General features: G+C 32.9%; 12 protein-coding genes, 3 long non-coding RNA genes and 1 pseudogene across 28 annotated transcripts; 9 read left to right on the forward strand and 7 right to left on the reverse strand.

Moving 5' to 3' along the window:
* Positions 1 to 5,156: 5,156 nt before the first annotated feature.
* Positions 5,157 to 9,856, forward strand: LOC128181798 (leucine-rich repeats and immunoglobulin-like domains protein 1). 2 transcript variants are annotated; one of them, XM_052850330.1, is made up of 3 exons: positions 5,157 to 5,294; positions 6,744 to 6,848; positions 7,301 to 9,856. In XM_052850330.1, the coding sequence occupies exon 3, from the start codon at positions 7,314 to 7,316 to the stop codon at positions 9,375 to 9,377; it is 2,064 nt and encodes a 687-aa protein (XP_052706290.1). In that variant the 5' UTR covers positions 5,157 to 5,294; positions 6,744 to 6,848; positions 7,301 to 7,313; the 3' UTR covers positions 9,378 to 9,856. The 2 variants fall into 2 exon arrangements, with proteins under 2 accessions (XP_052706290.1, XP_052706291.1); XM_052850331.1 differs by lacking the exons at positions 5,157 to 5,294; positions 6,744 to 6,848 and adding an exon at positions 6,956 to 7,203.
* Positions 9,857 to 22,195: 12,339 nt separating this feature from the next.
* On the reverse strand, positions 22,196 to 36,827 carry LOC128182415 (brevican core protein-like). 2 transcript variants are annotated; one of them, XM_052851034.1, is made up of 6 exons: positions 36,707 to 36,820; positions 28,663 to 28,712; positions 27,968 to 28,139; positions 27,327 to 27,544; positions 25,148 to 25,183; positions 22,196 to 24,742 (listed from the first exon to the last, which is right to left on the reverse strand). In XM_052851034.1, exons 1-6 carry the CDS (start codon positions 36,790 to 36,792, stop codon positions 23,802 to 23,804), a joined length of 1,503 nt encoding a protein of 500 aa, XP_052706994.1. In that variant the 5' UTR covers positions 36,793 to 36,820; the 3' UTR covers positions 22,196 to 23,801. The 2 variants fall into 2 exon arrangements, with proteins under 2 accessions (XP_052706994.1, XP_052706995.1); XM_052851035.1 differs by lacking the exon at positions 22,196 to 24,742 and adding an exon at positions 24,777 to 24,911 and having other exon boundaries at positions 36,707 to 36,827.
* Positions 36,828 to 42,643: 5,816 nt separating this feature from the next.
* On the reverse strand, positions 42,644 to 46,163 carry LOC128181635 (uncharacterized). The gene is made up of 3 exons (XR_008243341.1): positions 46,054 to 46,163; positions 44,799 to 45,084; positions 42,644 to 44,085 (listed from the first exon to the last, which is right to left on the reverse strand). It is a non-coding gene; the product is annotated as an uncharacterized LOC128181635 (long non-coding RNA).
* A 2,506-nt stretch (positions 46,164 to 48,669) lies between these two features.
* Positions 48,670 to 60,474, reverse strand: LOC128182197 (uncharacterized). Its single transcript, XM_052850801.1, has 5 exons — positions 60,317 to 60,474; positions 58,704 to 59,323; positions 57,771 to 57,790; positions 48,915 to 49,557; positions 48,670 to 48,813 (listed from the first exon to the last, which is right to left on the reverse strand). Exons 2-5 carry the CDS (start codon positions 59,308 to 59,310, stop codon positions 48,797 to 48,799), a joined length of 1,287 nt encoding a protein of 428 aa, XP_052706761.1. The 5' UTR covers positions 59,311 to 59,323; positions 60,317 to 60,474; the 3' UTR covers positions 48,670 to 48,796.
* A 7,281-nt stretch (positions 60,475 to 67,755) lies between these two features.
* LOC128182039 (C-type mannose receptor 2-like) lies at positions 67,756 to 90,421 on the forward strand. The gene is made up of 20 exons (XM_052850641.1): positions 67,756 to 67,905; positions 68,394 to 68,497; positions 69,091 to 69,181; positions 69,941 to 70,134; positions 73,767 to 73,857; positions 74,071 to 74,208; positions 76,647 to 76,730; positions 76,975 to 77,105; positions 77,856 to 77,940; positions 79,929 to 80,032; positions 80,528 to 80,621; positions 80,874 to 81,029; positions 84,204 to 84,307; positions 84,991 to 85,090; positions 85,483 to 85,696; positions 86,496 to 86,550; positions 87,117 to 87,212; positions 88,975 to 89,053; positions 89,608 to 89,821; positions 90,078 to 90,421. Exons 1-20 carry the CDS (start codon positions 67,866 to 67,868, stop codon positions 90,106 to 90,108), a joined length of 2,205 nt encoding a protein of 734 aa, XP_052706601.1. The 5' UTR covers positions 67,756 to 67,865; the 3' UTR covers positions 90,109 to 90,421.
* Positions 90,422 to 91,207: 786 nt separating this feature from the next.
* LOC128181629 (coiled-coil domain-containing protein 39-like) lies at positions 91,208 to 100,302 on the forward strand. 2 transcript variants are annotated; one of them, XM_052850102.1, is made up of 21 exons: positions 91,208 to 91,391; positions 91,610 to 91,729; positions 91,962 to 92,108; positions 92,277 to 92,435; positions 92,710 to 92,931; positions 93,042 to 93,233; positions 93,330 to 93,433; positions 93,570 to 93,807; positions 94,031 to 94,120; positions 94,343 to 94,507; positions 94,790 to 94,927; positions 95,236 to 95,352; positions 95,576 to 95,715; positions 97,222 to 97,297; positions 97,469 to 97,628; positions 98,096 to 98,274; positions 98,506 to 98,574; positions 98,740 to 98,802; positions 99,055 to 99,171; positions 99,347 to 99,491; positions 99,932 to 100,302. In XM_052850102.1, exons 1-21 carry the CDS (start codon positions 91,293 to 91,295, stop codon positions 100,018 to 100,020), a joined length of 2,829 nt encoding a protein of 942 aa, XP_052706062.1. In that variant the 5' UTR covers positions 91,208 to 91,292; the 3' UTR covers positions 100,021 to 100,302. The 2 variants fall into 2 exon arrangements, with proteins under 2 accessions (XP_052706062.1, XP_052706061.1); XM_052850101.1 differs by lacking the exon at positions 95,576 to 95,715 and adding an exon at positions 96,047 to 96,186.
* Positions 100,303 to 107,812: 7,510 nt separating this feature from the next.
* LOC128180958 (cadherin EGF LAG seven-pass G-type receptor 2-like) lies at positions 107,813 to 128,289 on the forward strand. Of its 2 annotated transcripts, XM_052849173.1 has the most exons (20): positions 107,813 to 108,063; positions 108,436 to 108,612; positions 118,058 to 118,145; positions 119,563 to 119,634; positions 120,468 to 120,673; positions 120,946 to 121,035; positions 121,424 to 121,534; positions 121,648 to 121,746; positions 122,110 to 122,241; positions 122,464 to 122,545; positions 122,698 to 122,789; positions 122,955 to 123,131; positions 123,581 to 123,636; positions 123,823 to 123,907; positions 124,378 to 124,500; positions 125,269 to 125,324; positions 126,248 to 126,526; positions 126,756 to 127,215; positions 127,381 to 127,416; positions 127,797 to 128,289. In XM_052849173.1, the coding sequence occupies exons 3-19, from the start codon at positions 118,079 to 118,081 to the stop codon at positions 127,414 to 127,416; spliced, it is 2,223 nt and encodes a 740-aa protein (XP_052705133.1). In that variant the 5' UTR covers positions 107,813 to 108,063; positions 108,436 to 108,612; positions 118,058 to 118,078; the 3' UTR covers positions 127,797 to 128,289. The 2 variants fall into 2 exon arrangements, with proteins under 2 accessions (XP_052705133.1, XP_052705132.1); XM_052849172.1 differs by lacking the exon at positions 127,381 to 127,416 and having other exon boundaries at positions 107,817 to 108,063.
* Positions 128,290 to 128,441: 152 nt separating this feature from the next.
* LOC128180957 (uncharacterized) lies at positions 128,442 to 134,234 on the reverse strand. Its single transcript, XM_052849169.1, has 8 exons — positions 133,654 to 134,234; positions 133,029 to 133,218; positions 132,910 to 132,942; positions 132,687 to 132,790; positions 132,524 to 132,591; positions 129,792 to 132,427; positions 128,946 to 129,293; positions 128,442 to 128,832 (listed from the first exon to the last, which is right to left on the reverse strand). Exons 1-8 carry the CDS (start codon positions 134,077 to 134,079, stop codon positions 128,477 to 128,479), a joined length of 4,161 nt encoding a protein of 1,386 aa, XP_052705129.1. The 5' UTR covers positions 134,080 to 134,234; the 3' UTR covers positions 128,442 to 128,476.
* A 487-nt stretch (positions 134,235 to 134,721) lies between these two features.
* Positions 134,722 to 155,697, reverse strand: LOC128179297 (acetylcholine receptor subunit alpha-like). 8 transcript variants are annotated; one of them, XM_052846690.1, is made up of 4 exons: positions 155,590 to 155,689; positions 150,823 to 151,181; positions 150,241 to 150,576; positions 150,017 to 150,128 (listed from the first exon to the last, which is right to left on the reverse strand). In XM_052846690.1, exons 2-4 carry the CDS (start codon positions 151,126 to 151,128, stop codon positions 150,111 to 150,113), a joined length of 660 nt encoding a protein of 219 aa, XP_052702650.1. In that variant the 5' UTR covers positions 151,129 to 151,181; positions 155,590 to 155,689; the 3' UTR covers positions 150,017 to 150,110. The 8 variants fall into 8 exon arrangements, with proteins under 8 accessions (XP_052702646.1, XP_052702647.1, XP_052702651.1 ...); XM_052846686.1 differs by lacking the exons at positions 150,017 to 150,128; positions 150,241 to 150,576; positions 150,823 to 151,181 and adding exons at positions 134,722 to 137,738; positions 137,989 to 138,370 and having other exon boundaries at positions 155,590 to 155,686; XM_052846687.1 differs by lacking the exons at positions 150,017 to 150,128; positions 150,241 to 150,576; positions 150,823 to 151,181 and adding exons at positions 134,722 to 137,738; positions 137,989 to 138,341 and having other exon boundaries at positions 155,590 to 155,685.
* Positions 155,698 to 161,904: 6,207 nt separating this feature from the next.
* LOC128179864 (uncharacterized) lies at positions 161,905 to 166,578 on the forward strand. The gene is made up of 3 exons (XR_008243153.1): positions 161,905 to 161,998; positions 163,291 to 163,456; positions 166,491 to 166,578. It is a non-coding gene; the product is annotated as an uncharacterized LOC128179864 (long non-coding RNA).
* Positions 164,003 to 173,642, reverse strand: LOC128179858 (neuronal acetylcholine receptor subunit alpha-6-like; annotated as a pseudogene).
* LOC128179862 (uncharacterized) lies at positions 168,062 to 174,256 on the forward strand. The gene is made up of 6 exons (XM_052847521.1): positions 168,062 to 169,149; positions 169,473 to 169,629; positions 169,841 to 169,895; positions 170,272 to 170,379; positions 170,458 to 170,548; positions 173,508 to 174,256. Exons 2-6 carry the CDS (start codon positions 169,529 to 169,531, stop codon positions 173,669 to 173,671), a joined length of 519 nt encoding a protein of 172 aa, XP_052703481.1. The 5' UTR covers positions 168,062 to 169,149; positions 169,473 to 169,528; the 3' UTR covers positions 173,672 to 174,256.
* A 1,401-nt stretch (positions 174,257 to 175,657) lies between these two features.
* LOC128179863 (uncharacterized) lies at positions 175,658 to 186,567 on the forward strand. Its single transcript, XR_008243152.1, has 4 exons — positions 175,658 to 175,788; positions 179,980 to 181,314; positions 183,740 to 183,911; positions 184,682 to 186,567. It is a non-coding gene; the product is annotated as an uncharacterized LOC128179863 (long non-coding RNA).
* Positions 186,568 to 190,843: 4,276 nt separating this feature from the next.
* On the reverse strand, positions 190,844 to 196,581 carry LOC128179860 (neuronal acetylcholine receptor subunit alpha-6-like). Its single transcript, XM_052847516.1, has 2 exons — positions 192,959 to 196,581; positions 190,844 to 192,717 (listed from the first exon to the last, which is right to left on the reverse strand). Exons 1-2 carry the CDS (start codon positions 193,262 to 193,264, stop codon positions 191,800 to 191,802), a joined length of 1,224 nt encoding a protein of 407 aa, XP_052703476.1. The 5' UTR covers positions 193,265 to 196,581; the 3' UTR covers positions 190,844 to 191,799.
* A 7,999-nt stretch (positions 196,582 to 204,580) lies between these two features.
* Positions 204,581 to 206,537, forward strand: LOC128182198 (uncharacterized protein K02A2.6-like). Its single transcript, XM_052850802.1, has 3 exons — positions 204,581 to 204,770; positions 204,953 to 205,126; positions 205,351 to 206,537. Exons 1-3 carry the CDS (start codon positions 204,581 to 204,583, stop codon positions 206,535 to 206,537), a joined length of 1,551 nt encoding a protein of 516 aa, XP_052706762.1.
* A 1,712-nt stretch (positions 206,538 to 208,249) lies between these two features.
* Positions 208,250 to 220,413, forward strand: LOC128179861 (D-beta-hydroxybutyrate dehydrogenase-like). Of its 3 annotated transcripts, XM_052847518.1 has the most exons (9): positions 208,250 to 208,355; positions 209,884 to 210,046; positions 212,117 to 212,238; positions 213,615 to 213,737; positions 214,219 to 214,322; positions 218,719 to 218,791; positions 219,187 to 219,248; positions 219,471 to 219,524; positions 220,204 to 220,413. In XM_052847518.1, the coding sequence occupies exons 2-9, from the start codon at positions 209,889 to 209,891 to the stop codon at positions 220,294 to 220,296; spliced, it is 789 nt and encodes a 262-aa protein (XP_052703478.1). In that variant the 5' UTR covers positions 208,250 to 208,355; positions 209,884 to 209,888; the 3' UTR covers positions 220,297 to 220,413. The 3 variants fall into 3 exon arrangements, with proteins under 3 accessions (XP_052703478.1, XP_052703479.1, XP_052703477.1); XM_052847519.1 differs by lacking the exon at positions 208,250 to 208,355 and having other exon boundaries at positions 209,699 to 210,046; positions 219,193 to 219,248; XM_052847517.1 differs by lacking the exon at positions 208,250 to 208,355 and having other exon boundaries at positions 209,846 to 210,046.
* The last annotated feature ends 468 nt before the right edge of the window (positions 220,414 to 220,881 follow it).

Genomic DNA, 220,881 nt, shown 5'->3' on the forward strand with positions numbered 1-220,881 from the left:
ATTGATATACTTTGATATAATTTAGCTTTTTATGATCCAAATTGACGATTTCCTTCATGTTGCCTATCTTTGAGAAATAACCTAACTCCGAGTAAAAGAAGTTATAGATCATCTTTCCATGAAATCCTCTGCTAAATAATCCAATACATTTGGTTCAGTGAGGAAAATTGAATATCATAGCGATATAATTATATCAAGCGTAATCCTAAAAAAAAATCAACAAAACCTATCTACGTAGGCTCAAACGTCAATGCCCTGTAATCACGAGGCTAACGCCTAAATTTTGAATACTCAGTTTGCTATCATTCTAATCATCAATGACTTCATTACATGTTATACAAAGAATATTTTTTTACGTTTCCTATAGCTTTTTCTTAGAATGTAGAAAGATAACGAGCATAACAAGTGACGTTGTTTGATGCCTTTAATGTTTCATGTTCAGGATTTTCCTACATTGGGTGTAAGAGTTTTGGTAAATTTGATTGAGAATATGCAATTTATACTCATGTTAGAAAAAAACATTTCGTAGATGTGATTTCAAATATGATAATAATATTTTGTTTTGTTTGAAAGGTCAATAATACGTTCAGTCGAATCCTCGAGCTCATGAAAAAAACGGTTTCAAGAACTCTAAGACCGAACAAACAGCCAGACGGTGTATATGTGTGGTTGTGACACACCAAGAAAACGAATATGTGTTCATGTAGTATCTCACTGACTAATAATTAAACGGCCAGAACAGAAAATAATAAAAAAGGTTAAGAAGTCAATCGTACTCTTTTTTTGGTCATAGTGTGTAATATAGGGAAAATTGTGGTGATTTATTTTTGTTGTTTGAAATAAATATGTGTTTATTAAGTACCATATCTATGTCTCTCAGAGAGAGAGAGAGAGAGAGAGAGAGAGAGAGAGAGAAAGGGGGGAGAGAGAGGAGTTATAAATCATATTTAAATATGTGTAATATGTTAACAGTTTTCTTTCTTTAGTTTGAAAGGTTATAATAATGCATATAATACATGCAGTGTCTCATATCACAAAGCCAAGTATTGAGCTTTATCTATACACTTTTTAAATGCATACGAAACTCAGATATTAATACAGCCCGACCTATCGATAAACAAATGGATTATCAAAAATTATTATTGGCTAAGGATTAGTTTCAAATTATTTATATAAAACACAAAAATATTACACAGAAGGCCAAATACTTAATTTATTTTCAGTTTCTTCCTTAAAGTTGTATCGATACTTCTTTTTTCTCCGCGTCGTCTTTCGTTTTATCCATAATTTGAAAAGAAATTTGAAAATATTTGTTTTGATGAAAATAACTATGAATACACCCAGAATCTGTCTCACTCGTCTTATAATATTACATAAAATATCTATGTAAAGGATTATTTAACAGCAAATTTAAAACTCCAGAATTTTTATGCAGACTTAACGATTTTAAAAAAATTTTAATCAAAAATACAATAATGATAATAATTGATTCAATTAATATGATAATAATGTAATAAACCAATATTATTAAAAAATAGAACAAATAGGCGCATTTATCTCAGATATATTCATACAGTTTGAGAAAAAAACTCGTGCAGATGTAGGAACATAAGGTTTTTCTTTTTGTTTCAAAGATCACGTTGCTAATGATGAAAACGACGATGATGATGATAAAATGGTATGGAAATATCACGCTGGTTCAGAGAAAAACGTTGAGCAAGTCATAGTTTTGTGTCATATCGGATGAATAGTTTTCTTTTCAAAACATTGATACTAGTACTATAACCTTGAAACTCTACACGATTTTTAATTTAAACACAGATTAACAGGTGATTGTACAAAGTCATTAGATTGAAATAAAAGAACTATGTATTAAGGATTTAGCATAGATTATTTTTTGCTTTATTTTTAGATTTAAAAAATATGCCATTTTATTTTGTCGGGTTTTTTTTGTCTGTTCAACAGTTCTCCATTTTATTGGTTTGTTTCATATCTTATGTTAGTGGCATCCGTATTTGTAAACTTATGGATCTTTGAATGTTTTTAAATTAATACAATAAATAATTCACAGAGAGTGTAGCATTTCAAGTTCCGAATCGACGCATTTTAAAATTGAAGTTGTTGATTCAGTAAATTCATCAATATCTGCGCGAGTCACTTCTTGGTATATAAAAGGTCCTATATCAATAAAAATATATAACAAAACATCAATATCCTTTGTACTCTTTATTTCAACTATTAAATAAAATCTTAATGCCATAAACATTATCTATGATATTCATGTAACAGTTCCAAAAACCGCAAAATGATTAAAAACATAACAAACAAATGATTTTGGACGCTTTTAAGTTTTATATTATGTTCTTTCATCACAGATTGAATGGTTGTGGCAATGTTAAGTTGTAGTATGCACGAAACGCTCAAATTCATGCTACAATTTAAATCAACATTTCGTAACTATCAAAGGTGGGATGAGAAAGAAATTGTTCATTTGTATACGTTTCGTTCTATCCCTATTACGAATTGAAATGAAATAAAGGAGCTCTAAGAGACTAAACAAACAATCAGGGTGTGTTTGTGTGTCTGAGTGACACACAAAAAGACCGGAAATGCGGTCCCTTATTCACGAGTAAATGATCAGTCTAGAAAATAATTAATTGGGTAATCGACCTGACTTTAGATTTTGATTTGATTAAAATACTAGTAGGTAGGCATGATATAAGGAAGTTTAAAGTGGTTACACTAAATCTGTATATACATGTAATTAAGGTGCGTTTTACCTGTAATATGTCTATGTATCATGTGTCTCATAGAGAGAGAGAGAGAGAGAGAGAGAGAGAGAGAGTATGTATGTAAACTATTACACTAGTTATATTAGAATTTAAGCACCCCCACTCACCCAACCGTATGAAAATGGATATCCAAAATAAGATAAAATTGAGCTTCTAGTTATGGAGATAATGTTTAGAGCTTTCAACATGCAAACTTAAAAATAAAGAATAATATCAAGAGTTATATGGTTTCAAATATAACAAAGAATCATATCACAAAGGATTTGAAGGTACAAATAACCTTTGCATTCCTTTCATTATTTCTTTGAAGTTTTCGTGATTAAAACTCACAGAATTAATTATAAACGGTGATTGAATTTAGAAATATCTTACATCCCAACATGAATTTGATATCAGTGCATCCAAATAATGTTAGAAACATTGAAAGAAGACATTTCTGCTCATTTTCCAAATTGTATTTTGAATTTATTTCTTCTCTGTGTGCATTTAGAATCTTAAAATAGAATGTTAACAATCATAAAATGAAAATTATATATAATCAAGCTATGAAACGTGTTTAAGCTGAATTTTTTAAAATTTTAGTTCATTTTATCTGTATAGATAATTTAAAAAAAAATGAACCACCAGTTTTCTAGATCTGACCTTCACATATCCATCTAAGGACGTGCGATGGAAATCGGGAGCACGGCATTCCTGAAAGTCTTTGATCCTTTCGGTGGTTTTAAAAATACTTTTGAGATTCTATAAAGGATTGACCACTAATTTTTGTGCTATATTTCAAATCCATAAGGTATAAAAATACATTGGAATTGTTTATCTCACCGCAAAATAAGATAAGACAAACCGATGGTTTTCACATCTGTGTTTAATTTCAAAGTGCATGGAATTGATTCTTTCCGGAATTATTCAGCTGTTACGTGTTTCCGGAATGATTGCTCGTATATGTGAGTGTTCTTCTAGATTACCCTAAAAATAAAACGCCATGGTTATAGCTAATATAACTCGCAAATACACATTCAGTATGTATATATAGTTAATAAAGTATATGTTATGTCGCAATTAATTTTCTTTTTTTGCGTTTTGAAATTATTTTTTTGGTTAAAACATAAAAATATTTTCCATATGTATTTAATGCGTTAGTTAAAGATTGTTCTTTGAGTGTGTTTTATAAAGAAATTGCATTGGGAATTGAGTTTATTGTGTTATCGTGTTATTATGTGTTATTGTGTTACATGTTAATTTTTTTTTTTACATACTTTAAAATATCAATTCTTTTACGTGTTAATGTTATTGACATACTTTATAATACTGTGAATATATTAGAACCATCTTAACAAGACCTTGGACTTTCAGTAGGGCGTAGCTATCTATTCCTTGTGTCAAAACAAATTTTAAATGACACAGTTTCAAGCGAAACATGCATCACTTGCGTAGTCTTAGCTCAAAAGCCAGAAAAATCTTGATTTCAAAGAGCCATGGTTGAGTGGCATGCAATGAAATAGACAGGCCTACGTCACATTGCTGTTTGACAAAAGTACCAAGCTCTTGTTAAAATGGTACTACCTCTTCACACCATTTGTTATTGGTTATCTTACATCTGGAATAAATTTTGAAAAAAAGCTTCACTTTAGTTTTATTTTTGTTTGTTTGTGCAAAACATTTATTTGCAGTGTTTGATTTTCTGTTTCCTATTGGGAGACAAAATATCTTATGTTGGTTTTGGGAGTATAATTATAATTAAGGGAACCTTAGAAATATGACCCCACGAAGTATGAGGGAGTTGAACAATTCCATAAGTTTGATTTTCTTTCCTGTAAAATTTTGAGTGACAGATTCAGGCAAAACACCGCTATGCTGCTCACAATTTCGTAATTAAAAATTTACATGAGCAGCTTTTCGACCTACACTTTCCAGTGTCAAGATAATTTAAATATTCTGTGTTCAGATGTCACAAGAAAATGCCACAGATTGTGTGTACTTTTTTAACGTGCAAATGATTATATAATCAAATATTATTTTTAAGTTATCTTTTTTCAAGCAAAAGTTTCAAATTAATATAAAAAGTTTTTAAAACAGTTGTTACCCACTAGTTGATGGCTTTTCCGTTCTAGGCAGCTTGTAGACTTCCTCAAGTCTCTATGCTTAATAATTTAGTGCTCTCTTTAATACAATCGAATGACGCCGAACGTAGACATTTGTAGCATGTTAGAATGAAAGAGAACACGAATTAAAATTTCTAAAATACGGTAAAATTTGCAAGAAATATAAAAACATTTAAATAACTTAGAGAAAGCCTTGGCGGCTGAATGCAAGTGTTTCCTTCTTGGTGACACTCGAAATAAAAGAATAAAAAAACAACGCCGGACTCTGACCTGCATTGACGCACTCGAAAAATTAGTTCAACGGCTAATGATTGATGATAGTGCAGTAATTTCCTGTCAACATGATTGTATAGTTGCTTTATTTGGTTTGTTGTCCATAATACACAATAAGCCCTGCCAGGTAAGGTTTTATTTTTAATACTTTTAAAAACAACGGTGAAATGTATTTGTGAATATTACGTTTTTGTTTGAAAAAGCAAAAACAAACTGTTTTCGGAGGTTTTAACTGGCTGCATATCTCTATACGACATTTTTATTATTTATCACCATAAAAAACGGGTTGGGAAGAATTTATTTAACCATGCGTAGATATTATTATATAATGGTCATGTAGATAGTATTCCGAGAATCTATTTCCAATTTTTTCTTTGTTTTAAGAATACATATGTAAATAGATTTATTAAAAAAACACTGCGTAGACATGAAATATCGTTTTAGAAATTGCAAGACCTGAATTAAACTTCCACACATCTTACAGTGTTCGTTGCAATGATAGGTTTATATTCTTGGACTGTTATCTTTTTGGAGATTATCTTATTTACATCTCACCCACGCGCGTGTAAAAAATATCATGCGGTGCAATGATAAATTTTTACCATGAAGTTTCCGGGAGTTTGGCTTGGTTTTGATCGTGTTAAACGTAAAAAATGGTTGTGATTTGAAGCATACAGTTAGGAATGCCGTATTGTTTATAAGATTTATTAATGACAGTCTTTCTTCGAAAATATTTCCAAGGTCTAATTATATTTCAATTGAAAAATTAATTTCAAAGTAAAGAGGTTATCATTTAAATAAAAATGAAACATTATATTCTTTTTTTCGATAAACATGCACCAAAATTACTTCAGAATTAACATTGAAGAAAATCACTACAGACATCTGGCGCTGTTTATTAATTGCACATGGCTCATAAGTTGACTCTCTGATAAACTTTTTGTCGAGACAAGCTTTTTTTAAGGTGTCCGCCATTTTAATAACATGATATAAATTAGAAAGAGAAAAAACATTCTTACTGCGTATTATAAATTCTGACGTATTTTTGTGAAAAAAAAGTTCTTAAAATCGTATGGCAGGTATTTTTGATAGTAAGTGGCTTGCGTTATTTGCTCTAGAAAGACCAAGAGCGACCTAATAAAAAGGCTGTCTTCAGATATCAAATTTCCCCGTATTATTTACACTTCAAACACACTGGGGTGGACTGTGACGCAGTTTTGCAAAATGTCGTTAAAATTCTTTCAATAGCAGTTTTGTACACATTTTTCTTAAGAAAAAAAAATGCCAAAATGAAAAAAAAAATACTGTGACAAATGAAAACCATTGTTCCTGAACGAAAAGGAGTGCATGCATTTACTGCACAAAAGACTTAAACCCTAACCTGGAATTAACTATCTAAGCGGTAGCGCCTTACATGGTGGGTCTTTATTACCTGTGGCTGAAGTCCCTCCCTGAATTACGTGGGCGCTCAGGTATGGGGTACTCACGGCTTGTGATTCATGGCAGAGCTAATTTTAAAGCCTGTGAAAAGCTTTAAATAGCCGGCATCTCGCATTCATTCGTCATATTTTTACAGACATTACAACATCAACCAGCTGAATTTTAGACAGCCTGATCGACGACGTTGTTTCCAGAAAATCCAAACTGCTGTTATAAAGACAAAGAAATTTTTTCTTAATCCGTAAGTATATTTATCTATTAATTTATTTAGAAATTTTAACTTATTATTTTTTTTCATCAATTTTGGTTTTTTGTATTTATTTTCCATTTTAATATATAATGAAACTGTGTTGTTTTGAAATTATGACATTGATTAAAAGTGGGTCAAAAAATATCCCTGTTAGAAATGTTTACCCTGTACGGATATATCCTCTTTCCGGACAGCTAAGAAAATACAAGCTTCCTGCGTACGACGAATTATAACACCAATGATAATATAATTAAAACGTCGTTAATTCCTGTGACTTTTTTTTCTATAAAAAGAGAAAATGCCATCAGTTAGTTTATTGACATTAGTCCCATATCTTCACATTTGTGTAAGATTTCTTCTTTATATGGAGTGTGATTCAAGTATTAGCAATGTCTGATGCGGAGACTATACATTTGATAACCAAAGTTCTGTTTTTATTTCAGATCCGCTAACAACATGAAGAGGACGTTATTTATTGTGGTATTAACTCTCGTTTGTGAACTCAGTTTATGTCAAAATTGTCCGGCTCCAGCGGGTAGTGGATGCACGTGCTATGAGGGCCCATCGGACAGCACTGGAAGGGTCATTGATTGTCGGGATGCTGGACTCACCTCAATTCCGGTCTTTACCCCGTCTGATGAAATTTTCCGGGAAGTGACGTTCAGCAACACCCAAACTTCCTCCACCTACTGCTCTAGATGTAACAAAATCACAGTGGTTCCTGACAACGCGTTCCAAGGTATCAAATTCAAAATCCTTGACCTAAGCAGGAACTCTGTATCCGACTTCAAAACTAGTGCGTTTGCGGGACTAGAGGACTATCTGGAGGAGCTAATCATCCATGGAAATTCCTCGCCCGTACCGTACACTGCCGTGTCCAGACTTAGAAAACTCAAGAAACTCTCACTGAGTCAGTTCTCTCAGACAATCATAGGAAGAGACAATACCGATATCCAAAGTCTGATGAATCTAGAAACTTTGGAGTTTAAGAACATGAATACCGAGTACATTCAGAGCGATGCGTTTAAAGACCGCGTACCTATGTTGAAGAGACTGGTGCTGGAAAAGCTGAAAATTCGAACATTCCCCGTGGCCGGTATTGCCGAACTTACCTCTTTAGAGCATCTCTCCGCCATTTCCCTCCAAATTAAGGAAATCCCTTACCAAGCTTTTTCTTCTCTTCACAACCTCCAAGAACTCGTTCTCTCCCATAATGGACTAACCACTTTACGGTCTGGATGTTTCGAAGGAATTCAGGATACGCTAAGATACCTTGGCCTTCACATAAACAGCCTTGATGAAAGCAGTGTAGGGGCAATTGCCTCAGAAAGATGGGACAGGTTAGAGCAACTCAATCTTGGACACAACAATATCAAAGACATTCCAAACGGACTGTTTTACAATATGCGTAGCCTGGCCTACCTGAATATCGATTCGAATTGGTTAACAAAAATAGAATCAGGAGATTTGCAAGGTCTTGACTCATTGCAGTTTTTAGATGCTTCTTATAATAACCTCCAGACCATAGAAGAAGGGGCATTTTTGAAAACTCCGAAACTACAAGAGTTAGATATTCGTGGAGAAAACACAAATATTCCTGGCAGTACGGACATACTTGTATTAAATGAGAAAAGCGTCCAGGGGCTAAATAATTTGGAACGGTTGATTCTTGCTGACACTGTCCTTGACGAAACAGCCATGTGGGGTGCAGTCAAAAAACTTACTAACCTAAAGATTCTGAAGTTAAGCGGCACTGGAATCAAGGAAATCCCAGAGTTTCAGTTTGAAAACAACAGGCATTTGGAATATCTTGTGGTAGAAAATAACAAGCTTACAAAACTGACCGAACAACAGATGTATGGTTTGACCGACACTCTGGTTAACTTGAATATTGGAAACAACCAGATTACCGAATTAGATGAATGTGCTCTTAACAAGTTTACCAAACTAGAAATGTTGTATATTAACAATCTTCCCCTGCACTGTGACTGTAAAATTACCTGGTTGTACGATTGGTTGAACGAACTGAGAATCAAAAACGACATCAAGTATTACTTAATTAGAGCAATCTGCACTACGCCAGCATCACTGTCCAATAAGATTCTGCTCAGTGTGAATAGATCCAAACTAATGTGTAATAATAGTTACACCCCTAAGAGATGCAACGATTTCACCCCACCACCGTCCGAAATCACCTCCACGTCTGCACCCCTTGAACCTGTCACGAAGATTTCTCCGGCAGACAGAATTTTCAGTTTCGAGAAAATCTCCGAATCGAGTTCCACGGTCAGATTTGAATGGCGAGTGTCGGACCCGGAAAAAATTGTCAAATATGTAATGGATTATCAGCTTCTAAGGACATTCCAGTGGAATTCCGTGGAAGTTCCAAGAACTGCGCTAAGTTTTGAGAAAGAGAACTTAGCAAGGAACTCTAATTATCTATTTTGTTTAACTGTTGTGCTCCGTGACTTGGATAAAACAAGCATTAGGCCCTGCGTAGTTGTCAACACGCTCTCGTAAAGAGTAAGGGTTATTATGCCGAAAGAAATCCATGTACATTCCAGGTTACCATTTTATTGTATTGTTATTCTGTAATTATCAACTCTTGTGTTCATTGATATTAAGTACTTTTGTACTTTTTAAACACAGCGGCGAAATATACTCACTTTTATTTTATATTCCAACATGCTAAATAGTATAGACTAGTCAACAGTTAAAACGACCGCGCTTTGCATTTATAATTAGTTGCATGTATGTACAAACATGTATTTATGTTTCTCTACACTGTTATTCAGGTATGAGATTCAAGTTCATTGATATTATTAAACTCTTATATTTAAAAGAGCTACATATTGTAAATTTCTTTGTCCAAGGAAATTCTAGTCTGTTAAACGTATATGTATTTACAGAATCTACTTTTTAAAACAAATGATTATATTTTTAACTTTTGTAATTTTACATGTCTTTTATAACTTTCAATCAAATAAAATGACTTAAAATCAAAACTGTCTTGTAAAATATGTTGAATTGAGAAAGATATGGTATAAACAAAGAGTCTTATCAAGAATTTATCAACCCTATAATTTACAGGCATCATGTAAAACACTCAATCCATTCTGATGCATATCTGGGATATTTTTTAACATCTTGATGAGCAATATGAAACCAGACTAGTAGTAGCTATTAAATTTCCGCCCCCGAGAGTTCACTTCACCGTGCCAGGGATGAGCTGATACTCTCTAAAGAATGTGAATAACGTCTAAGCTGCTTAACCCAAAAAATTACTAAGTTTCACCACAAGCGTTTATCAACTGAATTGGTCTTAAATGTGGCTGATTTGCCGCTATACCGACACACGACCAACTCAAGAACGCCAATTAAACTTTGTACTTTATCTTTTGAGTATTTCCTGTACAATGTTTACATATAGAAAGTGCACTAAAATTTCGCCTGTAGGTTGTGATCCGAGTTTAGAGAAAGAGAGAGAAAACAAATTACTCATTTTGTATCTATACTTTTATCAAAATTGTGTTCCGAATTCCGGCTATTACCTTTTATATTGACAATCTATTACACATCCATGAAGTAAGAGGCAAAAATTATTACATTGTACTCACTAGTTTTGCGTAATCTACAGACAGAAATTCACGACCAATAATTATGTGTATGTCAAATATGGCAAAGTTATTATTATTAACGGCATCAAAAATTAATAGGATCCTATAAAAAAGCATGTTTGCACTGCATAAAAAGACAATTAACTCTTTCGCTGCAGAATATAAAGTCACAACACGAGTTATTTTCCTTTTCTTGTCCGTAAACTTTCGCTTCTCCGTTGCTTTTGAAACCTCAATCAAACGTTAATTTTTCTTCAAAAGATTTTATTGGACAAGAAAATTAGACAAGACTAAGGAATATTCATCAAATGAATAATAAATTATTGAGAAAAAAACCTATTTCGTTCATAAAGTGAATTGAAGGAACCCCCCCCCCCCAAAAAAAAAAAAAAAATAAAAATTTCGTAAATTACTTAAGAAAGCATCACTAAGATAATTGCTCGATTTCTATATTCTATGTTTATTAAGTATTTTACAGATACATAATCTATATATCGAGATACATGTAATACTATAACAGAAGAAATTAACTAAGTTAGCAAAATTGATAATGAAAAATAAGTCAACACACGATATGACAGTACTAATCAAAAATGTTTCCTATAAATGAACTCCAACTTTGAGATGAATTAAAGGGAATTTGATAGAACAATCACAGGCACATGACGTTATTTATTTTTCTCATGATAAGAAAAAAGTGTTTTCAACCTGATTAATTAGGTAGGGGTACATTGACTCTGACTCACTCTGCACTTTACTTGAATTCTCTTACACTCTGCATCAAATCATGCATTTATCGTTCACCAGTTTTTACCAAGTACAGCTTCATTAAAGTGAAAACGGCAAAACACTATCATCAGTTGAATATTGAATCCAAAATATGAACATGACTGGTCCTTAAAAATGAACGTGATAACTTTAATATAAGCTTAGTATGGATAGATCGATATTCAGGTAAACCTCATACAAATTTTAAAAAAAATGATTTGGTTCAAACGCCCTTAATATAGAAATATGATATCACAGTTCACTTTTCTTTGAGTTTTGTTTTGCATGAAGATCAATATAAAGTAGAAGAAAGGATTCCATTTATGATGCTAAATAAGTAAAATTGTTTAAAAAGAAGGGTGTATAAAGGCATACTTTCTCTAAGTCAGCATTATACAAATGTGTTTTGAACTGTGATTTTTACTAAAATATGAAGATATGACACTTCATCGTATTTACAGATTAAATAAAAAAGTCGAATATATCTGAAACTTTTTTTTTTCAAATGTTGATTCATTAAAGGCAAAAGTAAAATATCAAAATTGTTGTAAACTTCCATAGCTAATGTTAATACTAGTATAAGTTTGTAAAACCTTTTTGTGATCTTTGCTCTTTAGTTTGAAAATTAAGTGTTTTTCATTAATCAATCGTTTTACATTGTTGACACTCACTCCTGTTGTGTTCCGAATTGCGGCTTCTTCGGGTTTTTAATAAAATACTGATAAATATATATGTAGAAATGTCTAAGAAATGACAAACGAAATAAAATCAAATTATTTATTTTGCGTTAACTTTAGACAGAAATTTATGGCAGATGAGTAAGTCTAAAATGGCGACTGTGTCGAATTTCATTATTATTATCAATGGTACGAAAAATTGCAGTAACAGGCTCCTATAAAAAGGCATGTAATCTCCGATGACATTTTGACCTGCATAAAGACGGATAACTCGTTAATTTTTATGAAAAATATAACCTAGTCACAAGTTCTCTCTCTTCCCCTGTACGTTTTGCTATTCAATTTCCTGGACGATCGATTGGTTTTTTTCCCAAAGGATTCAATTCTACACGAACATTAGACAACACTAAACATATTCATGAAATGAATGAATGATGCATTTTTAACGTCAATAAAATTCTATGACAGGAAACCAATTTCATTCATGAAGTTAATGAAAGGTAACAAAAATGAATACATAATTTCCCAAATCCCTTTAGATTGTATCACTTGTGTAGGTGCTCGTTTCCAAGTATTTCATAGATATATAGTCTGTAATTCAATATCTACATGGTTTTCCAAAAAAAGAGAAATCACTTATTATGCATAAGTGAAGTTAATAGTGAATTGAGAAACGATAGCACAGTGCTGATAATCAATATAAATTAAAATTGTGTTTTCTACATACCGGATGGCACCGTTTGACCTTAGAATTTTCGTAAACCTAAAAGTTAACCACAAAAGTCAACACCAACATTAGTACATCTTAAATATTATTCCAAAAAATATCTAAGAAAAAAATTGCATCCTTAAAACAGTGTAACTAATGATCCTTGCTCATACTCTCCGTGTCCCGCAGGACGCTTGAAGCCATGCAACATTAATGTTAGATGCCACTTACGACGGTCACTGACATCAACCTGCGCTTTCCTTCAAATATGCCATCCCAGCTATGCCCCTCTCTCTTTCTCAACTGTGCAACCTCCATAAGTTTTTGGCCTATCTTGAATTATTTTCTCTGAGTAGCCCTGCTTAGGCAGGTGTAAGATTTTGAACAACTTATATTGAGTTAGGCTCTTGGAGCTGGTTATAAAGTGAGGTAAACTCTGATCACATGTTGTCAGACTTAAACAGTTTATATTACATTTACTATGGATGTGTAAAACAGCGATACATGTCGCCTCAGATACAGAGCTTGATCTTGATTAGAACCATTTTAACAAGAGCGTGGACTTTGAGTAGTTGTGCTGAACAGCAATGTGACATATGGCTGTCTGTTTCATAGTTAGCCACCCAGCCATGGCTCTCTGAAATCATCAAAATTTGTCTGGCTTTTGAGCTAAGACTACGCAATCGGTGCATATTTCGCTTGAAACCGCGTCATTTTTAACTTGTTTTGACGCAAGAATTAGGATAGCTACGTCCTACTGAAAGTCCAAGGTCTTGTTAAAATGATTCTTCTTAATCTTAATGCTGGAGCATGTGTATTTTTTTTAAGTAGTTTAACTGTTGGAAAAAATTGTTCTTACTAACTTAATGGATCTGGGTCAGGAACTCTGGATTTGAAAAATAAGGCTAACGTCAGATACAGACCCTGATCTCAATTATCATAGATGCTAAATAAAAACTTCGTACCCCACTCAAACTTGCTTGATACATTTAGATGTGTAATATAGTATTGTATGATATGATACACTATTGTATTATATGAAACAATATTCTATTATGATTTTTTACAAAATATCATTCTATCACATGATATTGTATGAAATGTTGTATAAAATTTCATTGTGTATTACAATGTATATAGAGAATAATACATACCCTTTTCCATATCACAGCTTGTATCAGCCCAAGACTCCAATATCAGCCCGAGGGCCGAAGGCCCGAGGGATGATATTGGTCGAGGGCTGATACAGGCTGTGAAATGGAAAAAGGGTATTTATTATTATATTTATTACATACTTAGTAATAAATTATGTAAAAAGGCATCAACTTGAACAAATTGATTTTTAATATTATCTGAAAGTAGTCTATACATGTATTAAATAAAACAATGAGATCTTGTTGTTTTACCAATATGTTGCTACAGAACTGGAATTTCCTCGTGTTTTAGAATTAAATGGTCCAAAACTAAAGTTATTAACTGCATTTGAAAATGTCGACTGCAAGAAATGTTTCATTTTTCATCTGTGAACATGCACAAATGCCGAAACGGAAAAAAGGCAGAGGAGTTCCGCAAGGGGTGTGATATGGATCCGTATCAGCCCTAGGGCTGATAACCTGTATCAGCCCCGGAGGCCGATATGAGTTGTGTGATGTAATCTGTATCACATATGCCAAAAACCTGTATTTATTACTAAGTATGTAATAAATGACATTATAACCGATTATCATATGATATATTATAATTATATGATGCAATATCATGTAATGTAATTTCATATGACACTATTACATAATTTATAATAAAATATCATCAACATCATTTTGTTATGTATCATGTTATATGATATCGTATTATTTGATACCATATTGTAACGAACCGAGGGTACGGGTAAACGCTTAAAACTTAATTATGGGTCGCTGTTTAATTATTATCTTGCGTCAAGGTTAAAAAAGAATTAACTTTTGGTCACAGTTTATAGAAATCGTTGATTCACTTATTATATTCAATTTGCCGAAACTAATATAAATACTCCGTATAAAGTTTTTTACCATTTATTGCAACGAACGAATGGTTCCATATAAAACACCTATAATTATTACTATTATACAGTACGGTTGGTACATTTGTACAACGTTATCAATTCCTATAAGTATAGCGACGAACCAATCCTGGACGCCCTAATACAAAAGTTGTATTACTTTAGTAATAGCAAAAAGACTTGGTAATGTTCATACATACCACTGTCAAGCGAGTTGCTCTTCACCGTCAACTCAACTTTGCTTTCAAAACACCGTCTTTTTATGTCCTAACTTGTTATGTTGATGCTGAGACGTTGACAACGTCAACATCATAAGCGTTAACTAACTTGGCGCATCTCATAATAATTATATGATAACGTTGTACCGACATAAAATACATGACATTTAACATTTTTACATTATAATACAAAATTACCATTAATAAAGTTAAATAACATCAATTATTATCGTTCATTTCGATTGTCATTATTTTGTTATAAAGAGTTTAAATAGTTTTAAACATCGGGCTCATAGTCCGTAATATACCGCAAGCATGGCGGTTAGTCCGAACGAAAGTAAACAAGTCTGTATTCCAATGGAATAAAAGGATTTATATAACCATGTAAATAAAACAAGTAAGTCACAACAACACACAAATTATTAAAACAAATGATGATATACATGTAGTCTCAACCCAGGAATCGTAACAATATTTTATCATAATATATGTCATTATATTGTATTATATGACATTATACAATAATATAAGACAATACAAGATAGCATCATATTTTATAATACAATATCATATCCTGATACAATGTTATATCATATGATTCAACATAATATTGTTGCATGATATAGTACAATATCATATTGTGTCAGATGATATATCATATGGCACGATATTGTATAAAATGCAATAACGGTATTATTATAGAAGTGATTTGATAAACATTGTATCATGCAGTGCCGTATGAAAACATAAAACTATGATTATCATACAATATTGTATCATATGATATAGGAAATTGTTTTCCGATGACCACAGTATCCAGTATCAAAGATAATTATCTATTTTTCACATGATATCAAAATGGTGGTATCATTTAAGTGATGCCTCATAACGGTGATGCCTCGTGTCAGTGAGCTTTGTAATCTTTAATTACCTATGTTCTTCAATTTGAAACAATAGATTAAGCAAGCAAATCAAAATGTCAAAGTACTGAAGAACTGACGGGAGTTAATTTTGTCGATGTTTATTTATTTTAAAATCAATGATATGTTATTTTGCATGAAAGTACCTGTAGTTTCTAATTTGAATAATGCACATTTTTATAATTTGAATTTTCGGACTTTTTCGACAAGAATGTCGTGAAACCCCCATAAGAATCATGTTAAATAATATTTAAAGATAAAATTAATTCAATTAAACTATGTATCAGTAATAAAAATATTTCTCGAAAATTGTATGGATCCAAGCAATATTGAACTCTTGTCTCGTTCAACCAAACGCTCGGCTGACACCGTAAATCTCCGACAAGGATTTACGGAGACAGCCGAACGTCGAGTTGAACGAGACTATATTGAACTCTGGCGTAGGAATATATACGACTACAAAAAATATTTAAATTGTTCGTACCATTTAAAATCTTACTATTTTCAAGGTATTTATAAATAAGTTTCCTTGAAAAACAATGCTTTAGCATACATTACATCGAATTTATCAATTATTTTCAAGAACAAAGTCTTGTCAGCAGCAATGATTTGTGCTGAGGTCCAAACACTGTTTCACTTTCGGTTTGTCTGAGTAACTGAATAGGAGAGTTGATTAAAATCAACTCCCAAAAATGGTCAAAATGAACAAAAAATATCATTAATGTGTATACGGTGTTGATTTACACGCTGAATTTCATCTAGATATTTAATTCACATATTTAGTACCATTAAGGTATTTCAAAGTTCATTGTGGCATCACTGGGGTACATTGCGGTATCATTGGGGTTCATTGTGGTTCATTGGGGTAAAAGCGCACCGCAAAATCCCCGTAAACCTCACATTTTAACCCTGTATTAAAACCTGGCTCCGATTTCACAAAAAAAACTTAGGTCAAATCTCAGACTTAAGTCTGAGTTTTTTCTCAAATATTTGAGTTTTTTCTCAAATTTGAGAAAACTCAAATATCTGCGTTTCACAAAAAAATCTGAGTCGTGTTTTTTACTCAATTTGAGAAAAAAACTTAAATTACCTCCATAGCAGACTTAAGTCAAATCTCAAATATGAATATGTCATTAACATCATTAATTCAATATTTTATTGTCTGTAATGTTCAATTCTTAGATCTATTCCACTCAATGATCAGCGAATATGCAATGTTTCATGCAGGTTTGATAAATATTTCTTTCATTAAAAAATTATAATTTTGGCGGAATTATCTACCTTGACAAACATGTAAACAAAGGGAACTAATTCATTTGTTTGTGTTGAATGGAATAACTGTGCAGTGATTCTACTTTCAAATGATTTTAAGGTAACCATAATGTATTTAATGTGGTCTTTTGTTTGTTATATAATATATAAGTTCATGTAGATATGTCATCAATACTTAGCATAACAAAGTGTACATTTCATGACTTATGAACATTTTATGACTCTTGTTAATTTAATCCGATTTTCCTCTGTTGAAAACATAAGCAGACGATTGTTTTTATTGAGAACAACTTAAAAAAAACAGGAAAAGTTATAAGGGGCCACTTGTGACAATGACAATTGTTTTGCCTCGGACTAGAATGTCGCGGCGTCATTGGATGAAACGCGTCACGTGGCTGCCTTACAAATTTCTTTAAAAGGCAAGCGTCAAAACTTATAGCGCAACATGGCGGACGTAACGTTATATGAACTGATTTTCTACACAAAACTTTGTTTACATATCAAACTTTAGGTCCTCGACAAAACAAAACACTTATTAGGTTTGTTACTGACTGTTTAAAGAAATTTGTGGGGTCGGTAAAGTTCATAGAAGGCTCGGCTCCGCCTCGCCTTCTATGGACTTTACCGACCCCACAAATTTCTATAAACAGTCAGTAACAAACCTAATAAGTAATATTCTTGACTCAGCTAAGTAAAAAATTCAACTCAGCTGAGAAATGACTAAGTTTGATTTGTGAAATGCAATTTGAGAAAAATCTCAGCTGAGTAAATTCTCAGGATTTGAGTTTAAACTTAGGTAAAAACTTAAGTTTTTTTTTTTGCGAAATCGGAGCCTGATAAGCCAGAGGGGTCGTTTTAATGATGAAATCTTGGAAATTGTTCATACTTTTGAACGAACACAATTTGAACCCTAGGGTTTTTAAAAAAAAAATATCGAGTAAATAAGCAAAATATGTATCGAGGATATCTTGGGTCAGATTATAGATTTAAGATTTTTAATGTGGTTCAATCACCCTTACTCTAGAAAAGTGATATTTTGGCAAGTCAAGAACTTGTAAAGTTTATTTATTAGATTTCCTTTAATGAAGACTAATAAGTACATGCATAACTTGGTTATAAACGGTGTGTACCGGGGCATGAAAAGCATAAGATCAAATTAGATGAAGTGCTTCAAATTGTAGTTTCTAAATAAAATAAGAAGAAATCTCAGGTCGACTTAACATTTTTTCTTAAAATGTCGATTAATTTGGGGCATAAATTAAAGTATATTAAAACTGTAGTAACCTCTAACCATAGCTTACATATACACATATTTGTTTTAACTTTTTCGTGATCACTGCTCCAGATCTTCGGTTTCAAAGACACAAGGTTTTTCATTAATCAATCGTTTTCCATTGTTGACACCCACTCCTGCATGAATGCGGTTTCCAGTACTTTTAATTAAACCATCAATCATACTGACGGCGTGGTATTGATTCTGATTCAGTCTATGTACATGCATATACTAAAAGAACAATATTCTAAATCTTAAAAAAACCCCATAATCTTTGAAATTAAAAAAGATTCTGTACAGGTGAAATCTCCTTCCATCTTCTTTGATAAAAATCCAGACTTTTTTCAGTTCGTTAATTCTAAATGTTGATTCTACACTACACCTTATTTTTTAATAGAGCCTGAAATGTAAATGAAAGTTTAAAATCAATAAAATCTTCTTCGAGTTACGTGATATGTGGTGAACTTTGCATTTCAAGCATTCAGACCGATTATCGGTAAATACAAAAATTCGATGATTATTCATCGTCAGCAAATTTCTTCAGATTTCATCATTTCATATTCTAGGTACTGCGTTAACGATGCCTAATATATTATTCAGTGCTCCATAGTGCAACTGGGAGAAAGACCGAAAAAACCAACCACTTTTAATCATTATCTAATTCGAGGTTAATCAAAACATTAAAAACCGACATGACAATGTTTCATATAATCTACATGTACCTGTCTTTTTGGTCATTCTTGGGGGGGGGGGGGGGTTGAATCATAATCTAAAATGAATGCTTCAAGAGAAGACACACTAGAAAGCTTCAAAAGAGGACACACTAGCTACACTAACTTAAGAACAAGTTCTGCTTGTGTTTGGGTTCGGATACGGATATAGTATAAGTCATTTACCAACGCATAGATATCCGTTTTACGACAGTATATTGGATTTAACCTTAAGGCGGCGCAGCGAAAATATATCAAATTGGTGAGAAACTCGGAGGAAGACATTTTCATGCCAAGCAAAAGCTGTATAATTGAACGGGGTCAATAGCTTTAGTTTATCTTGCTTTTTGACTGATTTTCTAAATAGAATAAAAACAAATAGACGAAATAACAAGTACCTATTATAAACTTGCTATTTTTTCTAAATAGAATAAAAACAAATAGACGAAATAACAAGTACCTATTATAAACTTGCTATTTAATTTCAACGGTTCTTACATAGGAACGATATCACTGTGAGTGACTTCTAAGAGAAAAGTGACTTTTTGATAGCAATAATACAACTTTTGTTTGAGAAAAAATTTCATTTACATGTACTAGTATTTTAAATTTTGAATATTCTCCTTTCATTGTACAGAGCTCTTAAATGGTTTTTTTTTCTTTATTAAGAATATTTTCAACTTCTGATTACTTAATCACGTACAACTAACATCCAGTAGCTCAATCTTCTAAGATCACAGAAGCTAGCCGACAATAAGGGAACGAATTAAAGTACCGAAAGTACTTTGAAAACAAAATGAATGATGACTCACAAAACTCATAAAAAGTAAAAACAGACCAGGAAAGGAAACAAGTTTTCACTTAAAAAGAAAAAATATAATTATCCCGTCATCACATTTGTGCTGTTCAAAATGGTACATGTATCAGGGGATGGAATCACATTTTAAAAATTCAATTCTTCGAAATCATTAATTTAACAAACAAAACTAACAAACCCTGACCTGAGAAAGAGGATTTTAAGGACCTGGAGGATTGTTCATTGTGATATTGAATAAGACCAGTACGCTACTCAGATCTTATGCATTTTAAACATTACACAGTCACTGTTGATATAGAGAATAAGTTGAACTATCATCCATATCTATCTTTGAAGTGCGCATGGAACAAATACTGGTAAATAGTATGAGACCTTCGGGACGGGAAACGATAGCCCTATTTACTCATTATCCTTTTATCAACTGTTCTCATGAATCGATTGATTCACATACTTCAAATATTATAGAAATAAAAGCTGATTTATAAACATATTTCACCAATCTGCATGCAATGTAAAAATGTAATATTAAGTATGCATCACTTCACTGGCCCAGCCAAGCCTTTTTGACCCAATTCCCAAACCAAAGCATCAACAGATCAAAACCATTTATTTTAAATCATCATTGTATTATAAATTTTGCCTCTGTGTGAGCTTCCACCCCTTCATACGTTTAAAAATTCATGACATGATTATTTTTCGTCGATAACAATACTATGTTCTTAATTTAAGAACTGTTCAATTTTTAATCATCTTGATTTTTCTATTTAAAGTGCGAAAAAGTTTTTCTATGGGTCACGCACTTTAATTTCATATTAATTATTTATTTATCATATTTAAAAAAGTATCGGTATTAAGTAAAAAGTCATTTTCTTTCCGGGTACTTTAAAAAAGTTCTTTAAAGGGTGGTGCTTTGATTGGCTGCTTTTAGTTACTACTAGCTTCGATTTACTTGTACCTGTATGGGAAATAGTTTGAAATATTCTATAACTAGTTAATAACTGATATAGCTTTCCGATGAAGACACATTTACTTTGCTTTGACACAATAACATGATTCTGCTGAATAACATGTGACTTATGAACCAATTACATTAGTTAAAAGCATTGGCCAGAGAGTTTAAAACCCTACCTGAATCGCGACCAATATTTACTTATCCATTTTCGTTCATCAATGCATTAGTTTTAAAACGGGTTTTGTTCTTTAATGGACATATTTTAATTCTAAACAAATAGTTAATATTCATTAATGTAGGACAGCTACATAGACGTTTTGCTTTCAGGGGTTGTGGAATAAGCCAGCATTCCAATAAGTTTTCTCCATTGTATTCAATAGTTGCTGCAGTCGATTTTTTTTCATTTCAAAGTTTGTTTTATGTATGACAATTCCAAGCACCAATGTTGAATGGTTGAACAGTTTTGGGTTTAAATATAATTCAATAAACCGTAATCATAATTGCCAGCATCAAACAATTATCTCCAAATATTGACTGTGTTACATTTGACCGTACATATTATACTCTTAGTAGGTCAAATTCGCGGGTTTTCAAGGCATTTCCATTTCCATGCAAAAAATTGAAAAATTCTATATGCTTTTACATTGCTTGTATGAAATCATACTTTTCTATATGTAAAATGTATGTTAATTCAGACTTTTGAATAACATATTGAGTAAGGTAATTGTAAATTATCAGAATAAGCATTTTTACCTTTTGCAACAACTATTCTATCTATAGAAAACGAAGATTTATCTCAATGTGGGTGTGAAATCTGTTTTTTTCTAATATAGGTTAAATATTTTAAATAAATATGAAATCATAAATTTGTATATGGACTATCATAATCATTAGCCAATATGATACTGCTATACATATCTATACCAATATATGATTGTATTAATCTTATTTTAACAGAACATGTACAGTGGTCTTATTTTTAAAAAATACAATTACATGTATTATGAAAGCACAGCGCAGTGGGAAAATGTGGTTAATTTCCATAAGCCTATGACTGGTTGATCGACAATATGGGAAAAATGGCAAAAAGAAAGTTTTCCTGGTGGTCATCAAGCTCATGATCAGTGACGTCACCAGTGACGTCACTTCGGATTGACAGGGCTTCGTTTTGTCCACCGCTCTCCTACTCAAATTTTGAAGAATGATTAATTAATGTAATTCGGTAGCTATTAATATTATTCTGGTATGATCATATCAATAACCGGTCATACTATTATCATGATATCCATCGTAATGTTCTACATCGTTAACTGCATATTAACGTGATTTCGACTTGATTAAGGTTTCCATCAATTACGAAATTATCATCAAAAACAACAAATTAAATAATTTTTATGCAGATTTTCTTCAACATTTATTACAGCATTTCAATAATAAGTGAAATATAAAAGTGAATATAATAACAAAATTTTAACAGAAGAAAGAGTTTGTGTACAGAAGAGCTTATTATAAGTTATCTTTCAGATTTGACAATCTATCGATATTTATTAAAAGTAAGATATTTATGTCGGTTATACTGTCCAATATAAGTTTATTGTTAATTCATGTACAATACTATAGCGTTATAAGATGTGCAGCGAGCTAGTACTTTAGCATAATTGTCAATAAGATATGTTACAGTAGCGTACGTAGAATAACAATTTTAGTAATGTAGGGACACATTGCATTTTACTTCCTATCATTCTGTAAAAAGAGATTGCGCAATCAAGGTAATACCTATAGTTCTAACCTAAGGCTATACTTCACACTATAATTGATTGATTATGACAAAGCAAAGCTTAATAAAGTCATCATCGCTCTTACAAATCGTTTGTTAAATTTTAAAAAAAAATAAACTTTATAATTCATCTTTTATTTTGGTTAACTTAAAAAAAAAAGAAACCGACCTTACCTAAATATAAATCAAAACTATTTTATCACGACTGTTATAGACCTTATAGTTTGAGATATACACTAAAAAATATATAAAATATATGATGCTGGAATTTGGAATATTGTTTACCATAAAGAAATTCAGTGACATTAGGTTTTATCTAGTCTCCTTCCTTTTTCAAATAAGCGTAAATGTGTTCTTAAATAAAGTGATTCTAGAAAATGTAAAATTAACATCTTCGAAATTTATGCATGTAGTTTTTTGTTCTTTTGAATATAAAATACGAAAACATGGAATAACAATTTAAACTTTTAAGTGTCATGACACAATATAAAACCATTTAATGCTATAATAATGGTAATAATTTGTACCGGGATGAATGCATTAGCTGGTAGAGTGATTCTGTAGATGCGCACACAGGCGTAGGCATTGTTTCACTGAAACCATGTCACAAGTAGTGTATGAGAATGCATCAAACCATCAACTCGACTCGTAATGTCTTGTAAGGGCTCATTAAACCCTTTTGTTCCATAAGCATTTACCGAACACATAATATTTCGAAATAAAACGACCGATTTGTGAAATATATGACTACTTACGTCATAGAGATAGCGTGCCATTTATACCAACCTATCTGGTCTACTTACTATCGATCGAACACGATCAGGGCTTCACTTAGGGTGGCTGGGGGTTTTCAAAAGGGAAACAAGAAGACATTGTATAACATACAAATCACTGCATCCCTGTATACAATGGGAAGCATTGTTCTAAAATATGTTCGCTATCCCCTTCAATAGTGGCATTCGAATGCTTTGTACTTTAGAAGAATGTGTGTAATCAGTAGTACAGTTCAATGTTAAAAATATCCTATTTGTGCAAATTCTATAACAAGTTTAACAATGCTGATGATTGATGATACTAATGATGATCATGTGAAATGTAAAAAAGGTACCTGGTACAATGTATGAAAGTTATAATGCGCAACTACATATGGATGGAAGGTAAATTGTATATTATACTGAAAAATCAATTCCACTCTTTCAAGTATGCGTGGTCTTTTTTAACTTAATTTTCACATTTTGTGAATAGCAATGAACGATTTCATTTGAATGGTCCTTTTTTGCCAATCTTTTTTTTCTTCGATAATGTTTTGAAATAAACAAGTATAAACTGTGAAGGTCCATGAAAACTATTCCTCCAAACACAAAAACAATGAACAACACTCCAACAGCACCTATACCCTTAGCGCTTGGTCGTGAGTCGTTAGCACTCTCCTTTTTGCGAATCGTGCTAGAAAGTGATGATTTGTTAACGGTTAAAAGTTTTTTTCTGGTTTCAATTCTACTTTGTAAAATAGCCATTGTCAAATTGACGCCATCATCTGTGCACGTACAAAGACATTCTCCAACAGTTGATGTATAAGCTGTAGATGACGTCACACAGTTAGTTGTTTTCGTTGATGATGCCGTCGCTGATATCTCGCAGTCAGTTTGCGATTCTGTATATGTTTCCGTTGAAAGAGACGTGGATTGGGGTTTTGTCGTGGTGACAGATTGTGGCGAAGAAAGGGATTGTGACGTCATAACTGATTGTGATGTGGGGAGTGGCTGTGACGTCATAACTGATTGTGATGTGGGAAGTCGTTGTGACGTCATAACTGATTGTGATGTTGAGAGTGATTGAGACGTCATAACTGATTGTGGTGTGGAAAGTGGTTGGGACGTCATAACTGATTGTGATGTAGAGAGTGATTGAGACATCATAACTGATTGTGATGTGGTGGTTTCTGGCGATAAAGTATGAGACTCAGCAGGCGACGCATTATTCGTTGTAATTTCAGAACTCTGATATTGGGAATTAGTTGAGCTTATTTGGTCACTGGGATCCAGTGTTGTATTTGTGTCCGTAAAGTTAACACATGGCGATGTAGGCCTACTGTCGGTATTACTGCTAACGACTGTGCCTGTTTGACCAAGTGTTGCTAAAGAATATAAAGATAACCTAGTTATAAAGCTTTAATTAATCACGTGATGAACTTTACTGACAAAGATAATCAAGAAATCAGGTGTATCCCGAGAAAGGTTCATTAATCATCCGGCTATTATGTTTTTCATTTCGCTCGATTTGACAGTCAAGCTTTGCTTATCTATCTGTGAAAGATAATTATTGTGTCATGACATATTCATCATATTATCTTGTGATCATAAACTCGTATAGCAATTTTCAACGAAATTGGATCATTTTTTCCTCATTAGCTTTGCAAAGTTTGTTGATTTATTTAATCAACATTTGATCGACATTCCATAAATGAAGACATTGCTCTAAAAAAATCCAACTAAAAGAAAACAAATCTAGGTTGAATTATTAGAGGGAAAAGAATGCTCACCTTCATAGCAAGATACTAATGGAGACGAACATGCACCTACAAGTAACAATAATGAAGATTTAGTAATGTAATGATATTGATACAAAAACATACACTAAAATTTGAGAAAGTCAAGTAAAAGTAAAATTTGACAAAGTCAAGTCGGAATGTTTTGGATTTAAAAGGAGTTTACCCTTTGACAGTCTTTCTTGAAATTATTTATTCAGTGAAAATATTTGTTACACTTTCAAATCTGTCAAACAAATTTTTAATGATAAATCCAATATTTTCAAATAACACTTTTCCTCGAAACTAGAAATCCGTTTTATTTTATTTTCTTTTTTTTTTTTTACTTTCATTGCATCTCACTTATTGCACGGTTGGCTAGAAATACCTGTACATAAATTTCCATTGACATGAACGCCGGTATTTCCCGGGAAATACTACTAATATTTTTCTAAAATGGGAAATACTGGGAATAAAACATGTTTTGATGAAAACATGTGTTCAGGCAATGGAATAAAGACAGTAGTCATAAAACACAATTCAACATTTTTAACCATTTCAGTATCAGTATAATGCATCTCAAAGTCATCACACAGATCTAGTTTGTTAATACTGTTATATTTTTGAGGGTTTAATGCATTTTGTAGATTTTTGATCATTTTAATAACAAACTAAATTTATTTTTCAGAGAGATGGATGGTCTTGGCCATCTTTAGACCACATGTAAATTTAGCTCCATAAGACAAAGTACTCTATAAAAAGATAAAGTAAAATGCTCAAAATCTAAAGCTATAATATTGGGATTTTTCTTTACTAATCAGTAGTTTATGGTCATATATATAATATGTCAGTATTTAAGGCAGATTTGATGGTTAATTTGTTGACATGTCACACGTGATGTTTAAACAAATTCACTCTTGATGGTTTTGGGATGATTATTACTTTGAGTAGAACTAATTGGCCTCTTCCAAGGTGTGTTATATACTGAGAAGTGGTGAGCCTGAGAAGTGACACATTCACACTTAACATTACGCAATTTTCTTGTCCACTCTTTATTACATAAATCAAAAAAAGCCACAATCACGTTGATTTTATCTTTATCCATTAGATTACACTCCTTATCTCTTAGATTGCACTTTTACCTTACCCAAGTTTTTAAACAAACAGCACCGTTGAATAACTGAACTGTGTTCTTATTTATAAGTAGATACGATACCATAGGTATTTACATGTGCTGAATTGTTAAATTAAAGACACTGTTTAGAGACCATACACATGGAGCTAACAAGAAGTTCCTTATTGTCTACATGATAATTAACAGTAAAAGTGGTTAAAAATAATAAATCATGTATTCTATACTTTATTTCCCAGTATTTACCAGGAAATACCAGAGTTCCTCATCGTCGATGGAAATATGAGCATTTCAGACTTTTTTTTACCAGCCTTGACGTGTTACAGAAACATATATTTCGCTTTAAAGAATAAGGACAAAGTGTATCAGTTGAGTTTTCAGGCGACACATTTCACAGTGCTCATTCTGGAGTTCTCTTTTTAAACTAGTAAGAGATTTTGCCTTCTCTCTTTAGATGGGATAAAATGCAAATCACGTGACCATATAATGACTCCAATGATTTTCATGACTTTAGAAACAAATTTTTAACATGATAACTATTCGATTTATTCAGAGACAAAATGTTAATATCATTGTAAATTACTAACTAAACTGGATTACATATGATGCACGCTCGTCAGAACTAACTGGATTACATATGATGCACGTTCGTCAGAACTAACTGGATTACATATGATGCACGTTCGTCAGAATGCAGACAGTACAAGAAAGGCCAAACAAGTGGTTACAAAGGGTCACGTGTTCACAATGATTATAAAAATGCATTCCGAATCGTATCCTTAAATACACAGACTGATCATATATGCATGTGGCATTATTTACGGTTGGTTATTTAAAATTTTGTTGAAATTGTAAAAAAAAATCATCGATTTTAAAAATACATTGATTCAAATGAATTTTAATTTATAATAATTCCAACAAGATTGCAATGGATTATACAGTGATTATTTAGATAAAAGCTTTAAGGGAAATTCAATCAGACTTTACAGCACTTTTTAAAATCATTAATTTTAGCATTTAGAAAATCTATATTAAACATTAAGTGATAATTAACGTACTTACCCGAATCAATGTTTTCGCAAATGAAGTTCTTTGTTTCACTGCAGATGTCCATCCACATATTAGTCGTGAAACTTTTGAGGTAGGCGCACTGATAGATATCAGGGGACTTGGGTTCACTTGGATGCCACTGTGTCCATGTTGTTGGGACACAGTCGGCCCATTCCAGAGATTGTCCCTGAGAATCAGTGGCATGAATACCAATCCACAAAGGTTCATTTCTGTAAGAAAGGATGATAAATCTAATCGTCATTTGCCAATATACAACGACAAAGCTAATAATGAAAATAACAATCTATATGTACCGTTAATTTTTTCATTAACCGTAGTTCATTCATTGGAAAAAGATATCTTGTCATGCAATAAAATTGTGCTACTTTTTTAACCCCCTCCCCAATTTTTGAAATAACGTACAAAACACGATTTCTAATTGTGGTATACTACAATCACTCTTCACTCAATATTGAGTGCTTAATTTCAATTTTAAAATTAGTTTTCTTTAGCAAGTTCATATGTTTTAATAATGCAATGATATTTATAAATACAATGAAAATTAGTTTTAAGAAAATTATAAGACTTTGGCGTAGATAGTCAAGAAAGTTTATCCGTGTCCCGTTGAACAGTCCCATGATTGATTGACTTACATTCCTGTTGCTGTTTTCCATGGACTACCTTTTGAAAAATCTCCCATCATATCATACATTTCACTAGAATTCACAGACACTAACAGTCCTCCATGTTGGACACAAATGCTGTATGCCTCATTCCATGTTCTCTGTTCTCCATAAAACGCCAGCTGAGACAAACACAGGCATCCTGTAAAATAATAAAGAAAAAGTCAATACCTTCAATACCTTAAATTGTTGTTGATTATCAATTAATTAATGTCCTTTCTACAGTTACTATAGTTGTTTAAAAGATTACAAATCTGACCATGTTGGTTCAAAATAACAAATAATTAGTTTTGATTTTCTTCCTGTTTTTTTTTTTGGCTCTACTTCACGATTTGATTTTTTACGTTTTCTAAAGTTGCGTGCTTATGTAATAACATCATGCCAAACTTATCGTTTCTCAATGTGTATAATTGAAAAAAAAGTGTGTATTGTGAGTGCATTCTGAAAACATATCATAAAAGGTGGAATTCTTTATCTTAATCCTCACTTGCAAAAAACAATTTATTGGAATGTTCTAAAGAATACAGCTATCAGTAGAGAAAACTGTTCATACGAATTTTTCTAAGACTGGTCAGTTTAACTTTGACTTATATTTTTGAAAATGGCCAACATTTCGGTAAATGATTATAAACTAAATTCACAACAAAAACGATTAAATCACTTACCGCTTAATAACAGAGTTATAAGAAGGATAGAATCTCTGCACAAAAATATCCTGAAATTCAGATCAAAATAAAATAGGAATTAATTGTTTTCTTAAACTTGATATGTATATTAATTATTTGAATGCTACATTTTAGGAAGAGCAACAACAAAACGTTTGAGATTAACCCTTTTCACAATAAAAGGATTAATTACTTTTGCAACATTGGTGATCCTTTAATCTAATTATCGGTGTATTTGAGTTATTGTCTTTCTCTTTTATGAAAGGGGTCTTGACTTGAGTACTGAATTCTGTTTGCTCTGTTTTCATTAAGAAATAAAGAGAGTTGCGACGTTATGAACAATTAGTTACATTATATATTACAGCTAATCAATAACTACTTGACAAAGATTTTTCTCAATTTGTATCATTACAAAATGATTTTCCATTTCAAATACTTCCTCTTCCACGACAAGACCAAAAGAAATCGAAAGTTTTGGAGGATAACAGTTTGTTTGTGTTTGTTTGAACTGAGTTTCACCACTTCTTTTTAGTTTCCGATCAAACAAACTAAACGATTCTGATTCATATTTGCTTTCCATGGAGCATGGATAAATAATTCTAGTATATTATATAGTGGAATCCAATTACGCGATGGGCCATTCAAATGTCCAAGGATTTTAATTTATTCCAACAGGGGGTAATAAAATATTATTTTGATTACTCTCTATTGGAATAAAAAATCCATGGACATTTGAATGACCAATTTCGTAATTGGATTCCACTATATATAATAATATACTGAAAATATGCATCACCAAGTATCTTCTGATTTGGAACAAAGTTAAGGGCAGAGACATACACGTACTAGTATACAGTCACATTTGATTTTTTTCAAAGGTACGTTTTCTCCGTTAGACATAAAAAAGAAGTTGAATATTGATTAACTTTTGCATATATTTTTAAGGATATTTGCAGAAATATAAAAAGATTTAAAGAGTCTGGGGTATTAAAAATATCCCAAACACTTTAAATCTGTTTTTCGATTCATTTACATACGCTTAAATACTTTCAATTAGTTCATATATCAAATGACGTTCTATTAATATACATCGAATGTGTTTTTTACTCTTTATGCCTCATAAAGACTTCTCTACTGGTATATGAAACTTAAAGAAAAGCTTGCATCTTAATATCCTTAAGGACTATATCAAAACAATCGAATTGGATTTCTAAAATTAATTTGTTTTTACCTTAAAGCAAAGTCTCTACATAAACATAAAAGGGATGTACTTTAAGGGAAATTTAAGGGAGATTCGATATCTTTCTTTTTGCACTCCAACTGGCCCCATCATTGACCGAGATAAGAATCAAATTATTCTGTAACTTTGAAAACTAGCAGTTTTCTATTATTTAATGTTCAACTGAATCTGCTGGCTATTTGTTCATCGGTACAATGGCGGGCAGGCAGAACTCTCCGACATGAGCGTTTCCATAAGCGAGCAAACACCCCCAGCAAATGTACTGAAAATAATTTCGTACCTCAGCACTTATAACAGCCAAACAATCAGTCAATAGACTTTCTTGTTCAATAATCAGGATTAATAAAGGAGGACAATCGATCGATAGATCTAATCTGATCTCTGCAAATGTTGTTACTCTTTGAGAACAAGCTCAATGACACCACACACAAAAATCAATTAAGGTGGCTGGATGATTTTTACACTTCAATCTGTTTATCTTCTTAAGATAATGAGTTCTATATAAATATAATAAGTACTTTCCTGTTTTAAATCCAAAATATTTGGGCCGTTTCTTACACTAGAATAAAGCTTATGACCAAGAATGGTTTTTCATGATTAATCATTTATAAAAAAAATTTAATGAATTTTCACACGTACTTATTTACTAGCACATACATGTACCAATAATACTGTTAATATTAATATGCAATTTAAGCATAATAAAAAGAAATCTAAAAAAAATATTGCAAAATGTGAATGATACTTTGGAAATGATTAAAAGAAAGAGACAGAAAAGAACTAGTTAAAATCAAAAAGGCATGTTATGTAAGGAAAAAACAGTACCTGTAACAATTTTGAATATCAATATTTGATTACTTGTTTCTTGCAACGTATTGAATGCGTCAATGAAGCGTTTATCTGCTCTAAGTTTTAGCGTCACGATTAAATAAACGTGAATAAATGATATTTAAATGTTTTTAGAGATTTGAATGGCGTATTTAAAAATTTATTTACGTGTATTTCAAACCTCTAGGGGTCCATTAAACATTCAGATGCCTTAAAGGCCCAGATATCATACAGAACTAATTGACGTCAATAAGTTTTCATCAAAATACTGTTTTCTTTCGTTTTTGAATTGAACTATACTTCAAGGTGACGCTTAATTTGAATATTTCATGAATCCATTTCTTTCATATCCAAGCTATCATTGTAGTTTTCATGCAGTATTCAAAGAATTTAAAACAATGCATAACAAAATATTTTTTTGTGATTATGAACTCACATTTTTTACAAAGACATTAGACACTATCTGATGTACAGCCTAGACATTTCATGTTGTTTAAATAATAATTCTGAGATGCTAAAAAAAAAAAACAAATCAAGAAGGAACAATACATCAATGACAGCCACTGTATATATAACCCATTGTTGATAATAAGTCTAAATCTTTTAATGTGATTTTTGATAATTCAACCTTTCTAGAATCGATTTGAGTAATGATGGGTTCATCAGCATGCTCTCTGTCTGTCTCATTTCGTCTCACTTCGCTCTCACACTACAAAGAACATGATGACGTGATCGCACTTGAGATAGCAAAACGTTATTATTCAGATAATTAATCGAGATTATTGTAATCGGTGTCTGTAAATAATGCATTGCATCATTTAAGGAGGTGATTAAGCTAAATTTGAGGGGAAAAAAAGTTTTGCGTAAAATCACTGTAACTTAGCAGTCGCCAACTATAAAACGATTTTTTTACCTTTAAAATTTGGTGCACTTTTGTATCTGTTTTAATGCTTTATTAACTGCTATTAGTGTTTCATATTTCGGTCAGAAAAAAAACAAACTTAAAACAAAGGCAAATAATAAATATCGGTAAAAAAAAATGTCACCATATTAACATTTACAATTTTCCGATGTAGTGTTAATTATAGAAAGTCGAATTCTTTACCTGTGTATTGATTGTCAAAAACATTTTATTTGGTATAATGATTAGAAAGAAAACTATGATGACATTCATTGATTCTGTAAATATTTTAAGCACAAAATTTTCGCAAAGTCCCAATTCTGTAAAATAGCATTGATTTTTTTTTCAGGAGTACATATATATATATATTGATTTGACATACTAAAGACTGCTGTAACTGATTTCATCAAAGACTTGTAAAATTGTAAAAGCTGTCACATCCAGTACAAGCTGTAAAGATATTGTTAGCTAGAACCAAACTCGTATTGATCAATCCAAAACGCCTGAGAGTTTGAAGTTTGAAAAAAAAAATGTTATAAAAATGAATTAAGAATTTGAACTTTGTGGAGAATGTTATGGTAAAAAAAATTTTGTACTGCTTTTGTATAATTCTTTTGATGTGAAATTATAACTTTTTTGTGTTTATGTACATGTATGTGTAACATACTTTCCTTCTATAGGTGTTTATTGAAGATCTCGTGAAAGTAGAGGGAACCGGTATCCATCTATGAGTTTACAAAATGTTCCACTCATTAAAGGGGCATGTTCACGATTTTGCTAAAATTCTATTTTTCTGTTTTTTATTACTTACAATGCCTTAGGAATGCATTTCTAATAATCAAATGAAAGTTGAGAGTCAGTTGTAAAGTTATAAGAGCAAGATACAGGGCTCTTAATTCTTGTCATGTAAGAAGATTCGTGCCCTGTTCAATATACCAGTAAAAAACCTCTTTCAAGCTGATGTTTTTATCCTTGTTTAAGTATTAATAAACAGTCCTAACGTTACACACTTTCATTTTAGGTCTGAAACTAAAAATTTTACTTCAACATTCAAAATGTGATCAAAGGCTTTGTTTACATAGCAAAGAGTTGTAATCTCTGTAATTTGCTTATAACTCAACGAATGACACTCAAATTGTGGTTGCCTATTCAAAATACCTTACTAAAGCATTGTAATTACTAAAATCGGAAAATAATTTTTGACAAAAATCGTGACCATATCCCTTTAAGATTCCCAGTAATATAACAGTTTTTATAACAAAGTCTACAAGAATAACTTGTCTGCCAAATCTTAAAAAAGTTATTTCATTGTTCATTAAAATACGTATTTAAAAAAAATAATTTTCAAAGATGTTAAGTGAATTCGAATACATCTGTATTTAGCTAATACTAAGCTCTATATCATTTGCAAGAACTTTTTCGTAAAGATCGATTCAAATAGCTAGTCTATCGGTATATTTTATTAGCTTCAAAGAGCTTTGTCAAGTTCATAATGATATTCTGTTAAATAAATTGTTAACGAAAATATTGCTGAACAAAGAAGAAACAGCTATTGAACTGTGTTAGAGATATTTTCCATCGCAAGTAAATGACCATTTCAATACGTTTCAAACACCCCTTTTTTCGATGACGAAGTTTTCAAATTTGACGCTCAAAAAGGGTCAATTAATCGTCAAAAGTAGCCAATGTTTGCTCAAATTGAAAACTAATGTGTGCTCAAAGTTTATAAATAACACCATGCTCTTTTATTAAACACGATTAAAATGAGGTTTCTTAATTAGATTCGATTATAAATGAGCTGCTCTGCAGACGATTATAATTAGTATTTTTATCTTCAAGGAAACCGGATATGGGGTTAAATACCAGAGATGATGGTATCCTGATTGGCTGTCAGTTTTAATAACTAGAGTAGGTTAAGGTGTGGTTCAAAAACTTCGTATTACGTGTATACATCATTGTAGTTTGTTGTCAGGTTTATCAAATATAGGCACTTATAGCCGCTGTATCGGACAGTATTCTGTCGTAAAATTTTGAATTTGTGCTCCAGCGGTCATTTGTTAAACCCAAACGCCCCCGTAAAAAGTCGTTTGATTACGTAACCCCTTGAAATACATTGGTCCATCATGGTTTTTCATATATGAGCATGACTATTATATAATATTTAATTTATTTACACTGCTGAATTACTATTACTCGCTGATCGGATTATGAAATATTCAAACTTTTGGGGATGAAACATATTAATTCAAAGTGAAATGGATTCATATATGTATTATATTGTATATTTTCTTTTTTTCAAGCAATGTTTGCTATTGGCAAAAAAGTTGAAGAAATAGAGAAATGCATTTAAATAATCAGTTATTCCAGCATTCAAGGGATGCGCAAAATTTAGATGGTTTTCGTTTCGATTATACAGCCATCTCTAATGAGTAGATGCATGTAGTTTTTTTAATAGTACAAAGCGCCAGAATAATTAGAGACTTTATTGTTCCTTGAACTTTTAACGTAATAACCATATTTTATATTGTATCATATATAAAATTGTATAAAGTCTTTAAAGTTTATAAATGTACGTTCAACTATATGGGTCTAACCAAAAAAACCATCAAAAATTATTAATCTTTATTAAAGTTTGAAAGTTTTTATCAAATTAAGATCTTTTAAACAAGTTTTTGTTATCAATTAGCCTAAGATTCTTGGAGAGTTAAAGAGTCATTTTAAGCTTAAACCCTTTTAACTGAAATGCTGAAGAACTCATCATTATGATAAATAAACAAAAAATAAGATTCGGAGGCTAAATAGTAAAAAAACTACCCATAACTTTTAACTTTGAAATTTTTGGTAAGATACATTGTAATTTAACTAATAAAATATAATACAGTTTTTTCTTTGCTAAATAAAATATTTTACAGCTAAACTCATACATGAAGTTTTACGGTAGATCTGATGTAAAGTTTATTGAGCATGTAGCCTCTTATAGGGATCATTATTGAACATGCATTTTTAGAAAGCCTTTTTAAATGAAAAATAAGTGTAATAAGACTTTAATTAAGACTAACTACGAATTAGATTGGTTTTTTTTTTATATCAAAGTACCTGACATATTTCACAAACTTAATATAATATTTATTCGAATGTTTTATACATGAACCTTTTTTGGCTTTCTAAATATTTTTGTTTTGTTTTTGGACTGTAGAATTAATGTCTACATGTACAAGGTATTTCTCACTATGGCCGAGTTGGCACTAGCGACAGTTGTTTATAGTATCATAATTATAACCTTTTTGTGAACCCCAAAACCTGATTTTTGCACCGCCCACAGTTTTATCGCCAATCACACCAATCACACCAAAAAGTATGAAAAAAATTATCTGTTACCGCGTTAGAGCGGGAATAAAAGCTTAAAACCTTAGCAGAGAATATTATTTCTTAGTTTTTTTTTTGTTTACTATACAGTTAACATGGTTAATCGGTAATCCACGATAACCAAATATGTCTTTTTTTTTTTTGAGACGATGAACTCGCTACTTTGTTATAACGAGTAAGCACTTCGTTAGAATAAGTTAATTCGCAAAACAGCTTTCCGGTTTTCTTAGAGGGTTTTAAAACTGTGAGAGTACATGTTATAAAAAAATAATTTAGATGATGACCTGCAATAAAATAGAATATAAAATATGTAAATACAATTAAAAGATGACATACAATCATATTTTGTCCTCTGCTAATTTTTAGCTTCTAAAATCTTTAATTTTCAATATCTCTTAGATTATGGTAAATTGAAATGAATGAATTGATCTTGAAAAGTATACTCATGCCTAATTAATCCGGATAAATGCTTATAATAGATTGCTGTTAATTTGTTTTAAACATGCATGTTTACTAATTCTGAAATGCCTTCTATATGTTATAATGACAATGAACCTAGTGCGTCATTTGTTGCTAGCCAACATGACAATGGCTTTATGAAGTAACTTATAATGTCATTTATCTACCTATACTGATGTAGTATTGGCCCGAACTGACCCCTCCTAGAAACGCTATTGGAAAATTATTAAGTGATCCTTCACTATTGATTCAAAAACAAATTCCATTTAAAAATTCCACTCAAAAATAGGTTATCTTTTTGTCTTATCGAAAATTTTGATTTTTGAGAATTACAACTTTTTACAAAACGTAATTTTTTAAAATTCAATTTTTTTTTTTTAAATAAATGAATTCAAAGGCTTTATACGGACGAAAACAGACAAATACCAAACATAATGTCACTATATCATAACTGTTATATGTATTATCGTCATATTGGTAATAACAATAAAGTATGACAGATCTTAAAATTTCACGCCCTGCTCACGGAAAGGAAGAAAAGATGGGAAACTCATATCCGTGAGGGGGTGGTGGTGTGTAAAGGCCAGAAAATTGCTTCTTTATGTTTCTGCCGACGAACAGGATGTGCAAAGTTTAAAATTTTGCGACTCGCACACGTTTGATAAACTCCCCCCCCCCCCCCCCCCGCCGCCCCCCCCCCCCCCCGCCGCCCCCCCCCCCCAAAAAAAAAATTTTGATTCAAATGCATGAGATATTTCAAAAGTATAAAATTTCATTTTACAGGTTTAAAAGGCCTTAAAAAAAGAAAATAGTAAACACGAAGAACCATTATTAAGCTTATATAAGGCAATATCAGCATCTCCGCCCAGTCTATAAAACTTATATATAAATGTATCATATGTGAACCTTTAGAAAAATTTCATGACAATTTCAATCAATCATTACAAATGCAAAAATGATTTGATTTTTTTTTTAATTGATATGCGTGTTATTACTTTAATTGTCAAGTTCATATTTTGATTTCAGAAACCTAAATTCTTGTAAATGCTAGGGCACATGCATAAAACAACAACGAAAGGTACATGCAGTAACCTTAAATAATTTTGGTTGTACTTTTGAAGTAAAAAAAAGTTCCATCCTTGTCTCAACTTTTACAGAAAAAAAAGAAATTGGCCATTTAAAAAAACTGCAAAATTTGGCATACGAATTCCATCGCATCAAAATAGACAACTGTCAATATATTATCTTACCTGTGGTAACCATCCTCCAGAAACATGCTTACAAGATTATAGGAGCATCCTTCTCTCCAGCAGGCAAATCTGAATGAGACCCACATCGACAGACATAGCCTGGGTACGTTGGGTACATTGTGAATCCATCGATCCGGTTAAGACGAGCGATCGATTTAAATGGAGATTAATCAAATGGTCCTCATTACTCAGATTTAAACAACTTTTCATAAGGTGAAAATTGATTATTTACTTTTTAAATTGTAATAATAGAAATAACATTGATTTTGATTTTTTTCCCTTCTTATACCTTTAGAAAAGAAAAAAGTGAAAACTGATAAAACCTTTAATTGGTAGGTACACTAAAAAAAAGATCAATATGTTTCAAAAGGCACTTAACAATTTACATGTCGGTTAGGGAACAACAGATTGGATTTTTTTTGAAAAGGACGACAGTAGCATCCTTTTCATATGTTAAAAATCCGCGCGATGTTGCTTTTTTCCCCCTCAAACGATTAAAAGTCAATTGCAAGGTATGTAATGTGCAACTACATTTTAAAAGATATGAACTCAGAAGTGTAAATTCATAATCTATTTTAGATATTGATATAGAAAGTGTGTCAAATAATGTAAACCCAGTAATGAAAAAAAATACCATAAATATCCATTACAATAGCTAAAGATGCGTTACCTTAAGGCCTTCCGGAAATTATTATTAATCTTAACTAGAATAGAGAATTATTGTCTGGAAAATGTCGGAAACGCTTAGAAGTTAACATTGATGAAAAATCTGATAAATCCACCCAAATTTATTCACTCTCAATCAACGTGATTAAGCAAAATAGAAATTCTACAGCAATTAAGGACGCTGTTCAGAGTTTATCCTTGTGTGATATCTAAAGAAAACCGACAGCAATACACCGGCGTAAGTGCACGCCTGCCGTCAAACCCAACTTGCCTTGTTCCAATTTGACAATACCAAAATCCATTTAGTCTTTAAATGCGAGGAATATTTTTTTTCTATTATACAAAAATTGCAATCGTTTTACTTTAAAGAATAGATGTGGTGACATATTTATTGCTATTAATGAACAATTATGGTTATTAACAGATTAGCGAGAAACCATCAACTGGTGGTACCGTTTTAAGTCACGACAGGCCAGTGCAATAAGAGAGAATTGTAGTAAAACGTCCATTCTAAAGTGCACGTGTACAAGCATATAATGGAGTTTATCCATTAAAAAGAAGTCGCGAAATAACCATATCTTTGATAGCTAAGGGTTTCCGGTGCACTACGATTATCATATTATGAAGAACGTGGTGTTTTTTGTTTTTAGAAAGTTTAACCCTTGTCAATCGAAGATGACATATATCTGATTCATTAAATTGAGAAAATTATTCACGAAAATACTTACAAGTAAACGATTTATTGACATATTTGTACAATAAAATAAAGATCTCGACAATGTGTTCATCAGTTATTGATTTATTTTTTATTTATTTATTTATTTTGGAAAATCTTTCTAGAGATCTTCAGTAATACGAATCTATACAGATTATGTTAGTATACGAGGGACATTATAGTCTTCGTGCAACGGTAAATGGGTTGCCTCTGATATATCTGTGCAGGTGTCAATAATTAATGTTCCTGCGTGTCTAGAAACGCAATCTCATGGACTAAACACAAAATGATATCGACGTTGGGGGAACTCAATTAATTAAAGATTAATAAACATTTGCCTACGAAATGTTATCAACACACATTCTTCTATTTACTCGGAAAGACAGAAATTAATTGCATATTTACGTTCTAATCGAGTTGGAAGCCCCGGAGGAGTCTTCTTTTAATTCATTTCGACATTAAATCTAATAGACAATATCATGAGATCCGTACAAGAAAGAGATAAAGAGAACTGAATTTTTAATCAAACTGTGATGCATAATGGCTGGCATCTATGGATGTTTTCCATCTCAGCAATGCAAATGACGTTTAAATATATAATAGATAGCCATTAATATAGAATCAATATGAATGCTACAAAAAACAAAAAGTGCCAACTGTGAGGGAGGCTATTAACAACACAACAACCAAACGAAGAGTATTGTGTCAAACATTTCGCAATTATATTTGTTTAATTGTAATTGTCAAACGAATTAGAAGTGCAGATCTTTTGCAGAGTATTCGGGGCAACAGAAGAAAAAAAAATGACATGTATTTTGACATTCACAAGTTTTTTCACTGAAGGACCGGTCTTATAGACCTAAATTTTATCATACAAATCTTTATTTGAAATCTTAAAGAAAAATGCGTTCTGTTTTATTTGCTTCATTGGCGATTATTGCTGAAAAATATAATCGAACCATGAATATCCGTATGAAATAACAGGGACGATTACTAGTGTGAATAAAAATATATATTTTATATAGTCATTTAAATATAAATAAGTCGAGTTTATCAACGGATTATTAAAGAATACAATATCGATCATAAAATCGATATTTATAATAGTAGAAGTACGAGTAACCTTGCAAATCAAAATACAAATATGTTTGCTTGACTATATTGGACATTCTTTTAATCAATGATACGATGTCCAGAAATTGATTGTTTGTTAACATCTAATCAAAGAGCGGTCACTGAATCTAAATTTAGAATGTATATGGTCTGTAAAACGAATCTATAACCGGGGACTATTACTTTTGTTGTGGTGAAAGTGGGTGTATAAAACGTGGACGCAATCGACCGCCACTACAAAAATTCTGCGAGAGCTTTAATTTCATGAATGATTTTCAAAATCATTGCAATTTTATTCCATTCGTATCGACAGCCTTGTTACTTAAGCGCAGCAAACGGTTAAACAATCAAAATACTGTGGTTTCATTAATATTCAAGGGCATCAATTTTCATGGATAAAGTGAAAATCAAAGTTTCAAGGATACGTAAATTCATGGCCAATAACCCTATCAATACAAAATGATAATAAAAATTGCACTTCAAGGAACATTTAATTTTGTGGATCAACTAAAAAACGAAATCCACGAAAACTGGTATCCAACGAATATTGATTAAACCACAGTACGATCTCAGTGAAATTTGAATACTTTGTTGAACGTAATCGTTATTATAATCGAAAAAAAAATTGAGTGCATGAAAATAACAAGCGCTTACCATGGTCATGTTTGTATACACAGTTTAAACATGACATAATAATCTTTTACATATAAAAAAATAGATTGCTTAGATAGTCAACCAGTGGAATATTAATTGCTAAACTGAATATAAATTGATCTTTTAGTGATATACGTTGATTTGATCCCAAAAATTTAACGGATTTTGAAAAAAAAATCGAAGTGCGTAATGTTTTTTAAAGCTCATTGTAACTATGGTCCACAGAACAATTTGAAATTTAATGCAAATTAAATACGTTCAAAAATTAAATGTGGATCACTTTGATGAAGATGTTGAAAGAAAATTGCAAGTGTGTATATATGGTCTCCATAAAAAAATTAAAATTATGGTTTGAACTCTCACTTTTTATAATGCTTGTCAGAAGGGGTTTCGTCAGAAGGACATACATCGATTGGACACTGACTTTAAATCTACAGTTTTATAATTGTAAAAAACGAAAAGAAATTATATATACAGTAAAATTGAAAACTTTGATCGTTTAAGTTTTGTATTAATCTCTAAACCTCATGAGCAGTCTTGAATCGAAGACTAGAGGGACCGACGATGCTCACAGATTTACCCAGAAAATGACCAATGTCATGACTAGTACGATATCCTTCCCAAAGTAGTTTATGTGAACAGACCAGCTTTTGGTTAACGAAAAAAGTATTAAATAGATAGATAAAACCAATCGTTTGATAGCTGCCAAGGCTGCATTTAGCCGTGTCATTCATGTTGTTGTAAAAAATAAGGGGGGGGGGGGAGGGGTGGGGGTGGTAAAAAAAAATTACCAAAGCAAATAAATGCCAGTGTCACTCGAACTCTCGAACTCTGGAGTATGCATTTGCGTGCTTGCGTGATAATCAACTTTTTTTCAATAGAACCCTTTTTCCTTATTGACCGTTTTAGCGACATAGATGTGTTGATGTAGTCTTAGTTTTTATCGTGAGTACATATTAATCAAATTAATATTATATTTTTTTCCAATTTCTAAAAACAAGCAAACAAAAAAAAACCCCACACTTGCACGAAACTAATTACTTAAAAGTAAAAACACAGGAACTTGCAATAATTTTGGCAGTTTTCTTACATAGGTGCATGGAAGTTCAGGTGGAAAAAATTACAAAACGTTTCTATTTTTAATATTATTTTATTAAATTACATTATCATGCTTAGTTTTGATATAAAAAGTTTCGCCAATTTGTTACATTTGCTTTAGAATTCGAAATATTCAGGATTCGATTTCCCCTACTATTCCCCAGGTATAAACTGTTGTATTATTAATAAGATACGACCAATAAAATATAAATAAGTATGAAATAAATACAATGCTCGTGGCCTTGATTTTTGTCGCTTGCTACGATACATAAACTGGTTTTTATTGATTGTTAAGGGATCGGTCACGGATACTGGAATTTAAAAGAAACATAATATGTAACTGTAAACAAAAATATAATGCATTATGTATAAACAAGATAATATAGATTCTAAAATGGATATAAAATGACACAAAAAATACATGCACATACATGTACTATAATAACTTTATTTTTCAGTAGGCTCTTGGGATCAGTGAACTTGTGGATGCAAATTCATTTCATAATAATAAAATTATAAAGGAAAACAAAAGCAGTAAGAAGTGTGTTGATTATTAAATAAAACTGATAGTCATATATGGTTATAACGTGAAAGTGTAATCCGAGAGATATATAAATATAGCATCGAGAACAAATAAACAGAGAAGTGGGGCATTAATCACAAGTATACCAAAAGGGCTTACTGTGATCAAATTGTCATAAAGGGAGAAAAGCGCGTGTCATCTTTGGAGAATTGATGTGGCTGCGTTTATTGTTTATACAAAAATGTGTCTCTTCGCAGATAAAACCTGTCACCTTTGACGAAAGGTGGCCAAAGTAATGGGCATGTTGGTCGAGGTTTGATGCCCACTGTGGGGCAGTGTCCCTAAGATGACTGGCACTGTGACCTACAAAAAACGTCCTACAAAAAACGTACACCCAGAGAGAGAGAGAGAGAGAGAGAGAGAGAGAGAGAGAAAATTCAAAATCAATTGTGAGCAGGCAAATCGGACCATCCACCTCTGCGCGCAAGAAAAAAAAAATTTAAAAGCCTGTATTAAAGTGAATTGTTATACTCTTTTCTTCCGATTTATGATGATATTGTCTATATTTGACAACAACACTCACATGTTCAAAGGGGAATAAAGAATTTTATTCATTTCTTTGCACTTAATTCTCCTGTTCAATCTTGACATTAATGGTCAAATTGTAAACAATCAACATTTTTTGCAAAACAGTCATTACATATACCGAACAGTAGTTTTCTTGCGTTTGCGGACAGGTTTATAGGGTCGATTGAATGATAAACGATAGCATACATCATATGTCTAAGAATAAAAGAAGCAGACTGCAAGATCTTTTGTAGGAAGTGTCGAATGGATTTGGCATTCATATAGATTGTTGTACGTAATGATAAACAACTGATTTATAATGCATAAAAATTTAATAGCTACAAAATGTATAAAATTAACATGTATGATATTCCCTTTTAATTTCGTTTGATGAACTGTAAATTGAAATTGCAGTTTTTTCTCGTATAAATTATACATGTATGTCTAAGGAAAGAGTTATATATTAAAGGTAGAATTGTTGAATTATTTGCAAATGATTACGAATGATTTACATTCTTAAGAATTAAATGATTGCATGCACAATTCAAATATAGATAATTAATCGAGTTAAATGCTAAATTAAATTTGATCTATTTTTTTTCGTAATATTCTAGAAATAAAAGTACAATACATGTATGTACGAATATGCTACCTCTACTTTGAAAATGTAGTTGAAAGATAGTGTTTCTTACTTTATGTTTTTTTTTTATAATATCGGTACACTATACGAGAGGTACGGTTTCTAAAACACAACAAATTTGTGAAAAAGATTACATCAATTGAAATATGGATAGAAAGAGACTTCCCAAACAAAAAAAGGGAATAGCAGTATCCATTCTTATTATAAATCAAAGTACTGAAAGTACTGATAGGCGGAAGCATGATTGCAAGTTGTCAATGTAATAGTGTTATAACTATTTTCTTTTTAAGAATTGGTTTGATAACAGAAAACACTATTCTAATGTGTCAATTAAGGTATATACATGTAGTAAATGTGGAGATACTCAGTTACTGCACCAGATTAGTCGGGATCATGCCTTAAATAAAGATTAGATGAGAAAAGCAATTTTAACATCAAAACATCTATTTTGTGGAGTGCATTCGTATAACAATTGATATTTATATGCAAGCTGAAATTACAGGAATACATTTTCATTTATTATGCCAATTAATTAAAAATAGTCATTTTGACATCAAAATGATGCAAGAGTATTATAGTATTAGAATTTAGTAAACTGAACTTCTGAGACTGCCGTATTTTATTCTTTACAATAATGTTTCACCAATATACAGAAGTTACATTTGTACATCACTTGATTACAGTATTTTACACAATCAAGTAATCTGTGTGTCACTTTGCTCACCTGAGAAGCAAAAGCCATTGAGAAATCAGCTTTATAGAATAATACACAAAATATATGGACAATGTGTAGTAAAAAAAGGTAATCAATAAAGAGATTTTGAAGTTTTCTTAATATATTCTCAAGTTTAACAGTAATAGGTTGATTTCAAAGTCATTTTATATGTGGAGAATTGCAGACCTCTAAATGATCCTCAGATTGCAGTTCATACATTTTGTTGACAAATGTTTAAAACTGTATTTACTTACTGTACTGTACACCATACATATATTTAACAAAGATCAAACATATATGCAAATGTTGAGAATTACAATACATGTACAATGTTAAAAGCCAAGTAATTTATGGATAACTATAGATTGATATTCAGTAGTGTACAAATTATGTGTCCTTTACAATTGCTCAATGTTGTACTGTCAAATCACAGGTCTCTAGTACTGAAGACATTTGAACTTTTAACTTTTAAGTTTTTATTTTAATACTAATGGGATTTTCATGAGAAATTCCCCCCATTACAGAACATAGACTTCCAAAGAATCCCTTTATAGCTGCATGCCATTATTGTGTTTTTGGAAAGTGTGTAATCCTAGAGAGTGCCATTTGTGGTATCAACAATTTCAATTCACTAGTGTTGTCTTGCATCCATTATACCAATGACAGCTGTCCTTTTCAGCAGGATATTCTAAAATGTGTTGATGAAAATGAATAATGGATTGGATATGTTATCAAGCAATATTTCAATACAATATACTTGACCTCCAATAAAGAAAACATGGATTTGAAAATAAAATTAATCTATAAAGTATTTTGAATTTATGTGTGTTTTACCTTAAATAATTTATTTTTAAAAGTATACATGTATTTTGCAAATAAAGGATGAAATATATAAGAAGATCACACAATATGAATTATCAATATTTGTAAGGTTATTTGGGTATATTACATACAAGTAATGGAAAATATAGTGATTGAACTGTAAATGAAAGTTTAATTTTTTTCCCCCAAAATTCCTCAGTTTATAATTGCATTTAGAACAAGAATATGTACTTAATCATTAAAGATATGACAACAAGATATTGTATTTGTGAGTCAATGCTCACTAGTGATACCCCTGCTCTGATGTGTATACAAAAAAGCATAGTTAACATTACATGTAAGGGAAGGTGACATCAAATATTTTGAAAAATGAATCCTACCGTATGGCGTGCCTTTACAAAGACTGAGTTAGAATTTCAAGCATCTGCGATTGTTGCCGAGATATCTTTGACAAAATTTGTGTTATAGACAAACAATATACCCCTCTCCTTCCTGCATGGGTATAATTAGTTCATACTTAAACAAGAAAACCACGGGGAATATTGTAATGAAATTTAGTTGTACAGTGTATTTACTAACCTTGAAAATGGTGTTAAGGCCATTAAGATGAGGATTCCAGCACATATAAGAGGCCGGCCCTGCTTCCATTTAGAAGTTGCAAATGTGCAATATTTGTCCCTCTTTAAAAGTGCTGAACTGGGACGCCAACACCGCATTTACAGCATCCGTCTTTTTCTTTGTTTTGCTTGAATTTTGCTGTGCGCCCAAATTTAGCAACTCTCCCCTTCACCAGAAATGAAGAATGATGTTGGGCTCTCATTGTTTCCTCTTGTCAGTTAATGTTAATCAGTTTCTTGACATTCATCTGAAAGAACATATACATATAGAACAAATAGATATATGTTAGGTTATTACCTTTAATCATTGTCAGGTGTATAATTGAGTCTTTTTGGAATTGCAATTAATCATGAACATGGTAGATCAAAGATATACCGGTATATAGTCAAAGTTCTCATGAATTTAAAATTGTAAAAAAGGATGCAGTCATCAAAATTATCACGTAAATTATGATGTAGAGAAATTTCCATAGGAAATCTTAGTCACTTTCATTATAGAGTAATGATGACGTAATTCTGAGATACAAGTAAATACGGTAGGTAAAAGGATAAATCATGTTAATTCCTTTTAAATGTTCAATTAAATATCTTTGTAATAGCCTATCTGGAATATTTATGATATCAACCAATTAATTGCATCTTGTATGATACTTAAAGCTGTATTTGAGATATATTTTATAGAAAATCCATTTGCATTATTCATGAGTCATTTTAAAACCAAGCTGAATATTGTAATTTTTTGTAATTTAAAAAATGAATGTACCCTGTATCATACAGTGCAGTTCGTAACGTATTATAAAATCACTACATGAACTTACAAAAAGGAAACTTTATCTTCAGTTATATGCGATTCCATTGTGCTAAATTTTAAACTTTAAAGAAATCATAAAGGCCTTGCCTTGTACAGTATTCATAACTATAGACCGAAATTTCAGAATTAACGATGAATGCCTAACACAAACAATATAAATTCTTTCATAAAATTTATGTACTTATCAGAGATTTCTCTGATTCTAATCCCCGCTTTTACACTGTGACATGTTACTTCCGCACGTCACAATATACAAGCGGGGATTAGAGTCAGAAGAATTTCGAATTAAGAAAGTACCAGCTCCTCGATCAAGAAAACGTTATCACCATTATTGTAACACGAAAATTTAAAATGATGAAAGAAATGTTTATACAATGAGAAATAACACATAAGTTACCTAAATTACCTTACTATGTCGAAGATGGGCAGTCACCAGTTGTTCTCAACGTGGGTTTGTTGACAAAATTTTTACACTGCATATGCAGTATTGTCTGATATTACTACGCGAAAAATTGGTATGTTTACAAGTAATTTATATACATGGTAGCATTCTAATAATCTTTTTTAAAAAGATTTATACACACTATTGTTTTAAAAAAAAGCATTCAGTACCTGTTTCCCTATCAATTTTTCCTTTTGTACTCATAAACACGCAATTTCAAATTGAACTATTTTTTCCTACAGGCATCAGACTCCGTGCTTATCCTTTGTTTATGTCGCATACCATCGCAAGAGTTATCGTTCATTCCTGTACTATAAAAAACGTAAACTCATAGATCTACCAATTGCTATCTTTGCTAAAGGCAGTTTCAATGGATAATTAAAAACGATGAAGTAAAAAGTTTGAGACATACCACAGTTCTATTATCAAAATCGATGTTAAAACGGGGGTCGAACAGTGGGGGGGGGGGGGGGGGGGGGGTAAAGAGTTGTATGCCCTTAGTTTAAATAACATCAGATGGAGCTACCATGAAAAAGGGCAGGAATTTGACCTTTGACGTAGAAGGTCATGAAAGCAATTGCAATAGGCGCTTCCGCCTAAAAATGACTGGAGTTTAGCCGAGCTATCAAAGAGTATTCATAATACGGCGATTGTAAGGGAGGACGTATATAAACCGGTCGGTTTGTTCCCGTTTTGCACACATTTGTAAATTAGGTATCGAAAAAATGTGTGCGAAACGGGAATTTGACCAGATGAGATAATTGCTATAGTCTATATTACAATTCCTGCGAGGGCAATTGACAATAAAATAAATAAAACATATCTACTCGCAACTGATATTTACATTTATTTTATGTTAAAATATTACTTGCATAAAATCACATTTACATAGTAATTGACATCCATATTAATGAATTTGATTTTAAACATCAATTTGGTCATGAACAATTTTATTAATTTTTTAAACATGAATATTGCAAATATGTAGCGCCTTTGCTTAAATTACTGCCTATAGGAAGCACATGTACATGTTAAAAGTTTGAAGAGAAAATATCATATGTTAATATTTAATTATTGCTTTTGCTGACATAAATAGAGGAAATGCGTCTAGTGAAAACGCTGCTAAATATTTTTCATTTATGTTGTGGCTTGAATAATCGCAGAAATAGACAAACTGTATAATGATAAATCGGCAATTTTATATGCTTCAAAAACTGTAAAGATTACTTCACAAAACCTATCAAATGAAGACTTAATTCATGCATTTTCAACCTTTTTCAGATTGAGGTATATCGCATCAATATTAAATCAAAGTACTAAAGAACTGGCGGGAGTTGATTTTGTCGATGTTTATTTATTTTAAAATCAATGATATGTTATTTTGCTTGACAAGTACATGTAGTTTCTAATTTGAATTACGCACATTTTTATAATATGAATTTTTGGACGTTTTCGACAAGAATGTCGAGAAACCCCCATTTGAACCATGTAAAATAATATGTAAAGATAAAATTAATTCAATCAAACTATGTATCAGTAATAGAAATATTCATTTGAAAACTTTCCATTCAATGACATTAGATCATTTCTAGTAATCTGACAAACTTGCTTACATCCATTGACCCGGAGCAACCCCAAATTCATCGAAACGTCATTTTATCACTTTCCTTCCTCCTAAGTTTTAAAAGGAAAACATGAATTATTGTTCATCTCTCATCTTTTTGTTTTCATTTTAAGATACCAACATTTACATATTCTCTCCATTCTTATTTTTTGTGAAAAAATTGAGTTATTTCTACCCAAAAGTCAACTTCTGTGAGACTTCTCTTATAGTTATATTGTTTGTATATTAAAACTGTTGACATCAGTTTTTGTGAAAAAAGTAATAAATGTTTAGTCCCTTTGTTTAAATTCTAGTTTAACAATAAGTAAAAAAAAACGATAAAAGGAAGATCCTGGCTCCTTTACTTTGTATAACCTTTGTTTATAATCAATTGCTTGGCCTGAAAAGATTTTCTTCTGAGATTTTCACCAATTTGATGTATATTTGCTGCGCCGCCTTGACGTCAAAATTCAATAAACCGTCATGGTCAGATTTCTATATTGCTTGGTATACGTTTGTACTGTCTTTGTATTTGAACTCGAACACAAGTGAAACCTGCACAAAAGTTGGTCGCAATCAATAGCAAAATGAACAAATATAATTAAATATTAATTTTTGGTCCACTGACAATTTGTAAGTACATAAATTTGTTTAAGTTTTTTTAAATCTGCGAGTTTTATGCCTGCGCCGGACACACCGACTTGTTTACGTACCGTCGTAAAAAAACTATCATTTAAAAAAAAATGATTACTTTGCTCAACTTTTTGTTTGGGTTTCTTCAATGTTTATGCCAATCTTCACCAACATTTGTCGAGAAAGGGAACTATTTGTGTTGTCTTAATAATTTCCTAACAAATCTCGTCACTAATAGTTCATCAAAACATACTGACCGCATTAAGTTCTTTCTAAAAGCCCACAATTACATACACGTGAAAAAAAAGACGTAAAGAACAAGTGAAAAAAGACGTAAGAAAAAATTAGCAGGATTTACCTTTTATATGCGAAATTAATACAACACAATTTAATAACAAACATAACAATGAGAACTGATTGGCTGGATTTGTACTGGGCAGGAAATGTAAAGTTTGGAAATATGACCACTTCTTAGTAAGCTTTGATTGCTGAAATAATGAAAAAAATCAAAGATTAAAAATCCTGTCAATATCAGATACAGAACAAAGAAAAAAAAAGCAAACAGTCTGATAACAAACTTAAAACTTACATTTTCCACCACCGAATCCCCCTCCGAATCCGCCTCCGTATCCACCGCCTCCGTATCCTCCGTATCCACCTCCATATCCGCCACCATATCCTCCGTATCCACCTCCGTATCCACCGCCTCCGTATCCACCTCCGTATCCGCCACCTCCGTATCCACCACCTCCGTATCCACCTCCGAATCCGCCGTATCCACCACCTCCGAATCCGCCGTATCCACCACCTCCGTATCCGCCTCCGTATCCACCTCCGTATCCGCCTCCGTATCTACCTCCGTATCCACCACCTCCATATCCTCCTTTTCCACCTCCGTATCCCCCACCTCCCCATCCACCGCCTCCGTATCCTCCTTTTCCTCCTCCGAAAATAATGAAGCCACCTTTTCCACCTCCGTATCCACCGCCTCCGTATCCACCGCCTCCGTAACCGCCACCTCCGTATCCGCCACCTCCATATCCGCCGCCTCCATATCCGCCCCCTCCGTATCCTCCCCATCCGCCGCCTCCTTTACCACCGCCATAGCCTCCTTTTCCACCTCCCCATCCACCGCCTCCCCATCCGCCACCACCTCCTCCCCATCCGCCTTTTCCATAGGCGTAGGTGCAATAGACGAGCGAAGCAAGGATTAAGAAACGCATGGCGGCAAACTATCTACAAACATAAAGTTGTCAATTCAGATTTTTTGCCTTAATTAATACAAACTCTTAATGCTAAACCAGAACCACATCTTGTACAAAAACATGTTTCCCATTTGGTATTGTCAATCCTATCTTTTAACATGAGTTCGTTTATTTATCACCTAACACAATTTTGATATTTTAAGATTTTTTATTAAAAAAAAAGTACTTAGTTCGTTAAAAAGAGTAATAATTAATTACTACAACAAAAACCAGCAAAAATATATTGAACGGCATTATCTAGAACAACTATAATGCACGACATTATCTTTTTCTGATGTACGAACACATTTTTCCTGTTAAGAAAATCCACCATTCACACACACACAAAAAAATGTACATTATTAGTTTTATTGAATATACTTTAAACAAGGCTTTTTTCGCCCTTCTACACTTACGCCCTTCTACACTTACGCCCTTCTACACTAACGCTCTTCTACACTTACGCCCTTCTACATTACGCCCTTCTACACTTACGCCCTTCTACACTTACGCCCTTTTACACTTACAAACATTCGCCCGTATTAAATTCGCTCAAACACCGCTTGAGACATTAGAAATCGCACAATTTATAATAATTCGCCCGATGACAACGAGAGCGAAAGGGTGCGAATTTTTTCCCTGTATACAAAAGTGTTTTTGTTTGATGGATTAATTTAAAAAAAAATATTAAAAATCTTTTCCCACTTACGTTTTCTGATTACAACGAGCGATTGTTTTATCTTTAAATATATTCTTTAATAAATGTACTTAAAATCGTTAGATTTAGAATATAAAAAATTTGATTACGGAAACTTCCAACTTTTTTTTGTCCAGAGTAAGAGATTAAAGAAATGTGTGATACTAAAAAAGAATGAGTTTGTAAGCTATTTCAAGGAAGAACTTAATCAATCGGTTAACTTTTTCCTGCACGTATTGTAAGAAACTTTTTTATCTCATTATATTAAAAATAAATACGAAACACATTTAATTTCAATGTTAATACGTCAGAGCTAAAATATAAAATAACAAAAAGCTAACCACACATCTTTGAACAGTTTAAGATAGAAAAGTATTGTTTGAAAAGTATTTTTCTTAGCTTAATGCAAGTTTCAGGTAAAATAAAAGACAAAGATAAAGAAGTATTACCTGTCCCCGGGACCAAAGTAAGCTCTGTGGGTCTGTGGAGGCCTGCGACTTTTATATATCTCCATTGACCAATTTATGCCCCGTGACTCACTCTTATGTCACTCAAACTGACCACAAGAAAACAAAAAATATACTATCGTTTGCAGTTTGCACTATGCCGCCCCTTGGAACTCAATTTCTCGTAAAGATTCTATTAGTTTGACCTTCAAATGATCCGTTCATGCACCGAAATGCTTGGTCTGAGGAGTGTGCGAAATTGCATGGGATGCAGTAAAATTGTTTTCTTCAAAAGTGTATGTATATATATTTTTGTTTAGAAATACACGTAGTGTTTGCGGGATAAAAGTATAAAATTGAAATAAAAACCAATTGTTATAAATATGCGTGATATGCATCTTTTCTTTTGCAGATAGTTTACGTAAAAGATTTCAGTTACGAAAGTTGGTAACATGCAATAATTTGTAGATTAGAATCTGTGCGAATCGGATTTGATGTTAAAATTGCGGATTACTAGTGTAATTAGATTCTACTTTGCCAAGAATTTTATTTTTTTTAGGAAGAGTTTGACAAACTAGCGTCAGCGGGTTATATCAGCCATGCTTTTCCCTGCAATGATCGCTACCTTCATAGCCCGAATGAAGCACCAAAAAATGCAATTTTAAATTTCATGTATTATTGATATTAACACATATCTTTGAACAATTCTTTAATCCTTAATAAACGACAATTACAACTAAATACGTAAATTATCTTTTTGCCGATCAGAACGTTACACAGAAGGAATAGTCAATTCTTCCATATACATGTATGTGAATTTTACAATCATGATGGTAATCACAACTGCATGAACTTGGAAGTATGAGGTCAGCACGCGCAAGTCTGTATTGTTCGTGCTACTACTAGCTAAAGGTTTCGATCGGTCACCGAGTAATCCATGCATTCTCATCGTCAAAATTATAAAACAAGACACATTCGAACGTTAACGTTATCATCAATAATAATTTATGGTTTTTGAAAACACGTTGAGATTCAATTGAAAAGATTAAGGAATCAGTCTTTATGAGGTGATCAAATACAGTCGGCAGGGATCATATCCAACAAACCCGAAGGGCTTTATGATAGATTTGATTACGCCCGACCATATTTGATCACCTTATTATGTTCAAAGTATGATCCCTTATAACTTATTTTTAAAATTGTTGTACGATTTAATATTGAAATTAACATTGATGAATTTTATTGGGCCATGCATTACAAAATCGATTAGTAGTATTATCATAGACACTTAAAGCTGAACACCGCTCGTAAATAGGCACTGTCCGCCATATTTCTCTTTAATCACTGCTGTCCCTACAACCCTTATATAAGGGACAGACCTCTAAACAGTTCAAAGTACTTCGCTGTAGAGGTCTCACCTGTGTGGACGTACATTTTGCCTCGCCGTGTTACCCGGTCGCGATGAAATTATCAAATTTTACGCACTTTTTGAAGCCAGGAGAATACTAACATCAAATAAATTGGTCAATGCATTATTTACGAACAGAAAATGAACATAAGATAAGAAAAAAATGCATAAAATCTAAAGACCACGAAAGGAATACTACATGTCGGCCACGAGGTTCAGGCATGCAATCGGGTGTAACGAAATCGAAGGGTTTATATACCAGGTATCTGTGTGACGGTGCCTATTTACGAGCGGTGTTCAGCTTTAAAATGTAAATACATGATTGTATTAGGTTGGACAATGCACATTTGATACGGTTTTAAAATGTATATCCATACCCGAACGAATTTATACAGACTAGATTTAGACATTAGATTTATTCGTGTTTATTTGCACTGTCTGCTAATCTCGACATTTTTATACCAATTGAATGAATAAAAAAAAACCTCGAGACTTCCGAAGAGGCGGGTTCTCCGGAAGACACGACGTTAAGTTCGGCCTGCCATGTGACTGTCTAGACCAATCAGGCGATGCGTTATTATATAAATAGTGCCTGTTTGGGAGGGTAACAGTTGAAATTGACACCCCAAGAAAACCATTGTCAACCGACGCGAAGCGGAGGTTGACAATGGTTTTCGAGGGGTGTCAATTTCAACTGTTATCCTCCCAAACAGGCACTATTTATTTTGTTATACTGAATGTCTTTTTTAAAATTTTTAAGAAAATTTTACTGCTTTTATATAGGAATAACGTGAATTCTACAGCGAACCGTACGCGCATAATTTTCGCGCATGTAATATTTTTTAATGTTACCCGTTGCCAAGTGCGTTGCTAACGCTGAGGGTAATAGTAAATATTATTAACTGCGTCTTAACCAATCAGATTTCAGTATTTAACATGAAAGTATAACAAAAAGAATTATCATACTGAGGTATGATAACGTAGATTTTTACATGGGATTGTCAATAACTGTTATAACGGTATAGTAACATCAACTCTTGCATGATGGTAAGGGAGTAGTTCCAAATGGATAAAATATTCGGAAACAAGATTTTGCCTGCGCTCAATTTAGCAGTAAAAAGATATTACCAGTAATTGATTCTATAAAAATTCATTTCAATTTCAAACTGCGTTTAATATATGCTTTCTGTGCCAATGAAGTAAAGGAAATGGAAAATGTTCAAAATGAATTTGTGTCATTCAGTCAATTGAACACCAATTGAAAGGTATGAAAATGTGTCTGAATAGCAGAGCTTTGCCATTTATTCATCGTTTTGGTAACTTTCACACCAATTTATTTCATTATTAATGATCATTTATGACCCATATATATATATATATATATATATATATATATATATATATATATATATATATATATATTTATATTTATATATATATTATACAACTACGGGATTCCGTCTTCTACATTATTACGCATGCGTATTTACTATTAAAAACAAAACACACGCAGGGCTCGAAGATACTCCTCGACAGGTTTGTTGATGGAAATTCGTCTTTTCTAATTCTCCCAGGTAATAACTGCTCAAAGTTGTTTTTAGAATAACCAGAATTATTATTTTGTAAGCATGTATTTTGTGTTTTTATCACAGGAATTGCTACAACCTCAAATTCATTTTGTGAGGACCCTTGAGTTGTTATTTGACATATTTATGTCTGTTCATTTTAAAATGAACTGAAATTGGTAAACCATTTATAAATTACCGAGAAAACCATTTAGAGCGTCGCTTTTACCTCGTATTCCATGATCACTGTAGTCCGGCGAAGATCTTGTAGTTTTCAACGTGTGTCAATTAAATGTGCTGTCAATCAAAATCCACGTGGTACAAACACATCCGGTTTGTACGACGCTTAAATTTCCGTAAGTTCATAATAACATGTGCATGTACATTGTTTAGGGATATGAAAGTGATTTTTACGTACTTCAAGTGTCACATTCAACGTCATTTCTTATTTTCTAACGATACATTTTGTTAATCTGATGTTAAACACAGTTAGCTGTACTGTCTCTTAGAGATCAGTTCCATGTAAATGTCAAAATGTAAAAAGGGTTACGGTCACAAACATTCTTCATATTGCACACATGAATACACTTTTATGTAAAAAGTAGCAAGATGTCATATGTTTGTTGCTCTGGGCAACCTTTGCCGTGGTAACGCAGACTAAAGAGAAAATAATGTCAAATCTTAGCAACATTACTATTATAGGAATATCTAAAGTACATGTAATTGAAGCATACAAAGGTTTTGAAATAAATAATTTGGTCAATTTTCAAATTGAATAAGCTGTTTATAAAACATATATAATAAATAAGAAAATTGTCACCTTTTGCTATGTAACAAAAATAAAAATAAGAAAAACACCATTTGAAACAAAAAAGACTTGTTTTAAACACAAGTTTGAACCCTTTTTGCTGCTCTTTGTTAAAAACAGGTTTAATTTAGATATCAAATGTATTCAAGCAGTATTTAGAACCATTTAATTGCCGTTGCTAATGAAATATGTGGACCTTAAATTTGGTCAAAAATTATTTTTCCGATTTAAATATTTACAAAGCCTCAGAAAGGCATTTTTAAAAGGCAACCGAAATTTTATTGTCATTTGTTGAGTTATAAGCGAGTTACAGAGCTTGAAATTCTTCGCTATATATAAATAAAGCGTTTGGTTACATTTTGAACGTTGAAGTGAAAATTTCAGTTTTAAACCTAAAACGAATGTTTTAAACGTTAGGAACTGTTTATCTGTGATTAAAATAAATAAGAAAAGATAAACAAATAAGGTAGAAAAAGATGTTTTACTGGTATATCGAACCTATGTAAACAAAAGACTGGGCACGAGCCTTGTTTACATGACAAAGAATTGCGAGCCCTGTATCTTGCTTATAACTCTACGAATGACTCTCAAATTTTATTTGATCAGTAGAAATGTGTTTCTCAAGCATTGTAAACAATAAAAACAAGAAAAATAGAATTTGACCAAAATCGTGACCATGTCCCTTTAAAAATCAATCAGATTTTGTCTAAACCGTCATATCAACGACCATTCTCTTTGCTTAAGTGCAGCTTCCTGTGATGTAACATGAAAGCTGAGAATGTATGTTAATTCCAATCAGTTATTTTTGAAGTATTATATCACAAAAGTGTCTAAACAATAGAGAATTTCGGAATTTTAGTCTTTTCATAGCGGCGGATTTTAATCTTGATTTATATTGTCTTTGTTAAAAAGCAACAACAATGGATTAAAAAAAACCCTTTAAATGCTATTTATTTTAAATATACTGATGACTGTTTTTGAGGTGCTGTTTACTAACCATGGTTACCATTTTAAATTATTTAGTTGCCCAAGAAAAAGTCTCTATGAATTGAAAATTTAGAAATTGTATACATATACATATACCTTAAACTTGCAATTTTTACATCGGTATACTACAAGTATACTTGGAAATAAGCATGGACATGAATTTGTAGATAATTCAATTTTTGTGTTTTTAATAGAGTAAGGGACATACTTTTTTTAAATCAAAAAACACCAACAAACTCTCAGCCTGTACCTGGTACCTTTGAAACCGGTCACCACAGCAACCGTTCAATGTTGTCTTGCATCTTTATTAACCAAAATGTATCGAATTATAAAATATGAAGATAATCGGTGACTATGCGTGGCCACCGAATTTTGATAATTACATGTACTTCAACAAGAAATGCTTTCTTTGGTGATTCATGCGGATTATGATGGTGAAGATAATGCAGAAAAATACATAATCCGCGTTAGAGGGTTATATAATTTTTTTTCTGCACCGTTCACTACCTTTATAACCCGCATGAATCATCAAAGAACTGTTTAAAATACATTTACATCTTTCTTTTAACATTAATTTTGATAAATTGGTTGTAAAAAGCAAGTTAAATTAGAAAAATTACTATTAGAGTTCAACAGTTCGTTAGCTAAAAGAAACAGCAAAATCGTCTCCTGTGGGAAATTGAGCCTGACATCATCATGACTATTTCGTGAAGTCCGCGATTTTTCTCGACCAATCGATAAACAGGGTGTGTTTATTTCAGTCCTGTCAGTTTCATTCGCGTTAGGTTTCGACCGATTGATAAACGGGGCGTGTTTAGATTTTAGTCCTGTCCGTTTTTATAGAGCTATGAATTAACAATTACTTTCCGCAGGAAAAGTAGGAAATCATAATCGGTAGACATTACTATATAGAATTGATCCTAAATATAATGTAAAGCTGGTAACTTAGGCTGGTGGTTAAGTACCCGGCATACATGTACCTTAGACTAGTAAACTACGAATACAAAATTATTACTTAAAGAGACAGTACAGCTGAAACCACATGCGTGAAAAACTTCAGATTTACCCATTGTATCGTTACAAAATAAGAAATAACGTTTATTGTAACAGTTGAAATACATAAAAATGCCTTTCACATATCTAATTAACGTAATTATGAGCTTCCGGAAATTTAATGGTCGTACAAACCGGAATAATCTTATATCGTTTATTTGTACCACGTGGACTTTGATTGACAGTAGTTGACACGTGCTGAAAACTACAAGATCTTCATCCGACTACGATCATCATGATATACGAGGTTAAAGGGACTCTCTCAACGGAACACATCATCACTTTCTCGAAATTTATTGATGGTTTACCAATTTCGGTTCATTTTAAAATGAACAGACATAAATATGTCAAATAACCCCTCATGGGACCTCATTTACAAATCAAAATGAATTTAGGTTGTAGCAACTCCTTTGATAAACACGCAAAATACATGCTTACAAAATAATGATTGTGGTTATTTAAAAACTTTGAGCAATTATTACCTGGGAAAAGGAGAAGTGATATATTTTTATCAATACAAACATGTCCAGGAGAATCTTCGCGAGCCCTGCATGTGTTTTGTTTACAGTAAATACGCATGCGTATTAGTATAGAAGGCTGAACCCCGTAACACGTTGCGATGTAATTATGTATACATGTAGGTTATACGTAATTATTAATTTTAATGAAATAATTAGATTTATTTTATGGAGAACTTTTTAGTTTTCTGAAAGTTTATACATTCATGAGTAGTACAAATTAAGAATACCGAACCTGATTGGAAATTTTTTTTCAAGTCGGTTTTTTTTATAAGATGCGCCGTACTGTCTCTTTAAGTATTATTATTATGGCGAAATCTTAAAACCCCAAGGTTTTTGTTGATACAAATGATCGATTAATCGATCTCGGAGACCACATTTGTTTATGTTATTGGTCACTGTAAAAGAAATTCGATTCTGATAATAATGGTTTTTTATTGTCCATTTGACCTGATTTTGTTTTATCGGTTTGCTGTTATTATAGTTGACTCATGTTTTGCATGCACTTGTGGTCATCGTTTACCAGATGACGTCAATAAATTGGATCATTTTACAGTAACAGCTAGGGATATCACAATCAAAAATTGTGAAAGACTAACTACAAACTTAGATGATAAGGTGAGAGAGTAGTAATATAATATAATTGTATATTTGTACAATCCTTGTTTACCATAGCAAAAAAACTTATGAAATACAGATGAACGCATAATAAACAATACCGACAATTCATGGATCACATCTATGAAAGTTAAAAAAAAAAACCAACATTTTACAAGCTTTCTCTTTCTGTGAGTACTGTATAATAATAAACAAAATATATTCCATACCGGCACCCCCATTGTCGTTTACATGCGCTAAATAAAAGAAAATTCGGTGAGAGAAGTTTAAGGACGAACCTGATAAAAAAAATCCGAATTGATTTCAGCATTTGTCGATCGATCTTACTAGAACTCAAACTTGAGGTATAACTTCTTATTATAAAGCTACACATCAAGTGTCATTCCAAAACCAGAATGAAAAAAAGTCTGGAAAACGAAGTTGCATGGTACAAAATGACCGTCAGCGATTTACATAAAGACTAATGTTCCCCCCGGTTTCATGATTTTGCTTGAAATATATCTCCTTGTACATCAGCAGATTAGAATTACGTTTTGTTGGTCATAATTTAAAAACGAAAATAAGAAAAATCTTTGAAATTCACAACCCAATCAAAAGTTAAAAAAAAAATATATGTTTAAATGCATTAGAAAAATTTAAAAACATTAGTTCTTAGTTAATTTTTCAAAACTTTCTACGTGTTATTCGTGAATGTACAGTAACTTTGTTTCTTAAATTAACATTGTATTTAGCTTCATTGCAATTGCGAATCTAATTTGCGAGATTTTAAAAACCATAGAATAGAAATTCTTTAAAATTTTGTACAGTAAAGAAATAAGCAGCAGGGTTTACCCTTTATTTGCAAAATAATTATAACATAATTTCAATAACAAGCATAATAATGAGAACTGATTGGCTGGATTTGTACTGGGCAGGAAATGTAAACACTTCTTAGTAAGCTTTGATTGCTGAAATTGAAAGAAAAAAGGAAGTGATATAACCGAATTCAATTGACAATTAAATAGAATATCAAAAAATATGAAACAAAAACATACATTTTCCACCTCCAAATCCACCTCCGAATCCACCTCCGAATCCTCCGTATCCACCTCCGTATCCGCCACCTCCGTATCCTCCATATCCACCTCCGTATCCACCTCCGTATCCTCCGTATCCGCCTCCGTATCCACCTCCGTAACCACCTCCGTATCCTCCGTAACCACCTCCGTATCCGCCACCTCCGTATCCTCCCCTTCCGCCTCCGTATCCACCTCCGTATCCTCCCCTTCCGCCTCCGTATCCACCTCCGTATCCACCTCCGTAACCACCTCCGTATCCACCTCCGTATCCACCTCCGTATCCTCCTCTGCCTCCGTATCCACCACCTCCGTATCCTCCTCTTCTTCCTCCGTATCCACCTCCGTATCCTCCGTATCCACCCCCGTAACCACCTCCGTATCCACCTCCGTATCCTCCGTAACCACCTCCGTATCCGCCACCCCCGTATCCGCCACCTCCGTATCCACCGCCTCCGTATCCTCCTTTACCTCCACTCAGGCCACCGCCATAGCCTCCTTTTCCACCTCCATATCCACCTCCATATCCGCCTTTTCCATAGGCGTAGGAGCAATAGACGAGTGATGCAAGGATTAACAAACGCATGGTGGCAAACTATCTACAAATATAAATTATCTTATCAATTATTGGGCCACTAAATTAGTCTCTATGTTTTTGGCTAAATGCATAATAAAATTATGCTTAATTAATGAACAAAATATAAGACATTCGCTGTAAGTAAACCGTGTATTTAGTTATTGTTGTTGATTAAACATGTAAATATTTTTCATTTGAGTGGGGGGGGGGATTGACAATATTAATGTTTACTTTCTTATATGTAGCCTTTCAAAATCACGTTCGTTTACAATCGATGATGATGATTTTCCATTTCCGATGCACGAAACGTTATTATCTATCATAACTTGACGGATATCATGTCATTTAAGAAATTGATACAATAATCGCTACTTTTTTTTCATTTCAAAACTATTAAAATTAAATTGGTTGTCCTTAAACTCATAAGAGGCATACTGATATACATCCAATGGTATCTATCAATACAGTTTTGTGTAAGTTGTCTTAGTTTTGTCATTATTGAAAAAGTACTTATAAATCAAAAGGCAAATTGATATTATTCAGATAATTTACTTTTTCTCGATGCTAATTGTTTTCAGTTTTTGTTACTATGTGCCATATTAACATGGGAATAGTATTAATTCCATTTAGATACAGCCTTTTCGCTAAAATACATATTAACAAACAAAACTAGATTTAAATTTATCAGCAAAAGCTGATAAAAAAAATGATTTTTTTTTCAGATTTGACGAAAGGGTACCAAACATGTACCTCCCTTCCCCCCCCCCCCCCCTGAAAAATCTAAATAACAAATTTCTAAAAATAAAAAAAACGAAATTAACTTAAACAGTAAGATAAGTAATAAAGCACAATAGGCGATAACATTAAACAGTACAAAAATAAGAAGTAGAAAAAAAAATTACCCCCCCCCCCCAATTAAAAAAAAACCCCAAAAACGAAAGCAAATTTGGCTTGGTTATAACAAATGCAATTTTCAGATTTAAAAAAAGGAAGACAAAAATAGAAAAGTATTTACCTGTCCCAGGGACCAAAGTGAGCTCTGTGGGACTGGAGGGGCTCTCTGCTCTTTTTATACCAACAATGACCGGTTTATGTTCCGTGACTCAAAGCCCTGTCACTCAAACTGCTGACCGCATGAGATACAAATACTATCGTTTGCAGTTTAAATTGGGTTGTCCATTTCAAGTACAAGAGAACCCAGGGTGATCCCAACACCGTATCTTTTACAGATACGAATTTACAACCTCGACGAAAAATAACAATTAAAGATTTATTTTTCCAATTGAAACTGAAAACGACGCATCAACGAATTTATAGCCCCACGAATAAGCGAAAAAAACCACAACCCACAAAAACTGGCTCCCACGAAATTAATTAAATGATTCCCCAAAGTAACATAGTTACAATCATGATACAAACATTTTGTTCGATATATATTTACCATAAAAAAAAAATTGAGGGGGTTAGGGTTACAACTTACCATCTCCGAGTTTGGTGAAAAAGTAGTGACGATTGTTTTGATGGACCAGAAACACGAAGTGCCCCTTAGACATATAAGTAAATGAATTGGTACACAATCATTGTTCCTTAATTTTAATGCCGCTAGGAAATGATGTTTAGTTTTCAAATTGTGTGGTTTTTTTTATCTTTCCTGTAATAATTGTATTAATATAGAGAAACTTGAATAACCTAGGTCAACATTAATGAAGAGAAGAAAATTTATTCATGTCATAATATATATTTGGTCATTTCAAGGTTATAATTTTCATAAGTGAAATGTGATAGCATATACAATTTGGAAAATCGTCCATAACTTAAACTTGTTTATTTTTCACAGAGTTGTTAATTTAATAGCTGAGTCCTAAACAATATACAAAAAATAAAACATCCTTTTTAAAATACATGTAAAAACAAACTTGATATTAAGAAATAGACACTTCTGCTACGCAGAATGGCGGGACTAGATTTAAATGTAAAATGTCATTTTCATTCTCACTTTTATAGACATTGTGTACTATCTAAACAGATAAAGACATTATGCCTTGCAGACCTACCAATATTATATTAGTTGTTAAAAACAATGTTTCGGTTGACACAATTGATCGTTTATAACACAGAGAACCGCTCGTATTGGTAATATAGATCAGTATTTATGTCAGATAGCAATAAATGCTTTTATGATGATTGCTGTGGTCAACTTGTGTGTTGGTTTTCTTTAATTTTTACCTGTTTGCAAGGTAATTTGTGATCATTATGTACACAATTTATAACAGAAAAATAGGATATAGAAACATTTTATCAAGTTCTGGGACTTTCGGCAGGATGAAGCTATCTTTTTCTTCAGTCAAAACAAGTTAAAATGATGCTGGAGTCAAGTGAAATATACACAGATTTCGTAGTCTTAGCTCAAAAGCCAGACAAATTATCGTGTTGATTTGAAAGAGCCACTGCTGAGAGGCCAGCAATGAGATAGACAGGCCTACGTCACAATACTGTTTGACACAACTATCCAAAGTCCAAGCTCCTGTTAAAATGTTTAAAATTATACTTAGTGAGTGCAAGTACATGACTCCTATAATCGATTCTGTAACACAGACCTATGTTGAAGTTCGACAAAGAGTGACCCCTTGATAATAAGGAAACATGGTCCAATGCGATGTTGATTCTCATTTCTATTAACTGGTTGCTACGTTTTCTATTCTTTAAATATAAGTATACTTATACAGTAAACAATTTTATTTAACTACTTTACTTTTACTCTGGAGAAAATTTAAAAAAAACCACAATTATAAATACTTTATCAATCAATTAACCTTTTTTGGGAGGTTGTGCTTTGATTCTTTTAATTCATTAGACTAAGTGTCTCATTAAATTCTTGACTCAAAACTAGGTACTACAGAAGGCCAACATATGTTACAGAAATTTGCTGAACAGTAGCATAAAGTATTACAAATGGCTCAAGCAATCCGACCAGAAATTTGCCCTCTGTGTGGAAAAGGTTATGAAACTCTACGCATGGTATGACTATCATGCCTAGTTTCCGACACGCAGTTTATTCGTTCTCCTTGAAGTCGCTTGTCATTTTTTTTCACACTTAGAGATGATAATTGCAATAAAACTGACAACTTTTGTAGCGACAACCCAATAACAGCTCACAATTTATAGGAAATGCACCAGTTACTACACAACACCTTACTGTTTAACTCCTCTTACCTACATTTGTATCTATAAAGAAATTGTAACATGACATCGTAACAGAATACATGAATTAGTATGATTCCCTCAGTCTATTTTTTAAGGAAATTGATTGATATTCACAGGTTTACATAAACTGACAGGACTGAAATCTACACGTTCCGGTTATAACCAGTTTATCGATCGGTCAAAAACTTCAGCAACATTTGTACATATAAATTAAGACGTTTTACCAATAAACTACGAAATGCCTGCGCTGGAATAATTGTTTACACCTTTAGTATTTCATCACGTGCGAGTTGGTAAACTATAATTTAATTTTACCTGATTAGTAATTATTGAGAAATTAATTAAAAACCCTCTTTCTTTTAGATAAACCAAACGATAAACGAAATTGCAAAAATGAGAGTAAAGTGGTGGACGCCTTGGCGGATCAAAGTCAGTACGAGTTAGCATCAAAATATTTTCTTCCAATGTAATGACTTTGAATGATTACGTAAAGAATGAATATATTAAAAGGGAACTTATATACCGGTAGTATGTATGATATAGAAATTAAGATATGACAAATGTTGTAAAAATAAAATGAGTCAAATCTTTTCTTGAATGTTGGTGGATAGAATTTTCCAGAACAGGGTAACCAAGAACGCGGGTTGACTTGCATGTAGTAACGTCATGGCGGGAAGTATAAGGCGAGTTAATCATTCCACTATCATGTCATTTCATCAGACAGTTACCTTAAGCTTGGACCTGACAACTTTGGTTTAAGATATGAAAATAAATATATATATATATATACTAGCTTTTTTAATTACTCACATTTTAGTACAACTGAAGATTGATTGCAAACCTTATACATTAATTTGCAATCCATGAAAACGTCTGGATAAATAGATGGTGAACATGTATTCATAAAATGGGAAAGTTGAAAATGGTAGAGAGCAGTCTTTTATCTTACGTTCAACAATGTTAATAGTTATAATAATGATAAATTATTCTCTGTTGTTCCAAAAATTAAAAACATTAGATTAAAAAGTATTTTATCTTTGCATTTTCATAAATGTTGAAATGAAATGGTTTTCTATAAAGTATGACCCGACCAATCACTTCAATATAATTACTAGACGTAAACACATGAAGATACTCTGATGTCACAGGTATTGGAAAGTAAAAACAGATGGCGATTAAAATTACATAGTCACCCTTTTTTGACTATTTTAGATAACATTTTATCTATAATATTTACGGCTCTCATCGATACAAGGTAGTAGCTATAGTTAAACATGGAAATCAACATATTTAAATACGAATGACATGTAATAAAATTGATAAATCGTGACTTTAGATTGAATATATGCCACAATGAAATAATGAATATTTATAATTGTTAATTATCAAGTCCATTTTAAGATTCAGTTTAAATTTGTGTTTCATACTTCCATGCATATCAATAAAATATAAATGTGGTGCAATATATTTGAACTAGGCCAGAGAAGACACATACAAAGCAAACAAGAAACAAACAAAACACGGAAACCCATTGTTTTAGATCCAAAAATCTACCACTGAATATTTAAAGCATAATTTATTGTCTCCCTCTTTAAGTACTAGTAATTACCCAAAACGTCATACCCCATTTAAGGAATATACATTGTTTGAAACATTGTTTGTTTATACATGAAATTTGTTAGAATGACATTTTAAGGATGTCGATTGGGGTTTTTTTCACAACAATAGCAAAACTTCATTTTATAACCATTTGTAATTTACACCAATTCCAGTTTATAGGCGAAGTTTCAAGAAAATCGATCGTCTGGTTCTCTCTAGGGTCCATCTCAAAATACTGGTACATTTGATAAAGGAATATGAAGTAAATTGTCATTTTCCGCAATTCCAAGGAGATTCCAAAATTACTACAATAGCTTTTTTCCTCAAATTGTATTATGTGATTAGCAATATTAGTTTCTACCTTGTATGTGAAGAATACTAAGTTCTACCGACTGATTTTTAGTGGAGGCCATCTCATAGTATCAAAATGCACTAAATTTTGCTATATATTTGTGGTATTACAAATTAAGATTGGTATAATAAATTGAGTAAAAGATTATGATTATAAGATCGTTTTATCTTAACGTCATAAAAGCACAATGGCAACGATAACCTAACGTGCATCGGAAAATCGTTTATCTAAAAAATCAATTGATTTATCGGTATTTAATTTATTGTGTTCAATTTAATTAATGATATACAAAAAAAATCATCAAAAAGTATAATTACACTGTATTTTACTAGAATGCGCAATGAAAACTAAAGTCGGCATCCTTAAAATGTACACTACACGTGAAGACTTCCAAAAGATAGATTTTATTTCAAAGTTTTAATTCCTAACGTACAACGAAGCATTATTATGTTTGATGTATTGGTTCAAATCGATTTAGTTAAGTTATATATAACCTATGTTTTTTGCTTTGAATTCAACATAAGTCCATCACATTACCTGTAGGTATGCTTTGGTGAAAGCATTTTGAACATCTAAACGGTGTAAAGCATTACCTTCTTATCATGACAAAACCCCTTAAAGCTGCAAAATTTCTTTATTTTCTTTTTCCATTCATAATAAAATACATTTATATAATAACTACAAGAAATCAAAAACCCTTTCCGTTTATAAAAGTAAAGTCCCATTTTCAAATGATTTTTGTGGTCTAATTCTCCCCTTAAATTGGGGCAGAGACTGAGACAGAGTTTGAGGTAAAATAAAGAGCAATAGAAAGTGTGTATCAACGAAAGCAAAACAAAGTGTATGATTTACTTCTGAAAGGGAAAGAGCGTGTTTTTGTTAGTTAACAATGGAGTTATTGTTCATACATGTAAGTTTTTTCCGATATCGTAGGTTACCGTAGCTTGTTTTTTTTATATTGTGTCCCGAAAAGTAAGGAACGGTTGTCTCTTACGTCGATTGTTTTTTCTTTTATGTCTTTCGAGGTTAAAATACTATTAAAATTCTTTATTTTATATCCTACAGTATAGGTTACCACTGCACCTTTATGTTAATATGAGAGTAATGGAGATATTAATACATTTAAAATCTGTATATTTCTATGCAATGTTTATTGTAAAGATCCACTCAAATTGACGTTTACTCAGCATTACCTTCACATGCAACTCAAAGAGTGTTAGGTGTATGGTAGCGTAACAAGGTCCCATTAGTCTTCGAAAGATAATGGTTTACCTGTCTTGATCATCGAGTAGAGAACGTTCTGCTTGGAAAATGAGTTCCGCAGCTCTAGAGTTTAAATCTCGCGCTGAGAATTGCGGTAAAGCTAAAGGTAAGGTAATAGCAAAATGATTTTTAATGTATGTATACATGTACATGTTCAATCAACATAATGAAAATCAAAATCATTATGATTGAACATAAATCATGAAAACAATCATAAGAGTAACAATGATATTTGTCTCACTTCTTGATATACAAGGTGAAAGACGGTAAACATTTCCAATATATTGTGACATAGTGCGTAAAAAGATCATAATAAATCACGAATACACATTTCCATTAAACAGATGGCAGTGCCGACACAAATAAGGAACAGATCTTGTGACAGAAGGAAATAAAAATGTCTCCCTGACCAACATAAACAAAAAAATATTAAAATATCACAATAAATAATTAGAATAGAACAATATATAATATTTTTTTTATTATGTCAGATATTGATAAACTAGTGGTAATAAACAAAGATGGCCGTCTATGCAAGTGTAGTTTAATTTACATCTAAAACTGTATCTAATGTTTTCAAATAAACTAAAAGTGAAATCAGATATTTAATTGAAACATAATGAAGGACATCTTCATTGAATCTACTTCTTAAGAGATTTTTTTCTAAAAATTGTTAGTGACAGCTTTAAATTTCCCGGCTCTGGAAGTCTTCAACTTCTCAAAATTTTTTATGGTTTATAATTAGTATGCAAAAGGACTTTCCATTAAGAGCAATGTACACCTATGCCTCGCAAAACAATTGCTGAAAAAGAATTAAAATATTACCAAAGAAAGCAGGCGGGCTTTTAAGAGATGTTTTCTTCATCTCCAAACACTGCTTCAACAAAAATTGAAATTTAGTGATGGTTGTTAATGGACGATAATAGTTCGTTATATAATACACCAGAGGCATGGCATTATGAAATACATAAACCCTGTAGTGAGTGATTCTCTGTTTTCCGTTTTGGTATACAATGATATAAAATATTGTTTTCGGTGCGAATAAACTATTTCCATTATTTATTGTCCGTGCATCTTTAGCCGTATCCTTCTCCATTTCAGTTCAAACGGATTTTTTCTTGAGTTAATTCAAAATCGCAAAATCGAACCATTTTGTGTTTACTTTGGAGCTGAGTTGAGGAACAAGTAGTTAAACTGAACTTGGACATATACATAAAAATTATTATCATATACATTTATGATGTCAATTCTATCATTTTAGTATGAAATTGTGACGTTTTAGAAAAAATAATGATTGAAAGAAGGGTAACTCTTATTATTTTTCCATCATGATAAACACCCAAACGTTACTTTCATCTTTACTCATGTTCACCAAGTCATTTTTGATCGTATAGTTAAGTTATAAAGCTTGTACTTTTGGAAAAGATTTGATTACAATTGTAAGCGAATACATGTATGTATGATGACCATTCCCGAATGATAATGACGACCGATTAGACTATCAGATATTGGTTGGCAATCGTTAGCATAGTTCAGGATATTCCGATGCTCTAGATCTCTGTTTCTAATTAGAAATACCCTTAAGTTTGGATCGGGTTCATAATCAAATGCAAAGTGCAACTGCTAGATAAATATGTGAAGTATCATCACATTTTCACAACAAAACTGACAACATAAAAATACAAATTATACAAAATTACATTTTAAAAACCCCCATCAAAAAAGCTTTCAAAGATGCAAATACATTCACAAAAAGGTAAAAATATTATGCTGTACATTTTCAAAAAAAGAGTGAGTGACTACCAGATCATAATCAAAGACAAGTCATAACGGTTATATTTATACATAAAATAACAAAAAAAAAAAATTCACACTGCATGCAGAGAGGCCAATTAGTACATTCATTCATCACGTTCTTCAGCTACGTACGGTGCTACAAGCATTTTGTGGTTGTGACTTCATGATTGATATTTTTCGTGTATCTCTCGAATTCTTCTTGTTGCGTAATTGTTAGCACAAAAATAGGTCAGTCGTCCTTCTATAAAACGTGTGCATTAACGTTTGACTCTGGCTTTATTTCTTATCATCTACACAGCTGCACTAGTTTCTATAACGTTCAATATCCGGTGAGCGTGCCAGCTGTATAATGAAGAAACACTTTTATCTGTTTATTTATCTCGTTTTTGGTAAGTTTCAGTGTTTGTTTTAAAAAGTAGTCAGATTATATACATGATGGTCAGTACTACTGCAACAAACAAGCATATGAACAATTTTGTCTTTAAACCATATGTTTAAAGACAAAAAGGTCTATTAAGTATAGTTTTAAAATATACAATCAACTGATTCTCTGAACATTTTGTGCATCCAAATTTCTCTGGAAAACTTTTTGGGCATAATAATTATAGCAAAATAAATGGTGCTATTATTAGTATTTTTTCCTTTTAATTGGTAAAGATTTGAAGACCCAGTGTAACTTTTTTTTTCTGCAGATGCAAATGTTTTTGTTTTGATTTCAAAATGCACGTTCAATGATTTTATCCTTCAAAAAGTTAGAATCGATGGATATAAGATTAAACTTCAATTTTAGCAACTGGGATGATACCGCAAAAATTATCAAAAATAGCACCGAGTATGACATTTAATTTTATGAAGAATGAGCTCGTTTAACTTTTAGGGACATCTGGTATATCTGCGGATTGTCCGGACAACTGGATACGTTTTGAAGACTCATGTTACTTGTTCATGACTCGATACCCAATGCAATGGATTGAAGCAATGGTGCGTTGGTTGTCACTACTCTGAATATTCACCATGATGGTGTAGAGAAGTTCTAAACAATATGTTTGGAGTTAGGGTATTTCATATTTGTGATGAAAGTCCAAGGTTTTACAACCCGATTAAGATATGGAAAGACGAAGATTCAAGATCGAAACCAATGTCCATCAAGTTTATTGACATTAATATAAATTAATCATCGAGTAGTTTTTAAATGTGAAAATAAATGGTCATGGACAAACTATATACCCAGTGTCGTTTAGTTGACGTCTTAATTATCATCAATAGAATAAAAAAAATGCCAGCTACAATCTAGATGTCAGAATAGTTTAAAATAACATTCTATAACAATTTTCGCTGGTGACGCAAAGCTAATATGCTTTTTAATTCCCTGTACTACATGGCACAATTTTATACAATCAAAGCGTTTTCAATCCATTGATAGACTTCCTGTGAGTTTCTCGAATAATTAGACCTTTTCTGTATCCCCGTCTTTAAAACTTGTTGTCGTCTTTCCGTTTGTTTTGTTACTGCTGTTAATTGTTCATGTTGATGGCGTTTATCTCCCAGTGCTTTTTGTTGTTTTTATTGTGAAGACCTTCTGTAAGACTTTCGATGCCAAACTCGCAGAGGTAGAAACCCATCCCGAGGACACGTTTATCCGTCATGAAGCACGCGTCTACGGAGGTATGTTCAGTATAAAACATACTCATAATTCCATTTTAAATGTGCACACAATCTCTTTAAAATTTCGAACGTATTTTTTAAAAACCTACAGTACTAGTGTATCGAACTTTATGTTTATTACAAATAAAAAGTAGTGTATATTTGTATCTTTTTATGCATTAATTATCGTTATACGTGTACCCAAAAATATGACATTCATAATCAATAAGTTGACTAAAATAATTTAAAAAGATGAAAGTGTATTGCAATATTTAGGTGAAATAAACCTTGGCTCGTGGATCATATACATCAAATTGAAATTGCATACTTTCTATAGCATTAAATTATATCCTTAGACTTTGGTTCAAAAATCGAAGGTTACAGTGAAATCTTAATATTCGAGATGATTCAGATTTTTTTTTGCTTAATGGTTATACTATATTAATAAAGTTTCCCAACGAAAAATTAAAAAAAAAATCATTTAAATTAATCATTGTTGGATGGAAAATCTTGAAATGATATTACTGCAATTTTTTCAATACGGATAATCAATTAATAAAGCAGTCTCGGGTATTATTACCTTCGAAATTCCAGAAGTTATAAACTTGATATAAGTCTTTTGTTTCATTTAATTTGAATTTTTTTTTGTCAATTTGATTTTTGGGAGTGTCATCAAAATTTATCTTTTTTTTTTATTTTCAAACTGTTAATGCTGCATTACTTGAAATAAAAATTTATTTATCAACAAAATATAATATTGTGTTGTTGTTTTCGATTAAGCCTATAAGGAATCGTTTTGGATCGGCGGTAACGATTTGATTTCGGAAGGTAAATGGATGTGGATGACGAGCCACACTCCACTCCACTACACTAACTGGGCCCATGGAGAACCAAGCAATGAATTTGGAGGAGAACATTGCATGAGCCTGTTGTTCTACACCGACTATCACTGGAATGATGAACGATGCAAAACTGTTCTTCCATTCATTTGTGAAAAAGAGACGTAAATATGTAACATTTTAATATCTGTGTCATCTTCAATGCTACACGCAAGATCATTGGTCAAAATTGGAAAGAGTATTCACTGCTGATGATTTATTAAGCTACATGACTTTTGATGGTTCTTTTGATATTCAATTATTTTTTCTTTTTATAATGCACCACTAGTTATTTAGTTAATAGGGATTCTAATTTTGTAAGTATTAAAACAAAAAACTCGGACGCAATTAACCGTAAGTTTTACGAATATGAAAAAACCCATAAAAATATTTCTTTTTAGATCTATGTCACCACTTTTGTTACGCGTTTGCTATCGTAACTCGATTAACATTTTAATTCATTTCATTTTTTGATTAACATCTTAAATCATTTTATTTATTTTCCTTTGCTTTTAAAATCTTGCCAGCTGAGCTTGCCTTTTCGCACATGCATAAAAAATGAATATGCCATCTATTTAGTAAATGAAAAGATTTATACAAAGCAGGCGGTCATTCATGAACATGTTAATACAGTGATAATACATGTGGTGCTAAATGCAATCATGGCCCCTATCATTCACAAATATGGAAAATTAATATCTACACAAAACGCACAATAGGGGACCAAGGACTAGAGAGATTATACTACAGATGTACCTAAAATATACATAAATTCATTTCATTTTATTCGTATTTGTAGGAGCTCTCCGGCCATAGGAATGTTGGTTGGATAATGCTGTGCTGAACACGACAATCTATTATCACATTGATGTTTATTGAATAAAAGACAAAACATTCTATATTTCTTTAATTTTAACACAATTTGGAGACACATGTAGTTAGTATTTGAAAATTTCTCAACCCATTAAGTTTCCTATTGCTTTTCGGCTTTCATCTGCTCGTTTGGTTATAACAACTATTAAATGATACTACATAAGGTGGACAAATTTTGCATCTAAAAACGACTCATTTGAAATAGAAGAACCAAAACTTTTAAAACCAACATTTTTTGTGGTGGATTTTATATTAATGGAGAAAAGTAATATATTTTTTTTTAGCTCGGCTTATTTCTTTATGACAGGAAAAACTTATAAAACATTTGGAATATATAACATTCACAAAACTGAAACATCACTTCAGTACTAACCTAGGGTAAACCACATTTAGTTAAATGATGGCAAAAAACAAATAGACAAAAGTATTAATTTCAATTCTTAAAACATCGGGATTGAACACTTATTTTTTAAAAAAATAGAATTGAAAAGTGCAAAAGTAAGAGTAACAGTGCAATTTTACAATAAATCTATTGAATTGAGAAGGCAGTGGAAGATGACATTGAATCTTATCAGTAGTAGGCCTAGTGTTATATAAAAAAAATATCGAAGATGATTTGATAAATTTTGAAGAAAAAATTGTTATTGATCACTCTTCTTCACAATTTTTGAATGAATTATACATGCTTTAGGGAATGGTATAAATCAAAAAAGAGCCAATCACAATCTACAGATGACAGTTGGTTGGTGCCAATCTTTTTGTTATTAACTTTTCCTTTTTTTAATTTCTAAAGTTTAATTTTCTTTTTTGCAATTACACCAATCTTATCATGAACCACGATTTTTAAAGGTATTCTGAAATTAGAAATGTCTTAAGCTTGCTTTAAGATCAGTATTTTTTTGCAAAAATTAGATCAGTGTAGCAATTATATTCAAATAATTTTTTGAACCAGGAACTGATTTTTAATATTTTATATAATTTCATGGTACCAATCAGTCTTCGAATACACAGTGACTTTGTGACTACCTTTGGATAGAGAGTCTTATCAACACTGTCCTGGCAACCTAATTATCTATTAGTCTCACAGTGAACCTGTTTGTTGTCATGAAGATTTCTTATCTGCTCATATGTACGGTCTTCGGTAAGGTTTAAAACATAGTCTGTAAAGATACTCAATATATTATTTATGCAACATTAATTTGTGAAATGATAAATAAGATCTATTAAGACGTATTTAAAAGTTAATTTGGTCTTTGGAGAATTCTTAATTATTAAGATCTAGAATTACATACATGTATGAATCAGGCAATAATGGAAATACTATATAATCCAAGTGCAATGTAAGTGGTTTGATTTCACTCTTGCAGAAATATTATGTGTATCTGCGGAATGTCCCGACAACTGGGTACGTCATGCGGACTCATGTTACTTGTTCATAACGCGATATATCATGGAATGGATCGACGCAATGGTTAGCTTTTTGTTGAATTATTGTAGATTCTTTAGTTTATGCGAGTACATAACTCCGCGATTCAACCATTGTACATCAAGTCGCGAGAATATGAATTCGCGAACGAAGTTATCCTAGTTTTATTTAGTTAATACCTGTCTGAAAAAATGAAATGAGCTTCTCGCGATTTTACATAGATATTAGTTTCTTGCGTTTAATAGGGAAGCTACTAATATTGTGAAATTTTACCTAATCCTGCATTTAGTTTTGAAATCGAAACAAACTTGATATAGAAAACAACCCTGCAAAAGTTTGTAAATAAATGTATCAATAGATTTAACTTCATCAAATTTTGTTATATCGCGGTAAATTTGCTATTAGATTCAAATTTACATTAAATCTTAACTTTTTTTATTTTTTTATTTACTCATTCACTCGATTTAAATCGATTCCCCGGAACCTGATCAATAACTAAAATTTACTTCATATGAAACAACGCTTTGAGTTAATAACTAATACCATGAATCTAATTTGTTTTTATCTTGCATGTTCACACAAATAAATCGCATCTCAATATAATAAAGTCGCATGTTATCATAAAAATTATGTTTCATCTTGCATCTGTGATGTCAGATACGGGCGTGAGTAAGTGATTTACCCAATGTTTGGTAAACACAATGAAAAATCTTGTTTTAAACAACCATTTTCTTTGAAATATGAAGGATTAAAGTAACAAATCTCGGAGTTTTGTCCATTTTTGATTAATGAAATATATATAGAATGCCTACAGTCTCTCCGTAATCGACATTAAAAAAGCTCTTAACTTCCTCTTTAAAATGGTGTCAAATTCAATATAGGTACCGGGAGTACTTTTCCCACGAATTAATATAAAATGCCAAAAAACCGTATACTTTTCGAAATAATTTCTTTAAAGCCGTAATGTACAGGAAAGACTCTTCAAATCAATTATGACGTCATAACGGTTCTAGCACCAAAAAGACACGCTGGAATCATTTACTAGATCTTGACCTTAATACATACATTGTATTATAATAAGTATAAGATTCATGTTACAGTAGCATTATTTGGTTTGAAAAGGACACATGAATTCAAATCAATGTACACAATATACGATTCCTCGACTATCGGTCGAGTAAAGCCCACGATTAATCGACTAAGCTAAAGTAAAACTGATATCCCTAGTTTCTACTTTTTAATACTACTACCGAACTAATAAGACACTTTGTTGTTTTCATTATGTTTCAATATTCTCAAGTTGCATCCAGTAATCGTTTTCGTTGTAAATCATTTTTTTAGAGGGGGGGGGTTACTTTCATTTGTGGGGGGGGGGGGTGTTGTGGCGATGTTAAACTCTATGTGAGGATTTGTTGTTATTTTCTTTTAGACCTTTTGTGAGACGTTTGATGCCAAACTGGCAGAAGTGGAAACTGCCGTCGAAGAAACGTTTCTGCGTCATGAAGCAAACATTTACGGAGGTATGCTCCTCATGAAACACACTTAACACACCCAGTAAAACAAGATCATTTGAATAAAAGAAACACTTACAACTGCTCTTTATTAAGTAATATTTTCAACCTAGTATAAAAAATTATCACCTTCCAATAATGATTTCAATCAAAGTTGCCCTATTATTCGTTCGATACATCTACATTTAATTAAAAAAAAATCATATCATGTTGTTGAATAAGCCGGTAGAGGGTCGTTTTGGATTGGCGGTAGCGATGTGATGGCGGAGGGTAAATGGAAGTGGATGAACAGCAACACTCCAATCAACTACACTAACTGGGCGCGGGGATCTCCCAGCAATAGTTATGGAGCAGAGCACTGTCTATGCTTATATTACCTTGCGCAGTTTTTCTGGAATGATGAGAGTTGCACTACTCGTAATCCGTTTATTTGTGAAAAAGACGCGTAAGTATGATTGATTTATGAATACCACCTAGCTTGATTTAAAGTAAATGAATAATAATAAAAATATTATTATATAAATAATTAAATATAGTTATCACTATGAGATTAGTCATTACCTTGGGTGATACCTGGAACAAAACATTATAAATGAATATGCTTTTCAAATATTCTTAAAATCATTTTCCTTATGGTCAATCAACATTTTTTAAGTTATCAGAATTGCTGTTTGATTATTTTTCGTCAATTTTGTCAGACAAGCAATTTTATAATAGTATATGCATATGCAAAAGCAATTTCATTGCTGCATGATGTCGACGTTTGATACAGTTTACGTAATGGTGGTTTATGTCGTTTAACATTTACAAGTTCTCTTTTTTTATTCACAGGAACTCTCCTGCCTCAGGATTTTTGGTTGGGTGAAGATGGAAAGCAGAAACGACACCTTGTATTTATTTATCTTGAATACTTATAAAAGGATGTTGTGGTTTAATATGCTGCTTAGTTTGTAAATTAATTAAAGATTCTGTTAAAATTTCAAGCAGTGTTTTATTTCATTTCGTCAACTATCGTTTTAATTGCTGATAAAAATTCACAAGAAAATAGTCCCTTCTTCATACGTTGAAATGTCTTAAACGAAAATGAATCCCTATTTCGTCGTATTTCTCAGTCTATAGATTGCAGATGTCGTTTATGCTATTTTTTCTTTGTATGCCTTCCTTAAAGCTACTTAAGTTTAATATTAAACTACCTATACACTTAACTCAAAATAATTCCTTTCAGAAAGTCTTTTACATCGTTGTCATTAACAAATTCAGATCAAAGTTGACATATGTACGGATGTTGATAATAAAACTCGTCATTTTAACCTCTGAGTACCCTGTGTGTTACAATGTTATGACTGCAGTAGCTTTCAACCTTCTTTGCAAGCAAAAAATATTTCGAATGTAAATATATAAAATTAATATAAAATAAAATTACTCGAAAAGATTTCAATAATCAATGTATATTTTATGGATTAAAGTGTGTCATTATTGATATGACAAAAGGTCGTCACTTTTCGAGAATATTGGTATTTTTTCTGACATATTTATTTGGTGTAAAAAAAAATAAACAAATAAAATAAATTAAAAAACATACGCAGAAAATGATACCATATCACAATAAGCAAGTCTTAGAGGCCTACGTGCCTTAACGGTCACTTGAGTACAACAAGCTCACACACAGGCCTGTATTAATTACTACTCCGACAGTCGCTGACTGTCGATATTACTTCTCTGTTTTTATTATTTATTTATTATTGGGATACTAGTATCCTAACCAAAGCTTTTTACTACATGTCGTTCGTAACATGCACTTTGCTAATAAAACAAAAACTATAGAACTGGTGCTAAGTTAACACCACCACTAACCCCTCCCCCTCCGGCCCGCCCAGGTCATTTGAAATGAAAAATAAGATATTACATGCATCCCCCTTTTTTTTAAAAACAAAATCAGATAGTATGTTATTCTTAATAAATAACATCATTTTTAGATAAGAACTCATCTGGCAGCGAACTCCACAAACACGTATGTGAAGAATAATAAAAATAGGGCTAAAGAAAAGGTTAAGCTCATCAAAAAAAACTATTTTGAGAAATCCATTAATTTTTTTCTTTCTGAAAAAATATGAATCATAAAGTTTGTATTAAGAATGAGCAGCAAGTTTTTTTTTACTGTGTTTAAGGTAAAATTTACTGCCTCACAAGCATTAAGGTTTCATAACCACGAAGGAACGACAAACTTTGAAATACGAAATTCTAAAAGTTGATATGAAAATTCTAACTCTTGTCCGGCAATGAATTATAAAAAGAGTTGAATTGCGCTCAAAATCAATTTTCAAGAAATATCTAAAAAAAAAAATGAAAATTGTGAAGGCATTGTGTAATTTTTGCGTATTTGTTATGGAAGCAATTTATTGTTTTACATCAACAAACATATTTCACAACATGATGACGGTGAGGAGGCAATATGTAGTAACATTGCTTGAGAATTTGAAAATGTAGGTTATCAAGGTGCTCGAAGTGTTTGAACCATAACAAAGGTTATTAAACTACCTGTGAATTCCTACACGTTTGCACTTGTTAATGCAGTTAAAATCAGTTGGAAATAATGAAAATAACATATTCAATCATTAAAAATCAAAACAAATATTTAAAAAAAAAGGAAACAACAATATTCAACCACAGACGCCATCAAAGTATTTTGTGCAGTGGCTGACACCATAATTCTAGTTTGACTGCACCTTATCTAATGCTTCATGTGTCATAGACAAATCTGGACGTCCCAGCAAGTATGTTGTGTTTCATTTTCATAGTCTTTTGTTCGTTCGTTGGTGGAACCCTCATCAATGCTTCGGAAAGTTCACTCCAGAACGCAGTTGGAAAACGATCTTCTATAAGTTAGTGCATTCCTTTTAACCTCATTCAATTTACATTTACATGTATATTATGTATATATTAATTTCATGTGAATTAATTGATGTTAACAATATATGCAAAATCTAAAATATAATGTCAACATTTTATCTGATTGCACACAAGATGATTGTCTTTGAAATTCATTCCTTCAGTACGAAATATATTTGCAGATTTCAAAAATTGGTTTGTTTTATATGAAATTTAAATGTAGAACTTTGCTTTTAGACTCAACCTGTGCCTCTAGGTTAGACTGTAACCAACATAACACCAATGTCCTGATCTTGTTCTTCACCATCCACTGTCCTGTAGATAATATTGATTGTGTTGACAACAAATGCCTCTGTACCATTAATAAGGTCAGATTTACATTTAGGTGTATGTAGTTATATTCTTTAAAAAGAGTGATAAACGACATTTAATTCAGAATAAAACAAAGTCTGATCGGCTCGTAACTAACATTCTGGAAACGTGGAAATGTTATATTCACCTGCACGTGACTTACAAGGTCAATATAACATTTGATTTATTTTTACATTGGACTAAACTGGACCTGGAACTTCTATAATACATCTGATGGTTATCATTTTTTTGTTGTCGTCCAACAAAAAGTTCGTCTCCTACTTTTTACGGTCATAACTTTAACTTGAAAACTAAATAAAGACGATGAAATTCCCCTCATTTGATAACACTTATTTTAAAAGTCTTATCAACTTTGTCACTTTATCATACAATAAGACAATCTTTCGATCATTACAATGATTTAGCTATTGTATTCAGGGAAATATTCGCCCCCGTTTTTTCGCCCCTTTCGCCCTTGTTTGTCAGCGGGCGGAATTAAAACTGGGTAAATGCAATGCTTCAAATTATATTTCTTCAAACACAAATCTGTTTGTGCTAATTAAAGACAGGGCGAAACTGTTTGCAAGTGTAGAAGGGCAAAAATTACACCGGGCGAAAATAACCCTGTATACAGTATCCTTAAAGATAACTATATTCACCTCGACTTTCGATAACTCGTCGTATTGACCCCCAGAAACAATATATTTTTTAAAATAAGTCAGATGCTAAATAAATTAAAGTTTAGTTTTTTAAAACATCGATAATAGTTCATTAATTTTACTAGACACCTTAACGGACATCATATTTCTTTAGATAACCACTCCTCAGGCAGCAACAACCACGAGTACGTAAGTAAGGAATTTAAAATAGCATGGCCGAAGGAAGGGTTTTTGTTTATCACAGAAATTAAATTAGAACTGTTGATAGTTTTCTCTCTGAAAAACGTAAAGTATGCAGCTCATATAAACAATAACTAGGTAGTACGCTAATTTAGGGGTTCAAATTTACCTTTTCTGTAAAGTGACTTTCACAAAATTCGAATAAAAATGAGTGCAAAAATTGGTGGAACAAAAGTGCAAAATCCGCACTGAAAACAACAATGACGACCAAGTACATGAGATGTGCAAGAAGCCACTATAACTGTGACAGCTCTCTCTCTCTCTCTCTCTCTCTCTCTCTCTCTCTCTCTCTCAGTGCGCAATACAGCAGGTAAAACTCACACAAGTTGATACAGTTTGTGTTTTTCTGATCACCATCTTTTGGCGTGTCTGCAAAATTTCTATATGTGTCTTTTTTTTTGCTTTTTTCTGAACGAGACATAAAAGATGTATGCGTTTAATCAGCTACTAAATCGGATTTTGACATTACTGCTTTAACATTTGCGATGTGATTCTTTGCGTTTTTGTATCATAAACATTGCCAATATTATTGATTTTTTAAAATCTCGTCTAAATAATAGCTTAAAATTTCATGCAAATAAATTAATGCTTTGATTATAAAAAGGTATTCCTGGCTCAGTTTGACGTATTATGCCTGTTCAGTAATTTATGCCAGTGACGTGTCTTATACTTTGACATGCAAATTCGTACGTTGCATTCAGTACTCTCTTTTAGCATTCTTAAGTATATACTTCATTACCTTGTAGCCCCTCTGCCATCATCTCGTCCAAAACTGGCAACCACGTCAGGTTTGTAAAGTAATTGTTTTGTACATATGCATTTGAAAGATTGCTAAAAAAAAATTTTAAAAGTGTTTTGCTTGCTCTTTGTTCTAGTGAAACAGTTTAAGATGTGTTTAAATTTTATCATTGCTTTCATAGATTTTGTTAATCCCTAACCTTAAAGCTTACATTCAGTTTAATCTGTTAACATTTTCGAATTAATGACTGTAACACTTTATCCAGACCCAAAGACCATTAATTTTATGATAAATTAGTCCAAATCGCAATTTGGTTTAACTTTGAACTTCTTTAATAATCAAATTTAATTCATTTGTGAGAGATGGCATTATTCATACACTTGAGAGCTAGATGATGACTGGATGGTCTGAAATGGTGAATGAACGGCTTTCTCATTCAGTTACCTTTCAGTCTCATTTCAGATGACTGAAAGGAATAGTTCCTTCCTATAATAATTTTACAAAAAGGACGACCTTAATCTATTTATAGTCAATCAATGTTAATAAGTCAAAATTTAAGTTTTTATGTAATTTGATTATCAGTTTATTGTCTTCAGGCCTGATGTTTATTACATTACACCGCTTATCTTCGATATGACATTTCTTATCTCATTCGCATATTGGTTACAAATGAAAGATAGTCATGCAGAAATGTTTGTCATACTTTTCATTGATTTTCTTGTATCATGGTAAGAGTTTTAAGATTATGGAATCTTGCGTTCGTTTAGTTATATACAATTGATTACAACTGTATTTCAAATCAAAAATATTTATTGAATCAGTGTTTTCAAACAATAGAGGCAGAGCAGAACAGTGAAAATCAAAATGATTTCTTTGAGGTTAGGTTGATGAAAATAAACATTCGAAAACTTTGTATTTTTTCTGATGAGTTGTAAAATAAGCGATTTCCATCTTACTCGTCGAGAAAAACATTACAAAGTTCTTTTATTATGATTAAAGTTATGATTTTGTTTGTTTTGATATAGGAAACGACTTTGTATGAATCAGAATAAAGCTCGGTAATGAGGATATCTCAATTGCACATCTATCATCACATAAAAAATTGCATCGATAAAATGTCATTGTAAGATGATTATGATGTGAATCTTTATTAAATTATGTAGCAAAACCAAATAAATATCTCATGATTTACATATTTTCAGCGAGTTCTAGTATTTCTACAGACTGCCCAAGACATTGGATTCGCCATCAAGACTCGTGTTACCTTTTCCTTACTAGCAACCCCATGCAATGGACTGGAGCGATGGTAAAATATTTAGGGAATCATGTATTTATAGTTCGGTTTCTGGAATATTTAGGACCAATCATATTACAAACTTAATTTTCTCCTGAAATGTAAAAAACCGGTTTTAAGTGGTTATCAAAGACTGTTAAAATGAGCCTTGAAAAATATAAATCTTGAAAAAAAATAACTCTTCAATATTTGCTTTTAAAACAGAATCAACTTTATTGTTAAATAATTATCAAACCATGGTGTTTTAACAACAAGTATGAAATATATTATAAACCGATAACATGGAAATCAGTGTTTGGGAACTATTTATGTAAATCAAAATATGTAAATTCATACGCAGTGATTAGGCTGTTGCATTTAGAGGCATTTAAAAATCGCAAAAAATTAATGAAGAAACACAGTAGAATGCAAATAAATTATAAACTGATACACCATGAACAGATGTAAGGTAGCAAAGAAAGCACCCATTTTAAGTTTTTTTTAACTTGAATTTATCATTTGTTGTAGAGCTTTTGCAAGTCCTCTTATGACGCCCAACTGGCAGAAATAGAAACGTCAGAAGAAAACGAATTTATCAGACAGGAAAGCAGAAAAATGGCAGGTCAGGCATACTTACATGTTTGTGTTATAATATTACTACCGTAATATATCTGAAGCGTGTTCAACAGTGAGTGCTCGCGATTGTCGTCAAAATCCATGTACCTGCAACACCTATTTTCTGTTTAAAATCATATTTATATTTCTAAGATTCCAGTTGACATCACATTATATACTGGAGAATCCTCGAAAAAGGATTGATTTCAATGTAAAGCAAATAAACCTACTTTTAAAAATCATACTATACCCCCAATAGGAACAGCATCTGGGTCTTTTTGGATCGGTGGAAGTGACATGTTGGTAGAAGGGGAGTGGGAGTGGATGACAAGCCACAACTTAGTCACCTTCACAGACTGGGCATCTGGAGAACCCGACGATTTCCTTAATCAGGATTGCCTGGATATCAAAACCAGTGCACACTACCACTGGAACGACTCGCCTTGCTCATACCTTCATTGGTTTATTTGTGAAAAACACGTGTATGATTTTTAATACTTATTTTTGTGAAAGTTAAATACCTAAAACTCCTAAAAAAAATGATTTCGTCTAAAGATCGTGAAAGATCTTTAGGTTTTTTCAATATGTAGGTCTTTTCCCAAATATTTTAACTATAAATATAGATCGACGCTTTAAAAAATGTATGTAGCAACATATACAGGGATACATTCGTAAATTACATTTCAAAATATTGTTTCTGTGTCTTCCTCAAACTTTTATATAATGAATTTTTTTTTACTTACATTAAATACTTACATTAGCATCGTAGTCCTCGGTCTTGAGCTGTATTTTTAATGTGTATTTGAAACTTAAAACCATAAGTCATAATAATAATGGATAAAACTGATAGATATCGTTTAAAATTTTGCCATGTACAGACAGACAGTTCCTCATTTAAAAACAAACTACTTTGAAAGTCTGTCTGTTTATAGCTATTATCTTAGAAAAATTGATTGATTTTTTAATAGGGTTATTTAATAGGATAGAAGTACACTTCAAATCCACAGAATCATAATGTGTCTCAAAGGAATTTCATACATCAATCTAATAATATATAATTTAAATAACAAAAAATGTCTTTATCATTATTGTTTTATTTTCATAACAGTGATGCTACTGGCCAAGGAAACTTAATTGGATAAGAAGTCTGGCTATGGTAGAACCAAACTTGAGATGATTTCATGAATTATTGATAGTTCTAAGTTCAATAAAATAAAAATTAATGAATAACTCCGAGTAATGTTTTGTTTGAAGACAAAATACTTTGTATGCACTGTCTGTTAAAACACTAGTAATGTAATAAGAAACTGAAATGATTTTTAATAGAATGGTTCGGACAAGAACGTATTTCAAAACAAATATCCATACTACCGGTATGGCAAATCACTAAATAGGTCTCAGCGGATATTCATACATTAAACTGTTAAGTTACAGTACAATTTAAAAGAAAAACATGTGTCAATTATTATTTTTTATTTTCATAACAGCCAACCTGCTCGTCCAGATAGCATAATTGGATAAAGTCTGACTATGGTAAAACTGTGCATGAGATGGATTTATGAAATAATACTATTTTTGTATTCAATAAAATAAATAATGAAATTTATGAGTAATGATTTTTATTAAGATAAAACAAGTACACACCCTACATCAAAATACAAATGAATATTTATACATGTTTATTACTTGTTTATTGCATGCTACTTGTATTCAATGTATCTCAATTTATTAAGCAGATAAATATCGGTATATGTGACTGTTGGTACAAAATTCTTTTTAGAGATATAAATCTGAGTCAAACAAATACATACGTACTAGATAAATGAATGTACTAATACTTTAACTATGCAAATATGTCGCAGATTTCATATTGGCTTTAAAGAAGACGTTTGTGTGTAAAAACAGGATATATAAAGTTACATTTTATTTTGATAAGGGAACATGAAAGACAAATAAAATGACCCTCCTCAAAATGTTAAGGTTTTTACGTTCTTTTACACTATGATTGTACTGTCAAGTTACTTCAGAATTAAAAATATATCAAATGACAATGTAAAAATTTAGAACAAGAACTCTGTTCATCGTCTTTTAAAGATACCCTGTATAGATTTTACCAACAAAAAAGGAAAGGAATCAAAGCAATGATATTTCTGATTTATATATAATTTATAATACATCCTGGTGATATCTTAAACCCATATCTCTGTCCTTATGCCACGTCTTATAATTCTTTAAATCAATACATTTTAAAATTGTTTAATCAAATTGGGTTCTAGAAAATCTAAATTTTACTTAACAATTCTGACAAAAGTGTATGGATAGAAAAAAAATTACTACAAATCATGCAGGTATGTATATTATGAAAACAGCGCAAACACGTATAGTTAGATAACATGACCATGGTCCTCCCTCTGTCTCGTAGAATTCTTATCAGTGTTAGATACATATGTATTGTCAGAAGAATTTCTGAAGACATGAATATAAACATAAAAACTAGCGTGCCAAGATTTTTATTCCTGGCGACTTTGTTTTTCTTAATCTTGGGTAAGAATTCGGATTCTCACTCTCTGCATCTTAGATACGGAAAACCGTTGCAACTGCTCTATTTTTTCATCATTGTGTCACAGGTTATTATATCGTCTAATTTGAATAAACTATAACAAGTTTTATGTGGAAGTATTAATAAATATTTACATTTTCCAGTGTCTTTGGCTGTGATAACACTGCGTATCGATTTTGAACTATATAACCCATAATACATATGACGCCAAAATGAGGCGCCAGTGGGGTTTGTTTATTTTTATTTAAGTATTTAATCGTACGATGGCTAAAAATTATATAAATATAAGTAATAAGGAATCATTCTTTGAATATTATGAGGTGATAATTTTGGTCGGGGCGTGATCAAATCTATCATAAAGCCCTTCGTTATATAGATATCTAAAGTTTCACTGAATTTATATAAATTTCGGCGATATGTACATGTAATATTCAAAATTCAGGAATTTGATACACTTTCATGCAAGTATTTCATATAAGTATGGAAAGTAGGAAGGGTCAAATCAAATCCCCTGTGATCTGATTAATGAACGCTGTCCCCACGCACACCCATTACCTTCCTTTACCTGTATTTTTGTTCCTAAATAGCAATGACATAGTTCTTTTAAAAAATAACTTGATGCAACCTAACTGAGGAACGAGGTATTAAACTATATATATATATATATATATATATATATATATATATATATATATATATATATATATATATATATATATATATTCCACAATGTTCAGTACGATACTCAATAATTGGAAATTATTTCCTGCATGTATATTAAACAAGCAATAAATTCATGGCCATAATTCATAGTCTCTTTTGAGATGTAAATTGTAAAAGAATTGTTTGTGAACTTTCCATATTAAAATTTTAAAATCCTACCAGTATACATTAAAAATTTGAGATATTTATATATAATTATTCAATTATATTTTACCTACCATGAAATTGATTTATGTTATTCAAACTCTATAAAAATGATTTTGCCTTCATGCTGTAGGGAACAATTTCTGTCGTGTATGTTTTCAGATTTTCACAATGTGTCCGGTAACTGTCCAGCCGACTGGGACCACCATTCGCAATCCTGTTACCTGTTTGTCTTTCGGTACATCTTGGAATGGATTGATGCTCAGGTATACATATTTGGTTTCACTATGTGTGTCTGACAATAGAAAATGTAAAGGAGACATAGCAATACATTTATTTAGTTTACTGATTTACGAATTTAAATTGGTCTCTATTATAAACATTTATGAGTGTAACGTATTCACTAGAGTTGTAAGCCTGTGAGCTATATTCTTATCACATATCGTCCAGCATACGTTCATTCAGCTGTTGCCTCTAAACCTTTCATATATTCTCGTCACCTTCTAGAATCATGAAGCCAGTTTCAACCAAACTTGGCAAAATAAATCCATCTTTGAATAGAGTTGAATTGATTTTTTTAAAAGGCAACACTGTTTTTGATAGGGAATAGATAAAACTGTGAAAAGAGTATGCGTATGGTTTTTGGAAAAGTTGCACTGAAAATGCAAATATATACTAGTATTAGAGAAAACAAACTGCATGTAGTGTAATTTAATTGCGAACCCCCGATCAATAGCGGGGCCACAGTTGCGATGCAAAGCTTTATTTATATAGTAATATACAGAGAAAGTTTGTTGAATACATTCTTGACAAGATCTGAAATGATACAGCTGATTATGAGACATGATGACAACTATCCATGTACTTTACTTGATTCAAAGTTGTAGAAAGTATGACTCTTTGTCCCTGGGAGCTCTTCAAATACACTGGTATGTTGTGCATGTTGTAGAGTTACTGCAAAATGCTTGGTGCCACGCTAGTGGAGGTGAATTCAGCAACAGAAGATCACTATCTTAGGCAGAGATTTAGACAACTATCACATTCTACAGGTTAGGATATTTAATGTTCTACTTTGTAAAAAGATGAAGACTAAGTGCAGAGGCAGATATATATATATATATATATATATATATATATATATATATATATATATATATATATATATATATATATATATATATATATATATATATATATATCTCAAATAAACACTAACAGTATGAAGACACATTTTCAACCATGTGGTTTGTTTGTTTTATTTATTTTTTTTGTACAAGGTTTTTTTTAATGCATTGCGTATATATTTATCTCAGTGCATATAAAACTACGTTCCTTTAAAAGTAATCATAGTATTATTTTCTTAGAGAACGGCATACTACCTGTAGTATCTAACAACACAGATGCATGCAACAACATATTAACCTGTACGTATCTATTGCAGCCAACATTTGGCTTGGAGGAAGCGACATCCTGAGTGAAGGATCTTGGGTATGGGTGGGCTCAGGTGAAGCTTTTTCATACACTGGGTGGCACCCTACAGAACCCAACAATTACCATGGAGGCGAACATTGCGCAATGATGATGTACAATAACAACCAGAACTGGGCCGACACAAATTGTGCTAACAGAAATTGCTTCATTTGCGAAACGTCTGCGTAAGTGTTAAATGTGTTGGAAGTCACTCAGAATACCTCGCACATTTTTTCTTTGCTGTCATCCGGGTACTTTAATTATCTGCTGTACTGCAAAATCTCCGTAGACATATTGAGCCATGTTTTAAAACCTGATAAGTTAGAGGGGACGTTTTAAAAGAAAATTCATGGAATTTTTTAAGCTTTTGATTGAACATCGTTTGAACCCTGAGGTATTTATGATATCGAGTTATTAAGCAAAAACTTTGAATCGAAGATATCTTGGGACATATTACATGTATAAAGTTTGACCTCAAAAAGTGGATGAACTTAGTTTTTCGTTATAATGAAACATGTAGATACATCGTTTGAACCCTGAGGTATTTATGATATCGAGTTATTAAGCAAAAACTTTGAATCGAAGATATCTTGGGACATATTACATGTATAAAGTTTGACCTCAAAAAGTGGATGAACTTAGTTTTTCGTTATAATGAAACATGTAGATACATGTTTATACTTAACATATGTTATAGACTCATTTCTTGTTTTCTTACCTACAGGTCAAATATAGTCCATCAAGGATTGGGATAGTTCCTTGTTATCATTATAATGCAGCGTTCAAAATATTAACTCTATTATCTACATCTCAAACAGTCAATTTGTATACTTGATAAACTTATATAAATAAAATTGTATCTCTCTTGTTTCGTTTTGTTTTAGATCTTAAAACCAAATCAGAATATACAAACTATTTGTACATGTAATAAAAATGAGAATTTTACATTGATTGACCAATTACATTTATCAAACCTGAATAAAGCTTGACTGTGCGTCACTTCCGGAAGATCGGTAGCAACAGAAGAAAATTCTTTACGGTAAATCTGATGTATTTTATACACGTATGTGTCACAAAATGTATATCAGCACAAAGATAATTGAGAATAATTACATATGAATGCCGAGCTCCTTCGTCAGCAGCGGCGGCGTCCTAAATATTTTGAGAAGAGACGCGGAAAGAAGGAAAGCCAATGAACATAAAAATTATGTTCCCTCTTTGTTTCCATACAAACTTATATTAACATTCTTATCTTAAATGATTGTCTCTACGGTAATTTAGACATTGATTCATGATAATATTCATTTCTAACATATATAGATAAAATGCTGATTTTATCAATAGTAAATGTGTTGTTCAGTCTGTTTCTTGGTAAGTTTTTTTTTATCCGTTCGGTCTTATATTGTATTTTATTGTGTTTTATCTTCAATTTCATTCTAGTGCATGTTTAATTAAAGGTATCGAATATCTTATTTTATATTCAATTATTTAATGGCAAATAAATCATTTTCGTCTGAAAAATCATTTGTTGGTGACAGAATTACTGTAATACTGTCTCTTACTTAGTACATGGGTTGGTATTACATTGTATTTATAGTGTTTCAGACCAGCTCTGCCAACTGTCCGGCTAAATGGGTCCAGCATTCAAACTCATGCTACCTGTTTGAAACTCGCTACAAATTGGAGTGGATAAAAGCTCTGGTAAATCAGTAGTAAAAACCATACATATTGCTGCATGTAGATAAAACACTGGAATTGTCTGCAGTTTTGATTTTTGTTACACCTAGTATGTGCAATGCAAATCTGCTCTTGTTTGAGTTTGTTGAATACCAATATTATATTGTATTGCGTTTGTTTGAGCTGATCATTGATGTACAATTTGTCCATTCGACTGATATTCTGTTCGCTGTATTCGATGTTGTTTATATTATTTATATCGCTGTATAACATTATATTCTAGGAATAGTACTTTTGTTGTGTTTGTGGTTGTTTTGTTGGTTTCTTTTCTTTTTTTTTTCATTGTTGCATGTTATTGTTCTGTTGTTGTGTAATGTTTGTGGTTGAAATAATATTGTTACGTTCCGGGTTTTTTTGTTGTTGTGTTGTGTTTGGCGTTTGTAGCTGCATACCATTGTCCTGTCCTTGTTTTTTGGGGGTTTTTGTGATTGTGTTTTTTTCCGTTGCATATCTTTTTTGTTTCGTTGATTTAGTGATTGTGTTTTTTCCGTTGCATATCTTTTTTGTTTCGTTGATTTAGTGATTGTGTTTTTTCCGTTGCATATCTTTTTTTGTTTCGTTGATTTAGTGATTGTGTTTTTTCCGTTGCATATCTTTTTTGTTTCGTTGATTTAGTGATTGTGTTTTTTTCCGTTGCATATCTTTTTTGTTTCGTTGATTTAGTGATTGTGTTTTTTCCGTTGCGTATCTTTTTTGTTTCGTTGATTTAGTGATTGTGTTTTTTCCGTTGCGTATCTTTTTTGTTTCGTTGATTTAGTGATTGTGTTTTTTCCATTGCGTATCTTTTTTGTTTCGTTGATTTAGTGATTGTGTTTTTTCCGTTGCATATCTTTTTTGTTTCGTTGATTTAGTGATTGTGTTTTTTCCGTTGCATATCTTTTTTGTTTCGTTGATTTAGTGATTGTGTTTTTTCCGTTGCATATCTTTTTTGTTTCGTTGATTAAGTGATTGTGTTTTTTTCCGTTGCATATCTTTTTTGTTTCGTTGATTTAGTGATTGTGTTTTTTCCGTTGCATATCTTTTTTGTTTCGTTGATTTAGTGATTGTGTTTTTTCCGTTGCGTATCTTTTTTGTTTCGTTGATTTAGTGATTGTGTTTTTTCCGTTGCGTATCTTTTTTGTTTCGTTGATTTAGTGATTGTGTTTTTTCCGTTGCGTATCTTTTTTGTTTCGTTGATTTAGTGATTGTGTTTCAACCATACTGTTCTTTTGCATCATAAAATTAAAAACTTTAGAGTCGTTGAAGGCGTTCATCAATCATAAAAAAGAACAATTTTACTTTGTTTTAGTAGTAATAAAACTAAACGATTAGAGAAATAAATTGTAATGTAGTTATTTACACAGACATGTAGGTCTGATTCAAGTGCAATGTCTCGTTTGTCCTCCTCCCTACTCGTGCAAGCAACTGAATCACATCACGTATTTAACGGGGTCATGTAAAGCTCTATACCTCTATACAAACTATTTTTGTCTTAGTCGAAACATGTATTTTTAAGGGTTATTTTTATTTAAAGTTTCCGAGTGCTGAAGAACCATGTCGTGAATTCAGAGTTTAAAAAAAATATGGTTTACACTTTGATTTAAACATGTAATTTGAAAAGATATACTTTATATTGTTAATGTGTTACATTTTCATCTTCTTTTTAAGCAGAATGATGCATGTGATTGAATGGTTTTCATCGAGATAAGTAACTTGCGCATACAAAATATTGCAGAACTATTGTAAGACGTATGGGGCTACATTAGCCGAAGTGGAAACATCCACAGAAGACAGTTTTCTGAAGCAGAAAGCTAGACAGCTGAATGGTGTTTAATCTTAATTTCTTATATGATTTAGATATCAATGCAGTGGCGTCGGAAGCAAATTGAAAGGTGGGGGGGGGGGTAGACTTATCAAAATTCTTGACAAGTAAAAAAAAAATGTTTTAGGTTATGGTAATATATAACTTTGCAAAAAAAAGGCCCCTATCCCCCTTTCCCGGGTTCCGACGCCTATGCGATTTTACAGTGTGTATATTATAACACTAAGTCTTAAAAGATCAAACTATACAAAAACTATACAAAACTTGAAAACTAAGCACTTAAAAATCATAACAAGAGAATAATATCCACGCACGCAATATATTTGATTTATAATTTTAAGAATTTTCATTCATTTGCGGTATGTTATATTGATAAATTCATGGAACACCATTTTTATTCTAAAACTGAATTTCGTAAGAGAACGATATAATTGTCCTTTCCGATATATTTCATTTTATCAAATAAAGTATACAACATGACTACTGTTGTCATGTTCATATTATCTTTTTTGTACATGGCAATATCCTTGCAATCTTGTTAAACCTGTTGAATTGTAGACTACTTTTGGCTCGGGGGCAGCGATATATTAGTGGAGGGAGAATGGGTGTGGCTCAGCACCCACGCGGCTATGACCTACACTGGTTGGCATACAGGAATGCCCAACAACTACCGGTATAACGAGCACTGCCTCTGTCTGGAGCGAACCCTGAACGCAGACTGGGGCGACCTGCCTTGTTATGACAGACTTTCGTTTATTTGTGAAAAATCTGCGTAAGAACTGATTATCCTTAGATTTCTTTTCGATGTTTATTCTTTGTATCAGTATGACATGAATTAACCTTTCACCCCTAACCCCCCCCCCCCCCCCCCGCAAAAAAAAAAGATATAATAGTCTAATGAAGAGCAAAATGTGCTGCTGACAACTCTCCCCCTCTTTACGGAAAAAAAATATGGATTTTTGAAATGTAATGTCACGTTTTTTTTTAATCCCCATTTTCTTTAAACTCATTTTTTTGTTTTTGTGCAGGATTAATGTTGGTGAAACAGTGATTGGGTAGGAAACGAAGACCTATTGACATTTGTTTTTTATGAACAGCTTTAATATGTTTGGGAGAAAAAAATAAAATAAGATACATTTTACACTGACTCTAGTTCTGAGTTGTTCTGTTATCTGTTTGACTCTAATTTTTTATGTAATTTTATTACATTTTACGATCTTAATATCCCTTTATTTCATTTATATCTATGATAACTGTCTGTCTGTAGGTGAATATTTGTCGAGGTTATTCAATAAATTATTCAAAAATATGAAGCAGATGAAAATCTACATCTAAATATTAATAAATAAATTGTGAACTGTTTGAAAACCTCGCAAAATGCCAGTAGTTTAGGATAATGCAAACGCAATGCAACTTTCAACAACATGGTTTTATTTTACCTAGAAATTATATAAGCATTGGTATGTACATTTTTGTAATCATATATACTCTTATTTGAATAAAGATCTTTGAAAGTAAAGTTCTGTGGAATATATACCTTCATAACACAGTAATAACTGTTCCAAGTCATTATTGATATTGAATACAAAATCATAATTCCTTAAAATATTCGTTCAAAGTCAATGTTTTTATGCTCCTGATAATGTTCGTATCATTTGACAATTTTTAAAAAGAATAAAATACCCATTAATTTTTATGCTTATGATAGTCGAAACGGTTACCGTGGTTACGTACGCCAAATGTACATTTAACATGACGATTGTAAATGTACAGTCTACAGCATACGTAAAAAAAAAAATTAAAAACCATTCAAACAATCAATTTTGATTAACGTGAGATATCAGCGCCCATAAGTAAACCATTATTTTCTTCTTTTTCCCTATGAAGTCCAAAGGGTTTTTTTTTTCAAACGGTAAACAGTGGAAATTTTATGAAAATTCTAAAACTGCTTACATGTACATAAATTAATAATTATTTATCATGATTATATCATGACTGATAATTCTAGTTTATCATCGTAAAATGTAGAACTTACTTTAAAGATATTTTAGAAAACCAAACAATAGCGTTGAATCCAATTTATCATCGGGCACGATTTTTTTAGACATTTAAATCGGGCTCGAAATGTAAAAGTCTTTTATTTACATCCGGGCAATTTGTATCCAAAGCAATACACAACATTCTTCCGGCGACGCATTTTGGTGAATAAATCTTCGGAGAGGTTGTCTCTTATTTCATCCAAAATGAGTCGAGGAACAAATAGTATTCTAAGTGAGATAGAATGGGACGAAGGCTTAAGTATGCCTGTGGCGAATGCCGAAAACAAAGCGTTGGAAGACCAGGTAAAACCTTTGAAAAATGCTTATGTTGCCATTGTTGGATGAATACCCCCCCCCCCCCCGTAAATAATTATCGCTATGATTTTTTAATATATATCACTTAGAATATCTTAACAGAATACTTATCATTTCATTTTTGTTTTCGTTAATATCATTAAACTTAATTTTACAACATTTAGATCTTTGTTTCATGCTTTCATTGACAAATTTTTGATACACAGATTCAAGATAGACAGAAGAAGGTAGTTGCTGCCACAAATGATTTGGAAGAATTTGATGACCGCATCCATGCTATGTCTGAACATCTTAAGAATGTTCGACAGGAGCTACAACACACACAGGTTTGGAAATAGGATTGCTGATTTGTGTAAACATAAACCAATAAATGCTTTTGTATCTATAAGTACATGTCATGTACCTATTGATTTGCACAAATCAGATTATTTCATTAAATTCAATGAATTACATTGTTTTGTGATACATTTATAAGCTACACCAACTTGTTTTTTTTTTAAACTGTTTTATTGATAATGATTTATTTTAATCGTTTTTCTTTATATTTTTTTTTTACAGGGTCTTACAAATGCCCGCAAAAAAGAGATTGACACAGAAAATCACATGTTGATGATAGCTCAAAGAGAAGAAGGCCGTCTTAAACAAGAAGTCAGAAAATTGGAGAAAGAGCTAGAGGAATTCAAAGAGAAAAAGAATGTTTTTGAGGTACTTTTCTTTAATTTTATGGTGCTTTATTATGGCAAAGCATATAAGTATTATAATTATCTTATACACAATCTTGTTTGCCAAAAATTAATCCTGTATATTAATATCGATACCAAGCAAATTTGCTGTACTGCAGATTGATTTTTATGAAAAAATTTTATTTTTCAGAACAACATATTCAAGCAAACACAGAAGTTGGAGGAGATGAAATCCCAGATGAACTGGGATCAGCAGGCTTTGGAGGCATGGCTGGAAGAGTCAGCAAGGAAGGATGAGGACTCCATGGCCATTCAGAAATACACTCGACAAGATGAAAGCAAAATCAAGGTCAGTGCTTCATTGCATAGTATGATTGCAGTTTATTTTTTTTCTTTTTTTTTTTTTTTAATGATTTTATTCACATCATGTTATAAATAAGGAATGGAGGAAATTACCTTGAATCTTGATATTTTCAGAAGAATAGAGTATGATTAATGTTTACTTCACTGTGTTTATCAGTAACTTGATATTCTTCATCTGTGTGAAAAATAATTGAACCACTTTAAGCATACCAGGAATGTGACAGACATTTATACATTACTATTTTTGGGGGGATTTTCAGGAATTGTCATTAAGAATGGAAAGACTAACAGATGACTCCAAGCAGAAAAAGCATGTACTTGAACATGAAACAACAGAAACCTTAACAGCTCAGATTGAACTGGACAAAACTGCCGAGGACTTCCGAAAGGCTCATCAAGAGCGTCAAAACTTGATAGAACAGTGGGAACATACTATTGAGCAAATGCAGCGTCGTGACAAAGAAATGGATCTCCTTGCAGCGGTTTGTTCTTGTTTTACCTCATATGTAATGTATAGATTTGGCTTCTTCTTTCAATTGTGATGATACATACATTAAAATGACCCTAATCTGTAAGGAAAATCAAATTGTAGAAATTGGCAAGAGTGAAAGCAGAAGTTAGAAAGAGGGAAGAAAATATTAAAGAGAAACAGTATTTCCTGGAAAATGAAATAGAGAATAACAAAGAATGTGAAAAGAAGATTTCACAGGCAGAGAGGATGTCAGCCAAATTTAGAATTGATTACCAAGAGGCAGAAACACAGAGAGTGCAGTTCCAAGATGAGGTTTGTAGTTGTAGGCTTAATATCAAATAACCAGCCAATCATGAATACCGGTATTTCTTTCTTTCACTCATGATGTCTGTGCATAATATCTTTTAGTTGGATGCCTTGAAACGCACTGTTGACCGCACTGCCACTGACCTTGAAGTCACAAGGTCACAGGTCTCTCAACTGAAGAAGGATGTCCAAGAGAAAACCAACAAGTAAGTATATTTTGGGTAGTTTTATTATTACCTCAAAATTTTGTCAGTGGAAGTCCTCATTACCTTTCCTACATACTGATAAATGATTTATTCATCTAGATAAAATTCATATAAATATGTTTTGACACTTTTTCAGACTTCAAATGGCAAAGGATTTGAGGGAAACATTGGTGGAAAAACTTAAGATAGCCACAGAGTCAACCCTGAGTGCCGAGGAGAGAGCTGCACGCATGGACGAGCTGTTGGAGGAGGAAGAGAAGGTGCAGAAAGAGTATGACCAGAAGCTGAAGGCCCTCCGGGACCTCCAGTTCAGGAAGACCCAGGAGCTGCATGAATGTAAAGTGAAGGAGAGGAACACAGAAGCTGAAATTCAGGTCAGTACTATTTAGAGTTACTGTAAACATGTAACATTTGATATTCTTAAATTCCATGTATATATTATGGTATGTGATTGAATAGATACCTTTAGAAATACCCTAAATCAATTTTATCCTTACTTGCTAAAAAATCAATTTGTGTCAAATAATAAATACATTGTACTGGTAAAGTACATGTATGTGATATTAAACTGACGTATCATGTTTTTCTTGATTTTAGGGAAGCCAAGCTGCCATTCGTAACCTCAACAGTAAGATATCCAAAGTGGACACAGATGCCCTCAAACAACAAGAAATCATATACAATCAGGTATGCAGCTTTCATTAAATAGTATATACTGATTATTTCACTTCAGGTTGCGTTAAAAAACATAGAATGGCTGGTCAAGTTTGTATAAAGTTTGTAACTAAATTACCTGGTACTTATCAACTCTTCCTGACTATTTTAATGCTAAATGATACAGATATCTCAGTATATGAGGGTTAATTTTATGACTCTGTAATGAGTAGAGTGTTGTTTCAAATAAATTAGGACTTTGCTGTTCAACAACTTGAGAGGAGAATTAACAGAATGCAGGGAGAGCGAAGCAACGAAGAAAAGATCGCCTTGGAAGCCAAAATCAAGGATCTGAACGATGACTTGGACCAGAGGAATAACACTCACACTTTGTTGACCCTCCAACTCAAGAGGCTTCAGGTACATGCCAAAATAAATGAATTTGAAAAAAAATTATTGAGATAGAGATTTTTAATTTATTTTTTATTAATCAAAATGAGCAATTTTGAAATAATTTATTCTGTTTCAAGTTTTAAATAATCAGTTTTAGTATTCTTGTTTTTGTCATTCTGTGGATATAGATTTTGCAACAATTATGTATCAATTATAATGTGATGTAAGCAAGATTATATATTCTTTGTATTCTATAATACATGTAACAAAATATCTACCTTTAGTTGGGATTTCTGATACTTTTTCTAGGATGACATTCGCAGAGTTAAGAGAGACCTGGAGAAGTCAGGGGCGGAGAAGGGTGACATGACCAGTAAGATAGAAGAGCTCAACCTGTACAACGACAGCTCGGAGAAAGAGCTGAGGAAAATCATACGAAACAAACAGGTTAGAATTTAGCTTGTTAAAGGGAGACAACTGAAAAACAAAATTTTCCGTATACATGTATTATTCAGTATGAATATGACACATATATATGCCATTTTTAGTTCCATAGATTATTGAACACAAATACATGAAAAACTTAATGAATTACTGAATGTGATGCATAGATAATTGAATTCAAATTCATGAAAAGGTTAATGAATATGATGGATGTCAGTTTTAGTTTGGTAGATAATTGATCACAAATACATTCATGGAAAAGTTTATGAATTCATGAATATGATACATGTCATTTTATTTGAATTTTGTAGGATATGATGGTGGATCAGAATATTCTCAAACTTGAAATCAAGAGACTGAGAGAGATGCTGAATTCTAAGGCAGATGAAGTGTTTGGTTTAGAGAAGCGAAGACTGCAGTTGGAAACGGTATTGAACTTTGAACTTTAATTTGTCAATGGATTATTATCAACACAAAAAATTTGATGAGCTTGATAACGATAAAGTTAAAAATAAAACAGACAAATTATGAAACAATCTATCAAAAGTAAAACGGATATGATTTTTAGGAAGAAAATGAACCGTTACTGAAATTGTTTGCCATAACTGTTTAATGATTATTTGAAAATTTGACTACTTGCCTGTAAAAAAGGCCATGAATGAGAGACACCAAGAGATAGGTATACACAAGGAGATGTTAGATGCTCAGTTTCGTGCTGCTTCGGCTGAGAGGCAGCAGATCTCTGCCGAATTACACGAACGAATCTCCAAGATTGAGAAATTAAAAAGCAGGTCTGTTTGTTATGTTGTTTTGAATGGCTACTCTGAAGCTCACTGTGAAAGCTAGAATTGGGGCCATAAAAACTAAGAACAGCTTACTTTTGATCTCCGTCTCACTTTACTTTTTTCCGCTTTATATTCCTTTTGTGGCAGTGAGATTAGACTAAAAGTGAGCGCTAATTAGTTTTATGGAGCCAGGATTTTTTAAAGTAATATTTAAATACTAACAATTCAGGAAATAAAATGTTTTGGGGGGTTTCCCTTTCATGTGCTCACAGCTAGCTTCAGGTGGCCACAAATTATTTTTTAGTTTGGTTAATTAGTTTGAAATAATTTGTGCCAGGCAATGAAAGAGAGGCGGCAAGAAATATTTATTCATAAGGAGATGTTGGAGGCACAGCATCGTTCTGCTAATACAGAGCGCCAGCAAATCAGTGCGGAGCTGCAAGAGAGAATATCTAAGATAGATAAATTAAGGAAGAGGTTGGTCTGAGGCTGACTTTAGATACTAGATTGTCTGCATGTCTCTCCAAAACATTACATATACTTTCCTTTACTTTCTCAGATTACCTCAATCCCATTTTTCTGACTTTTATTAATATTTGATTTCATCTTTATATATATCTCAATGAAATGTTGATATGCAAGCTATTTACTGTTTTACACTAAGTCTTAATCTTTTTCTTTAATGCATTAGCAGAGTCCTTGAAACTTATTTTACCTTTCTACTCATCTGTCTGTATCTCTGTCTATAATGAATGTGATAGCATTTAGATGAATATTTCTGTAAACCAATACTGTAGATTCCTTATATTATGCCATTACACAATTCTGCATTTCAACAATTTTGCATTACCGGTAAATTGCCAGAATATAACATCATGAATACCAAATCTTTATCATAGTTTCATTTTGTCTGAAAAATAAAAGCAAGATTTTAAAATCTGCAAGATGTGGATTCTCAATTTTACGCGAATATCAATTTCTCCTGTTTAATTAGGAATCTACAGTAATTAATCTGTTTGTTGTATGTAATCTGACTTCTGCCATGTTATACAGAGTAACTGTGTTTAATCTTTCCATTTACTTTCTTTACCTTTAACTGTGTTGATATCCTCTTTTGTTAATTTGCATGAAAATATATTTTTTTCTGTAAAATGATGTGAATTCTTGCACTATACATTTTTGTCAGTGTTCACATACATTCTTCAAAAAAAATGTAAACAATGTCTCATTAATTAATTTTTCCAAAATTTTATCAGTTATGAAAACAGAGCATCATGAATATCAGTGATGTTATATTTCGATGATCTAGATAATTAAACTATATTTTAGTTAGATTGTTTTTACTTTCCGAACTTTATATAAAAAACAGTTTTTTTATTCATTTGAAAAAATATATTACGGTAAAGCTTTAGAGTATCAAAATTTAATGATACATGTAATAATGATTAAATCATATTTAAATTTTTTTTTTACTTGGCAAACCTTATTTAAAAAAAAATTTGTGAATTCCAGATATGAAATTCTGATGGTTTCCATGGCACCTCCAGAGGGAGAGGAGGAAAGATCACAAGCTTATTATGTCATCAAGGTATGTGTGAAACCCTCAAAATAAAAATGATATTCATACTTCAAGCCTATCCCCCCCCCCCCCCCCAGCCAATAAAAATTGAACTTTTCTACTTTATGATTCTGCTGGATTGTTTGACATCGATTTTGATTTTTGAATCTAATCCTGTTGATCTGGATCTGTTGTGATTAGGCTGCTCAGGAGAAGGAGGAACTCCAGAGAGAGGGAGATGATCTGGATGCCAAGATCCGGAAGGCCGAGAAGGAGATCCGGGCCCTGGAGAACACCCTGAAACTGATGAACAACCGGAACGAAACGTACAGGAAAAGCTTCAACAAAGTCACAGAGTCTAGTGAGTCCTACATGTAATTGTAAAAGTGTTTAACATGTAAACCAGAACGTTTGGTCCTTATCAGTACATGTACATCTTAATTAATGTTTCTATATAAATCTTTTTCCTCTTTTTGCTAATGATGACATTGAAAATTTTCAATTACAGCATAGTAAGATTGAGTCGTAGCATTAGAAAGAATTAAGAAACATAGTAAATGTTCTTTCATCTTGTATACTGTGCAATCATTAGAATTAACATTATGGGTCAATTTTTGGGGGTTTTTTTTCCGTTTTACAAATATATCATCTGAAGTCAAAGAACTATTTCTACCTAATCCATCAAAATAACCTTCCCAAGAACCTGTAATAACAAAAGTAAACGAAAATTTACCTCCCCAAAATTAGGTGATTTCTTTGTATATGATAATTCAATACATGTATATATAAGGTAGAATTGTCCTCATGTGTGTCCTCTTTGTTTTGCAGGTGATGAGATGGAGGAGAAAGGACAGCTCGAGGAGCAGATGAGGGCAGTCATGGACAAGTTCAAGTACAAGCGGCGTCAGATCCGCGAGCTCCAGGAGGACCTACAGACCATGAGTAACACCCTGGACAACCTCTCCAGGGACGAGCAGGCGTACGAGGAGATGATTGAGGAGAAGGAGGTAAGAACTATATAAACCCACTTAATACTGGATACTAGCCCAGCTGTCACCAACTCTCCTCAAGTCAATACTCAGCCTAAAATAAGAGATTTCACGTACCTCAAACTTGTACACTTTTTCTTTGAAGGATTTGAGTTGAGGAATGAGTTGAGGGATTTCAAAATTTTGGTGATGGTGGATACAGTATACTTAACAGTAAATAATTCATTATGAATTTTGCTTTCTTTTCAGAATAAGAGATTACAGCTGAATAAGGAACTGGATGATTTGAGAAACAAACTTGAGAGAGTAGCTAAGCAGGTAAATATCCAATCTTTGCACAGTGTATGTAATACATGTAATGTTATATAGGGAAATAACCTGAATAAAAATAAAGGCTTCAAAACCATGCACAACTGAACACATTTTTTTCATCTTTGCAACAGTTGCCACAATGTTTCTATTTAAAGATTTTATCAATTTTAGAACTCCAAATATGCCAGAGAGCTTAGGTCAGCCAAGAAGGCCAAAGGGGAGACAAATGAGGAGGTAAATCTATGTTCTATCCTTTTTCTTGTGATTTAATTAAAACAAATGCTAGAATCTTTATCATTTTCTATGTAACAATTTTTGGAAAGCCCACAACTTCTTTCAAAAATAAAGTTGGTTTCTGAATAGTACCTAATCTTGAATTGTGTAACTGCTATGATGAATTGATATTGAGATGGGTTTTTTTATCAGTAAGTTATCTACCAGTAGTTGTCTGTTCCGAGTTTCAGTATTGATGTATTTTCTTCACAGAAAGATTTTGATGTCCGTGAACTTCGTGAGTTCAACAGACAAATCATGCAACAGATCGGAGACGTTATCCAGAAGCATCCAGATATTGGCGAAGCTGTCAACATGTACTTCTCACAGGTCCGAAAACTTTCCAGATCTGTTAACAATCATTAATAGATTTAAAAAGACACTAAAATAACTGAAAAATGCAGAAAGAAATGCATATTGTTTATTTTTCTCATTTATTGAATAACAATCTATATTAAAGAAATGATGATTGAACAAGTTCTGATAACTCCTGTTTGGTTTGTAGGCCAACCTTCCTCCCCCCACCCCAAGCGGTAGACAGCCGGGAAGTGCCCGAAGTAGTCTAGGATCCGTCCGTAGTAGTTCCAGCATCAAATCACCCCTCGGTAGTGGGAGACCAACACCAGTCCAGATAGGCGCAGAATTTGGGGGTAATTAACATTAGCTTACATATATTATAATATATATCTATTGTCATGTTTTGCTAGTTTCAAGATTTTGAAATTTAAAAGAAATGGTAAAAGTTATCCTTATTTCTATTATTGCATAAACCGATAACCCTCATTGTAATTATGAGGAAGGATTTTATGTTACTTACTTGTATACAAATGTATTTTCAAAAATTACCATAGATGATATACATGTAAATCCATAGTATGGGTTTTTGTTTTTAAACAAGAAGGTTTATAAATATCTTTCAATTTTTTTCTGTCTTGCTTAAAGCCTCAAACCTTAATGTAGTTATCTGGAAAAAAGTTTCTCATCATTTTAAAGAACTTGTAAAAATTTAAATGTTGATAAATTTACGTATTTTTTTCTTTTTTTGGAACATTGTGCCAGATGTTTAATTGATATCATACTTTTGTTTCAGCAATGGGTTCCCCGGCCGGTTCCCGTAGCTCCAGCTCCATGGGAAGCGTCAGGAGTTCCGGAAGCAGAGCCGGAACAGGGAGGCGGTAGGAAGTCATTCTCTCCGTACAAACATCCGTCCAGGATCTACCTTAACAGACTGTGATAATATAAGCCGGAGGCTGAGGCATACACAATTTTTTAATTTTGTGTGTGAATGCTTTATTGAAGGACTGTATGAGTGTGTGAATGGTTCTATTAAAAACTTTCTTGTACTATATTATCTTTGATGTCTGTAAATCTATGTTGTGAACTTGAAAGAATGAGAAGAAATATTTGTAAAGTGATACTGTTTTGTTTAATATGTAGACTGAAGTAAATTATTTCACTGAATTTAGTTTTATCTATGAGTAAAAAATGTTCGAAAATTTCAGTTTAAAATGCTGCTATTTTTTGTAAAAAAAAAAAAAATATAAATAAATCGATTGAACGCAGCAATGGGTAACACTGACCACAAATTTTGTTTTGCAAATAAAAAGATCTTTTATTAGGCCGAAGAGAATCATTATTACAAGTACATTTGCATTGTGTTTCATGATTCTGAACGATAAAGAAGTGCAATATAGATAGAATGACGTAAGCTCCAGACTTTGTCAGCGTAAATCTTTATAAACCCGTAGATTCTGAAAGATTTCTGATCAGTGTGTGATAGAAATAGAAGAAAAAAATGAAAGTAAAAGTTTTTCCAGACGCTCTAAAATCAATGCTTTCAAATGCCAGCAGACTTCATGAGAATAAAATCGCGGAATCCAATTAGAGGGCGATTTGGAGACTGACAGTTTTGTTGGATTCATGGACTAGATTTTAATGGAGGGGGGCTTTCAAATAACGGTCCAGAATACGAGAGATAAAGCCCAAACTAAATCCCATATCGCTTGGAGCGATCTAGCGGCCCAATGGATCGGGGCTTGATTGACATTCAGTGTTTAGGCTCCAGTCTGTGTCCTCGATGACCAGATTAAATCGGCGGTTGATCTTTTCATTTTTATTTTTCAGGGGTAAACTTTCCACTAAAATGGAGATATAACCGTTGGTTTATAATTAGAGAGATCAACCCTGTTAAATGCAAGTCGGATTACCTCGATCGAGTCCATTCATGATACCTAGACATGTAGATTTAAACCTCCGTACCTAATATTCAATGTAAATTTTCATTGGCGTGCAATGCTTTCGCGTGTTGGGGCTAAAATTAAATATTACAGTTTGATGTTTGTGTACATAGGTACACACTTCCAGTAAAGCCAGGCGTCGATAATGAGAAAATGAACAGTTACTAATTCCAGGGACGTATATACTAACTGTTAGTATATACGTCCCTGCTAATTCTATTTTAAATTTTTTTTTTTTATTATTGCATCATCAAATTTGCATATGAATGCAATTTTACACATCAATTGGATTACATGTATTCCGTAACGTCATTCGGTCAATCACAGGGTATTCGACTATGAAAAGGAGAAAAGAGAGAGAACGGGGGAAAGAGATAACTAAACTTTTAAAATCGAAAAAAAATGTATTTTTCTTCAACGAATTCTTCTTGAAATGAATTCTTCAATGAATTCTCGAGTTTCGAAATATGGTCACAGATAATTAATATCCCAACCTTTGCTTTGTTGTTGTTACTTCTAATTGTCAATAACAAAACATGACTTTTATAAATCTATAAATATATACTACAACTGAACGATCTCTCTCTCTCTCTCTCTCTCTCTCTCTCTCTCTCTCTCTCTCTCTCTTAATGCACCGTGCTTTAACATATCCTTCGTCCGCATGCTCAGCCCTTGCAGTCGGCACCAACTTGATGTACTTTGAAGTTCAAACACTAAGTTGTTATCAAACATGCAGGTGGAATTTTTTTTAGAGATGAGATATCAGCAAATATCATGTGGGAAGACTCCTCTGTGTTTCTGATGTTTGAAATCGGAGCCCAGGTCCTTGTATTTGAACTGGCGGTGTCATTACTGTGTTTGCTTTAGGAGCCGGTGACATAGATGTCGGGTGTGAATCAAACAATAGAATTGCTCCCTGACATGACCGAAACATTGTTGTGACGCATAGTTCAATTACGTTACAAATGAGTGCCTTTTCATAGATATCCCTTCAGATATTCCTTCATGCCTTAACGATAACAGAACATGACATCACGTCAAATGGACTGAGAAAATAAGATTGTAACACGAGATCAATTAAACATTAAAATCGGTGTTTAATAATTAAGATCTGAAATCTGTTAGCTCGGAAATTCACACGAATTTTCCCATCGTAGAGAATTCTGGGTATTAATTGAATAGTAAAGAGTTTGGATTGGTTTTAATAAAGAGATATTTTCTCTTTTATTTGCCTATACAGGTACATGTAAACAAACATGCAGTAAAGATCAATACATAACCAATTATACACATTTTCTAATTCTGTTCGCCGCGGTCCTTTGATAACAAAACAATCAGGTATGCAAACATACACTGCAAATAAATGTCTAGAACTGAAATCGTGAATACCCCAAATATATCACCAAAAACTGATCAAACCCATCAGTCAGGAAATTAACACAGTAAAATATTTTAGTACCTATTTAATTGATTACAATAACTTTCATCAGGTTAAGGATATTTGTCGTATATATAAATAATGTAAAGATCTAACAAAAAAACCAAAACTGTTCTAAACGTTTTGCTTTCAAGCACCTTCCAACTGTGCGTGGAAATATTGATAATAAATTGGTTCATCTGATACAATAAGCGCAATGCAAATAGAGAAACCGTTTGGAAACTAATAGAATTCTACTTGATAATTCCATAATGATAGTACATGTATATTTATTCTATTGAATCGTCTTTCCTTCGGTCTTTATGTTATGTGTCCCTGTTATAATGAATTGTCTTTAATTGCACCAGAAAACTAGTGATACTACTCAGCTAAAAGAATTGAGAGAGCCCGGAAAGGGTGTACATAGGCATAGCCTGTTGCCCAATCCGTTTGAATTCTTATTAAAATATGTTTGAATAAGAAATTAAAAAGAATTGAGGAAGTCTATAACTGTTAAAATTTAACTGGGCTCGTCAAAAAAGTTTGATTTATTAATTCTGTGAGATACTTTGAACCATGGCGATGTTACATCAAATGCAGTTTTCAGTAGCTTCTATGTCGATGATACGACCACCGAAATCTGATAACTGTAACACTAATTATGTGATAGTAGATAATTTATCGATGAAAGAAAGTAACTTGTAATATAGATTTTATATTGATAATGCTGATAAAACCATGTAACAAAGTATGCTCGTAACACAAGCTGGCAATGTTGCCAATATATTGGTTCTTAACTGGCGGTTGACACAAAACTTTTCAATTCCTTCGCGCGCCGGAATCTGCTAATGGCAGCAACGATTGTACCTCATTGATCTGGCGCTGTATTCCAATTCCGTGACTTTGACAGGAATCGGGCTCATGTTAAAACGGATTACACCCGCATCTCATCTCTTGTTTGTGTTTTTGCGGGCAAGAATTATAAGGAAAGAGCATTAAATATTAATAGCTTCAATAGATGAAAGTTACTATGGTATATGCTGGTGTGCATCTTCTGGCAAGTCGCTGGTGTAACGCTGACTTTTTGTTTCTGTTGTATCTAAGAAAGGCAATGAAGATTTAACAATTGAAAACATCTTACAGCACATAAAGTAAACCACCAAGACGACATTCGTACCTTACGGCACAAATGCATTATAATAAAAACCTCCCATGAAAATAATTTAAAACAAATGAAAACCTTTACGCAAACAACATATCTTTGTGTCCAAATAAAATCACTATGTAGACATTTTATAGTCTGTCCCAAGTTATTGCTTCCATCAATTTTTGATGATTTTTAATAAAAATACACATACCTGTGAAAGAAATACAATTGAAATCGATGAAAGGGAATATATCCAAGGTATCTTCATTGAACAATTATCCCCTTTCACTCATAAAATTTCACAGGAACGAAAACAATTTTCTTACGGAGATTTGTAATTGGAAATGTTTACATCTTTTCTCCATTCGGAATACACTCGGAATACATCACGCAATTTTTTAACATTACCATCCGGGCTTATTAATGGCTGATGCAATGCAAAATCTCCGTAGACTTTCAATTTTTGTATTGAAACCTGAAGCGGTAGAGGGGGCGTTTCAAAACAGATAATCTGGACATTTTTCATATTAGTGGATGAACGTAGTTTGAGCACAAAGGTATTTACTATTATTGAAATATCAAGCAAAAAGTGGTGGAAGCAAAAACTCGGGACAGAGTATAGTAGGAACACGTGGCACATTATTTAAAATAAACCCCCAAAAAAACCTCGCCTAATATTATGTATATATACGAACACCTTTTTGAAGAAAATAAGTTATAAAATATCGTTTTCCATGTAAACATATTTGCATTGGCGATTTGTTATACATGTAGCTGTAATATACATGCAAGTAGTTGCACTCCTGCGTTGTAACTCAAGTAAGCAGTATGGTACCTTGTACTCTTAAAGGTTATTTAATTAGCCTGAGAGTTATCAGTCCAACACATGTTGTCTTCCTCCCCCCAAAAAGATTTGTTTGTGTGGACGATAAATCAGATCTAGAAGGGTGATTGTTTCATATTTCAGTGAACAAGGGGTGGATACACTATGAGCGCTATCGGGTGTGCCCAAGGTCCCTGGACATTTAGCATTCATGTCATTTTTTGCGACGAATCAAGCCCCTTAATCTAAAAACATTTCTATTTATTCATAAAGGTTAAATACCAACGTGTTTACAATTAAAAAAGTAGATAACAATACCCATCGGACATTGAACTCTTGCTCATGACTCGACAACTTTCAGAGGACTCCACAACTTTCTGAGGGACCATGACTTAAGCTCAAAATACCGTACATACAACATGACAACCTCGTCGCGACTTAACAGATTAAAATAGTTATGAAACTTTGGATACACACTGAGAAATATAGATACGTTTGTTCTTCAAATCTATATGTATAAGCTTATTAGATATAATCTTTATTTACAACAACAACGCAATGTAATGTTTGTCCAGTGCATGCTTTCATTTCCCTACGAAAATAATGAATTCAAGAAATTCAAGTTTTTCTTCTTTCAATGTTGTGCATACAAGCGTTTACTTGTTTGTTTGTCTGTACGTGTAAAACATGGCAGAGATTATCATTCCATGTATGTCTCGAGGCTTCATGTTCAATTGGCTTTTAGAACAAATTGCGCAATTGTTATCTTTTAATCTTTTTTTTTCTTTGAATAGATTAAGTTGAATCTTTTTTTAGCAAGGACAATTGTAAATTTGCGCTGTGTTTCGGTAACCAAAAAAAGAAAAGGGAAAGAATGGATTGTTAACAAAATATTGCAAGGTTTCCTTGTGTTTAAATGTAGTTTTTATGAAATTTGCATATGATAGTCATACACTGTACTTTCCCAAGTTTACGATAGTCATTTAACAATTGGACACGGTCATTCAATATTATCTAAAATCAAAAAAGGTTGTGGTGGAATCTATCCCAATTCCAAATAAATTATAGACTAAACGAGCTAACGTGTTTATATAAATGGTGTGGGTTTTTTTTCTCCAAAGCTAAATTGAAATTCGATACATTTGAGCGCTGCAAGAAAAAATTAAGTCCTTCTAAAATGAATTTTCATCAAAACACTTCTCCATAGCGCCGTCAATCAAATCTTGGTCAAGTAATGATTCCTTTACATTAAAAATACAATTTTACGATTTTGAAATCACAACACGCCTCTCCCTGCAACAATAGACATGTAGCCTGGAGAGGCTATACCATGGCATCAAGCTCCCATTACCTATCATATGAATCTGCATGAATTAACGCGACTCATCTCCTGTAGTTTTAAAAATAAGAATTTAAAAGAAATGTCTTATCATGGTTGAATTTTGCTACACCCGTCCTCCCACCAATCATGAATAGGACTTCTAGATTGATGGTGATGTATCTGAAAGGGGTACAGAGTTCATAAATGTTTGTCACTAGTGAGTGCCAGTCATTAAAATAACCATATTCCCACACATTATACACCTACCTGTAAAAAACCTTGCTTTAGATTCTTAAATCAGATTATGTCTTTTCGCTGACCATTTTATTTTTTTGGCCTTGTCTGTGGGGACATTCGTGTAACCCTACCACCTGTAATTTAGTGGACGCCTCCTTATATCTACCCACGAACTGGATAGATTTGTGTCGTCCATCCAAGGCACGGAAGGTGATGGCATATAAGCATATACCTTGGGTAGCCACGAACCAGGCATTTGACTGTCCACTTTATCGAAATCTCCACAGGGGTCCGGACAGGTCTATCCCCATTTTGTCACGCCCCTTGTCACCTGTAATTCCCCATTTTGGTGACCTGAGTATCTAATGTATCTCTCTGTAAATATCCGTGCATGCCATCTCAATATCTGTGGAAAAAAAGAAAGATCTCTCTGTAAATACATGTATCTGTCATTTCAAATATTTGTCGAAAAACTGCTAATAAAAGATTTACTATCATATTTTGGTATGTTTTAGAGATAAAAAGAGAGACAAAATGAATCATTGACTGTAAAATTAAGGGAAATTTTATATTGTAATTTATGGTTTTTAACAAAATAATTAATGTGGTAATTGTGATTGCGATTTTGATACATGCGTTCATAAAAGAAAGTGAACCTGACTAAGATTCATTGGTAATAAAACAAACAGTACCAGAGTTAAGACCACTGCTATAGAGCTGTGGTTCTTCAGTATGCCATTCCATATAGGTATATTTCAACGTTTTAACTATCTCCAAAAAATCATTGTTCAAAAATAAGTAAAGTTTTGTTGTAAATTTTCTCCATAATTGTATTATTTACAAATTGTTATGCTCACTACATCTACCCACCCACACGATAGCTGCTTATGCAAACGTCAGCAAAAAATAGTAATGTATTGAATTATAAATAAAACTCTTATATATCACTGTTGAATGTCAAGAAAACATGTCTGGGATATTTCTTGAGTATATATAAGATGGAGCAGACGTCTTCGCGCTCTCAGACATGATGGGAATATTTCAACTTGGGATGATTGGGCATCAATAAACTCTCCCGATTTATGGTCTATTGTTGTCAATATTTGTCTTATTCTAAATGATGGGCTGTGGTCACAAGTCAAATAGACAGTTTGTTTGTCTGTTGATTACAGTATCCGATGCTATTTGTACGCTATTATGACGTACATGTGTACTCGGCTATATTATGGACGTTAATCTAATTTCTACCAGGATTTCACATTTGAAACTTTTCAATTTACACCTTAGGCACAATATCAACATCGACTTACATAAAATCGAATTTGGGAATCAAGAATTAATTTTAAAATGTTATGTTCAGAGTATTTGATCATATGCTTGAAAGCTGTAATAAAAAAAATTTCAATCGTTGAAATTCGCCCATGAGATAAATAAATCTACACTATTTAATTCAATGAAGAAGATTCAGAATGACAATTTGATGTCTTTTCTGATTTAACAAGGTAGTTTATGGGACTTTTTACAAAACATGCGAGGCTTTTAACGCTTCTATGCCAGGAGCCAGTCGACCCGTGTATCTCCTTTTACTTATAGAAGACATCCATTAAATACCGAACAAACTACACCGTGTTACCACGTACATCACTTTATTGTACCACTGTTTCCCAAAATTCAATTATCCCTGTCCAAATTTTTACGCTCCGGTGACTTTTTTTCCACTTCACCTTATATTTGTCGTTTTCATTGTGACCTATCCTCGTCTCTGATTGGCTGGGAATTTATCACTTACAAGTTCGTCTGCTCCGCTGGTTTTCGTCGGCGTGAAAAAGATTTCTGTGGCCTTTATTTAGAAATTTTTCTTTCAATAATATCCCGTCGATGTTTTGCTTATTTCGCTGTTGATCGTTTGTTTACAAGACTCTCGAGTGTTTGCAAAGGAATTTTATTCTCTCTTTTTTCAGTGTTTTGTTTGAATTGGAGTTATTAAAAGAGTCATCTCAATTCCAGTTCATTTATGGAATATTAAAACGACACACATCGGTAAGCATAGCGAAACATGGTGCATTTATATCACTTATGCTCTGTAGATCTGATACGATAAAAAAATGTCATTCGGTTTAACAAGTTACCTATCTCATTCCATATACTCAGATTCTCAGATTAAGGCACGTCTTTTCAAAGCTACGAAAAAAGAACATTCTGAGACAAGAAACTGGGCATCTCATGCCTTTTATAAGTAACAGAATGTGATTTCTTGTTTTGCATTGAGTCTTTTCCTTTTTTCTCCTCTGTTGACTTTAACTGACACCCGATTCTGCGCCAGTCAAACTGACATTGCATAGGCCTCAGTGTTCACAATAGCGCTCTATCGCCGGAATCCAGCACAGCGTGATTCCATAGCTTCTTTTACAGGGTCGGGAAATCTATCACAGAGAATGACTTAACAAGGAATTAACTCTGATCGTCTTTATCTGGACTACACGACAAAGAGTCCAGATTATCCAAAAATGGGGATTTGACGGGGAATTCCACCCGATTCTATTTGTCATATCACGTGGACGTGAATTCAATACAAATCTTATGTAACAGGTATGTATAATGTTACCTATGTATGTAGTTTATAATTAAATGGGTATCTTATTTAATTCTATAAGGGCTCAATCCCCATCTATACTCTCGACATGAAAACATTTTTTTTAAAAACCCAGTTTTCTGGACACGGATGTATAAATGAATGAAAGGAACTTGCTGGGGTTGGGACAGCTAATGGTTCTAAATTGATGGGTGTCGAAGCTCAGTAGTTCATACTTGAAGGCTTGTGGAACCCAGCCTTTATGTATCGTAGTACATTCCCACGGTTCTTTCCTGCTTCATAACAAATTCATACGAAAATTGTCAGTTTTAAATTCCCTGCCAATTGCATAACGTACAAAGTAAACTCTACATGCATGGCTTAGGTCCTTTTCATATAAGGTGTTTGTCTGTTTAATTATGCATACAATCAGATTTTGATTTTGAACTCGTTACAAGTAAATTGGAATTCACCCGGAGGCAAATCTTGACACATACATTTACATTGTACATGTATTGAAGATACCTATAGAATATTGAAGTTGCGTAACTTTTTGTAAGGTTGTCGGTTTGCCATTATTTTGATTATCTTAATTGAGTCTTTGATGAAAGGATTTTGTAATCTAAGCTACTGAAGTGGATTATCAGTCCCCATTGACTTAATATAATCCAATTACTTTGTTGATAACGAAACAACCAAGTTCGTGCAATCATTGACTATTGTTCCAAACTGAAGTGTTCCCGACTTGAATACCAATTTGTCACAGTCAAAAAAAATTACCATCTCCTCTCTAATCCTGCCTACAAGAGATTTTCGTTCTTTTACCGCACGACATTACATTATCAATATAAAAAAATAGAATAACAAGCTTGTTAATAGTATAATTGTCGGGGGTTTAAAAATGCTTAAGTGCTGTAACAACTTTTGCAGGCGCATTCGTCAATTTTCACAATCCATTTACTCTACGCATTAAATCTGTTGGCCCAAGGAATGAAATTCAAATCAGAAACCAATTATTGACATGAAACCTTGTTAAATATCATACACTAATATTCGCTACAAAGTATATAGAGAGGGGTCCGCTTGCCGAACACTAGGGCTATGAGGACTATTTCTTTGTAACTCAAGACGGCCAAACAGCGGCATTTTCTTTCAATTCTAAAACATGAAATATGGAGATATAACACCCTCCTTATGGTAACCCAGCATGATTTTAAGTGGTTTTGGATTAATGAAAATTGAAAAGGTGTTCTCCAGGTGTTTATCTACGTATGCAGATAGATAAAATCTAGTCCGTGGTAAATGGCGAATACAAAACCTTGAAGAAGTTTCAACTTTGTAGAGAGAATCTCTCACACATCACGCAGTTTTGAATGTCTCAATTTTTATCTTGTATGTAATATTCTGCACAAAATATTATTACTTGAGATTCAATATAAAGACAATATATCTTTAATGCATAGAAATTTATTGCATTGCGGTAATTGCATAATAAACGTTATTGGGTTATGTACCCTGTCATATCTTCATATCTCTATCACCAGAAGCAAGCCATTTAAGGAAAGCATGGAACAAGCACCGTTTTTTATTTCTCTTTATTGAAAAATATGTAATGATTATTATTCAGAATGTACGTTGAGCCTGAATTGTCTAGGCCTCCGTCAAAGGCTCATGATACGAGAAACAGGCGTGACAAGAGGCAATAAATTGTGAAGGAAATGATAGAGCGAGGATTACATGCATTCTTAATGGACCTATGTCAAGTGAATAGCGTTTGATTCTTCAATCTTTTCTTCCCAGAATGACAAGATGTCGGTAGTTTTGATTCCATTTCCTCATATTCCAAACGCAGGTTTGTTGGTACTGTTGCTACATTCCTGCAGCTGTGTCTTTTGAAGTTTGCTGTGGCGTGCTATACCGTAACTTATTGCAAAGACACTGCGCAATTCAAAATTGTTGTTTTATAATGAGTTTCATATTGGGTTATGCAGGCATGGAGGGTAATATAAAAAGCCAAAAGGATTAGAAATTGAATAGAGAATAAGTGGTCACAAGCAATGATTCGAAAATCTATCCCTCTTTTTACCGTGTTATTGGAAACCCGTGTTTGGTCTCCTTTATTAGTTTTCATTTGCTGTTTAACCCACGTCACCCCTCGTTTTTCCACTTTTCAACGCCGAGAAAATAAGAGTCCCAGAGGAGAGGTCTCTGTTATTTACGTGGACGTATCTTTAATTACTCTGTTCGGGAGGACTATACGTTATTCAAGTGGCTGGGTGCACTAGCTGGGATGCTGAGATTTGTATGGTATATTCTTTCATTAAACTACTGTAATCTAGCGGTGAATTAAGAGGGGTTGAGTAGGGACACGGAAGACAAAATTAATGAATAATCAATCAGAATTGATAGAAATTGCTTTGAGCCGTGCTTTATTAAATCATTGGTATTAGCTCGGGAAAAAAATACGACCCTATCTCGACAATTCAATAACCCACTAACTCCTTTGTTTCTAATCTTATCGTTTATTTTGCATGGTTAATAATCAAGCTACAATTGCCCAATGGCGAATAAAAAATAAACAGAATTGTTGCTTTTATTGACTTTCAACCGTGAACCCGTATCCTCTTTCCTTGAATACAAATATTTTATATTTATTGACAATGTTTTGTGTTACTGATATTTTCAATTTGTGTAATTTACATTGTAGTACAAAAATAAACATGGAAGTAGTAATTAAAGCTATGGACATTCTAAACCATTTCGGCTGGCACCATTTTATCTCCGATTGCATTTCTCACTTTTTTTTTATCAGCTTCCTCAATTTATGATAACGTATATCTACACATGACCTTTTCTTAGTTATAGTTACAATGTTTCAAAGTACAATATTCACAGTCAATACCATATACATAAAAACGAGAGAAAAGTGAACGATTTTATGCAGAAGAAACTCATGTTTTTTTTTTCTTTTGCAACTTAGTAAGATTTGGAACACATCGACAAAAGGGGGCATAATGGTTCAAAAGTGGGCATATTAGTTAAACAAACTTTCTACATAAAATGTTCATTACTTCCGGAAAAGCATTTTTTTTTTTAAAATATGATCAGTTAGATATGGATGAGAATTAAACTCGTAAGCTCTTCATATCTTTTTCCGATCTTTGTGTTAATATCTCAGGCTTAAACGTCCATATCAGACAACTGAAACCTAATACCGCCAGGAGACAGCTCTTCCTGATGATAATGTCCATTCCATGATTATTGGTAGCTATGGTTACATGGAATTGGCTGGATACAAAGGACATTAAGATAGGATTCCATTGTTATTGGGGAACAATTCCTTCATAGTGGATAGATTATGGAACATGCGAAATTGCAATATAAATTTCCATAATTATAACCATCACTACTATAATCATCATCATCATCATCATCATCTTCTTCTTCTTCTTCTTCTTCTTCTTCTTCTTCTTCTTCTTTGGTGAATGCCTCTTATACATACTTTACATACCGGTATTTTATTCAAATTTATTACGCATAGTAAAAAATATCAAAGATTTTTGTTTAGGATCAGGGGACCAAAACACATATTACTTGTATTGTCTGTTTTTCTTGTCGCTTTTTGATAACAATTCAATGAATATATTTGACGGATTATAAAAACTGTCACCGTTCGATCATATCTGACACATTTGCATATTTTTGGTTAAACTTAATTTAAAACAATAAGACACAATAGGTATAAGAAATTTAATCAATTTATATATAAATCAGTTTCTCTGCCAAATGATATGTCCATCTTTACGGTATAGAGTAATGTATTAAACTCTGGTCATAAGTTAGTACAGTGGGGCCTCAGATATCCGGACGCCAGATAACCGGACGCTTCAATTTACGGACGATTTTATTTGGGAACCGATTTTTTATACGTTATTTTGTCTCATTTATCCGGAATTCCGAGTTCCGGATCCGGACCGTCTATTTTTACCACAAAATACTGATTTACTACTAATCTTGCTTCATTTAACCGGACGGTTAAATTTGATGATATCCCACTCAGTATAAAAGATTACCCCTGTCAGTTAAGTTTCACACCTTTTTTACGTGCTAGACCCTCATGAGTAGCTTGTATAAACACCGACTTCCTAAATCACTTTCAAAATTAGCGACAGTGCTGGCCAGTGAGGATTAGTCACGCCTCACAGCACGTGGCTTGGATATCTTAACCTGAGCACCTCTCAAGTGCCATCGCTTTTTTAAACATCCCTGTATTTCAAATAAAAACATATGCTTATTTATCTTGAAAACTAGAACGTTTTACAAAGCTTTGTGTTTTATCTCCCTATTCAAACGTTATTTTAAAACGAATTGTCTCATGAATGCCTTGTTAGACTAAGTCAAATGCAGAATAAACAGGAAGAAAACAAAATGAAAGCATGTCAACTAATCGGAAGAGCATTGGTGGATCTTGCAATTTTCCAACTAGTAAACGTTAATTTTATCAATAAAATTGACTTTAGTTAAAAAAATAGAAAATGAATTTTAAAAAATAAATCAATATTTGTGGAAATTGGCATTTCTAGAAATACATAGTTGAAACATTACGTACATGTAAACATGGTAAATGCCAGGGCACATATCAATTAAGGTAGATTCGGTTATCATTATAGTCCGATTAATATTTCATGACAAAATAATAAAATAAAGCGGGGTTCTTTATATTTAAAAATGTTCATATCAACGGACAACTCTATTATGTGTTGATATTTGGTATGAAAGGCAAAAAAAAAACCCACTGGCCAGTAGCGACACTGGGAGCCATTGTATACAAATATATTATCATTCATAACAACAATAACACATTTCAGATATCCGGATGCTTCACCTATCCGGACGATTTGGCTTGAGAACGAAAGCGTCCGTATAACTGAGGCTCCACTGTAATTAAATTACAGCTTCGGGGAATACTATTTATACTGTTGCCATGGTTATAATTGTGTTTTTCATGTAGTGTAGCTTTAAGGTTTTACCGTATTTCTAACTGGACAAGGAAGACAGAAGCTTTCTGTCATCATACTGATCTAGAGAAGACATAATAACATCTAATAATTCCCTCGAACAACGGTTCAAGTTCCGTTCGTCGATTTCCGGGGTCTGTATTTGGGAGTGCGGAAAAAAATAACGTGGAAAGATTGCACTCCACAATTATCAACATCGCACACATTGGCAGGATATTTTGGGGGATCTTCTTAAAGACCATCTGTATAACATACTTTTTAAAAAAACGTTGCACATAATGTACATGTTGGAGGCTTGTGTTTAATATATAGCAGGTCGTGTTCTTAGATTAAGTTTTCATAGGGACTTTATATAGAACCATTTTAACAAGAGCTTGGACTTTGGGTAGTTGTGTCAAACAGCAATGTGACGTAGATCTGTCTATTTCATTGCTGGCCACTCAGCCAAGGCTCTGTGAAATCAACAAGATGTGTCTGGCTTCTGAGCTTAGACTACGCAATCTGTGTATATTTCACTTGAAACCAGCATCAATTAAACTTGTTTTGACGCAAGAAATTGATAGTTACGTCTTATCAAAAGTCCAAGGTATTGTTAAAATGGTTCTATTTTGCGGCGATCGTTGGACTAGCTGCAGACAAAAGTAGCTGAGCTACTGAACGACTCCTATCCTCATATATACTACCGTATTAACTATTGTAACCTTGTTGTATATCCTTTACATCAATTAATAAATCTCAATATCCATTAATTGGATGACCCTTTTCTAAAATGCATTCTCATAAATGACTTGGAACCTTCCATCTCCAACATCATTTTTCCTATACTCTTTTTGTTTTCTCGTACAAATTCTTTTAAAAAACCACAGATGCATGTAAATCATTCAGTGGTATGCAGAGCAAAGTGATATTTAAGTGATGTTTTTGAAGTTTCCACCTGGTACGTACTGGGTTTTACATGTAAACAGACGAGAATGTTGAGGACAGTTGGCATTTATATCTTGAGATGAAGTTCAGCGTACTTTACGTCAGGGGACCGATTTACGACAGTTTAATCACTGACCACACAGAAAAATATGACAACGCCAGATGTTTAACTAGTATCCAGCGTTATGGACTATTGTGATATCGATTGTTTTTGATGTCCCAGTGGTATCCTATCTTAATTATAGGGTGTTATTACACAGTAAACACCCTCTTATCTTACTTACTTTAATCTGGTAATGTACCCAATTGACAACAATATTCGTCTTGTTTTATGCATAAGTTCGTCTTGACCTTACGTTAACGTTTATTGTTTTATTTTTGCGTTAGTTTTGTTTTGATAATGCCATATTGCTTTTTATTTCCGTCACACATTGTACAGTGTTCAGTTTAGAAAAATCTAACTGATACTCTTCATTGGATTTTGTTAAATAGTATTATATAGTTACATGAAGCAGCTTTTGCATAAAAAGTTAACTAGATTAATTAGTTGACGAATAAACAAGTATTCTAATTGTTTTTAAAACTTCGACATCACTATTGATTCTGAAACATGTTAAAAGAAAATTAAACGACAAAATTCAACAAAAGGGGGAAAAAATCCCGCAAAAGTGAAATTCCAATTATGTCAACGCATTATAGATTGGTATTGATGGTGATGTTTTAGATTGTCCAGTCCAATTTTTAACTGTGACAATGAATTTGGCTTACTGTTGAGGAATCACTCTCTATAGAGTTCTTCCAGGAAGTGGTACACGGCTTTTGAATTCTCGTGAGTGTTTTATGGCGCTGTCCGCGAAGAAATTGGGTTAACACATATTTAAGACCTATTTTAATAGTCCATAATCCCAGGGGATATAGCAACACTTTTGGCTCATTTTTCCACCAAACTTTACTCCCACTTTTGCAACAAATCATCCAAAACAGTCACTTTAAAACACATTTGCAGTACAATTAGGACGTAGAAAGAAGATAGATATACATATCTTTGCTTTTAAAAATCGATACTGAGACTTACAATATAAGCATCTCTATGGCTTTGTGTTTGTGAGAGGGGGAGACGAAAAAATAAATCTTAATGTTTGAAAGATGTTTGCGGAAAGCAATTTAGAATGGTGTCTTGGTAATCTTTCGTCAATTGCGCCGTAATAATATATTTTGGAAAGTATCGCTTATACCCATGTCACCAGAATGGGACAATAAATGGAAATTATTCAACGCTAAAATTCGTCCTGCTCTCATTGTGTCAGACCATTGTGACACAGTATCCCTCCCTTGGGAAACTCAGAGACAAAACTAGGTCTCGATTTGCCAAACCGTTTTAAAAGTTTTAAATAAGTGTATAGAATTAAATGAATGATAGAACACCATACCCTGTTATTTTCCCTCTGTTGTCATTGGCATTTTAAATTTTTTCTCTTTTTTTTTTTTAATTTTCGCAGTCATGTTAGCGTGTCTCTTATAAAACATAACAAAACCTCCGTGGTTTTATATCATTTTACGTAATGCATAAGGGAGTTGGATATAACAAATGCAGAAAATACGGTCTGTACAATTTATTTTCAATGCCATTCTTGGCATTCTCAAGCAACAAACTTGAGTTCAGGTGGAAAGTCTCCGTTTTATAATTGAACAATAATGAAAACAGCGCTATTGAATTTTTACTCAATTTAGAAATCATCAAAAAAGCGACTAGCTTGCTGCGGTGACTTTTCGCTGTTGTTATTTTAAGTAAAAAAAAAAACCACAGCGACAACTTAATCTTACTGCAAAAAAATTTGAGATGCAAAATGACGCTTCAAAGGAACACTCAGATATTAGAATCGCTACAGATTATGTTGTCACAAATTATCGTAGGGACCACTGCAATATGATATTGATCACAATTAGATATTGGCTGCCTATAATAATTCACTGGCTAACGCTTAACGCCGTATCAATCCCATCTCTCAACCATTGCTTTGTCTGTTTCTTTATTACCCAAAAATAATTATTGCAGAAAATAAATCATAGCAGAACACGAAATGTCCAACAGAATTAAAAATTCTCTCGATCACGAAACATTGGCCTTTAATCTTAAAAAGTTATTGCCAAAAACGAGGATCAATATCCCCTCGCTACGGCTTTGATGAAAGTTTCAGTGGAAAAAAAGTGATGTTCTAGCTATGATTAATGTCAATTTTTCAATTGGATTATGCTGTAGGGAATCTGATGTCGCCTAACTTTAGACCGCCACTGTATCATGATTATTTTTTCATTATCATGTAAATTAGAAAAAAGAGTAAGGGAAAAAATCTGAGTCATAATCGAATGCATTGGATTTAAAGTGATGCGACAAAAGTCAACAGTTTTGTTGACTTACAATTGGAACAGCCCAAACACATGTACGTGATGATGTAATCCAAAGCTGAAGTGTGAATTGATTAAAACCAAGGAATGCAAACAACTTTGGGCAAATTTGGAATCCTCGAATTAAACTACCTTGAACATGTCTAGCGAAGGTATTGCATGTCAAATGGTTTAAATCACTCATCCTTCAATGCAGACTTGATTACAAGTTTACTTTTTAAAGATATGCTTGTAGTTTAAATGCATGCCATTCAATACTTTGCAGTGGGACAATTAATGTAAAAAAATATCCAGAAACCAGTCAAAACTTTTCTCGGCATTGCAAGACTTATCCAATCTGTCGCATATGTTGGAAACATGGGTATTGCAACAACATTGAAACATGGCCGCCAATTTTAGATACGACGGAATCTTAGATGGCGTGTATTCTTGTTTTTTCTTTCAATTTAAGATGATCTAGATAGAGTGTTTATTTCATGACATTTCAAAACATAATTGAGATTCATAATAATGATTCTATTCAAGATTTTGGTCAATTATAGCATTCAACTTCACGCGGAAAGTGACAGACCTATCACTGTTTGTCACTTTGCCACTACGAAAAGTTTAAAAAAGGACGCCAAAGTTCATGTTATTATGAATGTTAAAGCATCTTAAATACATTCAAGGAAGCCTCTGATTGTTTCTAAGCACGCAATACACCATGAGAAGAGAATTCCGCACTGTGGGTTTTAATACCAAATTGTCGGCGACTAAATAAACCGGCGGTGACCCTAAAAGACATTCGTTTTTATCCGATCGTCTCTACCCATTCTTTATTACTCAGCTCACAGCTGCTGAATTTTTAATGCTATTAAGATGTAAAGATTAAACTTGTTTACGCGAACTAGTACTTGTTCCTTTGCTTATTAGATTCCTTATTTAGATAGCAGAAAAAATAAACATAGCACTTTAGATTTTTTGAAATACGTAAATAAGACAATACAATAAAGGTCCTATGAATTATTTTTCAAAATTTGGTCGAAATTGTTTTTATCATTATAAAAATTCCATATAAATAAACTATTAAATTTGGCTTGAATGTGCATCTTATTTTTTATCAATTTTTTTTCAGAGGTGAAGTTTTAAAGGTAAAATGAAGACGCCTTTGACCCTTTTGTTGATATTAATGGTTCGCTTGAGATGTACTTCAGCCATAGTTGGTAAGTTTAGAAAACGATATACACAACTGCTATAATGGTTTACAAAATTTATAAGATTCTTTTAAATCAAAATTTAATCTAAATTTTTTCAAGGGACACACTATATGGAGAGAGGTTTAAGTTCTATTTCTTACACTTAAATGGAATAAATTGATGGCAAACTTTATACCCTTTCTTATCATAACTTGTTAATCTTACAACAAAAATGACGTTTTGTTTGCAACTGACGTGATGATACAACCTGAGTCTTTCTGTTCTCTGACCCTCAATCAAACCATCCAAAATAAAAACGGACGAAATCGATCAACAAAAAATCTTTTCTTTATCGATGCTTTAGTCTACACTTTGGACAAATCTGGACTTTACGCCAATTAGTCGCCATCCATCAGGGGATTTTTCCCCTCTATTGATCGTGATATACAAGGAACGGTGGTTTGAACTTGTTAGGGCTTCATCACGCGAGATTAAGCGGGGCCCCTTGACGTCCAAAACATCACATTCGTCTTCATCAGGTCGATCGTTTGTCGCTCCGAAAGAGATCGTCTGGTCAACTATTCATTTGGACCAAAATCAATCGTGAAATTGTTTCTATTAGTTTAGTTGGCCTGTGATCTTATTATTAGAGGTATACATCCGCAAACTGCAATCATTAGAAATCTATATAGAGTTTTTACGAAGTAACGTTGAAGACCGTTATTTTAAAGAAACCTAAAAATTATACTAATCTTATAGTCCCCATCCTTTGCCTCTTTTTTGTTAGCTCACTAATGAGTGAGCTCTGGTAAATTTAGTTGTCATTGGAATTTTGGTTTTATTATGTTTCGCTTTAAAACCACTAACAGTTCCACAAATGCTTAATAGCGGTTGCAATCTTAACACCGATAGCAAAAGAACTATAACATTGTTACTTTCATCTTTTAATGTTATACCAATAACTGTTAATTGATTATAAGAATTGTTTCCATAAAGGATACAGATAAAAACGGGAAAGAGATGAACGTAGTTTGATATAGCTGATTGACTCAAAGAGAGTTAAAAGTCTAAGTTATAAAGATATTGGTAATTGGTACAAACCAATTTATATGACTTTGATAGGTATGCAGATATATTTAGAGGTGAGAAGGTATTCACGATTGCTTCGATGTGATTTTTAAGATTTAGAAAGTTCACATATGGAATGTTTGTAAATATGTACTACATTCTATAGCATTTACAGGTAGTAAAGTTACCAAATAAAAGACCCTGTACCCCTTCCTCTTTCCCGGCAAACAGAATTATCCTTATCTGTCACCCCCCCCCCCCCCCTCCCGGATCGGCGCATGTACCTAGATATGTCTTGGAGTTAATAAAACTGATCGTGCATGACCGAACACTTTCTATTTCTACGTGTAACGTGTATCTTTTTATTAATTTGCAGACCCTTGTACATTTTCTACGGAATTCATGTATGACCTATTTATAAGCGGAATACCAGAAAACCAGCCAGTGGGTAAGTTATTCATGTGATACTACATGAAGTAAACAAACAAAACCTTAATGAATGTCGTGCATATGCAATAATTGTAAAATGAAAAAAAAAGACTCTGATAAAATTAATTTTTCATTCAAATTTGTCTGTGTTTCCTTATGAATTCTTGTTGACATTAATTTAAATGTTTTTTTTACATTTTTGAAAAACATTAAAATGTTATCAATAATTTTGTATTATTGTGTTCGAATATGTTGTACAAATTTAAAGTTAGGAAAAGATAAAAACACTTAATGTGAAATAAAATGGACAATTAAAGAATATAAAAACAAAATGATTACATTATGTACACGTACATGTAGAACAAATCTTAACAAGATTGTTAAAGGAGTTTGTAAACCAACTCATAAAGTATATTAAATAAATAATGAAAAAAATTGGAATTACATGTATTGTGATAAATGTTTTATGGATGTGGGTGTAATTAATCTGACCCAAATTTGTAGCTATAGACAATGGGATTATAAAAAATTGATATCATTGTAAAAGATGTGAGAAAAAAATTACTTTTAACAAGATAATAAAGAATGATAGTATGTGGTATTAATCTGGCATGTAGCAAGATTTGTAAAACAGGATAGTATGTGGGATTAATGTTATCAGGAATTTTATGGAATCCTAACAAGATTGTAAAAATGAGATTAATCTAGTTAGAAACCTTTTCAAGATTTGATCATGAAAGATTTTTTCCGGAATTATTCTAACCAATTGGAAGATTTGAAAAATGGGAGTATGGGAAATAAATCAAATCAAAATTTGGCGAAATATCAGTTTTATGGCTTTTGTATCATCAGGGTCTGTCATCGCGGTATTGCCGCTGAATGGGGGTCAAGGGGAAGTGACTCTGACCCAGACCCCCAACCCCTACCTCCACCTTGACCCCATTTCTCGCAATATCTCGATCACCAAGGAACTGGACACGGACAAAGACGACAACGGAAATCAGATGTCCAACCTCATCCTACAGGTCATGTGTATGCCGTCCGAGACAACAAGAAAGGTGAGATATAGTTACCTGAAAGATGAGAAATATTTACGTGAAAGATGAGAAATATATACATGAAAAGTTAGAACTATTTACATGAAAAATGAGAAATATATTCATGAAACTGAAGGTGTATTATATTTACGCAACAGATCAGATTTCATAACAGGACCAGAAACACAATAAAATCGTCATCGCTTCTAAGACTTTGCTAGTATTGTTGTATAGTATTTAAGTAGAATACATGTATGCGCTAAAGGGAGAATTTTTTTGATCTTTTTTTGCAGAGTTCCTTGACAGTGCGGGTTATATTAGAGGACATCAACGAACACAGACCGATGTTTCCTAAAAATCATTACATCATCAACCTACCAGAGGTAACGGACTCAGAAAATGTCTAATGTAATAAATAGATACAGGTGTATAAATTAAAACTTACCAATGTCAGAAGTTCATATAAAACTATTTTGAAATTGGTATTTCATTAAGGAATTGTTTTGAAAATCATGATGTCGATTCAGATATGCTATAAAAGCCCTAGCTTGCACGACTTTGAATTATCAACTAGCAACAAGTCTAACATTTTTTGGTCATATATTTTTTTTTTAGAAAAAGCAAAACACCCCAACACCCCTTCCCCCCCAAAAATATAAATAAAAAAGGCAAAGAATGCATGCCAGGGTAAATTATCAAAATTTCAAACGTTAATACCAATCATGTTCTACCAAGTTTCACGACATTCGGTTCATTATCATCTTTTTCTAGGACACCCCTGTGGACACCGTGGTGTTTCACGCCGTCAGTGTGACGGACCAGGACGGGGGAGACACTGGAAACGACAACATCCGGTACAGCATCCTGCCGGGCTCGTACTCGGTATGTCTTCATTTTATTCTCCACCATGCATATATGTGTACCAGAAGTAAATTGCAGGAACTGTTGGTTCACGTATGGAAAGTGATATTCATGTTCTTTTTTGTTTCTTGTAGAGTTATTTTGATATCCATATGTTGAAAACTGAAATAACATTAAAGAAACCGCTGGATTATGAAAGTGTCCATTCCATGACCATAGAAATAGAGGCTAAGGTAAAAGGAACGATGTTTATTTGGATTCATCTCTCTCTCTCTCTCTCTCTCTCTCTCTCTCTCTCTCTCTCTTTCTCTCTCTCTCTCTCTCCCCATTCAAAACAACTCAATTTTTTATTTCTATGTCGGTATAGGATCTTTATTGTATCTCTACGCAACGCTCAGACCCATTTTGTAGAGAAAGAGAATAATTATCAGCGTTCATCATTTGAATTGTGCATTCAGTTTTTGTAAGAATAAAAGTACACGAGGAACACTGAGCGCCGATGACAGATGTGATAACCGCCTCCTATCTACTCAATAAACACGCAATTATACTTGTATTGTTATTTTATTTGGGTTTCTTTCTTTATTTTCTTCAAGGACAACCCTAAATATGGCGAGCCACTCAGCTCCAAGGCTTTTCTCACGTTTAATATCACTGATGTGGACGATCTAAACCCGAAGTTTACTAATGATACCTATACTGTCCGTCTTGATGCGGACACACTGCCAGTAAGGATCAGCCAGCTACATTAGATTTTTAACAAGATTAAAAATCATGGGAAATTTTGCGAGCTCGAGAGTTTTTATTTTTGCATTGAATACGCAAGAGTAAAATATGCATACTAGTATTTACAGTTACATGTATTATCTATCCATTCTAAAAGTTGAATCAAATAATTTTTTTGTATTTTTAAATTTTGAATAAATAAATGATTCTTTATTTTCTACCAGGGAAGTCTTGTTCGCATTAATCCACCAATTCGAGCCAACGATGGAGACAGTTTAAATGCCTCTATCAAATATGAGCTTTTTGGTGAGTAAAATTCATTATGTTTATAAACTTAATCTCAAAAGCTATAAATATTGTTAGAGGTTTGTTTCTATTTTATCGCTCTCTATTGCCTTATTGCAACTTTTTGTTAGATATATAGTATAATATTGTGTATTTTTCATCTTTGTGAACAGATCCAAAGAATCGGTTTGTAATAGATGCCACGACAGCCGAAGTCAGCGTTAATGACAAGCTATCTGAAGGACAACCAACTCTTGTGTTAAAGGTACTTAGACATCCATCTCAAATACGTAACTACACGATCCGGAATAGATATTTTATCTGATAGATGTCAAAGATATAAATATTTATATTTTTGTCAGCATTCAAATTATAACTATTTATAAGCATTATGTATTCGCGTAATATCTAACATTATTACAAATTTCAGGCGATACAGAGGGACAACCCCATTCGACAGGGCGTGGCCTTGCTCCAGATCATTATCATTGGACAGGGCAATAGTTTGGGGCCATCTTTTGCACAGCCTCGATATCATGCTGTTGTTTCTGAAAACGAGGCTGTTGGGACAACTGTAATTACGGTTACAGTAACCGATTACGACCAGGTACAATATGAATCCATTTTACATAACATTTGTTAAAAAATGATGAAATATCGCAGATAATCTGATTAAATACATTATTATTACAGATAGTTCAATTTGGGTTTAAAAATACGGATGAAATGTTTTTCTTTTCCTCTTCTTTGAACATTACTGTCACTCAACAGTTTGTAAAATGGAAATATTTTAAACTGTTTATTGCCGCAAGTATCCAAATGCTCACTTAACGGTATCTGTCGATATCCCGGGGTGTTTAATTTTGTTTACGCACACGCACACGGGCCCTAAGTGGATTGCTCGTTTCCCAATATATATATATATATATATATATATATATATATATATAGTCAACTTAGTGTCCCTCTTACTTTAATTATTAATTACAAGAGGAACAGTTTTAATTAAACGTTTACAGTTTGTTAACCAGTTTGAATATGATTTCTTTGATGTAGTGGAATTCTCTTCGTTACTCCATTGGTCTCCAAGAGCATTTTGCCGTGAACAACAAGTAAGTATACATTTTTAAAAAATTCTCTAAGTTTGTAAATAATAATTCATATTTTACCATATCTTACGAACTGAGAAAATAAAAGGCACATCACCAACCACAACTAAAAAAAGCAAGTTTAGATATAATGTCTCTTACTTGGATTTTTTAAAAAGAAATACAGCGGTATTGTACCTTTAATTTTAGTGGGGATATTCTTATCACAAAGGAATTGGACTACGAGGAACAAAACCAGTTTGTCTTCAACCTCACCGCATCAGATGAGTTCTATGTACGCACTACTTTATTGATTGGTTATTATACTTATAATTACAATTTTACCTGAGAATTGTTTGGTACAATTTTGTTGTTAAAATAGGGCTCAATCTAGTGCAAAACAAGAAAGGTTTAGAAATGATAGGGTTTAGAATTTTATAACTTTATGTACACAGAAAGGTTTTATTTTCAGAGTAAATTCTATTTTCCCATCAATGACTTTTACGATCTATAAGCTCAAAGCAAATTGCACTGAAAGTACATCGTCTTTTTCCTTATGTTATGATTTGCTATTTGCTTTTTTTTTAAATTATTTTTTTCGAATGTCTGTGTTTTTTTATAGTACGTTTTCCAGTAGTTTAGAAAATATAAGCATTGTTATTTATTACATTTACAAGTATGTATAGCCTCCTCGACGTAAAGTTGTGTAAAATCGAGCTAATTATAAATTGGAGCTCTGTTTGACCTTTGAACTGTTGTTTACAGTCGGCATGGACCACCATCACTGTCTCAGTAACGGATGTTAACGACAACAGACCGGAGATCGTACAAAGGGAGATCACTGTGAATACCGAGAGGGTTCAAGGAGCGGAGATCACTGTTGTTGAGGTATTATCATCTTGATTATACACAAATGAATAAAAGAAATGAAATAAAATCTTATAAAGTTATTTCAGAATGGCTTTTATCTATAAGTACAGTTATGTACAACTTACAAGCAGGTTTCATGGCATTTATCGTATATTTAATTTAAACTGTAAAGGATGTTTGAAAAATATAACACTTATCCTTTTGTTGAACAATTTCCTAAACTATACCGGACTTAACTGTACTATTTTACATCAGAAATACCGAAATGAAATAATTCCTCTTAATTCTCACTCTTTAAGAATTCGCATTTATTTAGTGATGAGAGTTACCAGAAAAACTTTAGCTTTAATGTCAAAATTAACTTTAATTGGCAAATAATCATTAAATTCAGGAAGTTTTCAAACAAATAATGGTATACATATATAAGGCATCGCTTTTATGATCATGAATTGACAACCAGTTTTTTTTCGTCCTGCCTTGAAGCAATTTTGAAAGTAAGTACATTCATACCAGTAACCTACACGTATTTGGATATGATAACCCTTCGTACTCAGTGCGATAGTTTTAAACATAATACATCATACACCAGGTTTGTGATCACGAGCATTTTCTTTGTTTCTTTCTCCACAAGACTTTCTTAATTTCAGACCCTGAGTGTTCTTATAAATGCTGAAATCTATCATTCAAATTAATTAACAGTATGCCAGATCATGCACGCCGGGGTGAATTACGTACGCGGGTAATCTTGGTTAAATTGATATGACCTATCGACTGTGTTTATTGTAGGCTGTGGACAGGGATCCGAATAGTTCTCTTACGTTCTCTGTGGTCACTCATAAAAGGTAACAACTTTTTCTTTCACAATTCTCGATTTTTTTATTTAAAAATGTTTTTTTATTGTAATACACTAATTGTCATCGTAATTCCGTAAACCTTTTAATTCTAATCTTTTTAATAAGTGTAATACGTAAAAAAGTTTGTTAATTGAAAATTATCTTCATAAATTTTTAATGTGAAATCAACAGCTAGATTTTTTTTTCATATTACAATTAATATAAATATAATTTAGGTTTAATGGAAATGTTAATAATTAAAACTTGTCTCTCTTTTAAATCCAAAGTGGGTTTTTTGTCAAGGCAACTACATGATCACACGTCTTTGAGTGCATCCTCAGTTTTGCTAAAAGATAAAAAAAACATTCTTAGTATAATTTACGGTTTACGAAGATGAGAATTGAATTAAAAGTAACGATTGATTTCAAATCAACAGATTATTCTAACGAATTGCATGAGCATGTCTTTGAATATATTACCCTTCATTAGAATTCTTGGCTGTTTATTGATTTAGAATCTAAAAGAATTTCAATTAAGGGCGATCTAAGAATTGCATTGGTGATTAAGATATTCTTTTAAAGTTAATTCAGGGTGTTGGTTTTTATGTAAGATCCTTCTATATGCTGCACCCTGAGAACTGAGTATTTTTATGTAGCTATAGAGTAGGCAACCACCACATTTTTAAGAGGGTTGGATGGGTGTGGCTATTTTTTTTTTTTTTAGACTATATTGATCTCATTTAGAAGAAGAGCTCTCTGAAAAGATACTACGAAAATACTCAGATTACAGAATATAGAACTTTTCTTTACTAAATGATAAATCATAGGTATATATCTGATGAGTAATTTGTTGACTATTCAGCCTCCTTAATGCAATATACTTTTCTCGAAGTGAAAGCGATAGTGAGACCTTAATGTTTGTTACTTTTGTAGCCTGTTTGCAGTCTCGCAACAGGGCGTGGTATCGCTGACCGGAAGTAAAGACGACTATGTCCTCGACGAATACAGTGTTGTGATCAGTGTCAAAGATAACGGATCCCCTCAGCTGGAATCCGTCGCCGTGGTAACAGTTGCGTTTCCTGCACGACTGACCAAGAATACGAGCTCTCTGGACATGGCGAGCAGCAACGACCTAATAGCGATTATCTTAGGGATTGTCGCAGCACTACTTCTTTTTGTCATCATTTTTCTCATTGTATACATCATTCGCAGGTAAAAAAAAATACGTTTAAGAATACAGTTCTTTACAACCACGGACCCTTTTTGTGGATTTATGCATGTAATTTGAATTTCAGGACAACTTGAATATTGAAAAGTTAATAAAAACTATTAATATATATGTAAACCTGGACTTTGAAACATAATATGATACTAGTATTTTTTCTCCCTATAGATTAGGCATGGATTTTTTTAATAACTTGTTAAAAAAATTTCATTGCAGACGACAGTATGTCGAAGAGCAGCTTGACAGAGCGAAAATACGTCAGGGTATGGACCCTAGGGGTCTGACATATCAGCGCGGGGGTCCGTCCCCCGACCCCTCCTCCCACATTGACATTAATTTTGACGGCGAGTTGGGAGAAACTTCCGATGTGGACAGCCATACCACGATACAAGACAATCCTCTCAAATATAGACTGGCGACCGCGCGCCAAAATGGCGTCGGTGATATTCAGATAGAGACTGCTGTCGTTCCGTACGACGACAATTACAATGATTACCAGAACTCAAATATGAGAACTTTCCACGTGGAAGAAATCAGTAGCAATAGTGATACCAGTGATAGTACAGGGGACAGCAATAAAATGTTGATGGAAAAACACAGAAAGACCACAAGTGGAAACACCAATTCATTATCGTGGGCCGGATCAAATCCACCGTCTTCCACATTTGGATCAGATGTAAGTACAATGTAAATATTTTAACAATCCACATTTGGATCAGATGTAATAAGAAAATACAGCATATTTTCAAACGCAGTTTTTTTTTACACATATGCATACAAAACAGATATTATTGAGCTTAACATTTTTTCTTACGTTTTGAAACATTGTCACTTTTTGCAGAAGAAATTAATGATGACGTATTATCGCTGTCAATAGGTAAATTGTTGCATGGAGATTGTGAAATGCAACATTAGATTACTATGTGTAGCGAGTTTTCATTTACAGTGAAGTTTGCTTTTTCCTGACCTGATTTATTTTTGGCATCGGTTTTTATCGCATTTTGTGGTTGAGTCGCATGTTTCATTTTATTATTCATTTTTGACTGTTCAGTTGTGAACACATCTTTTATGTGCATCTAATTTTAAACTTTTCAAACTTTTCAAATAAATCAATCAATAATGATTTTGTAAGTATTAAAAGTGTACAATGTATATCGAGATTTATTTTTCTATAATAATGTAGCTACTTTTTCAAATAACGTAATTTATTAATGAAATGAAAGCTATTTCTTATAGTGTTTTTATTTTTCCTTTCAGATCATAGTTCCCGAGGAACATATCAAGAAGGAAAGGCCAGAAATAACGGTGTATTTCTGACATAATTATTATAAACTGTTGACTCCCTATTAATTTCTGAAAAAGGAAATGTTCAAATAAAATAAATTCAGATTGACCATAATGTATGAGAGTGTTTATGCAACATTGCAAAGCAATCATAAAAAATCCAATTTTTTTCAAAGAAAAAAACTTCATATAAATATGTTTATTTTATTGAAAATAACATATCAAATGTTTATGTTTCATAGATTATACGTAATCATAAAAGCCCAAAACCATAGGATGCCATTAATACACATTTCCTTCACATAGTAAGTTAATCACATTTATCATTTCATGATTTGAATAAAAACCAAAGTATTGTCCATACTTTTATTTACTTTCATGGTTTTGTACATTAATTATCTAATATGCTGCATGTACTTCAATTAAAAAAAAGGTTGCAGAACATATATAAATTATAAAAATTAAACTTGTGTTGCTTTTTTTTTTAAACTTTAAGTGTTCTATAATATTTTTAAGGCAATTTTATTTAAAGTTTTTAATTTCAATTGAAATAATATTCAAAACAAATCATGCATTATATATTTTTTAAAAAAGTTTAATTGAATAGTAAGTAAACCAGCAATTTCCATTACGATTCAAACATTTAGCAATAATCAGAGGCCCATTGAAGAGACTTCAAGAGACTCGGTCGTTAAATCACTGCCTCGAGCAATCATGAATTCTTGAGTTGCCTCCCGTGTGGAATCGCGAAGAGTATTTTCTAATTTGCATTTAAATGTCGGATTTGTCGAGTTAAAATTGAAATTGGCAGGGATAAGTAAAGTCCAATACAAATGTACCGAACAGTCATTTTGCAAGTCGGATTCTGTTACATTGAAATAATCTTCTATCATATTGTTAACATTGATGCTTGCGAAATATTCACCACTGTCTGAACGGGAGGAACAATTAACTCTGATCCAATCACCATCTGTATAATTTACATCGATGAACACGCCAAACATCGGTGCTGAAAAATGAAAGAAACGATTTCATGAAAATCGGCATAAAATATCATCAAGATCATTGTCTTTTAAATGTTTAATAGTCTTTTTAGATATTGAATATTGGTATTTTTCTTACCTGTTATGAATATCATACTACCATTTTGATCAGAACCATATTTACTGGTAACGGAACAACTGAATTCTTCTTTCGTAGAGCATAGACTTCTATTTATGTTTTCCAGAGCAGTATTTAGACTTACTGTCACTTCATCTGAAGCCACTCGATTGAATACTGGTGTAAATAGGTCAACAGTATTTGGATTTTCAATAGTTAAATTATTATCAAATGTTCCAATGATCTTCCCATTTGTCTTGTTGCCTATCCTTAATGTAACCGATAACCATTCAATAGCTTTCACAGTGCAAACCAAGATCCCGGTCTGATTTCGACCAGCTTCTAGTATCACATTTTGCTCATATATCACTAAAAATAAAACATTGAAAGGAATATTGTAAGAATATATTTAATTAACTTTCGATTTCGGATGCAAAAGTAGCATAAAACTGAGATTAGATTAATTTGCCAGAGGTGTTTAAAGAATGCTTGTTTAAAACTGTTCTACCAATTGTATATACCGGTATTTCATAAAATCTTTTTTATTCCATTAGCTGGTGTATCCGTGATAATATTAAAAGAAAGGAATTAAGTAAATTAGGATTTAATTAGAAAACACCTTCATTTTAGCATATTGGATTTGAATATAAATTAATAATTTTAGTTATTACAATGTATTGACAGTAAATGCACTTGCTTAATATGTAAGTTAGAATTGTTCTCTAAAACTGCCACTGTCATACTCTTTAGCTGTGCCGAAGAATAGTGTTGAATGTTAATGACATATATATGTAATCATTGTTCTCTAGTTTAACACAAGTACTACAATGTATCAGTAAAATGCCAGGGTCATCTATATTTTCATACCTTCTGGTGTTTGTGACCATACTTCTGTTGTTTGAGTTAACAACTCTGTTGTATCCGTTGAGTCTGTTGATAGATAACTTAAAGGTTGTTGAGTTGACTCTGTTGACATTTCTTGAGTTGTTGTCATGGATATGTTGCTCGGTTGTGTAGACATGGATTCATTTATTGGTTGAGTAGTCATGGATATGTTGCTCGGTTGCGTTGACATGGATTCATTCATTGGTTGAGCTGTTATGGATATGTTGCTCGGTTGAGTAGATAAAGATTCATAGTTTGCTTGTGTTGTTATGGTTATGTTGCTCGGTTTAGTTGACATGGATATGTTGCTCGGTTGAGTTGAGGTGCTCGGTTGAGTTGACTCTGTTGACATGTTTGAGCTGTTGTTTGACAAAGATATTTTGCTTGATTGAGTTGAATCTGTTGTAATTTCTGTGAATGAAGCTGACACGTTGTTAGGCCGAGTTGACTCTGTAGACGTTTCTGGTATCTGTGTTGACAGGGATATGTCGTTTGGTTGGGTTGACGTGATTATGTTTGGTTGATTTGACACTGAGACGTTGTTTGGTTGTGATAAATCTGTTGACATTTCTGTAAGTTGAGTTGACGAGGATATATTGTTTTGCTGAGTTGACATGGATACGTTGTTTGATTGAGTTGTTGATAATAATAAACCGTTCTGTTGAGTTGTCGAGGATGAACTGTTAAGATCAATTGGCTCTGTTGACATTTCTGTGATCTGTGTTGCTATCGATATGCTGTTTGCATGGGTTGTTATAGATTCGTTGTTTGGCATAGATGTGTTGTTTAATTCAGTTGACTCTGTAGACATTTCTGTGAGAATAGTTGACAGAGAAACATCATTTGGTTGAGTTGACATAGATACGTTGTTAAGTTGAGTTGTTTGAGATGTTATATCTGTATTTTTAGTTGTTATTTCTGTTGTTTGATTTGCGATCTCTATTATTTGAGTTGTTATTTGTGTGTTTGGAGAAGGTGTCGTTTCTTTTCTGGGAGATGTTATTTCAGTTATTCCAGTTGTTATATTTGGTGTTGGAGTTGTCAACTCTGATGTTTGAGCAATCAAATCTGTTTGCTGAGTTATCGTCACTCCCGGTGAAGTTATTTTCATTGTGTGATTTGTCATCTCTGAAGTCTTCTCTATTATATGGGTTGTACTTTCTGTTGTTTGATTTGTCAGTTCTGTTGTTTGAGTTGCTATTAGAGATGTCAGTTCTTCTGTATAGGTTGTCATCTCTGGTGTTGAAGATGTCATTTCTGTTGTTTGAGTTGTCTTTTTTGTTGTTTGAGTTGTTAATGGAGATGTAACCTCTTCTGTATTAGTTGTCATATCTGTTGTTTGGGTTGTCATATCTGTTGTTTGAGTTGCTTTGGGAAATGTAATCTCTTCTGTATGAGTTGTCATCTCTGGCATTGAAAATGTAATTTCTGTTGTTTGAGTGGTCATTTCTGTTGTTTGAGTTGCTATTAGAGATGTCATTTCTTCTAAATGAGTTGTCATCTCTGGTGTTAAGGATGTCTTTTCTGCTGTTTCAGTTGTCATTTCTGTTGTTTGAGTTATTATTGGAGATGTAATCACTTTTGTAAGAGTTGTTGTTTCTAGTATTGGAGTCGTTGTCCGTGTCGTTAAAGTTGTCATCTCTGTTATTTTTGTTGTCATCTGTGTCGTCTGTGTTGTCAACTCTTCTGTATTAGTTGTCATATCTGTTGTTTGGGTTGTCATCTCTGTTGTTTGAGGTGTCATTTCTGTTGTTGGAGTTGCTTTTTCTGTCGTTGGAATTGCCATCTCTGTTGTTTGTGTTGATATCTCTGTCGTTAGGGTTGTCATTTCTGTTGTTTGTTTTATCTCTGTCGTTGGAGTTGTCATCTTTGTTGTTTGTGTTGTCATTTCTATTGTTTGAGTTGTCATCTCGTCCGTCGGTGTTGTAATATCTGGTTTTTGAGTTGTAGTAACTGATGTTTGCGTTGTTATGTCTGTTGTTTGAGTTGTAGCATCTGATGTTTGAGTTGTCATATCTGTTGTTTGAGTCATTATCTCTGTTGTTTTTGTTGGCATATCTGTTGTTGAAGTTGTATTTGTTGTCGACGAAGTAATATTGTTTTCTTGAGTTGTCATTGGTTCTGATTTTTCACTTGTAAGTTCTGTTGTACTGATAATATTAGGCGCACTTGACATAACTATTGAACTAAATGATGTTTCTGTTGATTCAGAGCTTGAATCAAGAGTACTATCCGACGAATCAAACTTTTCAGTTGTTGTTTCAGAACTTATTGTCTCGCTTGAGCTTGTTATATCAGTTGATTGTGATTCTGTTGTAGATTGAGAGATACTGGATTCGGTTGTCACATTGATACTGCTGGCAGTAGTTTGGGATGGAGTTGTTGATAGTGTTGATGATGTAGTAGTTGCTCCATAAGGGTCATTGTTTACCGTATATGATTCTCTTTTTATTTCAGAAACCTCCAACGAGTTTGAAATAAATGCAATTGTTGTACCTTCTGTGCTGTTCACGCCATTCCGTATTTCAGTATTGATCCAAATAATTAGATTATCCTTCGTTATCTGCTTCTCGGAGGCTATGAAGGTTATTTGGAAAATGACAATCACACTTCCGTTCCTGCAAGAATATTTTTTTCAATATCAAAGAAAAATATTTTATATTAGTAATAACAAAAATCCGATGACTTAATTGCTGTTCTTTTGTGTGTCTTACAAGAGTTCCTTAACGTTGCACTGCCTTAATTCATCTCCAACAAAGGATCTTTCTATAACTGTTCTCATCTACAATTTTAAGAATGTTTATTGATTTGTAACGTCCTCTCAATTAATTCAATATTTATCGATTTCTATTGCATGAAAAGAAAAGCCGTTCCCACCTCTGTACAAAATGTTTCACTGAAGTTCTTGAATTCTAAAGAACTGCTATTCGAGTAGTTTTGCTGGTAAGATTGGTTGACACTTATTTGACTATCAGCAACATCTATGTTAAAAAAGAGACACACATTCATTAATGCAGACATTAACAGCAGTTTCTTAAAAAAATATCTACTTATTTTCTGTTTGGTTTCTTGATTTTCTTGTGAGGAAAATTTTACTTACAGTATGTATTATATGTGGTTGTGGTATCATCATCTATAAGAAGAAAAAGTCTGATAATTATCCCTATTAAGGACGCAAGTTGAATCAATTTTTGACATCAAGGACAGTTATGTAGTGACCTTTTATAATGATGAAAACAACAACGGGTACAACGGTTAGTAGGATCAGTAAAATGCCCCCTAGAATACAGAATATGGTCCGTCGTGTGATGGTAGGGTCTGCATAAGAGCTGTCTAAAGAGTTCCCGTCGCTCTCTGACACAAAGCCCATGTGCTGTATTGGGGATTTGGTATCCAGACGTAGGCTTGCCTGCAATTAAAAAAGCAATAACTCGAACTCAGAATATACCCTGGTCTACTTAGGTCACAAAATCGTCCGCAACATTGGCGTAACTTAAGGGAGGCTGGATGCCCAACAAATTAATCAGCTGATCTTGTTACATTTTTTAAAAATGATATTTTTAACAAGAAACAATCATTTGGTATAGAAAAAATCAAAATACTTCAGCTTTAACATTTGAACATTTCCCATATCTTTATACAGGGCGTAACGTATGTTAAAACTATATATGGCCTAAATATGGCCACGTCCATCGAGCCCTCCTAAAATAGCAAGAAAAACATTCACAAAAAGTTTCTTAAATGTTAAGACTGAGATTTGATTTTACACGGCTATCTATTGTATTGATTCTTTGTTAAAAGGGAAAGTACCTACAATTACAGGAAATATGATTTATTAACTCACGCGGAATGAATTTCTGTCCAGGTAATTTCTCTGAAACGTTCCCCCTAGGATCTTGTCCATCCAATCTCTGTGGTCCCCAACATTCTCCCCCGGCCAGACATGCTGACTTCCAACTTCATCAAAATCATTACTATTGGCATTGTATAGGATCGTCTCCTCGATGTCCCTTTTAGAGGATTTTCCCAGGTAAGTATCTCTTCCAAAATGGCCATCACTGAACGAGTTGGAATCGTCGTAGTGCTGTGGTTCTCTTGTTGCCCCGAGTCGGCTTCCAGTTCTTGCTGCATTCATCGGGTACACGGGCACCCCGTATGCAGGCCCGGCCATTGATTTTCTCATTTCATTGTTCTTCCTCTCTCGTTCATTGACGTCTAAATGATTTTTCGGTTTTGATTCCTTTGGAGGGTAAATACAATCCCGTGACATCACAACAGCGAATCAGCATTGACTACCAGTGTTTTCTTTTAGTAACTTCTCTCGAAGACTTGCATATTACTGAAATTTGTCTTGGTAAATATGCAATTTCCTGTTCACTAGTTCTGGCTGGTGTTTCATTACAACAGTTTTGGTTTGCACTTGATCAATAGTTGCATTTAAATACTTTGTGAATTAAATGCCTGCTTGCCGCTCTTCCATAAAGAACTTTGCGTAACAAAATGAATAGATTCGAAGGATTTTGTAAAGGAGCTGTAACTTGAATTGTTTGAATTGACACTGGCACAAAATATCGAGAATATTCAATACACTATTCATGGAGAACGGTATCCTTTTGGTACATCTGTTATGTATTTAATCTTTATGTAATCTTCTAACTTTTAAATCAGACAGAATTTAAGGTAGTGTATATAAACAGGCGATCAATAACACCAGATTTAATAAGATAATCCTGGTCAGACTTTTAATTAACAGAATTCTTTTATTTTGGTAATAGCTTTTTCACAGGTCTTTATATGGTTTTGTTTTCGGGTTTTCTGTCTTTTCTTTGTACCGGTTATAACTATTTTTATTTATTAAGAACATCGACCTTTTTATCTTGTCACTGAAATTGTACCGGGTATAGGGTATAGTGCATAACAAGGTAAGTGCAGTATTAATCTAAAATCTTAAAAGAGGGACAACTCATGATAGCAAGCATAGACAATTTTTTTAATGAAATATCCTATATCATTAATGTAAATCTAATAAAAATTGTACATGGTAGTGCTCCTATCGATAAAAAAAAGTGTGCTTTTTTCAGCCTTATTGAATCAATATGACATGTTTAGGTCAAAAGTAATACGTAATCAAAGTACTGATAGTACTGAAAAGCGCTAACCCAGCTTCTGTTTGTATACTAGTATAAAAGATATATGTATATAACATTTCAGCTTCTGTATACGCAATATATTTCCTCCTCACACCATGGCAGCCCCTGCAATGATGTATGTAAGCCCCGTACAATAAATTCACAATAGCCTGTACTAGCCCGTGCAATTATGTGCACAAACTCCTGAAACTGGTTCCCTAACCAGTTTAAATGATGTAAACTTCTGCTCATAGGGGCGGTTGCACCGGAAGTAGAAGTCTAACGACAATAAAGCGCTGAGCTATGCATAGCGCTTTAAAAAGAAAATTATTCTTCACAATTCACAGATATGATTATGATACTTATACTGCATTATCAGGATTTTTTTTTTAATTTTGTTCAATTCTACATTTCTTATGGTGTCATGATTCTTATTACACTCTTATGGTGATTAATTTTGATTGCTTATAATTATCACCGTCATCCCTGGTTTGAACATGATAATATTATGACTAAAACGCTACTCACTAAGAGAACGATTTTCACTCTTGCTTTTAGAGGAGATTCTCATATGAATAAAAACATGCAGTTCAACTGCATGCAGTTAACATTAACATTAACAGTTAACAGTTAACATGCAGTTAGCATGCAGTTTAACTAATATAAATATTTTAGAATTAAGAATTAAACTGTCCTTTAAGTTAAACTTTTGACCTTACGTCTTGTTTTGAGATGTGTGTATTGTTCATGATTGATAGGAACGCTCAGTCTAGCGTTACTTTTCTTGACCAAAACCAAAGGCAAAAATTATAGGTTTTTATAGTTTTTTTAAAAAACTGAACGTATTTGCATACTTTTTACAAACATGGTGTTGATTTATGCAATTACCTTTTTAGTAAATGTGTGATTTTGGCTTTTACTTGTTTGTCCTTTGTCATCGTCGTCTTTAATAACAATGCTCTTTTGATAAATCGATGGCTAATTTATGCTTACATATTATACACTTGAATCTATATAAGAATTTAAAGTTAAATGATGTGGAAACTAAAGATAAGTAGACATTTTGATTATAGTTGTTTCTGTCCAGCTTATTCATTTCAAAGATAAATGTTTACCTTGAAAGTAAAGTTATTACCCTTTTAAACTTAGGCTACTCGAAAAAATTGCAAAGATAAAACCTGCATGAAGCAAATTTTGTTTGATGTCTTCATGCCGCCACCGCTAGAGAGGTTGGGGTTAAAAGTTTAAATTTTTAGGTACTCGACTTTTTCCAAATCTATCAGTATAATTCAGAATTATTTGATAATCAAATAAAAACTGAAAAATACAATTAAAGTAGTTTTAGTTATGATGCTTACAAAACATTACATTACATTGCCAACTGTTGAAAAACTGGGGACTCTTTAATACATCTCTAAAACGCATTACCTTACTAGTTAACACAAGTGTCTTTGCATAGGTCGATTGATTGAGGTACATGTATGTATCAAACAGTAAATTCAAAATCTAAATGCATGGATACTTGTATTCTTATTATAAAACTTCCCCAAAAAATTATGTTACAGTTTTTTTTTAACTAAACATTGAAACGAAGGAAGCATTTATTTCTTACTTGATTATGGATCGATCTTTAAAAACATTACGTGAGCATTGAGCATATAAGTAAATTAATATGTTTCATTTGAAGAAATGATGATTACAATATCAACTGAGAAATAATATGTTAATCCATATTTCTATCTATTAGTAGCACTCCCAATCAATAAACAAAATACAAATGATCAAAAGAGTTCATTGATATAAAGTGGAGAAAATAATAATTGCAAAAGTTATTTTAGTATTAAAACTTCTTTTGTAATCTTTTTCCCCCTCAGCTTCCTCTGATGATTGTTGCAAACAGATACACGGTCAGACACAGATAAAGAAGAAAGAAACTCCAAAATGCCAGGAAATCGATTGCTGACGTTACATCCTTCCATTCGGGTTTGTTTTTCTCCTCTTGGGAGGTTTCCCCCATTGAATCAAAGTTATCTCTGTATTCACTGTCCTTGTTTTCCGCGGGGGATATTGTTTTACTCGTTTTACAAGATTTGCGGCAGTGAAAGTAATGCATGAGGCGAACCATAAACCGAAAGGGTTTAGATATTGGAACTGACGTGTCTCGGTGATGCAAGCGTATTTGTAAAGCTGTGATGAACAAAACAAGAATGCTCATCGTCATCTGCATAAGAAGATATATGCTAAGAACAGGTGTTGTTTCCGAGCTTACTGGAAGCAGAGTGTTGATAATGGTCAGAAAGACAGCGAAAGATAGGAACACGGTCATTGCATATGACATCTTTTCTCCGGCATCTACGGGTAGAGCGAAAACGAAAATGGTGAGCATTCCCAGAAAAAGAATTGGAATCATGATGTTGAATATATAATAAAAGGGCTTCCTCTTGATGTGAATTGAAAATGTTACCTTGGATTCAACGGACTCTTTGCTTACTTTAACATCGGTTCGTGTGATTTCCCAGACGCCACTTTCTGTGTATTCATTCAGGTTAATCCCATTCGCGGATTTGAAAATCTCAACTTCGATGACCGTGTAACTCCAAACCACGAAGACAATCTCACAAACTTCTCTATCGTAGGGATAGTATGTGGTATCGATACTACATTGTGTTTCAAAGACTTGGAAAGGTTTCCAGAAAACGTTACCAAAACTTTCAACTTCAACATTGTAAAAACTGCCCCCAAATTCTTCAAATTTCTTGAATCCATTGCCCAGAACTATATCTGGTTTCCAAATGTCGTTCTAAAATTAATTATTTTCCATTAGATATGATCAAAATAATTAAAAACTGTAATTGCTAAGTGGTGCACATGCATTTTACAAATTATTTGATATTTTCCTAATAAAACGGATTCTTATCGTTTGTAATGTACATGTTACAGATAAATTGTTAAAATATGCAATTTGTGTCATCAATGGTACATAATGCCTACTTCTTTGTAAATAGTAAAGTTTTATGTTTAGTAAAAAAAAGTTATTGAGCTCAACAAACCTGAGGCAGAAATATCGTGGAAATACCGTTGTTACTGGCCGGATCCCATCTGAGAAGGGAGTCTGTCCACTGTATGGTCAAATAACCGGACGTCTCTAGTTTTTCGTTTACTTCATCCACCCCTATGATGCTGATTAGGCTAAAACTAACGTCTAGAATCACAGGGAGAGTCTGGTCCTCCACCGGACGAATTCGCTTGTCGTAGTTAGAGAGAAGATTGTCCACAAGACTCTTAACTTGCACCGGTGACTGGCTATTGACCCCTCCGAATAAACACACAGCAAAGACAGTTGAAACTGCAGCCATAGTTCGACACTAAATGGTTTATGCAGCAAAAGGTTTGGATCTAGAAACTGTAAGACGGCATGAACTCAGTTTGAAGCTAAAAAATGGAAACTACAAATTAAATAGAAATCTGCGAAAGGGGGAAGTCTGGTGGATGTGTGATTATTCGTCAAGGACAATTAGAGAAGAAAATTACGAAATGAACAACTAAGTCAAAAGTTTGTGTACTAGCTATTAAGTAGTGGTCATTATTGGAAAGAGGTATGATCGAGAATTAAATTGTCATAGAAAGGTCACTGCACAACTTAATCGCTACTAAAATATCAATATTAAAAGGTTTTTTTTATTCATTTTGATCAGATTGTAGAATTTAAAAAACCAGTCGAGTTTAAAAGCAACCGATAACTAAAATGCTTCTTTATGCGTTGTTTTAAACTTTATAATAGTTTTAAAAATAACGTATCTGATATCGATTGTTAGAATAACTTTTTAAAAAGTTCTTAACAGTATATTTTAAATTTTGTACAAAACGAATACCTATTATATATCATTTAATATTTTTAGAATCTTGAAGGGGTAATTATATCATATTTTTATAGACATTATTTTATTTAAATATTTATGTTTCAGTTTGCAATAAAGTGTGCAGAGTTTATCATTTGAAGAACAAAATGTTGTGAATTTAGCAATAACTTACCCTAAATGATAGAGTAAAACGAGGAAAAGAAAATGAACAAGAGGTAGGGGATATGATTTAACTCTTCCTTAGAGGAAAAGACCAAAAAATTACAATTGTAAGGTTTTGAGGTTCCAAAAAGAAATAAACCATGAAACAGTTTTCTCCTGTGTTTCCCGCGCTTTTAATAGCATATCTTAAAGATTGAGGAAAACCAGAATATCGAAATCAACATATCCAAGATATGCCAATTCCTACGAATTTCGAGATTCAGTATCTGAATTTGACAATCATATCATGGATCTGAAAACCTGAATCCTAGCAACATCAAACTGTTTTAAATAAAGATTATTATTACATGCTCTTATCTACAAATTTTTTATCCCTAGCTTAATTTTTATTTGTATTTATCTTATTTTTTAGCAAATAGTACTATTAGTATGCTAAGTTATCACATATATAATGTGTTAATCAAAATTAAAATCATCATTCCAATTTCATCAACAAATGTTGACATTGTATATGATATCAAAAATTTACGAAATAGATACATCGACACACCGTATTGTTGCAATTTACATAATAAAGCTTTAAGCCTACAATAATGCTAATAATTTCACTACATTCTGCTTAGTTAGAATAATCTAAATGTGTCTCGGGACAGGCCTATACCACAGTTAAAATGCCTCCAATATCCGTAATGTAGCAAAAAATTGCAGAATCGCTCCGAAACGATTTTGGAGAAAATTAATAAAGCTGCATTGAAAATAACAGACTGGTCAAATTATTCATAATAACCCATTTTGAAGCTGTAAATATCTTTCATCTAAAAATTTAATTCATATTAATGAAGAATTCAACACTTTCTCCGGCAAGGTTTTTCACTCGCTTCGAGTTGACATTCGGAACTATCGGGATTTTTCATATTAAATGCACTGAGTAAGAGTTATTTCCCATATTTCCTTTGATGAACTAAATATATATATGACAAATTTTCAATGAAAATTTACACGTATTTGCAATATCAGTTTTGAGTTTATCCATTCAAATGTGATATTGTGGAAACAAAAACTAAAGAGCCTCCCGTGATTAAGCGTGAATATAATGCGCATGTGCAAAATTGTAAAATCCGAAAATCCATATGATTTCCGGATTTTAAAAAGGATTTTTCGTTGACTATTAACTAGCGAAGCTTGACTGAGAAAAAAATGAAAACAAATTGGTAATCTTCAAGTGCCAAGAATGTTTAAAATGTATAAACAAATGATAGTACTCTTCCGATTTCTCGATATTGAAGCCCAAAAATTCGAGTATATTATTTTGATATAGTAGTAAAGATAGTATAGATAAGCACTACATATCGTTTGTTTTGTTACAATAAAAAAAACTTACATTGTATTACTAAAAATACTTAATTAGGAGACAAACTTTTATCACTGTTTTCAATAGAGAAAGATACATATTCTATAAGGTCAAAGGTAGATAATGGAGTGGCGATTTGCTAACAGTGCCAAATTTTATCTTTGGAAAAAATTTGAATATTTTATGCACGTATCTTTCAAAACGTGTCGTTTAAATCTAATTGTTATATTTCATTCTATCAACAAGAAGGAATAAAATGTATTGACAAATGTATCATATCTTAGTTGAATCTTTCTGAATTTTAAGCATGCCTTTACTTCGTATGTACTAAGTAACATTCTAAAGATGTAAACATGCACTGCAAATATATGTGTACTTATACATGTACTACATGTATTATCCGTACATCACATGCAACCGAATAAAATTTTGATGAGAATGAATAACAATGGCGTTAGATGTGCAAAATCACTACTGCACATATAAATCCTGTTTGTGATGTTAATTTAAGGACGACATGAAGCCTTCATACATTTTCTGACCGTGTCAATTTCAATTTTATCGCAGTTCAACATTAATTATAAAAAATGTTCTATTTTCATGTAGTCTTCTATCACGTGTTTTACATTGGATTTATAAAAAATTATTTATTTCCCATCAATATTTTTTTTATTATATTCACAGAATCTTTTGTAAATTACTGGAAGTCATTATTATGATAATTTTGATGATGGTTATGTTATGATGCAATTAACTTTAATGAATTGTCCCACAAAAAATGAAGAATAAGACTTGTGATTAATACAAGTAGCATACTGTGCGCTTTGCTAATCAAAAATATTTTGAATGTGTGCATTCTCTCCCGATATAGATTGACCCGGAGTATATTCGCCTAGATTGTGTAAAAATCCGTTCGCGAAGAAAGAATATTTTGTAAAATCTGCTTTAAACTAAATAATGAAAGTTTTTAGTGTGGTTTTAGTTATGTTTAGACTACATGTATGAATAAAGGTAACTTTACTTTTCTCGCAAAAACGGGCGAAAAAAAATGTTATTGTGGGTTTTATTTCGAAAGTTCGAGGGTCAATTTCAGTCAGGATTAGCAACACGGGATGCGTTTGAAGCAGTGCAAGACGTTGACTGAAGTGAACATCTGGTTTATGGTTTTGTATATTGCAGATAATATTCGACATGGCTTGCATGTCTACTTAAAAAACACTTCCATTGGGAGAGATGAGGTATTTAAGTCTAACAAAGCAATGATGACCTTTATCCTGACTACAATTAGGGCAAGATTCTTTGATGTCGTCACCATTAGTCATCAATTTGAAATATATTATTCTTTTTCTTTTATAAAGATTTTTCTGGAGCAAATTGCCCAATTGGATAAATAGGTCACAAGAATCAAGACGGAAAGGTCTGCTGTACGCCGTTATCGTGTTTCCCACGTAACCAATCCAATATATTTTAAAGATATAATTGTAAGTGAAAACTATATTTGTTAGAAATAGTAAATATTCAAAAATACAACATTTACACGCATTCTTAGAAATTTAACCAATCGATTTGGATTCAGGTTAAGATTTAGTTATGACAATAAACGGGATACCATGAAACAGATCCTTGTAATTGCAAACGGTACAGAGATCTCTGGCGATAGTTACATCTATATATACGTAGCTTAATTTTCTAATATTTTAATAGTAGTAGTAGTAAATTGGCGTACACGTTTACATACAGTGCCATAGCATAAATTTTACAGTAATTTACAATAATTGTGAGTACAGGTGGGAAGCAGGTTACATAAATATACAAAATATAAAGTGAGAGAACAAATATCAATAGACCAACAAAGCAGTAATTTTATAAACTTAGTTTACGCTTTTTATGTCTGATGGTTAGGTTATCCCTCTTATTGAAACATTCTTTCACATATTTTCTAAGTTTTTTTAAAGCGTTAATATAGAATCAGAATTAAGTAAATCAATACATTTTGCCATATTTGGTCGTACATAGAGGTATTTCTTAATATATAATTTCCTCAACTCCGTGTTAAAATCACAAACCAAAACAAAATGGTATTCATCTTGGACATCGTTTGAATTACAATATATACATTTCCTTTCATTAATAGGAAAAGACTATGTGCGGTATGGTCAAATATCTGCCCCCAATTTTAACTAATTATTAAATAGTATCGTATAGAACTCAAATTTTCAAAAATCATTGTACGGTGGACGCCTATCACTATAATTTTGATTTTAGTCATCATTGCTCATTCGCTGTGTATCTATGACGTCATCCAAATGACCGAATTCCCGCAAATTCGCAAACAAATGAAAATATTCTCATTTTTGCTTTACATTTTGCATTCGGAAATATAGAGTGCAGGTCTGCTCAAGTACGATTTTAACATATGTTTTTCTTCAGATAATTATACACATTATACTAAAAAATGGTAATTGAGCAAGCCTGCGCTCGATGTTTCCCAGTCGAAAAACAATCGGAAAACACCTACATTTTGCTACAAAACATCAGTTTATCAAAACAAGGCAATCTTTAAGACGTCATTTCTACATTCTGACGTCACTGTCGTGATAACCTTTTACACCCTTATTTTCAATATGATTTTAACTATCTTTCACCTTATTTTTAAAGCTCGTTATAAAACTTTAATTTCGGGGGCAAAAAATGCACAATACCGCACATAGTTTTTTTTTATCATATCGACCATATTTGATTCGTAAACGATGTGATGATAATCTTAGTCTATTTAACGCTTTTCTGTGCTTATCATAAAATATGTTATTTATATAGTCTGCATGGTGCATAGACAAGTTTAGATATTTGTACATGTATGAACGTAAAGGTGAACATTTTCAATTTTTACCCGAAAATTTTGGTGAAAACAATCTGACAGTCTTTGCTCAAAATTTATCTTTGCTCAAAATATAGATAAAGCATTCTTCCATGGACCGACTCGGGGTAATACCACACATCACAAAAACAATTTCACAAAAGTGTGTTTTTGACAAAAACAATCAAGGTTGATAACATGGTTTTCAGATCATGTTCATCAATTGAATTTATAAGACAATTTTGGGAGCTACAAACATTAAACCAATACCTAGTTATCCTTAATGTTCTAGTTAATAACAATTGTATTCTTCCTAGTTCACAATATACTGCAGGGGTACATCTAGAAGCTTTAACCCCGAGCAGTTTTTTTACAGAATTTAAAATGAACACGTTTAAGGTCTTTCGCGTTTGTATGTCCCTACACTTCCGCTCCGTAGTTTTATTTTTGTTTTTTGTTTTTGTTTTTTTTGTTTTTTTTTGTTTTTTTTTTTTTTTGTAAACAAAGGTTGAATCATTTTATGAAATATTCACTGTCTCACTTCTCACATACTCAAAGTTTCATCCAATATTGTAATATAAAATAAAGAGTGGGGTAGTTGCTTGTGATAGTTATGCCTAAGCAATAACACCGCAATCCATGAAAAAACAAACAAACAAACAAACCAAAGAAAAAAAAACACCAAAACAAAAAACGAAAACATAAGAAATATTGAATTGATCTTATTGTACACATGTTAGTTCTAAACTGCCAGATGATTAATAAAATCATTCCAAGGAGACCATGCATTTTCCAATTCATCAATTTCTGATTTCTGAATATAAATATACGTTTTAGTCTTGTATCTTTGATTTAAATGGTGAAAAAGCCCTTAAAAATGTGGCGTCTTATTATTGTTTTAAACATAAAACTATGTATTGCACCGTAGTTCATTTTCGAGGAACAGGCCACGTCAAATTGCTTGATTACTGTCTTACAATCAAGAGACAATTTGCAACTTGTGTGCATAAGCGTATTATATAATTGTAGTGTTTTTTCTGCAGTTATTTTCACATGTTTATTAAAAAGGTCATTTGTGGATAGAACCGTTCTAAGGTATGGAAAACTGTCCACAATTTCCAGGTTTTTGGTTGTTTTAACAGAATTCGTATCCCTTTCCTGTTCGACCTTTTTGGAAAATCACCCCTTAGTTTTATTGATATTGACTGTAAGGCTCCATCTTACACAATATGTATGATGCGTGTTTGAATGTTTTTGTAGATCATTAGACGTTTCACTTATTATGGGTAAATCGTTTGCAAATAAAAGCAGAAAAAATTTTATTTGTTCGATTTCAATGCCCGCTGACCAGTTCTTGTGCAAGTTTGTTTCCAGGTCTTCCAGGAAAAGAGAAAAAAGCAAAGGTGACAATATGTCCCCCCGCAACACCCCTAGTTTGTTTTAAAAAAAAAACTCTACAAAGTTTCTGGCACTATATTTTTAGTCGCGGAAGCAAACTAATTAACATGTTAATATGGCTGTTCTATGTATTTTTCATATCTGTGACTGAGAGCGTATGTAATGGCTTTATAGCGACAATACACACATATTTCATACAATTAGACATCAGTATGAATATAGATAAATATAAGCACTGAATGCTTTTTTGGATGTCGTTGGTTCTCTAACACACAAATGGTGCAGAGAAATTTTCATACCGTGTTAACACGCAGTATTCAAGAAAACGGGACCGACGAAATCCCAAAAAAGCATTCAATACCTAGCTTAAACATTTTATAATACCATACATTTTTATCAACCGTGTCAAACGCTCTCCGAAAAATCTACAAATGTATAATAGAGCTTACTGCAATCTTCAATTTCAAGGTCAACTATACTTTTTAAAAAATATAATGCACCAATAGTACTACAACCTTTCTTAAGCCCATATTGTGCATCAGATATCATATAGTTTTCACGCGTTCTGTAGAATAGCAAGAAAACGTTCCATGATAATAACGTGTTCGAATTGAATTGCGTAGGGATACAGGGCGGGGCCATTGGAAGGCCAGTATAAAAGGGTCGGTGTTAATAGTAAAGGTCATTCTAGCCAGTTTCACTCAGCGCATGAAGCTTAGATCCTTTTTTGCGGGCAGCATGGTGGCACCAAATGACGAATTCTTACAAAGAGTTTCAGAAATAATGGACTCCAAACTGTCTTCATTCGAGCAAAAGATATCAAAACAACAAAAACAGCAACACGAACAGCAATTGTCCAGGATTCAGGCAGCAAACGACAAGACGTTTGTTTTTAAGAGGAAGGGAATCGAAGCCCAGTACAAATTCAACAACAGCGTAAGAGAAAAAATGATAGAAGTCAACACCAGCCTAAGCGAAGAGAACCAAAAATGGCCTTCAACAGTATTTCGTCAGTAATAGAGCTTATTCATCAGAGAGAAAAGTTAATTGAATAAGCAGACTCTTCCAAAACAGGTTGGCGAACAGTGCAAGAATATACACAGCATGAATTAGCGTCAGACGAGGAGGACGAAAAACCTATCTTTAAAGCTGAAATCAAGGCGGAAAAGAAATTAAAAGAGGAGAGGATACAGTAGCAAGGGCGGCCAGGCGTACCAACCCATACTCGGAGCGAGCAAGCAGCGTGCAGAACCAGTCCAAGTCCTTCGACAGCAGTAAAAAATCGGGGACATGCTTCAAATGCGGTTTTCGCGGACATTGGGCAAAGAATTGCACCAACACCACCAACGACAAAGAGACAGGCTATAAGTTAGGCACTTTAGATAGTATCGTTCAAAGTATTTGTAATGTTTGTAGCAAAGATTTACACGCATGTATGAGTGAGAATTTTTTAGAGAGTAAAAATAGTGTCAGTTTCAAAACTAGGTCTTTATCAAGATCTTTATCAAGATATTTTGTGAAGATTCAGTTTTTGGAGCTTATGTAGCTACCTCTGGGATCTCAGAGGTAGTAGGCCTCTGGACAGGAGAGGAATCCACGAAAAGTTCCACCTGGAGGGAACTAGAAGCAATTCACAGGTGTTTGAATACTATAGGAGAAAGTATTCAGGGTAAAGAAGTAACATGGTATACCGACAGTTAAAATGTTTGCAGAATTTTCGAAGTCGGTAGCAAAAAGTCGTATTTAGTTGAAATTGATGTTACAATTTTTGTAAAATTACAGAATTTACACATCATTTTTGATATTCAGTGGTTGCCAAGGGCACAAAACATTCAAACCGATATACTTAGCAGGTGTTTTGACAGTGACGACTAGAGAATAAAAAACAGTATTTTTCAAATTATTGATGAAGGATGGGGCATACACACTTGTGATAGGTTCGCTACAGATTATAATAGTAAATGTACCAAATTTAACTCTAGATGGTAGTGTCCAAAAACAAGTGGGATAAATGCTTTTAAGCAATTCTGGGGTAACGATAATAACTGGTTAGTTCCACCACTAAGGTTGGTGTGCAAGACAATAAAAGGGTAAGGGTACCCTTATTATTCCTCAGTGGAAATCAGCTTCGTTTTGGCCATTATTGTGCAAAGGGGAAGAATGGGATTATTTCATTAATAGTGTAAAAAAATCTTAATTCTTAGATAACCGAAAGAGGCAGAGGGGCAACGGCATATTTGGGGGCCACAAAATGTTCGACATGGCAGCATTGTGCTTAGAATTTTAGATATTAAATGCAACTTGTTCAGTTTTTAAAATTTTTTTTCCAGAGCTAAACATTAAACAGAGAGTACAAGACAGTTTATTTTTAGCTGGCATCGACACATCATCATCGAACAATGCAGCTCTAGCAGAGAAAGTCTGTGAATATATTGTGAAAACACAAGCAAAATATATATGTCGTCATTCAATAGGTGGTCAGAATTCATTAAGAACAAAGGAAAATCAGCTATTCCGGCCAATTCAATGCATGACGCTCTATATCTGACACATTTGTTGGATATCATATTTTCTTTTCACGTTATTTCCAGTGCTGTGTACGCTATCAGGTGAGTTCATTCCATTTTAGGATATGAAGATCCAACAGCACACACATTCATTAAAAATATAGTAGAAGCTTCCGAACGTAACAACAAAGCCAGAGTTATCAAAACAGAAGTCTTCACGACTAAGGATCTCGACTTATTGTGTGATGATTATGCAGATAGTTCCAGTTTGTTGGAAGTGCGTGATTTGTGCATGATTCTACTTTCCTTTGCAGGTTTTTTACACTACGAAGAACTAAGTTCACTTCGTTGTTCGGATATTACATTCTTAGATGGATAGGTCAAAATTTTCTTCAACAAAAGCAAAACCGATCAATATAGACAAGGGAGTGAAATACTAATTTCAGCAGGTGTTTGGCTTGTCCAGTAAAAAGGTTGCAACGTTATTTATCGCTAGGAAATATAGACATTTTTTCTGATCATTTTTTGTTTAAGTCCGTGTTTTAATCCAAGGAGGGTATAAAGTTAATATACAAAAATTCAAAACTGAGTTACACACAAGCAAGAGAGTGCAAAACTTAGATCCATTAATATTATGGAAAATGTCAATTTCGGTCTTCATTCCTTGCAATCGGGAGGTGCAACAGCAGCAGCACGTTCCAACGTAAACGAGCGAGGTTGGAAAAAGCACGGAAGATGGGCATCAGATTCGTTTAAAGGTTTCTATAGGTTTTTTTCAAATATTTTATCTATGGTTTTTCCTAGGCGGTCATTCATGGGGAATTATATTTATATGTTACATTTTGATTACACATGATTTCGATGATGTATTATCATTAAAGGCCAGCTGCCCGCAAAGCTCGTCTGGCTCATACCTAAGTTGTGTTGATGTTAATGTTTTGGAAATATTCCAATAAGTGTATATTATACCACTTTTGTCTTCTGATCATCTTTGTAATCTGTTGTTAATGATACGTGATAAGAGCTTCTACAGGCAGCTTAGTAGGGTTATGTTCCTTTAGTTCTGTGGAATCTTGTGATCTTTTTTGAAAATTTGCACAATTATACCCAATTTCCAATTTGAAGGATAATAACCACTATCAAATATGGAATTAACGAGGCTGGGCCTAATATGTTCTGTCCATGATTATTATTTTAAGATAAAAAATTTTACCAAAACATTTACCACACCGTTTGTTTAAGGGGTCATCTCAAAGTTTGTTAATTTTGAACATAAGACCCTATGGGATTTTCATTGAAATGTATCAATTTTGCACATTTTTTTTATTTTTACATATTTTGAAAACTTCTGCCCTCGGGATTTCTTTTTCTGTTCTACATATTAAAGTTATTGCTCAAATGCTCAAATGGTCAAATAACAAAAACTTTTTACCTCCTGGTTTGTTCCAGGGGTCTTATCAAAGTTGTTTTTTTTTTGTATGCCCAATTTCCAAGATTTGTCAGATAATGGCTATTTTTTATTTGACAAAGGCGGAAATTGTGATCTTTATAGTATTATAAAAACATTCAGAAATATTTAAGTAATAAATAAATATATTACATCACATATTAAGGGTTATTAATATAAAATACATGGTAACTGTCTTAAAATATATGAATTTAGCTATATTTAGGCGGGTTCAGAAAACGTGACAGAGGGCTAGGCTTGCTGAACCCTCTTCACGTTTTCGACCCGAGCCCAAATATAGCTTATACTTTGAGACATTTATGTTCATTCCACAATATAATATCAATTTTACGCATCAAACGAACTATTTTCAACAAATTTCGCTGAATATATCCAGTTGAAACTATCACGCCATGGCGTCAACCAAGCAAAAAGATGACGTCACAATACAAATGAGACGCTGCGCGAAAGCGTGCGTACTCGATCTGTACTCGGCCTCGTTAAATAACACATTCAACACTGGTTCAAGGGTCAAAACTTCTGCATTGAGCATCTCGTCGATAATGTTGTCATGATTGGATATTGCTTGTCTAGCTTTGGAAAGGCGGTCTTGATCGGGTCCATTTCTTTGGTGTCCTGCACGGTGACATATGCATCCTTTTCGGTTTGCAAACACATATCCTGAAAATAGCTGAACAAATCGTCAGGTGCCACTTTCACTTGATGCGCCTTCTTGTATGGACTCAATATTTTCCAGAATTCTTTGGGATTTTTTTTTTTTATTTGCTTTAATTTACCTCTATGGTTTAGTTTGTAGCTTGCAATTTTCCTTCGAATAAGAAAAAATATTTGTAGCATTTCTTGGCCGTAAACATTTCAATTCAGTTGCTCGTTGACCTTCCATTGTTGTATCGGTAAAAACATAATATAATGTGTTTCATTTGTCTATCGATTAAAATATCAACTGAGAAATAAGATGTCAATCCATATTTTTATCTATTATTTGCACTCCCAATCAATAAACAAACTACAAATGATCAAAAGAGTTCATTGATATAAAGTGGAGAAAATATTAATTCCAAAAGTTATTTTAGTATTAAAATTTCTTTTGTCATCTTTTCCCCCCTCAGCTTCCTCTGATGATTGTTGCAAACAGATACACGGTCAGACACAGATAAAGAAGAAAGAAACTCCAAAATGCCAGGAAATCGATTGCGGACGTTACATCCTTCCATTCAGGTCTGATTTCCTCCTCTTGGGAAGTTTCCCCTATAGAATGAACGTCATCTCTGTATTCACTGTCCTTATTTTCCGCGGGGGATATTGTTTTACTCTTTTTACAAGATTTGCGGCAGTGAAAGTAATGCATGAGGCGAACCATAAACCGAAAGGGTTTAGATATTGGAACTGACGTGTCTCGGTGATGCAAGCGTATTTGTAAAGCTGTGATGAACAAAACAAGAAAGCCCATCGTCATCTGCATAAGAAGGTATATGCTAAGAACAGGTGTTGTTTCCGAGCTTACTGGAAGCAGAGTGTTGATAATGGTCAGAAAGACAGTGTAAGATAGGAACACGGTCATTGCATAGGTTATCTTTTCTCCGTCATCTACGGGTATAGCAAAAACGAAAATGATTAGCATTCCCAGAAAAAGAATTGGAATGATAATGTTGATTACATAATAAAAGGGCTTCCTCTTGATGTGAATTGAAAATGTTACCTTGGATTCAAAGGACTCTTTGCTTACTTTAACATCGGTTCGTGTGATTTCCCAGACGCCACTTTCTGTGTATTCGTTCAGGTTAATTCCATTCGCGGATTTGAAAATCTCAACTTCGAACACTGTGTAACTCCAAACCACGAAGACAATCTCACAAACTATATTTTCGTAAGGAAAGTATGTGGTATCGATACTACATTGTGTTTCAAAGACTTGGAAAGGTTTCCAGAAAACGTCACCAAAACTTTGAACTTCAACATTGTAAAAACTGCCCCCAAATTCTTCAAATTTCTTGAATCCATTGCCCAGCACTATATCTGGTTTCCAAATGTCGTTCTAAAATTAATTATTTTCCATTTGATAAGATCAAAAAAAATTAAAACTGTAATTGCTAACTGGTATATTTTACAATTTATTTGATATTTTCCTAATAAAACGGATCCTTATAATTTGTAATGTTAATGTTTACAGATAAACTGTTAAATATGCAATTTGTGTCATCGAAGATACATAAAGCCTACTAATCTATAAATAACAAAATGTTATGTTTAGTACAAAAAAAAGTTATTGAGCTCAACAAACCTGAGGCAGAAATATCGTGGAAATACCGTTATTACTGGCCGGATCCCATCTGAGAAGGGAGTCTGTCCATTGTATGGTCAAATAACCGGACGTCTCTAGTTTTTCGTTTACTTCATCCACCCCTATGATGCTGATTAAGCTAAAACTCACGTCTAGAATCACAGGGAGAGTCTGGTCCTCCACCGGACGAATTCGCTTGTCGTAGTTAGAGAGAAGATTGTCCACCAGACTCTTAACTTGCACCGGTGTCTGGCTATTGACCCCTCCGAATAAACACACAGCAAAGACAGTTGAAACTGCAGCCATAGTTTGACACTAAATACATGCAGTTTATGCAGCAGAAGGTTTGGATCTAGAAACTGTTAGACAGCATAAACTCAGTTTGAAGGTAAAAATGAAAACTACACATTAAATTGTAATCTGCGTTTAATCAAAGATGAAAGTTAAAATAAGGGAGTGCCAGTATACCCAATAAATAATAAAAAAGAAGAAATAGCTAGTTCATACTGAATTCTTTTTATTGGCTGAATGGGCCATGGCCATTAAAGTGAGGGAGCCGAGGCATCAATATATAGCCTTGTATGGCATCCCTAAAAATGCAAAAATGGAACCCTGGGAACAGATGTTCACAATTACATACTGTCAAGATAAGCACATATTAGTTATAACCAAGTCCAATGATACTACTGGTAAGCCTAAAAGCCGCATCCACACTTTGAGGCGTCTCAGACTTTGGTGAAGAAGATACGAAAAACGGCCATGACGATGGGATTGATGAAGACAGTACATTTACTCAGCAAGATCAAAAGCAACACAACCTGTAAATACCACAAATATAACATCAGAAAAGGTGTTACAAAATCACACTTAATATGAAACATTTTAAGTTACTGGCCCAGTCTGCCTGCTTATAAGAATTTATACCATTAAATGACTCCAGGAACACAATCCACATTTGTATATCTTGCTTCATCTCCAAAGAAACTCTACGTTTGTGATAAGGCTTGCTAAGCCCAGCTGTGGCATCATACAAGCGCCTTACGAATGCTCGGCCTGCTGGAATAGCTCTAATGCAGAAATTAAGTGGGCCAGTTAGTGATTGGATTTCAATAAGGGTCACCTTTTAAAGGTAAAGAAAATAGTTAAGTTGATGACGTAATTGACCCAATTTGTCTTAGGGAATACTAACCGTCTCTGCAACTGTATCGATTTCGAGTCCTTAAAACACTAATTCTGTTGTAGGACCCAAGGTTTTTTCATGGGTTAATGGAACCCCTAATTCATCACAAAGACTGGTAAATTTTGACACTAGATAATAGCATTCCTGAGTCCCAGAAAGACCTGCTAGTAGAAAATCATCAAGGTAGTGCACTTCCTTATAAGATTGACACAGAGTTTTTAATACCCATTCCAAAAAGGAAGCAAACTTTTCAACTTTAGCACAGCTTTCTGAACACCCAAATGGCATACACTTGTCAATATAAATGTAATCATTAATCTTGTAACCCAGTAGCTGAAAATCAGATGGATTAACCGGAAGTAAGCGAAAAGCACTCTTGACGTCCAAACGAGCCATTAACGCACCTGAACCTAACTTTTCTAACATTTCAAGGGCTTCTTCAAATGGGGTATATCTAACTGAACAATACTTGTGATCAATATAATCATTCACACTATCACCAGCTGGGTGAGACAAATGATGAATTAGGCGGAAAGTACCATCCTTCTTTGGCACCATACCTATCAGGAAAAGTCTAAGGTTATGAAGTGGGGAGTAAGGGAAAGGTCCAGCAACCCTGCCCATATTTATTTCTTAGTTAACCAATTGTATGGCTTCTGTGGTAAGTAATTTAGAGACTTAAGGTTGTTACAGTTGTATGGCCGTCTAGGACCTTCATAACATAATTTAAAACCAAATTGAAACCCCTCTAGTAATTCGAGTGCATTTTCCCTATTAGGGTATTTTGCCAAATATTTGGATAATGCTGGGACTTTAATGCGAGTGCAAGCAACGTTGCTGACGTCTAGCATGCAAGGGAAGGGAGGTTCTGTTACTGTTTGTGGCACGTTTGACTGTTGACAGAAGACGCCAGGTTGATTAGAAGTTTCCAGATCTAAAATTCAAGGAATTTCGAGTATTGTTTCTACACATTGTGTATGGGTAGGGCTGTGAGCATAATATACACAAATGGCTATAAAGACAATTTTGCCTTGAACATGCGCCCCTGTAATTAAAATTATAGCATTTCAGAGGCTGGGGTTGGTTTACCAAATGCTGTGGGGAAGGTGCGCTGTTGTACATGTAAAGCAGCCATAGCTCCTGATCCACTATAGCAAATGACATTGAAGGATTGCACTCTTTCTTAAGTCTTAATTGAATGTCATAATCGCGCCACCCCAAACCATTGACCCGATTTGCCCCAAGCCGTATTGTGTGAATATATTTAAACAGGCCTGAAGTTTCTGTGGGATGAGCCAAAGCAAAGATGGATGCATAAACAAGGAAAGCATCCGTCTAGACCTGAATATCAGTGATGAGTCTTAATTTGGATTTAGCAGATAGAGCCAAGCTGCCATTTTGAAGTGAGAAATACTTTGTATCATCATTTGGGTCAGTTTCGGTTCTCTTGTTAATCAAAAGTGCCAAATTAACATATTCCCCATTAGCAATTTTAATTTTGACATTGTTGTGTACATTATGTCCCAGTTCATTATCGTAACTGGCTACACGTGCATTCAAAAGTTCAGAACCAGACTGAGATGTACCTTCTTCCTGCGACTGAGGACTCCCTCTGTCTTTTAAGATGATGGATATCCGCTCTGCCAGGTCTTGCAGTTGGCGAGGAGGTAGCGGCTCCACAGGGGGAGTTTCCTGTGCACCAAGTGTGTATGAAGGACCAGGGATGGACAGGGGCAGTTGAGGTGCCAGATTCATCTGAACTTCTGGATGATCAGTAGTCGAAGGGGCTGAAGGAGGCTCTAGGAGAGGCGGTTGCTTCCCTGCTCGTTTCCGAGGTTGATAGGGTTGGCTCTCGCTGCTCTGTGTTTTTCTCTTCGGCATTTCGTTAAAATCTTCTGCTTTGACTGATGATGTAAATGCGTACTATAATGACGTCAGCAATTCATGTTGTTCTCACTAATTTTCGCGCGCAAAGTCATTAAAGCTCAAATTACGTAATTTATAAAAAAAGGAAAAATATTGTCCGTTCACGTTGATAAATGGATTTAACCTTAAATGGTGAAATCCTATTAAACTATCAAAGAAAGGTCACTGCGCGACTTAATCACTACGAAAATGCCAAAGTTTAAAGTTTTTGTTTTATTCATTTTGATTATAAAATTTTAAAAACCAGGGGCCCGTTTCACTAAAAGGCGTACGCCCGGCGTAACCTTACGCCTGTCGTAAGTCCGGGCTTAAGTCAAATATTTAGACTAAGGTCCTTTTCACTAAAAGGCGTAACTCTGCACCCGCCTTAAGTTAAGACAAAAATCTACACCTAGCCAAGGGTAGTCGTAACTTATGGCGTAAACAGGAATTGACTGCTAATTCTGTTGCTGAGAATATCGATGCTGACCGTAATGTTAAATTGTACAATTTGTCATGTAAATTTTATTAATTTCGTATGAAATTAACAAAATAGAGAGTTTTGACAGGTGGTACCAATTCTTGAATAGAAACTTTCTTACCATGTTTTATGCACATTATTTTTATTTGCACTTGCCGTTTACATGTTAAAATGACACATTTAGACACTCGATATATAGTTTTCATTCGATTATTTTTATTCAATAATTTGATTAACGTTTCATATTTTTTAGTAAATTGGGCAATGAATAATGCAGAAAATATACATACATAATGCACATGTAGTACAAAGGTATATTTGTATAAGAAATGTCTCGCATTTCAAGTAAGCCAGAAGATCGTAATACGGTGGAATAACACACCTGAAAAAGTAACTAAATTAACAGTAACTTGTTTGATTGTGAATGATATAAACAAATAAGCGAAATGCAGTAATTCAGTTATTATATTCAAAAGCCCCTGCTAGATTCGAACTCGGGATGCACAGATTACAAGCCCAACACCTTATCCACTCAGCTATGGAGTTAATTACATGTTGCCGTTTATAAAATTCTGAGGATAGCCATTTTGTGATGATGTGTTATTCCACTATAGCATATCTAAGATATTTCAATAAGTACGAAAGCCCAGAAGGCTCATTCGAGAATTCGAGATTCATAATCTGAATTAGACAAGCAGATCATGGATCTTAAAACATGTTTCTTTGAAATATCAAACTGTTCTAATAAAGATATCTGTATATGCTCCTACCTGCAAACAAATGTTATTTTATCCCTAGCTAAATGATTATTTGTATGATTTATAGGAAGGAGTACAATAGTACAATAAGTATGCAATGTGATCACATATATAATGTGTTAATCAAAATAAAAACCATCATTCCGATTTTATTAACAAATATAAGCACTTTATACTGTTTGTTTTGTTAACAATACAATTATAAACTTATTAATGAAACTGTTACACTTAATTACGAGACAAACCTTTATCACTGTTTTCAATATAGAAAGATTTATATTTTATAAGGTCAAAGGTGGATGAATGAGTGCCGATTTGTTCACGTTTAGAAAAAAACAAAATATTTATTGCACACATTTTTCAAAATTTATATTAGTTTAATTTTTGTATTTCATTCTACCAACAAGAAAGAATAGAGTATATAGAAGGCAAATGTATCATACCTTAGTTAAATCTTTCTGAATTTTACGATCCCCCAAACTCCTGGCAAAATTGACAATAACATTTCAAGCATGCCTTTTCTTCGTATGTAACATTATAAAGATGTAAACATGCACTGCAAATATCTGTGTACTTACACTAGTACATGTATTATCTGTAGATCACACGCAACCGGATACAATTTTAATGATGGTTAATAACAATGGCGTTAGATGTGCAAAATCACTACTGCACATATAAATCCTGTTTGTGATGTTACATTAAGGACGACATGCAGCCTTCACACATTTTCGGACCGTGTCAATTTCAATTTTTATCGCATTTCAACATTAACTATATAAATTATTCTATTCATGTAATCTTCTATCACGTGTTTTACTCATTAGATTATCTAAAAATTTATTTATTTCCCATCAATATTTTTTTTATATACTAACATAATCTCTTATAAATTACTGGAACTCATAAATATGAACATTCTTCAACGATAACCAAATTGCAAATTGTTTATATGTATATTTATCAAAAGAAATCTATTCCAAATTCACATATGCATAGAATATATATGTCAACTTACATCTACATCTAGAACTACATGTATGAGGATGGCCTAATTCTTTGTGTTTTATATATATTCTTATGTAATGGTTATAATATGATTAAATTGAATTTGATGAATTGTCCCACAAAAGATTAGGAAGCATACTGTGCGCTTTGCTAATTTAAAATATTATGAATGTGTGCATTCTCCTCCGATATAGTTTGACCCGGAGAATATACGCCTAGATTGTGTAAAAATCGGTTCTCGAAGAAAGACAATTTTGTAAAATCTGCTTTAATCTATAAAATGAAGGTTATTAGTGTGGTTTTAGTTATGAATCGAAATCCAATGATAGAATAACCCTAACAAAATAGTCTATGAATAAAGGTAACTTTACTTTTCTCGCGAAAATGGGCGAAATACAACTCTAGTGCTCTATGAAATAAGATACGTAGTACACGTATACGATTATATACCAATTCCAAACCATTTTATACACTAAATTAGAGTATACCAGAAAGACATGTTAAAAGAAATTCATTGAAGAGATGCACTATTCTCACAAAGATTTTGGCGTTTAAATCTGAACGTCTTCTCAGTTAAACACTGCTTTTACATGCCACACACTTATGAATGTACATGTATTATATTACTGTTTTTGGGGTATATATTGAACAAAAATTTTTGTGAAGTTAATAAAATATCATTGATTTTGTGTTCACCTTCTGTTGCCCCAATTGCCTACAGCATGCAGGATAGTCAGCGTTCAAAATACGTATAATTCTACTGATAAGATAACACATACTAACATTCAACATACCATATGCATCCGTTATCATTAATGATTAATTTCTTTTGCACCAAGACAGTCAAATCACCAATTTTTAAGGTGTCTGATTGGTAATTGTCAATTGATTACCCCAAAACTCGAGATTATATTTGGTCTGTTATAGGTATAGGTTTGTATGTTTTGGGTATTTTTAAACCAAACGAATTTGCATACTTTTAACAAAGACAATGTACATTTATGCAATTATTTTATCTGGTGAATGTGTGATTTTGAATTTTGTTTGTCCTTTATCATCATTGTCCTTTATATCGATGCTCTTTTGAAAGATCGATTGCTATATGGTTTGTAATTACATATTATTCACTTAAATTTGGGAGGTTATGGTTAAATGATGTTGAAAATAAGGTAAAACATTTTGAATTTATATGTTTCTGTCCAGCTACTTTTAAAGATGAATTTTCACTTTGAAAGTAAATTAAAGCTTTTTCCCTTTAAGCCTTTGGCTACCCGATTAAAATTGCAAAGCTGAAACCCGTATAAAGCAAATTTTGTTTGATGTCTTCATGCTTCCACCGCTAATAACGAAGGAGTTAAAAGCTTACATTTTTGGTAAACTTGTCTTTTATTAAGGTCTTCCGTTTCAAACGGAAGACCTTATAGTGATTGTTGTGTTTTTTCTTTATTTATTTCTTATCCCCCCCCTTTTTGTCAGCAGAATTTCTAAGAGATGGCTGAATTGATTTCTCTGAAATTTTAAGGGATGATAGAAAATGATAATATCTCGAGACGGGTTTTTTTCACTTCAAAATGTTATTTCCGGTCTTCCGTTTCCTGTCCAGCGACGAAAAGCTTCTGGCATCGAGATTTCAGAAACGATTTAGACTTGAACATCCAAACTTTGTGCGATGATAAACTGAATGTTGTAGATGTGTTTAAACTATTTTGTTTTGTTCGTCGCAACTTCCGGTCGTCACCGGCAGCTCTTCCAAAATTCCATATTTTATTTATTTTAGCTTTGTAACTTGCTTATAACTCAACGAATGACACTCAAATTTTGGTTGCCTATTAAAATGCCTTACTGAAGCAATGTGAACATTAAAATAGGAAAAAATAGTTTTTGACTAAAATCGTGACCATGCCCCTTTAAGATGACAACCATACCCCGAAGTAATACGTCAATATCTTGTCATAACGGAAGGATTTTTTATTTTCTAAGATATAACGCTTCTTTCACTTTAAGTTTATTTGAATATGAATCATAAATTCCTGTTACTTTTTGTTAACTGCAGCAGTAAAAATTACAATAGTGTAAAGACTATTTCACAAATAATAAAAAATATACTGAAAAACTTTAATCTACTAGGGGGTCATTATTCTACAGGGGTCACTTTTCTTCATGTGAAGTGTGCTCATTTTTATGAAAATGACACTTATTCTTCAGGCAAAAGGGTCATTTTTCTACGTAGAATAATGACCGGGGGTCATTTTTCTGCGTAGAATAATGACCGGGGGGTCATTTTTCTACGTCGAAAAATGACCCCCGGTCATTATAATACGGGGGTCATTATTCTTCATTACACCGGCTTTAGATTTGCTTCTGTGTGCCTACATGTACAAAATCGTGTGCACGGATTAGGAAAAGGGGTGGGAGTGAGGGGTCCAGACCCTCTTCCCCCCCCCCCCCCATTGAAAATTCATTTATATCAATAGTAAAATTGCCAAAAATACACCTCAGACTCCAAAGCCCTTACAGACATGTAATTGCTCTAACGAATTGCGCTTCAATGTAAGGTAACACTTTTTGGGGGGAAAATATTATATTTATTCTCTATTGTTTATTTCAATAGGAAGTATACATCACAATATGCAGGTGTCCTGCACCTGTTATTAACCTAATAATATTTATTTTAAAATAGTGCAAGGGGTTTTGAAGAGTAGGTCATAAAAATACATGCATGTTACAAGTACATGAAACGGATCTTTGTCTGAAGTTACGTACACAACACAGGTCTACAGGTCTCAATAGCGGGTACTAGTTTTACCCAGCTCTTCGATTTGATGGGTTTCACGTGGTGTATACATACATGTATGTGTTTTTCATTTGCAGAAAAGGATTATAGTTAATATGCATAAACATTTTTTGTGATGATCAACAAAAGGGATTCATTTGTGCTCTAATTGGATTATCATTATGATGTTGACCAATATAGGTAAGCATAATACATGTAAAGTAGCACAATATTATGAGACACAATGTACATAAGTATTACTTTCACTTTCTAAATAAGTGATCTCCCTCTGCTAGCATACCGTATCATCATCTTTTTAATATTTTAATAAGCTTATCATCGTTACCTATCCTAGCAAATTTGTAAAGTTTCTGTCATTTACATTGCAAAAGTAATTTTTTTCATTTGTCAGACTTACACTATTGAGTTGACCCCATATTGACCCTGTAACAATTTCGTATTAAATTTGTGTATTACATACACATGTATAAGTAAGTGTAGAGACTTATTATTTTTAAATGAGTTATAATAGGAAGGAAGGGGTCTTTCTTTCCTAATGTATTATAATGCATCAAATACAATGTAAGTCATGACTCCATGGGATTGTTCTGACCCCATAAAACAGGAAAATACAAAATATCTGTTTATGTCATTATGATGCATCAAATGGTGTAAAGTACATGACCCCCAGGTGTTGTCTTTAACCCCTTATGAAGTAGAAAATGATGATACACTGTATATTTTGATAACTTTTGAGATCCTCATCCCTAAACCATATAATTTATTCTTGCTCTTTCTATCATTGCGCATCAAATTGTATATAGGTTTAATATGCCCCTTGGAGACATCTTGACAGTCTAGAACTTGAAATAATGAAGCATTTTATCTTATTCATATGTAGTGTTTGATCCATGTGGGTAATTCCTAGTAATGATGACTGCTTTGTTAAGGAGACTTTACAATTGCCCCAAATAGGCGAATACACATGCATATAACATTTTATTTATAAATCTCAAAAATTAAATTAAGCAATTTCAAAAATGTTAATGTGCATTAGGAGAGAAAAAGCAATCAAGAAATGATTTGAAATTTTCTATTGTACACAATTAAGAATGTAAGAAGACTGAATCTTTAGAACCAGGTTTGATTTGGGGGGGGGGGGTGGATGTGGAATAGAAACATTAATTATTTGAATCATTCATTGTTATTAATTTTAACTTGTCGATGAATATTAGGTATTGATCCAAATGTAGAAATATGACTTCTGGTCATATCTCAATAGATCATTTGTCAATTATGCAAGGTGTAATGTGATTTTTGTTAATAATAACATTTTTAACCAGTTTATGAAACTTTTTGACCCCAAATTATATTTTGATTTTAATAGATCATTCGACAATGAAGAAAAGTGTAAATGTAAGGTTATTTTCATTTTAAGCATAAATAAATGCAAGTTTTTTAAATTTCATTTTATCTATAGTTTGAGGAGGAATACATGCTCGGATACAGAAAATTTTCCAGGGGGAAGGGGGGGGGGGCGTCAGTTTATATTTGAGTTTGTTTGGGGGTGGGGGTTCAATGTCATATATTTGACAATTTTTTGATGTAATTTAGAATAAGACTAAGTCTATTTCACCGCAATTTGGAATTTATAAACAACAGATTGAATAACTATTGCAACATCTCTTGAAGGATCATCTCACAAAGTCAAGCTAAGGTTTAAAGTTGAAAGTGTATAATATTTCTGAGGGTTTGACATTTAGAGCACTTTTCAAATGGTACTGAGTCATGTCTTTGCAAAATCGTGGGTATATATGGTAGGATACTAGTATGCCATTTTAAATGCAATTTCGGTTATCTTCGTACGTACGTCAGACATATTCCCAATAAATATGACAATACAGTCTATATGTTTTTCAACTAAAATTGTATCATTTTAAACCGACGTAAGTTTGTTGGTATTCCACTTCGAAACCTGCAATGAACTCTGTCTTCATATGAGTATGACGCAGGTCCGTGTACCTTGTAGTTTCAGACAAAAGCGTACTAGTTGTTCGTATAAGAAATGTACAACATTGCCGATTAACTTATTTTTGCTTAATTTTTGTAGAAACACGCAGTGGATATGTAGGTTGCTGGTAAGACAGCTCATCAACAGGATCAACAAGTGTGATAGGACGGTCCACGGCTAAACTCCTAGCAGCCAAGGGTTGTTCGGTCTTGGTGACGGGTTCAAGGTCACCTGATGATGCACAGGAAGCCCTGAAGGATATCCAAAGCACGTGAGTATGCACGATGGTCTCATATATCGTTATAATTGCCTTAAATATTGATAAAGAACAAATTAGAAAAGACGAAAGCACTGCCTTGTTTAAAAACAACAAAAGAAAGGGCGTCAATAATAAAATATTTTCCCTACTTTGCAACAAAAAATGCTTCAGCATTTTGTGGCAAAAATGTCTTTAAGAACGTGATATTTTCGTTAATTGCTAGAAAAAATAGTGTTCATTCTCGTATATTGAATGTTTGAATATCATAATAAGAGATCTAATAAACACTTATTCTATAACTATAGCATTTTATATCTGTCAACAAAGAACAGAAAAGGTTGATAACACTGCTTTTTATGTTTGGATTTGGGAATACTGGGTACTTTATGATAAACAATGTACATTAAATTGATCCTCTATTCTTGCAAGATTGGGTTTGAAATACTAATATATATACTTTTTATTTTTCTTGATATGTTCCGAAATCTTAAATCAGATTCATTAAATGTATCTGGTTATGTCTGTGCCTTTGTGCTTTGTTTGTTAAGTAGGATTATGTTAATTACTCCTCTGCTTGGTTGGTAGGTCTGATATATAGTGTGTTATATGTCCTCTGTGTTGATAAATACTGATGTATATTTGCAAATATGTATGTGTTGGGTACATTGACATCTCTATCTAATAGTTGTAGCATCGCTCTTGTACGAAGCGACCTCCGAGATGATACTCAGGTGCTAGAAGTGTGCAGACAGGCAGACTAGATATTGCCGGCGGGAATAAACATCCTTGTTAACAATGCTGGTAAAACTTTTGAATTTCCTGCAGGTTATATCGATGGCAATTTTAAAAACAACGTATACACTCTTTGAAAATGCTGAACCTTAAAAATTAAAGATGCATGCATTGTATAATTCAGTTTGATATCAGCAAGTTTAATATCTAAATGAAATGGAGAGCAGTGATTTGATGTTTTGTGTGAGTTTTTCTTTCCAAAACTATGATAAAATTAATATTACACCGTCTAAATTCATCTCCGACAAAGGATCTGTCTATTACTGCTCTCATCTACAATTTTAAGAATGTTCATTTGTAACGTCCTCTCAGTTAATTCAATGTTTATCCATTTTTTTCTCATGAAAAGAAGAGCCCACCTCTGTACATTCAAAAGAACTGCTTTTTAGTAGTTTTGCTGGTAAGTTTGATTGACACATTTTACTATCAGCAACTTCGAGACAAACATTCATAAATGCATACGTTAGCAGCAGTTTCTTTAAAAAATATCTACTTATTTTCAGTTTGGTTTCTTGATTTTCTTATAAGGAAAATTTTGTATATGTGATTGTGGTAACGTCATCTATAAGAAGAAAAAGTTTGATAATTATTATGGTACATTATGGACACCATCTGAATCAATATTTTACATCAATGACTGTTATGTAGCGACCTTTTATAATGATGAAAACAACAACTAGTACAAAGGTTAATAGGATCAGTAAAATGCCCCCTAGTATCCAGACGTAGGCTAGCTGCAGGTCTGTACCTCCCGGTCTGAAAAAATTTGGAAGGACGACCTGGGAGTTACAGTGCCGCCCCCCCCCCCCCCCCCCCCGTTGTAAAATGTCCGAAGAATTTTTTAGAATCAAATATTTGTATAGAATGTGTTTGGAAATAAGGTTAATCAGTCCAAAACTAGCAATTTTTTGGGCGCCGTAAATTGCAGTTTTTTACTATGGGAGGCACTGTAGCTCTCAGGTCGTCCATCCGATTTTTTCAGACCATTTTAACCAAAAACTTTCATTTCATTATTATAAAAAATCAAAATACTTCAGCTTTAAAATTTAAACATTTCCCATATCTTTTTACATTGTGTTTCGTATGAAGGAGGTATATATAGCCTAAAAAGGCCACGATCATCGAACCTTCTTAAAATAGCAGTGAAAAACATATACATATAATTTCTTAAATGTTAAGATTGAGATTTGATTTTACACTGTTATCTATTGCATTTAATCCTATTTTTAAAGGGAAAGTATCTAAAATTACAGGAAATATGATATGATATATTCACTCACGCGGAATGAATTTCTATCCAGGTAATTTCTCTGAAACGTTCCTCCTAGGATCTTGTCCATCCAATCTCTATGGTCCCCGACAGTCTCCCCCGGCCAGACATGCTGACTTCCAACTTCATCAAAATCGAAAATTTTGGCATTGTATAGGATAGTCTCCTCGATGTCCCTTTTAGAGGATTTCCCCCAGGTAAGTATCTCCGCTATCACTGAACGAGTTGGAATCGTCGTAATTCTGTGGTTTTCTTGTTGCCCATAGTTGGCTTCCAGTTCTTTCTGCATTCATTGGGTACACAGGCATCCTATATGCAGACCCGGCCATTGATTTTCACATTTCATTGTTTTTCCTCTCTCGTTCATTGACGTCGTAACTATTTTTCGGTTTTGGTTCCTTTGGGGGTAAATACAATCCCGGACATCACAACAGTGAATCAGCGTTGACCACCAGTGTTTTCTCTCAATGACTTCTCTCGAAGACTTGCATATTACTCAAATATGTCTGCGTAAATATGCAATTTCCTGTTCACTAGTTCGGGCTGGTATTTCATTACAACAGTTTTTGGTTTGTACTTGGTCAATAGTTGCATTTAAAGGGTCATGGTCACGATTTTGGTCAAAAAATATTTTTCCGATTTTAATATTTACAATGCTTCAGAACGGCACTTTTAATAGGTAAACAAAATTTGAGTGTCATTTGTTTAGTTATAAGCGAGTTACAGAGCTTGAAATTCTTCGCCATGTAAATAAAGCGTTTGTTCACATTTTGAACGTTGAAATAAAAAATTCAGTTTTAAAACTAAAACAAATGTGTTAAACGTTAGAAACTGTTTATCTATGCTTAAAATAAATGAAAAGATAGACAAATAAGCTAGAAAAAACATTTTTTACTTGTTTATTGAACCTATGTATACAAAAACAGGGCACGAGCTTTGTTTACATGACAAAGAATTGTGAGCCGCCCTGTATCTTGCTTACAACACTACGATTGACTCTCAAATTTTATATGAACATTAGAAATGTATTTCTAAAGCATTTTAAATAATAAAAACATAAAAAAAGAATTTGACCAAAATCGTGACCATGCCCCTTTTAATACTTTGTAAATGTGAATTAAATGCCTGCTTGCCGCTCTTCCATAAAGAACAAAATGAATAGATTTGAAGGATTTTATAAAGGAGCTGCTAATTGAATTGTTTGAACGCTTATTAAAGTGTATGAACTGACACAGGCCCAAAAATTTCGAGAATATTCAATACACTATTTATGGAGAACGGTATCTTTTAGTACATCTGTTATGCATTTAGTCTTTATATAATCTTCTAACTTAAGCTAGTGTATATATTTAGGGGATCAATAAATCCAGGTTTAATAAGTTAACCCTGGTCAGACATTTAATTAACTAAATTCTTTTATATTTGTTAATAGCTTTTTCACAGGTCTTTTTATGGTTTTGTTTTCTGGTTTTCTGTCTTTTCTTAGTACGGTTTTAACTATTTTCATTTATAAGAACATCGACATTTTTGTCTTGTCACTGAAATTGTACAGGATATAATGCAAAACAAGGCCAGCAGGACATTAATTCAAATTTAACAGAGGGACAACTCATGGTAGCAAGCATAAACAATATTTTGATGAAATATCCTATAGATATCAATGATATATAAATCTATCAAGAATTGCACATGGTAGTGCTCCTGTCATTAAAAAAGTGTGCTTTTTGCTGCATTATAGAATCGATACGAGATGTTTAGTCAAGAGTAAAACGTAGAAAGTATAATTATTCTTCAAAATTCAGAGACATAATTATAATAATTTATACTGCATTATCAAGATGGTTTGTTTTGTAATTTTGTCCCATTCTCCATTAGTTTTGGTGTTAATACTCATGTGCGATTAATTTTAATTGCTTAGAATTAGCACTGTCAACAATGGATTGAACAAGATAATATTACATCGTATAAACGCTACTCACTAAGAGAACTATTTTCACTCTTACTTTTAGATGAGATTCTCAAATGAATCAAAAAACATGCAGTTTAACATATTTATTTTAGAATAAAGAATTAAATTGTCCTTCAAAGTTAAACTTTTTACTTAACGTCTTATTTTGAGCTGTGTGTGTATTGATTATGATTGATAGGAACGCTTAGCATAGCGTTACTTTTCTCGGAAAATTGTAGGTTTGTAGGTTTTATTTTAAAACCGAATGTATTTGCATACTTTTAACAAACACAGTGTTCATTTATGCAATTACTTTTTTAGTAAATGTGATTTGGGCTTTTACTTGTTTGTCCTTTGTCATCGTCGTCTTTAATAACAATCCTCTTTTTATAAATTGATTGCTAATGTATGCTACTGTACACTTGAATATATATAGTTTATGGTTAAAAGATGTAAAAACTAAAAAAAGGTAGACATTTTGGTTATAGTTCTTCTGTCCAGCTAATTCTTTTCAAGGATGAATGTTAACCTTGAAAGTACACTTATTACCTTTTTAACATTAGGCTACTCGAAAAAATTGCAAAGATAAAATCCGTATGAAGTAACTTTTGTTTGATGTTTTCATGCTCCCACCACTAGAAAGGTAGGGGTTAAAAGTTTACATTTTAAGACACTCTTGTGTTTCCAAATTTATCATATTTATTCAGAATTATTTGATAATCAATTAAAAACTGACAAAGACAATGAAAGTAGTTTTAGTTATGGTGCATGACAAAACATTATAAATACATTGCCAACTGTTTAACAACTGGGGACTCCTTAATGCTGCTCTAAAACGCATTACCTTACTAGTTCACGCAAGTTTCTTTGCATGGGTCGATTGATTGAGGTACATGTATATATCGACCAGTTCATTCAAAATCTAACTGCATGAATACTTGTATTCTTATTATGAAGCTTCCAAATAATTTTATGCTATTTTTTAAACTAAACATTGCAATGAAGGAAGCATACATTTCTTATTTGATTATGGATCGATTTAAAAAAATAATACGTGTACATTGAGCATATAAGTAAATTAATGTGTTTCATTTGTCTGTTGATTACAATATCAATTGAGAAATAATATGTTAATCCATATTTTTATCTATTATTAGCACTCCCAATCAATAAACAAAATACAAATGTCCAAAAGAGTTCATTGATATAAAGTGGAGAAAATATTAATTCCAAAAAAATGTATATTAGTATTAAAACTTCTTTTGTCATCTTATCCCCCTCAGCTTCCTCTGATGATTGTTGCAAACAGATACACGGTCAGAGACAGATAAAGTAGAAAGAAACTCCAAAATGCCAGGAAATCGATTGCGGACGATACATCCTTCCATTCGGGTCTGTTTTCCTCCTCTTGAGAGGTTTCCCCCATTGAATCAAAGTTATCTCTCTCTTCACTGTCCTTGTGTTTCGCGGGGGATATTTTACGAGATTTGCGGCAGTGAAAGTAATGCATGAGGCGAACCATAAACCGAAAGGGTTTAGATATTGGAACTGACGTGTCTCGGTGATGCAAGCGTATTTGTAAAGCTGTGATGAACAAAACAGCTTGTAATGCTCATCGTCATCTGCATAAGAAGGTATCTGCTAAGAACAGGTGTTGTGTCCGAGCTTACTGGAAGCAGAGTGTTGATAATGGTCAGAAAGACAGCGAAAGATAGGAACACGGTCATTGCATATGACATCTTTTCTCCGGCATCTACGGGCAGAGCGAAAACTAAAATGGTGAGCATTCCCAGAAAAAGAATTGGAATGATGATGTTGAATACATAATAAAAGGGCTTCCTCTTGATGTGAATTGAAAATGTTACCTTGGATTCAAGGGACTCTTTGCTTACTTTAACATCGGTTCGTGTGATTTCCCAGACGCCACTTTCTGTATATTCGTTCAGGTTAATTCCATTCGCTGATTTGAAAATCTCAACTTCGGACACCGTGTAACTCCAAACCACGAAGACAATCTCACAAACTTCTCTGTCGTAGGGAAAGTATGTGGTATCGATACTACATTGTGTTTCAAAGACTCGGAAAGGTTTCCAATCAACACCACCAACATTTTGAACTTCAACATTGTAAAAACTGCCCCCAAATTCTTCAAAGTTTCTGATACCATTTCCCAGCACTATGTCTGGTTTCCAAATGTCGTTCTAAAATTAATTATTTCCCATTTGATAAGATCAAAATAATTAAAAACTGCAATTGCTAAGTGGTGTATTTTACAAATTATTTGATATTTTCGTAATAAAACGGATTCTTATTGTTTGTAATGTACATGTTACAGAAAAACTTAAAATATGCACTTTGTGTCATCAATGGTACATAATGCCTACTTATTTGTAAATAGTAAAGTTTTATGTTAAGTAAAAAATTTATTGAGCTTTACAAACCTGAGGCAGAAATATCTTGGAAATACCATTATTACTGTCCGGATCCCATGTGAGAAGGGAGTCTATCCATCGTATGGTCAAATAACCGGACGTCTCCAGTTTTTCGTTCACCTCATCCACCCCTATGAGGCTGATTAGGCTAAAACTCACGTCTAGAGTCACAGGAAGAGTCTGGTCCTCCATCGGGCGAATTCGCTTGTCGTAGTTAGAGAGAAGATTGTCCACAAGACTCTTAACTTGCACCGGTGTCTGGCTATTGACCCCTCCGAAAAAACACACAGCAAGGACAGTTGAAACTGCAGCCATAGTTCGACACTAAATAGTTTATGCAGCAAAAGGTTTGGATCTAGAAACTGATAGACGGCATAAGCTCAGTTTGAAGGTAAAAAATGGAAACTACAAATTAAATAGTAATCTGCGTAAGGTGGGAATGTAATGCATGGATATGTGATTATTCGTCAAAGACAATTAGAGAAGAAAATTACGGAATGTACAATTTAGGCAACAGTTTGTGTACACAATATTAAGCAGTGGTCATTGGTAAAAATCATTATCAAGAATTAAACTACATGTATCATTGAAAGCTCACTGTACGTTTGAATCGCTACTTAAATGTCAATATCAAACGTTTTTATTCATTTTGATTTTGGATCAGACTATAAAATTAAAAAAAGACCAGTTGAGTTTAATAGCAACTGATAACGAAAAATGCTTCTTTACGCGTTGTTTTGAAATTTCAAATCGTTTTAAAAATGTCATGTATCTGATATCGGCTGTTAGAATTACTTTTTTAAAGTTTCTTAAGAGTGTTTTTAATGTTGTCCAAAACAAATACCTGTAATATATTATTTTATTACATGATTGATTAATTCCTAGCTCTCTAATTGGTTCATATCCAACTATCTTAAAAAAAACCCAGAACGTTATAATCAATTGTACGTGGCCTAAGAGGTCAATATAACATTTGATTTCTCTACATTGGACTAAAAATAGATCGTCCAATGAAACATCGCGTTTCTCAATTTGTTCGGCAATGGCTTAAAACTAAAACATTGCTTGATAACACTCAATTTGATATTTGTCTGTATTAATTCGTCGCTGAATCAAATAATTAAATAATTATTGCTGTTTTTCGATCAATACGATGATTAAGCTACCCTCGAAGTGAATGTTTATGATTCACGCTTCGTGTTCAGTTGATTCAAAAACGTTTCATCTATCTTATCTTCAATATGTGAATCCTATATTACATGTATTTGAGAGAAACAATCAGTTTTACCATTTTTTATTTATTAGGGAAAATGTTCCCGCGTTATTTACCGAAAAACGAAAATTACATAATCTAATTAGAATGTCAAAATCACCAATGAAAATGCTTCTTGTAAATATCACGTGTTTCGCCTATATATATGTACGCCAAATATATGCCAAACTTTTCAACGTTGTTGAAACTCAGTCTGTTTAGAGACAAGTGTTTAAAAAGGATTTTACTTCAACCGAGGTAGGTACAAGTGCAGTAAAAAATCAAAAAGGCAAGGAAACATGAATACAATAAGGTTAAGTTTTGTTTCGTTCTGTGTACCATGGAACATTTTTTATGAGTTACTATATATACATGGACATTTAATTTAGTTTCTTATCTATTTTTCATTTTGTGTTTAAAACATCAACAGGTTGCGACAACTTATGAAATATCGTTTTAGAATCACTTCTCAAATATCATCCCATGGTATATATAAACAATTATTGATAATTTCTGAGTAGAACTGGTATGTGTAACAGAAAAAAAAAGACATTTTCTTTATTTTTGTTAACTATTTTTAGATAGGGGCTTTCCCAAAACAACACATCAGGCAGTCAGGAACCTTAACACTTCAGATATGAGAGATAACAAATTGTTGAAAACAAGCATACCGTTGTACATTTGCTCGGTATTGATGTTAAAATGGGCTTCAACGAAAACATTATTGCCCAGATCTTTGTAAGTAATTAATAAAAATAGATAAAATGTGAATGAACTTAGCACAAATTCATTCTCTCTCTCTCTCTCTCTCTCTCTCTCTCTCTCTCTCTCTCTCTCTGTGCGTATGGTTGAGTTTACGTGCGCTAGAAATATGGTTATTCTCATTCTAATTAATCACTTGTGAGTCATTTTTAATTTACTTACATATATATACTTGTTTTGCTTTAAGGTCAATTTATTTCAATGGATTTACAATATGGGCTGCCAATTTGGTCATTGCGAAAGTAATTACATTTAAGAAAATGGATGGTTTAATCATTTTTTTTCAAATACAATGAACTCATTATTATTTTGTTCTCTTTAAAATGCAAAAATAATATTTTTTATAATATTACTTATCCTTTTTATCCTTGATTTTGTTCCTCGGATGTTTTATCATAACTTAAATTGTTTTATGGTTTCATTCTATATTCGTTTTGGAACGTTTTTTTTCTTCCAAAATCTTATTTAAATAAGGATAAAGAAGAGTTATTTTCTTTAATCATTTTATAAACTTTGAAGTAGTGTGAACCATTATTATTATTTATTATATAAACTTTTAAGCAGTGCGAGACATCTGATTGAGGTGTACTTCTGGTTCATGGTTTTGTTATATTGAAGATAATATTCGACATGGCCTGTCTACTTACGAACTCCTCCGTTGTGAGACGTAAGGTATTTAAGCCTTACAAAACAAAGAAGCTGACCATTGTACTGGCCATACTATTGGTAAGATCTTTTAATATCGTCACCATTATTTATGGATTTTTAAAATTATTCAAATTTAAGATAAATCCTTCTTTTTAGAGTTTTTCAGGGGCAAATTGCCCGACTGGATTCATTGGTTACAAGAATCCAGACGAAGACGTTTGCTGTAAGCCAACATCGTGTTTCCCTGGTAACCAATCCAATAATTATGCATATATTCTATAGACATATTTTCAGTGAGAAATTATCAATTGAACAATTTCTATCTGTTAAAAAATTGTGAATATTTAAAGCAATATGAGCTGTATTTTTTCAGAATTTTATTTTGCTGCAAAAACCTGCTAGTATAACAAGTCTACTTGTAACTTAAACTTTTATGATAAATAAGATTTGAAAAAAAACATTTATTTTTGTCAGAGGAGAGATTTATCATCTTAGAATATATAGCGGATCAATTTTTGTACAGGACGACAAAATTCTATTTTGGACCAATTAAGGCTTCTTAAGCCCCTTTCACAATTGGCACACGAGCAGGAGCGACCAAATATTCGTGCAACCGAAACAATTGGATATGAATCGTCAATTGTTGCCGAAATAATCGCATATGAAAAAAGTATTCGTACGAATTTCGTACGATCTAAGGGAGCGTTGTGCAATGTAAACACATTGAATCTTGCGATTTATCTTGCGTCTGTAGGCAACTGTTGTACAATGAAACAACTGTTGAAAGATAATATGATAGGAACGCAGGAGAGACTAGATGATCGGACGATTTAACGTGCGCCAATGTGATTGGACGTGCGATTATGCGATTGTACGAATGATCGTGCGAGTCAGAGGGGGGTATATACACCGCCCATATTCAGTAGATATAGATGAAAGCGAGAAAAGATTCCGCCAAAGAAGATACAGATATGCAGCAGCATTTATTATTATAACTTACGGAAGCTCGCGGGTTTACCTGCTTGTGAGAAAACCTACCTTGAAAATTTGTCCACGTGATCCATAGGTTTTATAGTTTTATCTAAAATTTATTTAAGATTCGTCTGCGCGGTAATAATGTTATCGTGTTTCAAATACAGTGTCATTAATAAAATCAAGCAACGCCATTTCAATGAAATATATAGTAAAATGCACATTTTAACTGAGAAACGCATTACAAAACTATGCTTCATACTTTTAAACGATGAAGACGAAATTAATCATACTCAACACACAAACAGAGGAGATAATTATGAATCAATTCATAAAAAAATATCAGTATGTGTTCTCAGCCAATTTTTGGCAAAAAAACTTTAAAAATTTAAAAGATTTCTCAAAATCTTATATTTTCATTACGACATTAGCCTGACGTCATCATTTCCTTACTTCTTAGAACACTAAAATTGAAATGCATTTATTGACAAGACTAGCTGTTTAACACATTTTAGAACATGTAAATGCTTATTAGACATTATTGTGAATGTTATCAAATGCAATTAATGTAAGGCTGTAAAGATACAGAAAATTGCTATTTTTGTTTTTATGAAACTCTGAGTCAATCAATGCAAAAATAAAATGCCAGACAACTACTGACATTATAAGTAAGTAATCAAATAAAACGGTTATCTCAAGCCAAAAGAAATTTAAGAATTTAATTGGTAGTACAAATTACGGAAGTTATAATTGTAAAAAAAAAAGCGAAATTAATGCATACATTCTATTTTAAAACATGACTTTAAATGGAAGAGTTCTAACGCACACTCATTCTTTATCTTTATAAAACAAAATGTGACAATGTATGTGACATCTTTAAATTTTCAGCACTTGATATTATAAATCTTTGTATAAACAGTCATAAACCGCATATAAGCTGTCTAAAATATTTTCTTTTATACTTCTAAATATCTCATTTGTCATTTTAAAACAAAATTATGAGTTTACTATGACGGTCAACTCTTTACGTCGATTTCTATTGTGACGTCAGCAAACCCCCGAGCTACATTAATATGAGTATTCTATTATATCTGATTGGTCTAGAAAGTCACGTGACAGGGCGATGTCATAGGAATGAAAAAGCCGATGTAGACAAATATGATTCAATCAAAAATATTTAATCATTTTGATTCTCTTTATATCCCAGAACCAACTTAACTATCTATAATTTATGAAAGAAAAGTGAGACAGTTACATGGGAAATCAAACAATCACGGCGTTAATGTTGAAACTGTTGAAAAGTCAAACATTATTAGAAATCAACGTATTTTGTGTAAGCATATGTTGCTTGGTATAATAAAACGTTTAATGCATTAATGTTCAGGGAATATGAAGATATATTCCCCAGAAAAAACAAATTTCTCTCGAGCGAAGACCTCGGGAAATATGATTTTTTTTAGGGAATAAATCTTCATGTATTAATTTTCCCTCACCATCATGCAATAAATGTATATTGTAAATTTTGCTCTGAAACAGAGATACTTAAACAGGATATATATTCTAGTGGCAAAGCATGCCACATTGAGGCTGACCAGTCGTGCATTGATAGTAAAACGTTGCAAGATTACATGAGACACGTTGAGCAACAGTCTCACGGTCGCAAAAAAGACGCATAAACACCAGCGATTTATCTTACGATATCTATAAATTGTGTATCACTCTTGCGAGTACACAAAACGTTGTAAAACGTTCGTTCTAATGTTCGTGCGTTGCACTACGATAATTTGGATCGCGTTCGGTTGCGTCTGAATAGTGTGCATGTCCACTATTCAGAGGAGACTTGATGCGACCAGTAAAACGTATGCAACGAATGCGAGAGCTCGTGCAACGTAAGCGAGGGCTCGTGCAACGTATGCGAGAGCTCGTGCGAAGCTCAAAAATTTCGATCGCAAAGTGGTGTAAAGTGGTCGTGCGCCAATTGTGAAAGGGGCTTTAAAAGCCTTTTTCACAAATATATGGCTAACAGAAATTTAAAAACCATGATTCTTTTGTCATTTTAGTAGACAATAACATTTTTGTACAAAAAAAATTCAACATGAAAATTACAGCTCATATTGCTTTAAAACACAGCATATGTATACATGTTTTCTTCCAAATCTAACAAAAAAATTGAAATCTGAAAAGGCAGTCTGAAATATTTAGGAAACTAATTTTAAAATCAAAAAATGGTTAAGGTACCTTTGTGCAGCCTTGTCAACTTAACTTCACCTCTGATGTTTGTCTCCCGTGTGAGGCCAATTTCTATCATCTAGATTCCACCAATTCCAGCTTCCCACACCCTTGTATCAAGGCCAACTGTCCCCCAGGTTCGTTCTGCACTGACACTGTGAATCTTTAAAACTGAAAACATATATAATGCACTATGAAAGGTCTCTATTTAACAAGCTATTTAGAAATATCGTTGGGTAGCAATACACTTTTTTTATCTCCTAAAGCACATCCTCATCACAATGCACTGAAGAATCTTGTTATATGGCGTTATTCTTATGTGTATAACTAATATAACACATTTTTTTCTTTTCAAATATTGCAGATAAAGCCAATGAGATATTATACTTGGGGTTTTATTGTTTTGTTTTGTTTTTTACATCAAAACAATATTTAAAATAATTTAAAATTAAAATTGCTTTGAAATTATTTCTGCACTTTCGATTGTATTCAATGTAAATAGTCCTATTAATTTGAATGCCGGTTAATTCTGTACTGACTAGTTATTAAAAAGATTATTACAGAGGCCACTATGACATCAGCTTTTTTCCGATCAGGATGCAGGTTAAGATGTAAATGTGACGAAGAAAGGGGATACTATGGGGAATACCCTTGTAATTGTAAACGGTACTGGGATTACTGACGATAGTTTCATCGCTTAATTTTCTAACATTTAAATTTACAATTAATAAAACTTTGTTTTTAATTTCTCTCTCTCTCTCTCTCTCTCTCTCTCTCTCTCTCTGCTTTGTTGCTTTGTTACTATTGTTGTTACCTACTGAATTGAGATAATTCTTTATCCCCAGACTGCAAATTTTTCGCTTATTTGGCAATGTACAGTTAAATTAGCGTTATATTTTTCATAATCAAATAATTTACTGTTAATTTGAGTGACCTTTTCCAGGTGTGTTATTCCAACTTAAGTTGAAGTTGAAATGTTTACAAGTCGTGTGAAGAGAATTCTTTAATAATTGATCCATTTTCTTCAAAACGAAATTTTAGTATTTGTAAAACCCAAAGTTTATAAAGTATATAAAAGTATAAAGTACAAAGTATATAAAGTGGTCCAGATATTGAAATAAAGTTAAACTTCGTCAGGTATCCATTGATTTATTATTGCCAGATTAAATGAAACGTTCATACTTACATAACCAATTTGATATGTACGTTTGAGAAATAATCCATAAATCATATATATCCTATCTCTGGCAAAGTTCCTGGCCCTTTATTTTAGCTGCCGAAGTACACTTACAATGTAGTTTTAACATGTTTAATGGCTGTTCCATTTATAATTCATATTCTTGACAACAAGCGTTACAATAATTCTAAAGCATAAAAATTGATTATATGTATATTATGTTTAATGATGTATAAATGACAAAAATTAAATATAAATTTCACATAGTAAGCATTTATCTAGAAAAATCTCGGGAAAAAGGTAGTTAAAAATATTTGATGGTTCATTTCCGAATGGCCAACAATTATCGAATATTTCAATTCTTACACTATTAATAGGATTACAAAAATCCAATAGAATTTACTATCTTTGTGTGCCATCATACAAGAACCATACGAATACTTGATTGGTTGGAATTGCACGTAAGCAGAAACTAAGAAGCCCTTTTAGTATTTTTATTCCATTACTTAGCCATCTTCAGGTAGAATAAAAAAAAAATGTCAATTAGTCTATGACGAAGATGTCACATTTTGCCAAAGATAATACAAGCTTAGCAATCTGATTCGTTGCTTTAAACTCTCGTTTGATTAAATATTATTCCAAGGTGTGTCGTTTGGTTATGTAACCCCAAACTATTCCATGCACTGACAAATGTTTAGAATAATAATTCATAACATTTTTAGTCCCAGAAAGGCACGATTGAGGAAATATTTATAAATATGTTGTGCATTATATTATTCTCACACTCAGACGTGTTAATGCCTATTGCAAACATTCATGTATCAAACTTCTCAGTTAAGCACTGTTTTCTTAAAGCATCAAGATTTTATACACTTATGAAAATATAAGTTTTACTGTAACATCCAGCACATAGATTTACAACCTCTCTTTTTTTATTTTAATTTCTGTTGAATCATGACAAACAAAAGAGTTACCAATGTGTCTTATAAAATGGCCAAAATGCATTTTCCTTTCCCCACAACTCGAGATCATTATTTGGGATCAACTCTAGATTATGACTACCTGCATGACCATCCGGTTTCTATTTCAAAGTGATAAGAAAACCGCAGGTGAGTGTAAAGTTAATTTAAAATCCAAGTATTTTCTTTGCTTAATATTTAATGCGATAAAAGATGATCAAAGTATTGATTATTTAAATGATGCTAAGAATATAGGCAGGATTATATCAGTTTCAGAACTTTAAGATAATGCATGCAGCATCTCGCTCATCAAAACATTTGATAAGATATAATGACCTAGATGAAGTATGTTGTTGGTTGTACTAATATAAATAATTACACGAGTTGTACTAGTATGTTAAAACATTAAGATGCATCATTAATGTAATACTGACAAACTATTTTCAAGCAATATGGGAAGTACTCTTTGTTTTTTGACTTGCCATTTTCCAAATCTGTTAATATTTTCCGTCCCAAGCCCTCTACGATATTGCAACCACACTTATCCTGTCTTATCTGTGCCTCAACTTTGTAACTTTGTGAACGTTAAACTGTGAAACTAAGATACTATCATAACGTTTGAATGAATTACAATGCATTATCTACTTAATTTATCTATTACCTTATTTGTAAATCTTTTCATTTGGCTATATTGACTTGATACAAGAACTATGGAAAGGTATGTAAACAATTGATCGAGCAAAGCTATTATATAACAAATCATTCAGCGTCCTCATGTTTCAGATAATATGTGCTTATTCGAGGTACATGATCAGAAATTAAAAACAAGAGGCCCATGGGGCCACATCGCTCACCTGAGCAACAATTGGCGTTCAAATTGTATTGTGCCATATGGTCCCTCGTTAGATTAACAAAAAATAAATATTGTCAAGTATTCGAATTTTACAATTATTTTTGCATACACGTAATCTTTGACATTGTACCTTCATGAAATACTATTTTTTACCAGAATAAGAAAATCCTACGCAAGATATAAAACTAAACATTTGGTAGGGGTACACTGTTAAGTTGTTAACTTCCAATTCCCTATATTTTCGTTCTGCCCCCCCCCCCCCCCCACACACACACACTTTGTAAAGCGATCAAAATATATGAGAGCATATAGGTACATTTGTTTCATCAACTACTTACTTGTTATTGTATTTAAAAAAAATATATAATAGTTATTGTATTTTATTTAAAAAATCCTTCATGTATAGATGTGAAGAAGAAAATTGTACCTCAATGTGCTCAATTCCTCAAATTAAAACATTCAAAAATTTAATTTGTTTTCCATTATAATTAAATGACTGTTATTTACCTCGCGTACAAACCAGGATAATTTTCCGCTGTGATATTTTCTTAGGAATAGCGATAATTATTTTATCCCCATAACAGAAATGTGTCAAAACTATGGAAACTGTTTTAAAGATGTCGTTTTTATTTACTCGTGTCTGAAAAACTATCAAAATTGATGTAGATTTCACATTATTTATTGTATAATGAGGGGACCCCAGAGAGTAGGTATATACAGAATATCATTCTTTTATTTTTTTTGTACAAGTATTTAACATACTCTAATTCATATAGAATTTCTAATGTTCAACCAAAATTTCAGCGTCAATCGTAGAATTATAAGCAAGATACAGAGCTCACAGTTTCCCTAGGTTTGAGTCATATTTTGTTGACATGACTTTATTACATTCAGCTTAAGATTTTTAACTTGGTATTTCCTATTCAGCATTTAAAATGGAAAAAAAGAATGGCCTAAGATTTTCAATTCTTTTATTCACTCAAGACCAGTTCATTGGTATTGAAGGTTCAAAATCAGTTTATACAAATGTACACAAACACAGTCAAGGATCACATGTACAGTAGGAGTAATAATGACGAAAAAAGGTTAAGTTTACAATACAATAAGTTGTTAAAATTGGTTTCTGGAAGAACAGACTTTGAAAATGTTCTTAATAAATATTGACAAATTTTTTACTTTTTTAATCTTTAGTTTTTAAGATCTGTGTACAAACATAGAATTGTGAGCAAATCTCTGTATCTTAATTGCTTATAATTCGAAGCTTAACACTCAAATATGGTTAGTAAATAGAAATTGTAAACAATTAAACACAAGAAACATGCATGCACTATAACAAATAAAGAACACAATTTATTTTTTCGAAATGAATCATATATACACATGTATATATACCTACATATTTCCTTCAGCGATATCAAACTCTATTTAAACTGAATAAACTCGAGAAAATGCCGAGCATCGATCTCAACAAAACCTATTGCATTAATCTACCATTACGCAAAAGATAATGCCGAATTACCGATAGAATGAATTGTATTTCAGTACTTTTTTGATACATCAGATTTTGCTTAATTTGCGCAGGTAAAGAGTTAACTGTCTGATCTACCGAAGTCTCTGTTTGAATTGATTCGTAAAAATCACGAAATACGAGAGTTCCCAGGTTAAATTACAAAGCATAAATAATGAATACGAAACGAAAATCAGTCCAAGCTAACACCAACGTCATGTGTGAAATCTGTCAACGCATTGAAATATTTAGCCTCAATTTACTTCACAAAATCGGCACCAATATATTTTGCATGTTTCAAAAATTTCCCTTCATACACGAACTGTTGCATAAACAAGCAAATTCATCATAGTCAGATCGACCCTTTTTCGTATAATGTCATGGCTGCTTTAAACAAAGAACCTCGTTTAAGAAGTATGGAATACGAGTATTGGTAAAATGGGTATGCAAACCCGGGCCGTGGCAAAATAAAAGCCGGGGTAGATCGGCAATCGTCAATTTCAAATACGCATTATTTTGCGGCAATATTTACAGCGAATACAAATATAACTGGTCCATCAAATATCCTGAAATTTTAATGAGATTGGCAGATTAATAACTGCCAATCTTTTGTTTTGACCAGGCCAAGTCTTGCCTACCCATTTTACCGGATGCCGAACCGAACCGAAGCTGAAACACGCCTTTCCTTTATCATTATTTTCGTAATAACTCAGATTTGAAACTGAATTAGACCTTAATTTTTGCAATTTATATTTTCCTTCCCATAAGGATAATTTATGCTAAACTACGTTGAATTTGCCTCGGTAGTTCTTGAGAAGAAGATTTTTAAAAATGCACCCCCCCCCCTTTTTCTACAGTTTCAAGGTTTTCTCCGCTTTGAATACAGATCGTACTTTTATTTCTGCAATTTATATTCGCCATCCCATAAGGATGCTTTGTGCCAAATTTGGTTGAAATTGGATAAGCGGTTTTAGAGGAGAAGTTCAAAATGTAAAAAGTTTACAGACGGACGGACGGACGGACAGACAGACGGACGGACGGACGACGGACAAAATGTGATCAGAATAGCTCACTTGAGCTTTCAGCTCAGGTGAGCTAAAAAGCGAAAGGGGGTTTGTTTCATTTTATTTAAACATTTTATCATTTAATTTAATTTTCATTTAGCAAACAGATTGTATTTTTCAAACATAGAATATAAAACAAATCTTTGCAGTTTAAAGCTATGGCAAACAATGAATATTCCATATTACTTTACAAAGATTTTTTGAGAGAAATTCTTTTTTTGAAAGCCTTGAAATAAGTCAGAATGACATTTCTAGTCGACAGATGTCTTTCAAAAAAATTATTGCCAGTAGAAAATTTACCAATCAACTTTTAGTTGTATAAATCCTCTTCCCGGATTTGTTTAAAATGCCATTCAAAATATTCTCAGTGCCAAAAACATGTATGTTAGTCTATTTCACCCAATTTGGAATTTATAAACATAGATTGAACAACTATTGCAACATCTCTTGAAACATCATCTCACGTAGTCAAGCTAAGGTTTAAAGTTGATAGTGTATAATATTTCTGAGGGTTTGACATTTAGAGCACTTTTCAAATGGTACTGAGTCATGTCTTTGCAAAATCCTGGGTATATATGGTAGGATACTAGTATGCCATTTTAAAGTACATAGTATATAAAGTGGTCCAGATATTGAAATAAAGTTAAACTTCGTCAGGTATCCATTGATTTATTATTGCCAGATTAAATGAAACGTTCATACTTACATAACCAATTTGATATGTACGTTTGAGAAATAATCCATAAATCATATATATCCTATCTCTGGAAAAGTTCCTGGCACTTTATTTTAGCTCCCGAAGTGCACTTAGTTTTAACATGTTTAATGGCTGTTCCATTTATAATTCATATTCTTGACAATAAGCGTTACAATAATTCTAAAGCATAAAAATTGATTATATGTATATTATGTTGCAGGTGTCATAACAGTATTTCACTGAAGGTTCACGTCAAAACATGGCTGAGCCAAAATAATTCCCGAATTTTCCTTTGAATTCGGGGCGTTTCCGCACGCGACAGGAGCTGAATGTTTTTTATGAGATGAAAAAAAATGTGTCAGAGGTCTAACTATCCAACGTTTGTAATAATGCGAGGTCATTTGAGTTTTTGGTGCGTGTTGTTTCCGGAGGGGGGTGAAAAGGCCCGGGCTTGATTTTCAAGCACATGTGTAACTTCGAGGTAAACAAAGTCTCACGCCTTGCTGGATGCACGTGTGTATTTTGCTAGAAAATTGTAAATGAAGCGTTGTTTAAAAAGATGTCAAGAGGATTTTCTCCAGAAGTTCGTTTTGAATTTTTAATCTGTATGTAAAGTTGTGCAATTTTGGTAAGAATATATAGTAAAATTCAATACTGTAGTGACACCTTAATGATGCATAAATGACAAAAATTAGATATAAATTTCACATAGTAAGCATTTATCTAGAAAAATCTCGGGAAAAAGGTAGTTAAAAATATTTGATGGTTCATTTCCGAATGGCCAACAATTATCGAATATTTCAATTCTTACACTATTAATAGGATTACAAAAATCCAATAGAATTCCCTATCTTTGTGTGCCATCATACAAGAACCATACGAATACTTGATTGGTTGGAATTGCACGTAAGCAGAAACTAAGAAGCCCTTATAGTATTTTTATTCCATTACTTAGCCATCTTCAGGTAGAATAAAAAAAATGTCAATTAGTCTATGACGAAGATGTCACATTTTGCCAAAGATAATACAAGCTTAGCAATCTGATTCGTTGCTTTAAACTCTCGTCTGATCAAATATTATTCCAAGGTGTGTCGTTTGGTTATGTAACCCCAAACTATTCCATGCACTGACAAATGTTTAGAATAATAATTCGTAACATTTTTAGTCCCAGAAAGGCACGATTGAGGAAATATTTATAAATATGTTGTGCATTATATTATTCTCACACACTCAGACGTGTTGATGCCTATTGCAAACATTCATGTATCAAACTTCTCAGTTAAGCACTGTTTTCTTAAAGCATCAAGATTTTATACACTTATGAAAATATAAGTTTTACTGTAACATCCAGCACATAGATTTACAACCTCTCTTTTTTTTATTTTAATTTCTGTTGAATCATGACAAACAAAAGAGTTACCAATGTGTCTTATAAAACGGCCAAAATGCATTTTCCTTTCCTCACAACTCAAGATCATTATTTGGGATCAACTCTAGATTATGACTACCTGCATGAACATCCGGTTTCTATTTCAAAGTGATAAGAAAACCGCAGGTGAGTGTAAAGTTAATTTTAAATCCAAGTATTTTCTTTGCTTAATATTTAATGCGATAAAAGATGATCAAAGTATTGATTATTTAAATGATGCTAAGAATATAGGCAGGATTATATCAGTTTCAGAACTTTAAGATAATGCATGCAGCATCTCGCTCATCAAAACATTTGATAAGATATAATGACCTAGATGAAGTATGTTGTTGGTTGTACTAATATAAATAATTACACGAGTTGTACTAGTATGTTAAATCATTAAGATGCATCATTAATGTAATACTGACAAACTGTTTTCAAGCAATATGGGAAATACTCTTTGTTTTTTGACTTGCCATTTTCCAAATCTCGCAGCAATGTTAAGGCGTCCCGATGCTAAAATACGGCTGGAAAACGATATTATTTGAATCATCGCAAAAATACTTTGACCGGGAGTATTTCTTAAAATCTATTTTACATTTATTGACACCGATGTTAAATATTATATTTGATGCATTTTGTGACGTCATATGTTCTTTGTAATCACGTGACGGGCGAATCCTAGTATTGCAAATGATCTTTTTAAATCGCATCGGCGCAGGTGATTAGTGACATTAAATCAAACATATTTTTAAAAAAAATCCTTTGTTAAGTCATATACTTTGAAGTTCTTGCTCGGGAAAAAATTAGATATTTCGTTTATCGAAGATATTGTTGAAACATTCCAGAAAATCATCAAAATAATGCACATTTTTACTAATCAAAAGCGATTTACAAAAAATTGGGGCTAATCCGTAGGTTTCCGTAGCACGATTCACATTGGTACTTACATTCTCTACCAATTTTACGTAAAATATTCTAAAATTATGTTGATCTTTCACCTGCGCCAAGCTGGTTTTATATGCATTAAAATTTCTTCATTCAGTTGTTTACACGTAGCAGGGACAGTCTCCAAACCACTAGTTTATAAATTGTCTTTTACTTATAACGAAGCTTTACAACTGCCGATTATTTGATACTGGTTTTTAATATGAATGAATTCTGTACGTCCAGCATTAACGGCAGCATATATGTAAAGAAAACATGCAGTTTTATAGTGGTTTGATGTAATACACTTTTAACGTTGAGATACATTCCCTGGGAACTATCGACAGGAATGCAGATCGTGACGTCAAAGTTAATTATGACGTCATATCGTATGAAGTACAGACAAGTGACTTTCTATACATCGCTGTAAAATCCATCGGGAAGCCTTAACATGCCCGCGCTGTTAATATTTTCCGTCCCAAGCCCTCTACTATATTGCAACCACACTTATCCTGTCTTATCTGTGCCTCAACTTTGTAACTTTGTGAACGTTAAACTGTGAAACTAAGATACTATCATAACGTTTGAATGAATTAGAATGCAGTATCTACTTAATTTATCTATTACTTTATTTGTAAATCTATTCATTTGGCTATATTGACTTGATACAAGAACTATGGAAAGGTATGTAAACAAATGATCGAGCAAAGCTGTTATATAACGAATCTTTAAGTGTCCTCACGTTTCAGATAATATGTGCTTACACGAGGTACATGATCAGAAATTAAAAAATAGCGAGGGGGGGGGGGGGGGGTTCATGTTATTTAAACATTATATCTTTAAATTCAATTTTCATTTAGCGAACGCATTGTATTTTTCAAACATAGAATATAAAACAAATCTTTGCAGTTTAAAGCTATGGCAAACAATGAATATTCCATATTACTTTACAAAGATTTTTTGAGAGAAATTCTTCTTTTGAAAGCCTGGAAATAAGTCAGAATGACATTTCTAGTCGACAGATGTCTTTCAAAAAAATTATTGCCAGTAGAAAATTTACCAATCAACTTTAGTTGTATAATTCCTCTTCCCGGATTTGTTTAAAATGCCATTCAAAATATTCTCAGTGGAAAATACCTTTGTGTTAGTCTATATCACCGCAATTTGGAATTTATAAACATTAGATTAGATTAAATGAATATTGCAACATCTCTTGAAAGATCATCTCACGAAGTCAAGCTAAGGTTTAAAGTTGATAGTGTATAATGTTTCTGAGGGTTTGACATTTAGAGCACTTTTCAAATGGTACTGAGTCATGTCTTTGCAAAATCCTGGGTATATATATGGTAGGATACTAGTATGCCATTTTAAATGCAATTTCGGTTATCTTCGTACGTAAGTCAGACATATTCCATATAAATATGACAATACAATCTATATGTTTTCAACTATAATTGTATCATTTTAAACCGACGTAAGTTTGTTGGTATTGCACTTCGAAACCTGCAATGAACTCTAATTGTCTTCATATGAGTATGACGCAGGTCCGTGTACCTTGTAGTTTCAGACAAAAGCGTACTAGTTGTTCGTATAAGAAATGTACAACATCGCCGATTAACTTTTATTTGCTTAATTTTTGCAGAAACACGCAGTGGATATGTAGGTTGCTGGTAAGACAGCTCATCAACAGGATCAACAAGTGTGATAGGACGGTCCACGGCTAAACTCCTTGCAGCCAAGGGTTGTTCGGTCTTGGTGACGGGTTCAAGGTCACCTGACGATGCACAGGAAGCCCTGAAGGATATCCAAAGCACGTGAGTATGCACGATGGTCTCATATATCGTTATAATTGCCTTAATATACTGCGTTGTTCGAAAACGACAAAAGAAAAGGCGTCAATCATAAAATGCTTTGTCCTACTTTGCAATGAAAAATGCTTCAGCATTTTGTGGCAAAAATGTCTTTAAAAACGTGATATTTTCATTAATTGCTAGCTAAATAGTGTTCATTTTCGTATATTGAATATTTGAATATCATATTTATAATATCTAATAATCACTTATTCTAGAATTATAGCATTTTATATCTGTCATCAGATAACAGAAAAGGTTGATAACACTGCTTTTTATGTTTGGATTTGGGAATACTGGGTACTTTATGATAAACAATGTACATTAAATTGATCCTCTATTCTTGCAAGATTGGGTTTGAAATACTAATATATATACTTTTTATTTTTCTTGATATGTTCCGAAATCTTAAATCAGATTCATTAAATGTATCTGGTTATGTCAGTGCCTTTGTGATTTGTATGTTAAGTAGGATTATGTGAATTACTCTTCTGCTTGGTTGGTAGGTCTGATATATAGTGTGTTATATGTCCTCTTTGTCGATAAATACTGATGTATACTTGCACATATGTATGACTTGGGTACATTGACATCTCTATCTAAAAGTTGTAGCATCGCTCTTCTACGCTTAACATAGCATATTGCACAGGAGCAAGATCACAAATCTATTTTTAATTTAATTAGATTGGATATGTTGTAGTTTTTATTCATTATTTTGTTTCTTTGTCGGGTAGGGCTGTTGACAAGGTTCAGTACGTACAAAGCTCCGAGATGTTACTCAGGTGCTAGAACTGTGCAGACAAGCAGACAAATTATTTCCGGAGGGAATAGATATCCTTGTTAACAATGCTGGTAAACCTTTTGAATTTCCTGAAGGTTATATCGATGGCAAATTTGAAAACAACATGTACACTCTTTGAAAATGCTGGACCTTAAAAAAAGATGAATGTGCTTTACAATTCAATTTAATATCAGCAAGTTTAATATATAACTCAAATGGATATTCATGATTTGATATTGATGATATTGATGTTTTTTAAATTTTCGTATGATTTTTCCTTTCCAAAACTATGATAAAATTAATATATTTTATATTTCTAGTGTTTGACCAAGAGGTTATTGAACATAAAAGATACATAATTTGGAATAAAAATCTTTGTTATGGCATAAAATATCGTAAAGTGGTTTGTTTCAAATGGTATGTATTGTTAAATGTGAGAATCAAATATTCTATTTAATTGAATCTAATTTATGAAGATTATTTACTTAGTTTTTCTGTAATTAGTAATTAGTGTAACTAGTAATTTTATTTTATAGCTTTCTTTACTTGAAATGTAAACATAAAGGGGTACGATAAACCAAATCAAAGTACTGAAAGTACTCTTAGACGGTGGCGCCGTTTAAAAGTGGCATATTACATGTATGATAATTATTGTTGACGAAAATCCAAAGCCAGTATCCCATACATGTACTAATACTTAACGCTTACTCGCACAACTGGTCATGAGTTTCTTACATGGATAATTCTGTGGAAATTGTAGTTGTGATCACAATCCACACTTTACAAATGTTGTCTCTCTTTATCGTCATCTTTTGGGGAAAACCCATAGATTTTTCACAGTAGCCTTTGTAGTATAGAAGTTTGTATCTATGTGTTTGTATCTATATCAGTTGACATTAAAACTCCGTTTTCGGTAATACATGTACTACATGTTTGTATTTTGATTGCCCCAGAATGACTCATTAAATATGTGGGTTGCCACCACATATTGAATGAATAAATCAAATCCAAAGTGATTTCATAACAGTGCGCCCAAATATTTGATTGTATAAAGGAGGGGATTTTTGGAGTTTTTCCCTTTTGACCTTTGGGTTGACCCCGTAAAGGGGAACAACTTTTGAAAAGTGTGGATTGGATATAATAAATGGATAAAATACTTATCAGGTTTTTACTAATTATTTGGTAGACATGTAGTATGTTTATTGTCCCTCTCGACAGCATTTTCCGTCAATTTCTTCACGGGGAAAAAGTTGCAATCTTGTGGACCATAAACTTGCTTTTGTCTTCATAGTCAGTTGATACGTTTAGGTGTAAAGAAAACAGAATGGTTTACAAGAACCTGTTTGATAAAACTGGTATTGCTTTTGGAATGCACGTCATAATGAAACAGAAGAGTCAATCAATATTTTATATTTTTTTATCGACTAAAAATTTGAATAAAAATATCATACAATACTCAGTCGCGGCAGTTTCATTAATCATTAATTGTATTTAGCTATAGATTCATTCAAATCATTTGAATGGATTTGGGAAAGCCACATGTATATTTTATCGCTTCTCATTTGCTCACAGCGAAAGTGAATAAAAATTTGAATAAAAATATCATACAATACTCAGTCGCGGCAGTTTCATTAATCATTAATTGTATTTAGCTATAGATTCATTCAAATCATTTGAATGGAACTGGGAAAGTCACATGTATATTTTATCGCTTCTCATTTGCTCATAGCGAAAGTGAATAAAAATTGGAAAAAAAATATCACACAATATTCAGTCGCGGCAGTTTCATTAATCATTAATTGTATTTAGCTATAGATTCATTCAAATCATTTGAATGGAACTGGGAAAGTCACATGTATATTTTATCGCTTCTCAGTACTCATTAACACGCATAATTTACATGCTACATTAAACTCTTCTAGTAAAGTTACAACAAATATTGATAAATTATTTAAAATTAGTTTTCAAAAAAACCAAACAAACAAAATCCAAGTTAAACGAATGTTTTTCTGACCGTACAGCTGTGTATATAAATTTCATTTTATTCTTTGCATGTACTATATACACTATATCTAGGGTATGCAAATTCCAGCAATATTTCCGGAAAGGTATAGTTCTGTAGCCCAGCAGAAAACTACAGTCATCTATGAAGCACTTTTTTTGCCTTCATGTTTCATTATTTATCGCAAATATAGCATGGATGTATACGCTATGGCTGATGTAGCATTTCGTTGAGTGATGACACTTTCTGACCGTTGTGTATTTCGATTGCGAGTCGCAACAAACTGGCGCATCTATATATTAGGCCTGCCTATTATGAAAACAAATGTCGAAGAAAGCTCATAATAGAGTTGTACTCGCGAGATAAAAAATATTTGAGAACAAAACGGGCAATATTTACGTGCATGTGTAATAATGTTATCTGCTAGTGAAAAAATCCCCCCAAAACCAAAGAAAAGGTTCTCTAATAGCAGAGACGTCGACGGGCGCATATGGATTAAAGTCACAGAATGAGATTGTACTTCGCTCATCAAATTGCGTTATTCAATTTATTGTGAAAAAATTCGTCAGAAACTGTTTAGTGAACAAAACTATTATATCTTACATTACCGTTCACAATGTACCATAAATGTATATGGAATATTGCATGAGTTGAACCGATTGTTTTTTCTCACAAAAAGCTAGCGTTTGCTGCAAATTATTTAGAGATACACGAGCTGACACGCCGTGAAATCCATAAGACGTTTTACAGCATATGTCTTCAATCCCTTATTTGCTTAAAGAAAATCTGAACTGAAAATCTTTGAAACATCGTAAAATGTGGTTTGTTTATATATGTAAAATGGCGACTCGATTTGCACGTGAATTTTACAATCCCAGGTCGACCGATTAGCGTGTCTGAGAGAAAGTCAGCAGTAAGTAAAGCGTCAAATTCAGTAGTAAATATTGTCTGATGAATATTGAGGTTCCTGTAATAAAATTAATGTTCCTACAGACTGAGTGGGTTACAAAATAAGGTTCATGTAAATCACAGGTCAGTCCAAAATTAAACACATTTGTATCGTAAATTTCAAGTTTTTTATATGTTTGAAAACATATGCACACTTGTAGAAGAAAGTGTCCCATTGATCGGTTGAAGTTCAATAAAATGTAATTTATGTAATATTCATTGTCAGTATCTGTTGTGAATTCTTTGGAATAAGCTACAACAAAATAAATATTCTGCCTCAACTAAAATTAATGCGTTGAAAAATTTTAAATAGTGTGTTTCTGACAATTGTTTACATCATAAAAAAAACAAGAAGCGATTATTGTGAGATCTCTTAGCAAATTATCGCAGTGATATAGTTTATGCAGCCCTGATACAGATTTTAACGTCACAACTGGCAGTTGGTGCATAAATTATCGATACCGTGTAAGCAGACAGGGTAACGGCCAATTTTAAATAAAAAACAATTTCATAAATTATTTAAACATATGTACAAAATAATTAGCAGCTATAATGCTTAAAATATCTGATAAGATAAAAATAAGTTCTCATACTGAAATCGACACATAGATAAAACATTGTCTGTAACATTGCATACCTAACAGAGTTATCGTTCCTTATCCGCCAGGGTCCCTGTGAGAAATACTCTTCCGGTCTGGACGGTAGTATAGACCGTGGCTATTTATAGCCACCGTCCAAAAATTGAGTAAAATTGATATAAAATTCATTCAAAATGAAAGGGAGAAGTGACTTTACGTTCATGACGTCGTGAAGGACATGCATATATGTCCCTCTCGCAGCCAGCGGTAAAAGGACATATATGTCCCTGCCGCAGTCAGAGGGTTAAGGAAGCATATGGAATCTGAGTTACATGTTATTCCGTGAAATCACAAATCTTAGTTATTATGTACGTACTCAAATATCTAAGCAACGAAACGTAGACCAAACACAAATAAAAATACTGAAGACAATTTTTTTTCAGAAATAAGTTTGTATTACGTAGATTTACACATTGATGATGTCATGACTGAAAGTTGAATGTCGTGTGAATTTGATCGGAAAGCACTGTAAACATATTCAAAATATAACTAATCTAAGAACTCTGAAAAAGTATTGTTGCGTGATTTATTGAGAATTGAACATAAGAATACTATGAGAGATGTAAGTTTTATCAACCATCCCTAAGAGGTATGTAAATTTGCTTCTATTTCTCGGCCAGGCTTTCCTCTGTTGTTGTTTACGATATAAAAATCCGACTAGAACAACACTACCCCGTATATATTGAACTTGAAATTTTATACATATCGTTAGTTTGATCAATTCTTAAATCGAAAAGTGCTAGAATCCCATGTTTTGTGTTGTGTTGATGCAACACACCGTTTTCCGTACAAACTTTATAAAAGTTGGAAAGGTTTTACGCTAGCCGGATGAATAACTATTTAATTAAGAACATATAATTCTAGCAGCGGTTTTGATTAAACTGAGATGTTTTGCCTTCACTTGGTATGTTTATTTTATTTTGGAAACCGCGGGGTAGTGTTGTTCTATCACATTTTGTGTTAGGCCCCTAAGGAATATTCGTAAGCTATTTATAGTTGTCACGTGATAATGCACCAATGTGGCAGTAATGTACAACCCGATTTTATTGCACTGACATCTATTTTAAAGGATAATACTAAGTTTTTGATATTATTCAAAATAGTTATTTAATTTCACGATTTTCAATATAACAGTCAAAATAAGACGTTAAATTGCCCATATGCTTCCTTAACACCCCCGCGTTCTTTACATAACAAAGAATTGTGAGCCCTGTATCTTACTTACAACACTACGATTGACTCTCAAATTTTATATGATCATTAGAAATGTATTTCTAAAGCATTTTAAAAAAACATAAAAAACGAATTTGACCAAAATCGTGACCATGCCCCTTTTAATACTTTGTGAATGTGAATTAAATGCTTGCTTGCCGCTCTTCCATAAAGAACTTTGCGTAACAAAATGAATAGATTTGAAGGATTTTATAAAGGAGCTGCTAATTGAATTGTTTGAACGCTAATTAAATTGTTTGAACTGACACAGGCCCAAAAATATCGAGAATATTCAATACACTATTTATGGAGAACGGTATCTTTTAGTACATCTGTTATGCATTTAATCTTAATATAATCTTCTAACTTTTAAATCAGACATTAAGCTCGTGTATATATTTAGGCGATCAATAAATCCAGGTTTAATAAGTTAACCCTGGTCAGACATTTAATTAACCAAATTCTTTTATTTTTGGTAATAGCTTTTTCACAGGTCTTTTATGGTCTTGTTTTCTGGTTTTCTGTCTTTTCTTAGTACGGTTTTAACTATTTTCATTTATAAGAAAATCGACATTTTTGTCTTGTCACTGAAATTATACAGGATATAATGCAAAACAAGGCCAGTAGGTCATTAATTCAAATTTAACAGAGGGACAACTCATGGTAGCAAGCATAAACAATATTTTGATGAAATATCCTATATCAATGATATATAAATCTAACAAGAATTGCACATGGTAGTGCTCTTGTCATTTAAAAAGTGTGCTTTTTGCTGCATTATAGAATCGATACGAGATGTTTAGTCAAAAGTAAAACGTAGAAAGTAAAATTATTCTTCAAAATTCAGAGACATAATTATAATAATTTATACTGCATTATCAAGATGGTTTGTTTTGTAATTTTGTCCAATTCTCCATTAGTTTTGGTGTTAATACTCATGTGGCGATTAATTTTTATTGCTTAGAATTAGCACTGTCAACAATGGATTGAACAAGATAATATTACGTCGTATAAACGCTACTCACTAAGAGAACTATTTTCACTCTTACTTTTAGATGAGATTCTCATATGAATGAAAACATGCAGTTTAACATAATTATTTTAGAATAAAGAATTAAATTGTCCTTCAAAGTTAAACTTTTTACTTAACGTCTTATTTTGAGCTGTGTGTGTAATGATTATGATTGATAGGAACGCTTAGCATAGCGTTACTTTTCTCAGAAAATTGTAGGTTTGTAGGTTTTATAATTATTTAAAACCGAATGTATTTGCATACTTTTTACAAACACAGTGTTCATTTATGCAATTACTTTTTTAGTAAGTGTGATTTGGGCTTTTACTTGTTTGTCCTTTGTCATCGTCGTCTTTAATAACAATCCTCTTTTTATAAATCGATTGCTAATGTATGCTAACGTACTGTACACTTGAATAAACATAGGAGTTTATGGTTAAAAGATGTGGAAACTAAAAATAAGAAGACATTTTGGTTATAGTTGTTTCTGTCCAGCTAATTCTTTTCAAGGATGAATGTTTACCTTGAAAGTACACTTATTACCCTTTTAACATTAGGCTACTCAAAAAAATTGCAAAGATAAAATCCGTATGAAGTAATTTTTGTTTGATGTCTTCATGCTCCCACCGCTAGAAAGGTAGGGGTTAAAAGTTTACATTTTAAGACACTCTTGTGTTTCCAAATTTATCATATTTATTCAGAATTATTTGATAATCAATTAAAAACTGACAAAGACGATGAAAGTAGTTTTAGATATGGTGCATGACAAAACATTATGAATACATTGCCAACTGTTAAACAACTGGAGACTCTTTAATGCTGCTCTAAAACGCTTTACCTTACTAGTTTCTTTGCATGGGTCGATTGATTGAGGTACATGTATATATCGACCAGTTCATTCAAAATCTAAATGCATGAATACTTGTATTCTTATTATAAAGCTTCCAAATAATTTTATGCTATTTTTTAAACTAAACATTGCAATGAAGGAAGCATACATTTCTTATTTGATTATGGATCGATCTAAAATAAATTACGTGTACATTCAGCATATAAGTAAATTAATGTGTTTCATTTGTCTGTTGATTACAATATCAATTGAGAAATAATATGTTAATCCATATTTTTATCTATTATTAGCACTCCCAATCAATAAACAAAATACAAATGTCCAAAAGAGTTCATTGATATAAAGTGGAGAAAATATTAATTCAAAAAATGTATATTAGTATTTAAACTTTTTTGTCATCTTTTCCCCCTCAGCTTCCTCTGATGATTGTTGCAAACAGATACACGGTCAGACACAGATAAAGAAGAAAGAAACTCCAAAATGCCAGGAAATCGATTGCGGACGTTACATCCTTCCATTCGGGTCTGTTTTCCTCCTCTTGAGAGGTTTCCTCCACTGAATCAAAGTTATCTCTCTCTTCACTGTCCTTGTTTTTCGCGGGGGATATTTTACAAGATTTGCGGCAGTGAAAGTAATGCATGAGGCGAACCATAAACCGAAAGGGTTTAGATATTGGAACTGACGTGTCTCGGTGATGCAAGCGTATTTGTAAAGCTGTGATGAACAAAACAAGAAAGCCCATCGTCATCTGCATAAGAAGGTATATGCTAAGAACAGGTGTTGTTTCCGAGCTTACTGGAAGCAGGGTGTTGATAATGGTCAGAAAGACAGCGAAAGATAGAAACACGGTCATTGCATATGACATCTTTTCTCCGGCATCTCCGGGCAGAGCGAAAACTAAAATGGTGAGCATTCCCAGAAAAAGAATTGGAATCATGATGTTGAATACATAATAAAAGGGCTTCCTCTTGATGTGAATTGAAAATGTTACCTTGGATTCAAGGGACTCTTTGCTTATTTTAACATCGGTTCGTGTGATTTCCCAGACGCCACTTTCTTTGTATTCGTTCAGGTTAATTCCATCCGTGGATCTTGAAATCTCAACTTCGGCGATCGTGTAACTCCAAACCACGAAGACAATCTCACAAACTTCTCTGTCGTAGGGAAAGTATGTGGTATAGATACTACATTGTGTTTCAAAGACTTGGAAAGGTTTCCACAAAACGTCACCAAAATTGTCAACTTCAACATTGTAAAAACTGCCCCCAAATTCTTCAAATTTTCTGATACCATTTCCCAGCACTATGTCTGGTTTCCAAATGTCGTTCTAAAATTAATTATTTCCCATTTAATAAGATCAAAATAATTAAAAACTGCAATTGCTAAGTGGTGTATTTTACAAATTATTTAATATTTTCCTAATAAAACGGATTCTTATCGTTTGTAATGTACATGTTACAGATAACTGTTAAAATATGCACTTTGTGTCATCAATGGTACATAATGCCTACTTATTTGTAAATAGTAAAATTTTATGTTAAGTAAAAAATTTATTGAGCTTTACAAACCTGAGGCAGAAATATCGTGGAAATACCGTTATTACTGGCCGGATCCCATTTAAGAAGGGAGTCTATCCATAGTATGGTCAAATGACCGGACGTCTCCAGTTTTTCGTTTACTTCATCCACCCCTATGATGCTAATTAGGCTAAAACTCACGTCTAGAGTCACAGAAAGAGCCTGGTTCTCCACCGGACGAATTCGCTTGTCGTATTTAGAGAGAAGATTGTCTACAAGACTCTTAACTTGCACTGGTGTCTGGCTATTGACCCCTCCGAAAAAACACACAGCAAGGACAGTTGAAACTGCAGCCATAGTTCGACACTAAATACATGTAGTTTATGCAGCAGAAGGTTTGGATCTAAAAACTGTTAGACAGCATAAGCTCTGTTTGAAGCTAAAAAATGGAAACTACAAATTAAATAGTAATCTGCGTAAGGTGGGAATGTAATGCATGGATATGTGATTATTCGTCAAAGACAATTAGAGAAGAAAATTACGGAATGTACAATTTAGTCAACAGTTTGTGTACACACTATTTAGCAGTGGTAATTGGTAAAAATCATAATCAAGAATTAAATGTATCATTGAAAGGTCACTGCACATTTAAATCGCTACTAAAATGCCAGTATTAAACGTTTATATTCATTTTAATTTTGGACCAGACTATAAAATTAAAAAAAACCACTTGAGTTTAAAAGCAACCGATAACGAAAAATGCTTCTTTACGCGTTGTTTTGAAATTTCAAATCGTTTTAAAAATGTCATGTATCTGATATCGGCTGTTAGAATTACCTTTTAAAAGTTTCTTAAGAGAGTTTTTAATGTTGTCCAAAACAAATACCTATAATATATTATTTTATTACATGATTGAATAATTCCTAGCTCTCTAATTGGTTCATATCCAACTATCTAGAAAAAATAACACTTTTTCTTATATATTAATTCCTAGCTTTTTGATTGGCTCAGATTCAACTATCTTGAAAAAACCCAGAACGTTATAATCACTTGTACGTGACCTAAGAGGTCAATATAACATTTGATTTCTCAACATTGGACTAAAAATAGATCGTCCAATGAAACATAGCGTTTCTCAATTTGTTTGGCAATGGCTTCAAACTAAAACATTGCTTGATAACACTCAATTTGATATTTGTCTGTATGAATTCGTCGCTGAATCATATAATTAAATAATTATTGCTGTTTTTCTATCAATACGATGATTAAGCTACCCTCGAAGTACAATATTCACCTCGAGTCTAGCTCAGTAAATATTATACTTCTAGGGTAGCTAAATCATCGTATTTACCTCAAAAACAGCAATAATTGTATAATATTCACCTACTTGACCTAGGAGGTCAATATAACATTTGATTTTCTCTTCATTGTACCAAAAATAGACGATCCAATGAAATAACGCGTTTCTCAATTTGTTCTGCTATGGCCTCAAACTAAAAGCTTCGCTTGATAACATTCAATTTGATATGTCTGCATCATTTTGTTGCTGAATCATATAATAAAATAATTATTGCTGGGTTTTTTTCGATCAATACGATGAATTAGCTACCCTTTAAGTACAATATTCACCTCGCCTCCGGCTCCTTAAATATTGTACTTTAGCTAAATCATCGTATTGACCTAAAAAAAAAAAAAGAATAGCAAAAATTGTATGTTATTAATTTTTTTTTTAATTTTTAAGGAACAATCATTTCATGTTTTTTCAAAACATTTTTTTTATTTAAATGCTTATTTGTCAGTTTGCAAGAAAGTGTGCAGAGTTTATAACTCTATCATAGTAAGAAAATATGTTGTTTTTTTTATTTTTTGAATTATTTATTTTATAAAATACTTGTTGAAAAACCCATTTATATATTGCATTATACAACCTGAATGATTAAGGAAAACAAGGAAAAGAAAATGGGCAAAAGGTAGAATGTATGATTTAACTCTTCCTTTGAGAAACAAAAAAAAATAGATCACATAGTTGTTTTAAACAGCACCGAATTTAGACTATTATTCAATAACAAAAAATGTTTGTTCCAAAATGAAAAAACTTAATCCATGAAATAGTCTTCATCGCGCTTTTAAAAGCAAAACTGGGGAGGGGGGAATCAGAAGTATTCAGAGTGCTCATTCAAAATCAGTCAATTATATCATTTATCTGAAAATCTGTATCCTAGCAACATCAAACTATTCTAGAAGAAGGTTATCCGTACATGCTCTTACTAAATGATTATTTGTATGATTTACTAGAAGATAGTACTAAAAGTATACAATGTGATTACATGCATAATGATTGTGTTAATTAAAGTAAAGATCATCCATCTGATTTCATCAATAGATGAAAGCACTACATATCGTTTATTTTTGTTAACAATATGATTATAAACTAATTACTGAAAACACTTAATTACGAGACAAACTGTATCACTGCTTTCAATAAAGAAATATGCATATTCTAAAAAGTCAGAGGTAGATGATGGAGTGCCGATTTGTTCACATTGCCAAATTTTATGTTTAGAAAGATTTAAATATTCAATACTCGTATTTTTCAAAATGTGTCGTTTTACTTTGTTATATCTAATTATATCAGAAGAAAGAATAAAATGTATAGAAAGGCAAATGTATCATACCTTAGTTAAATCTTTCTGAATTTAACGATCCCCAAACTTCCGCCAAAATTGACGATAACATTTTAAGCATGCCTTTACTTCGTATGTACTAAGTAACATTCTAAAGATGTAAACATGCACTGCAAAAAATATGTGTACTTATACTTTTATCTATACATCACACGCAACCAGATAAAATTTTAATGAGGCTGAATAACAATAGCATTACATATGCAAAATCACTACTGCACAAGGAAAATCTTGTGTGTGATGTTATATTAAGGCCTTCATGCAGCCTTGTCACACTTTCTGACCGTGTCAATTTAAATTTTATTGCATTTCAACATTTATTATGAAAAAATATTCTATTCTTATGTTATCTTGTATCACGTGTTATACTAATTAGATTATCTAGAAATGTATCTATTTCGCATCGATATGTTTTAAAACATTAACAGAATTTGTTGTAAATTACTGGAACTCACAATCATAAATTTTCACGATACACATTCATCAACGATAATTAAATTGCTAGTTCTTTATTTGTATATTTGTCCAAAGAAATGTATTTAATAATGAAGTATTTTGTAATTCACATATGTATGAATATATATGTTCACTTCATAACTAGAACTGCACGTATGATGGTGACCTAAATCTTTCTCTGTGCTATGTATTTACTCTTATATAATGGTTATAAAATGCTTATTAGTTGACTTTGATGAATTGTCCTACAAAAGATTAAGAATAATACTAGTGATTTCTACATGTAGTTTACAGTGCACTTTGCAAATCTAAGTGTTTTTGATCGCCCTGTATGAATTTTTTCCCGATACAGTTTGACCCAGAGTGTTTTTGCCCAGGTTGTGTAAAAAAAAGTTCGCAAAAAAGACAATTTTGGAAAATCTGTTTTCATCTATATTATGAAAATTATTAGTGTGGTTTCAGTTATGAATAAAACTTCAATGAAAGAATCGCCTTATTAAAATAATTCGAATGCCGTTGGTGCTTTTGTTGTTACTTACTGAATTTAGATAATTCTTTATCCCCAGACTGCAAATTTTTCGCTTATTTGGCAATGTACAGTTAAATTAGCGTTATATTTTTCATAATCAAATAATTTACTGTTAATTTGAGTGACATTTCCCAGGTGTTTTATTCCAACTTAAGTTGAAGTTGAAATGTTTAAAGTCGTGTGAAGAGAATTCTTTAATAATTGATCCCATTTCTTCAAAACGAAATTTTAGTAGTTGTAAAACCCAAAGTATATAAAGTATATAAAAGGATAAAGTACAAAGTATATAAAGTGGTCCAGATTTTGAAATAAAGTTAAACTTCATCAGGTATCCATTGATTTATTATTGCCAGATTAAATGAAACGTTCATACTTACATAATCAATTTGATATGTACGTTTGAGAAATAATCCAAAAATCATATATATCCTATCTCTGGCAAAGTTCCTGGCACTTTATTTTAGCTGCCGAAGTGCACTTAGTTTTAACATGTTTAATGGCTGTTCCATTTATAATTCATATTCTTGACAACAAACGTTACAATAATTTTAAAGCATACACATGTGATAAAATCAGGGTACCTTTTCCGGCTGTTCCATTTATAATTCATATTCTTGACAACAAGCGTTACAATAATTCTAAAGCATAAAAATTGATTATATGTATATTATGTTAAATGACGTATAGATGACAAAAATTTAATTTCACATACATGTAGTAAGCATTTATCTAGAAAAAATCTCGGTAAAAAGGTAGTTATTTGATAGTTCATTTTCGAATGACCAACAATTATCGTATATTTCAATTCTTACACTATTAATAGGATTAGAAAAATCCAATAGAATTTCTTATCTTTGTTTGGCATCATACAAGAACCATGCGAATACTTGATTGGTTGGAATTGCACGTGAGCAGAAACTAAGAAGCCCTTTTAGTATTTTTATTCCATTACTTAGCCATCTTCAGGTAGAATAAAAAAATTGTCAGTTAGTCTATGACGAAGATGTCACACTTTGCCAAAGATAATACAAGCTTAGCAATCTGATTCGTTGCTTTAAACTCTCGTCTGATCAAATATTATTCCAAGATGTGTCGTTTGGTTATGTAACCTCAAACTATTCCATGCACTGACAAATGTATAGAATAATAATTCATAACATTTGTAGCCCCAGAAAGGCACGATTGAGGAAATATTTATAAATATGTTGTGAATTATATTATTCTCACGTACTCAGACGTGTTAATTCCTATTGCAAACATTCATGTATCAAACTTCTCAATTAAGCACTTTTTTCTTAAAGCATCAAGATTTTATACACTTATGAAAATATAAGTTTTTCTGTAACATCCAGCACATAGATTTACAACCTTTCTTTTTTTATTTCAATTTCTGTTGAATCATAACAAACATAAGAGTTACCTATGTGTCTTATAAAACGGCCAAAATGCATTTTCCTTTCCCCACATCTCGAGATCATTATTTGGGATCAACTCTAGATTTGGACTGCCTGCATGAACATCCGGTTTCTATTCTAAAGTGATAAGAAAACCGCAGGTGAGTGTAAAGTTAACAATTTTAAGTCCAAGTATTTTCTTTCCTTAATATTTAGTGCGATGAAAATGATCAAAGTATTGATTATTTAAATTATGCTTAGAATATAGACAGGATTATATCTGTTTCATAACTTTTAGATAATGCATCTCGCTCATCAAAACATTTGATAAGATATAGTGACCTAGATGAAGTATGTTGTTGGTTGTACTAATATAAATAATTATACGAGTTGTACTAGTATGTTTAAACATTAAGATGCATCATTAATGTAATACGAACAAACTATTTTCAAGCAATACATGTATGTGAAGTACTCTTTGTTTTTGACTTGCCATTTTCCAAATTTGTTAATATTTTCCGTCCCAAGCCCTCTACTATATTACAACCACACTTATCCTGTCTTATCGTTGCGTCAACTTTGTAACTTTGTGAACGTTAAACTGTGAAACTAAGATATTCTCTACCGTTTGAATGAGTTACAATGCATTATCTACTTAATTCATCTATTACTTTATTTGTGATTTTTTTTCATTTGGCTATATTGACTTGATACCAGAACTATGGAAAGGTAGGTAAACAATTGATCGAGCAAAGCTATTATAACGAATCATTAAGCGTCCTCATGTTTCAGATAATATGTGCTTACGCGAGGTACATGATCAGAAATTTAAAAAAGCGAAAGGGGGTTTGTTTCATTTTATTTAAACATTTTATCATTTAATTCAATTTTCATTTAGCGAACGCATTGTATTTTTCAAACATAGAATAAAAAACAGATCTTTGCAGTTTAAAGCTTTGGTAAACAATGAATATTCCATAATACCCTACAAGGATTTTTCATGAGAAATTCTTTTTTTGAAAGCCTTGAAATAAGTCAGAATGACATTTCTAGTCGACAGATGTTTTTCAAAAAAATTATTGCCAGTAGAAAATTTACCCCTCAACTTTAAGTTGTATAATTCCTCTTCCCGGATTTGTTTAAAATGCCATTCAAAATATTCTTAGTGCAAAAAACATGTATGTTAGTCCATTTCACCCAATTTGGAATTTATAAACATAAGATTGAACAACTATTGCAACATCTCTTGAAAGATCATCTAACGTAGTCAAGCTAAGGTTTAAAGTTGATATAAAGTATAATATTTCTGAGGGTTTGACATTTAGAGCACTTTTCAAATGGTACTGAATCATGTCTTTGCAAAATCCTTGATATATATGGTAGGATACTAGTATGCCATTTCAAAGTATAAAGTGGACCAGATATTGAAATAAAGTTAAACTTCATCAGGTATCCATTGATTTATTATTGCTAGATTAAATGAAACGTTCATACTTACATAACCAATTTGATATGTACGTTTGAGAAATAATCCAAAAATCATATATATCCTATCTCTGGCAAAGTTCCTGGCACTTTATTTTAGCTGCCGAAGTGCACTTAGTTTTAACATGTTTAATGGCTGTTCCATTTATAATTCACATTCTTGACAACAAACGTTACAATAATTCTAAAGCATAAACATGTGATAAAATCAGGGTACCTTTTCCGGCTGTTCCATTTATAATTCATATTCTTGACAACAAGCGTCACAATAATTCTAAAGCATAAAAATTGATTATATGTATATAATGTTAAATGACGTATAAATGACAAAAATTAAATATAAATTTCACATAGTAAGCATTTATCTAGAAAAATCTCGGGAAAAGGGTAGTTAAAAAAATATTTGATAGTTCATTTTCGAATGACCAACAATTATCGAATATTTCAATTCTTACACTATTAATATGATTAGAAAAATCCAATAGAATTTCTTATCTTTGTGTGGCATCATACAAAAACCATACGAATACTTAATTGGTTGGAATTGAACGTAAGCAGAAACTAAAAAGCCCTTTTAGTATTTTTATTCCATTACTTAGCCATCTTCAGGTAGAATAAAAAAAAATGTCAATTAGTCTATGACGAAGATGTCACACTTTGCCAAAGATAATACAAGCTTAGCAATCTGATTCGTTGCTTTAAACTCTCGTCTGATCAAATATTATTCCAAGGTGTGTCGTTTGGTTATGTAACCCCAAACTATTCCATGCACTGAAAAATGTTTAGAATAATAATTCATAACATTTGTAGCCCCAGAAAGGCACGATTGAGGAAATATTTATAAATATGTTGTGCATTATATTATTCTCACATACTCAGACGTGTTAATGCCTATTGCAAACATTCATGTATCAAACTTCTCAGTTAAGTACTGATTTTGTGACGGGTAGTTATTGGGGTTTCAGCCACCCCCCCCCCCCCTTAAATGTTGTGTTGATTGATATGTAATGTAGCAAGGGAGATAACTCCAGTGTGGAAGTCCGGAATACGGGGTGATAGGTTTTAACTCTTTTATCTGCTGAAACCCGCCAAATAAATATTACTACAGAATTCTCCTGTTCTTGTTTTTAGGTAAGAAATTGGTTTTATAACCTCAATCCATGTTCATTACTATTTTCTTGATTGACAATATGTTTATATGTAAACTTGCATGTCAATAGAAAAGTTATAAAACATTTTGTACCTTTTAAGATGCATTTTGCGAAGGTAGCACATGTACATGTACACTGTACCTTGTCACGTGTCTATCGATCTTGTTGAAGAGCAATAATTTGTTATTATAGAAGTATTTTCAATGAATATGTACATTTTATCAATAGGGTAAATACGGGAAATTTTGTGGTAAAGACTTCTTTTATATTTTTCTTGAAAATGTTCCTGGTAAATATGTTTCCGGAATTTTGTGAGCTTTATCGTGTAGGTTTAGGTTTTAGCTTGCGTAAACTGTTTCTGGTTTAAGATAAATGTACAAAAACACGAGAGGTTCCATATTTTGTGTATTGCTAACTAGTTTAATGCTCAGACATTATGACATGATTGTTAGAATTGACTAAGAAGTTTATATGAATATATCAGTAAGTCATCCATTTATTCTAGTCTTTTATTCTAGTCAGTTTATTTTGTAAATCCCTTAGACAAATTGAGTTGATTGTTTACAAATTCAGTGATTGTTTGTCATAAGTTTTAACTCTTATATCTGTTGAAATCCGCTAAATAAATGTAACTACAGAATTCTCCTCTTCTAGTTTTTAGCATCAGGACTGGGGTAACATTATAATTCATATTCTTGACAACAAGCTCGTCCGGGATCCCATGATGTCAGAAAACATAACAGAAGAGATGCTGGGGGTGAAAGCAAAGCTGATGATGGCGCCGTTAGAAGTCCTGGCAGAAATTCTGAAGGAATTTGCGGAGCCAGTGGATTCTGCGAAGGGCCGTTTCAAGGTGGCGAGGCAAGCCGACAGATTTTTCATGAAGGAAATGGATGGTGACCGAGCACAAACAACATTGTTAGTTGTGAAATTTGCATTAGAGAGTGCTAGCACATCAACTGACAAAACCGTAAAAATAGAAGCACCAAGTACAAAGACTGAAAGTCCATCAGCAGTGAAATTACATAAGGATTTCAAGATCAGTGGGCAAGTGGATTGCAAATCAGGGATTTCATATACCAGCTTAATTAGACAAATTGAAACGGGTAAACAGAAGGGATACTCGGATGTGGACATAATAGATGGTTTAATAAAGGCAGTAGTCCCATCGTCAAGCCTGCGTAGCTCCTTAGACGGAAGGCCAGACATAAATTTGGCGACCCTTAGAAGCATCCTTAGGGGACACTATGCAGAAAAGAATGCAACTGAATTGTACAGTGAATTGGCTAGTCCAACCCAAAATCCAAAGGAAACTCCGAATGATTTTCTCCTGAGGGTTATGGATCTACGTAACCGAATCCTTTTTGCATCACAGGAGGATAGCCATGAACTCAAATACAGTCCAGAACTGGTGGCTGGACTCTTTAGACGGAGCGTCTACTCTGGACTAAGAGATACAACACTGCGTCATGAGATGAAAGCACATTTGGACAATGTGAAAATAACAGATGCAACGTTAATGCATGAACCTTAACCAAATTATCATACAAGAGAGTGAAAGACATAACAAACTGCAATCCAAACATTCAGTGTCTCAAATCAATTCTAACTCAGTGGAAATCAATGCTGTGAAAGAGGAAGTAAAGAATGATCTTGCCAGTGAAATTAAGTCGCTAAGGATCGAAATGACAGCATTGAAGAAGATGGTTGAACAATCTCCGAACACAGCAAAGGCTCAACCAACACCTTCACGAAGCGGACCACGATCCTGTACAGATTGCCAGTCTGTCTGCAAGTGTTGCAATCATTGTTGGAACTGCGGTGGATCTGGACATCGTCGACTGGAGTGTCCAAGCAAGAAATTCAACCTCTCGGGAAACAGCAGCGGGTCGACCTAGAAGGACAAAGGGCGGCCCAACAAGAAAGTTGTCCCAACAACCGTCTAGAGCATCACCACAAATTTGAGAAATATGAAGTACAGGAAATAAAAGCCAAAGTTAATAACATTTGGCCTAACCTTGTCAAACTTGTTAGTAAACCATGTCATGTATGTTTATTTTTGAATGAGAAACCGGTAAAGGTGTTATGGGATACGGGGGCTCAAGTCTCCCTTATGAACAAGTCATGGATTGGTAATCATTTTCCTGAATTGTATACACATGTAAAGAATGTTAAAGACATTTTGCAGTTAAAAGATGTTTCATTAGTGTCTGCATCTGGTTCAGATATACCTATTGAAGGTGTTGAAATGGTCAGAATATTGTAATGCTGTTCAGGTGCCTTTCCTTGTCACAAGTGTATCGAGCAATGAACAAATATTGGGATACAATGTCATACAACATTTGTTACAAACTGTCCATAGTAATAATGCAATTGATCCGCTCAGACTTACTCTTCCTACAGCCAATGAAGCACATACCAACGCACTCTACAAAGAACTCAAAGACAATGAAGATGGAATGCTTGGTACGGTAAAAGTAAGACGTCGGAATATTGTCGTCCCACAGCAGTCATCCATAGTCGTTAGAGTATCATTCAAAGGCAGACAACTCCAGCCTGGTTGTGGGGCTCTTTTCGTCCCATCTCACCAACTCGATGCATGGGGAATATCAACTGAGGAAATGCTTGTGGAGGTAAAGCCAAACCACGCAGGACGTGTGAAATTACTGTTGTGTAATCCTTCCAAAAATGACTCTGTCTTGCCTAAAGGTACTTTGTTAGGACGTTTTGAAAGGATTTGTTCATCCGTTCCCTTTGGAATAGCAGACTCGAGTAGTGACTATGTTCAGACCACAGTAAACCAAGTGAGTGCTGAAAACGATGGGAAGTGGGATTCACCTGTTGATCTAACAGATTACCCCCTCAATACAGAACAGAAAAGAAGAGTGGAGAGTTAAGGAATGCAAAGCATTTACAGTCAATGATGACGACATTGGATGTGCTATTGATTTAGAGCTGGGATTGGAGTTGATGGATAAGGAGCCAGTACATAGATCTTACATGGCAGTCCATAGAACTCTCTACTAAGAAGTCAAGGACTATATATCAAACTTACTGCAAAAGCACTGGATCCGTCGATCAACTTCACAATATTCCAGTCCAATTGTTTGTGTAAGAAAGAAAGATGGATCACTTCGCCTATGTGTAGACTTTCGGAAGTTGAATGCCAAAACTGTCCAGAACCAGCACCCAATTCCTCGAGTCCAGGATGCTCTTGATTCTTTGGGTGGAAGTCAATGGTTTTCTCTTCTTGATCAAAGCAGAGCATATCATCAGGGTTTTGTTAAGGACGAGAGACGGAAGTATACGTCGTTTGTGACCCCATGGGGACAGTACGAGTGGATTAGAATTCCATTTGGACTTACTGGTGCTCCAGGAATTTTCCAAGCCTATATGAATGAAGCTCTTGAGGGATTGAGGGACAAATGTTGTCTACCATATTTGGATGATATACTCGTTTACAGTAATTCATTTGAATCCCATTTGAATGACTTGGAGTGCGTGTTGACCCGTATAAGGGAAAAATGTTTGAAATTGAAACCTAGTAAATGCCACCTGTTTCAAAAGCAGATTCGTTACCTAGGTCACCTAGTCACCACGCAAGGACATACTGTAGACCCTACAGATCAAGAGGCAGTAATGAAGTTGAAGGATCAGAGACCTAAAACAGTTGGAGATGTAAGAAAAATAATGGGTTTTATTGGTTATTACAGGAGTTATATACCCAACTTCTCTCGCAGAGCTAAACCCATTTATGATTTGTTGAGGATTGAGAATGTCCCAACTCCATCCAATAAAAAACAGAAGAAAATGAAGTCACAGAAATCTGGACAGAAGGGGTCATCAGTGCACATTACTTGGACGCTCAACATTAGAACATCTTGGAAGAGCTCATTGATATCCTACTCCACCCACCAGTGATGACATACCCTGACTTTGATAGACCATACACTCTACATATTGATGCATCACAAATGGGCTTGGGAGCGATTCTCTACCAGAAGCAGGACCATGGAAAGTTAGCAGTAGTCGCATACGCATCCAGGCCTGCTGAACAGAACTACCATCTCCACTCAGGGAAATTAGAATTCCTCGCACTCAAGTGGGCCGTCACTGAACGATTTCATGATTATTTATATTACGCTTCTCACTTTGAAGTGTACAGTAACTATAACCCCTTACAGTATATTTTTACGGCCCCAAAGTTGGATGCTACTAGATTAAGGTGGGTGTCCATGATTTTCGATTTCACATCCATTACAAGCCAGGTGTGAAAAACTGTGACGCCGATGGACTCAGCCGCATGCCACTTGATGTATCACAGTTTACCGAAAGGTGTTCTCCAGATACAATTGATGCCATTGTGTCAGCAGTGAGACTAGATGAGCCTACCTGTAGCAGCATTAGCACACCTGTCAAGGAGGCTGAAGCAGTAGAAGAGCAGTTGATTCAGGGAGCATCCCTAACTATCATTGACAACAGTTCTCTGGCAAAGGAACAGCGCAATGATGAAGACATAGGTACAGTCCTATCCTGGGTTCAGAAGGGGGAAAACCTACCAAGCAAGTAACAAAGGGATGGAGCCCAGCTGCCAGGTGCCTACTGCGTGAATGAGCCAAATTGAAAGTAGAGAATGGACTGTTGAGAAGGGAAATTTCATACCCACGAGAGGGAATAATTCAACAGGTAGTGCTACCGAAATGTTTTCGGAAACTAGTTCTCAAACATTTACATAATGATTTAGGACATTTAGGAGCTGAAAGAGTTTTGAGCTGTGTGAGGGATCGGTTCTATTGGGCTTATATGAGTTCCGAGATAGAGCGGTATGTCACTCAGGAGTGTCAGTGCATCAAGGACAAAAAGCCTCATGTCCAACGCAAAGCAGCACTGCAGCCAATTACCAGCACTTGTCCGTTAGAACTTGTGTCAATTGATTTTCTCCATTTAGAGCGCTGCAAGGGTGGTTTTGAGCATATACTTGTTGTGATCGACCATTATACCCGCTTTGCACAGGTGTATGCTACAAGGAACATGTCGGGAAAAACTGCTGCAGAGAAGGTCTTCAACGACTATGTGCTAAAATTTGGGATGCCAGGCAGATTACACCATGGTCAAGGACGTGAATTTGAGAACAGATTTTTCTTTGAGATACAAAGAATTTGTGGGGTCAAAGGCTCTCCTACCACACCGTACCACCCACAAGGGAATGGACAAGTGGAACACTTTAAGAGGACGCTATTACAGATGTTGAGAACTTTAGAGCCATCTTGGAAACTGGATTGGAAATCACATCTGAATAAAGTTGTTAATGCCTACAACTGCACGAAGAATGAGACCACAGGTTACTCACCATTCTTTCTCATGTTTGGGCGACATCCCACATTACCCATTGACTTGGTATGTCCAGAACTGCAACAACCGACTAGAAAACAGACCTATTCACAATATGTGGCTCAGTGGAGAGACCGCATGGAAGAGGTTTACAAATTGGCATCGCAACAAGCAGGAAGAATGACTGGAAAGGGAAAACAACAACATGGCAAAGGACTTTTGAGTACACGGTTACATCCAGGAGACCACGTCTTAGTGAAGAACCTTTCAGAGAAGGGAGGTCCTGGAAAGTTAAGATCATTCTGGGAGCAGGATGTATATGTTGTTGTGAAGCAGGTGAATGAGGAGACACCAGTTTATAAAGTGAGGAAGAGATCCGGACAGGGTGGAATAAGGCGACTTCACAGGAACCTCCTAAGACAGTGCAACTCTCTACCGATAGAGTCCATGGATAACGACAGGAAATCCCGCAGACCAAAGAAACCCAGCAAACAAGACGTCCCAGTCTATGACGCTGACAGTAGTTCCTCAGATTCCGATGGATTCATTGAGATTACTGGTATCCCTCTAAATCCTAATGCCACACCATTCACTCCTTAGCAGTGCAGTACAGGAAGTGACTCTTCAGATTCAGTTGTTGAAGTGAAGAATCCTACAGACAACCCCGTGGAACCTGTGTCGATTTCACATAGTTCAGCGGATAGTTTCCAGTCAGCTCATAGTTCAAGTGGTCTGGCTGTGGGGGGAGAGCCATATTTGCATGACGAACTAGTGGAAACAAACACCCCGGATAACAGCGGCTCCAGTGGAACCGAAGACCACAGGTACAGACCAAGAAGAGCAACTAAAGTTCTCAGGAAACTCACATATGACCAACTGGGAAAACCATCGCTTGTACAAACCCTAAAAGTGGACTGTGAGATATTTGTGTAAAGTTATGTTTTAATTTTTCTGTTTACACAGAGACTGTACTTTGTGATGATAGAGACTGTTCAAGTAGTATTTACTACTATCAGTGTGTTTTAAAGAATTAACATGGTGATGAAAGAGACTGTTTTAAGTTGTATGTGCTAATCTGAATTGTAACCTCAGTGTTTTAGTTGTCATATCTTTGTTTTTTAAAGTCTCTGTTTGCAATTTGGCTAGTTGTAAACATATTGGGTGTGAAGACTAGAACATATGTTACAGATGGAATGACATAGGTCAGTTGAAAAATTGTGATTTTAATGAATTTTGATTGTCATGATAACAAATTTGATTTTGAGTGTTTTATTTTGTAAATGTCGGGGCGACATTCAATTTCGAAGGGGAGTGTGTGACGGGTAGTTATTGGGGTTTCAGCCACCCCCCCCCCTTTTTTTTGTTGTGTTGATTGATATGTAATGTAGCACGGGAGATAAATCCAGTGTGGAAGTCCGGAATACGGGGTGATAGGTTTTAACTCTTATATCTGCTGAAACCCGCCAAATAAATGTAACTACAGAATTTTCCTCTTCTTGTTTTTAGGTAAGAAACTGGTTTTATAACCTCAATCCATGTTCATTACTATTTTCTTGATTGACAATATGTTTATATGTAAACTTGCATGTCAATAGAAAAGTTATAAAACACTTTGTACCTTTTAAGATGCATTTTGCGAAGGTAGCACATGTACATGTACCTAGTCACGTGTCTATCGATCTTGTTGAAGAGCAATAATTTGTTATTATAGAAGTATTTTCAATGAAAATGTACATTATTTCAATAGGGTAAATACGGGAAATTTTGTGGTAAAGACTACTTTTATATTTTTCTTGAAAATGTTCCTGGTAAATATGTTTCCGGAATTTTGTGAGCTTTATCGTGTAGGTTTAGGTTTTAGCTTGCGTAAAGTGTTTCTGGTTTAAGATAAATGTACAAAAACACGAGAGGTTCCATATTTTGTGTATTGCTAACTAGTTTAAATGCTCAGACATAATGACACGATTGTTAAAATTGATTAAGACAGTTTATATGAATATATCAGTAAGTCATCCATTTATTATAGTCTTTTATTCTAGTCAGTTTATTTTGTAAATCCCCTAGACAAATTGAGTTGATTGTTTACAAATTCAGTGATTGTTGTGATAAATTTTAATCCTCTTCTTGTTTTTAGCATCAGGACTGGGGTTATATTTTCTTAAAACATCAAGATTTTATACACTTATGAAAATATAAGTTTTTCGGTAACATCCAGCTCATAGATTTACAACCTTTCTTTTTTTATTTCAATTTCTGTTGAATCATGACAAACATAAGAGTTACCAATGTGTCGTATAAAACGGCCAAAATGCATTTTCCTTTCCTCACAACTCGAGATCATTATTTGGGATCAACTCTAGATTATGACTTCCTGCATGAACTTCCGGTTTCTATTTTAAAGTGATAAGAAATCCGCAGGTGAGTGTAAAGTTAACAATCTTAAATCCAAGTGTTTTCTTTGCTTAATATTTAATGCGATAAAAGATGATCAAAGTATTGATTATTTAAATGATGCTAAGAAAATAGGCAGGATTATATCAGTTTCATAACTTTTAGATAATGCATCTCGCTCATCAAAACATTTGATAAGATATAGTGACCTAGATGAAGTATGTTGTTGGTTGTACTAATATAAATAAATATTAATAATACGAGTTGTACTAGTATGTTAAAACATTAAGATGCATCATTAATCTAATGCTATTTTCAAGCAATATGGGAAGTACTCTTTGTTTTTTGACTTGCATTTTCCAAATCTGTTAATATTTTCCGTCCCAAGCCCTCTACTATATTGCAACCACACTTATCCTGTCTTATCTGTGCCTCAACTTTGTAACTTTGTGAACGTTAAACTGTGAAACTAAGACTCTCATAACGTTTGAATGAATTACAATGCATTATCTAATTATTTATCTGTTACTTTATTTGTAAATCTTTTCATTTGGCAATATTAACTTGATACAAGAACTATGGAGAGGTATGTAAACAATTGATCGAGCAAAGCTGTTATATAACGAATCGTTATGCGTCCTCATGTTTCAGATAATGTGTGTTTACACCAGGTACATGATCAGAAATTAAAAAATAGCGAGGGGGGGGGTTCACTTTATTTAAACATTTTATCTTTTAATTCAATTTTCATTTAGCGAACGCATTGTATTTTTCAAACATAGAATATAAAACAAATCTTTGCAGTTTAAAGCTATGGCAAACAATGAATATTCCATATTACTTTACAAAGATTTTTGAGAGAAATTCTTCTTTTGAAAGCCTTGAAATAAGTCAGAATGACATTTCTAGTCGACAGATGTCTTTCAAAAAAATTATTGCCAGTATAAAATTTACCAATCAACTTTTAGTTGTTTAATTTCTCTTTCTTTCCGGATTTGTTTAAAATGCCATTCAAAATATTCTCAGTGGAAAATACCTTTGTGTTAGTCTATTTCACCGCAATTTGGAATTTATAAACATTAGATTAGATTAAACGAATATTGCAACATCTCTTGAAAGATCGTCCCACGAAGTCAAGCTAAGGTTTAAAGTTGATAGTGTATAATATTTCTGAGGGTTTGACATTTAGAGCACTTTTCAAATGGTACAGAGTCATGTCTGCGCAAAATCCTTGATATATATATGGTAGGATACTAGTATGCCATTTTAAATGCAATTTCGGTTATCTTCATGTACTACGTAAGTCAGACATATTCCCTATAAATATGACAATACAATCTATATGTTTTCAACTATAATTGTATCATTTTAAACCGACGTAAGTTTGTTGGTATTGCACTTCGAAACCTGCAATGAACTCTAATTGTCTTCATATAAGTATGACGCAGGTCCATGTACCTTGTAGTTTCAGACAAAAGCGTACTAGTTGTTGTATAAGAAATGTAGAACATCGCCGATTAACTTTTTTTTGCTTAATTTGTGCAAAAACACGCAGTGGATATGTCGGTTGCTGGTAAGACAGCCCTGATAACGGGATCAACAAGTGGGATAGGACGGTCCACGGCTAAACTCCTTGCAGCCAAGGGTTGTTCGGTCTTGGTGACGGGTTCAAGGTCACCTGAAGATGCACAGGAAGCCCTGAAGGATATCCAAAGCACGTGAGTATGCACGATGGTCTCATATATCGTTATATTTGCATTTCCATTGTTCTTTCCCACTGTAAGCCCATACGGAGGAGTTGCAATTATTTCTCTATAATCGCAATTGCTCTGTCAGTATACTATGACGTCATAAAGGTGTTACGTTATATATACTTTTCCATGACGTTATAGATTTAAACCACTATACGATACATCATGTGTTTTTCTCCAACTCGATTAAAATTGACGTATTTCCATGTAATATTAAAACATGTTTTTGATAACATTTTAAAGGAATTCAAAACATATCATTGATTCTGTTAACAAATCTATGTGAATTAAAAAGATACATTACAGTCTGAATGTTTACTTTTGATGTAATAGCTAACTGTCAAGGTCTAGGCTAATACAGGGTATTTGCGAGTGGTAAAATGCAAATGTAAGTAATAAACAACGATTATTTAGTGAACATGGCGTTATGAATAGCAACTGCTCTGCTGGCATATTTTCCATGATGCGCTAGCGCGCATCATGGAATATGCCAACCGAGCAATTGCTATTCATAACGCCATGTTCACTAAATTAAGTTGTTTTTTTCTTAAATAATTGCCTTAATATACTGCGTTGTTCGAAAACGACAAAAGAAAGGGCGTCAATAATAAAATACTTTGTCCTACTTTGCAACGAAAAATGCTTCAGCATTTTGTGGCAAAAATGTCTTTAAAAACGTGATATTTTCATTAATTGCTAGCTAAATAGTGTTCATTTTCGTATATTGATTATTTGAATATCATATTTATGATGTCTTATAATCACTTATTCTAGAATTATAGCATTTTATATCTGTCATCAGATAACAGAAAAGGTTGATAACATTGCTTTTTGTCCCCCGCCGCAACGTGGAGCGGGGACATAGAAATGCCGGGCGTCCGTCCGTGTGTCCGTCCGTCACACTTTTTTGTAAGCGCTCTCATGCCTACAAATTTTGACAGATTTTCATTAAATTTATACCAAATATTTATACCACTATTACCTTGGTCAAGTTCGAAAATCAGCATTGGTCGATACTTTTTGTTGGAGTTATGGGACTTTGACCACAATAATGACTCCGTTCTATCCCAAAATTGACCTTGTAAGCGCTCTCATGCCTACAAATTTAGACGGATTTTCATTAAATTTATACCGAATGTTTATATCACTAATACTTTGGTCAAGTTCGAAAATGAGCATTGGTCGATACTTTTTGTTGGAGTTATGGGACTTTGACCTCAATAATGACCCCGTTTTATCCCAAAATTGACCTTGTAAGCGCTGTCATGCCTACAAATTTTGACGGATTTACATGAAATTTATACCGAATGTTTATATCACTAATACTTTGGTCAAGTTCGAAAATCAGCATTGGTCGATACTTTTTGTTGGAGTTATGGGACTTTGACCACAATAATGACCCCGTTTTATCCCAAAATTGACCTTGTAAGCGCTGTCATGCCTACAAATTTTGACGGGTTTACATGAAATTTATACCAAATGTTTATACCACTAATACCTTGGTCAAGTTCCTAAATCAGCCTTGGTCGATACTAGTATACTGCTTGACCGGCGGGGGACCCAGGAATTCTATTCTTGTTATGTTTGGATTTGGCAATACTAAGTACTTTATGATAAACAATGTACATTAAATCGATCTTTTATTCTTGCAAGATTGAGCTTAAAATACTAATATAGATACTTTTTATTTTTCTTTGGTATGTTTCAAAATCTTAAATGAGATTCATTAAATATATCTGGTTATGTCAGTGCCTTTGTGATTTGTTTGTTTAGTAGGATTATGTTAATTACTCTTCTGCTTGGTTGGTAGGTCTGATATATAGTGTGTTATATGTCCTCTGTGTCGATAAATACTGATGTATACTTGCACATATGTATGACTTGGGTACATTGACATCTCTATCTAAAAGTTGTAGCATCGCTCTTCTACGCTTAACATAGCATATGCACAGGAGCAAGATCACAAATCTATTTTTAATTTAATTAGATTGGATAAATTGTAGTTTTTATTCATTATTTTGTTTCTTTGTCGGGTAGGGCTGTTGGCAAGGTTCAATACGTACAAAGCGACCTCCGAGATGTTACTCATGTGCTAGAACTGTGCAGACAAGCAGACCAATTATTTCCGGAGGGAATAGATATCCTTGTTAACAATGCTGGTAAAACTTTTGAATTTCCTGAAGGTTATATCGATGGCAGATTTGAAAACAACATGTACACTCTTTGAAAATGCTGGACCTTAAAAAAAAGATGCATGAGCTTTACAATTCAATTTGATATCAGCAACTTTAATATATAACTTAAATGGATATTCATGATTTGATATTGATGTTTTTTTAAATTTTCGTGTGATTTTTCTTTTCCAAAGCTATGATAAAATTAATATATTTTGTATTTCTAGTGTTTGACCAAGAGGTTATTGAACATAAAAGATACATAACTTGGAATAAAAATCTTTGTTATGTCATAAAATATCGTAAAATGGTTTGTTTCAAATGTTATGTATTGTTAAATGTGAGAATCAAATATTCTTTTCAATTGATTTTAATTTATGAAGATAATTTACTTAGTTTTTCTGTAATTAGTAATAAGTGTAACTAGTAATTTTATTTATGTAGCTTTCTTTACTTGAAATGAAAACATAAAGGGATACGATAAACCAAAAAAGTTTCAGTATTAAATTGTATATCGTAGACACAAAACAAAAAATCAAACAAACACAATGATAATTGAATAATCGAATCGTGGCTCTTACTTTTATGTCACAATTTTCAATATTCATGTACTTAACACAAATATTTAACATTTCAACATCCCTTATAATCAAATTTGAAGTCAGTTTTACATATGTTAGTTTACCTTACAAGGTCTTGAATCTCTCTCAAATAAGAACTGAAAAGTTGTCCTCAAAGATCAAAGAACATATAAACTATATAAAACACGAAATATATATCATGTATTTGCCATTCAACAATATAGATGACGAAATCTATCCGCAGACAAAGAGAGTTTTCTTTTCATGTTAAATGATAAGATAAAAATTGCATTTTTATGTCCAATTTAGATCTACTAGTCTTAACTTGGATAAAGATACAAAAACGACACTACTGTATTTTTTATTAAAGTCGTTTTATCTTCAAGGACACACAAGACGCTCCTCAGTTTTATGTAATTTTCCTTGGTATATTATTTGTTATTTGTTAACATTTAAACCTGTTAATTCCCGAAAAATTCAGGGTATATTACCAGGCTACCAGGCATTTGGGACTAGCATATTTAGAATTTTCCTTAAAAAGCATGCAAAATTCATTTGAATGTTTATGAATAAAGTCATATTATTTATATTTTAATTTAAACACTTTAATTATATCTAAGTAAAAAAGTATCTTGTGACATGAAAATATAATTATATTATTAATAATTATAATATTAATTATTACTTTAGTTGGGAAATCTTCACATTTTGGAGATAGGAAAAACAAGTTTTAAGAAAATGGAAAATACTCATTGTTTCCTCGTTATAAATTTTTTACAGGTATACAACATGTAGCACCGGTTGATGAAATGCCACTAGAAAAGTGGAACGATCTCATCCAGGTCAATCTAACCACACCGTTCATTTTGAGCAAACACGTGGTACCCGCAATGAAAATGAAAGGTATGTGTAGAACTCAACACACGTGTTACTAGTATTGTTAACCTAAAATTATTGAAACTACCGTCCATTCGCTTACATGGAATGGTGCATCGACATGTATGAAAGATACACTGAATACTTTCTACTTTCAAAAAAAAAACATTCTCTTCTATCAAATCGTTGTGTCACGATTCTTTTTAGAAATCACACTAAAACAGGAATCAAGCACCAGTGATAATAACCCGAACTGTCAATGTCGGAAGTACTTGGGTGCTATAAGGTTGTCAAGGGAGCTTACATTTATTAACTCTTAATCTTTTTCCTGTTCTATTTTCTTTGCAAATATCCGTATTGACATGGATAATTAAAATACTAATAGGATAATATACCCATTTTGTGGATCCGAGTCAGGCTACGTGTCACACAAACGATGAAACTCTGAGGCTGAACTGTCACTGGGTTAGTGAATGATTAATTCTATTTAACGGCTTTCACTTGATAGGTTGGGGACGAATAGTAAACGTGTCTTCAGTGCAGGCAATAATGGCTCACTACAACAAGGCGCCTTACATTTCCTCGAAGACAGGGTTGGTTGGACTCACAAGGGTAATTTTTAGAGGACCTTGAACTATAGTAACTGGTCCCCTTTGTCACCAAAACTTCCAATTCACTCAACTCATCCTCAACTCAAATCCTTAAAAGAAAAGTGCATACATTTGCGGTAAAAACTCAGACTTGAGGTTGAGTATTGACTTGGTGCGCGTGAAAGTTGGTGACGGTGGGGCCCGGTTTTTTTAAGAATTAGATCCATGTATATAGTTTGGCTGCTATATGCCCAGTAATGGAGAACAAGTTGTTGTAAATGGTTGCTTCGTGTTCACTTTTTTTTTACCAATAAAGCACAACCCAAACACGAGAACCTCTTACTCATTGACCGGTTCATGTGGGCATGGTCCATAGAACATTTTAGTTTAGGTTTTGTATTCTTTGAACATCAATCTTAATTGTCTGTCTATAAATCTAACTAGAAAAATTGAAAATGCTTAAAAAATTTTTTAAGGTTTACGTATCCATGTCAAAACACCATAAAGGATTTGCATATACACGTAAATTTATTTATTCCAAAGCTATCTCTGTTAAACAAAAAATTTTAATTAAATTTTTCACAGTCTATAAAAAACAACATATTTTATTTGCTTTCTACGATCGCTTTGTTGATTTATCCAGGTATTGCCACGGGTATATCTTTTTATGGCACTTTAAAATTCATTAAATGAACCATTTATAAAACTTATAGAACCACAGATCCCCTTAAGAATGTACTTTCTGAAATTAATATATATAAAAATGATGTTGCTCTTACTAAAACAGAAAAAAATTTCATTGCACCAAGGACACGCGACATGTAAAATAATGATTGACTAATAAACATTTTTATCGAATGGTTCATGATGAAGTTATTACATCACACTCGTACAATGATTTTTTCTTATTATTAAACATGCCTTGAACTAAGAAAGTTTTTGTTTCTTTTTTAAGTAGCTCACCCGAGTCGAAGACCTTTTGTATTCACAGTGCATTAATCTTTTATATTTCATTTTTGTGGGAAATGCTAAGTAGCAAATTTTTCTTAAAAATCCGTGGTTTAATCGTTTATAAGATTCGTGTTTCTGCAAATGAAGGGTCAGGTCCTTCTGAAATAAAGATGATTACTAAAATAAATAATAAAAACAATGAGGTGTTACAAAAACCTTTCACTTTACAAGAAAGGCTTATTTATATCAAATGTTTTAGTTTAACTACTTAAGTCAGATAACGTTTGTTCTCCATGTGATCTATATGGCACATGACCCATGATCACCGATTGTCGATTTTTAGTCCCATACCGGTTTTCACCGGAGGGGACTATAGCTCTCCTCTGCGTCCGTCAGTCCGTCCGTCCGTCTGTCTGTCCCACTGCAGTTTTCCACCCTTTTTTAGCTCACCTGAGCTGAAAGCTCAAGTGAGCTATTCTGATCACATTTTGTCCGTCGTCCGTCTGTCCGTCTGTCTGTCCGTCCGTCCGTCCGTCCGTCCGTCTGTAAACTTTTTACATTTTGAACTTCTTCTCTAAAACCGCTTATCCAATTTCAACCAAATTTGGCACAAAGCATCCTTATGGGAGGGCGAATATAAATTGCAGAAATAAAAGTCCGATCTGTATTCAAAGCGGAGAAAACCATGAAACTGTAGAAAAAGGGGGGTGCATTTTTAAAAATCTTCTTCTCAAGAACTACCGAGGCAAATTCAACGTAGTTCAGCATAAGTTATCCTTATGGGAAGGAAAATATAAATTGCAAAAATTAAGTGCTAATTCTGTTTCAAGTCTGAGTTATTACGAAAATAATAATAAAGGAAAGGCGTGTTTCAGCTTCGCGTTCGGCATCCGGTAAAATGGGTTGGCAAGACTTGGTCTGGGCAAAACAAAAGATTGGCAGTTATTAATCTGCCAATCTCATTAAAATTTCAGGATATTTGATGGACCAGTATATTTATATTCTCTGTAAATATTGTGCAAAATAATGCGTATTTGGAATTGACGATTGTCGATCTGCCCCGGCTTTTATTTTGCCACGGCCCGTGTTTGCATACTCATTTTACCAAGACTCGTATTCCATACTTCGAGAACGAGGTTCTTTGTTTAAAGCAGCCATGACATTATACGAAAAAGGGTCGATCTGACTGATGAATTTGCTTGTTGTGCAACAGTTTGCGTATGAAGGGAAATGTTTGAAACATGCAAAATATATTGATGCCGATTTTGTGAAGTAAATTAAGGCTAAATATTTCAATGCGTTGACAGTTTTCACACATGACGTTGGTGTTAGCTTGTTCTGATTTTCGTTTCGTTTTCATTATTTATGCTTTGTAACCTGGGAACTATCGTCTGTATTCCGTGATTTTTACGTATCAAATCAAACAGAGACTTCGGTAAATCAAACCTGCGCAAATTAAGAAAAATCTGATGTATAAAAAAAGTACTGAAATACAATTTATTCTATCGGTAATTCGGCAGTATCTTTTGCGTAATGGTAGATTAATGCAATAGGTTTTGTTGAGATGCTCGGCATTTTCTCGAGTTTATTCAGTTTAAATAGAGTTTGATATCGCTGACGGAAATATGTAGGTATATACATGTATACATGTATATATAATTCATTTCGAAAAAAGAAATTGTGTTCCTTATTTGTTAAAGTGCATGTTTCTTGTGTTTAATTGTTTACAATTTCTATTTACTAACCATATTTGAGTGTTAAGCTTCGAATTATAAGCAAGATACAGAGATTTGCTCACAATTCTATGTTTGTACACAGATCTTAAAAACTAAAGATTAAAAAAGTAAAAAGTTTGTCAATATTCATTAAGAACATTTTCATACTCTGTTCTTCCAGAAACCAACTTTAACAACTAATTGTATTGTAAACTTAACCTTTTTTCGTCATTATTACTCCTACTGTACATGTGATCCTGGACTGTGTTTATGTACATTTGTATAAACTGATTTTGAACCTCAAATACCAGTAAACCGGTCTTGAGTGAATAAAAAAAATTGAAAATCTTAGACAATTCTTTTTTTCCATTTTGAATGCTGAATAGGAAATACCAAGTTAAAAATCTTAAGCTGAATGTAAATAACTCATGTGAACAAAATATGACTCAAACTTAGGCGAACTGTGAGCTCTGTATCTTGCTTATAATTCTACGATTGACGCTGAAATTTTGGTTGAACATTAGAAATTCTATATGAATTAGAGTATGTTAAATACTTGTAAAAACAAAATAAAAGAATGATATTCTGTATATACCTACTCTCTGGAGCCCCCTCTTTATACAATAAATAATGTGAAATTTACATCAATTTTGATAGTTTTTCAAACACGAGTAAATAAAAAACGACATCTTTAAAACAGTTTCCATAGTTCTGACACATTTCTGTTGCGGGGATAAGTAATCATCGCTATTCCTAAGAAAATATCACAGCGGAAAATTATCCTGGTTTGTACGCGAGGTAAATAACAGTCATTTAATTATAATGGAGAAGACAAATTAAATTTTTGAATGTTTTAAATTTGAGGAATTGAGCACATTGAAGTACAATTTTCTTTTTCACATCTATACATGTAGTATTTTTTAAATAAAATACAATAACTATTATATTTTTTTAAAAAATACAATAACTAGTAATTAGTTGATGAAAAAAATGTACCTATATGCTCTCATATATTTTGATCGCTTTACAAGGGGGGGGGGGGGGGGGGCAGAACGAATATATATAGGGAATTGGAAGTTAACAACTTAACAGTGTACACCTACCAAATGTTTAGTTTTATATCTTGCGTAGGATTTTCTTATTCTGGTAAAAAATAGTATCTCATGAAGGTGCAATGTCAAAGATTACGTGTATGCTAAATTAAGTGTAAAATTCGAATACTTGACAATATTTATTTTTTGTTATTCTACCGAGGGACCATATGGCACAATATCTTTTGAACGCCCATTGTTGCTCAGGTGAGCGATGTGGCCCCATGGGCCTCTTGTTTCTTAATGCGTTTGAGGAATAATATGAAATTTGCTGAACAGCCTCAAAATGTCTAACTACAGATCAAGTTTACACTTTTGTAGCGTCTGGTTGACATATTTTCGAGAAAATTAATTTTTTATATTCCAATTTTTTAATGTTCGGGTTCAATATTCTGCATAACTGCATTGTTTTCACAATTTCCACAAATCGGTAGGGGACGTGTATTGCTTATGCAATACTCTCAGAATGCTTGTTTCATAAGTCGTGAATAAACTAATACTGGTACTAAGAATGAATGGAAATTGTCCAAATCATTTTAGATATAATATCAATGTATGGTATGCGTCTCAATTATGTATAATCGTTTAATATCTTTCGAGTTTAACAAGAAATGTAAAAGTAAATTGGAATTCAATGTCTATTTTTTTTTTCAAATTTCAGGCTGTTGCTATGGATACAGCGGCTTTTGGGATCACGTGCAATGCGTTGTGTCCAGCGTGGACCGACACACCTCGTAGGTTATTCTTTTTTTCAATTATTGTAATATGTTAGTAGTTCTTTCTTTCTTTCTTTTTGGATAAAATGAGAAAATTAAATTAAATATAATTCTAATATTGCCTCTGTGACTCAAAAGAGGCACTTTTCTTTCTCAACATGACAACAGAAATAATCAGACATATTAGAAATCTATTTCATGAAAGATTTGCTTTTGATGATTGTTATTTCTAAAAAGTTCATGTTTTTATTTGAGAAAATTTAATGCATATTGGAATCGTGTTAAAACTCGATTGATTGCTTGTGCGTCATTATGTCACTTTAAATTACTTATTTTTATGCACATTAAAGGCAAAGTACTATATGAAGAACCTATATATTTTTAACGTTGCCAGAGCATTATATGACCTTAAGTTGTAGCACCCCAGGTCAAATTGCATGCCGACAAGACCAATATGTCTATAGAAGAAGCCAAGGTGAGATCAAACTGTCGAGTTGTACCTTAACGTGTGACATCATTTTGATTCCTAAATATTCAATAACATACCTTCAGCGCTTACTTACATAAGATTTAGTAAGGTTACTCGATGAAATAAACTGTAAAGACAAGTAAATAAGTTACCCCCTGCCAGAGTAATGATTAACTAGTGACCGTGAGTCGTATTTTGTAATAATGGATGTTTATGTTATCTTTGCAGAAAGACCTGTTTACAAATGCTACACCCACACGAAAAATAAATGATCCATCACAAGTAAGTTAATTTCTTTTAATATAAAGACGTTTCCATTTAGAGATATGAAAATAAAAAATGAATAAGGATTTAAGAAACTTCGAATACCAATATAAGAAATAAGATTAATTTTAAATAATAATTTGACATATCTTTATAAAATTTAAATTTCGAATATCTTATTTAACAAATCATAATTCATAGGCAAATATTTCATGTTTATTAAAACTCCAAAATATCCTCAATTTCAAAAAGAAATTACGAGAGCATTCTAGACTCGGTTTAGTTAATGACTCTCGCAGTCACGATTTCTTGGTCCTTTCGGGCAGGTGGAAGTTAATCTCAAATTTGTTATAACACAAGGCGTCCATGACATTACCCAATAGGCCAATAATTATCCGTTGAGATCTGAACTAGACTTTGTTCAATTAACTGATAAAACGCAGAGTTTACCAAAGAATACCCACTCATGCTGTTCCAGCCAATATTTGAATTGGCCGGAAGCGACTCAATATTATATAGAATCTTACAACTGGTCGGTGATGTTGTACTTCGTACATTTTGATTTGAGCTATTTTTCCGAGCTCTGTCGGAAAGACACGAGTGAGTGGTTGCAAACGAACAGACTCACTGACTGACTCGTTGTCAGAAGAATCTAATTGTTTCTTGACTTGTATAAAATCGCTGAATTTATTTTTAGATTGCTGGAATGATCCTGTTCCTGTGTTCCCCGGATGCAGATAACATGACCGGGACATCTATTCCAATGGACGGTGGCATGACTGTTCAGTAGCCAATGGACTCCCTAGATATATTGCAGCGGCATCATTAAAAACTAGGACCCATGCAGCATTAGGGAGATAATTTGTTCGTGTAACAAAAAGCCAATTATATTCCCTTTGGAACATCATTTTTAATTGTTTTATTAATATTGGATGTTAACTTAATGCAGGAAAAACCAAGTAAACTCGGGTGTTTTTTTCAGTTTGTGTTTTTGAAAATGTATGCCTTGAAATTTGATAAAAAAAAAAAAAAAAAAAAAAAAAAAAAAAAAAGACGAAAATTATTTGAAGTCTTTATATATAATGGTTTGGATTTTGGAAAATATAACATTGATGTTAACAGCAACGTCTAGAAGGATGTTCAAGTTTTATAACTGTACTTTAAATAAGACCTAGTAATGGAACCAGTATACAATATCTCGATTAGTTCATAAACATGCAAAATTCTGAAACATTCACATCTAGCAATGCTCTCAAATTATGGAAATATTTCAATCACTGTCATATGTGGGCTCTAAAGAAATTAAAAGGAATGTTCGGTATTGACCGCCAGTCGGATGTACCTAGTTTTTCCCATTCATTGTTGAAAGTTTAAT

This window comes from Crassostrea angulata, chromosome 4, assembly GCF_025612915.1.
Source record: "Crassostrea angulata isolate pt1a10 chromosome 4, ASM2561291v2, whole genome shotgun sequence".
Classification (NCBI taxonomy): domain Eukaryota; kingdom Metazoa; phylum Mollusca; class Bivalvia; order Ostreida; family Ostreidae; genus Magallana; species Magallana angulata.

What these genes read in the sequence shown, in the direction of transcription:
- LOC128181629 (XM_052850102.1), top strand. Translation starts at nt 91,293, where the DNA reads ATGAGTCGAGGAACAAATAGTATTCTAAGTGAGATAGAATGGGACGAA. An exon ending in AAATCATACGAAACAAACAG is followed by an intron (nt 94,928 to 95,235) that starts GTTAGAATTTAG and finishes TGAATTTTGTAG; the next exon opens with GATATGATGGTGGATCAGAA. An exon ending in TCAACATGTACTTCTCACAG is followed by an intron (nt 99,172 to 99,346) that starts GTCCGAAAACTT and finishes TTTGGTTTGTAG; the next exon opens with GCCAACCTTCCTCCCCCCAC.
- LOC128179860 (XM_052847516.1), bottom strand. Translation starts at nt 193,264, where the DNA reads ATGGCTGCAGTTTCAACTGTCCTTGCTGTGTGTTTTTTCGGAGGGGTC. An exon ending in CCACGATATTTCTGCCTCAG is followed by an intron (nt 192,718 to 192,958) that starts GTTTGTAAAGCT and finishes AATTAATTTTAG; the next exon opens with AACGACATTTGGAAACCAGA.
- LOC128179297 (XM_052846686.1), bottom strand. Translation starts at nt 138,294, where the DNA reads ATGGCTGCAGTTTCAACTGTCTTTGCTGTGTGTTTATTCGGAGGGGTC. An exon ending in CCACGATATTTCTGCCTCAG is followed by an intron (nt 137,739 to 137,988) that starts GTTTGTTGAGCT and finishes AATTAATTTTAG; the next exon opens with AACGACATTTGGAAACCAGA.
- LOC128182415 (XM_052851034.1), bottom strand. Translation starts at nt 36,792, where the DNA reads ATGTGGGTCTCATTCAGATTTGCCTGCTGGAGAGAAGGATGCTCCTAT. An exon ending in TGGAAAACAGCAACAGGAAT is followed by an intron (nt 27,545 to 27,967) that starts GTAAGTCAATCA and finishes CCTTTCTTACAG; the next exon opens with AAATGAACCTTTGTGGATTG. An exon ending in ATTAGTATCTTGCTATGAAG is followed by an intron (nt 24,743 to 25,147) that starts GTGAGCATTCTT and finishes TATATTCTTTAG; the next exon opens with CAACACTTGGTCAAACAGGC.
- LOC128180958 (XM_052849172.1), top strand. Translation starts at nt 118,079, where the DNA reads ATGAAGACGCCTTTGACCCTTTTGTTGATATTAATGGTTCGCTTGAGA. An exon ending in ACATCATCAACCTACCAGAG is followed by an intron (nt 121,036 to 121,423) that starts GTAACGGACTCA and finishes ATCTTTTTCTAG; the next exon opens with GACACCCCTGTGGACACCGT. An exon ending in CCGCATCAGATGAGTTCTAT is followed by an intron (nt 123,908 to 124,377) that starts GTACGCACTACT and finishes TGTTGTTTACAG; the next exon opens with TCGGCATGGACCACCATCAC.
- LOC128179862 (XM_052847521.1), top strand. Translation starts at nt 169,529, where the DNA reads ATGAGAGATAACAAATTGTTGAAAACAAGCATACCGTTGTACATTTGC. An exon ending in ACATTATTGCCCAGATCTTT is followed by an intron (nt 169,630 to 169,840) that starts GTAAGTAATTAA and finishes TTTTGCTTTAAG; the next exon opens with GTCAATTTATTTCAATGGAT. An exon ending in TTGTACTGGCCATACTATTG is followed by an intron (nt 170,380 to 170,457) that starts GTAAGATCTTTT and finishes CCTTCTTTTTAG; the next exon opens with AGTTTTTCAGGGGCAAATTG.
- LOC128181798 (XM_052850330.1), top strand. Translation starts at nt 7,314, where the DNA reads ATGAAGAGGACGTTATTTATTGTGGTATTAACTCTCGTTTGTGAACTC.
- LOC128180957 (XM_052849169.1), bottom strand. Translation starts at nt 134,079, where the DNA reads ATGTCACGGGATTGTATTTACCCTCCAAAGGAATCAAAACCGAAAAAT. An exon ending in TGCAACGTTAAGGAACTCTT is followed by an intron (nt 132,428 to 132,523) that starts GTAAGACACACA and finishes ATATTCTTGCAG; the next exon opens with GAACGGAAGTGTGATTGTCA. An exon ending in ATGGTCACAAACACCAGAAG is followed by an intron (nt 129,294 to 129,791) that starts GTATGAAAATAT and finishes TTTTATTTTTAG; the next exon opens with TGATATATGAGCAAAATGTG.
- LOC128179861 (XM_052847518.1), top strand. Translation starts at nt 209,889, where the DNA reads ATGTCGGTTGCTGGTAAGACAGCCCTGATAACGGGATCAACAAGTGGG. An exon ending in TATCCTTGTTAACAATGCTG is followed by an intron (nt 212,239 to 213,614) that starts GTAAAACTTTTG and finishes AATTTTTTACAG; the next exon opens with GTATACAACATGTAGCACCG. An exon ending in AGCGTGGACCGACACACCTC is followed by an intron (nt 218,792 to 219,186) that starts GTAGGTTATTCT and finishes TATGACCTTAAG; the next exon opens with TTGTAGCACCCCAGGTCAAA.
- LOC128182197 (XM_052850801.1), bottom strand. Translation starts at nt 59,310, where the DNA reads ATGCGTTTGTTAATCCTTGCATCACTCGTCTATTGCTCCTACGCCTAT. An exon ending in TGGATTTGGAGGTGGAAAAT is followed by an intron (nt 57,791 to 58,703) that starts GTATGTTTTTGT and finishes TAACTTTCATAG; the next exon opens with ATGTGATCCATGAATTGTCG. An exon ending in ATGTGATCCATGAATTGTCG is followed by an intron (nt 49,558 to 57,770) that starts GTATTGTTTATT and finishes GTTTGTAGATAG; the next exon opens with TTTGCCGCCATGCGTTTCTT.
- LOC128182198 (XM_052850802.1), top strand. Translation starts at nt 204,581, where the DNA reads ATGGGCTTGGGAGCGATTCTCTACCAGAAGCAGGACCATGGAAAGTTA. An exon ending in TTCTCACTTTGAAGTGTACA is followed by an intron (nt 204,771 to 204,952) that starts GTAACTATAACC and finishes GGTGTTCTCCAG; the next exon opens with ATACAATTGATGCCATTGTG. An exon ending in GCGCAATGATGAAGACATAG is followed by an intron (nt 205,127 to 205,350) that starts GTACAGTCCTAT and finishes ATAATGATTTAG; the next exon opens with GACATTTAGGAGCTGAAAGA.
- LOC128182039 (XM_052850641.1), top strand. Translation starts at nt 67,866, where the DNA reads ATGAAGAAACACTTTTATCTGTTTATTTATCTCGTTTTTG. An exon ending in TGGAGTGGATAAAAGCTCTG is followed by an intron (nt 87,213 to 88,974) that starts GTAAATCAGTAG and finishes AACTATTGTAAG; the next exon opens with ACGTATGGGGCTACATTAGC. An exon ending in TTTATTTGTGAAAAATCTGC is followed by an intron (nt 89,822 to 90,077) that starts GTAAGAACTGAT and finishes GTTTTTGTGCAG; the next exon opens with GATTAATGTTGGTGAAACAG.